The 277,718-nt window shown below is 35.6% G+C and overlaps 20 protein-coding genes, 1 long non-coding RNA gene and 3 other non-coding genes across 39 annotated transcripts in view; 15 read left to right on the forward strand and 9 right to left on the reverse strand.

The window, feature by feature from the left end:
* The window catches only part of LOC132600346 (uncharacterized), a 9,525-nt gene extending 6,429 nt beyond the window's left edge, over positions 1–3,096 (forward strand). Inside the window, exons 5-6 of the mRNA XM_060313424.1 lie at positions 1–1,165; positions 2,590–3,096. The exon at positions 1–1,165 is cut by the window's left edge and continues 957 nt beyond it. Coding sequence (XP_060169407.1) covers positions 1–1,165; positions 2,590–2,619 — 1,195 coding nt within the window. The 3' untranslated portion in view covers positions 2,620–3,096. The remainder of the gene's footprint in view (positions 1,166–2,589) is intronic.
* A 2,449-nt stretch (positions 3,097–5,545) lies between these two features.
* LOC132600353 (uncharacterized) lies at positions 5,546–10,968 on the forward strand. 3 transcript variants are annotated; one of them, XM_060313437.1, is made up of 7 exons: positions 5,546–5,767; positions 6,637–8,227; positions 8,311–8,392; positions 8,523–8,589; positions 9,591–9,779; positions 9,865–9,925; positions 10,380–10,968. In XM_060313437.1, the coding sequence occupies exons 2-7, from the start codon at positions 6,679–6,681 to the stop codon at positions 10,586–10,588; spliced, it is 2,157 nt and encodes a 718-aa protein (XP_060169420.1). In that variant the 5' UTR covers positions 5,546–5,767; positions 6,637–6,678; the 3' UTR covers positions 10,589–10,968. The 3 variants fall into 3 exon arrangements, with proteins under 3 accessions (XP_060169420.1, XP_060169437.1, XP_060169429.1); XM_060313454.1 differs by having other exon boundaries at positions 5,547–5,767; positions 10,383–10,968; XM_060313446.1 differs by lacking the exon at positions 5,546–5,767 and adding an exon at positions 5,812–6,153.
* A 465-nt stretch (positions 10,969–11,433) lies between these two features.
* Positions 11,434–11,505, forward strand: TRNAT-CGU (transfer RNA threonine (anticodon CGU)). The gene has a single exon. It is a non-coding gene; the product is annotated as a tRNA-Thr (tRNA).
* Positions 11,506–17,230: 5,725 nt separating this feature from the next.
* LOC132600365 (transcription factor TCP17-like) lies at positions 17,231–19,424 on the reverse strand. Its single transcript, XM_060313470.1, has 2 exons — positions 18,906–19,424; positions 17,231–18,527 (listed from the first exon to the last, which is right to left on the reverse strand). The coding sequence occupies exon 2, from the start codon at positions 18,498–18,500 to the stop codon at positions 17,538–17,540; it is 963 nt and encodes a 320-aa protein (XP_060169453.1). The 5' UTR covers positions 18,501–18,527; positions 18,906–19,424; the 3' UTR covers positions 17,231–17,537.
* A 16,794-nt stretch (positions 19,425–36,218) lies between these two features.
* Positions 36,219–41,291, forward strand: LOC132624105 (glycerophosphodiester phosphodiesterase GDPD6-like). 2 transcript variants are annotated; one of them, XM_060338986.1, is made up of 8 exons: positions 36,219–36,484; positions 38,374–38,552; positions 38,808–38,991; positions 39,216–39,290; positions 39,501–39,610; positions 39,776–39,994; positions 40,432–40,587; positions 40,948–41,057. In XM_060338986.1, the coding sequence occupies exons 1-8, from the start codon at positions 36,472–36,474 to the stop codon at positions 40,960–40,962; spliced, it is 951 nt and encodes a 316-aa protein (XP_060194969.1). In that variant the 5' UTR covers positions 36,219–36,471; the 3' UTR covers positions 40,963–41,057. The 2 variants fall into 2 exon arrangements, with proteins under 2 accessions (XP_060194969.1, XP_060194931.1); XM_060338948.1 differs by having other exon boundaries at positions 36,221–36,484; positions 41,000–41,291.
* Positions 41,292–56,212: 14,921 nt separating this feature from the next.
* Positions 56,213–57,373, reverse strand: LOC132616966 (uncharacterized). Its single transcript, XM_060331779.1, has one exon. It carries the CDS (start codon positions 57,371–57,373, stop codon positions 56,213–56,215), a length of 1,161 nt encoding a protein of 386 aa, XP_060187762.1.
* A 6,149-nt stretch (positions 57,374–63,522) lies between these two features.
* Positions 63,523–69,234, forward strand: LOC132600371 (glycerophosphodiester phosphodiesterase GDPD6-like). Its single transcript, XM_060313482.1, has 8 exons — positions 63,523–63,679; positions 66,292–66,470; positions 66,732–66,915; positions 67,096–67,170; positions 67,394–67,503; positions 67,675–67,893; positions 68,327–68,482; positions 68,788–69,234. The coding sequence occupies exons 1-8, from the start codon at positions 63,667–63,669 to the stop codon at positions 69,028–69,030; spliced, it is 1,179 nt and encodes a 392-aa protein (XP_060169465.1). The 5' UTR covers positions 63,523–63,666; the 3' UTR covers positions 69,031–69,234.
* Positions 69,235–73,129: 3,895 nt separating this feature from the next.
* LOC132600379 (DExH-box ATP-dependent RNA helicase DExH14) lies at positions 73,130–107,375 on the forward strand. Of its 5 annotated transcripts, XM_060313493.1 has the most exons (49): positions 73,133–73,372; positions 73,578–73,639; positions 74,484–74,652; positions 75,949–76,402; positions 76,522–76,587; positions 77,020–77,124; positions 77,210–77,512; positions 79,558–79,674; positions 79,798–79,857; positions 79,945–80,016; positions 80,095–80,211; positions 80,339–80,500; positions 81,019–81,084; positions 81,236–81,388; positions 81,468–81,551; positions 83,042–83,116; positions 83,208–83,339; positions 83,432–83,497; positions 84,738–84,803; positions 84,902–85,024; positions 85,525–85,674; positions 86,457–86,669; positions 87,688–87,843; positions 87,925–88,149; positions 88,229–88,330; positions 88,410–88,490; positions 88,882–88,962; positions 89,313–89,516; positions 89,627–89,743; positions 89,821–89,943; positions 91,432–91,521; positions 91,604–91,729; positions 91,830–91,892; positions 92,006–92,094; positions 92,269–92,359; positions 92,478–92,627; positions 92,718–92,909; positions 93,003–93,068; positions 93,736–93,891; positions 94,020–94,163; positions 97,738–97,805; positions 97,884–98,049; positions 98,154–98,216; positions 98,415–98,510; positions 98,769–98,936; positions 101,082–101,252; positions 106,266–106,415; positions 106,482–106,613; positions 106,995–107,375. In XM_060313493.1, the coding sequence occupies exons 1-49, from the start codon at positions 73,263–73,265 to the stop codon at positions 107,067–107,069; spliced, it is 6,270 nt and encodes a 2,089-aa protein (XP_060169476.1). In that variant the 5' UTR covers positions 73,133–73,262; the 3' UTR covers positions 107,070–107,375. The 5 variants fall into 5 exon arrangements, 3 of the variants coding, with proteins under 3 accessions (XP_060169501.1, XP_060169476.1, XP_060169485.1); XM_060313502.1 differs by lacking the exons at positions 73,133–73,372; positions 73,578–73,639; positions 74,484–74,652 and having other exon boundaries at positions 76,342–76,402; positions 77,025–77,124; XR_009567191.1 differs by lacking the exons at positions 97,884–98,049; positions 98,154–98,216; positions 98,415–98,510; ... (3 more) ...; positions 106,482–106,613; positions 106,995–107,375 and adding an exon at positions 94,896–95,048 and having other exon boundaries at positions 73,130–73,372.
* Positions 107,376–108,256: 881 nt separating this feature from the next.
* Positions 108,257–112,894, reverse strand: LOC132600394 (protein CANDIDATE G-PROTEIN COUPLED RECEPTOR 2-like). The gene is made up of 6 exons (XM_060313529.1): positions 112,473–112,894; positions 110,769–110,960; positions 108,929–109,088; positions 108,739–108,841; positions 108,580–108,661; positions 108,257–108,490 (listed from the first exon to the last, which is right to left on the reverse strand). Exons 1-6 carry the CDS (start codon positions 112,743–112,745, stop codon positions 108,413–108,415), a joined length of 888 nt encoding a protein of 295 aa, XP_060169512.1. The 5' UTR covers positions 112,746–112,894; the 3' UTR covers positions 108,257–108,412.
* A 1,772-nt stretch (positions 112,895–114,666) lies between these two features.
* Positions 114,667–116,910, reverse strand: LOC132624200 (uncharacterized). The gene is made up of 3 exons (XR_009576530.1): positions 116,662–116,910; positions 115,835–115,887; positions 114,667–115,086 (listed from the first exon to the last, which is right to left on the reverse strand). It is a non-coding gene; the product is annotated as an uncharacterized LOC132624200 (long non-coding RNA).
* A 3,032-nt stretch (positions 116,911–119,942) lies between these two features.
* On the forward strand, positions 119,943–131,126 carry LOC132600400 (uncharacterized). 3 transcript variants are annotated; one of them, XM_060313562.1, is made up of 10 exons: positions 119,943–120,100; positions 123,154–123,537; positions 123,618–124,117; positions 124,241–126,127; positions 126,222–126,367; positions 126,587–128,476; positions 128,633–128,681; positions 128,768–129,015; positions 129,102–129,209; positions 130,190–131,126. In XM_060313562.1, exons 2-10 carry the CDS (start codon positions 123,354–123,356, stop codon positions 130,374–130,376), a joined length of 5,199 nt encoding a protein of 1,732 aa, XP_060169545.1. In that variant the 5' UTR covers positions 119,943–120,100; positions 123,154–123,353; the 3' UTR covers positions 130,377–131,126. The 3 variants fall into 3 exon arrangements, with proteins under 3 accessions (XP_060169545.1, XP_060169536.1, XP_060169527.1); XM_060313553.1 differs by having other exon boundaries at positions 119,943–120,199; positions 123,618–126,127; XM_060313544.1 differs by having other exon boundaries at positions 123,618–126,127.
* A 1,773-nt stretch (positions 131,127–132,899) lies between these two features.
* On the reverse strand, positions 132,900–138,749 carry LOC132600417 (uncharacterized). 2 transcript variants are annotated; one of them, XM_060313581.1, is made up of 9 exons: positions 138,237–138,749; positions 137,535–137,619; positions 136,922–136,963; positions 135,527–135,695; positions 134,656–134,708; positions 134,328–134,552; positions 133,892–133,938; positions 133,696–133,717; positions 132,900–133,613 (listed from the first exon to the last, which is right to left on the reverse strand). In XM_060313581.1, exons 1-9 carry the CDS (start codon positions 138,503–138,505, stop codon positions 133,593–133,595), a joined length of 933 nt encoding a protein of 310 aa, XP_060169564.1. In that variant the 5' UTR covers positions 138,506–138,749; the 3' UTR covers positions 132,900–133,592. The 2 variants fall into 2 exon arrangements, with proteins under 2 accessions (XP_060169564.1, XP_060169555.1); XM_060313572.1 differs by having other exon boundaries at positions 132,900–133,717; positions 138,237–138,748.
* Positions 138,750–140,371: 1,622 nt separating this feature from the next.
* Positions 140,372–143,936, forward strand: LOC132600427 (protein Asterix). The gene is made up of 3 exons (XM_060313594.1): positions 140,372–140,607; positions 141,718–141,818; positions 143,552–143,936. Exons 1-3 carry the CDS (start codon positions 140,464–140,466, stop codon positions 143,616–143,618), a joined length of 312 nt encoding a protein of 103 aa, XP_060169577.1. The 5' UTR covers positions 140,372–140,463; the 3' UTR covers positions 143,619–143,936.
* Positions 143,937–145,790: 1,854 nt separating this feature from the next.
* On the reverse strand, positions 145,791–149,248 carry LOC132600434 (biotin carboxyl carrier protein of acetyl-CoA carboxylase 1, chloroplastic-like). Its single transcript, XM_060313608.1, has 7 exons — positions 148,854–149,248; positions 148,717–148,770; positions 147,922–148,055; positions 147,526–147,832; positions 146,660–146,731; positions 146,139–146,204; positions 145,791–146,053 (listed from the first exon to the last, which is right to left on the reverse strand). Exons 1-7 carry the CDS (start codon positions 148,986–148,988, stop codon positions 146,030–146,032), a joined length of 792 nt encoding a protein of 263 aa, XP_060169591.1. The 5' UTR covers positions 148,989–149,248; the 3' UTR covers positions 145,791–146,029.
* Positions 149,249–161,898: 12,650 nt separating this feature from the next.
* Positions 161,899–161,971, reverse strand: TRNAF-GAA (transfer RNA phenylalanine (anticodon GAA)). Its single transcript has one exon. It is a non-coding gene; the product is annotated as a tRNA-Phe (tRNA).
* A 5,947-nt stretch (positions 161,972–167,918) lies between these two features.
* Positions 167,919–170,720, forward strand: LOC132600441 (UDP-glucose 6-dehydrogenase 5-like). Of its 3 annotated transcripts, none has more exons than XM_060313625.1 (2): positions 167,919–168,145; positions 169,032–170,720. In XM_060313625.1, the coding sequence occupies exon 2, from the start codon at positions 169,037–169,039 to the stop codon at positions 170,516–170,518; it is 1,482 nt and encodes a 493-aa protein (XP_060169608.1). In that variant the 5' UTR covers positions 167,919–168,145; positions 169,032–169,036; the 3' UTR covers positions 170,519–170,720. The 3 variants fall into 3 exon arrangements, with proteins under 3 accessions (XP_060169608.1, XP_060169616.1, XP_060169600.1); XM_060313633.1 differs by having other exon boundaries at positions 167,920–168,109; XM_060313617.1 differs by lacking the exon at positions 167,919–168,145 and adding an exon at positions 168,189–168,388.
* Positions 170,721–171,714: 994 nt separating this feature from the next.
* LOC132618317 (U1 spliceosomal RNA) lies at positions 171,715–171,874 on the reverse strand. The gene has a single exon (XR_009574054.1). It is a non-coding gene; the product is annotated as a U1 spliceosomal RNA (small nuclear RNA).
* Positions 171,875–174,608: 2,734 nt separating this feature from the next.
* Positions 174,609–178,347, forward strand: LOC132600460 (uncharacterized). 2 transcript variants are annotated; one of them, XM_060313643.1, is made up of 3 exons: positions 174,609–174,824; positions 176,178–176,325; positions 176,484–178,347. In XM_060313643.1, exons 2-3 carry the CDS (start codon positions 176,184–176,186, stop codon positions 177,983–177,985), a joined length of 1,644 nt encoding a protein of 547 aa, XP_060169626.1. In that variant the 5' UTR covers positions 174,609–174,824; positions 176,178–176,183; the 3' UTR covers positions 177,986–178,347. The 2 variants fall into 2 exon arrangements, with proteins under 2 accessions (XP_060169626.1, XP_060169636.1); XM_060313653.1 differs by lacking the exon at positions 174,609–174,824 and adding an exon at positions 174,853–175,239.
* A 4,279-nt stretch (positions 178,348–182,626) lies between these two features.
* On the forward strand, positions 182,627–184,942 carry LOC132624245 (zinc finger protein ZAT9-like). Its single transcript, XM_060339064.1, has one exon. It carries the CDS (start codon positions 183,268–183,270, stop codon positions 184,678–184,680), a length of 1,413 nt encoding a protein of 470 aa, XP_060195047.1. The 5' UTR covers positions 182,627–183,267; the 3' UTR covers positions 184,681–184,942.
* A 44,964-nt stretch (positions 184,943–229,906) lies between these two features.
* LOC132600481 (SNAP25 homologous protein SNAP33-like) lies at positions 229,907–234,325 on the forward strand. The gene is made up of 6 exons (XM_060313687.1): positions 229,907–230,061; positions 231,218–231,764; positions 232,138–232,231; positions 232,390–232,526; positions 233,532–233,629; positions 233,926–234,325. The coding sequence occupies exons 2-6, from the start codon at positions 231,273–231,275 to the stop codon at positions 234,023–234,025; spliced, it is 921 nt and encodes a 306-aa protein (XP_060169670.1). The 5' UTR covers positions 229,907–230,061; positions 231,218–231,272; the 3' UTR covers positions 234,026–234,325.
* Positions 234,326–234,977: 652 nt separating this feature from the next.
* On the reverse strand, positions 234,978–241,382 carry LOC132600469 (heparanase-like protein 2). Of its 2 annotated transcripts, XM_060313675.1 has the most exons (11): positions 240,904–241,382; positions 240,055–240,312; positions 239,911–239,947; positions 239,508–239,691; positions 238,479–238,627; positions 238,147–238,380; positions 237,197–237,386; positions 236,972–237,097; positions 236,756–236,855; positions 235,704–235,752; positions 235,360–235,579 (listed from the first exon to the last, which is right to left on the reverse strand). In XM_060313675.1, the coding sequence occupies exons 2-11, from the start codon at positions 240,262–240,264 to the stop codon at positions 235,545–235,547; spliced, it is 1,314 nt and encodes a 437-aa protein (XP_060169658.1). In that variant the 5' UTR covers positions 240,265–240,312; positions 240,904–241,382; the 3' UTR covers positions 235,360–235,544. The 2 variants fall into 2 exon arrangements, with proteins under 2 accessions (XP_060169649.1, XP_060169658.1); XM_060313666.1 differs by lacking the exon at positions 235,704–235,752 and having other exon boundaries at positions 234,978–235,579; positions 240,904–241,376.
* A 6,645-nt stretch (positions 241,383–248,027) lies between these two features.
* On the forward strand, positions 248,028–250,111 carry LOC132624296 (remorin 1.4). Of its 2 annotated transcripts, none has more exons than XM_060339153.1 (4): positions 248,028–248,916; positions 249,193–249,316; positions 249,422–249,503; positions 249,584–250,111. In XM_060339153.1, the coding sequence occupies exons 1-4, from the start codon at positions 248,769–248,771 to the stop codon at positions 249,773–249,775; spliced, it is 546 nt and encodes a 181-aa protein (XP_060195136.1). In that variant the 5' UTR covers positions 248,028–248,768; the 3' UTR covers positions 249,776–250,111. The 2 variants fall into 2 exon arrangements, with proteins under 2 accessions (XP_060195136.1, XP_060195094.1); XM_060339111.1 differs by having other exon boundaries at positions 248,033–248,916; positions 249,148–249,316; positions 249,584–250,105.
* A 2,319-nt stretch (positions 250,112–252,430) lies between these two features.
* LOC132624398 (transcription factor UNE10-like) lies at positions 252,431–255,671 on the forward strand. Its single transcript, XM_060339207.1, has 6 exons — positions 252,431–252,583; positions 252,675–253,179; positions 253,509–253,595; positions 253,929–253,994; positions 254,087–254,539; positions 255,355–255,671. Exons 1-6 carry the CDS (start codon positions 252,462–252,464, stop codon positions 255,478–255,480), a joined length of 1,359 nt encoding a protein of 452 aa, XP_060195190.1. The 5' UTR covers positions 252,431–252,461; the 3' UTR covers positions 255,481–255,671.
* Positions 255,672–265,137: 9,466 nt separating this feature from the next.
* LOC132616971 (lysM domain receptor-like kinase 3) lies at positions 265,138–265,794 on the forward strand. The gene has a single exon (XM_060331791.1). It carries the CDS (start codon positions 265,138–265,140, stop codon positions 265,792–265,794), a length of 657 nt encoding a protein of 218 aa, XP_060187774.1.
* The last annotated feature ends 11,924 nt before the right edge of the window (positions 265,795–277,718 follow it).

Here is a 277,718-nt window from a genome sequence, read left to right on the forward strand (position 1 = left end):
TCAAGTACATTTTCAACCAAATATATTAGTTTCAAGGAATGACTTCTATGCAAGCTCATCGCCAAATATTCCTCAAATTGGTGAACATCATGCCTATGTGCGGACTCAACCTGTCTACTCTAGGGGATCACCGACTAGACCACCAGCTTTCCTCGGTGAATCTACGGCTCTTGGTGAACTTCCTGGTCCATCTTCTAATATTTACCCTTACATGCAACAGCCACATGCTGGTCGTCAGACCGATGGTATTTCTCGACATCTTGCTGAGCCTGGAGTTAGTTCCTCTGCTTCAAGGTACGCATCTGATTTGTTAGAACAGAATCAAACTCCTCGGTTGCCTGATTACGGTGGATCCAGATTTTCAACTCATTTCAACCCTTATGCATCTACATTTGACCAGCCACTAACTACGAAATTCGGTTCGGATCCTTTAATACATGGAAGAGATACACTACCTAGTAATAAATATGGTGCATTTAGTTTGAGCAATATGCCAACAGATGGCCATCCTGCAGAAAGTCTTGGTTCACGAAATATTACCCCACCATCTGCCAGTGCAGCCGAAAGAATGTTTCCCCAGCCTGGTGGTAACCAGTATGATCCACTCTATGACAGCATAGAGCCATCTACTAACTCACTTAAGAAGTCTGATCCTGGTCAAAAGCGTGAAGTAACTGATGACTCTGGCGTTATGTTAAGGCTCAGTGGATCCAATGAGCCACTAGATGTGGAAGTAAACAAGAGGCAGAAAGGAGATGGAGCTATCGCATTTACCGCATCGGCAGAAAATGATGAATTTGGCGAGACAGCTGAGGCAGAGGTGGGTGCTGTTGAGAATGGAAGTCCAAATGATTCAAGTGATGAGGAAGATCTTCCTACAGGAGAGATAGAGATGGAACAGTTGAAGGCATCTGGGGAGAAAAAGAAAAGTAAAGATTCCAGATCTATGAGGCTTTTCAAGATTTCAGTTGCTAATTTTGTGAAGGAGCTGTTAAAACCATCATGGCGCCAAGGTAATATGAGCAAGGAGGTTTTCAAGACAATAGTCAAGAAAACTGTTGACAAGGTCTCCGGAGCTATGAAAAGCCACCAAATACCCAAGTCTAAGGCAAAAATCGACCATTACATTGACTCATCACAAAGGAAATTAACTAAATTAGTGATGGTATGGCCTCTTCTTGTCTATACCGTTTCTTGAATCTCCTTTTATGTGATCTACTGTGATGTTTTTTTAATTGTTAGATCTACTGGTGATGTTTTAGTTTTTGTCAAGGGATTTAATCAAGTTTACATCTAGTAAAACATTTTTAGCTTAATTAAACTAGTGATAGTAAGCTGCCTGATCCAACCAAGTTTATACGGGTTGGGTTATGATTTGTTGATTGGCTTGACCCAATGAGTTGATTCCGAAATGACCCATCAAAAAATTGAGTCAAAATGGGCAACATAGTGTAACCCACGAGTCAAAATACAACCCTAACCAAAACATACATAATCAAATTTAGAGACTGGAGTAATGTACATTTGAAGAACTTAAGCTAATAACTTTTTAAAAAATACTCCAGCTTTTGCATTCTTACTAAGAAGTGTTAAAAAAGGATGGAATGTTAGCAGACTTTGTGTGGGTTGGGTCATGACCTGATTATTGGGTTGACCCGCTTTGAACCAACCCGCCCATTTGCCGCCTTCTGGTATATCCTTGTCTATACTCTTTTACAAAAACCCTCTTATGTGATCTACTGGTGGGGTTTAGTTTTTGCTTATTAGGATTGAATCAAATTTACAGCTACTGAATTTTTAGCTTGTCTATAATTAATGTGGATTATTGAGTTTACGCTAAAGTGATTGTGCTGGGCATACTTCGCAATATCCGTAAGTAGGTGAGTCGGGGTTGTTGGGAATGATTAACTAGTAGTAAAACATCCTAAAGCAAAACAGGGGCAAACCATTAGAACAAATGTAATCCTTGTCTAAAAACTCAAATCAGCATACTTCTCCAAAGCCACTCCTCTGACCAAACCGTGGTTCTTTTGCTTCCTCCTTTGGGTAACACCTACTTGCAGTGGTTGCATGTTTGTTTCTCAGTTTTCTGATACCTAAAGTAGATAACTTGCTGTTGCCTTAGCTTATATAGCAGTCTACCTGTGTTTCTAAGGGATAACTCTTTAAATGCTGGAGGGGTCAGAGAGATGAGTTAGCTGTATGGTAAGCTGTTTAAGTATGGCAATTGAATCATCCATCGATTTCATTTTCGTTAGTTGCAGTTCTTTTTATAGTTAAGTGTCACTGTATTGTTCAACATTCATCGAGGGACTACATGATATCCCTGTTACCTTTGAATGGATTCTGAGGTCCCATAGTAAAGAGTTGAATATGCGGTAAAATCCTAGGTAGGCAGATTAACTCAGCTGTGGCCTTGTTTGTCTTGAGACTTATAATCTTTTGACATCTCCAACTTTGTTCACCCCATGTTCTGAAGTTCACAGTTCTCATCATCTAGAGATTTGATGTAACCTTGGTTGTGTAGGATGCTTTGATTAAAAGACATTGCAAATTCATTACCATGTAACTAACAGTTCTATTTTCCAGGGCTATGTTGATAAGTACGTCAAGGCATAACTGTCGATTCGTTGGCTGTCGCAGTTATTTTGCTGTGTATTGTCACTGCGGATAGCCACTGTGACTGCCTACAACTGCTTATACTTTGAAACAAAGTCTTTCCTGACAAGCAGTGACTATTGCTTTGCTGCTTATTTGGATAAAAGCTTATATGCACAACTGCCCCAAAACATTGATGCCTGAAAATATTTCCTTGAATGAGTGACATAGTATTTGGGACAACTCTTTGGTGGGAATAGGATGAAGTGCTGTGATCTGTACAGCCAACATATGCAATCCAGCACCAAAGTGTTGGAGGCCTGTGAGAGCGTACTCTCTCTGCAGATGAATTATGAGACAGCAGCAGCACATTGAGAAGGGCTTGTATGTAATAAGTTTTGGTTCAGCTTAGTTTCTTCTTAATAGGTGTATTGTTTAATGGGTGTTGTGTATATGAATATTGTAATAGCAAGCCTGTTCTAATTTTTTTCTGCGTTATTGGTGTTCCCAGAATAATGGCCTTTCAACTTGCATTAGTGAAAAACGAGGAAAGCATATACTTCAGATAAAGCTGCTACTTAAACAAGTACCGTACAATTAATGAAGAGGAAATAACTCTGCATTAAAGAATAATCAGAAGAATTAGGGTAACTAAAGCTCAAGGTACAAGTCGCTGAAATAGCTAAGCAGATGAACAGAAGTTGAGGTTCTTGAATAATTGATTATGTTGAAGATCATGAAACTTCATTTGCAACTTTTTGACATCTTTTGTTCAACACCACAAATCAAGTTTTTGCATACACGATGCTTGGCTCCTGTAACAACATCGCAGTGTCATCTCAAGTGGGGTCAGCGAGGGTAGGATATACCCACACCTTATCTCTATGTTGTGGGCTAGAGACACTTAAGACTCCTATAAAACTTCAATATCTTCTGAAATTTTTTCTTGCTGATTAAAACTATGTGATTAAATAATGAGCATTGATTTCTAACAATCTATAGAAGCTTCTACATGACATGAACTTTCAAATCACAAGTTTAAAGCAAATGGGCGAAGGATTAAAAATGTTAATTTAATTTATTTTATAACTTGAGAAGGTTTAATTCAAGCAGAGCCAAAATTAGAAGCGAGTAAGCTTGTACACTTACCTATGATGGTTTATGTAAAGTTTGATCTAGTTTCGGCATTATATGAACTCTGAAGCAAACAAGATTAAAGTTTCATGGAATGCACAGTCGATGAAAAAACGTACACTTCACACACCTTGTACGTCTAGGTTGTCTAACTTTTACGTCCCAAGAACACGTTTGGGATGCTTTACAGCTTGGATTGTCATAAATTTCATTATAAATTACCAAACATATTGCTTTTCTATCATCAAGAATTCATTTATCTAAGATATATTTATGCAAAAATGTTATAATGCTAAGTTTGGTATGGCCAAATTTTCTAGATTTTGCGCTTTTGGATTTCATCTGATACGTGCTCCTATTTTTTTTCAATTTTTATACCTATTTAAAATTGTACTCCTACCATCCACTTTTACTTGTCTTGTATTGATTTGACACGACCTTTAAGAGGCATAAATAGAATGACAATTTTATTATATCACCTCTAATTATTACTCCCTCCATTTCATAATAAGTGGTGTTTTTAGCTTATTCACATCCCTTAGGAAATTGCTCAGTCCTAGAAAATCAGAAGTGTTTTTACTAACTTATCCCTAATCAAATTTTACCTCTTTCCTAGAAAATCTACTTAATGATTCTTGATTATATAAATAAGGACAATTTTGGAAGAATAAGATCAATTTTTTCTTGAAATTCTAAAGCACTATTTATTTTGAAATAAAATAAAAAGCTTAAAACACCATTTATTTAGAAACGGAGGGAATACTAAGTCATTTAATGATTGAAATCAATCAAATATACTCTAAAAATTGTGAACATATTAACAATTTATTAAAGTTTCCAATTCAATAATTAATAGTAAGGAAAACTATCTCTTGGTTTTCTAAACAGTAAAAGTGAACATCAATTTTTAGTATACAAGCCGCCAAGTAAAAGTGGAAGGGAAAGTACTCTTTATGATTTCTAAACCTACAAAAAAGGGAAATATTTGGACAAAGTGGATAAGATCAGAGGCGGATCCAGGATTTGAAGGTTCCGGGTGCCACACCATCCAAATAGGATAAACGGGTCGGTTTGTTGGATTTTGGGTTACGGTTCAGGTTATTTATCTTTTTCGATTTATTTAATAGTGTTCTCTTCTAGATATTTTGAGATTAAAGAAATCTAAGCAGTCTAAAAAAATTGTAGGAACAGGATGCCTTATTCTCTAAAACTTAGAGAGAAACAGATTTTCCACGTTAAAATCCTTACCTGTATAAACCATCTAATATCGTTACTTCAATATCTTCATCCTCCAATGTCTTTGTGTGTTGTTGCAGATACAAAGTTGAGAAAGAATCAAGAATTGTAGCTTTAACTCAATCATCTTCACTTAGCGCAAACATCGGTGAAAGATCACAATATCCTTTAAATTTTATCATAATATTATTTATCCTTATTACTTAATATTTATGTGATATTTTAAAATTTAGTACTCATTGATATGGGATATGCACGCAACGTGTATATCAAGAGATTAATAATTGAGAAAGAGGGAGGAAAAAAAGGTCAAGAATTAATTAAAGCAAGTAAAGAAGAATTGAAGAAAAAAATAAAAAATGAAAAATGAAAAAGGATACAGCTGATGCGTGTAATTAGCAGCAAGCAAAAGAGCAAGCCAAAAAATATGTGCTAGATGAGATTCGAACTCAGGTCAATTGTGTGGTATGGCATGCCCTTCACCAGTGGCACCATTCCCTCCTTTGTTAGTATGGGTGGCAAGATCAATATATATTGAATTTTGTATACATATGCACATACATATACGAATTTCTACCGAAGTGTCCGGGTGGCGTGGCACCCCCAGCCCTCCACATAGATCCGCCCCTGGATAAGATTGATGGGAATTTAGAAGGATCCGAATCCCCAAATGATTCAAATCCTTGGATCGGGTATCCAAGAAAGTCCATCTTATGAATCTCTGGTTTGTTACTCAAAATATCAAACCCATTTTTCACTTCTCTCTAAAATAAAGCTCATCATCAACACATTCAACTAGGTATCTTTCATATGCTTCAAATATATTTAAAAAGAATGCCCTGTTTCATTTTTTTTTTCTGATACGTTTAGTATTCGATTAATCCATTTTTGAGTTTTCTAGGTTAAATCTACATAGGCATTGCCTCATTTTTGGAATGTGATGTATTATCCATTTGTATTCATTCATCTGTTTGTAGGAATGTGACTGCTAGAAACTGAATATGGTTGCAATATCTATAACCAGCTAACAGAGCTTACTCTGTTTTGGGGGTTGACCAACTTGTTTGTGCCTGTCAATATATTGCTCTTTTCCTTTTTTTTTTTTTTGATAACCGTGGTGTTAGGGACGGCTTGCACGCACCTCGACTAATTCCACGGGATACCGCCACCTCTCACCAGTAACAGGTACCACGTAACTCTATCCACCCAGGCTAGGACAGATGGGAAGAAATGTAGGTGATTTTTTGTCTCTGAACCTGAGGCCTCATGGTTCTTAACCCACTTCATTGACCACTAGGCCACACCCTTGGTTTGCTTTTTCCCCCTTTTTCGGGAATGTAAACAGTTGTTAAGTATTAAGGACGATTATGAGGGTAATTAGGGACCAAAATGTTTGTGATTGTGAAAGTGTGTAAGTGAATACATTGCTGTTTTCCGAGGTGTAGTTTTTTTTTCAAGTTATATCTTTCTGCTTATTTGTGATTACCTGTTTCTGCCACTAAGTTGGTTTTAATGACTACGGTAGCCACACTCTAGATGGCCATGGAAATTATGTGGAAAAGTTTCTACTCGTTTCATGCTTCCGCTTTTATTAGGAAAATGCACTATTATGACTCTTCAGTTATAGCCTGATATTTTTCACTTAAATTTGGTTTTGTATCATCACAGGACCTGCCTGATAAGTGTTAATGTTGTTTCACCATTTATCGAATGAAAAAGATGCATAGCAGTAGGATTGTTGTCCAGGCATTGCCCGCGCCTGGGGCTCCCGACTATTGGGATACTGAGAAGAGTAAGAAGAGTGGTACTAAACTGAGAAAGCTGAACAACAACGCTTCTTTTAGCAGAGGAAAGTATAACAAAGATGTTGATGACTTCATTCCTCGGCAGTCAGAAAGAATAAGAAACAAGCAAAATAGGAGGATCAATGCTTTGTGTTTAGGAGCTCCAGCGAGGATCATGAATCAAGAAAATAATTCACATATACGTTCTTCTGACAATATGAAATCAAGTACACAAGTAAGAAGTTGCATTCAGGACTTGAGTGCATGGAAGGTAAAGAAGAAAAGAAGCATTCTGAACAGCAAGTCCAATTCCTTGGAAAATAATGTAATTACTTGTGAACTGGAAAATGCTGCTTCTGTAGATGACGGTAAAACTTCAGAGATGGGATTTAACACATGCTATGAAGGAGACCTGGTGATCGGCAGTAGTGAGATAAGGGCATGTCCGCCTAAGAATACGTGTGATGGGGTAGAAGAAACTAGTAGGAAGAATCCCTCTAAGTCTAGTGGTACTGATCGTGATCTTGAAACTTGTAGTGATAGGTGCAGTGACATTTCTAAGGGTCACATTTTTGTTACTTCAGAATCAAAATCTGTCTCTGAAGTTGAAAACCGGAACGAGGCAGTTCCTAATGTAGACAATAGTATGACTTCTGAAAGTGGTGTCAACAATGCTGCAATTGAGATGAGGGGTCTACGAATATACCCAAGACTGGAAGTGCTGATAACTTATTCCAGGAAGAGGAGAAAGAATTCTAGTGCTCCTGCAAGCAGTTTACCATTTATCACGACGAATGCTACCTCCTCTTTCCCAATTACGGAAAACAAAACAACCACCAGCTCAGATCGCTACCAAGTGTCTATATCGTACTCCAATAATTTGCCTGAAGAAGTCACTGCCGGAGGTGGTACCTTGTTGATGGGTGTGCAACAAATGTTATTAGAGAAGGCAGCAGGTGACAGTTCATGCAGTGAAACATGGAATAAAAAGGAAATAATTCAGGATGATAATCAGAAAGGGAACATCAACAGTTCAGTGGCTTCCATCAAGGACGAGTCTCCAATAAACTCCAAGACAGAAAGTTCTGAGCAGGAGAAGAGAAATGAGACAGACGCTGTCGTGAATATGTCATATGATATTGAATTCGCTAAAGAGAGTTCGCGTTATGCAATGCCATGTGATCTTAGGGCCTCCAGTGACACTCATTGTATTATCACAACCAATGAACCCTTGAATGGGGAAAGACAATCAGCAACTGAAGATAGTCCTTCTCAGTCAAGAGCGAGTGGTTTTGTAGCTGAGAAGAGCCAAATCACAAATGTGGGTATCATCCCTCCCTTGGGGAGAGCGCTTAATGCACATTCCAGTAAAAAGCTTCTTGTACTTGATGTGAATGGATTACTTGCTGATATTGTTCCACTTCGATACGTCCCATATAGTTTGGAGGCGAGTATCGTTGTATCAGGGAAAGCAGGTGGAGTTGGACAAACTTTGTATTTCACTTTTCGTTTTTACTTTTCCTCCTAGTTGCTAACTGGGTTTTTTCTGCTGTACCAGTTTTCAAAAGGCCTTTCCATGACGATTTTCTGCAATTCTGCTTCGAGAGATTCCATGTAGGTGTATGGTCATCAAGGATCAAGTACTCTTCAAACTTTGTTTCCTCACCATAGTGACTTTATTAATATAACTAGATATGAAACTATTCGGTAGTTTAGATATGGACTCATATGATTTTATGTGGCCCATGTATGTTGTTGAAAATTTTTCAGGAGAAATATGGAATTGGTTCTTGATTTTCTGTTGGGAGATGCCAAGCAAAAGTTGCTGTTTTGTTGGGTAAGACTTTCTTGCTTCTCAGATACTTTTTTTTGACCTGGTGCTAGTTGTATCTCTAGGTGTTTGAAGCAAAGGACAAAAAGAAAGTCTTGTGATGCTTGGACTTTAATATCAGTTGAAAAAGGCAGCAATGAATGTGCGTGGTGACAGTTAGTTATATTTCTGATCTGTTGGCATGGATTAATAATGCATGGTTTTATAAATCCGGAGATCATTGGGCACCTAGGAAATAGCTGCTTGGAATTAGAATCAGATCCAAGTTGAGAAAACATGAATTATGTTATATTGGTCCTGTTGGTCTAAGAACACATAGTGTATCTCTTATCTCAAATATTATATGAGGATTCCAAATCCATTTATTCTTCATCATTTGACTGTATAAGGAAGGATATTCAGTCGTGCTTAAACTCAGAGACATCCATAGATAGTGGTTTGAAAAGTTAATCTATATGATTATGAGGCTCGATAGTTGCACTGCTTTGTCATTCTTCTGATGCATGGATTTATAATTCATAAGTCAATTCGAGTCTCAATCTTTTCCTGCTCATTTCCAGATTCAATAATGAACTGCTCTAGGATGCTAAATTGTCGGGGTAGATTTAGAATCACTCTATACGATGTTTTCTCTGTGCAAATTAACATTATATTCAATTATTTAATTTACTTTTCAGGCTTGATGTGCCTGTTTTTTCAAGTCGTCCTTTCGGGGTTCACGTTATACAACATTGGTCACCCTTCCCTTTATATGTCTGATTAAGTTCTGGGTGTGATGTGGACCTTCCAATATCTGAGAAAAGATAAACAGCTAACTCTTTCGTTCAATCGTTTAGTTTCCTTTTGTGAGAGTATAAATGATGTATTTGATAAGAGTTGCTAATTTCCAACCTGCTTCTTTTTAATTAGCCTACTTTTTTCCCCTTTGTATTATTTTAGTTTCTTATTTGCCTCTTACAGTTGTCCATCTGAAAGTAGTATAAACAAACTTGAAACTACTTATGCAGGATCAGTCCCACTGCACTGATACAGGTTTCCCTGTTGTCGGGAAAAGGAGGAGCAAGCCTATTATCTTGAAGAAGCTAAAAAAGTTGTGGGATAATTATGAACCGGATCTTCCGTGGGAGAGAGGTGAATTTGATGAGTCGAACACTCTTCTATTGGACGACTCTCCTCACAAAGCATTGTGTAATCCAGTGAGTTTAATCCTTTCCTCTTCCTGGCAAAGTTACTGCATGACAAAAATTCATTGAGTTTCAACTTGTATTTTCTGATTTTCAGCCAAACACAGCAATATTTCCAAATTCATACCACTACATGGATGAGAAAGATGACTCGTTAGGTGAGTTTTCTCCCACTATGTGTGTGTGCGCGCGCTTTCCCTTGTAAAACCATCACAAGTACAGTGTTAGGTAAGCCAGGCATGTCCATTGTGAACTTTGTTTCTTGGACTTCTTCATTGAGAGACTGGTAATGGTTTGGACATCACAAGTATCCATGTATGGTTTTGGATGAATCATGCATATTGATGCTGAACTCTTTTTTGTGCTTTCCTTTGTACAAGCCTTTTAAGTTGTTGATAATTCCTCGCTTTACAGTTCCAGGAATTCATACTTCCAGTTTATGTTTAATTAAAGCGATTTTACTTTATATGACCGCTTTAACGACTGTCATTCCTATCATGTATGGTGTAGGGATTTTGGTCTGTCATCGACATTTACCCTCTGTTTATGCATGATATAAAGAGTAGTTGTCCAATTCATACTGTTTATGAAATTCATTTTGTTTATCCATAGCAGGGCCTGGTGGTGATTTGCGTGTTTATCTTGAAGGATTATCCATGGCAGAAAATGTTCAAAAGTATGTGGAGAGTAATCCATTTGGTCAACGACCTATCACTGAAAAGAACGCGTCTTGGCGTTACTATCGTAAGGTTATTGCAGCCGATGTCTATTTACAAGAAAGCCGTGCTAACAAATTCTCTACTTATAAATGTCGACACTGATGGAAGCCTTGATTTCTGCAACGGGTGTCTTTATGTATTATATTTGGCTCAATAGCTTTTGGATGCAGGCAACCGCATAGAACATTTGGTTTTGCTTTGTAGCCAGCACATCTAAAAACAGATTTTGCATATATACTTACCTTATCCCTGACCCAAACATGTCTAGTTATTTCTGCCCCAGCTATAAACTATTTGGGGAGCAAGTTGTAAATCTTAGGGCTAAGTTTTGTTTTTGTTGTATACTAGTACTAATCCCTGAGATTAGAACATGCACTTTTGTTGTATACTTATATTAGTCCTTGTGACCATGCATTTCTGTTGTAAGCTTTTTACTAGTCCTTGTGACCATGCAGAGTGCAGACGGATATGTTTCTCTTGGATGCAACAATGGGTAACAGAAATATTCTTATTCTTACTGATATTTGTACGAGAATTTGTTTTTGCTCTAATACTAGTAGCTTCTTTACGCATCCATAAAGTCCAACGCAATTCACTGGTATCGACCTTTGTTCAACATGTTAAAACTTTTTACACAAGTTGAGGTTACTAGTTCGACTAAACATCTCTTCTACTTAACAGGGTGGATTTATTGGTAAAAGCAAAATCACGTTTTTAAATTTTATTTTTAAGTTTCCATAGGAACAGACCGGTGCATTATAGACCAGCAATACAAGCAGCAATAGTGGCTGAGAAGGGCCAAATTAAAGAATTCTTTTCCTCACCTTCCTAGTCACTGTCAACATTACAATCCTTTTGTTAGAATCAATTGCTCCTAAGCCAAAACTGAATGTAAGTTAATTGCTGAACATCTCTAAAAAAGGAAAAATCAGTACGAAATATAAACCGCCTCCGTAGCATAGTGGTAGTGCGTTCGCTTCGTAAGCGAAAGGTCGCGAGTTCGATCCTCGCCGGGGGCTATTCTGTTTTGGCACTTTTTTTGAGCCCTTCGAGAATTTGGTTCGACCAAATAAAAAAACATCACTTTCTCATTTCACGAGAGGGACAACTTTAAACTTGGATAACTTCTTTCATGTTAGATCAGCCAATGACATACCTTTATGCACTTTAATTGTATTGGATGTGCAGCCAAAATTGTACATAATTAGCTGTTTGTAAGAAAAAGGTCGTTACATACAAGGTGTAGTTAGTAACCTTTTCGAAAGAAACCATGCGAGCTTGGTCCTCTATATACATGGGATGGAAGATATATATTTGTATGATGTGTTATAACTTTTTCCTACTGCTTCTGCACTTTAATAATTCAGGACTTAACAGAAGGTTCAGTGAAAAGTGAGATGTTACGTTTCATTTAGTAGATGGATATATGATGGGTCCACAGCCAGAGCCTCCAAAATAGACTCAAATTATCTCTTTTATCACATGCATACCCTAAGTTATTTTAATTTGGTGATTTTTCTATTTTTTCTTATTCTTGTATGAGGACCACAGAAACCTTTCGCTGCTTTACAAAAAGTGCAAATAATGCTGTGACCATTCCTTTAAAATTTCTTGGATCTAGTGACATGCTCATGGTTGAGTCTACTGCATTAAGTCACTGTCGAATCATAGCTTAATTATCTCATTTCCCTTTCACCCATTGTCACAGAAGAAAATTGACATATACACGCACAAACGATGGAGTAATAATTTTTTAAACTATCAGTGATTTTTTACATGTTATATAGTAAGTGAATGACCATTTTTATTTGGTTTTCGATTAATTTTTATTATAGAAAATTACTTAAAATTGTTTTATGAATGATCTGATTCATTAAACATTTTTTACATTGTCAGTAAATGGAGCCTAAACTAGAGAAAAAAAAGGGCAACCCAGTGCACTAAGCTCCCACTATGTGCGGGGTTCGGGGAAGGGCCGAACCACAAGACATTATTGTATATACGCAGCCTTACCCTGCATTTCTGCAAGAGGTTATTTCTACGCCTCGAACCCGTAAGCTTTTGATCACATGACAGCAACTAACTTTACCATTATGCCGAGGCTCCCAAAACTCTAGAAGAATTATTATTCGGAAAAGACTTGGTAACCTTTCTTTTCTCGTTTCCATGACAGCATCGTCTTCATGTAAACGATCCTTTCAATCATTAGGGTTCTCATTCTTTTCTAGGGTTCTTTTCGGTATATGTAATGTATCATGTATGCATTAATTCTTACATAATGTACGCGGGCCGATTAATTCAAATTGGCCGTAAGTCCAATTATGAAGTAAACCTATCAAAGGCTTCCATTCTCAAAACTTAAATCCGAAACACTCTTGTTGAGTACTTACTGGTTACCAACCCCACGGCCCCCACAACAACTTTTGGTAGTTGAGATTATTTTAGAACATAGGAGCTGCTAGGTTTAGTTAACCCAGCCATGACTGGACAAACCAAGACAAGCATTAATTGTTTTTTTCTTTTCTTTTGGTGACTCATGTAATCAGAGGCGAATTTAGAATTTCTGGAACATGGGTTCACCACTAAAAAAAAAAAGAAAAAATGTCTTAAATCCGTAGTCCCCTAAGTAAATAACTCAACTTTCAACCGAATGCACCATTTAATCTTTTGTAGTATGTGTTCCAGTAGGTAGTATTATACTAATTTTAGAAAATATATACATAAAATGCCTAGTTTTACAGTGAGACCATATGTTCACGTGCTCCAAAAATAGTGCCTAAAATCGCCCTCCTCATGTTTTAAAAGAAACTCATTACTGACAGTCTGAAACCGTAAAGTAGTTGATGAGCCTATGTAGAGTTAGACTACATCATGCAAACATGCATATATCACACTTATGACTCACATGTAAAAATTGGGTGCTTGAGCACCCATTGAATAAACTCAGAGTATGTGTAGTTATATAAAAAATTTAAGCAAACCCGTATAATGTGTCAAGAAGCACCCAGCAAATAAAAGGTCAAATGGGTCCTTTGGTTAAGAAATGATATTGTAGGCTTTAATGAGGTGTGAGTGGTTGAGAGTTCAAAACTCACTCCTAACAAGTCTTTTTTACTTTATTTCTTGTCTGCTCCACTCCTAATTACGTCCTCTTTTTATTCTTTCTATTATCCGCCTTTTTTAACCCAATGCTACGTTTTTTTTTTTTTTTAATTTCTGTTTTACCCTCCCCTATTCAATTTTTATTTTTTTAAAATTTTTACCTTATTCTCTATAGCAAAGAAAGGAAAAAAAAAGGAGTACTCCAAAGTTCGATCATTTCTAAATACGAAAATCCAACAAATGTTTTTTCTTTCCGGTTGCATTTTTCATCACAATTTCACGGTCCATGCGTCCATTATATTAATATGACTTTTCTCATTAATTTTTTTTACCATCGTGTTCAAATAGTTGTGCACTTCTACTATGTGATTGGTAGTAACTACGTACACGTTAAAAAAGTTAAGCATCCACGAACCTAAAATTCTGAATCCGTCACTGCTCGTAGCTTCTTGCTTTTGATTACATTATTGTTACCATATGTTGTTTATTGTGTTTCTCGCATTATTTAGTTGTCGCAGTTGTTCCTTTTTCTGAATGCTCTATAATGCTTTCTATTAGTTGCCATGTTTTCTTCACTAATGTATTTTCTTTCTCATAACTACTCTCATTTGCCGCACTTGAGGCAAGGGTCTTTCGAAAATAGTCTCTCTACCTCCCCAAGGTACGAGTAAGGTCTGCGTACACTATACCCTCCCCGGACCTCACTTGTGGAATTACACTGGGTATGTTGTTGTTGTTGTTATAATTAGCTATGAGAACTGTGCTGCTATCAAAGTTAGTTGAAAGCTCAGATCTGTACTTTTATTTAGCTACATGAGCTACTGCTACGCGTACTACAGTACTATCAAGTTATAATTCAGTAGAGAGCTTAGTGTTCGTAAGCAATTACAAAACCCAGAGGCAATATATATAGACTTTGTTTTACATATGACAAAGGATACTTCAATTTGGGTCAAATCTATTTAAGAGAAAAGGAAATATGCAACTCTGTGTCAAATCTTGGTTAATTTAAAATAAAAAAAACACTTCCTTTACTCAGATATCAAAAGCAACGAAGTTAACTTTGCATGTTTATGCATGCTCAAGTACTTAGGCATTATACTTCCTCAGTTTCAGGTGAATGTTCTGGTTTGACTGAGAGAAGACTTTGACATGAAGTATATTACTCCATACATATAATCTTAAATTACGCCATCTGGTGGCGTCAGCCTATCATTGATCAACAGAGAATTACAAACAGGAGGGGAACCAAATGTCTTTACCTCACCAAAAAACTAAGTTTTTGTGTGTGTGTAAGTAGCTACTAAAATCTTAACTTAATTTTAACAGCTAATTAGTTCAGTGCAATGTTGATGAATCTATTAAGTTTAAATTTTGAATCCAGGGGCGCATGAGATTACTTTTATTTGCACAAAGTAGAATAGAAAAGATCATGATGAGAGTAAAAATAAATAAATTCAAGTAACTCTAATGGAATACAATGGGTCTGAACCTAATATAAGTTAAATTGTTTCATGCAGAAACATGGTCAAATCATTTCCATAGGGTCATAACATATGACGGCTAAAAGAAGTTAGTAACCCTTAGTAGGCGTTTGAACATCGCAATTTCATGTCATGATGTCATGATTCCAAAGCCATGAGATGGAATCAGCCTTTTGGACATCTCATGAGATGAAATTCCAAATCATCCAAAAAGGCATGATTTGGGACTTCAAATCATGATTTTAAAATTTTTAAATGTAAAACTTGACCCATAAATTTATATTTTGTAAAAAAAAAAAAGACCAATAAGTTGGTAGAAATTTTTAACAATTACTCTCACCAACCTCATTAACATCTATCAACCGTTATTTATGCTCGGACCATGTGGGAGGATTATATTAAAGTGTAGTTACATTATTATTCATGTTAAATTTTCCTTGTTATTGAACTAAAGTTTGATCAATTGATGTTGTATTTTCTAGAAAGGCCTTCTTGTAGCGTATTAATTTTATTATGAACTATGATTTGCTCGTTTCGTAAGATTGTATAAGAATTGAGAAAGTTTTGACAGTTTTCACAACTTGTGGGATTTTTATGTCTATAAAAAAAATACAACTTTAAGAAATCCAAATTGCATGTCCAAATATGATTTCATCTCATAATTTCAACTCATGTTCAAACCGCTCAGTTTTTACTTTACCTATAAATGCCCCAAAGAAAGAAAAGTATGACAGTTTCATGGAGCCAAACAGAATTACAGACTTTTAGTAAAAGGAGCCAAGAGGTTGCTTTAGAAATTTGGAACTATATACTTTTGTTAGACTGACACTGACTGCGGTTAGGTATATTTTGATAGTACTAACTTTTATAAGAATATTAGAATTATGTTGAAATATTAGCTAGGTTCATAAATCATAAAACATAAAACCCACTCATATCATTAATTAGGAAAACTCAACTCTTACAAAGAGGCGTTTTATAGGTGTTAAAGCTAAGGATAATTCTGGACTCAATATATTGTTATATACATTTAAACCCTCACAATGAACTGGGCCAACTTAAAAATACAAAAGAATGCACCTAAATAACATAAAGGCTATGCACCTAATCACATAAATATCCTAAAGTCACATGAATAACATCAAAGTAAATGCACTTAGTAAATCTAAAATAAAATATTTAAAATTATTATGTTTCTAATACTCCCCTTAATTTCTGAAATTCTTCAATCTTAAGAAATGTTTTAACAACAATCATCTCTACTCATTTTCAAGTTTCTTTTCTGCCAAACTTGAATCTATATCCTCTCTTTTGTATCATTTAGATTAGAAATTCTATAGGATTTGTTGAGACCACCTTCAAACATAACATGATCAATTATTTCATCCCAAGGATAACAACATCACTCTTAATGCGCACGCCTTATATCTAAGAAATAATCTTAACTATTGACAATTCATTCTCCATATGTTTTTTTTGACATTGGCTATTCCAAACCTAACCGACTGAATATTTCTCTGTCATATTTTCCTATCTTGTAAAGTCTTTCAAGACTAACGCTTTCTCGAAAGACGGCTCTTTTCTTACTAACTAGCAGGATTTACTTTCTTTTTGCAAATAGTCGGCCTCTTCATGAGTCCTTAACCTCAGAAATATACCTTTAATGGAGACTGCCAAATATTTCTCTTTACTCCAATCGAACCAACCCTCTGATGCTACTTGTTCCAATATTAGGTCGGTCCTTCCTATATCTAATAACACACAAAAAGGATGGGAAAGGGAGATAAACACAAAGCACAGTAATATTATTAGAAAAAACTCCAATTTTACAAAATAAAATTACAAAAAGGGTTTTTATCTGTGCTAGCTAATAAAGTACTGTATATAACTCTAAACTCAATATTACTAAATACTTTCACACCCTCATGAATATCACCAAAGCATGCACCTAAATAACATAAAGACTATATATGCACTAATCATATAAATATGGAGTGCTAAAATTCACATGAATAACTCAAACTGCATTCATTTAGTAATCTAAAAATATTCAAAATTATGGTTCTAACATATTATATTTCCGTACCAACCAAAAAAAAAAAAAAACTAGGAAGACCGGACCAGCCGCCCAACCCACCCCAGATTTCAAAGAAAGAAATTAAGAAGCTACAAACTTTAATATAATAAATATTGACCACGTAGTGGTAGAACATAGACTCTGAATATCAATATTATATTGTGTTCCGCGAAGTAAATAGATAAAATTTATAAACATAAAAGAGATAGAATAATCATGTCTTACTGTATTGTTGTATAATCTGTGAAGCAAGAATATTGTAGCAAGTTTATATTTGTTGCAGCATGGGTCTTTCCAAGGCATAGCTGATGATGTTCTAAACAAATTCAAGACATATATATAGCAGCTTCAATTCCATGTGGCACACTAAAATTTCTTCTGATCCATGCTAATTAAGGATCACTGCCTTCTTATGGTTGTCATGATCATCACTTTCTTGTGACTTAAGCCCCTTATTCAGACTGAAGGAGGATTTCCCTTGGGAACTGATTAACTGAAGAGTTGGCATGATCGAATTCGGATGGACATGTTGTGAACTTGAGTCTATGAAATGGAAGTGGTTGAGCTGGGGATTAAGTTGTGGAGGAAAAGACATATTGGATGACATTGTTGGAGCAGTTGGACAGAAATATAGTTGAGAGCCTGGAGGAAAAGACATATTTTGTTGGCACTCTTGATGATGATCAGTTTGTGATGCTGAAAAGGAGTGGTAATTTGCAAATGGACCTAAAGACAAGTTTGAATTAGGTTCCCAATAGGTATTATTGAGGGGAAAATTGCTGTTTAATATGCCTGCAGGTAAATTAGAAGATTGATGATTTCCTAATTGAAAGAAATTGCTACTTTGTGATGAAAGTAGTGGAACACAACCAATATTAGTAGCATTTTCTTGCTCATTTGTGGAAATCCACTTGTCTTTTCCAAATCCTGTTTCTCTCAAAGTAGCATCAAAATCTTGATGATTTGTTCCATGATCTTTCATATTGAACACGTGAGAAAGAGATGGATGTGGCATTTGCAAAGGTGGAAGCTTATCAATATCAAGTTTAGTGGCATCGATCAACCAGTCTACAACTTTGCTAGGTTGGCTCAGCCCAAGCCTATCTTGAAGATCATACAATTGAATTGCAGTTGGCACTGAAAGTCTAATTCTCCTGTCTCTTAGTCCCTTTACAGTGCATACCTTACTGTGCCTATCTTTCCCGGTAAAGGAACGCGATACGCGTACAATTCTTGGATTTTTAAAGCTGCCTGCCCAGGACTGCCTTGAAGAACTTGATGGAGTAGTCCTTGAGAATATTTTACTATTGTTGGTGTCATCACCACAAGATTCTTTATTTCTTGAATTCATGATCAACTTGATTTCTTCATCATTGATCTACAGAAATTCAACAAAACATTAACAAGAAGATAAATGATATCTGTTAGAGAGGGTAGTATAAATTTTTCTTGATGTGAATTTCAAAAAATAATATCTATGCTACTCTTTCCCACAAGGTAGATTCTTTTACTTAGATTGCAAGTTATGCTACCTAAGAACTTAAAGGAATTAAAGAGCTAATTAATCAAGAGAAGGAGCTAGCTATTAGTGTAACATTTCTTATATGCATTATTTCTAGCTTATGCTATGCTATGATATAGATAAATGTCGATAGCTGTGTAGACAATTAGGTATATCCAACTTGAAAGTTCCATTCATGAAATTGAAATTCAAAAAATAATTAGGGGAAAACATTAAAGGCTTAGTGTGACTAACCAATATCTATCTGGAGAAAAATCGATTCTTCTCCCATAGATGTACAATAGAAGCCTTTCACAGACTCGGCTCTTTTGTATCCTCTCAACACTAACTGAACTAGAAGTCTGCTGTTGTTGATCTGATATTCTATGAGAAAAGTCTTGTTAGTCTTCCGTTTGAACGATGATATCTATGAGCATATAAAGGTCACAGGTTGAACTCAAATCAGATTTGCAGCTCGAAAAGATCTCTTAATGACATTAAAGTCCTCTGTGTCCACATCAAAATGAAAGACTGAAGCAATTTGATGGGAAACCTAACTCATGTCCAGAGAAAAATCTTACAGGATAAGTTAAATTTTATGGAAAGAATAAATATTGTTAGAATCTTACCATGCCATATTGCTAAGGCAAGGAAAAGAATAAAAAGTTATGGCAAATTCGTGGCCATGTGGTATCGATACAAGCTGACACATCGATTCAATAGGCTTAACACGAATTTGAACAAGATTACACTGCACAAATGAACAAATTTTTGCACAATAATGAAGTACTTAGTGTGCTGGTTAACGTTATAATGCTATATAAGTAAGGTAGGCTGTTAACTTCAAAAGGACCACCCATAGTTAGAAAAAGAAAAAGGAATTACTTTTTTTTCCTTCTTTTTTTCCACTAGTGAAAAGTAAGTTGTTAATCAGATAGTAGGTTTTTATTGCATATCTGTCCTATTTCAAGAAATTAAAAGGTAATTCTGCAATTTAATTTGTTGTAGTACAATTAATTGAGATAAATGCCATCAAACTAGATAAAATTGTAGCAAGTGGGATCCCAAAGTTGTGGTTCATGATGTTGTAGGGATGAGATTATTGATAGTAGAACAGCTACACTTGTAGAGGAGGGACCAGCCATACAAGTTCTTAAAAGCCTTTTTTCTACTTTGTTTACACAGAGAGGACCACATTTATTTTTGCAGTGAGCTAGCATGCAGCAATTTGGATTGTACTAACTTAAACCAACTTTTGTAATTATCAGCCCTTGAATTAACTTTTTCATATCTTGCAACTTTGTTGTATTTTATTTTGTGGTAAAAAAATAACCCATACAATTACAGAAGCAATTCAACTGTTAGGCATAGACACTGCATAAGTTTCCAAAATAGGAAAAGTATGTTGAAGTTACGGTCAATGATTAGGTTATCATCAAGAATGATCAAACACCAGCTATTATACGAGTGAATATGGAGAAGGAGAAGTGACAAAATTTCAGCACAAGTAATTCAATGATCAGTAAAGTTTTAAAAATTTCTAAATTCCTAATCCTCAGGATGCTTCATATCAATTATATTGAGAGAGGGAGAGTTGTGTCTACTTTATTCTAAGAATCATAATATTCCAAGCTAAAAAAAAAAATTAGGAAAGAGACAGTTTAAATTCTGGTTAGTGCACAATGCACGGATATTTTACACCATCAGATTAAGTAGACTACAAATCAGATAATATTCTTCATACTGAACCCGGTATATACTAATTAACCTGGAAAATAAAGTACATAACATGTTATAATTGATTAAAATTCTTTGCATTGTCTAGTACTTGTAATCTTTTGGTCTGTCTGGGCAATTTAGATTCTCTACAGAGCATCAATTTAAGCATGTACTAGTACAAACTTAGCTTAATAAGTATATTTTATCGTCTTTCTCGCAACAAAAAAATGATATGCTTGTTTGCGATGTTAATCCCAAATCCGGATAAAGAAGAAAGGTTGTGGTGTATTATGTTACACCTCGCACTTTCATAGCATGAGCATGCCACGTACATCACCGTAGTAATGGAGTATCGGAGACGTCCCATGATGTTTTGGAAGGTACAAGTCATGGAAAGTATGTAACAATGGAGTAAAGGATGAATTACGATCTCGTAAGTCGTAATCGGGAAAGACTATTTTGAAACACAAGAACATGGCCATTATCAAGCATAATAAATGATAAATATCATGTATGGAGAGTTTCGGAAGATTTCGAGATCAAGTAAATTGAAGAAAGTAAGTTTGACGAAAATTTGAGAAATGTTGGGCAGATTTTTAGTCAACTTTGGAGGGGCATATCTCCTAGTATATTAGGACTTCTAAGGTGTTTCAAAAGCCTAAAATGAAGTTCGTCGAGTCTAGTTTCTAATGCAACAAACCGCTCGTCGATAAGACCTCAGAGTAGAGAATTATGGACGTTACAAACTGAGCTGACAAAGCAGAAACAGAGCTGCTACACTACTGCCGACTTTACCCACTTATAAAAGGGTTAAAATCCCTCTTTTTGGTCATAAAAACCTCTCAAATACTCCAGAAAAATCAGCAAGCATAAGAGCAAATATACATCACAAAAGTGAGAATTTTGAGTAATTTCAAGTGACGGAGTATTAATCGAGGTCCAAGTAACGTGCGGTTGTGATTATAGTACTGTCTTGCGGCGGAATTGGCTTGGATTCAAAGTAAATATTGAACATATTGCTGCTCTAGAAATAATAAGGTATGAATCTCTCCTTATTAATATTGATTTCAGTTTATTTACGGAGATAAAATTATTACATAGCCGTATAATAAGTTGGATAGTTGAGAAATTTAGAAAACATCGTGTGGGATGTTTTAGGAAATATATTGGTATGGATAATGGTGTTGATGATGTTGGTATTGTTGTTGTTGATTGGTTGTTGATATTATGATTTCGGGCTAGGCATATAAACAGGGGAGATGGTGCCCGAATTTCGACAGAATCTAAAAGGATTTTAATTAAAGTTTTGAGACAAGTGCATGATGACGAGCCTAACAATAGTATGAATGGTTTTATACGTAGATTGCGAGTCAGGAAGTAAGTTGGAAGTCGAGAAATTATCTTCCAGGTATGTTAAGGCTAGCCCCTTTCTTTCTAAAGGCATGATCCTTTCGTTATAAACCTTTGTGTCATACCCATAATATCATTGGTTTCACAAATGCTAGAAGTCCACGAATTTCGTGATCCTTATGATGTTATTGAGCTTCTAAAGGCATGATTCTTTTCCTACCAAACCATGCATGAATTCCATGAAAATTTTCATTTCCAAGAATGTTAGAGATTCATGACTCTTAAAGTTTTTATGATGGTAAAGATGAATAATTTTTTTATGATAACCATGATGATGTTTATGAGGGATTTATTTATTCAAGCTCCAAGGCATACGAATTTCATGATATTATGAGATGATTTTATTCATGGAGATTTCCAAGTACATGAGCTTTATTTTATTATAAGGTGATTGAGCTTACTTTGCAATTTCTTAATTTCCTTCATTGTTGGTAATCTCACCTTATGACCCTTTTTCCTTATATATATATATATATATATATATATATGACACCGAGCCTTAATGGCCGGGCATGATACTATATATATGACACCGAGCCTTAATGGCCGGGCATGGTACTATGTATATGTATTGAAATGTTTTTTTTTAAAAAAGGCTAAGCATGCATGACATCCGCCTTATGAGGCATTCAGATGTACAGGTTATCTCTCTTATTCCATGTTACCTTTCATATCTATATTATGTTGTTATTCATGTCTTACATACTCAGTACATTATTCGTACTGACGTCCCTTCTTGTGGACGCTGTGCTCATGCCCGCAGGTAGGCAGGGAGACGGATCAGACCCGTAGGTCTTCTATCAGCGGATTCTCAGGAGCACTCCACTTTCTTCGGAGTTGCAGTCTACTTGGTATTTTCCTTATGATCATTTGTGTTCCATGTAGAGGCTCGTAGACGTGTGCGTACAGTTAGATGTTTTATAGCTCCACCAGTTCATAATGTTGTATAATATATATATATATATATATATATTAGTGGCCTTGTCGGCGTTATTGTGAGCTCTTGGTACCTTACTGTTAGCCTTGCCAGCTTTATGATATACGTTATGTTGTGGCGACCTTGTCGGTCCACATATGTACATATGTGCTGAATGAGCGGATATTCCTATCTTGGGCCTTTTCTGCGTGCAGGTGTTCTTGAGTTACGGTTTATAATATTTAAAGTAACGGATAAGTCAGATGGTTCCCGGCCTACGGGTCGGGGCCCGTCATACTCCTGGTAGGGGTGTGACATATTACCAACGTAAAATTAGTCAATTTATGATTATATATTCATAATACTTGTATTTAGACAGGCTTAACTGAAACGACGTGGACAGTAAAGATTCATATTGCCTTACTAAAGTATTATTGAGACATAGCTTTGTAGTTCTTGTTGTTGAGATTGATTATGCATGACGCATCCTTATCTGGGTATACAAAAGAAGGCAGGGAAATAAATGGTGGGAATTACGAGAAAAGAAAGTTCAATTTGTCGCCATATATGTGTGTTGAACTGTTGAGAGATATAGACATTACTCACTGTTAACAAATATAAGCAATCATAAATGGACCCCGAAAATCCCAGACAGTCTGTTTTTCGACAGACCAACAGAACACATAATGGACTGCTAACTGCACCTCATCCAAGCTCTGCAATGTACTATTGCCAGTCTGCCAGACCTTTCATCATCTTATTTTTTTCATTGACGATTGTGTGTGAATCTATTTACACGTACGCATCTCAACTATTTTAGCTCAGTCAAGGAGCCAAGATTTTTTCACTTTTAGGAGATGGGTTAAAGGTTAAATTTGTCCGGAACTATGCGAAATGGAACAGATTTACCCCTGAACTATGTGAAATGTTCGAATTTACCCAACATTTAAATAAAATATTAATCGTTAGTTGCGTTACACATGGCAGTATGCATCATCTGGTGCTACACTTTCACCGTTTAAAAATAAGAGCATATTTGTTCAATTTAATATAGTTCAGGGGCAAATTTGACCCCGACTAGTAATGGCGAGGGTACATACAATAAAAAAATGGGTAATTTGTGGAGGTTGAAAGTTTCAATTCGTGGGGGTTTTAGCCTCTTGGTTTTAGCCTCCTCTAGCAACTAGCGGAGGCTAAAACCCCATATATATATATATATATATATATATATATCGCAATTTTCAACCTCCGAAAATTTTCCTTTTTTGTAGTGATATTTGACCACAACTATTAACAGAGGATAAATATGTTCCATTTCGCATAGTTTAAGGACAAATTGGACCTTTACCCTAAGGAGATTCAAACATGTAAAGAAGTAACATAGGAAGAAAGTAAGGGGATTTAAGATCTACTATATATACATAACAAACAATTTCGATATGGCTTACACATTAATGTAATTTCCAGCGCAAGGGGGTTTCATCTACCTTGTGTATACAATGTGATTTTCCGACAAAAGAGGTTCTGATGAATCCCTTGCGCTCCCGAGCTCCGCCCCTATTCCATCGGATACCTAACTCCAATCTAAACAACTGTACACGTACGTAGGGGGTAATTTTGCCTATAAAACTTGAATAAATGGAGAAAATCAACAAGCTTAAATTTTGTTTTTGCTAAAATTTGAACCCACCATAATTGTCATCATCTATCCTTTTAATTAGATAATTTAAGAAAATTTGCTAGTTGTCAATTAACTACACCTTTTACTCTTAAACAGGTACTCCTTTTGATTCTGCACGTTCTTTTTTTAATTTGCAACCCTACAACAGCGACTACTCGGGGACTTCATCAGTGTAACCAATCCTAGCCTCTAATTTCTACAAAATGAAAATCGACTTGGCAAATGCAAAGTTCAACTTGACTGAGATCAAATAATCACATTATTTTAGAAGAACTAAAAGCATTCATTTTCATTTGAGGGGACTCAATATTCTGTACTTGCTAACCAAAGAAGTAGAAAACCCTAGCTTACTTATTCTTTGGGATTGCAAGAACCCTAGCTTACATCAATCTTTGATATTAAGAAGTGATTCGAGCATCCATTTTCATTTATTTTCGACACATCTCTATCATGTGCGATTGAACTGTGAATTTATTCAACATATATTGGTTTTTTCTTAAGTTTGTGGCCTCTTTTAAGTAATGATTTCAAATTTACGATTATTGTAAGCTATTGGTGATACTATCGTTGTACATTGATTAGTTTATGTTTCGTACTTTGCTAAGAAAAAGGAAAATAATAATATTATTAAGCAATATTTTTAAATTAATATGGTATTAGTAACAACTAATATTTGAGGAGTTACTTCTTAAAAGTTGAAAATGTATGCAGTTCTAAAGTCGATCAGAAACAGTACTAGTACTTTCAGCTTTAGAAATAGTTTGAATCCGTTAGAAATCATTTTAAGTCAATTTCTTGAATATGTAACAAGAATTTAACAGCTTTAGAATTACTAATTTTAAACGAGTTGAGGTATTTTAATGGAACCCTGTGGATTTGGGGGACCGGAATGTTAAGACGAGATATATCATATTATACTAAAAGTGGAAAACTTCTATGTCAAATGTTGAATTACAAAAAAAAAACCCATGAAAAATGGTTTGACGATTTTGCCCTTCAATTTAAGTCCCCCAATTATTGTCAATTAATTGAAGAAGAAGAAGAAGACGACAAAACAGCTAAATGATTAATTTAAACCATTGAAGACAGATGTATTAGGAACCATTATGTTTGTGATGGTTAAAATTCTTAAATTACAGATTTATTCATTAAAAATTGAGTGATAATTTTACCCTTGAACCAAATAAATAACTTCTATTAATAACTAATAAATACTGCTATAGAATCAGCTACATTGAAATGCCACTAATTACCGTAGGCTACACCTTTACATATTTTCATAATAGTATTATTTAGAATATGACCTTTTCCTTTTCCAGCTATTATTATTGATTTGGTCCTCTAAGCTCCCACGGTTACATGAAGAACAAAATTTACAGCATAGCCTTTACTCATACATCAACATACCCATCAACATAGCCTTTACTCATAATTTATTACAATTACACTCAGTGGCGGACCTAGGATTTTTACCAAGTGGGTTCAATATATAAGAAATATATGAATAACACTGTATATTCATATATATTTTTTAAAAACAGATTAAATATACAGTGTTATTTTTCAATGAAGTGGGTTCATATGAACCCACTTGAAACCACATAGGACCGCCCCTGAATTTACACTGTATCAAAGTAGACGCCAAAATGTGAAAGGCGGAACTCTTTTCCTCGTGAGTACAACACTTCGTGGACTTTTCAATTGATTTATTTCTATTCTGTTGTTAATCAGATGTTGTAATACTATTTCCACCATATATGTGGTCAAAGGATGTTTTTGTCTCTTACTGCCATGAATTTATATTACAATTATTCTGTTATTTTTTTTATCGACAACATATAATTTTTTGTCTTTGTAAGTGATCAGATATAAGATCGTTCAAAAAAGATCAAAAAAGTTTTAAAAGATCAAACTAAAGAAAGAACTCAACATGTACTTTTGTTGGCGGAACAATGATCCAAATAAAGAAATTCCAAAAAACTCTATATTAATTAGCATGATCGAAAACTAGTATATATATAATTAGTGAGATGTTTATATATTAGACTATTCGGCCAAAAGAAAAGGAGATAGTAGTAGGAGCAATAAACAGTAGAAGAAACTACCAAATCTTGCAGTCAAGGTTAGTATCTGGTGGTTAATAAAGTGGAAAGAGAATTACGAAGTCTCATTTTTAAATTTCGCAGAGAAAAAAAAATATTGCGTGAGTTTTCTCATCTGATTAAGTCTTGGTGAGCAGAGTTAAAGTAGATCATAACAAGTAGCCAGTGAATTAGTTGAGGTGTGCATAAACTGACTCGCATAATATTGTAATAAATAAATAAATAAACAACTAGTAAAATTGTGTGGTTTTAGAACTAGTAGTATGCATGTAGTGTCACTATCAGCTCAAAGTCTCAAACACGTATTTCTCATCATAAATACCCCAATCCACCATTAAGTGTGCTGACAGTGGTTCCCCATCCCCAGCCAAGGAAACAAAAAGGAGGGCAGCCGTGATGAAGTCAATGATAAATGTCTGCTCCCAATCTCAATAATGCTTACTTTTATTTTGCATAAGAAAAAAAAAAAAAAGCAAATTTCCACTCCTACGTCCAATTTCGGGTAAAATTCACAAATAACTATTTTTGCTTTTTTAATTAACAAATAATCACAGTATTCTTTTAGGGACAAAGCCGAGAGATGATCAGTAATGCTATTTAGATGGGGACTTCTCTTTCTGTTTTTAATTTACATGACAATAAGAATAGTAATTTCTCGAGTTAAAAAGATAACATAAACAAGGAATTTTTCAAATTTGAAATACAATTTCAAGTTGAATTTGAAATTTTCACGAACACTGATTTTCAAATAGAGTGAAAATTCTTTTGTAAAAAAGTGAATAATTTTTATGGTCAAATGGGTTATAATATCATTCCAATTTCATCCTTGTTCCTCATGTAGAAGTGTTTACATCTTCTTATTTCTTTAACTTATAATATTACTTAGTTAACAAGGGATATTCTTTTGTCCAAGTCTTGCTTATGGGAGGTAGTAAATACCCCTTGAGCGTTTAAGCTAGTACGAACATCACTTATCCAGAAAAAACAAGGGAACGCGAGAAGAATGATATATCAACCAGTGTTTGAAGTCATGATATACAATTCAAGTTATGGTGTTTTGGTTACTGAGTTTTTCCTGCGTGAACGAAGAGATTTTAAGTATTCTTGTTGCACCCTAAGGAGCTGTTTGGACATGATTTGAAATCATGAGATAAATCATGTTTGGACATGCAATTTGGATTTCTTAAATTGTATTCTTTTTTATAGACATAAAAACCCCACAAGTTGTTGAAAACCATCAAAACTTTCCCAATTCTTATACAATCTTACCAAATGAGCAAGTCATAGCTCATAACAAAATTAATACGCTTCTAAAAATTATAACATCAATTGATCAAACTTTAGTTCAATAAAATGAAAAATTAAACATGAGTTGTAGTGTAACTACTACTCTTTAATATAATCCTCCCACATGGTTAGTAAGAGTAAATTTGTTATAAATATACTACCAACTTGTAGATCTTTTAATATTTGATATAAATGGTTGGTAAACATGATTCTTATGGATCTATTTTTACAAAATATAAACTTATTGATCAACTTTTACATTTAAAAAGTTTGAAATTATGATTTGGAATCCCAAATCATGCCTTTTTGGATGATTTGGGATTTCATCTCATGAGATGAAATCGCACGTCCAAACGCTGATTTCATCTCAGGAGATGAAATCGCATGTTCAAACGCCTACTAAGATTTGTTGCTCGGTTCGAAGAGATGAGCATTGTTAATTAAACTTGGATAAATTGTCGTAGCAAATGACTCCAGTTCCTTGAACCTTGGTGTTCATTATATTAACTTCAAAGCTGTAGAAATTGAACAGCCTTTGATGAATTGTACGGTAATTGGTTGCAAATATTGACCAATTATTTTCGACAAACACAGCGGGTGTTTTCAGAGGAAAATGTGTTCATAAATGATTTTTTTTATTTTTTATTTTTTATGTTAGTGAAAAATATTTTTCGAAAAATAACCACGCATGCGCCCACCCGCGACCCCACCCTAACCTCACCCGACCCACCCCCACCATCCCGTACCCACGCCAACTGCACCGTCTCACCACCCACCAAAACAAAGAGATAGTAAAAGTTTCTTTTTTCTTATTCCTCTCAAATTAAATATCCAATAGTCAAAGGAAGATTACGGTTTCGACTTTATCTTCAACCTCTTTTGACGATTAAGTTGCACAAAACATGCGTGCTTCCTCTTTCTGAAATGGAAATAAGACTAGCAAACTATGCCCGTGAGATGCACGGGGCCTAGCATGATTAAATTGGTTACTCAATTTAGTTAGTCTTTATGGTTTGTATATTTTGCAAAAGATAGTGCAATTCTCCTTAGTGAGTCTTCATATTTTTTTTCTTTTCGTCTTATTCTTCCGCTTAATTTCTCAATTGTCGTTAAAATTTGTCTTATTTTGGTTATGTCCGCCTCTTTTTATATTTAGTAAGTTGACAATTCAAATATCCTACATGTCAAGTTTATAATCACAAGATTCAAAGGATATTTTATTAGATTATACACATTTTTAATTTAGAACCACAAGATTTGAAAGTCTATCTTTATTTCTTAAACTCCATGTCTAGTTAAACGTAGACACTTAAATTGAGACTGAGGGAGTACATGCCAAATGAAGGAAATGAAAGGATAATTAAGACACTGCGGACCTGTGGGGACTTAAAAAGTAAACACACAAGAGGTAGAATTAATGTTCAACTTCTGAAATGTACACATGTTAGTCCCTGCTTAGAGTACAATTTCAGTTGCTATTTGTACAACTTATTGTTGTTGTGTTCGTTCACCTTGGGCGTTTTTATATATAAGATATAAGAAGATAAGAAGAAGAAAAATATAGAATAGAAAAATAAACATATATTTTTAATAATGTGGCCAAGTAATATGGGGCGAAGGGAGTACTTCATTTTTATTAATTCCTAAAGAATGTGAAAAGTCAAGCATAGTAATATGGGACGAAGGGAGTACTTCATTTATTAATTCTTAAAGAACGTGAAAAGTCAAGTAATGTGGCTAAGTAATATGGGACGGAGAGAGTACTTCATTTATTAATTCTTAAATAACGGGAAAAGTCAAAAGTGAATAAGTAAAAGTGTTCAGAGGAAATAAATATGTGTCGGAGAATTAAAATTGAAGTGCATACATGTATACAATTCAGCAAGAACGTGAAAAGTCAAAAGTGAACAAGTAAAAGTGCACGGAGGAAATAAATGTGTCGAAGAATTAAAATTGAAGTGCATATGTGTACACATGAGAAGAGAATAAATATTCAGCAAGAACGTGAAAAGTCAAAAGTGAACAAGTAAAAGTGCACGGAGGAAATAAATGTGTCGGAGAATTAAAATGGAAGTGCATACATCTACACATGAGAAGGGAATAAATATTAAGTACTATGACACATGTCCACGTGGGATAAAAAAATAGTTGGGTAAAGTGTACAAGTTATATAGCTTATAGTACAAGCATTCATTGCGTGTTACAGTTTGTAAAGTTTTTTGTACAAGTTGGTGATGTTGTGTTAGTCTATAACGTGAAAAGTCAAAAGTGAACAAGTAAAAGTGCACGGAGGAAATAAATATGTGCCGGAGAATTAAAATTGAAGTGCATAGATGTATACATGAGAAAAGAATAAATATTCAGTAAGAACCTGAAAAGTCAAAAGTGAACAATTAAAAGTGCACAAAAGAAATAAATATGTGTCGGAGAATTAAAATTGAGTGCATACGTGTATACATGACAAGAGAATAAATATTCAGTACTATGGCATATATCCACGTGAGATTTATTAATTCTTAAAGAACGTGAAAAGTCAAAAGTGAACAAATAAAAGTGCACGGAGGAAATAAATTTGTGTAGGAGAATTAAAATTGAACTGCATACGTCTATACATGAGAAGAGAATAAATATTCAACAAGAACGTGAAAAGTCAAAAGTGAACAAGTAAAAGTGCACGGAGGAAATAAATGTGTTGGAGAATTAAAATTTAAGTGCATACGTCAATACATCAGAGGGAATAAATATTAAGTATTATGACATATGTCCATGTGTGATTAAAAAATAGTTAAATAAAGTGTACAAGTTATATAGCTTATGGTACAAGCATTCATTGCGTGTATAATTTGTAATGCTTTTGGTACAAGTTGGGTATGCAAGACACTTATATATATTAGACTAGATAGCCCGTGCCCGTGCAAGGCACGGGCATATGCCCAACTTGTTTTTATTAATCAGACCTTCGAAAAGGTTCTACAACATAATATGTGAGATTGATTGTAGCTTTCCATAAATGATAGCCAAGCCGATAGGCGAAGGGCTGAAGGATGGAACGTGCAAAGTAGATCGTGCACCTGTCGTGTGCGCGAAGTCAAACTTCGCGATGGAAGCAAGAAAAGAAAGAAATTACGACTTCAGATCGTAAGACATTATCGCCTTCGCGGCACTGGACTATATTTCCGTCATTTCCGGAAAGCTCTCTTCGGGAAAGTGTCAAAGTCTAACCTGCTGCTCCTTCTTCTTTCCTTTCTCGACGGTGAAGTAAGACCAAGCTCATGGATTGGCTTTTCTAACTCTCTTTAAAAGAGACTGCTTTCAAATTCACTTGCCCAGGCGCTCTTGTCTCACGTTCGGATAGTTTCCGATATGTCCAACTCTTTCCAGAAAGATCCCCACGCTGAGGGCTGAACCTCCGAATATATGGTTTCTCCCATGCCGTTTTCTCGCTCGGGGTGTAGCGCGTTTTTTCTCATTCCTTCCGGAAAAAACTGGACCTTATCCCCGAATGCAATCGCGCTTAAAGTATAAATGAAAGGAGTGGAACAAAGCGTCGCTTCTTCCTCCGTTCATACTATTTCATACATTCCAGATATGGAGTTGGGTAAAATTTCATGTGATTCGGTAAACAAAATAGAAATGCCATCAAGAGTGATGAGGCTCAGATTTCATTCAAGAATACCCGACATAAACGAAGCTCAAGAAAGCGATTTATGTTACGGCCTCCGGCAAGCTAAAGCAGGCACCACCTGTGGCCTTCTTCGACCGCCTTGACACCTTAATATCAAGGAACCCCCCCCCCCCCCCGATTCCACAAGTAGGTGGAGACCTGGGAAATAGTCAAGGATGACTTCTTTGTTGGCGGAACGAAGGGCTAAATAGCGAGAACGCCCGTTTGGCTCCTCGCGGAGTATAGGTATTCAACAAGCGCCACTCAACTGCGCAAACTAAGCCCTCCATAGAAGAGAGCAGAGCGTACCGCCCTACCATAGTCACGAGTCTGTTTATAGTCGCGACTTGTCGAGTTTCTTTCCTGGCTTGACTATCTGGCTAAATTCTTATATTGAAATTGCTATCTAACACTTTCCCGGTATAAATCTTATGGTAGACTCCAGGTGGCTGATTCTGCTTCTTAGACGAGGAAGAAAGCAATCCAATCTGGTCAGTCCTGTGCGAAAAAGTGAAATAATGGGGAATAGAATGGAGCGGACTAGGTAAGAAGGAAGCCAATGCTGGAGGAAGTGAATCAATCAAATGATGAAGGGGGAAATGAAATGTCGGATTGAACAAGTGTTGTCTTATTTCCCAAGCCACTGCTCAATCCTCCTTTTCTGATTGATTGAAAGTAGCAAGGAAAGACAAGCAAAAACTTTGTTGGCTCAAGAAGCAACTGACTAAATATCCCCGTACTCTTTTTTCCTATTTTCTTTATTCTTTCATGTCGAGTTTCTTTTGTCCGATTCAGGCTGATTGGATCACTGAACTTGGGAAGATGTGAGACCGGCCAAAGGTGGTTCTATATAGCTCGTACGCTTTTACAACTCGTAGATGCGGGGAGCTCGAGAAAAGAGCCAGCGCAGTCTGGTCAGCGCATCTGTTTTGGGAGCGGCTACAAAATCAGTCTGTTTTTGTAGCCGCGTTGACGGTCAGGGTACGCAAAGTTCACGATTGGCTTTGACCTGGAGAATCAGATGCGGGTATGGTTGAAGGCGCTCTTGTCTCACGTTCGGATAGTTTCCGATATGTCCAACTCCCTTGTTCGGTGTCCGGGGAAGAGAAAGGAATCTATTCGGGAAGCGCAGATTTGATTGGCTTGGTGGAAACCAAAGTGAGAAATCAGTTCTATTTTCAGGCAACCCCACCAACACTTAAGGGCTAAAAATGGTGGATTGGAAATGAAAGAAACTGTCAATGGTGAGTCATAAGAATCTTGTATCTCCTTGGTGAAGGCAAAGACCGTAGGATTCTTAGAGATATCTCAAACTCTTGAACATATGGCTATATGCTAAAAATGAACAAACCACAAATGACATGCCAAAGAAGGCATACTATTCAAATGGAAAGCCAAAAAGTCACTATATGCTTTAGCTGGAGGTATAGTCTCCAGTAGAATATCATCGCCTGAAGAATAAATATGTCACTATAATCGGTCAATTTCCTATAAATTTGGTGAAGAATGATCAAGAATGTTGCCTTCATAAATATAATAAGAAATGTAGTTTAGACACAATTCAAATAACTTTTGGATAGTCTTCTAGAGTAACCTGGGATATGTAAATACATAAGCAGGAGGGGGGAACACTGAGTCACATAAGCTTTAAGTGGATTACTTCTTGGAAGAAACATTTACATTTAAATTTTGTTTAAAGGTATTCATTTAACAATTGACACAAAGTAAAGACAAACCCCTAAAATCACCTAATACAAAAATAACATAGTGAATCAGTTGTCCTAGAATGGAAATAAAGGAGAGGCATTTCCAAGGATCCGTCAATTGTGCGAAGGCAACTTTGACAACTTAGAAGATACATCAAAGTTCAGGATATAGGTTTTGCGAAAGCGCTGCAACTATGGATGGGAGTAGATTGAAACAGTACCTGACGTGGTATAAGACCCGCCCACGGTAGTGTTATGAGTTAAGTTAGCACACATAATGGCATTAGCATATTTGCTACAACAGAACAACCAAAGTTCTTCCCATTGATATGTTGATTATCTTAAGCATCTCTATTGAGCTTTCCAATTCAATGAGACATGCCCATATAAGAGCCCCCATTTTGTTAACCTTTCGGAAAAAGTTGGTCATCCAAAAGTTATTAGAGCCAAAGAAGCTAAAGATGGAAGCGCTCCAACAAAATAGAGGAATAAATGCATTTTATGATAGTTGGCTTCCTGTCAGGCTATCACGGTGCTGAGTAAAGGACAAATCAGAAGGTAAAATGTTTCCTCTAATATAATATTCTATTAATCCTAAAGAAGTTTTGGCTCCTAGGCAATTCAACAGAGCGCCAAAGACTATTGTGCCAAATATAATGGAAGAATAACCAGAGAGTGTCGGCGGTGGATTCTTTGGCTCAAATAGACTCTGGCATAACTCTTTATATTTCTGCCTTTTCTAAGCAGATTGAGTCCATGTACTTCAGTAGCTACTAACTAAATAATTTTGATAAATAATTTTAATAATAGTTCCTTGTGTATTCTCCGAGAACATGTATTGATAGGTAAAGAGCAGCTGAAAAATTATAAAAAAAAATACTCTATGATTTAAACACACAAGGAAAAAGAACACATAGGGACAAAGCGTTTTTAATTTAGTCCACTAATAGAGAAAATACAGTACTGGTTCTTGTACCAACAGTCCAACACGTATTTATTATGTGGCCTGCACTATCTCATTCTATTCTTTTTGTAAAGAAATGCACATCAACAACAACATACATAGTGTAATCCCACAATTGGGGTCTGGGGAAGGTAGAGCGTATTTATTATGTGGCCTACACTATCTCATTCTATTCTTGTTTTGCTCTTTTAGATTGTATACAAACGGAAGGATTTATCTACTTAGATTAGTGAGTACCTCTTCAAGAGCCTTCACTTTAAGGATTTCCATTGCAATCAAAACCTGATTTCACTTTGAGCTGCTCACTCGATCTCTAGATCTTTTTGTAAAGAAATGCACATCAACAACAACATACACAGTGTAATCCCACAATTGGGGTCTGGGGAAAGTAGAGTGTACGCAGACCTTACCCCTACATTAGGAGGTAGAGAGGTTGTTTCCGACAGACTCTCGGCACAGGATAAATATATCCAAAAATAAGACGAAATGAACTGACTCATCAATTGATAATTTGTTTGGTTCTCAATTTGGTAAAAGAATTCTATCGTATTTAGTAAGGGCAGAAACTGTAGGAGGAGCAACAAAAATAGAAATCACCTGGCCAAACAATGGTTCATGAAAATACCAGCAGAGGCTACGTTGTTTTATAGCACATTTAAAATCTATAGAATTGGATTAATATTATTAAGCATGTAATAGCAGGTTTGGGTGGACAATCTTGCCAGGACTATAGTACACGTCATTACTCACAAGAATAAAAAAGAAAAGGTGATTCGTACTAATATGAGCTGCAGGTTCCTTGCACATCTAAATGATACAAACTCAAATAAGAATTGACACTGAATATTTCCTTTTGTGGATATGATAAAGGACCCTCAAAGTCTATTAAAATTTTGGCCTAAAATTTTTCCATACATGAATTAAGTTCCTATTACCCCATTTGCAAATAAGTTCAAATTGGTAAAGGCAATCAATGTTTAATTTTGCAACTTGTGCATCAATAACTATGCTGTCAAAAATATTGAACACAAGACCCCAAAATTCTCTTCGTGAGAAGCTAAAAGCCTGAAGTTGTGTAATAGTTGCAAAAAATACATGCATGGTACAAAATTAATTAACAAAAGAGCCAAAGCTTAGAAAGTTCTACAATAACCTTTGATAAATATGGTCTTTCTATCGGGAATTCGGGATCAGTGGGGAACAAAGGAAAAAGGTGGAAAATTGCAAGTACAATACCCGATTGCAGAAAACGTCCTTTGAGGCAGTCTCGATAGAATAAAGAAAAAATTGACGACAAATATTCAAGAACATACATAAGTAGAATCAGTTAAGACAAGAGCTAAGGCATAGATGATTCTAAAATGGCATTATGAAAATTCTATAGTTAGCGGTGATACAGCAAATACAATCTATGGAATTCTAAGACGAAGAGAGAAAATCCCACAACAAGAATGCTTACCGTTAGTCATAAGTTTATACCATAATGCTACGGCAAAACTCGAACCAGAACTAAAACAAAGGAAAACCAAATGTGAGAGTAAGGAAAAATATCATTTGGAAGTACAGATTATTGATACGAAGGAAAGGAAGTAGAGAAGTTTCAAAACAGGTGTCATCAAAAACTACACGTGTAAGGATGTTTAATTAAGAATAGTCCCTACGCTGATTTTACCCTTGGCAGACCAAAAGGATTAAAATCATAATTACTAACATGCCCCTGGACGACGAAAGGTATGTAGACTCACTTTTATTATAAAGTTAAAAAAAAGTTGGGAGGAGTGGTGGGGGGGGAGGGGGGGAGAGGGTGGTAGGTTAGGATTTAAGAATAGTTTCAAAGTCTAGACGTGGTAGTCGAAGTTTTATTTATTATATTATACCAATGTCTATAATATTGATACCTTTTTGTAGTTAAGTTCTTTTCTATGCATTGACCCTTTAATTAATTAAATTATTTTTTGTTGAGAAAGTTATTAAAGTTGGAACTGATTGGAGTATAAAGAATTTCATCGACATTGCCCGTGCCAATCATAAGTTGACATATTATCACCCAATCAGATAAATTGTCAGTTGTCACTTGTTTATAATTCCCATATTCAGATGCCTCCCTATAAAACGGATCTCCTTTACTGTGACGACCCTGTCACCTGAAGGAAGCATATTAACCGTCGATCTAAATCATATTTTTTCATCTACGTCTGCCATAACGCTATCATTATTCCACATGAAATATTCAATTAACTCTAACACGTCAGGAATTTGAAAATCCAATTTTAAGGATATCACGGCAACGAATCTGCAATATGTCCAATATAGTTCAATCTTGTGTAGGACTCAAAAGTTTCACCAAGTAAGAGAAAACGGGACAAATCTCCATGGTTTCACCAAGTAAGCATTACAAAATCCAGATGACAATTCTTGGAAAATTTTGTTGTATATCTGTAATTTCGTTTTGTTGTATTTAGTTCTCATAGTCTATATATCCCAAAATACTCCTTCTGTACCATTTTAAGTGTCTTAATTTTCTTTTTGGTATATTTTAAAAAGAGTGTCTCTTTTTATACTCCTATTTAGTAAGGTGGCAAGTTTATAACCAGAATATTTTAGTACATTATACACATTTTTAATTTAGGACTATAAAAATCTCTTTTTATTTCTTAAACTCCGTAACTAGTCAAATCACGAAACAAAAAATGGGACGGAGGGAGTAGTAGGGGATTAATGTGTATATGGTAGAACTTTTCTGAGTTCGTCATTTGGTACTTGAAAATTGTATTTTCCAGCTTAGATTTTGTATACCTACGAGCCAGAGGCGTATGTAGCCTATAAGGTTGGGGTGCAACTGAATCCCAAACTTTGGACGCGGAGCCTAAATTTATGTGTAAAAAATTATTAAAATTGCAATAAATAGTAGATATGAACCCTAACTTTAAAAATATAATGGGTTCAATGCTAAAAATCTATAGATTGAACCCATAAAATTTAAATCCTGAATCCGCCTCTGCTACGAGCCCTTTACGTATATAGCTGCTGCATTAAGTGAATCTCTGTTTCCAAGTGCGCTAAGTTAGTTACATTGAATGCTATTAGGTTCTTCGAAATCTGTCTATCTGGGTAAACATTATACTTATCTCTCTACTTCAAAAGCCATGGTGTGACATGACACGATTTCTAAATGCACACTTGGAGATGCATGTTAGTATTATTTGGGAAGAGAAGACCAGTTTTTGAATTTGGAAAATCCTGCTTAACTTTTTTGTGTATCATATTCAATGAGACGTGAAATGTTTAAACACTTAGTTTCCAAATATAGAACATAAACGTGGATGTTGAGGATTCATATAGCTGACCCGAACTGATTTGAGATTGAAGCTTTGTTGTTGTTGTAGATTATAAAATTTACATTAGGTTCAGCTCAAACAGGGAATCTTAGCTCCAAATCAAAAGGGGAGCAGTCTTTGTTACTTCTTAGTTGGATAAAATTGAAAGTTCAGCTAGATATTTACTTATTTCAATTGGTATGATGTAGTAATTCTTTATTATATAATGATGGTGCATAATATAACTGGGGTTAACTATATCACAGAAGGAATATAAAGGATTAATGTAGGCAACCCAACTACCGTGGGATTGAAGGTAGTTGATTGATAGAATTAGTGAACCAAATAAGGTCATCACCAGAAAAATTCCTATTACAGGTTAATCTTGTTTTCCATTATTGATTTTCAGAATAAGAATTAAACTAGTACTTTGTCCAAAGTTTACAAGGATAGCCCATTTCAAACTAAGATATAAACATTGGATTGAATTGAACTTGTTATGATATATACATCCTGCACTGCAAGCACCATTCCTTTATGCTTTGGCTGAAAAAACTGTTGATTGGTACATTCCTCGCACATTTATCGCGCTGCCTGTTGCTAAAGAATGTGGATTGACCATAGCTGTTGAATAATCCTAGTTTAGGACTGAGGCACAGTGGTTGGTGTGTGAGTACCACTGCTTATTAATTTCCAAAGGTTTTCCATGTTTAAGATTGAAAGGTAAGACGTCATAACTTTCTCAAGCTGCAATGAATTGGATTACAGACTAGATCAATTGCTGATATCAAGTACATGCATTCATGTATAAATTGGTCTCTAACTGTACATGCACCACTATATATACCACGTGTTCGCGTGTGAAACCTTTGACTGTAGATAGACTAGCATAGGTAACGTTTATAATCTTCTGTGTGCATGTACAGAATATTACCTATTTAGCAATGTACTTTACAGGTGTTGTCCCTTATATCTTTCTGCTACTTCTTGTTGGATGCTCGGCCAGACCTCTCTATCCACTTCCTGGTAGAAGAAACGATAGGAACAAACAGCCTTTACAAACATTTCGAGCGTACAACATTGCACACCGAGGTTCAAATGGAGAAATTCCTGAAGAAACTGCAGCAGCATACATGGTATGTCTGCAACAGAATAGTCATATAGTTTTCAAAACAATCTGGTTTCTAGAATAGCAAATACGAACCGGGTCTAGTCTCTGATAATATGGCTTCATTTAAGGCCACATGGTTGATACTGAAATTGGCAATTTACCAACAATTACAGGGGATATTCTTTTTTGCTGTTTGTAATAGCACCTTTAAATAGAAGCAACCCGGCTATTTCTTTAAATAAACTGCAAAACATGCTCCTGAAACTCTAGTATCATGCAGAGAGCTATTGAAGAGGGTACTGATTTCATCGAAACAGATATTTTAGCATCTAAAGATGGCGCTCTTATATGCTTCCATGATGTCATCCTTGATTTTACAACTGATATAGCAAATCACAAGGAGTTTGCTGATAGAAAGAGGACCTATGACGTTCAAGGGTTTAACGTTACTGGATATTTTGTTGGTATGGATGTTATATTTCACTTGCGCTAACTTCTGTTTTTTGCCGGTCTATAATAGATTTGGTCCTTCTGCTGTCATTTTGTGTTAGCTTCATTTTCTTCATTTTACCCATGTGTATTAGCAAATGTAAATATATTATGTGCTTCTAAGTGTTATACAATTTATTTACTGATATAATATGTATCATTACTTCATCTATTAGTAATTTCTTGAACCAATATGCAGTTGATTTCACCCTTGAAGAATTGAAGCTTCTGCGTGTAAAGCAGAGATATCCTTTCAGAGATCAGCAATATAATGGTTAGTTTCTAAAGGTCCTTTAAATAGAAAACAAGATAGGGAAATTTATGCAATGTGAAATGTAACATGAGTCGAAAATGTTGTCGACTTTGCCCAACAACAAGACATGCAGGCTCCTGCTATTATTCTATATGAGGATAGTTTCTTCAGAAAAAACGCATACCATTGCTCCAATATTTTTCATCGTCTTTATTTTCAATTAACATGCAGGAGAATTTTCTATTATTACTTTTGAGGAGTTCATTTCAATTGCATTGGATGCCCATAGAGTTGTTGGGATATATCCAGAGATAAAGGATCCAGTCCTTATCAACCAACATGTGAGTTTTTTCCCTTTCTGCTACAAAATAGGGGAAACTGGTTTTTATTGCAGAGTATGTTTTGCTGGAAAATCAGTTGGTGCTTATGTGTTATTCTCAGTCTTAAAACCGGTATATTTTGTGTTACTTTCTACTATCTTATACACTGACTGCTGGTTCCAACAGGTCAAATGGCCAGGTGGTAAGAAATTCGAGGACAAGTTTGTTGAGACACTGAAGAAGTATGGATACAAAGGTTCATATATGTCGAAGCAATGGTTAAATCAGCCTGCATTCATTCAATCTTTTGCGCCAACGTCTCTAATTTACATATCAAATCAAACAGATCTGCCCAAGATCTTTCTCATTGCTAACACGACTATACCAACTCAAGACACCAATCAGGTTTCCATTCCCCCGCACCTGGCTAGCACTGTATCTGACAAAGAAGAAGTTGACTATCTTTATGTGGGAAGTGCTAAATTCCAAAAAGAAAAAAAGGAAGCTTTTACCACAACTTAGAAGCATATGCAAAAAGGAAACCCAAACTTTTAGGAATTTGATAAAAGTGTCAACTACATCTGCAGTCTATATGCAGACGTGGTTTGTAAAAAGCATGACATATTAAGATTCTTGTTTATAAGGTTACAGTATTAACAAGTACATTTACAGGCTTGATAAAAAATAGATATCGACTCTTGCCGATTAAGAAATGAACCTATATTCTAACATGTATTCTCTTTTTAGGAATATGGCGTGTTGAAAAACATCTTTAGAGAAATCTGTTTGTCACGCCATTTTTGCTATTGCTAAGAAAAGTGGTGATCTTTTTTACATTTCAGTCATATTGGGAGATTACTTCAGACAGTTATCTTGACTTCATCAAGGAATATGTGGTGGGGATTGGGCCTTGGAAGGACAACATAGTTCCCGTTTCTAACAATTATCTGCAAACACCTTCTGATCTCGTTGCAAGAGCACATGCACGTAATCTACAGGTATGTGATGAATCATTGTTTCTGGGGCCTCGTTGGCATGTGAAATTAATTGGTGATCTGCTATTCCTTCCACTGATCTCTGTTCCGCAGTTATTCATTTGATTGTTCACTAAAATTAGGTTACTTTTAAATGAAGGGATTGAAAATACGTATATATTCATTTGATTTTGTTGTTCTGCCTTTTATCCTAGATCCCTACCATCTTTCTGCATTCCATTTTATGTTTTAGCACGCCTCTTTTTGGAATTCTTGAGTCTTCATTAACTAGTACCTTCTGAATCATTGAGTTATTAAAGTAACTGATAGAACCTGCTTTTATATTTATCCCGGTCTTTCTTTTTTCTCTTTTTTTTCTTGCAGTTCGTCTTAATTTAATACACACTCATCCTCTGAAAATCAATAACAAATCCAGGTTCATCCATACACTTTCCGGAATGAGAACATATTTTTACACTTCAACTTCAGTGAAGATCCATACAATGAATATGACTACTGGATAAACAAGATAGGGGTCGATGGACTCTTCACAGACTTCACAGGCAGCCTTCACCAGTATCAAGAATGGACCAACCCATTTGCATCCGGAGAAAAAGAAGCAACTAGGCTTCTGCATAAGATTGAATTGATGCTCTCCAAGTTCAAATACTTCAACTGAGATAAATTGTACTCCCACTATTTTAAAATAAGTGGTGTTTTAACCTTTTCATTTTGTTTCAAAATAAGTGGTGTTTCACAAAAGCAAGAAAGCATTAATTTTTTTTCTTCAAGTTTATCCTCATTTAAATAAATGTAGCTTCATATGGCCAAGAAACCTTTAAAGATCTTCTTTTTTAAGGCATTTGATTAAGACTAAATAACGGAGTAAAACCACTTGTTACTTCTAGGAGTGAGTAGTTTTCTTAAGGGATATGTTCAAGCTAAAAACACTACTTATTATGAAACGTAATGGGTATTTAATAATGTCTCATCAAAGGCAATGCTATTTATTGGTCTGTATATATCATCGGCTTTTCCATTTATATTTATTAAAATAAAAGCAGGTTTCAATATATTGTAACTTGAGCAAAAACACTCTCGAATCGTTTGGACCCTCTAAACACTTGAATAATGAAATTTCAACAGTGGTCAAAGTCGTGATATACAATTCAAGTTATGGTGTTTTGGCTACTGAGTTGTCCCGCATGGACGAAGAGATTTTAAGCTCCCGTTTGGCAATAGATTTGAAGTTAGAAACTTAAAACTTGAAAATTTGATTTTTTGAAGTTGTTTTTGGATATACATTTTACTTAGAAAAGATTTGAAAATCTGTGATTGGAAGTCCCAAAAATCAAAACTGGTCTGGACTAGTTTTTGGAACTTGAAACTTTTTTGAAGCAGATTTTTAAAATTTGATCCAAAATCTATATGTTTACCCCTAAAAGAGCAACAATTGAATTTGTACGCAGTTTAAAGTATATGTGACTTAAGCTTAATAACAAATGTAGAGAGTTAACGAATGCGAGTAAAGAATTAACAGAGCAAAAAGCAAACAAAATAAAGAGCCTGAGTTCGAGATGATAAATCCGGTGGGAGAAGATCCTTGTTCGGACTACGCTCCCTAGGTCCGATTAGGGAAATTCCTTCCTCGGACTGTTGTGTGGATAATTAAAAATAGGAACGGAACAAAAATGATGAGATACTGGGGCAAAGGTTTTTAACGAAGAAGAACTTCTATTAGCCACTAGAATGTATTGTATAGATTGTGATGCCCTTTAATGGGGCTGATACATGCGTTTAAATAGTACAAGAGTCCTACTCGAATTAGGAGGCACGAACCCTCTCGTGGATAAAAACAGCTGCGATATAGTCGGACACGTCCGTTGGTGGCGCGATCTCCGGCGATAAATCAGGTGAAGATAACTTTCCGTTGATTTAGGTTTATTCCTTCGAACATTCTTCGGGTCCTATCTCACGGACTCGCTAACTTGGTAACCCTCGGTTTGATTTCACAGACTTATTATAATGGACCTTCGCTGAATCGGAGTGAACAAAGTTCTCACCGTACATAGATAGTCCCTCCATTTTCCGGAGTCAAGAAGTGGAACCGGGAAATGGATCGAAGAAACCCTAGTATTCTCGTATTGAAACCCTACTACGATCGAGTAACCGTATACGATTGGAAAACCACCCGCGGTCGGATAACCACCGGTCACGAGCCTGAGCATAGTAAAGGCTGCCCCGTTTCATGCTTTAGTAACGTGCATTCCACAACTCCTTTGGTCTTCCATATTCTACAGTTACTAGAAGTTTCTAAAAGATGCTAGAAGTTTCTTCAACTTCCTCCCTATATAAAGCCATACATAGTACCACTTTTTCACACTTTCTATAAACTTTGGCCTGGATTTGCTTTAAGATGTCTTCTCCTTCATTTTTGTTAACCGGCGTTGTTCACTCTCCGATCTCTCCCACATCCCCTACCGAACCAACTCCCGAACCTTCCGTCATGACTGACCTCGACTTCAAGCGACCGAAATCTCTCCGGCTCGGTTCAGTTTTGAGGATGATTGTAAGGTTAGTCATCGCTATGACCATGTGAGGAAGTTTGCATTACCGAAGATACAGTTCCTAGGGTTCGACGAGAATGTGACTTAAGCAGCGATGTGGAGATTTTGCCTGTCGGGCAGGGAGTGTGGATTGATCACTATATCCGAGGTTATTCCTTCGTGTATACTTACCCATTTTCCATCGGATTTACGCTCCCAATTCCTAAAGTGATCGAGGTCATGTGCCGACGTTACCGGATTTGTGTAGGGCAAATTGCTCCTCAAGTGTGGCGACTCGTTTATTGCATTCAGTTTCTGGCTGATATGGCCGGAGTATCATTTACTCTGGACCATCTAATCCATATTTACTTACCCCGGGTCATTCGTAGGGGCATTATTCACCTGATCCCACGAGGCCCTCGGGGCCTGATTGACCTTGAGGATGACTATGACCGGGGATGGTTGCATCGATTCGTCGTTATGAGAACGACCCAACTACAACGTGCTAACTCCGTTCCTTTACCAGAAGAATGGAATCCCGGACCAGTTGTTGTTGAACCCGAGCTCCTGCCCGGGATATTCGAGTGGTTGACCTCCGTGTTGGGCGCTGCCGAACACGTAGGCCGGTCCTGGAGAGACTGAGGCCCGATCGGGTGGAGGGGCAAAAATCATGGTAAATTTCGATACTTAATATGTATTCTACTTTGTACATACGTTCTCAATGATCTTGTTTCTCATGTCAGGGCTTCCTGCGAAGAAAGCTTCGAAGGCAAAGGCTGCTCAAACAAAGACTGAGGATGAAGCCGAGGGAAGCACAACTAGTTCAGCGAAGGTACCGAAGAGAAGGGCCATAACGGAGGCATTAGCTGGCAGTTCGGGAATTGGTGCCAAGGTAAGATCTCGGCAAAATACATCAAATAACACTTAAACTATACTCAAAATGTCGAGTTCACACTCAAACTATACAGGCGACCTATTACACACTTGAACATCTAAAAAGTGAATTTAATATCACCCTGATACTCACATAACCAGTTGCACAAAGGGGGGTGATACACACTCGCTGCCACATCAGCACCACATCATCGCCATGTCATCGCCACGTGGAAATCTTCTAGAAAAAAATTATATTCTTTTCCTTTTCTTTATTCATTTAATCTTTCTTTTATTAATTATATTTACACTAATTAATCCCTAATTAATTATTAAAATCCTCCAATAATTATATCTTCTTCGTCACCACCACCCTATCTCACCGGAACCACCATATCCGCAACCACCGTCGCCACCAATTTCACCGGAAGTCCTGACTCTAACCCGCCGCCTCTTTCTCTTTTTTATTTTTCAACCATAATCTAGACCTCCACCCCTCCATTTTTTACAACAGAATCACCGACCTCTACAAACTGAGTTTTACTATTTATATTTTGGCCCTTTAATCTCGTGGATTCTGGTAGAAATAAATTTTTTTTTGAAGAAATTGTGTCAAGATTTGAGGTTGAGACTAGACTGGGAAGCTTGGGTTTGTCGATGCCATTTTTTCTAACGAGGAGTCTCTTCTCCGTTTGGTGTAGGTATTGGGTTTTATGAAAAATCTTAAGATTTGAGGGTCATTGTATATAATAGTGAAGTGTTTTAACAAAATGGAGAAGGTAGCATTGATTTTTCGGAGAAAAATTTTTGTGGGTTTAAAGAATTGTATGGCAGTGGAAGTCTTTCATGGTGGTGGCAGAGAACGTCGGGTGGGGGTGGCGGTACTGAAATGAAGAAGAAGAAGAAGAAGAAGAAGAAGAAGAAGAAGAAGAAGAAGAAGAAGAAGAAGAAGAAGAAGAAGAAGAAGAAGAAGAAGAAGAAGAAGAAGAAGAAGAAGAAGAAGAAGAAGAAGAAGAAGAACAGGTGGAGGAGAAGGGGGATGAAGAAGAAGGGTTTGGGGCGTCGGGGTGGGGTGGCGTGAAGGTGGAGGAGAAGAGGGAGGTGGGGTGGGGTGGCGTATAGGTAGAGGAAGGGGAGGGGGGTGGCAGTGGTGCTAATGAAGATGAAGAAGAAGGATTTGGGGTGGGTTTGGGGGGGTGGGGGGAGGGAGGGTTGTGAAATGGAGAAAGAGTGAAAAAGAAATACTAGTTTTTATTAAAATCTATTTTTTTTAATTATAATTTTTTATTTCAGTATTAAAATTTAAAAAATAGTTTTTTTTATTATTAAAATTTCATTTCACTCTCCTATTTTTTAATTATAATTTGTTTTTGTGCCACATCAGCTTCTAGGGTGGTATTAAATTCATTTTTTAGATGTTTAGGTGTGTAATAGGTCGCCTGTATAGTTTGAGTGTGAACTCCACATTTTGGGTATAGTTTAAGTTTGATTTGATGTATTTTACCGTAAGATCTCGCCGGATCTTTAAAGTGGGTCCTCCGGGGAAGGTTCGACACCAATAGTGGAGATTGATGACGACGAGGAGGCTGTGCCCCCAGCTGATGTCCCCCCAACTCGGACACCTGAGAGTTTTCTCGAAGAGATCGCCCGTCTTGGAGCAGAGAATGACCGACTGAAAGCAGCTTTATCGGGGATTAGTGAACCCAAAATCGATAAAGCATAGAGCTCGGGGTTTTTAGATTTTGTTTTGTTCAATCCTTTCGACTGATAGCTATAGTTATGTACAGTCGTTTAGACCGGAGTAGGTTTGCTTAATTTTCCTTTCTTGCTTCAGACCGATGTAAAATTTTATATTCGGATGTTTAATGGACCCGTTTATATGAATGGTAAGCTCAATTTCCATTACCGAACATGAACTCGATTTATATTATCGAACTTAATTTCTCCCGGAGAGGCTAGACTTGAATGTGATTCATCGGGAATGCGCGGGAAAACCAAACATCACATCACGTCATTTCACTAACACGAAGGACGCATCAGTTCCCGATTGGCCATATTTCGTCACGTATCAACTCGCGATCGGTCGAGCACAAGGCACCGAATGGGAAGCGTTTCACTTCTCCCTTATATATATGTCTTCCTCCTCTTCATTTCTGCCTCTTCTTCCTTTCTTGCTCACGAACAGAATCCCTGCAACGATTTCACTCCATATTTTCTTCAAACGCCCAAGAACAAGCTCTGTTTCTTTGCCTTTTCTTGAAAAAACCTCTTAAGTAAACAAGCTCTGTTTCTTTGCCTTTTCTTGAAAAAACTTCTTAAGTAGCCTTTTGATCTTCACCCTCTTTCTGTTTGTTCGTTCATCCGTTTGGCTTAAGAAATAAAACATAGCGTCAAGTTCTACGCAATCATCACGAGAGAATACTCCGTCCGATTCCCCTCATGCCTCCGATACTACTGTCGATGCCGAGGTCGAAGTAGTCCCCTATGAACCTCGGGGACAAGATGCAATGCCAGGGGCTTTTAATTTCGATTCCGAATTTGCTCCAGAAAATCCACCAAAAGGAGACAACGCGGACCGAGGATACGATGTCCGGTGTTATCCTTCGGCCATCACCGAGGCTCTTATACCATAAGTTTGGGTTGACTGTGGTTGTAGCGTAAATCCGTCTCTTCCAGCTGTCGGTGAGTGGCGGTACGGCCCTACGAATATCGTGATCCCAGGCCCTAATGAAGATGTGACCACGTACAAAGAGGGGTATTCGAGTGTATACACCTTTCCCTTCACATACAATCTTGATCCGCTAATTGACGAGGTCATTCTAGATATGTGCCGAACATATCAACTGTGCCTCGGACAAATTGGGCCAAATGTTTAGAGTGTCGTTACATGCATTCAGTTCTTAGCTAACGAGGTCAATGCTCCGTTTACGCTCGACCATTTGATCTGGCTCTACTCTCCCCGTTTCTTTCGCGGGGGAATTGTAAAATTGCTGAAGCGTGCCAAGTACCCCATACTTTCTAGTGTGGATGATAAGGATCGAGGGTGGTTAGTGCGCTACGTCCGTGTGAAGACTGAAGATATTATTCCTCCGAGCCATCACCCCTTCCCCGAAAAGTGGAACAAACGACGTAAGCCATTTGAATACTTTACCCCGTTGTTCTATTTTTTTTTTATGCGTTCGTTTTTCCCTGCAGCGAGGAAGTGGATCCCTCAGGTCATTGATGACCTCGCGGTATGGCTTGCGAACCTCATGGCCCAGTACCCCCACCTATTGCGTTATTGGGCCGTACTGTCGAAGGGCAGATGGGTGACAAAAAGTCACGGGGGTGAGTTTTGTTTGGTCTCTTCCCCTCATTTTTCTCCCTTTTTTCACTCTTCTATATTTGCAGTGAAACGGAACATGGCCCAGCTAAGGGATCCTTCGTCTCCCTCTCCGAGAGGAGGTTCGCTGTTTGACCCGGCCGACTCCGAACAGCTCCTAGCCAAGGTTGCTTCGAGTAGAAAACGGACCAGATCTTCCAAGCCCTCTTCTTCCAAAGCAAAAAAAAAAAAAACCATCACGGCTCGGGGTGATTCATCACGGACTTTGAGGGACGAGTCGGAAGAGGAATTCATGATCGCCGTCCAAAGGCACCAACCTGCTCCATTTACACTCCCGGTTAGTCCCACCATGACCGGCACGGAGTTACCACATGCAACCCTTCCGCAACTGGCCGAGGTTGCTTTTGAACAGCCACCCTGGAGCCCGATAAGGATTTTCGGCCACGTCTTCACCGTCGACGATGATCTGTCCAGAGGCGAACATTGCTGATTTGCCCAGGACCTTTTCCCACACAGGAAGGATCTTGAACGAATGCTGGGTGAGGCTTTCCCGATCAAAGTTGTTAAGGCAGACCCTTCGAGTTTTAACCTACCAATTCTCTAAGGCAGGCGACGTCCTATGAGTGTTACTGAATCGGGTTCTCGATCCCATCTTGTACGCACGTTCCCAGCTCCGAGCGTTGACCCGAGGAGGACTAGGTCTACTGTTGTCTCTGTGCCGGAGGACACGCACTTTCTTTCATGCCTGGTTGGTGTGGCCAGCTACCTTCATCCCTTAGTCTCCCAGGAAGATCGCGAAAAGATGGACGAGGTATCGTGGCTATGCCTTTTAAACGAAAGCATGCATGCCAGTAACTGGGTAAGCACTGGTCATTTTCTCAATGCCCCGCGTTTTAATTTCGCCCTCATTTTTAACATGTTGTTGATCACGGGCCGTGGTCTTACTATACGAGGGTTTTCTCCGAGGCTTGAGGGAGTGTACCGAGCTGCGAACTCAGTTGGAGGATGCTCAGGCTAATTGGATGCTCAGAGCCGAGAAACCCAGAAGTTCGAGTCCCTGCTTCATGATGCCGAGAGAAAGCTTTTGGAGACCCAAAATGTTTCCGTTCTTAAGGCGGAGGTCGATGCCATTAAGGCCAACCTGGACGTTTCAAAAGCCGAGCTCGAGATGGCAATAACCGAACTTGCTATTTCCAGGGAGGAGAACCTCCAAGTGGGTAAACAACTCGTGTCCTTGGGTGAAAAGTTGTTATAGCCCGTATTTTGAACGTTTGGATATTTCAAAGTCGTCGTGGGAAGTTAAGGACGAAACCATTTTCAAAAACTACATTAATGCGCAAGTCGTTAAGAATATCATTTATGACCACTATTAGTATGAAAATATTGTGAGAGGCTAAGGGCAAGAAGAGAAATTGCAAAATGATCAATGGAAATAATGTGGAAGGTTAGGGGTAAAATGGTCATATTGAGCAAAGTCGAGGGACGAAACGGGAATTTCACAAAAAAAAATTCATGAAGGTCCAAAAGGATCACATTGGCCATATGATGGAAAATGTAGGGGCCAAAGTGTGCATGACAAGAGTTTGAATCATCTTTCATGCTAGAACAATTTCAAGAAAATTGTAGACTATTCTAGAGAGGGGCATGTGCCCCTCACATGCTTAAATTATGTGTCTATATATATATGGGTTCCTTCTAAATCAAGACAAGAGAGGAGAAGTGAAAACAAAAAAAAAATAAGAGGGAGGAGTCGGCTAGGGGCTGGCCGAAACCAGCCCCTCAAAGTTGATCTTGGAGGATCATTTTCTTTTAGTTTTCTTGCTATGTGGAAGGTGCTTGTTAACATGGTGGAATTGTTGGAACAAGCAAAGCACTTATATGGATGATTCATGAGTCATAACCAAGTGGAGAAGTTGAAGAATGAAGGTAAGGAACCAATCCTCCTTCATGTGTTATGGATGTTGTTGAAGTGTTGTAGTATGTAGAAATGAGTGAAATTTATGAAATATGTGTGTATTGGTATGTGGCCGTGTGCATATGTAGCTTACAAGACAATGATTCAATTGTTTTATCTAGTATTTTGAGTGTTGTTTGTGTTATGGGTGATTTGTATATGTTGTAGGGTGAAGGAAATGATGGAATTGTGCATGTAGTGTGTGGATATAGTGCTGGCCGAAAATGGACTGTTTTGTGTGTCAAGGAATGAATTAATTTTATTTAGTATGTTTGGGTTGTTGTGTTGTAGATCCTATGTTGTAAAATGAAGGCTTAATGGTTCAAAGTGAAGTCGAAATCATGTGGGCTGTTTTGGTACCTAATGTGATCTTAATATGGTTTCTTGTATTTGTAAGACTAATGTTGTTAAATTATGGATTGTTAGTGTGGTTGATGAATTTGGAAGAAAAGAAATGTATTGTTGATGTTTTCTTGGACTTGGAAGATTTCGGATTTGTTTGTGTATTGGATGGGCTGATTTGAACATTTTGTGGGTTGTCCGAAGTGTTTTTGAATCTTGTTTAAGTGTTTTGGATTAGCACTTGAGTGTACAAATATTGATGTTAGTTCGATCGTATGCGGTTGATTTGAGCGAAAACGGAATATTGCCAAATTGTATAGCAAAGAGTCACTAATGTTAAAATGTGTTTTGAACCTCTTATTGGTGTTGTTAGTATCTTTGTTGGTTTGGCCGGGTTAAATTCCCGGATGGTTGTTGTTGATTTGGGGCCGAGCCTTATTCTCGGGGTTGGTAGATTTACAGGGGAGATGCTGCCGAAATTCCGGCAGAACATAAGTAAACGTGTTTGAAAGGTTAAGGCAAGTATGTGACAACGAGTCTAACGAATGAATGAATCCTTTTGGACGTAGATTGACAAGATGGATAAACTCTCTTGCATGTAAGCAAACAAGTTGGATGCGTAAGCGCAACTAGTTGGTCGTCACTCAGGTATGTGAGGCTTACCTTTCTTTCCTTGGCATGCCCTAGAGCCATGTAGGATATGATATGATATGTATCTTGAGGTTACTCCATTCTGAAATTCTGAGTCTGTCTGTGATCTGTATGTTTTCCCTAACTTAAGTGTCAAATGAGCCTGATAGGTGAATCGTGATCTAAGTATTTTGATGTAAACCTTCTGGGCTAATCATGCCAACACAAATGCTCTGACGTAAGTATTTGGCATAAGTGTTCCGATATGAGAAATTCCGATACAAGTAGGTACTCTGATCTGAACATTCCGATATAAATATGTGGAATTAAGTATCCTGGCATAACCCTTTTGATATATTTATTCTGACTTAAGTGTTCCGACGTACGTATGATTCCAAGAGTTCTATTTGGTTTGATCCATAATCATGTCTAAAAGGTAGTTAACCTAATTACGGTTTTGGTTTTCCAAGAAAAGCTTCTGAAATGATTATAGAGCGTTCAGTACTTCGAACGCTCGTAACTTTTGTATACTAACTCCGATTGACCCGAAACTCGTTCTGGACCCCCACATGTCTATAAGCATTCCGTCATAACCCTTTTGATATATGTATTCGGACATAAGTAGTCGGTTATGGGTAATCCGATGCAAGCAATTTGGAACACGTATTCTGATTGAGTAAAAGCGATAAGTACTTTGATAGAAATATTCTGTTAAAAGTAATTTGACATAAAGTAATCGGTAATAAGTAATCTGTATGGACATTCTGAGAATACGTTTGATTAACTTATTGAGCTTGAGTTATGCGCATTTGATTCTTCACGACTCTGCTCGTGCATATGTTATGACTTCCTTCGCCGAGTCCCGGGCCGGTATGTATCGTGCGGATGGTTCGCCGAGTCCTCTGTTGAGGGCCGGGTTCCATATATGAATTCTGAAGTATGATGTGTCCGGTTCCGGGGTACCGTGTTATCTGTCCGTCCCCGGTTACCGAGGTTATGTTACGAAGTATGATGTGTCCGGGCTCGGGGTGCTGTGTTATCTGTCCGCCCCCGGGTACCGTGGTTATGTGTGATGTGTGACGGAGATCGGAGAAAAACTTCTGGAAGTTAGATGTGCTGTGGCGCCAAAGGCAGGAGTGGCAGCCACGTTCCTATGCTATCGTGCGCATTCATTGGCACTGTTCATCGGTTCCTCGGCGTGTTATCTGTCCCCGAGGCCACCATGCTTATGATATGATGTGACCGTCCCTCGGCGTGCTATTTGTCCCCGAGGTTATCGTCTGTATGATATGGCACTTGTCCCGGCGTGTTATTTGTCCCCGGGGTTGCCGCGTATATGATACGATATCCGATCCTGATACGTATGACTTACGTTGGAGAGTAAGTATTCTGACCTTCCGTATATTCTGTATTCCGTCTGCTATATGATGTCATTTAAACAATTTGTACGTTCTGTAATCTGTCTAGTATACGAGGTGAGTAAGTATGATCCGTGTCTGGAAAAGAAAAGCGATAAGTGTTTGATATTTCTGAATAAGCTTTTGTATGTTGTTCTGTCTATATCAGTCATGGTTTCGTTTTCTGTACTCATGCCTTACATACTCAGTACATATCCGTACTGACCCCCTGTTCTTCGGGGGCTGCGTTTCATGCCGCGCAGGTACCCACAAATGGTTAGACGAGATGAGCTGAAGATGGCCCAACGGATTGGCGGGCTCCATTTCCTCCAGGAGTACTGCCGAGTCAGGGTATGTATGTTGTGATGTCTGATCAGTATTATAGACTTTGCAGACAGCGTCGTGGGTAATGATAGTCAGTCTGTAAGCGGTTTCATCAGCCGATATGTTATTTTGTGTGTCGCATAATAAATTTCGTACAATTATAGACTTGTTAAATTCTGGAAATAGTAAGCGGAAGATTTCGAAAGCACAACATGTATTTTATTTGTAATTGACTTTCAGAAAAAAAAAAAATTAGGTGTGTAATCAGGGTCTGCGGGTTCGCTCGGCTCCGTATGTGGGGTCGGGTGCCCATCACACCCTAATAAGATCAGGGTGTGACAAAAGTATACCGTTCTACGGGTGGACAAGGATCGGTTAGCTATGGAGGCCGAGATCTCTTCCGAAGAGTTCGAGGAGCGGGTAGCGGCCCTTTCTAAAGTGAGGCAGGAGCTGAAGACTCTTAAGGCCGGCTTCACCAGGCTAATGGCCAAGTACTCTGCACGGGGTGGAGCTCTGAAAACAGCCCAGGAGGCAGCGGATGAGCAGGCCAAGGCCGCGAAGGATCTTGCCATTCAAATGGAACAATCCTTGGTTGCTTGTCGGCGAATTCAGGAGCAGTCCGCTGCCGATGTCGAAGTTGCTACTAACCGTTCCATTCTCAAGGCTGAACACATGAAATGGTTGACCCAAATTCATACCCTCCGTGAAATTCAAGAAAAGGGCCTTGAGGGCATCGAGGATAAGATCATTCGTGCCGAAGATATGGAAGCAAAAATGACCACGGCCCTTAACGACGAAAGCTCCGGAGAAAACCCTTTTAACTCAGAAGAACTCGCTTCCTCGGGAGAGGAGTAAAAATGTGATGCATTATTATTATTATTATTATTATTATTATTATTATTATTATTATTATTATTATTGTTATTATTATTATTATCATCATCATTATTATTATTATTATTATTATTTTGTTTTTGGACTCGGCATATTTCAAGCCGATAGAATTTCGTAAAGATTCGGCAAATCGTGGGCCAATGTAAAAACTGACTCGGCGTATTTTGGCCGGTATATATATATGATCTTTTGGTGATTTGTTGCAATTTCATTCGCAACTTTTCATATCGATGTGATGAGTATATTTTTTCATTTCAAGTCGATATTCCCCTAGGTCGATTTGGCTCGGGCCTTTTTAGGTGAGTATACTGAAGCAACATGATGTATTTAAGTTAGACGAAAATATTAACCGCAATGTTCTCTTTATTCTGCAATCATAGTAATTGCTAATTACCATGCTTGACTAGTTTAATCTAACCTGAACATGTTTATGAAGACCAACATTTAAATAATTTGAGCTAAAGAACCAGACTAGATCGAAACATGCTCAGTCAACAGGATGAGTTTTCATTTTTTAAAATATGCCGATTAAGCTAACACAAATGTGTTGTACCAGCTGAGCTAAATTTAGCATAGAAATATGAATAACTTGAATAGCACATCATGCTTAAGCTAACATAAACATGTTTATCCAGACTAAACTAATGTGTTGGCTAATTAAGATGAATCAGGTTAGGTAGAACATGCTCAGTTTAAAGCAGGCCCAATCAAATACTTAACAATATATATTAAAACTAACACGAGCATGCTAAACGAACTGAATTTACTGCCATAGACACAAATTTCACAAGATAGCATATCACAAAACTAACAGATTTAAACAAATCAAATTAAACTGACAAGCATAAACATTACTTAATTACCAGCAAAATCTCTTCGATTACACTAACATACTAGACTGCCTAAATCAGGAAAATACACCAGGATACACACAGGCCCCCTATTAAGGCAGATTAATTATACGATATAGTTCTTATATCTCGACAAATTGGACCTCTAAAACGTACTTAGCCAAATAGCTAATCATCATACCAAATCATAATCGCACTAAATTACACTAACTTAGCTACATAGGTCTGTATAGAACAGAATTAAAAGCAGAGAGAAGGAGGATTTCTGACCTTTTTCGTGTACAGTGAAATGGGGCGTCGACGGCCTCGAATCTACTCGAACACGACAAGCTCCGAACTTGAGTATCGCTCGGACTCGAGTCAGTAGTAGGGGTAAAAAGGGAATAAAATAACTTAATATTTTGAATCAACTACCCGAAAGTGATAAGATTGAAGAGTATTGATGTTTTTTTAAGAGGAATATCAGCGGCTAAAAAAGAACCCCCTTTTGTTGGATCAAAACGTGAGTATTTATAGGATGATTTAGGTTTTTTTTTGGGTTCGAATTTGGGCGGGACTTTTCATCTAGGGTTTCAAAAAAATGAGTCAAATAGATCAGTTAAAAACTGAATATCGAAAGTATTTTTGGACAGATCGTAACGCGTTTTGACTTGAGTAATACACGAAAATGACTCGACCACTCTAGTCTTTGAAGATTAACGTGTGATTTGAAACCAGAAATGGAAAATCTACCCCTGTCGATGACAAAATGTATGCCAGTAGGCAGAGGTGGAGACAAAATTTGTGTGGAAATGTAAAGGTACAACTGTGCACGGTTAAAGGCAGAGGAAAGAAGAGGAAAGAAGAGAGAGAGGAGAGAGAGGGGGGCGTATGTTGAAGAGATTTGGGTAGGAAGATGAAAAATGAAAAGGTTGGGCCGGGTAGAAAGGGGGTAGTGGGATGGATCGGGTAAGTGAATGGTGATGGGCTGCTCCAAATTATTAAGGGATGTGGGCTGGTCTAATTAATTAAAGTATGGGCTGGTCGGGTGAGTTATTAAGGGGTAATGGGTTGGTCGTTTGAGCTAATAATTTGGCTGAAAATTGTTGATCCTTCCTCCTCTATTTAATTATTCTTGGGATTTTAACTTAATAACTAGTACAAAATATATTATGTGAAGACAAATAGTAATTAGTGTGTATAAAGTAAAAATTAATTTAACGAGTACAAATCATAAAATGAAACGATGACGAACCATTTAAAATTTGTGATAAAGTCATGAAAGTAACAATGTTAATAGTAATAAAAAATAGTAGTGAAAACAAAGTATTTAGCTCGTTAATAAATTTAAAAGCCCAAGGAAATAAATTGGAATAAAGGAGGGACAAAATTGGGTGTCAACAGGAAAAAGAGTGCAACACGTGTTTTCCGTTAATATTGGTTCGTCGTTCCACAACCTGCATAGGTTAGTTTTAAGAAACTTGAACGATGAAAAAGTGAAATTCGTACCTTAGCAATAGTATCTCTTTAGGTGTGCCACGTTCCAATTGTTCGGCATCTGTTGTCCGTCCATCGTCTCTAGCTAGTAAGACCCTTTTCCCGTTATCCGGGTGACCTTGTACGGTCCTTCCCAATTCGGCCCGAGTTTCCCCTTGTTGGGGTTCTTCGTATGTAATGTCACCTTTCTGAGGACTAAATCCCCGATTTGGAAGTGTCAGAGGTTGGTCCTTTGGTTATAATATCTGTCCATTCGTTGTTTTTGGGCTACCAAACGGACTAAAGTGGCCTCGCGCAATTCTTCCGTCAAATCCAACTTTATAGCCATCGCTTCATCGTTTGCTTCCCTCGTGGCATATTGGAATCTGAAGCTGGGCTCGCCTACCTCTACCGGGATTAGAGCCTCTGTGACGTACACAAGAGAAAACGATAATTCGCCGGTACTTGACTTCGGGGTCATTCTGTACGCCCATAGTATTTCGGGGAGGAGTTCCCTCCATCTACCCTTGGACTCATTGAGGCGCTTTCTCAGGATCTGAATGATAGTTTTGTTTGTGTATTCCGCCTGTCCGTTTGCACTTGGGTGATACAGAGTCGACACTATTTTCTTTATCTTCAATCCCTCGAGGAAGACAATATTGGAATCTGAAGCTGGGCTCACCTACCTCCACCGGGATTAGAGCCACTGTGTCGTACATAAGAGAAAACGGTGTTTTGCCGGTACTTGACTTCGGGGTCGTTCTGTACGCCCAGAGTATTTCGGGGAGGAGTTCCCTCCATCTACCCTTGGACTCATCGAGGCGCTTTCTCAGGCTCTGAATGATAGTTTTGTTCGTGTATTCCGCCTGTCCGTTTGCACTTGGGTGATACGGAGTCGACACTATTTTCTTTATCTTCAATCCCTCGAGGAAATCGTTTACCTTGGCCCCTACGAATTGACGGCCATTGTCACAAGTGATTTTGGCTGGAATGCCGAAACGGCAGACGATGTGGTCTCATATGAAATTGATGACCTCTTTCTCTCTAATTTTTTGAAATGCCTAAGCTTCAACCCACTTAGAAAAATAGTTAGTCATAAATAATATAAAACGAGCTTTACCTAGTGCCGATGGTAGAGGTCCAACTATATCCATTCTCCACTTCATGAAGGGCCATGGGGAAAGTATTGGATGAAACAATTCACTCGGTTGATGTATCACCGGGGCGTGCCTCTGACACTGGTCACACTTGCGGATGAAGTTTTTTGCATCTATTTCCATGTGATCCCAATAGTATCCTGCCCAGATGAGTTTGCGGACTAGCAGTTCGACTCCAGAATGATTGTCGCATGTTCCCTCATGTACCTCTCGCATCGCATAGTCGGCTTCACCGAGACCTAGGCATCTAGCGAGGGGGCCATAGAAGGAGTGTCGGTACAACTTACCATCGACTATGCAGTACCTTGCTGCTTTAGTCCGTAATGCACGTGATTCCTTCCAATCCGAGGGCAGCTTTCCATCTGCTAGATAATTCATGTACTTATTCCGCCAATCCCAAGTTAAACTCGCAGCGTTAACTTCGACCTGGTTGCTTTCAATAACTGAACTCATTAGTTGAAAAATTGCACCCGAGCTTAGCCTTTCGGCTTCAACCGAGGAGCCCAGATTTGCTAGGGCGTCGGCCTCTGTGTTCTGTTCCCTCGGAGTGTGCTGGACCATCCACTCTTTGAACCGATGTAAGACTACTTCAACTTTCTCCAAATATTTTTGCATTCTATCATCCTTCACCTCGAAAGTCCCATTGATTTGGTTTACGACCAGGAGGGAATCGCACATCGCCTCAACGATCTCAGCTCCCAATCCTCGGGCCAACTTTAAACCTGCAATCAAAGGCTCATACTCAGCTTCATTGTTAGTCAATTTCGAGGATATTTTTATAGATTGACGTATTAATTCTTCGGCTGGGCTTCTCAGCACAATATCGAGCCCGGACCCTTTTATGTTTGATGCACCGTCCGTATGTAGGGTCCATACTCCGACTGGTTTACCCGAGGTTAGTGCTAGCACCCTTTCAACCTTGGGTATCAGTGCAGACGTGAAATCCTCCACGAAGTCTGCCAAGATCTGAGACTTTATGGTTGTTCGAGGTTTATACTCGGTGTCATACCCACTGATTTCTACCGCCCATTTTGCTAACCTACCGGATAACTCCAGTTTATGCATTAGAAATCTTAACAGGTAAATTGTTATTACACATATGGGGTGACATTGGAAGTATGGTTTTAACTTTCTAAATGCACTCAACAATGCTAATGCAAGTTTTTCAAGATGGGGAAAGCGCTTTTCGGCGTCCCCTAAAGTCCTACTAATATAATAAACATGAAATTGTGTACTTTTCTCCTCTCAGACAAGTACTCCGTTTACTGCTATCTCGGACACAACCAAGTATAGGTACAATTGTTCGTCGGCCTTCGGTGTATCCAACAAGGGCGGGCTCGATAGGTAACGTTTCAACTCATCCAAGGCTTGTTGACATTCAGATGTCCAAACGAAGTCACTCTTTTTCTTGAGCAAGGAGAAAAAACGATGACTTCTGTCAGAGGACCTGGAGATGAATCTGCTTAAGGCCGCGATCCTTCCGGTCAATCTTTGCACACCCTTCACGCTTTCAACTACCTTGATGTTCTCGATAGCTTGTATCCTATCCGGGTTGATTTCTATTCCTCGGTTTGACACCATGAACCCTAGAAACTTTTTTGATCCTACTCCGAAGGGGCTCCATGCCTGTCCGTATCAACATGTAGGTTTTGAACGGGCTGATTGTTGATCGGATTGATGGCGGGTGAGTTATTGAGTGGCACCCCATTAAGGTTGGCATCGTGTCCGCTGGATTCATCTTCGTTAAGATGAACAGATCGGCTCGAGTTCGACATCGTGTAACCTGAAATCACAAAAACGAAGAAAGCAAGTGAAAGTCGTTTATACAAGCCTGTCACTGTTATCCTTAGCCCCACGGTGGGCGCCAAACTGCTTACCCCTAAAAGAGCAATAATTGAATTTGTACGCTGTTTAAAGGATACGTGACTTAAGCTTAATAACAAATGTAGAGAGTTAACAAGTGCGAGTAAAGAATTAACGGAGCAAAAAGCAAACAAAATAAAGAGCCTGAGTATGAGATGATAAATCCGGTGGAAGAAGATCCTTGTTCGGACTACACTCCCTAGGTCCAATTGGGGAAATTCCTTCCTCAGACTGGTTGTGCGGATAATTAAAAATAGGAACGGAACAAAAATGATGAAATACTGAGGAAAAGGTTTTTAACGAAGAAGAACTTCTATTAGCCACTAGAATGTATTGTATAGATTGTGATGCCCTTTATGGGGCTGATACATGCGTTTAAATAGTACAAGAGTCCTACTCGAATTAGGAGGCACGAACCCTCTCGTGGATAAAAACAGCTGCGATATAGTCGGACACGTCCGCTGGTGGCGCGATCTTCGGCGATAAATCAAGTGAAGATAACTTTCCGTTGATTTGGGTTTATCCCTTCGGACATTCTTCGGGTCCTATCTCACGGACTCGCTAACTCGGTAACCCTTGGTTTGATTTCACGGACTTATTATAACGGACCTTCGCTAAATCGGATTGAACAAAGTTCTCTCCATACACACTATAGTCAAACAGATATTTAAAGATACATTTTCAAAATCTAATTCAAGATCGATGGCCAAACGCTAGCTAAGCACTCTGATGAATTGTTAATTAAACTTGGATAAATTGTCGTAGCAAATGACTCCAGTTCCTTGAACCTTGGTGTTCATTATATTCAACTTCAAAGCAGTAGAAATCGAATAGCTTTTGATGAATTGTACGGTAATTGGTTGCAATTATTGACCAATTATTTTCGACAAAATGGGAACACTAGGTAGGCGTTTGGACATGCGGTTTGAAACCATGAGATGAAATTAGCGTTTGGACATGCATTTCATCTCATGGTTTCAAATCATGATTTCAAGAATTTTAAATATAAAACTTGATCCATAAGTTTATATTTTATAAAAAAAGACCCATAAGTTGGTAAATATTTTTAACAATTACTCCCACCAATCATTTACCAACCTCATTAACTTCACATCAAACTTTATTTATGTCTACTATGTGGAAGGATTATATTAAAGAGTAGTTACATTACTATTCATGTTAAATTTTCGTTTTTATTAAACTAAAGTTTGATCAATTGATGTTGTATTTTTTAGAAAAGCCTTCTAGTAGCGTATTAATTTTGTTATGAACTATGACTTGCTCATTTGGTAAGATTGTATAAGAATTGGGGATGTTTTGATAGTTTTCACAACTTGTGGGTTTTTATGTCTATAAGAGAAAATACAACTTAAGGTATCCAAATTACATGTCCAAACATGATTTCAAACCATGGTTTGAAATAATGGTTTCAAACCATGTCTAAACGGCTCCAAGATGCCATAAAGTTTGAATTTGATGATCAAATTAAATAAACGCAAAACAAAGAGATAGAGCCTGTTTGGATGTGCTTAAAAAAAATAAGACCCCAATTCATTTTTTTGGCTTATAAGTTGTTTTCAGCTTATAAGTTGATTTAAATAAGTTAAGTCAAATGAGCCAAATTATTTTTTTAGGCTTATTTTAAGCACAAAATAACATATAAATTGATCAACTAAATACTCAAAAAAACCGAAAACAATATAAGCTAATACTGTTTTCAGCAACTTAAAAGCCAATCCAAAAGGCCAATCCAAAAGGGCTCATAGTCAACGTTTGCTTTTTCTTATTCACTCTCAAATTATATATCCAATCGTCAAAGGAAGATTACTGTTTCGACTTTATCTTCAACCTCTTTTGACTATATATATCAAGTTGCACAAAACATGCGTTTTTCTTCTCTTGCCTTTATCAGGAACTAACTCCCTCCACCAACAAAATTCTGAAATTTCTACTATTAAGAAGAGCCAATTGGGCAATTTAATTAAAAAAAAATTGTGAGCCCCACCCATAGATATTAAAAAACAACAACTAATATTAAAAAAAAAATGCGGGCCCCATAATTCTAATATATATATATATATATATATATATCCGGTCCAATTTAATTAAAAAAAAAATTGTGGGCCCCATATATATTAAACAATAACTAATATTAAAAAAATAGTGCAAATTAATAATGTCCAAAAAAAGTGCACCCCGTATTAAAAAATTAAACAATATTCATGTAATTTCCAAAGTATCTCATTAAGTCAATAATGATAGATTCATTGTCACGTGCGTATTCGTAGCAAACACTAATATAATAAAGTTTTAAATACGGAGCACAAACTACAATATTATATAAATCGTATTTTGAACATAGTATCCCATATTGATAAAATCAAACAATATATAAAAAAAATGAACCCCATATTAAAAAAATATAATATTAAAAAAAAAGTGTTGGCTTTGTATTCGTAGCAAACACTAATATAATAAAGTTTTAGATACGGAGCACAAACTACAATGTTATATTAATCGTGTTTTGAACATAGTATATGTATATATATTATATGCATAAAAATAGTACAAACCAATAATGTCCAAAAAAAAAAAAAAGTGCACCCCATAAAGGGTGGACCTCATAAAAAATAAAAAATAAAAAGTGGAACCCACCATCTCCAAACTCACTGTAAAAAAAGAAGTGGACCCCATATTAACAAAATCAAACAATATTAAAAAAAAAAATGAACCCCATATTAAAAAAAATAATGTCAAAAGAAAAGTGCAGACTTTGTATCCATAGTAAACACTAATATACTAAAGTTTTAGATACGGAGTACAAACTACAATGTTATATTAATCGTGTTTTGAACATAATGTGTGTGTGTGTGTATATACATAAAAACAGTGCAAATTAATAATGTCAAAAAAAAAAATAGTGCAAATCTAATCGACGTTTTCTTAAAAAACCATGCAAAAGACAACATGACAAGTAAAATGAGCTAAACCGAGAATATTTATCAAAAATTAAAAAATAGTATTTCTTCGTTTAAATAGAAAATCAATTTCTATTTTGTTTCATTTTAAACATGTAAAATTAATTTAATAATTTGAATTAAAATGATCTAAATAAAAATTTGATAAAAAATAATAAGTATTTTATACCTTTAAATTAATCGAATTAAAATTGAAAGTATCAACTGATGCTTAAATATTGCTATTGTTTTATCTCAAAGAGAAAAAAATAGTTTCCTTTTAAACAAGTCTTCTCTTTTAAAAAATATTAATAAATTTGCCGATTTTGTAATCGTAGCAAACATTAATATAATAAAATTTTAGATACGGAGCACAAACTATAATGTTATATTAATCGTGTTTTGAACATAATATATATATATATATATATATATATATATATATATATATATATATATATATATGTATATAATCACTATTTAAAACATACACATAGATGCACTATAATCTACAGTGTTGGGCCCGTGCGCAGCACGGGCATAAGCCGTCTAGTAGACATAAGAAAAGTTGTTTGGGTTTTGGGCGCGGGGGGAGGTGGGGGGGGGGGGGGTTGTTGATTTTTTTTGCACGCCTCTTAGCAAATATTTACTTAAGTATAATTTGATCAAATTATCCTTATTTATTGATCTCAATTTAAAGCTACTCTCTTTTTCACCAAATTAAGTTCTCTCCATATTTATTGAGTAAGGGTAAATGTAAAAACTAATAATTAATTATAATTTCTAAAATAATAACTATTTTAAATCAACTATTTTTAATAAGGACAACAAGTAAAATTTTTTAGTAAGGACAACAAGTAAAATGGACCGAAGAGTATCAAAGTCTAGACTTAACAGTCGAAGTTTTTTTTTATTTTACGGAAAAGGACCTAAAATGCCCTTGAACTATGAGATTTGATATAAAAATGCTCTCCATTTACCTTTGCGCTCTAAAATGGCATCGCCGTCAACCTATTGGGCCTAAATTGCCCTTAATTTCAGGGGGCATTTTTGACCCAATAGATGGACGGAGGGCAATATTGTACCAAATCCCAGAGTTCAGGGGCATTTTAGGCCCTTTTTCGAAGAATTATTTATTTATTTATTTATTACGTGGCACGTTTTAATTGGTTAGTTTTAAAATTAACCTAAACTAATTATATCCCAACACAAATTTCGGATCCACCTAACCATCCCTGACTTAAAATGGTGACTGTAGCAACATTCGTCCCCGCCGGTGAGCCACCATCAATCTCCACCGTCCTTTCCTCTATTGAAACAACCCAAAACATCCATTAAAACCACCACCGTAACATCGCTTATCCAAACGGCGCATCGAGCCACCACAACCAAGAATGTCCAAAACCACCCTCATCCTATACCAATTTTTCATTCTTGGCTGGTGGTTTAGGTGGATCAGATTTTGTGTTAAGTTTATGAATTTAGTTAAGTTTATGTTTATTTAATAAGTTATAAAATTACCTCTAAAATCTTCTTTGTTCAATTTAGAAGCAAACTTGAGAATAATTTCAATTGATTTTGATTAGTTGATTTTTTATGCCCTTATTAGTCGGTAGTGCTAGAGGTGTTTTATTTTTATTTTTCATATTGATATAAAATGAATTTTTCCTGAAATTTCTTTTTTAATGAATTCTGAAACGTCTAAAATGTCGCCACAATCACCATTTTAAGTCGGGTGGGTTAGGTGGATCCGGAATTTTTATTGGGATATAATTAGTTTAGGTTAGTTTTAAAACTAACCAATTAAAACGTGCCACATAATAAATAAAAAAATTAATTTTCTTCGGAAAAGGGCCTAAAATGCCCTTGCCGTTAAAAATTAAGGGCAATTTAAGCCCAATAGGTTGAGACAGGGGCATTTTAGAGCGCAAAGGAAACAGAGGGAATTTTTGTACCAGATCCCATAGTTCAAGGGCATTTTAGGCCCTTTTCCGTTTATTTAATTATACCAATATCTATAGACTATAAATATTGATCCATCCTTAGGAATGGAATTAAGTTCTTTTCTATGCATTGTCTAATTCCTTTAATTAAATAAATTAATTTTTTGTTGAGAAAATAAGGTCGGAACTGATTGGAGTACTAAAAAAATCATCGATATGTTCCGTACCAATAATAAGTGGACTTATCATCAGTTCAATCAGATAAGTCGTCCCATATACAGTTGCCTGCCCATAAAAAACGTGATCTCTCTTCACAGTGACAAACCTGTCACCTAAAGGAAGCATATTAACCGTAGATCTAAATCTTATTTTCTCATCAACGTCTCTCATAACTCTGTCATTATTCTAAATGAAATATTCATGTAACTCTAACACGTCCGGAATTTGAAATATCCATCTTTAAGAATATTCTTGGAATTATTGGTAAATCCACGGCTACCAATCTGTAATACATACAAATTTAATTCAATCTTGTTTAGGGGTCATTTGTGAAACAAACAAGGAAGAGAAGTGAGAGAAAACGGGAAAAATCTCAATGGTTTCACCAAGTAAGCATTACAAACCCCAAATGGCAATTATTGGACATTTTTGTTGTATCTGTAATTTTGTTTTGTTGTTTGTTGTTTTGTAGTATTGGAATGAAATAGAGTGGAATGGATTTAGTATTCATATGGTCTTAGCCCAACTAGTTTTGGATTAACGTGTATATGGTAGGAGTAGACTTTTTCCAAGATTGTCATTTGGTTCTTGAAAATTGTGTTTTTCAGCTTAGATTTTGTGTATTTACAACCCCTTGACGTATTAGCTGCTGCATTAAGTGAATTCATTTGAAAGCTTGTTTTTTTGTGGGCTCCCTGTTTCCAATGTGCACTAAGTTGATAACCAAAAAGGCAGCCCGGTGCACAAACAGGGGCGGAGGGAGGAAGGGCCAAGGGGGTTCATCGGCGGAAAATTACACTGTTTATACATATTTAAAATTATATTTTATGTATATATAGTAGACGTTGAACCCATTTGGTTTCTTCGTGTGTTTACTTTTTCATATTTTGAACTCCCTTAGTGAATATCCTGGCTCCGTCACTGTGCACAAAGCATCCCGCATTAGCAGGGACTAAGTCGGTAACATTGGACCAAATCCAGTATGTTGCTTTTATGAAGTTACAGATGAAATCATTTATTAGGAGGTTTAAGTAATCTGTTGTGGCAATAAGTTGCAGGACGCATAATTCACTTTGAGTAAATGGGAAGGTTGAAAAGTTTGTCAAGAGCTTATCTGTGTGCTTTACTCTGATAATTACCAATTCTTGTCAAAGCATTTCCGAGATAAGAATACATTATATGCAGCGTCTTTGGATTTATTTTACGTCGATAGTAACTTGTTGTGATACCGTTAACATTATCTATTATTATGGGGAGGAGTGGTACTGATACAAGATACAAGAAAAAGAAAGAGATAAGTTTGTTAAAATTTGCTCGTATCTCATTAATACATGACAGGTTTACACCTATGAAATCAGTTGGTAACCTTTTATGGTAAGAGATCTAATGTAACTTTAATATTTTAAATGTAAAGTTGGGGTTGCTGAATTCGGTTCATACAGCACTCTGTAGGTCAATCTGGCCCCACATTACCGCAGAAAGATGTTAGTGTTGCAGTAGTAATCGTTCACTCTTAATAACTTTGTAGGCTCGCTGTTTTCATTAATATCATCTGATGATGTTAGGTGAATTTGTAGTCTCCTTTGTTTCCCAACCACAGAATCCCAAATGATATTAACTGGACAGGGAGCTTTGAGACATGACACGATTTCTTAAGGTAAACTTGGAGATGCATGTTAGTTACTACTAGTTAGTATTAATTGGGAAGAAAAGTGAGACTTAGTTTTTGAATTTGGAAAATCCTGCTTAACTTTTTTGAGTATCATAATCAATGAGATGTGAAATGTTAAAACACTTCGTTTCCAAATATAGAATATAAACAAAGATGTTGAGGATTCATGTAGCTAACCCCAAACTGATTTAGAATTGAAGCATTGTTGTTGTTAGCTTATAGAATTACAGCTCAAAAAAGGAATCTTAGCTCTAAATTGAAAAGGGAGCAGTCTTAGTGACTCCCTCCGTTTCAATTTGTTTGTCTTACTTTCCTTTTGGTCTGTTTAGAAAAGAATGCCACTTTCTATATTTAGTAAGTCTTGACACCAATATCCTACATGGCATATTTAAGACCACAAGATTCCAAGGGCATTTTGATACATTACACACATCTTTAGTTTAAGACCACAACGTTCGAAAGTCTTCTTTATTTTCTTAAACTCCGTGCCGAGTCAAACTAAGACAAACAAATTGAAATGGAGGGAGTTCTATTTATTTAGATAGAATTGAAAGTGCAGCCAGATATTACTTATTTCAATTGCTATGATGTAGTATTGTGCTAGCTCAATCTAATTAGTGAACCAAATATCACAGAAGGAATATAAAGGATTAATGTAGGCAACCCAACTAGTGTGGGATTGAAGGTAGTCGTTGATTCATAGAATTAGTGAACCAAATTAGGGTCTCCAAGAGAATTCCTATTACAGGTAAATCTTACTTTCCATTATTGATTTCCAGAATAAGAATTGAACGTAAATCTGATCTAGTACTTTGTCCAAAGTTTGTAAGGATACCCCATTTCAAACTAGGATATAAACATTGGATTGAACTTGTTATAAATATATTCAGATATCCTGCACTGCAAGCACTACTCATTTATGCTTTGGCTGAAAAAAGTGTTGATAGTACACTCTCCGCACATCTTGCTGCCTGTTGCTAAAGAATGTGAATTGACCATAGCTGTTGATTAATCCTAGTTTAGGACTGAGGCACAGCGGTTGTTGTGTGTGTACTACTGCTTGTTAATTTCCAAAGGTTTTCCATGTTTAAGATCGAAAGGTATGTTCTAACTTTTGTCAAGCTGCAATAAGCTGGATTATCAGAATAGATCAATTGCTGATATCAAGTACATGCATGTGTGTATATATTGGTCTCGAACCACACATGAACCAATAGATATACCATGTGTTCGCGTGTGAAAACATTGTAGATAGACAAGCATAGGTAACGTTTATAATCGTCTGTGTGCATGTACAGAATATTACCTCTTTCTCAATGTACTTTACAGGTGTTGTGCCTTATATCTTTCTGCTACTTCTTGTTGGATGCTCGGCCAGACCTCTCTACCCACTTCCTAGTAGAAGAAACGACAGGAATAAACAGCCTTTACAAACATTTCGAGCGTACAACATCGCACACCGAGGTTCAAATGGAGAAATTCCTGAAGAAACTGCAGCAGCATACATGGTATGTCTGCAATCGTCTCAAAAAAATCTGGTTTCTAAAGTAGCAAATAGGAATCGGGTCTAGTCTCCAATGAAATGGCTTCACTAAGGCCACATGGTTGATACTGAAATTAGTAATACCACGAAAATTATACAGACAATTCTTTTGGCTGTTTGTAATAGGACCTTTCTGCTTACAATAACTGATGCTGAAATAGAAGCAAACAGGCTGTTTCTTTAGATAAACTGCAAAACGTGCTCCTGAAACTCTAGTGTTATGCAGAGAGCTATTGAAGAGGGTGCTGATTTCATCGAAACAGATATTTTAGCGTCTAAAGATGGCGCTCTTATATGCTTCCATGATTGCATCCTCGATGATACAACTGATATAGCAAATCACAAGGAGTTTGCTGATCGAAAGAGGACCTATGATGTTCAAGGTGTTAACACTACTGGATATTTTCTTGGTATGGATGTTATAATTTCACTTGTGCTAACTTCCATTTTTTCCGGTCAATAACAGATTGTGTCCTTCTGCTGTTATTTTGTGTTAGCTTCATTTTCTTCATTTTACCCATGTGTATTAGCAAACATAAATAATTACGTGCTTCTGAGTGTTATTCTATTTCTTTTGTACCAATATGCAGTTGATTTCACCCTTGAAGAATTGAAGCTTCTGCATGTAAAGCAGAGATATCCTTTCAGAGATCAGCAATATAATGGTTAGTTTTCTAAAGGTTCCTGTAAATAAAAAACAAGATAGGGAAATTTATGCTATGTGAAATGTAACATGAGCCAAAAATGTTGCTTTTGATTAACTTTGCCCAGCAACAAGATATGCATGCTCCTGCTTTTATTCTATACGATGATAGTTTCTTCAGAAAAACGCATCCCATTGCCTCCTATATTTCTCACTGTTTTTATTTTCAATTAATTAACATGCAGGAGAATTTTCTATTATTACTTTTGAGGAGTTCATCTCAATTGCATTGGATTCCCACAGAGTTGTTGGAATATATCCAGAGATAAAAAATCCAGTCCTTATCAACCAACACGTGAGTTCTTTCCCTTTCTGTTACAAAATAGGGAAAACTGAATTTTAGCAGAGTATGTTTGACTCTTATGTATTATTCTCAGCTTTCCTTATGTGTGATTACATTGTATGTTGTTGTTGTTCCTTATGTGTGACTTTCAGTTATCTATGCACTAACTGCTGGTTCCAACAGGTCAAATGGCCAGGTGGTAAGAAATTTGAGGACAAGTTTGTTGAGACACTGAAGAAGTATGGATACAAAGGTTCATATATGTCAAAGCAATGGCTAAAGCAGCCTGCATTTATTCAATCTTTTGCGCCAACATCACTAGTCTACATATCAAATCAAACAGACCTGCCTAAGATCTTCCTCATTGATGACACGACTACGCCAACTCAAGACACCAATCAGGTTTTCATTCCCCTCACTATATGTGACAAAGAAGAAGTTGACTATCTTTATGCGGGAGACGCCAAATTCCAAAAAGGAAAAAGGGAAATTTTTTCCCACAATTTAGAAGCATATACAAACAGGAAACCCAAACTTTTAGGACTTTGATAGAAGTGCCAACTACATCTGCAGTCTATATGCAGACGTGATAAAGATTTGCAAAAAGCATGTAATATTAAGATTCTTGTTTAAAAGTTTACAGGATTAACCAGTACATTTTACAGGCTTGATAAAAAAATAGAAATTGACTCTTTGCTGATTAACAAATGAACCTATATTCTAACATGTATTCTCTTTCTTGGATATGGCGTGTTGAAAATATCTCCTAGAGAAATATGTTTGTCACACCGTTTTGCTATTGCGAAGAAAATTAGTGATCCTTTTTGCATTTCAGTCATATTGGGAGATTACTTCAGACGGTTATCTTGACTATATCAAGGAATATGTGGTGGGGATTGGGCCTTGGAAGGACACCATAGTTCCTGTTTCCAGCAATTATCTGGAAACACCTTCTGATCTTGTTGCAAGAGCACATGCGCGTAATCTACAGGTACGTGATCAAATATTTTTACTGGGATATCGTTTACATGTGGAGTTAATTGGTGATATGCTATGGCCTTCCGCTGATCTCTGTTCCGGAGTTATTAATTTGATTGTGCACTAAGATTAGATTACTTTTAAATGAAGGGAAAGAAAATACCTATTTATCATATAAAGTGTTTTGAATTCGAATGCATGCTATGTACTTATATCTATCTCATGGGTAGAAATGGGCTTTCTCTCTTCTCTTTTCTTTCGTGCAATTCATCTTAATTTTGTACACATTCATCCTCTGAATTTCAATAACAAATCCAGGTCCATCCATACACTTTCCGGAATGAGAACAAATTCTTACACTTCAACTTCAGTGAAGATCCATATAATGAGTATGATTACTGGATAAACGAGATAGGAGTTGATGGACTCTTCACAGACTTCACAGGCAGCCTTCACCAGTATCAAGAGTGGACCAACCCATTTGCATCTGGAGAAAAAGAAGCAACTAGGCTTCTGCATAAGATTGAATTGATGCTTTCCAGGTTCAAATACTTCACCTGAGATAAATTGTATTTAACATTGTCTTATCAAGGCAATGCTATTCATTGGTCTGTATATATCATCGGCTTTCCCATTTATATTTACCAAAATAAAAACAGGTTTCAATATATTGTAACTGGTGCAAAAACACTCTTGAAGCGTTTGGACCTTCTCAACCTATCTCCTATGCTATTGTTCTATACAAGAAATTTGCCATTTTGTGGATTTTTTTTGTTTCCTGTGCTTCTTTGTTGTCATTTGCAGTGTACTTTTGTCAAACTTCTTTACATATTATTGTCCCTTTTGCAGGCAACATTACATTTCTGCTTACTTGCTTCTTGGGTTGTAACATCTTCCTTTAGCATTCTTTTACAAAAAGATGTAGTAATAAGGAAAAGAAAAAAACAGATGTCAATTAACATGCATATGTTTCATTGTGGAAGTGGTTTGGTATCAGTATTTGTATCTTATTCCACGAAAGTTTCATCAGTTAAACCTGCCTGACTACTTAGTGTGCTTATACGGATCAATTATTTCCATTATAGTGTATTGTATATACATAAATTTCAAGAGCTTGGTTTTTTTATACAATTACCTTTCATGTGCTTCCATTTCTTAGAACTGAGATTGCATTGAATACTAAATTATGTTTGACAATTGTCTTGGGCATAAAATCTCTAACCAGAAAGTGCATCCTATACACTGGGATACATGGAATTGTATTATCTTTCTCATTTTGTTAAAATTGTAGTAGTATCCTATTGAGCTAATTTAGAACGGTCATCGAAAAACTAATATAAACAATATGAGGATTTTGAGATCGAACCTGAAGAAGTATTATTTTTATTTTGTTTTATGAGTGGTACTTGATTCGAAAAGCAATTTAAGAGGTTAATTTAATTTATTATTATACAAGTTTAAGTTTTATGTAATAATGTATAAAAATTTACGTTATTGAATTAAGTGGAACTATAACGATAATTAACTCTACATATCAAGTAATGAGATAGGGTAACTTACTAATCTAGTGATTGCAAAAGAATAACCAAATTTTCGACAATATTTTTCCTAGGGAGATCGGTCAGAAGCTTTTTCAACGAATTTTTCGTCAGAAATCACGTATTTTCGATGGACTTCCTTGAAAAACTTTCTTACAAAATTTGCTTAATTTTACTATTGATGAAATAACAAAATCGATGGACTTCTCTGTACATGTCTACTTTAACCTTGGTGGACATAATTATGTTGGCTACTTAGTACACACATCATTGATGTATTAAAACATATACAGTAATAATAGAAGAAAATGTTAAAGTACTTTAAAAAACTTTGATGTATAACTATCATATCGAAAAGTCAACTTAACAAATTAAATTAGCTGAAAAGTTAAGTGCGTAGATTCGAGAACAAGCACACATTCTTGTGATTTGTACTCAAAAGGTCATGTAGACATTGAAAAATTATATTAAGAAATTGTGAAACATAATTTTTGAATTGGATCATGTTAAGACATCTATAACAAGGATCAATTTACTAATTACTAAGAAATCAAATACTCTTTCTATCTGTATTGGGCTAAATTCGCATAATACAGCTAGACAGATAGCGTTATGCCGCATGGCTTAAGGGATAAGCTAAAATGAGTCAGCATTGAGTGTCACCGGAGGAAATGTCATTGCACCGGAAGAACCATGTGGTTTGGTAGACTATTGGAGTAGCTCTGGAAGAGAGCTCAACGGGCTGCCGTTACGGATCAAGTTGAACGTTATATACTGGTGTTATTAGGTTTAATGGTCCTCTTTATTGCTCATTATTATTACTCAATTAATACTCATTATGAGCAGGGTGTCATACATGGAATGTGTGCCCCTAGCTCCCAGTATATATAGAGATTATCATTCCCATTGGAAACACACGAAATTTAAGAGGAATACACTACACTTATGCGCAATTGCTTCATTTCTTAAAGTTCTTTATCGTTTTATTAAGTGCTTAATCACCAGCTTAGTCGGAGGAACTTGCACCGGGCTCGATCGAGGCTCAGGGTATTCCCCATTTTGCTTTATTTCGTTTACATTCTATTTAGGGAGAATTACGTATATATACATAAGAATAGGGTACATTAACAAAATATGACGATATTTTTCAGTTTACAAAACATATCAATAGATTTCTTATAAAACATGTACGGAAATTTTCGCTCAAGTCTTGGAAAATTCGCTCAAATTTTTATGTACGAAAAATGTATGAAATGTGTATATCTCGCTCGAGGCTTAAAAATTTTGTTCAAATTTTGTGTATAAAAACTGTATGAAAATTGTATATCTAGCTCAAAGCTTAGAATTCTCACATTTTTCATGTATGAAAACTGTATAAAAACGGTATGAAATATGTATATAACTGTATAAAATATGTATAAAGGTTCATGTTAAATTGGAGGGTTGGGGGGGGGGGGGGGGGGTAAATGATTTGTTCTTTAAGAATTCCATATTTGATCTCATAGATACAAATCTTGAGCCGAGGGTCTTCCGGAAATAGCCTCCCTACCTAAGGTAGGGATAAGGTCTGCGTACACTCTATCCTCCCCAGACCCCACGTTGTGAGATTCACTGGCTATGTTGTTAATCTCATAGATACAAATAGGACTCTGCAGAAAGTTATATTGGATAAAAGTCATATGTACGGCTTGAAGGAACATCCTCATATAAAACCTATTTATTTTGAAATAAATTCAATTTGCCAAAACAACTATACCGATATTTGAGAGTGGAGAGAGTATAATGCCTTGTGCTTTGTCTTGTGTGAAACAAAATTGCAGAGGTGAAATTGGGGTTGAACCGATGAAGAAGAAAATCGGATTGGAGTACACAAAAGTTATGTACTATATATCCACAACGGAAAATCATCATGTAATAAAAGAAGTAAACGAGACATATAGGACAATAAATATCAAAATCCATGGTAATCAGGCAAGAAGAAGATGGTAACGAGACATTAAAAGAAAGGGGTTATCAGGCAAGAATGGGGTCTATTAACAACTGTTGAGAAAGAAATCTTTTTGAGAAGAAGAAGAAATTAATTGGTAACTATCCTAAAATTAAATCCACATTTAAAAATCAGTTTTTCTTTTAAAAAAAAGCCCAAAATCGTGGGTATTATATTAATTTCAAATCTGGTTTATTTTATAATTTTGTTGGTATGTTTTGTAAATAAGAAAAAGTATTCTTATATTTTATAATATAGAGTCTTATATAATATTATTAAGTTATTTTTCCCTTCTATTTACTTGCATATTATATTGATTTACTGGTCATTTTAATTCACATGTCTTTGACCACAAACACAAATTCAACTAAATTGTTTCTCTGGTAAATACCGTCCCAATTTATGTGGCACTGTTGGACTTTCATGATTCAAACTTCTAAATTTGACCATGAATTCAAACATAAAAGCTTTAAGTGTTTTGAAATAAGATTTATATATTTGAAAACTACGTAAAAAAATAATATAAATCACAATAATTAACAATTTAAAATATTTAGAAGACATACTCCTCTGTCCTAATTTATGTGATACTTTTCGTTTTTCGAGAGTCAAGCAAGAAAATCTTTGACCGGAATTTATTTGTATGCCCTTTAAATATTTTAAGTTGTTGATTATTGTAACTTATAGTATTTTTTATGTAGTTCTAAATATGTAAATTATTTTTCAGAAAAAAACTTAAAGATTATATGTTCGAATTCACGGTCAAAATTAAAAAATTTGACTCTCAAAATTCAAATCATATCACATAAATTGGGACAAGAGTATAAATAAATTCGGGTCAAAAGAAAAACTTAATTGACTCTCAAGTAGAGATCTAATACTTCAGTTGGTTGACAATATAATCTCCTCCCCATGTTCCCTTCCCCTGCCCCATGTAGTAAAAACATTTTCTTTTTTAAAAAAAAATTGACTCTCAAAACTACAAACCTGCCACATGAATTGGTACAGATAGTATACAATTGTTCAATTACCTTTTTTCTTTTTCAATAATTATTCCAATTACCCAATATAAATAATTAAATACTCCGTATAACTAGTGAGTATTCTACTGACAAAATTCATTACTGAGTATAAAAAAAAAAAAAAGGGCGGTTCCTTGATTACACCTTTGGGCGCAAGAAATCAAGTAACATAAAAAGCAGTGTAGACCCAACACTTGAGACCATCACCGTAAAAACATCGGAAAAGAAGATCAATCGTGTCCAAGAATGTTGTTTCAAGTTCCTCGTTTGACGAATGCTCTCAGAGAACCATTCGATGCTGATCAAGCTTACCTTCACCGCAAATCCATTCTCCAAAACCTCAACTCTCGCAAAAGGTAACATTAATTAAATCTTCCAAGTGTTCAGTTGTTAAAAAGTATGTAATTTTCTTGTTTTTTTCAGTACTGCAACTTCAAAATACCCATCTTTTTGTGAAATAAATAATCATAATAATAAAATTACCCATCTTTTTCGTTCTTGATTAATCAAATTTCCCAAGCGTTCAGCTGATTAAAAGTGTATGTTTTTGTTGTTTTTCAGTACTGCAACTTCACTTGAAGAATCAGAACTTGCTCGAAAGATTGTACTTAAATGGGACCAAGGTACTATTTATTTCAAGAATTCCCCTTCTTGTTTTCTTTTTCCGTCTGAATATACGCCAAGAATATTTGAGATACATGGAAATATGTTTGAATTCTTTTTCATGCGGGCGTAAAAGTAGTTAAATTGTGATGTTGTTAATCTTTTAGAGGATTCATGTAGTGTAGTCTCATCCCAACTAGTTTATGATTGAATGGAGATATGTTGAACTTGCTTGAAAGATTTTACATAAATGGGATGAAGGTACTTCATTTCAAGAATTAAGTTCTTGTTTTTTGTTTTTTTCCATCTGAATATATTTCAAGAATATATGAGTTACATGGAAATATGTTTGAATTCTTTTAGTGCATTCTTGAGGGCATAAAAGTAGTCAAATTATCATGATGTTTTTCTTTTAGAGGATTCATATAGTCATGTTAGTGAATGGAAATATGTTGAAATTTTCTTCCATTCCGTTCTTGTTCTTTTAGTGGATTCTTGTAGGCATAAAAGTAGTTAAATTATGATGTTGTTAATCTTTTAAAGGATTCATGTAGTCTCATCCCAACTAGTTTATGATTGAAGGGTTGTTATTGAATGGAAATATGTTGAAATGGGATGAGGTACTATTGATTTCAAGAATTCCGTTCTCCCTTTTGTCGTTTGAATATACTTCAAGAATATTTGAGATTCATGGAAATACGTTTGATTTCTTTAGTGGATTCATGTGGTCATTAAAGTAGTCAAATTATGATGCTGTTGTTCTTTTAGAGGATTCATATAGTCATGTTAGTTAATGGATGGAACTTTTTTTATGAGCCTTTTTCATCTCCACTCCTTAATGAAGTGTTCTAATAATTGGTGCAGCTTCTTCGGAGTTGCGGCAAGCATATAAGCAGTTTGTTGCCACGGTGGTTGAGTTGATGAAGGGTGAGATTGTGTCCGAGGAGTTTAGAGAGGTGGCATTCAGTGTGTATAAGCTTTTCAGCGGGCCAATGGTGGAGGATGAGCAACACAGGATTATTGCTGAGAAGAAGTAAGCACACAGTTTCTAGATGTATTGCTTGAAGATAACATTTATCTCCTTATTTTGTCTCTGTGTGTATTTATGCATTTATGGTATTTACTAATCTTTAGAATAAATGAGGATCACTTGTGGGGTGGGATGGATGAACCAGTGTGTCGTGTTGACATGCTTTTAACACTTATCAGGAAATAAAAGGAGACTGTCTACTAGTAAAAGGATAGGTGCATGGTCAACTATGCATTAGCTGCTTAGCCACTTGACTCTAAGGAGAGGAGCTCTGCCCCTACTTCAATTAAAGCAGGGTCTGTTGGTCCCTTCTCCATCCCTTTTCCCAATTACGTAAAGTTTTGTAAGCTATGATAAAAAATTCGTGCTGATTGCTTGCTCTCTCCCTCTCTTTTTGAAGTATAACTTAATCCACTTGCAGTTGGTTTGTGTTCCTTTTGATACTTCTTCTTTGCAAACCTATTCGCCAAAAATAAGGGAGAAAAAGATAATTGCTGTTGCTGGTATCAGGCTAAAGGAGTTCTCATATTAGGTCCACCTATGTAGGCTTCTGCTGGGTCCGGAAGCACTGTGAGCATTTAGTTTTTTGCAGAAGGATCTAAATATCAGAGCTATAAGCCATCCAAAGCAAAGAGTCAACTTCATCGCATTCTATTCCATTGAGTGCTTGATACCTTACAGAATATTCTCTATGTTAGACCTTTTTAATTGTTAGATTCTCTATGTTAGACCTTTTTAATTGTTTGATTCTCTATGTTAGACCTTTTCAATTGTTTTTTTTTTTTGGGGCTAAAGAGACCTTTTTAATTGTTAGATTCTCCATGTTAGACCTTTTTAATTGTTAGACAAAAAGATCAGCCAGTAGTGGAACGTTCTTGATGGCGGTGTTAATGTATTTCGTACCGAGCAGTCAAAAGTTTTTCAGGCCTTGATTGCTGAAATGTTAGTTATTCCTTGAAATATATATCTTACCGAGTTGAAAAATGCATCGTACAACCCAGCTTGCTTCTTCTACTTTTCTCGTCCTGTTGCCAACTAAGGTAATTGTTAGTAAAGAATGCATGACTAACATTTCTTATGCGCTTTCTTATCAACACAATAATTGCATAAGGTTGAAAAAGAATCTAGAGTAATACTGATAGACATGCAAAATAAATGTTAAACAGTTAAGAACCTGAAGATCAGACATTAGGTGCAATTTTTTTATTTCCTTTGAATACTTTGTGAATGTCTGTATATTGAGAAAGTTTCTTTGGAACTGCTAATCTGCAAAGTCAAATCCTTTTATTTTGAATGCAGGTTAGATTTGCAAAAACTTGTTGGCTACACAGTTTCAGACTCATTACTATCAAGAGTTGCCTCTTTAGCACAAAGATTGCATGAATTGCAGAATAATCACCCTGGAATTGAGACCACTTCTTTACCAGAAACGTCTAATGGAACCACTGATGAAGTGGAATTTGGCTCAGACCTTGTGTTCAGACCGCCAGCCCGTTTTTTAATTGATGTTTCTTTGGAAGATTCTGATTTTTTTGTTGAGCAGGATAGTGCACCTTCTTCAAGTCATGAAACGCAGTATGATCATGGCCCCATCACAAATTTTAAAGAATCTGTATCTGGTGGAAAATTTGATTTAATCTGGTTAAGAGATGCCTGTGATAACATAGTTAGAGGAAATACTTCACAACTTCCTCGAGATGAACTGGCAATGGCCATATGCCGCGTGCTTGATTCTGAGAAACCAGGGGATGAGGTAACAATATGTCACTGTCACTTCATAGTTCTTCTATATGCTTTAACCACATCTTCTGGCACATCAGTTCTGTAAGCATATAATATTTTTTGTTGTTCTTCTTTTTGTTTCTTTTGTAGATAGCTGGCGATTTGCTTGACCTTGTTGGTGATGGTGCATTTGAAACTGTTCAAGATCTTATCATGGTAACAATTTGAGCTGATCCTCTAATTATTGTGGATCTTCATTGGACATATCATGAAATTGTTTGTTAAACTTATGATGCAACAACAACAAAAACATACCCAGTGTAGTCCCACGAGTGGGGTCTGGGGAGGGCAGGATGTGCGCAGACCTTACCCCTACCTTTCTGGGGAAAAACTTTTGATGCATTGCAGTAAAAAGAATGTACCGTATCTAGGGTGTAAAGTACTCTGAGTCTGATGATATGTTTTAGGATTGGTTGGGAGATTATAAATGCGATTGCGGGCTCATAGTATATACGAGTTGAGTTCTCCAAAATTCTAGAATTATGGTATATAGGTAGAGAATCGTTCATTTGCAATTTGGTATTGTTTAAAAGTATAATTTTTCTTCATTTCTGTTTTTTCCCCTGAATTTTGTTCCTCCTATCTCAGCACAGAAAGGAAATTGTTGATGCAATCCATCATGGAATACTTGAACTGAAAGCTGACAAGACGGCTATGGGCGGGCAATCACGCGCTCCTAGTTATGCTGTCCAGGTAAGTAATTGATATACAACCATGATAGTGTCATACATGCAATTCCACACTTGGCATTTGAATTTACTTATTACTAGTTAAACAGGTAACTGTTCAAACCGAGTCTGAACGGCAAATTGATAAACTTCGTCGCAAGGAAGAAAGGAAGCATAGACGAGGAACAAATAACGGGGTTGAGGGTGATTTGTCTACCATGAGTTTTAGTTCTTTACTTCATGCAAGTGAGAAGAAAAACATATTTGAGGACCTCATTGGTCATGGTGAAGGGCCAAACAGCTTAGGTCCTACAGCCCTTCCTCAAGGAACTATCAGAAAGCACTTGAAAGGATATGAAGAAGTCATTATCCCTCCAACACCAACTGCATCTATGAAACCTGGGGAGAGACTGGTATTCCCTGTTCTTCCACTATGTTTTTTCTTTGTTTATTGCTGCTCCCCTAACTACTTATCTTCTCTGTTTTAATATTGGAGACACTGAGGTAAAGTTTGGTTTGAATGAAGTGTTGCTAGAGTTGGTTACAAAACCTGTTTGTATATTAATCTTCAAAATGCTTCTATCTTATCTATGATTCAATACTTGATGCTAGCAGCCCTTTATCTCTTCACATGTAAAAATGAAAATGTACAGGCAGTAGATAAGATGAATGATTAATTGCCTTAGTTCTTTTCACATGTATCTGTTCAAAAGATCAAATGGAACTGTCTTTTGCTTTTTGTTTTTGGTTTAAACAGTCTTACTCAGAAGAAACTGTTGATATTCTTGATGTTTTAGATTCCCTTTAGATTGTCAGAACAGTTTTAGTTTCTTAGAGGGACATTGGTAAATATGGTTTCAGCACAACCTATGTACTGTTTTGTCGATTTATATATACTATCAAGTTACAAGTTTCAAAAAGATGAATGTCTTGTTGTATAAGATTTTACTAGATAAAAAATGATTACATCTGACAGACAATGCAAGTAAGACAGAGTCGATTAAATGGAAACGATTGCCTACTTATAAGAAAAATGATTGCCTGAGATGGTTTGTCATGTCCTTTTGTGGACCTCCTTATGCAATAGACGAGATAGACCTAAAATACATGCAAGCTGGATAAAATGTAAGAACCAATTCATAATTTCATATAGGCAATATCAACTATTCTGGACTATGATTAGTCGTCGCGGACACCTAATTAGGTCTGGTGTTTTCCCAGAGTTCCTTTTTTTTTTCTTGGTTAGAAACTTGTATATCCATGCATGGGTATCTCTGAGAGTTGGAGAACCTTTAATTTTAGCTAACCCCTACTTTCCTTGAAACACAAACCATTTAGTAGGCGCTTGGACACAAATTATAACCAAAAAATATTTGCAAATATTAGAATAGAATTTAGCAAATCAGTGTTTATGTTATTATTTTGTCCATTATGTCAACTTCAATTTGGAAGTAGGGAAGTTGAAGAACTTGTTTGAGGAGTATTTTGAAATAGTGATTTTCACTCACTAAATTTCAATTGTTTCTCAGATTAAAATTCATGTACAGACACAACTCAATATCAAATCAAATACTTTTAGGCTTTTTTATCATTGATATTATGAAATGGCATAAAACTCGTCAACCTTGTTCCGATGTAGATACTAAAATGCACTGTTCCTTCTCATGTAGTTATTTTGCCTGAACGCTCATCCTCCTCTTTGCAGTCTTTCTCTCTCCAATAAAACATATTTCCTACAGAATTCTTTTAGCTTATTTAGCTTTTTATTGATCTAGTATATGCTATGCTATTTATGTTATCTTCAGTCTAATATACTCTTTTCATTCTATGTATATATATATTTTTTGTTTTTATTCAAAAAGGGGTGGGGGGGGGGGGGGGGTGTGGAGAAGGGAAGAAGTCCCAATGTGATTCTATACCATGACAATTAAGTGAATGACATTTCATATTATATTGGAAATTCTAAATTCTGTCTCCATATCTTTGGTTTTTTTTTATATTTTTTTTTATTTTTGAAGGTAACAACTGTATTATATATCCAAAAAAATCCTGCTACAAAAAGCTGCAGGTACCCATAATTACAAGGGTGTTTCAGGAAGATCTTCAAACCTATGGCATAAACTTACAAGGATCCTATAACATCCATAAATGACTCTAGATCTTCCATATACTCCTGTTTATACCAAAAGTAAAACAAAACAAGACGGTTCATCTTGATCTTCTGAGTAAAGTTGCACTTGTCTTCAGAACATCTAAGATTTCTTTCTCTCCAACCTGTCCACCAGATGCATGCGGGGACAATTCTTTATCTCTCTTTCTTACTGGAGAGGCTACCATATCTTTGCTGTTTCTCAAGTGACAGTGTTATGAAAACATGCTTTTCTGATGGATCTTCATTGTTTTCACCAAAACTTTCTTATATTAACTGATAGTTTTGCTTGATTGTTTTTCTTATCAGATTGAGATAAAGGAGCTAGACGACTTTGCTCAAACAGCTTTCCATGGCTACAAGAGTCTCAACCGTATTCAGAGCAGAATTTACCATACTACTTATAATAGCAACGAAAACATACTAGTGAGTAACTTTCTCCTTTGGTAGTGTATGTTAATACCCTTTTTTCAGTTATAACGTATGCTACTTTCCTATAGAAATTAATTTTGATCCGCCTTTGATAGCTTTCATTTCATTTATTGCCAGGTATGTGCTCCCACTGGGGCCGGGAAAACAAACATAGCGATGATTGCTATTCTACATGAGGTATGCTCTATCTTTCTTTTAGATCATGTTCCATGCTGGGACTATTGGCACTTTGATGAAGTTATGTAACCTTCATCTCTTGCGCAGATTAAACATCACTTTAGAGATGGTTACTTGCATAAAGATGAATTCAAAATAGTCTACGTTGCTCCTATGAAGGTATAGTTTGAGAATTGTGTACTTGTGTCCTTCAATTTCTTTCTGATAATTGGCAATATAAGATAATTTCTTCTCTAGGCATTAGCTGCAGAGGTCACATCAACTTTCAGTCACCGGTTGTCTCCGCTTAATGTAACTGTGAGGGAACTTACTGGAGACATGCAACTTTCTAAGAATGAGCTTGAGGAAACACAGGTTCTGTCAAACTTCAGTTCTTGTAAAGCTGTTGATTATTTAATTATTGGCTTTCTGTTTGGATTCTGGCCTCGTTGAGGTTGATTGATTGGCTTCACTCTGATGGTGTCTGGTTATATTACTTCAGATGATAGTGACAACGCCGGAAAAGTGGGATGTTATTACTCGTAAAAGCAGTGACATGTCACTCTCAATGCTGGTGAAGCTACTTATCATTGATGAAGTTCATTTGCTAAATGATGATAGAGGCCCTGTGATAGAAGCATTAGTAGCCCGTACACTTCGTCAGGTTAGCAAATGCTGTTTTACTTGATCTAGTGTCTACTGTAGAAATTTCAGTATTTGTTTATACATGACGATGTTGCCTCTGTGCACTAATTGCTGCCGCAATCCTCTGCTACTGTTCCACTTCTTCAATAAATGCCTAAAATTGAAAGATGTAGCATATTTTTTTTGATAAAGTAATAATTTTATTAAAATTTGGGCACAATTGAAAGATGAATTATGTTGTTGGCATTTAGAGCAAAATAATACAATGTTCGGAAAATATATTTTAGAGCTTTTGATTTTTAAAACCAAAGGAATGTGAGTGCTTTAAGGTTATGAAAATGCTGCGAGACAGACTTTTAAGTCACGAATCTAGTTTAACTTGGAAATATAAACTTGGCAGCAAGACCTATTGACTTACTATGAGTATTAGGTTATGGACTTAATTATGATATCATCTCATCTAGTGCTAAGGTGGAGGTGACTCCATTTTCATGTGTGCATGATTAGGTTTGAAATTTGATTCTGGTGCTTTGACAGGTGGAGTCCACACAGTCTATGATAAGGATAGTGGGCCTTTCAGCCACTTTACCCAACTATTTGGAGGTTGGTTCTTGAGTTACAAATTTTGGTTTAGAAGTCTTCACCTCCATGTTGGGCATTTGGGCTATACAGAGTGATGAAGCTCCAATATTTTGTTACATCCTCTTGGATTCATTTTTTTTTTTTTTTTGGCTATTCCTTTTATGAAATCCAGGTTGCACAGTTTCTAAGGGTGAATTCAGAGACAGGCTTATTTTTCTTTGATTCGAGCTACCGTCCAGTACCTCTTGCACAGCAGTATATTGGTATTAGTGAGCATAATTTTTTAGCCCGCAATGCACTGCTTAATGAGATATGCTACAATAAGGTATCTTTTTCCAAAACCTTTCTCTTTGCTATTTTGCACTTTCCCGATAAATTTCTGGTCTGACTCTTCACTTATGCAGGTTGTTGATTCCTTAAAACAAGGGCATCAGGCTATGGTTTTTGTTCATTCGCGTAAGGACACAGTGAAAACTGCTGATAAGCTGGTAGGTTATTATCAGGCTATGGTTTAGCGCACAGTTAATCGTTCTACTTGATAGTTCCACTGTCTTTGTTGCATTTTGTTTGTCTTGCTTTCCTCTTAGTCCAACTCAATTTTCTTTTTTTCACTTCAATTTACTGAAATCTTCTTCAGTATTCATTACTTTCTGAATATTATATGATTCGGTATCTATATAAATTTTCTTCACTATTTATTCCTTATAAAATCTATGTTGTACTTGTTTAAATCCATAAAAAAATCAAACTTGTCTAAAAAGCAATCCTTTATTCTGATCTTGCGCCTATTTTTATTTGCTTACAACTCCATTAGTCTCTATTGCATATCTTGCATTTTTTATTATCGTGTTTATTATTAAGAAAGAACCTTGAATATATGGTTGTTTCCATAACTTCCGTAGTATGCTCAATCTTTCCTTTATGATAGTGGAGGTTAATTTTGATGATTCCACAAGGAACATGGAAATTCAGCATTCAAGTCCTTCTACAACTTTCTGTATTGTGAACTGTAACTTGCATAAATCTGTAACTTCGTGCAGGATAACCCCCCCCCCCCCCCCCCCCCCCCCCTCTTCTCATTTATAGATTAGATTCGTCCTGCATCACTAGTCAAACAAAGGCAATAAAATGTGCAACATCTTTGTTGAAGAAATGCTACGAGTTGCAAGTGTCAATTTAAATGGGTGATCCTCCAGCGAGGGGATAACTACTCTCTGACATGATAGAAGCTGGAAAAGTATCTTTGAAGATGCTAACAGCATTTTTCCTAGTTCGAAGCAATGCTCTGTCAAAGTAATGATCCCTGGACTAAAGCATACTGCTGCCACGAGGCATTTTCAGATCCTTGCAGAGTCAATCTTTGTCTTAATAAATCATGGATGTTCTGTCAAATCCTTCCTGTGGTTCTCTGCTAAAGATAGGTGATAAATGTTGGCCTAAATTTGCATTTAGGACTGCACAGTGACTTGGTTAAAAGACCCCGGAATGGCTTAAAACTTTCTTTAGCTCTACTGGTAACTAATTAGGATCCCGCAGTCGAGAGCTTTAGTAACTATATCATGCCGGCAACGGAGAGGGTGGTGGGCTTGGTAGAGTTAGATATTATAAAGAATGGTGTAAAGGAAGATGGTCGACATAACCTCGATACTACCGGCAATATAGAAGGAGATGGTCGACATCTTCACATCCTTGCACATAAAAACTCCAACTGACAGAAATGAGCTTCCTCTCCCTTAAATTCTCGGCCGTCCATTGCTAGCCATTTGTTTTGTGAAAAACACATTTTTCTGGGTACCTTAAGGATTCCAATAGAGTTATGTGGGAAGGAAACCTTCTCCATTGTCGACAACTTCTCATAATATGACTTAACGTAAACATTCTCTTTCTCCATATATATCAAGCTGACTTAGAAACATGAGTAGAAGTATATATTATATTATAAAGTTGCACTTAAAAGATTTTATATTCATATCAACAGGTTGAATTGTCTGGTAAAAGTACAGAGTCTGATCTGTTCGCAAATGACGAGCATCCTCAATATGAGATTTTAAAGGCAAGCAATTCTATTGTCCTGTACTTTTATATTTTCTTGACATCCTTATTATGACATCTTTTTCTTAGGTCATTCCATTTATGCATTTCAGAGGGAAGTTCTCAAGTCCAGAAATAAGGAGGTCGTCCAACTGTTTGAACATGGGATTGGCATTCATCATGCTGGAATGTTACGTGCTGACAGAAACCTAACAGAAAGACTTTTCTCTCAGGGACTTTTGAAGGTTGGGTTGTTTGCTTTTCCAGTTATTCGCTGACATTTTTTCAATCTTTGTATGGTTTTTCTTTTAACTTTAAAAAACTCTGGTCATTCTAGGTCCTTGTTTGCACAGCAACTTTGGCATGGGGAGTCAATTTGCCTGCTCACACAGTTGTGATTAAGGTTTGTGAAATGCTTGTTCCTGATTCATGTGTATTCTTTAAGGGTTTCTTAGGTGTAACTTGAAGCATGTTAAGAAATAAAATTAGAGGAAGCTTGCACCAGTTTTAATTGTGTGCATTGCATTTTCCTTTTGACTTGGCTGCCATGTATCCAAGCGTTAAATGAATAGTTTGAGCTCGAGTCTGGTACCTGATTTGGGTTTGATTTAGATTGAGCTGAACTGGATCATTCTGCATTACGTTTCTGTAGAATTTAGTTATCAAGTATGAAGAATTATCTATACCTTTATTACAATTCCATGAACATGCATTTACTGTTTAAGCTGAGCTCTAATATATAGCACATTGGAAGAATCAAATTCTAACCATATATGGTGAAATAAGCGGGCAGTTAATTATAGGATAACGAAAATCAAGTTGATTACTTCTGTTTAGAGACTTTGTTGTCATAATTTGAAACTTAGTATTTCAATGTCCATGAAGATCTTTTGGTACCTTTTCTGGTTTTCTTGGTTTTGTTTCATTTTCTTTTTGCGTCTTTGTGTGTCTTTAATCAGAGCTGAGGTTGGGCTTGAGAACTTGTCCAAAAGTTTTTTGTTCAAACATTACAGCCTTACCAGTTCAATTTGAAACTAACAGATATATTTTTAACTTGAATCAATTTCATTCCTAACCTCCCATGTTTTGTCCTTGCTTCATTGCATGGTTCACTATAAAATAGGGTAATCTTGGTATTGAAAAGGCCACCTTCATGTGAACTGATCAAAGGAAAGATGTTAATCATTTTCTGATGATTCTAATATGATATTGGTGTTATGCTAACTGAGCTCAACCATATTGTTAATGTTTCCATTTGAATCATGTCTTTAAGGCCTTGGACTTTGCATCTGATAGAACCCAGCTCATGGTAGAAATGTGATGCAACATTCTGGAATAACTAGGCACTCCATTGAGAGTGTTATCCTTCAAATCGTATGTTCCGTTATGCTTTAATCGTTAATTGTCTGAAATTTCACATAAAACCTCTTGCTAACAAAAACTCATGGTGCTTGGCCCCTAGTTTGGTCTGAAACATGTACTATATATGTAACTCGTGTGCTAAACTTAGTTGAATGCAACTCTATTCATTGAGGCTTTTCATTTTATTTGTAAGTTAGTTTGCAGCTTTTTCACATGATATATTCTTTTGCATGGTAAACCTGTCGTGTGGTGAGTAATGCTTTAACATTTCATCTCTCCAGGGAACTCAAATATATGATCCAAAGGCTGGTGGATGGCGAGATCTGGGTATGCTAGATGTTATGCAAGTGAGACTTGATCTTCTTCGTGTTGTTACTTTTATTTGGTTAGTAATGTTGATCGGCTCTCATTTATTGAGCTGTTGCGTAATGTTCTTCCCTGGTAGATCTTCGGACGTGCTGGAAGACCTCAGTTTGATAAAAGTGGTGAAGGCATTATAATCACTTCACATGACAAGTTGGCTTATTATTTACGTCTATTGACAAGTCAACTTCCTATAGAAAGTCAGGTAGAATGCTTATTCTATGCCAATATTAGACCTTTAGTTGTCTATTTGTTTCCTATATGCAGGGCTAGCTTTAAATATTTTTCTGAATACATTCCTCCTTTTAACTGTTGTAGACAATAGCATGGTTATGTAAAAAAAGTTACTTCTTAAAAGAAAGCATGCTATGTAAAATGTTGAAGCTTTTCTACTATCCACACGATTTCTTTGAAGCTCTCATAGACAATTAGTAGATGTTACTCATTTTACTTCTCTAGTGAAAAAATAAAATGAGGTTATTCATTTCTGTCTTTTGTAAATTGCCGTCAGTTTGAATGATATTCTGCCCATATAAGATATCCAAGTCCCTTTGGACAATTTTTTTTTTTTTTGTAACCGATCAGCTTCACTTGAAAAAAGAGGGTATTGGAAATTCACAGCTCTTTGCAATTTTTAATCTCTGTATTAAACATTCTTTAAGGATTCTGTTCATTGACTCTCTTTCTGAACTTGTTATCTTGCAGTTCATCAATTCCTTGAAAGATAATCTAAATGCTGAGGTGGTACTAGGTACTATAACAAATGTTAAGGAAGCTTGTGCTTGGCTTGGTTACACTTACCTTTTCATTAGGATGAAGATGAATCCTTTGGCCTATGGTATCGGATGGGATGAGGTATATTTTCTTTTATCTTGGTCGTACATCATCTTAAACATAAATGTTTGATTTGTTTATTGTTATCAGGACACTGTAATCCATGTATTCCTTCCCTTTCAAAGTTAAAAAAGTACGAGACCAACAAGAAAACGATAAACTAATGGATTCAAAGTTGCCATGTACTACTATAAATCCTTTTGGGGACTAGTGGACGAAAAGCCAATAGATTATTTTGTGCTAAATCATGTGTTGTCCAGGTGCAAGGCCTTGCATTACATTCATTTTGTTCATTTGAACATTGAATAGTATGAAACTTCTCTTGTTTAATTTTAATTCCTTTTCTTTATGGGGATGGAGGGAGATTGAGGAGTTGAATGCTTGGGAAATGAAATTTCTATGTAGGTGGATTTAATGTGTTGTATAAAGATAAATGGAATGGAGGATTATTAGATACGTGCATTTGTAATTTTGAGGAAATGGGAGCTTGATCGATATATCTTTTGGTTTGAAGAAGTATCGCAGATGAACAAGTCTTGCTTGACCGCCAAAGATCTTTAGCTCTTTAGTATATAGGTGATGCACCGTTGGGTGTCAAGATTACCCCCGAGGTTCTCTTGTTGTCTTTTCTTGAATACAGCTTCAATTGTCACTAAATGGCATTGATAAGTGTGTAAATCATATATTGTTAATATTTCAAGATAAAGTCAGTTTGAGGCACTTTTTTTTGCAAGAGGTTCCGGGAAGCAGTTAAACAATATTGTGCTCAAACTTCAGCTGAAGCTGTCTTTTCTCTTTTGCAGGTAATGGCAGATCCATCATTAAGCTTAAAACAAAGAGATCTTATAAGTGATGCTGCTCGTGCACTTGACAAAGCAAAAATGATGCGTTTTGATGAGAAAAGTGGGAACTTCTACTGCACTGAGCTTGGGCGTATTGCAAGCCACTTTTATATCCATTATACTAGTGTTGAAACTTACAATGAAATGTTGTCACGCCATATGAATGAAAGCGAGGTATTTTGTTTTGTTTGCCATCTCTTTCACTTAATGGATCACACAATTTGCTTTGTTCAGTTACTTTTTTGCCACTTTTTGTTTATGATCCTATGTTAGTGAGAATGGACTTGTCTACAGGGAAAAATGTCAGCTACAAATTGTTCTTAAGACCACTGCTGACTCTTTGTTTGTACAACAATTTCTCAGTACTGGAGAACCGTTTTACCACATATAGTTAATTCCTTGTATCTATTGTATTAAATGTGCTCCAAAAATTGGAACTAATGGTCTTTGAAGATAGAAAAGGTGCTGATCTGAACATAATAATTGTCATTGAAACTTTTGTCTTTTATAACTGATAAATTCTTAGGGATATCGGAGTAATTTTGAGTCAGTTCTGTTTTGGAAGTGATAATGTAAATCATTCCCAAACTGATACGATAAAGCCCGGGAATATTGAGGAAATTATTATTCAAAAAGATACAGGACATTGCTGCTTGTCAGATAGACAATGATCCTCTATTACATTTTATGTGACACTTTTCCTCTTTTTTGGTTGTCTCACATTGTTTTGCACATTCTATTTACTAGTATAATGCATGCATCAGCACAATGTCCAACTTAAATTCGTTGCATCATCTGTCACATCTGATGAAGAAAATTCATAATGAACTTGAATATTTAGAAGAACTTCTGTTCTAAGGGCAATTAACCTTAAAAGTAAGTGAAGTTTCTTCTTAGTGTACTAAACACTAACCTATCTCCTGTAAATAGGACGGAAGCGATTGTTCATTTATCTCTAGCTAAAGCATTGCTTTACTGGTTGCGTATTACACTTATGTAGTGTAAGTTGCCAACTATTTGAGTTTTCCATCTTCTAAGTTATGGTCCTCTTTGTTATGTTTTTTGATTGTCTGTGCCACAAAATACTTTCATTTAATAGTCATGACTTCCATGCACATGTGTGCTAAGCTTTGCTGTCCATTGTTTTTTGTTGTGCTTTCTCTGACATCTATTTTTTTTCTCTGGATATTAGTTGATAAATATGGTAGCTCATTCTTCGGAATTTGAAAATATTGTGGTCCGAGACGAGGAACAAAATGAGCTTGAGACGTTGGCTCGCACATATTGTCCATTGGAAGTCAAGGGTGGCCCATCTAACAAACATGGAAAAGTTTCAATTCTTATTCAGGTCTTGGTTTACTCTTTTTGTCCATTAGAAACTGTGGCTTCTCAACATATAGTGTTTTAACACGTTGAATGTATCTTGCAGTTGTACATCTCTCGAGGATCAATTGACACGTTTTCACTGATCTCTGATGCGGCTTATATAAGTGCAAGCTTGGCTCGTATCATGCGGGCCCTTTTTGAGATTTGTCTGCGCAGAGGGTGGTGTAAGATGTCTGCTCTTATGTTAGACTATTGCAAGGCTGTGGATCGCAAAATATGGCCCCATCTACATCCTCTTAGACAGTTTGACAGAGACATTTCTTCAGAAGTTAGTTCTCTATAAATGACTTTCTGTTAAATTAAATTTCAACTAGTTTATGTGTGTTAATTAAGAACTGGTGTTTCAGATATTGAGGAAGCTTGAAGACAAGGGGGCGGATTTGGATCATTTACAAGACTTACAAGAGAAAGATATCGGAGCTTTGATTCGTTATGCACCTGGAGGAAAGGTAAATAATTTTTTACAGGTTTTTGGATCTGAGGCTTACCTTTTGACCTTCAGTTTAAGAAATGTTTTCAAAATTCCAGGTTATTAAGCAATGTCTGGGGTATTTCCCATCAGTCCAGTTGGCTGCTACAGTAAGTCCAATCACTAGAACGGTTCTGAAGGTGTGTACATTTCTGCACTCGCTTTTTCCCTCTTGTTTTACCTGAAATTTACTCCCTTTATCGCAATTTAACTTCCAATTTCCTTCTCGGACAATCTAAATAGAGGTATCCATTTTACTAAAAGAAACTTTTCCCTGCCACATTTTAGTACTTGTCAATACCATATGAGCAATAGGGTAAAAAAAAAAAAAAAACTAAACAGTGCAAATTCCTCAATACTTAAAAACTCCTACCTTTGGGGCCACTTCTACTTATGCAACTATACTATTGACACCTGCGGCCACTGGCCGGTCAAAGAAGAAAAACTCAGAATGAGATGGAAAAATCATCTATCTTTTCCTTCTATATTTATCAAATGGAAAGGGAGATTATCATGTAGCTCCTTTATTAGGTTGATTTGGTGATAGCTCCTCAGTTTGTTTGGAAGGATCGAATTCATGGCACTGCACTGCGCTGGTGGATTCTGGTTGAGGTACCCACTTGTTCACTTATCTTATGCTTTGATGGATATAGGTGTTTATCAATTGATGTCCAGATTAATGCCTCTTCAATTGACATGTTAATCAAAACCTAATATTGTATATTATGCTCAATGCTTGCCTTTGAATTTTTAAACCTTCATTGTAACTGTTTCCATCACATCAAGTCGGCACACGTAAGTCTTGTTTTTCTTGAATATACGACAAACGTTCCAAGTGCAACTCTTAGTGGGAAGGAATTCTCACTTTAAGCCATTTTGATCTTATGACTTAGCTAGGAAATTGTCGTCAATATTTTACTAGTATATCTTACTAACACATTTGTCTAAAATATCTGCTTTAGGATTCTGAAAATGACCACATTTACCATTCAGAGCTCTTTACCCTCACAAAGAAGATGGCCAGAGCGGATCCACAGAAACTATCCTTTACTTTGCCAATCTTTGAGCCACATCCTCCGCAGTACTACATTCGTGCTGTTTCTGATTCGTGGCTACATGCAGACGCTTTGTACACTATAACTCTCCACAATATTACTCTTCCAGAGGTTGTTTTATCAAGTTGAATTCATCTCTGTATTGTTGAATATCTGCAATACGTCCTAAAGTTTGAATTTTGAGTGTTGGTTTTCTTTGACTTGAATGAATGATTCTTCAGGCTCGAACATCCCACACTGAGCTTCTAGATTTAAAACCCCTTCCTGTGACTGCACTCGGCAATGGAACTTTTGAGGCCTTGTATAAATTTTCACACTTCAATCCTATACAAACACAGGTGGATGTCTAGTTCTTTTGTTTTCTTGAATTCGATTATAGCTCAATATCAGCAGTAGCTTAAATCAATTTTGGCAGGCTTTTCATGTGCTGTATCACACAGACAAAAATATCCTCTTAGGAGCTCCGACTGGAAGTGGGAAGACGATATCAGCTGAGCTTGCTATGCTCCATTTATTTAATACACAGCCCGATATGAAGGTACTTTGTTGCAATTTGTTTTTCTAAATGCTTCCACATGGATAGTCACTTGTTTTATCAGTTTTTTTATTTTAGTATGTTTTTCCCACGTCCAATTTCCCTCGGGATATAGATTTCACTTTTTAACCGACCTTGAATAGTCCTTTACATTTTTCAATAAGAAAGTGTTAGAAGCAATGCCATTTCTCAAATTATGTGAGGATGTATTTATTCCTCCAGCTCATTTTAAAGCTAAACTTATTGAGGGGATAGATTTAATACTTACTATCAGATCTTCAAAATGATACTCACGTGCCATGCCTTATGCTCTTCAATTCATTATGATCTGGATGAGATCTGGGTTCTTGGATATGGAACCAGAGGTGATTTTAGGTTTGCTTTTTCTGTGCAAATTTGATGTCAGTTTTTTTCTCGTGTCACTGTGTTTTTGCTGCAATCTCCTTCACTAGATCAGATCTTGACATTTTTTTAATGCCCTTTTAGATTATTTTTTTTTGTGCGTTGAGCAATTAGTGTTGAGTTATCTGTTCTGGGAAAAACCATTAGGGGTTTTAAGAATAAGAAGAGTCTTGCATTGATTAATTGTAAGAACTTGACTTGCAAGCCTACACTGCCCCATACTGTAATGGTTACATGAGCTGTAAATACAGACAAAAGAAGGATATCGCCTCCTCCTATGTCTAGTTGGTATAGGATATTAGTGGTTGATGAGATTTAGGTGACCGTACAGCCCAAGACCTTTTAACTATTTCAATTTCACAAGTAACTCCAGAGAGATGTCTCTCTCATGCTTTAGATGTACTCAGATGGGAGGTGCGGCAAAAAATGTGGATCAACTTCGTGAAGAGTCCCACATCTGTCTTTTAAGGGATGGGTGGTCTCTTTAATATGGCTTAGGTGGTCCTCATCCCTTGAGCTAGCTTTTAGGGTTGAGTTAGGCCGAAGATCCATTTCTTTACATGGTATTAGAGCAGGACCCGTTTCAATTCTTGTTTCCCTATGTTGGAGAATTGCCCATGCTGGAGCGGGGTGGTGGTGGTGGTGGTGTGAAGAGTCCCACATTGGTCCTTCAATGGATGAGTGGTCTTTTAATAAGGCTTGGGCAATCCTCACCTCTTAAGCTAGCTTTTGGGGTTGAGTTAGGCCCACAATCCATTTCTTTACAAACTTTATCCTCCTTGGTTAGGATGTAAAGATACCAAATTTATCCCATAGGGGATATTAGGCACTTTATTATCCCCTTGGAAACGTTTTGGGATTATAATTCCTGATTCTGACCAGTTAATTGCTTTATCTTTTTGTTACCTTATCCAAAAAAAAAAGGACTTTTTGTTGAATTTATAAAAAAAGAAGAAGACAATATTATGTGCTGATTCAGATTATTGGGAAATTACGTATTTAGTTTTGTCTTTTTAAGATTCCCCATCATTATACGTGTATCTCAACTTCGTAATTGCTTATGATATTTTAAGGATTTTCCTTCTGCAGGTTATCTATATAGCACCTTTAAAGGCTATTGTACGGGAGAGAATGACAGACTGGAGAAAGGGTCTTGTTTCCAAACTTGGAAAGAAGATGGTGTGTGAAGTTTCTTTTGTTTGGGCATTATTTTTATGTCACATAGATGTGCTATCACTGCTGATTCAAATATCTTGATTAGGTTGAAATGACTGGTGACTACACCCCGGATCTAATGGCTCTCTTGTCAGCAGACATCATAATCTCCACTCCCGAAAAGTGGGATGGTATCAGTCGCAATTGGCACAGTCGAAGCTATGTCACTAAGGTGCAATAGCTCATTCATTTTTTATTCTTTTGCTTTTATTTTTTAGCTATTCGTACGTAATATCAAAATTACAATCAAATGTTAAAACCTAAATCTATAGGTTGGACTTATGATTTTGGATGAGATTCATTTACTTGGAGCTGATCGAGGACCCATACTTGAGGTACACAGTTGTCACTGAATATCTCTCATTCTCTTCACCCTTGCATGGTCCTTGATTCATTGATTATATCGTAATCTCTTGATCATCTCTAATGCTATATTTTCTGATTGTAGGTTATTGTCTCAAGGATGAGATACATATCTTCTCAAACAGAGCGTCCAGTTCGGTTTGTTGGTCTGTCGACAGCATTAGCAAATGCACAGTATGTGTTTCATTGGATCTATATTTCTTGCTCTTGTCTTGTGTGCAAACATGCTACTTGGTTTTGTGGAGTTTTTGCTCTGTAGATTGTTCCTTTTGGCTATAGATTGCAAGAGTACAAACTTTAATGTTGTTAATTTTTAAATAACATTCTTACATTCATCTTTGAACCCAGTAATTTGGCTGATTGGTTGGGTGTCGATGAAACTGGCCTCTTCAATTTCAAGCCAAGTGTGAGGCCTGTTCCTCTTGAAGTTCATATTCAGGTAAGTGTAGCTGTTGATTATAAGCTGCCCAAGTGCCATCATCATCAAAGTAGACTAAAATATAAATACCTATAGTATTATGCTATTATCTTGATTTATAAATTATTTCCTTTAACAGGGATATCCTGGGAAGTTTTACTGCCCGAGGATGAATAGTATGAACAAGCCCGCATATGCTGCTATATGTACCCATTCACCAACAAAACCTGTTCTGATCTTTGTCTCGTCTCGTCGCCAAACAAGGCTTACAGCACTGGACCTTATTCAGGTGAGATAAAAAATCAAACTGTGTCGATCTAAATATTTCTATCTCATAGTGATGGTAACTAATCTGTCACGTTTTTTCCTGATCTCAAAGTTTGCAGCTTCAGATGAGTACTCGAGGCAGTTCATAAGCATGCCAGAAGATTCACTTCAGATGGTTCTTTCTCAAGTCACGGACCAGAACTTGAAGCACACCTTACAATTTGGAATTGGGTTACATCACGCCGGGCTGAATGATAAAGACAGATCATTGGCTGAGGAACTGTTTGCAAACAACAAGATCCAGGTAACTATATCATCCTCAAGTTTATAGATCTATAGGAGCAATAATATGCTGAAATTGGAAATTATTCTGAGTCATTTTGGTTGCATCTTTTAGGTGTTGGTTTGTACAAGTACGTTAGCATGGGGTGTGAACCTTCCTGCACATTTGGTTATTATTAAGGTACGTGTCTGTATGTCGTGTTATCCACTTTCCAGAATTGGGTCAAATACAGGAATGGCATAATAGCATCTCCCGTTGGAATGCACACATATCATGGGCTTGTTGTCATCGTCGTTTTTCAGCTTTATTTCATCACTCTTACCATATAACTGGATCACATGACATTTTACTGGTTTTAAAATTTGCTTTAGGCCATTTCTTACTAACAAATTGAGTCCCTTTGATGTTATTATTCTAACTAAATTTTGAAGATTATTTGAAGTTCCTATATCGTTTTCCCCGTTTATTATTTATGTTTGGAAAATACTCCAAAATCAACTTTGCCCCCAAATCTTCTTCAGGAGTGCTCTTTCTTTTGCTTTTCTTTAGTGTGAGGTCGTTAAAACTCAAGTGGTTTATCTCTCTGATTTATGCGGATCATTTGGGGTATTCTTTTTGTAAAACTCTTCTATTTGTCGTTTTGTTGCCGTAGGTAAATTTTCAATTCTTCATTTCTCTCAAAAACTAAATACATATATTTCTTCGCCTTGTGTTCCTTCGATGAGTTTAATCTGCTCATCATAACAGATACTGTGTTTTTATGTTTCTTGATGTCTGTCAAACTTCATCATGTGTCCTCAGGATACACATCATCTTTGGTGTTTAAAATATATAGATCCTTCTGCAGGGAACAGAGTATTATGATGGGAAGGCAAAAAGATATGTTGATTTCCCAATCACTGATATATTACAAATGATGGGTCGAGCTGGTCGTCCACAATATGATCAACATGGGAAAGCTGTTATTCTTGTTCATGAACCCAAGAAGAGCTTTTATAAGAAGGTGATCTATATTTCTTTTCCTTGAACACTTCATCTTGACTATACTGTTGCTTTTTCCTTTCTTTCAATTATTTAAGTGACTAGTCTATTGTATTTTATTGCCCAACATATTATACTCTCCTTTTGCAGTTTCTATATGAACCATTCCCAGTAGAAAGTAGCCTGAGAGAGCAATTGCATGACCACTTCAACGCTGAGATTGTTACGGGAACAATCTCTCATAAAGAGGACGCAGTGCATTATCTCACTTGGACCTACTTGTTTCGTAGATTGGTACGGTTTCGTGATCCTAGGGCAGACAATTTACTTTCTGTTGCTCCAAATTTTCAAACTTGCATTACCAATCAAGGAAAAAAATTAATCTTGCACCAATGGCAGTGCTAAGTTAGGAACCACCATCGTTAATTGATACTCTGCTTGATGCATGTTGTCTTTCAGCAAGTAATTATGAGTAGGCTACTTAGTTGCAAATCGATATGGGTTACTCATTAAGGTAAACATATTAATACAAAATTTCTATGTAGTGAACTAAGTTGTGTCTCCTACAGGGGAGAACCATATAAATAGAAATCCAGTAAATGAAATGAGTCTTTTGAAATGAGGTAGATTTAATGTAACCCGAGAGCTTTAAGAGTTGATTAGTTTAGCTGGCAAAAAGGAAAGATGAGGGAGGATGCAATAGGGTGACCTTGTTGCCATTTTATCTTGCTTATGCTGTCTATTTCGGAAGGCAAAGTTTTATTTGCTAATTTACAAGTGCAAACATGTGACAATTGAAATTGGGAAAAAAAAGTAGTGGCCAAAGGGCTAATATCTTTCTGCTAGGGTGCTCTATTTTTTAATATAATGTTCACTTAACTATTAAAGAAAAGGTTGATTGCAGTTGTATCAAGCAGCAGTTGTTATCTGATATAATATCTACTTCTTGGTGATCCTCATACTAAGAGGATCTGTTTCAGACTCTGGCGGATTTTAAAATCTAAATTAAATTTAATCAACACGCAGACAAAGGGAACACACCTGGTCACAGCTATAGTTGCACAAGAAAAACACGTGCCTGTTTGATGTGGTTTACAAGCTTACTGCTTCTAGATGCCATCAAAGCGTTTACGACAAAAGAAAAGTAAGGAGAAAGTGAGGTCTACTCCACGTAGCCAGGTATTATCAAAGTGCAAGTTGAAACAGCTCCTGCCCATCTTTAACCAGACCCCGAGGGACAGGAATAGCTAATCTGCAAATTCTGTATATTAATTATTTAACTAGACAGACCTTGCATTTTAGGTAGGGGTGGCAAAACTAGCCCAAACCCATTTGACCCATCCAACCCACCCAAGCTTTAATGGGTTTGGGCTAGAGTGATTTTGAAGATGGGCTGATTTGGCTTAGCCCAAGTTGACCCATCACAAATCATCAGCCCAAACTGACCCATCAACTGCACTGTGTTCAAAAGTATAAAAGCTGCAAAACATGATTAACCTTTTTTTAATCATTATTTAATTTTTCAAATAATTTTTTATTTTTTATTTTTTTAAGAACAATATAATTTATGTTTTTTATTTGATTTTTTTTTTATTTCTCTATTTCCAAAAAGTATTTAGATTTGATTTTCAAAACGCCATTTATTTGGAAAAGCATGAGCGAGAGAATATTTGCAATCAAAGAATATCAATATTTTTAGTTTCTCAAAATGTTTTAAAACTGGGTTGAGTTGGGCGGGTTGGGTTAGGACCCATCATTTAGCCCATCTTAGCCCAAGCAAGCTTTGGGCAGGGTTGAGCTTTGATCCATCTATTGATTCAGCCCATCTTGACCCATCCAACTTTAGCCCAAATGGCCCATTTGGCACCCTAGTGTTAGGTTGTGGCAAAATTTATTAGTTTTTTAACATAAGGTCATTTTAGATTCAAAATTAAAGCACTAACTTTAAAGGAATGGAAAAACCAGCATTGAGTGGTGAAACAATGGCTTACTTGTTGCTACTCTTTGCATCATTCCGCCTCTCGACAAATGCAGTGCCAACTGTAGGTGTCGATGTTGCATGTGTAGTATGTTCCACCTCATGCAAAAGGACTAGACAAAAGTTACATTTTCTGTGTACTGCCTGTTGTCCGAGTTAGAATAATGGGAGGTGCCACAGATAGACGTGACTTATTCAAGATGAGTGTATATTATTTGCAGATGACATAGTATTGATCAAAGAAACGCGGTGGAATTAACGATAGGCTGGAAGTTTGGAGACAAGACCCAGAATCTAAAGGTTTTCAGGTTAAGCAAGACTAAAGCCGAGTACCTGGAGTGCAAGTTTAGTGACGCAAAACATGCAGCGGAAGTTGGAAGTGAAGATCAATACACAAGTCATACCCAAGAGAAGTAGTTTCAAGTATCTTGGGGCTATAATCCAAGAAAACGGGGAGATTGACGATAATATCGCACATCGTATTGTAGCATGATAAGAATGTGTTACCAAGGGTTTAAAGGTAAGTTCTACAAAGTGGTAGTTAGACCTACATTGTTATGGGGCAGAGTGTTGGCTCGAAGATGAAGGTAGCGGAGATGAGCATATTAGGAGGGATAGGATCAGGAACGAAGCTATGTAAGACAAGGCGAGTGTGGCCTCCGGGGCGGACAAGATGAGGTAGGCAGGGCTGAGATGGTTCAGGCATGTGAAGAGGAGGTGCTCGGATGCACCAGTAAGGAGGTGTGAGAGGTTGGCTATATCAGGTTGTAAAAGAGGTAGGCCAAAGAAGAACTGGGGGGAGATGATTAGACAGGACAAGACACATCTTTAGCTTACTGAGGATATGACCCTTTATAGGAAGGTATTGAGGTCGAAGATTAGGGTTGAAGGGTAGTAGATAGCCGAGTGTTGTCGTACTTTTCGTGGGAGAAGCAAGGGGCTAGTCTCCTCTTCACATCTTCTCCTTATTTAGTAGTACTACCTTCGTCCAATTTATGTGGCACATTTCGAGATTCAAACCGGTTTTTCTTTGACCACAATTTTTTCATGTCTTTTAAATATTTTGAATTGTCAATTATTGTGACTTATAGTACTCTCTACGTAGTTTCCAAATATGTAAATTTTATGTCAAAAAACTTGAAAATTCTTTGTCTGAATACACGTTCAAAATTAACAAGTTTGACTCTCGAAATCTGAGTTGTGCCGCATAAATTGGGACAGAGGGAGTATTATTTAGTATTCGCATAGTATCTCATTCTTCATTTTTACTATTACATGTTGCTTCTTTTGCTTTGTTTATTTTGCTATTTTGCTGTTATTTCCTTTCAATCCTGCTTTGATTACACTTCTTTTGAGTTGAGGGTCTATCGGAAACAACCTCTCTACCCCATAAAGATAGGGGTAAGGCTGAGTACATCCTACCCTTCCCGGACCCCACTTGTGGTATTAAACTGGGTATGTTGTTGTTTGTTATATTGAAATAGAAATTCACTTGATTTATGGGTGAGTCACCATAGGGCATATTGGTTATTCCGTGGTTCAAGAGGAAGTCTTGCTCTATTGGCTGGGCCCCTCCACCTCCAATCATTAGATTTGTGGTTCGGGACACTCAGAGGGAAAAGTAGGAGATCGCTGTTGCCCCTCGGAAAGGGAAATGGGGTTTAAAAAAAGGATGTTACCAAATCAAAAAATATAAAGGAGAGATGACATGACACTTGAATGAAAAGAATTAGAAGAAAGTACAGTTTCACCTCAGTCTACTAATGCATTTCTATGGATCAATGATGTTATCAAGAAATTCTTCTATTTTTGTAGAATTATCAAAAATGATGTACTGTTCTTTCCCTGCTAGTTATTATGTTTGCCAATCACAGAAGTCTTTTCTGGCAGATGGTTAACCCAGCTTATTATGGCCTAGAGCATGCAGAACCTGGGATTCTAAATTCTTATTTGTCTAGGTAAAATGAAAGCATTGCATACTCCTGAAATAGCTTTTCTTGGATATTTCTGTTTGTGCTCACCTTATTTATAAACAGCTTGGTGCAAAGCACATTTGAGGATCTAGAAGACAGCGGATGTATCAAGATTACTGAGGATAGTGTCGAACCACTGATGTTGGGCTCGATAGCATCTCAGTATTATCTCAAGTATACCACTGTATCAATGTTTGGCTCAAAAATAGGACCTGATACATCGCTTGAGGTCCCTATAATACCTAACATGGATGTTCAAACCTTATTTCTCCATATTAAATGTTTTTAAATTATATTTTCTTGGCATTTCTTCCTGTTTATCTTTTACTTCAGGTTTTCCTACAAATACTGTCTGGTGCTTCTGAATACGATGAGCTCCCGGTGAGGCATAATGAGGTAATTTTCTCAGCTAGGCAATATATATTTGAAGCCAGTTGTTGCATACACTTGTGAATTATTTGATCTGCAAATCTGAAGTAGTACGTATATTCCTCTAAGAAATTGCCTATGGATTTAAAACTTTAAAACTATACATCAGCTGCTTCTTTATTCGTCTATTGTACACATCATCTGCTTATTGTTCTCCTATTCCAGGAAAACTACAATGAAAAATTAGCTGAGAAAGTTCCATACGCTGTCGACCACAATCGCTTGGATGATCCTCATGTGAAAGCAAATCTGCTCTTTCAGGTAAGGGTTTTGGCTTTGGCTGCTAGGTTCTGTTTATGTCAACATATTTTCCTCTCTCTCTCTCTCTCCAGGGGCCAACTGCAGCCTTGGATAATGGTCTGACCCTGCTGCCCTTGTCCACTTAAATACTAGACTTAGTTTGCCGAACCTTTGACCCAAGTCACAAGTCCCTCAACCATTGCTACTTGAACTAAGCCCTGGGGGGCTATAATAATTTTTTCTTTTTCCTCTTTCCTTACACATGTCACTGTTTTGCAGGCTCATTTTTCCCAATCAGAGCTTCCAATCAGCGATTATATCACAGACTTGAAGTCTGTGCTGGATCAAAGTATACGTATTATCCAGGCTATGATAGATATCTGTGCCAACAGTGGATGGCTTTCAAGTACCATTACCTGTATGCATCTGTTGCAAATGGTCATGCAGGTCTTGCTACTGCTTCCAAAGCTTCCTTTATCCATTCACTGTAAAATGGACTACTATACTGCTTTTATCAGCTCTTTTATATATTGTTATATCGGTCTTCCTTCCTTGCTTTCTTTTTTCCTTTTTATCTTAGGAGTTCTCTTTTCCTGTGTTTTTCTTTTCTTTTCCTCTTTTTTGGGGTTGTCAGCATGTCCTTAATGCTGAGGAATACAAAGTTACCTTCTTCGGAAGAAAAACTCACATCATAACGTGAGAGAGGGCGCAAAGAAAAATAACTAACCAAATTCCAAACTTGTTGAATAATCTAATATTTTTTGGGTCTTTTTATCGTCAACTCCAATGAATGGAGAGATAGAGTTGAGCTATGTCGCACATAGCAGCATCACATATTTCCGTTACATTTTTACCTTTACTTTTCCTGTTAAAAATAAATCTTATAAGAGTATCCAGTTAGAACTTCTAGGATGGGTGCTAACATGTTTCCAAGTGTTGTAGGTCTTAAGGTCAACCTCCGAAAATATGAAATCAACCCCGTTAGAGAGGTGCAGGACATTAACATGCTAGCACAAGTATTATTGCAACTCTACCTATTTCATGTTTTTTGTTTCAAGCACCAGCTAGCATCACAAAAAAGTTGGGAAGACCCCAAAGCAGTGCAACAGACAGGGCAGGGAAATTCCATCTGGTACGGTGGGGGACTGTGACGTCTCCTAATGTTAGGTGGCTTGGGGTTAAATATTTAAGGGTGTATAATGAGGCTTTGTTGGAGCAATGGCTATGGAGGTTTAGGGTAGAGGTGCAAGCTTTTTGGAGGGAGGTAATAGCAGAGAAATAAGGGATCTCAAGAGGGGATTGGAGAACAAACAACGTTGTTTTACCTTACAGGTGCTGTATGTGGAGAATATTTTGGAAGGCGGGTCGAGTTCAGTGATAACGTATCATTTAGGATAGGAGATGGAAGATTAGTTTTTGGGGACACAGGTAGTGCAGGGACAGTATTTTAAGACGTACCTATCTAAAGATTTATAGAATTGCATGTCAAAGAGAGTTCCAAAAAGTCCGGAGACTACAATATAGAGGAAATTTTTGGGATTTGAGTCTGAGGAATTTCAAAGACTTGCAGGTGATTGAGTGATTGAAATACTTAATGAAGGTGGTGTTTTATGTGCTAGGTTGCGAGTGAAGATGTGAATCATCTCCTTTTACATTGTCAAGGTAGCTTCTAGGTTATGGTGGGAATTTTTTAGAGGGTTTGATATGGAATGGGTGATGGCTGGCACTGTGAAAGATTTGCTATTCACATGGAATTGTGGAAGATGGAAGAGTAGGCACAGGGCATGGAATGTAGCTCCTTTAGCATTGATGTGGGTAGTTTGGAAGTGAAGAAATATGAGCGCTTTTGAAGGGGTCGAGAATAATTTTATATAGTTTATGAGTAGCCTCATCCCTTGTTTCCTTTGGGTGTACCCATGAGATTCATCTTTGTATAGATGATCTGGTAACTTTTATGGAGAACCATACTTTTTTGTAGGTTCTCGTTCTTGGTATACCACTTGCATGCAGGTGTTTTTTGTCCTTACATTTCAATAAAGTATTGCTACGTTATGAAAAAAAAAGGTGGCCTAAAATTACATGAAGGGAAGTTGTCTCACTTAATTTATTTTTTCTCGAAATCAATGGCAACTTAGATGAGAACAGAACGGAAACAAATGATCTCTGTGTGTGTGTGTGTGTGTGATGCCAGCTTGTTAGGATTAAAAGTTCATTGTTGTTAACTTACATAAGGTCTAGCGTTTCCAAGGAGTATATTATTAGGGCAAGGACTTATTTGTCAACATAGGATTAAGTTTAACATTTAGAGAATCTTTGTTATTTGAAAACCTCTATTCTGTTTTAGATGACAAATGTTCTGGTATTGGAACGAAATTGACCCAAATAGAGATGAAAAGATGCAGATGATTTTATACCATTCCAACTAGTTTGGGATTGAGGGAGAGTTGGTTGATTGGTTGATCATTTAGAAATCTTTCAAATGGTGATTTTGAACAAGTTCTTAGTATTCTTACAAAATTTTGCCCTTGGTCATTAGCAACTAGACTTTGTCCTAGAGCATCATTTGATTATTTGTCTTTGTTTAATCGACAGGGCTTGTGGTTTGATAGGGACTCTCCTCTTTGGATGTTACCATGCATGACTGAGGATCTACTCAGCTCATTGCATAAAAAAGGAATTGCTAGTATCCAGCAGCTGTTGGATTGTCCTTCAGAATCTTTGCGAGCTATCACTGGGAGTTCAGCTGCCTCGAGACTCTATCAGGTTTGTTCTAATTAGTTCTAGTAGTTGATGGTGTTTTGGCAAAGTCATTCTCCTGTCCCACTGAAAAATTTGTTGATTTATTGCATCCTAAGAATGTTTGTTTTGAACATGCTTCAATCATCTATGGCAGAACTTACTCCACACTGTTAGAAGGCATGTTTCAAAAATTAACTTCAACACAACTTCTTGTATAGTTTTCAACCTTGGACTGCAGTTATCGCTGTTTGATACGTATAGGCATAAGCTTAAGAAAAATTAGAACTAAAAAGGCCTTTTCTATCGATCTCTCTGTTTTAAACCTTATGGGTTTGCTTCTGGGGTATGTGTGTTGAAAGGACATGCTGAAGTTTGTCCAATATGAGGTAGCAGGACAGTTAACAGCTGTGATTTGTTCCAAAGGAAAAACTAATGAAGCAAACCTGGAAAAAAAAAATCAAGCTTCATTAACCTATCTCATTTTGATCAAGGCAAGCATTGACATATTTGGTTAATTGGAAAAACACTCAAACACTGGAACTCAGCATCTCATGATCATGATCAGACTAAGAAACATCCTTAAATAGAAAAACAGGAGGGGAACATTCTGGTCCTTACTGAACCCCTTAACCTCCTCCCTGGAGTTTTTTTGACAAATCACTTGATCTATTTTGAACAGTAATTAATTTTAGGAAGTTGCAAGAGGGACTAGGGACTATCTGCATGCGAGTTGCTCTAATTCTTAGTCCATTTAGTTCTTTGCTTCTACAGTTTTCTTTGATCAGGCAACTTAATTTAGTTCATATCTTAGTATGAATTGGTTCTGTTATAAAAAAATATTGCATAATGCATGCGTATCAGTAGCTTCCTATTTTGTCGGCCCTAAGCTATAAATCACATGTGGCCTCTTTGTAAATTAAGTTGTATAATGATATACAGGAAACGTTGACAAGCATATGGAGGGATATTCTTAAAGTCTGTGACCATCTCTTCCAAAGTTTAAACTATTAGAAAGTACATTTTTATTTACTTAATTATCTCTACAACACGCTCCCCTAATGAGGTTCTAATTCTTTTTTATTGGTCAAACATACTGAAATTCTTTTCTGATAATGAGTGACAGTGAGACTCAAACCCAAAACCTGTGTCTGGTCTGATGCCATGTTGAATTGTATGACCATCTCTTCCAAAAGCTTAAGATGTTAGAGAGAGCACATTTATGTTTACTTGATTATATTGGGGTTACAGGAGGGAGAAGAGGAGTCCTAGGGCTCGGAAGGTTGCCCCGCTAGCACTGGTGTGGGTAATTTGGAAAGAGAGAAACCAATTATCCTGGAAAGTGGGGATTGGGAGGCCACACCTTCTTATTTCAAATTTGAAAACATGTGGCTTCAAGCTGAGGGTTTCATGGACATGATAGAAGGATGGTGGATTTCTTACACTGTACTAGGCACCCCAGACTTTGTGCTAATGCAGAAACTAAAGAATCTCAAGAAAGACATAACTAAATGGAATAGAGAGGTCTATGGAAAAATTGAGGCTCAAAGGAACAAGGCACTCAAAGAACTTGGAAAGCTGGACCAGTTAGCTGAGCTCAGAATTCTATCTACAGAAGAGAGAGGTCAGACATTGAATCTTAAGCTTGAACTTCAGCAAATAGCAACTGCTGAAGAGATCTCATGGAGACAAAAATCAAGATGTTTATGGTTGAAAGAGGGGGATAAGAATACAAAGTTTTTTCAAAGAATGGCCAACTCTCATAGAAAGGGTAATACTATTGACAGACTCAAAATAGGGAATGAAGTAATTGAAGATAAAGAAAGGATCAAGAATGGTATTCTGGAGTACTATCAACAAATCTACAAAGAGACTGAATCTTGGAGACCCTCAGCTGTCTTTGAAGGTCTGTCAAGTCTCAACACAGTTGATAAAGAGGCTCTTGAACTTCCTTTCACCGAAGTGGAGATCTCAGAAGCTCTCATGACTTGTGCCCCTGACAAAGCTCCAGGCCCTGATGGTTTCACTATGGCCTTCTTTCAGAAATCATGGAACTTCATCAAAGCAGACCTACTAGCAGCTTTTAATTTCTTTCATCAGAACTGCCAAATGGTGAGATCATGCAATGCCTCTTTCATTGCTCTTATCCCAAAGAAGAAAGGGGCCGCGGAGCTTAGAGATTATAGGCCTATAAGTCTTATAGGCAGTGTCTACAAATTGCTGGCCAAAACTCTAGCAAAGAGGCTGGGAAAAGTGGTGGATTCCTTAGTTTCTGGACAGCAGAATGCTTTTATGAAGAATAGGCAGATCACTGATGCATCCATGATTGCCAATGAAGTGCTAGACTGGAAAATTAAAAGTGCAGAGACTGGGATCCTATGCAAATTAGATATTGAGAAAGCTTTTGATCAGCTTAACTGGGCTTATTTAGTAAACATTTTGAAGCAAATGGGTTTCGGGGAAAGGTGGATAAGGTGGATTTATTTCTGTATTTCGACAGTAAAGTTTTCAATTCTGGTGAACAGAAGTCCAGTTGGGTTTTTCTCTTCTCAAAAAGGACTCAGGCAGGGGGATCCATTGTCCCCTTTCCTCTTTATCATTGCGATGGAAGGATTATCTCAACTATTAGCAAAGGCCAAAGAACTCCAGTGGATTCAAGGGTTCCAAGTGGGCAGAAATCCTTCCACCTCAGTATCGGTCTCTCATCTACTATATGCAGATGACACTCTTATATTTTGTGGAGCTGATTGTCAGCAGGTCTCTAATCTCAACACCACCCTCATGATCTTTGAGGCCATCTCTGGACTTCATATCAATATGCTTAAGAGCACTATATATCCAGTGAATGAAGTGGCCAACCTAGAAGCTCTTGCTGATATACTTAGCTGCAAAACAGGCTCCTTCCCCACCACCTACTTGGGACTTCCTTTGGGTGCTAAATTCAAATCATCTGGGATGTGGAGTGGGGTCATTGAAAGAATGGAGAAAAAACTAGCCACTTGGCAGATGCAATACCTATCATTGGGTGGTAGGCTTACCCTCATCAACAGTGTCCTAGACAGCATCCCTACTTACTGTATGTCACTCTTCCCTATGCCAAGCTCAGTTCTAAAGCAAATTGACAGGCTCAGAAGGAAATTCCTATGGAAAGGTAACAGTTACTCATAAATTCTCTTTGGTTAAATGGCAATCAGTTATTCAACCCAAAGGCCAAGGGGGGCTGGGAATCAGAAATCTTAAGCTTCATAACAACAGCCTACTCATGAAGTGGCTTTGGAGATATGGTCAAAATGAGGCAGGGTACTGGAAGGAAATTATCAAAGCTCAATATGGTATTCAAGGCCACTGGACTGCAAAGAAAAGCAATGAACCACATGGTGTTGGAGTATGGAAACACATCAGTAGTCTCCAAGAGGAATTCTTCAAGGCTGTCTCATTCAAGGCTGGAAATGGGCTTAAGATCAGATTTTGGCAGGACAAATGGCTCAGGGACACTTTAGTAAGAGACTCATTTCCCTCACTATTTCTGATAGCTTCTAACAAAGAAGCAACATTAGCTCAATATAGAGATAACAACTGTTGGACACCAATTTTAAGGAGAAACCTACAGGATTGGGAAGTTGATGATTTTCTTTCTCTGTTACAAAGATTGGAACAATGTATTCTGGTGGCTGAATCGCAGGACAAAATCCTCTGGGGCAATTCTAAGGAAAAGATTTTCACTGTGAAGGAATGTTACAACTGGAGCTCCCAAAATAGCCTTTTAGAGGTTTGGCCTTGGAAGCTTGTATGGAGAACCAGACAGCCTCTCAGAGTTACTTGCTTCATTTGGACTGCACTGAAGGAAGCATGCCTAACACAAGACAATCTTAGGAGGAGAGGTGTAATCGTCGTTAACATGTGTGCCATGTGCAAGCAGGCCAATGAAAGTGTCAACCATCTATTTTTGCACTGTCCTGCAGCAGCTAGACTCTGGTATTTCTTCTACTCTATGCTTGGTCTCCAATGGGCAATGCCTTTCAACATCAAAGATGCCTACGCTAGCTGGATACTCTGGAGAGTTGACAAATCCATTAAAAGAATCTGGAGAATGATTCCAGCAGTAATTTTTTGGAACCTATGGAAGGAGAGAAACAGTAGATGCTTTGAAGGAATCTCAACTCCTATTTGCTCCCTAAAGTCTAGGTGTTTAGCTACTCTTTATAGTTGGCATTTTTTTGCTCCTGTAAACAGTGTGGGTAACTTTCTAGATTTTGTTAGCTCCCTTTCTCTAGTTCGGTAGACATGGACTATCTTTAGATTGCTTTTCTACAAGTTTTTGCTGAGTCTGCTTCATGTTTCTGTTTGAAGCAGCTTCTCACCTATCTGTAACCTTGCATCTTCTTGATGCTTTACTAATGAAATTTTATTACTTTACCAAAAAAAGAGAGAAATCGGAGACCGTTTGAAGGGGTTGAACTAGATTGCAAAGTTGCAAAATAGTCTTTTGTTTCTAGTTTCTCATGAGTCCCCTGTTTGTATAGAAGCTTGGGTCTCCTTTTTTGAGAATCATGTTTTGATGAAGGTTTTCTCTTTTTGGTATACGGGGTCTTCTTCCCCCAATTGTTAATAAAATTATTTACCTTTATCAAAAAAAAAAATACTTTTATATCTTCAATAGAATGGATTGGTTTTCAGCAGAATCTTGTTGAAGTAGCCTTCCCGACGTGTTGTCCCAGGTTGATGCCGAAAGACCAACTTTTGGACATACTTGTTATGAGTTCTAATTTCCTTCCTACCTCTCACGTCAATCCGGGGTATTTGTTCCATGTTTTTGGGCCCTCCTCCCGTTGTTTCCCCTCAGAAATCGAGGGATCTCTTGATCTATGCCAAGTAGACAATGCGATGATACTCTTAACATTGTATGTACTAAATATATATGTGTTTTGTTTGTCAAGATCCGCTTTTGTACTGTGTATGGTGAGTATTGGGAAATCTCTGCTTGTGGTAACACGTATACTAATTGTAGATCTGATTCACGCACTTGTACTTTTTGGACAGGATATGCAGTGTTTCCCTAGGATTCGAGTTCAATTAAAAATTCAGAAAAAGGAATCTGATGGTGGCAAGATTTCTACCTTGAACATTAGATTGGAAGATGCGAACACTCAGCGGAAAACAGCAAAAGCTTTTATCCCACGATATCCAAAGGTATTGAGTTCGTTCAGTTTTGTGAACTGGAGTATGCCAAACACTTAAACATTTTGCTCTTTGCAGGTAAAAGATGAAGCTTGGTGGTTAGTCCTTTGTAATACTTCTGCGAGTGAACTGTATGCTCTGAAGAGAGTGTCTTTCTCTGGTCGTTTGCAGACACACATGAATTTGCCATCCGCTCTGACCAATTTCCAGGTTGATATCTGATGATATAGTATATACTTGTTTTTGGTATTAAATTAACCTGCCAGCTTTCGGTACACCAGTGAGCTGGCTGGTGTTTTCCCCTCTTTTGGTTTAGTAGAATCAATGTCCCAGTAGCAGTCATTTCCTTGCTATGATGGTCAGAGAAATTAAACATCTGCTCTTCACCCAAAAAAATAAAAAATAAATAGCAGCTCAGTTATTAGGAGATTGAGGATGACATTTTTGTCTTCTGTATCTTGGGAGTCAAGATTCAGCCCTTCCACCGACCCACTCCCAGAAAAGGGGAAAAAACATGTTCCTTTTTTCCTGTGCAAATAGGAGATATAATACCTCCTCTGTTACTGAAAAGTTGAGATTTTTCAATTTCAGGGGATAAAGCTCATTCTAGTATCGGATTCATATATTGGGTTTGAACAAGAACACTCGATTGAAAGATTGGCTTAATCTGGAGCGAACTTTGGCGACTCCAGATCGAAATGCAGTGCTCCCAAATTAGAATTTGAGTTTGTATAGCACAAGAGGCTTTTCTTTTCTTTTTTTCTTTTTTCCAGTCAGTTATAGAAGTTACGTTAAATGTCTACTTTAGTAATGAGACATTGTTGAGGTATTGCTTTGTAATCCTGTTGGAGTAATTGATCTTCATCCTTCGTTTCTGTTTGTCATGTATATCCAGTTAAATATATGGATCAGCGTACTTTTGGAAGTCCTGTAGCATTCTTATCAATTCAAGTTCCGCTTAGTTTTCAAGAACATTTCCCAGCAATCATCTTTTTTCTCTTTTAACTGATTACCGCCTAAAAGAGTTTTGTAACAAAGTACACAAACGAGTTCCCAGTCCTAAGTAACAGTTTTGTAGGGCAGAGGTCTAGAACTCATCGCCATACCGATATGTGCTAGAATTTTGACAGGCAGATGTATGTTGAGTGCTAATTTAACATCTCTGTGCTACAAAACTGTCACGCTTGCAAGTCGTTCATGCATTCAGAATTTAAACCACAGAACGCATTTTGGTAGGCCTGCACAGTACTTCATATGATTTGCCAAAATTTGCTTGTAAATGTCGGGATAGGACGTTTCTCTTTCCAGATTAGTTATAAAGACTGAAGGTTAATTCCAAACTCTGCTATTGTCATTATCCTCCAACGTCTCTCGATATTATAGAGTTGCAGTAACTTTTTTCGATATTATACAGAGTTGCAGTAACTTTTTTCATTTGGAGGATAAATTTACCCTACACCTTATAATCTGTGAAGGTGCATTTTTGTAGCTGAGATAGGTAGTAAGCAATTTTAGGATTATTACTGCAATGAACAATAAGCTAAATGAAAGAGCTAAAACCAAATATTTAGTTATAGCTGCTGTTCAAAATAACGTACTATTTATCTATTTCGTCTTCTTTTTCTCCACCAAGTGGATCAGTTTCAACCAGCAAAAGCTTTAAATATTCTACTCGAAATCTTGCTTATAAGCTAACCAGTGCAACGACTTCAATAAATATTGGTTTTATTTGTCACAATACCTGCCAGTCAGAGGCGTATGTAGCCTATAAGGTTGGGGTTCAACTGAACCCCAAACTTTGGACGCGGAGCCTAAATTTATGTGTAAAAAATTATTAAAATTGCAATAAATAGTAGATATGAACCCCTAATTTTAAAAATATAATGGGTTCAATGCTAAAATTCTATAGATTGAACCCATAAAATTTAAATCCTGGATTCGCCTCTGCTGCCAGTTAATATTTACAATTACACAGTCGAATTGCTTATTTTTATACCAGTTTTACAAGCTTACTCCCAGTCTGCATCAAAAAATCCTGCATCCTTCATCTCTGAGTAGTATGCACTGTCCAGAAGCCAATCTTCCTCCTGCAATTGTGAGGAGAGAAATGAGAAAATGCTTGCATTTGTGCACAACAAATAACTAATTAGTCGAAGACCTAGCTTGAGTAAATTACCTTGAAAAAATCAGCCAGGAAAGTTACATAAAGAAAAGGAAGATAAAGGGAGTGATAACAAACTACTGCCAAATTATACAACCTGCAAAGTTAAACGATTCACATATGTCAATTGAGTTCAAAAGGAAGAGTATAGGTGTTGGAAAAATTTGTTCGTACCAAAGTCCAAAGCGAGCCCCAATGCCTGCAAGCCCACAGGCAAATAACATCACAGCAGTTGCTGCAAACATGACAATGACATAATTGTAGAAGGCTGGTCGTGCTGCATATAATGGAAGCAAGTCAGCAACTATATGTTAGACCTATTACGAAGAGTTGGAAGTGGAGGAAATCAAAAAATCTGACTTACGGGGCAGCTTATCTCTCCACTTAGAGAAATGCACAAATAATATGTAGCCATAAGCTATAACAAGAAGCAGCTTGTGGGTGAACCAGGCGCCCCACTTCCCCCTATCAGCTATTTCCACGTCAAGGAAAAGCGGAACACCAAATCCGAATATGAAAATTACCTGACGAAATGAGGGCACCAAAAATGCAGTTTATACAACAACTAGTGAAGCTTTATTTTAATAATGGGTTCTGAGAAATTAGCAAAAACTCTGGGGCACAAGCATTTCTTGCTTCTTGCTTCCCATTAAATTGAAGAAACTATCTACAACATCTTTTTTTTTTTTTTTTTTGATTAGCCACGGGTGTCCGAGTCTCTTTGAGCCCCGACTAATCCCGTGGGTGCACAGGCCCTCGGCAAGGAGTTTCCCGCAAGTGCACCACGGTTAATTCAGGGTTTCCCCAGTCCGATGGCCCTCAGAAATTGTTTGCCCCCAGTGGGTTTCGAACTTGAGACCTTGAAAGGGAGCACCCCAAGGCTCAAGTCAATTGCCATCAGGCCAACCCCTGAGGGTTAAAACTATCTACAACATCTTTTGCATAGTACTTGTTTGTTTTCCCCTTGACTTGTGTGTTATGGAACATACCGGAGTGATTATTAGCAAACAATATACTAAGTAGTCTCAACAAATATCCAAGCCAGGCAGACATGAATTACTGGTCCCACCCTTTCGCTCCCGATTATTGCAGGAAGTTGTACTAGTATGTCGCAAAAGCACAACACATCAAACTCACCAATTTCTGGAAATATGTATCTATCCAACCTTCATCATTCATGATGGACTAAAAATTATGCGTCACTGGATTGACGCCAGTACACATGATAAGAAAGTAAACTTGCTACAAAGAGTGATTTCTCTTGTTTCAAGAGAAATTTTGCAGCAACTGACAAAACGACGCCTTCCTCAAATTCCAGGGAATCGAAAATAGAGCGGAACACATCACATTGAGATATATAACTCTAGTGTCTCGTCGGAACACCAAAGGCTTCCAATGAAATGCAATTAAAGATTTAGCATGACTCGATAAAACACAACATCTTGATCGTGTTCTGGTTGCAAGTGTAAGAAACTCAGCCAACCAATCAAGCTCTTAAAGATGCACAAGAACAGCAGACTTAACAACCTTCCCACTACACTATTAAGAGTTTTCTCCCTGAGTGTTTGTTTACCATGTACTATTTAAATTTTTTTTTTGGAACAGACTATTTAATTTTCCTTCTCACTATTGGTTGTTTGGAATTTAAAACTGGACACTGTGTCGCCCAATATTGTGAGGGTTTGTCCACATTCTTTCTATTAAGCTCAAGAGAAAACAAGGATGACAACTGATGGAGAACTACACTATTTCTGCAACCAAAGAAATATCCAGAGTTGCAGAAATCACCTCAAGCAAACTGATATTTACTTCATCTGAGCTTCCGTACAAAAGAAATATTCATGGAAATTCAATCATGGGTGCTTCACACACAGGAGAAAGGAGAACATGGTTGCAAGAAATGAATATTTTAACGGAAATAAATAGCTGGGCAAAAGTTTCACCCGCAAATACACTCAAATAAAAGTTAACCACATTTCTGGTGCTGAATTCTGGGTCTTCCTTTTGCATAGATTTCAGTTAGGCAAACTTAGTTTAATGGATTCCTTTAATTGAACCAATTAAGGGCCAATTTTGTGATATAGTATATGCTCTGGCTGGAAAACAAGGCCTTGTAAATGGGCTGCAATCTGTCAGTGCATGCACTGAATAAACTTTCTTTATTAGTCAAAAGAAAGAAAGAAATAAAATGAAGAAATCTTCACCTTTAACAGTAAATCCACGCCAACAAAAAGACCTGAAACCATGAATGTACGTGCTAAAGTCTCCAAACAGCTCGCATAGTTCTCCCTGAGTAAGAACGCCACTATGCTAATCTCCAGAAATAACATTGAAGACGTTGCAAACATTGACAGAACAATCCAAGCCACCTGCTTCCCTGGAGTGCACTGCCATACCTGCTTTGCCAAAATTTGGATGGGTGAAGCAATAACACTTGAGGAACAGCAGTACATACAAAGATTTTATAGTTTACAACTTCAATAACATTAAGAATATGTAGACCATAACAGTGTTAACACCTAAGGCAAGACAGGTTTCAAACTTGGATACAGCCCCTTTTTCTTCTAGCAATTTTTACAAAAAACAAGCCCAAACAACCATCCAAGAGATGACAAACTTCCAATAACATTTTGTAACATAGAAACCGAAGAAAAGATTGACCACAATAATCAAGCGCAATTCTTTTTCTGCTGGATTCTGTTTAAGGACAGTTATAATTTCAGAATCAATGACCAAAGAATCATATGATGCTAATCAGAATCAATTTTATACTAATTTCGAGTCTTTTATTACAAAAATAGTGCAAAAGATATATTAAGTTAGGATTCGATCACCGTGCTTTTCTAGATATCCATATTCTTTCCTAATTCTCATTTCCACTCTATCTTCAGCAAAGATAATGGTAATAATACTATGTTTGCAAGGCAATAGCACCATTTTCTTTTATAACAGTAGTCTGCAACCAACTTTTGCACACCTCGACTATTCACCGTGTAGTTGCATCCTTCTGCCAGTACAGTTACATGGTAACTCTTCCCGCACAGGGAACTTTTTTTGCCTCAACTGACATTAGAACCCTGATCTTTCATGGTCTTCACCAACTGTAATGAGTGTGCAAGTCAGTAGCAAAATCTGAGTTGATTGAATCGGAAATATAGAGTCAAATGCGTAATACTTCCTTCTCATTATTTTGGGATGAGAATCAAATAAATGTGTCAGGTTACAACCACAACTCAGCTTGCTTCCAACCAACAATCCAGAAAAGGAGAACGAAAAGAAGATCAATCGTGACAAGCAAATACAATATCGACCTCCAAGGGACCTATCAAAAAAGAAAACCGCCCTCCTTCCTAGTTTTGAAATACAGTGATCATCCCAAGCACCATCTGCCAGCCAATAACTAGAGCAAAGGGATCCCAGCTTAAGAAGCCACTCTCTACCTCAGCTCTCCTTAATGGCTCGAGCAGGACAAGCAATCTCCACTTTCACAATATTGCCTTAGCTCTGTTAAAGCATCTAACTTTAGGTCTCACTTCCAACATGGATTCACCTCTCTTTTTGTAGTAAATAAGATTCACGTATCTAGAAACTACATAAAAATAATACTCCCTTTCTCCAATTTGTTTGCCTTACTTTCCTTTTTAGTCCGTTTAAAAAAAGATTGCCTCTTTCCTTTTTGGGCAACTCTTTAATTCCAACTCTCCAAATGTCATGTTTCATACCACAAAATTAAAGGGCATTTCGATACATTCTACGTATCTTTAATTTAAGACCACAAGATTCAAAAAGTCTTTCTTTACTTTCTTAAACTCCGTGTCAATTCAAAACCAGACAAACAAACAAACAAATTGAAACAGAGTGAGTACTCCACAACACAAATAAATTAAAGTGAAAAAACAATTAAGTACCTGAAGAAAGCACCAAGCAAGATTTAAAAGAGCAGCAAACCACAAAACACCATAGTATCCAATCATAACATACGACCGACGATGACTAAGCTTCTTAACATTGCTCCTACCATGAAACCCTAAGTACACTACAAACAAAGCCGACGGCAATACAAGTGCCACATCACGCCAGAACCCATGACACGTGGCTGCTGAGCTGGCAAACCGGAATATCAAGTGATCTAAACCGGCGGTGCCGGTCCCGGTTCCGCTAAAATTTGACATTAGGGCCATTGAATACTTGATTTTGAGATCATCGGAAACCTAAGGGTTAGTTGTGTCGGTGATGATTGATAGAGGGTGAAATTGGAAATTTCGGTATTATTTGGATGGGAAGGTTGACGTGGAGTGAAGATAAAGACAAAAGAATGACGTGTGGATATGGGGACACGTGGCAGTTTGTGGTGAAATAATCTGTGGATTTTCCATTCACCTGCTTTTAGTGGAACTCGTTGGACTTGCCTTAAGAAGTTACTCGCTCCCTTCTCAAATTATTTATGGTTTTTTTACACTAAAATATTAATGAGGAGGGTTTATAATCATTTTTCTCTATAAATATTTACTATTTACTACTTTGAGACAATTAGTTTTTGTAATCATGATAAATAATTTGAGACGGAGGAATTATTATTTAGCTTCTGTAAATAATTTAGGAAACTTTGTCCAAACGTGATGATTTTCGATTCTGTCAATTCCAGTATCAATTCTACTAGTAGTAACAAAATACTGTCTTCAGAATATTCCCAAGCTTATTAACAATGACAAGACAATGCCAGAGAAATGAACAAAAATGATCAAATCTCTGGACACTCAGAAATATTAAACTTTCCTTTGGACATAAAAAGTTCTTTTATTTTAAAAATATTTTCCAAATAATAGTTGATTATATATTATAATAATGTTTTGATTAGTTTTTTATGATGAGTTTTTCAAGTGATCTTTTAATTTATTTGTTTTTCAAGTGAAATAATGTCCAAAACGCAATTTTATATTTTTTAACTTGAAATTCATATAGTATTATTTTTCAAATGTTACTCAATTCATGTCAAAACGTCTACTTACTCAAAAATAGGTGAACTAGTTCGACAATTGTCTCTAATAAATTATACTGAAGATAAAAGTGATTTATTTTTTATATTATGAATAACTAGTTGTGATGGACCCATTTCATATTGTAGGCTAGTAAATCAATTACTCTTTACTCAATTTAACATATAGAATTTCTTTTTGAAAACGAATTCATTGTTCCTTGACAACATCGGTATCTTTAAAAAATGATGTATGTCAGTCATGCTACGGACGGCTAATTAAACAGGCCGAAAGTTAACTAAGAGCCCGTTTGGATTAGCTTACAGCTTAAAGCTGTTTGCAGCTTATAAGCTGAAAAAAATAAGTTGGGGTAGTCCAACTTATTTTTTTTGGCTTATAAGCTGTTTTCAGCTTATAAGCTGCTTTAGATAAACTAAGTCAAATGGGTCCAATTATTTTTTTGAGCTTATTTTAAGCATAAAATGACTTTAAGCTGACCAGTCAAACACTCAAAAAAACTGAAAACAGCTTATAAGCCAACTTATAAGCCAATCCAAACGGGCTCTAAGACTTTAACTATAAGATTTACTCATTAGCCTATGTCCATTTGTATATTAGTATTAGTATAATCCACTCAAAAGCTTATTAAATCCAAACAAAAGGATCAAAATCCTTCACGCCCCTATGTTGTACTTTTTTCCGTTAATCCATAATGATCTAGTCTGCTATACAGGCATCATCAAATAACATATTTTGATGAGAGATATGGACAAAAAGCTTAGAGAAAACTAGTGTTTTCTGAATTATATGAAGCCATTAAGCAAACAGTGAATCCATGTTGTGTCCGAAACCGTGTTGATAAGGTATCAAAAGGTATATACAGATATATTACTCAAAAGAACCGGCACAATACGCCTGATCGATTAGAATTGAAAAAATTCAGGCTGAACGCAACAACCTTATGCACCTTTTTGACATATTAGGTGTAGCTGGTGGATTCGGTGGCTCCCTATTTAGTGCTATGTGTCACGACCCAACCCCGTGGGTCATGACTGGTGCCCGACCTGGACACCCGTATACATACCTATCAGATATAATCAAATTGAAACTACGAATAGTATGGAACTTTACAAAAGAACTCTGAAGGTTCATAGCGTCATCATATATGTATATTCAGATACACTGTCTCCTGAGGAGTCATAACTGATCATATCATGAATAATACGCAAGCCGACAAGGCTGCCATCACATATCAAGATCATATGCAAGCCGACAAGACTGCCACTATAGACGAACATCATACCACAACACCTCGTATAGACACAGCTGAACAGAACCCATACACAACCCACACATATGTCTACAGACCTCTAAGAGTATCGATAGCGAAATATAACGGGACAGGGCCCCGCCATCTCCCTGGATAAACATATACATATACATCATAAGATCTGAACCAAAGGTCTAAACTCCGGAACAACGGAGCTCTCCAAAACTGCTGAGTAGAAGTCCTATGCTGAAGGGTCGCCAAACCGACTATCTGTACCTGCGGGCATGAAACGCAGCCCCCCGAAGAAAAGGGGTCAGTACGGAATATGTACTGAGTATATAAAGCATGAAATACAGTAAAAGGATCATAACTGAAATAAAGATTACCAGAAACAAGTATGACTTTTAAAACATCAATACACTTGCCTTATGAAATGAGAATCATGCATATCAATATCATATATCATATATATAACGTGTCCCAGCCCTCTAGTGAGGGACTCGGTGAATAAGGTCGCCACATACCATCCTTGGCGCCATAATCACATCATCACACCATCATATCATCACATCGTCATATATATATATATATTTATTTATATATAACGTGTCCCGACCCTCTAGTGAGGGACTCGGTGAATAATGCAGTGAAACTGTGCACGAAAACGTGTCCTGGCCCGGGACTCAGTGAAAGACATATTGAGGCACGCACGAGCAGAGTAGTGAGCAACCATATGCAAATTAAATCATATCTGAGACTCAATGGAATAATCAAACGAACCATCATTTGCAAATCAAGACAATAGTCATATCAAATACCTTTTGAATGTCACTGTGAATTATATCAAAATAGAACTCTGGAACCATATGTACGTATCAAAACATAATAAAGTAAGTTCTGGGAATCAAGAACATTAGCCATCCTAGTGGCTCTAAGAATAGGAATTTCTTTGGAACCATATACACATCGTCTATTCGTCTCATAAAGATCATGCCAAAAAGAAGGAAGGGTTAACTTTACATACCTTAAGTTGCCAATATAAACCCAAATGAACTTGTCGTAATGTTGATGCTAATCCTATGACAAGGAAATACATGTATGACTTTAGATGGCTTTCGTATATCGTGTATATCAATTGATAACTTGATCCTAAAACGAAACAGGTAGCATCTCCCTAATATCGCTAGTATCTCCGAATTCCATATATCACAATAAAAGCCAAAATGACAAAAATAGATCTCAACAACACATCATATATATCCACAATGACCTCATAATACTTTATAGTGATCGTCAAGCTTGAAGTAGGATCTGTACAACCCATGTCACCTTTTGCATGCTTCTTTCTTAACTTAATAACATTCTCAATAAGATAAAGAAGTCATTTACTACAAATTCTATTCTTATCTCATATGATTATAACAAAAAAGCAGCCCACAAACTCAACTCTTTCCGAGTGACAATTTTATTCTCAAGTTCGGGTTTATTTCATCAATTCCCACAATTTAGCCAAAACATCAATCATAATACCAATAATAGTATTAACAAATACATATTCAAAATAGAATCAAATCCATTCCTAAGTCACTTCCAAAACAGCCCAATACAAATTCATATACTGATGCTCGTATATACTTCTTTATTTCCGCATATACATAGTATAACAACAACAACTACAGCCAATCCCACGATATTCCAGCGCATCAAATAATTTATAATAACCACCAAACAGCCCACAGTGCAATTATATCAACAAACTAGTTAATACATTTGTAGCACCATTTCCGCCATTTTAACTAGGGAATTCTTCCATAGCCAACTTAATTAGAAAGATACGGAGATAAAACATACCTTAATCTCTAGACCACCTTATTAGAATCCCAGCTCTATGCTTTCAAAACCAGCCATACAATAGGGTGACAACTCTCCAAAACGTTTATGCCATCACTTAGCTATCAAGGAAGGAGAAGATGATATGAAAATTCAGCAACTACTTTTGTGTTCTTATATTTTTGCGTTGTTGAACACCTGAACGTTTTCTTAGAAATAATATGTAATGAACAGCCTGCTTTCCTTGTTTCCAATTGCAAATGAAATGAAATAAGGTCATAAGGACCATTTTCCACTGTTATACGTGTCATTTGGTACATAAATGTGCTAATGACTCATGATATTTTAGCACCAATATGATGCCACCTATTGGCCTAGTTAGTGTCATGTATCAGCCACCATTTTAATTATCTAATGCCATGTGGCAACTTGCTAATAGTACTTATTTATTTAATCTCACTTAATACCATAATTAATTTCTTGATCTCAATTCATTTTAATACAAATTATTTTTAATACACTTCATATACCCATTTCCATGATTATGTGACGTAGCACTAGTCCATTGTCCCTTTTGGTACACACAAAATATTATTTTCAATCATCGTCGTCGCGTTTTTTTTTTTTTTTGTTGTCTTAAATCATTTTGGGACTTCATTCCTTGTATACACCGAGCTCTTGATTTTTATCCTTGGATATGATCGAATTCTCCGGGCTCGGGTAAATTTGCTCCTGTTGGACGATTCAATTTTCTAGTCCGAAAATACGGAATATTATAGCTTGGACCGTATTTCATCAAATTAATTTCGAACCTCGACAAAATTTATTTTCTTAGAATGGTTTAACTTCAAATCCTTACGATACATGTGTACCATCACTTTAACCACCCATAAGCTTGGGGGAATAACCTCGTGTCCATTACTAATATCATTTAACTCGCACACTTTCCAATACATAAGAACACGGGATGTAACACTATGCATGGTTCCTTGGTAAACTCTAGTGTGTACTTTAGTGACTAGACCCTAGATTAGATTGGAGAGCCCGATAGAAAATCTAAATTGTTGTGGAAGGGGACGGGAGGAACTCACGAAATTTCTGTTTTTTACATGACCAAAAATTCTTTCACAAAATAATCCATCTTTTTCTAATTTACTATTTTTGTAATGAAAAGTATAGGGTAAATGCGTTTTAGTTTCTTCTTGTCAAATCACACAATTACCGTCAAAGAGATGGATTCATTAGTTGTTCTCGGAACAAATTCAAAACATTGTTTACTTGTCAATCTTGACGTAGAGGAATGTAAGATAATTTGCATATATAGGCATGAGGATTGAGGTACTTGATACTAGCTAGCTTATATTTTATGTTACAACGTTTCATTGGACATTAAATCTAACAAATAAAAAGAAGTATTAAAAATACATAAAGTACGAAATTTTCCTTCTCAACTAACAATTAAATAAGGGTACAAAAGATTTAAAATATTCCTTTATTTTTCTCTCTTTAGGATTTGCTTGTTTATGTTTATCGGGACCAATTCATTTGGTGATTGCTTGTAATCGTATGCTTCTGCTATTATTTGCTTAATTGGGATCTAAGTCCTACGCTAATGACTATTAAGGCAGTCAACTATAATAGAGATAAAAAAATCAGTAAACGTTATTAGCTCAACACATAAAATAAATAGGTACTAATTGGCACTTTCAAAACTGATTGTATACTAATACTTCGATTCCTTCCACTTAAAAATTACAGCAACTACTTTCAGTTTTGAATAAAGTGTAAAGTATTGCCACATTTCTAATTAGACCACAAATGAGATAAGAGCAATTTATCCACTTTCAAATTTCTAATTCCAATACAAGGTATCTTGCTGCCTGTTTATTTCCAAATATGAAATTCTTATCCGCATCGATCCATAAAAAATAATCAACTCAGGAATAACAATCAATTGATTTTGTTGTTATTTGCCTATTGATTTTCACCCAATACATCACAATGAATTGGCATAGAGCAAGTGTTTGAACAAATTAAAGTATTTCATACACGCTCATGTGCACATATGTAGATAGATTAAAATGCACTTTGAACAAAACAAGTAAAAATATGAAAGACATAATTACTGCAAAAAAGCTTTCAAGAATACTATAACAATAGTAATATACTTTATTGATATTCCAAAAATACATTATATAATTTTCTCGGGTGTTACTGACGTATTTGGTAAGTTGCTATATTAGTAACGCAAAACACTGACATAAAAAAATTATAACTATTTTCTTTATTCATTAGTTACATACAGGTGTTAACTTATATATACACTGTATTCTCATTACCAAAATAATATCCCAATTATTAAACTTGGAATAAAGGTAGTGGACTTTATTGAATTTTTTTCCTATATGGCCAGCCAGATCAGTTAGGAATTAGGATCACGTGTAGACTCTTTTTGGAGGGAAAATTTAAGGCCAAAATTTACTTTGAATTATTCCTTAAGAAAGATACTTTCAATCGGATTATTCGGGAAAAGGAAACAAATAATGCAGATGGGCCCCACCTACATGTTACCTATTATGGCAAAATTTCGATTACCCGACCCGAGACCGGGATTCGATTGGATAATTGGATCCGGATCTCATGCTCGACCCGAGCCTAACACCGCTCCACAGTTCGTTGAAAAATACGCACTCACTTTGGGTGTGTTTGGCACGAATGGAAATATTTTTCAGTTTTTTCATATTTGGTTGGTCAAAATTTCTGAAAAATATCTGATTTAGGAAAATAAATTTATTAAAATGAGGAAAATGACTTTCTTAATGGATGTTTTCGGTATGGAGAAAAATATTTTTCAATTTTCCCATGTTTGCTTGATCAAAATTTCTGAAAAGTATTTTCTTTAAAAAAATAAATGATTTCCTTAATAAAAAAATAAATCCACAAACAACATTGCATATTAATTAATTATTTCATCATCCTCTCACCCTTGAACTCACCCCTTACCCCCACCCAGTTACCGCACCATTTAAACCCACCCCCAACCAAACTCCGACCCTCGCCACCCCACAAAGTGGGTGGTGTTGTAGTTAGGTGAGGTTGGAGTAGGTGGGTATTTTTCATAAAATATTTTTCACTAACCAACTGAACATGAGATTACAAGAACAAAAAATATATTTTCGTCCGTGACGAACACACCCAATACGCTTACTTACCGAACACTAAAAAAAAAAAAAAGTAATTAACAAATCTACTAATTTTCCAAAAATAAAATAAAAAATCCTCCCATTAAAAACATTTTCCTCCCTGCCAAACACAAACATACCCTTTATTTGTCTCGCTTTTCAGCTTCTCTCACTGTTGTTTTCTCTCTAAGTAATTGCCATTTCTATCGGCGATTCAAAAGCCTACAATCACACATACCCAAGGATCCATTCCAAGTCGGTGCAGCTTCTGGATTTGCGTAAGTCTATTGTTCAACTTCCCTGTGTTATCACGAACCCTAGTCTCTCTGTGTACAACACTATTTTGCCTTCTTTGGATTTGGGGTTTTAGATTTACAGTGAGTATACAGCTTGAATTATAATTTTGTCATTGATTTTTATATTCAATCTCTGTAATTTGTATTCAGATGGTACTGGGAATTGTAAAAAATGGTGCTTTTTTTACAATTGAGTGCTCTTTTCATGCTCAGAAATTGATACCGTTTTTATATTTAGTTGAATATCGAAAAGAACAGGGGAATTAGCACCATTCATACGAGTGCTATATCTCTCTCTGTTAAACGCTTTAAAACAAGCTAGAAGGCCTCTCTTAAAGCAGAAAAATAGGAGTTATAGTAGTTTCAGTATCAAACCGGCCCAAATGGAGAGAAATGGACATTGAAGATTACTTTAGCCAAGCCCCAACTAGTTGGGGATTGAGGTAGTTCTTGTTGTTTTGACCGATTACCGTTACTTATAAATTCTCTCGACATTGGACTCAAAGGTCCAAGCTTTATTTCCATCCAAACCTGTTGCATGCGGATAGTAAACAACATAAAAATTAATTCTTGGTAGTTATTATAACCAGTACGTGCTTTTAGGTTTAGAAACTGACTAGGAGTTTGGAAAGTAGTCTAGTTCGGATTGATATATCTGAATGCTTTATTCTAGAAGGAGAACTGATGTTTGTCAATTTTTTTGTGTTCCTTATCAGTTTACCCTGTCAGTGGATTTTAGGTCTCTTATTTGTTAATAGGAAGATCCGGTCTTCTCTTTATTCTCAACAAGATTCCATTCATTTCATCAACAAAGGAATCAACGATCCAGGAGTGAGCCCTTTAATGGGTACAACAACAACATACCCAGTTGAATCCCACAAAGTGGGGGTCTGGGAATTCTAAGAGGCTAAGTATGGATCCTCCCTACACCAAAAAGAGAACAAAAGTATACAGTTAAACATGATACCGTCGGATTGAGTTAGTTTTATCTTCAAAAATTTGTTGTTCCTTGCTTTCCATACAGACCACCATATGCATTCTGGGATCATATTCCACCACAATACCTTCTTGGTCCTCTTCATGCTTCTATTCCAGCAATGTAGTAATGGTATGGTGTCCCGAAGTTTTTATCTTACCTGGCTATGAATCTAAAGATGGTTTATAGTTCTGCTTCCGCTCCACAGATTAGGCATCTGCTGCACAAAAAGATGCTACTTTATGAAGATTATCATGTGTTAGGTGTGCCTTTTGGGATACCAACCCAGATAAGTAGGCTACTTTAAATGGAGCTTTTGTTTTCCAAATTTGAGACCACAGCCAATGACTTTGGTGGCGACTTAGTAAAGTTGTTCTAGAAAGATTTTACAGGGAAAATTCCTTGGTTGTGTGGCTTCCGGACTAAGATATCCTCACTGTCATTGAAGCTTTGAGGTGGTTCTAAGACAAGCAGTAAAGCAACAACTCTTCCAACTTCCCGTCATTAAGATTTCTTCGAAGTGTGAAATTCCAGGAGCCTTGTTCTCTGTAGAACAGTAAAAAAGTGCCTTGTTTTCTGTAGCTAGCCAGTGAAGTATCAGGATGGGTAGCCAATCTATACAAGGAATTGGTCCTTTAAAGGGCAATGACCGATCAAATTGTCACTTCAAAAATACAGTTTTCACCATTGACAACTTTAAAGCCAGTATTCTCTGCAAAGGAAGACCAATTGCTCTGATGCTTTTCCATCTGGATGCTCCATATGGAGTAGTTGCATTACTGATACACCACATAATGTCAGCTCCATACTTATTGTGGATGACGTTCCTCCATAGCGCTTCAGTTTCATGGTTGAACCTCCATAGCCATTTAGTTAGTAAGCTTCTGTTGTTTGCCTTACGTTCTTGATTCCCCCTCCTCCCATCTTTTCTGCCTGAGTGAGTTTGGTCCATTTGACTAGGTGGAAAGTTCTTTTCTCTTTGTTTCCTTGCCATAGAAAGTTTCTTCTTAGCTGATCCAGTCTCTTCTTGATCTTTGCTGGTAAGGATAACAGGGACATAACTTAGGTTGACAAGGAATACAAGCTATGGTAATGTTCAAACTCTTGCAGATTAAGCATGAGTGGGCCAAAGGTGTGATGATAGTTGAGGATAGCCACAGAATGAATTTTTGGGTTTTGGATGAGGTGGTAGTTCCATGTAGTAGGAAGGATATATTGTGTAATATGAGGATTCTGAATACTGATTGAAATGCCAAACAGAACTGCAATAAATGCAGTATATTGGTCAACTTATACAGTTCTATGTTATTGAGTTGGTGAGATAACTTGCCCTTGGTAAATAAGAAAACAGCATGACTAATAAGATTTTAATTATTAACTAGCGGGATAGCTTTTTAATTTGATCATAATCTATGAATATTCAGCACATGTCCTGATTCTGATAATGTAGATTGCATAAGGACAATATGAGACTATACCAGAAGTTTCTCCTTGAGTCTTGCAAGTCAAAGGAAAGGCTTGCTTAAGTCAAAGCACTAGCTATTCCGATGCTTTTCATTCTTGAGAAAATTTGCAGATCCAGTGTAGCTGCATGTATCCCCCCTCCTTTTACCCGATGGAAACAAGTGTGGTGTGCACCAATCTTTAATATGGTCTGCAATTTTGAATTGCCCCAATGTCTTGGCGATTTTATCCAACACTCGTTATTAATTGTGTTTGTTCATACTCTTTATGGCCATTGCTGGTCTTTCTTTTGTCTATGTCATGTCAACTTGGTCCACTACAGGCTCTCTTATGTGATTATTGACTGAGGAAAAAGTGAGAGCTTAATGCCGTTGATAATCAACATGTATTAGGCATTGATTATTCATTGTACGGATTCTCTATATCTCCGTGTTTATATAAATTCTAGTTGTGTTTTGAAGTAGTTCCATCAAACTAGGTATGAATCTTCAAGTATTACTGTATGCCTTCTTTGTCATCTCAGGTAATATCTGTTGCCACTTAACAGTATATGTCTCTACTTTCACCTAACTGAACTTGGATGAATGTCTTGCAGGTGTTCGAGGAGGCAGCTGATTCTTAGCTTCTAAGAATATTAATCCCAAGTGACTATGTTTAAGTTCTGAATGTTACATTGCAAAGCCAGATAGCAAATAAGCTGAGTCTATTGATATCTTGCTATGTTAGTGATATCTTGCTATGTTAGTAACTGCTTAGCAACAGTTAACAATCAAAGGTTTTGGACTTAAATTATCTATGCCTGGCAATGAAGTCAGAGATAGGGTTCACAACTTTTTTGCACAAGATAGTTTGTCAGAAGGACAGCATCATTCCCCTGTAGTGGATGGGAATTTGCCAGCTCCAGGTAACATTTTGGGGGTTGGAAGCCAGAGACAGATAGGTGGACTGAGTTCCAACACTTACAATTTACAGAACTCTGGTAATTTGATATGTTATCTAAACTTTATTTGGTAGCCAAGTAGCTTGTTGGACGATTTTCTTACTTTCCTTTGTTTGCAGATACTACGAGGGGTCGTAGCAGTTATCCACTTAATTTGCAACGTGGCTTGGATTCTGCACAATCAACTCCATGGGCTGAGTTTTCTAGAAGTCAGCAGCCAAACGTGAATGGCAACATGTATGGTAATCAGTATTACCAGACAAGGCAGGATGAATCAAGCTTTTTGGCGGTGAATACTGGTTCTAATCAATGTAATCTAGCCTCAGGGGGCTCATCTTTTCTTGAATTGCAGCGAGGGGCGGGTCCTGAGCAGCAGGCAAGAGGACCAGTTAGGTCAGAACCTTCTGGGAGTCCTGTTAGTTTTGATCTTTTTGGTGGTCAGCAAATGAACTGTCAGCAAGCAAACTTGCTGCAATCTTTGCAACGACAGCAGCCGGGGCTTAACGAAATGCAGCAACTGCAACTGCAACAGCAAGTCATGTTCATGAAGATGCAAGAACTTCAGAGGCAGCAGCAACTTCCGCAACTAGATGCTGGTCCACAAAGTCTATTAAATCAGGTTCCTCCCGTTCCTAAGGTGGCATCTGGCCACCATTCTCCTGCTTCAATTAATGGCACCACAAATTCCGGTGGAGTAAATTTTGCACTGGCAACTGAGCTTGGCAACACAAATTGGTTGCAGCGTGGTTCTCCAGGCCTTCAAGGATCCGCAAATGGATTCAATCCGACCAATTATGGACAAGCACAACGTTTGATGGGTTTGATTCCTCAACACATTGATCAGTCTCTATATGGAATTCCTGTTGCCAATTCAAGAGGAAGTATGGGCCAACTTCCACAGGTGGGAACAGAGAAGCCTGCAGTACAGCCAATACCAACCTTTAGTGCCTCCTTTCCGGTTAATGAATGTGCTGAATTGTCAGATCGAGTCAGTGGGCAGGATGGGACTTCCATACATAGACAGAGTTTGCAAGGTGAAAGCTTTTTTAGTCACTCTGTTAGTCAAGCTCTATCTAATGTAATAAATGCTGAGAACCTTCAGCAAGCAAATAATATGCAAAAAGGTTCAGCTCTCCAGGATTTGTGTGGCAGACTGGATCTAACCATTCCCGCAGAGACCTCACAGGAGAAAGCTGCGGCTCAAGCATTTTCACCACAGAATGAAGTTGGTTTAGATCCTACAGAAGAAAAAATTCTGTTTGGTTCAGATGATAATATATGGGGTGCCTTTTCCAAGAGCCCTAATAGGAACGAGGAAGGTGGTAATCTGTTTGATAGTGCAGGACTCCAAGGTGGTAGTTGGAGTGCTCTTATGCAGTCTGCTGTTGCAGTAAGTTCAACCAGTGATGCTGGACCGCAGGAGGAATGGAGTGGTTTGAATTTTCACAGTGCTGAAATTCCTTCAGGGAATCAGAATCTAATGTATAACAGTGGGAAACATAAAGCATCTTCTGCTGAAGACAAGTTGCCCCTAGCACCATCCTTGAATTCTTTTTCTGCTCGGCCCTCTGATAGCACCAATATGAATAACAGCTGTCACAACGTCCAGGGGCACAGGTTTCCATATGAGCGAGGTCAGAATCTGCAAGCAAATTCTCAAAGACCTGTCCAGTCATCAGATGGAGGAAGCAAGTGGTCAGATTTCGGTCCACTGCAGATGTCAGTTGCTGAAGCAAGCCAGATATTTAGCAATACTTCACATCCTCTTGACACAGAAATGATTTCAAGAAGGGGTACTTTGACACCTGAGCTTGGTGGAGCTAGACAACTATGGATGAAGCCAGCTAGTTGGGGTGTTCTTGGGTCAGCAGTACCCTCTGGAGATGCAGCTTTAAGTATTTTGAGTGAGAACTCATCAAAACGTTTGCAGGACAACAATCAGAAGAAATTCCTTGAAGACGAAGTCTTTTTTGGTGGTGTGGCATTGAAATCTAGTCCACGCCGTGATTCTGCAGTGGATATGGAGCATGTGGGATCATCTATGGCTAGTCCGCAGGGGAATTCAGAGGTTTTTAGCTCGTATCACTCTGCCACAATTCCAAGCTCAAGTACAATGAAGGGTGGTGAAGAAACCAGCTGGTCTTTTCAAAATAATCAATCTAATTACTGGAAGAAGGCTGATTTGATTAAATCTAATGTAAGTGAAGGTTTGGGTTTTTTACAGCATCATGTTATGAAAGACAACCAGGTTTTGCACTCGTCACCAACAAAAGAGTTTAGAATGCATGAGATGGAGAACAGTGATAAGAAGGATAATTTAAACGACAGCCATCACTCTAACTTACATCCTCATTCTTCTGCTGGTGGGGTTAGGGAAAATGCATTATCAGATGCCAGTGATTCAAGGTGTCTTCTCATGGGGAAGCAGAAGTTGTCTGATCAGGGTGGTCAGAAAAATTCTTGGCCTCCGAAGTTTCAGTATCATCCCCTGGGAAACTTGGATGAGGATGCTGATCCTCGTAGCATGAAACAATCTACTCATTCTCAGTCTATAGTGCAGCACAATCCCCAGCATGGCCAATCAAAAGTTTTTGATCAGGTTTCTCATGGTCAGACCGAACTGGAAAAGGTGATATATGTGCTTAATGTAGTATACTTTTGAAGAGCCTTCAGTTTATATATCCTTGAACAACAATAAGTGGTGAATGTTCTTTGATCTACAGGGGCAGTTGTCTAATGTTTTGATGGATGGCATAGGCTCCAGTGAGGTGTATTGTCAAAGCAGGTTTCCTGGTGGTGTATCTAATACTCCTGGGCTCTTCAACAGATCTCTTGACTTACATTCACCTAATAAAGTTGCGGAATCTAGGTAGTTAATTTCCTGATCCTCGGAACTTATTAGCAGTGGTCATGGGTACAAATTTTAATAGATCCTCTACTTTAGATGTTCTTTTGTACATATCTTTCCCATGTATCTTAAAACCTTGTTGACTGTCAAGTTGAGCTGTATAAACTACTTTCTGATGCCTTTTTTTTTTCTTTTTTTTTTTTCTTGGCTTCAATATTTAGACTGTTTCCGTTCTTGCAGTCGAAACATGCTACAGCTTATTCAGAAGGTGGACCAGTCGAGAGAGTGTGGTTCCGTGGCACAGTTCGGTAATTCTGAAATCAAAACATCATCTGAGATGCCTGAAGCAGAGGATTCTGATGAGTCTGTTGGTCATCACCTGAGAAGTCAGTCTGCTGCTTCTCAAGGCTTTGGTCTACAACTTGGCCCTCCATCCCGACTTGCACCAGTCCGAACCCATTCTTTGACATCTCAGAGCCCTATCCAAGCAGTTAGTTATTCACATTCAAGTCATGCTGCTGTTGAAACTGGTGAGAAGAATCAAGGACCGATGCGCCCCCCTCATCAGGCTCAATCCGTACTTTCACCTTCTGATCTAGCCCAGGAAGGATTGAAGAATAATAGATTTGGTATTCCAGGAAGTACCAACAATGTAACTTCTCCAGCATTTGATTCTCATTCTGGTTTTCCCTATATGGGAGGTCAGCTTAAAATTCCAAGTGTGGCTAGGACTACTGCACAAGTCTCAACAAACCAGTCCATGAGTGTATCATTTGATAAACATGCTTCCTGTCGTACAGAGAAAGGCGACTCGTGCAGAGGATCGGCAAATGGTCAATCTGTGGAGGCCTTGCCGGATGGGGCTGATACACAAAATAAGCCTATCCTCGCCGCAGGCAGGTCTCAATTAAGTAACACCAATGGTACAGTGGAAAGTATCTTTACCAATCAAGTTTCATCCCAAGAGCCTGTGTCAGTTTCTCAGGCATTAGCGTCTGGCATCGGTCAGCAGGGTATGTCTTCAAAAACGTCCTCCAGTATGTGGGCTACTTTTCCACCACCAAAGCAACCTTTTGGTGCTCAGTATGGCAAGGATCCTTCCCATATTTCCCAATCACATCAATTGAATATTGTGGAGTCATCATTATCTGCTCCAGAGAGGCAAATCGATCAATACTCTAATAGAGGAGGGAATTTCGCATCCCAGATGAGTACAAGCTCAGTGAATTCCTTGGTTTCTTCTGAAGGGGAAGAACAGCGAGTAAAGGAAACCCCTTCTCAGCAAATACCACTAAATGTTGACCTCATCCAGAAGATGACTGATTCACAGGGTAGAGAACCTATTGTCAAGCATACCTTGGGAGGATCTCCTGCGAATTCTGCTTCTGTGCAGAGAGATATTGAAGCCTTTGGCCGATCTTTGAAGCCTAACAACCTTTCAAATCAGAACTATTCCCTATTAAACCAAATGCAGGCCATCAAACATGTGGAGATCGATCCAAGTAATAGGGCCTTCAAAAGAATGAAAGGAGCAGAGAGCAGTGCAGGTGCTCCTCAAGTTCCTCCTGGGGACACTGGAATGTTAGGATTCTCTGGGCCAGAGGATTTGCAAAGAAGCATTTCATCTCAACAAGGAAGGAAAATGACTCCTCAGGATGTACTTGCACTTCGTCAGGATGATTCTCAGAGCAGCGGTCGCAGCAATAATACCAATTCTGTTAAGCTCGAACAAACTCAAAATGGTCCTCAGTTGGAGCCTTCCTGGTTTAATCAGTGCAGAACCTTAAAAAACGGGCAAATGTTACATATGTATGATGCGCGTAGAGCTGCTGCAATGAAGACAGCGGAACAACCTTTCACTATTGGGAAGTCTTCCAGTAGTTTGCATGCACGTAGTCCTATGCTGCAAGTAATACCTGCAACTTCTGATAGAAGTCCAATTGGGAATCTTGGGCCAAATTCTGTCCCCAGCTCTGCTGCAATTGAGCACTTTTCTTCCCCGACATTTCCAGTGAATGTTGGTCATCAGCACCTAATTTTGAAACCCATGAAGCGGAAACGTGCTACATCTGAACATACTCCTTGGCATAAAGAAGTTTCAGTGGATTCACGGAGCAGTCATACAATCAGGTTCGTATTATGCATAACAACTTCTTTAATAAATCCTCTTGCTTTCATGCTACTTAGCTGCTTCTCAATACCTCCTTGTAGTCCGTTGTTGTCTTCATTTTGGTTGCTCTATTAGTTCCAGCTTCATGCTGATGTGTTTTAACTTTCGCTTTGCAGCCTGGCAGAAAAAGCGTGGGCTAGAGCTGCTAATAGGCTTACCGAAAAGGTATAATGAAGTGACTACTATAATCCCCTCGCTTTCAAAATTTGGTTGCCTTACATTTCTAACAGCCCGTATTTTTCTATTGTCAGGTTAAAGAAGGCATTGATTTTAATGAGGAAGGGGCACCACGGGTTAAAGCCAAACGACGGGCTATATTGACCACTCAGCTTATGCAGCAACTACTCCCCCCTCCACCTGCAGCAATTCTTTCTGCAGAAGCTAATTCGGCGTATGAGAGTGTGGCTTACTCCATCTCTAGATCGGCATTGGGGGATGCATGCAGCACGGTCTGTTGCTCAAGTGGTGATCTGAATATGCCTCGTGATGACAAAGAAGAGTGAGTTCTCTAGTTGCATGAGACTATTCAATCATGTCTATAACATTGTTCTTCTGATCCTAATGATATTCTAATGCACTTTGTAGACTTCCTGAAAAGTGCAATACATCGCAGAGGATTAATAAACATTATTTTGCCAAAGCTGTAGAAGAGTTAATGGGAAGAGCGAGGAGATTAGAAAGTGACTTTTTGAGGTAATGCTTGATGTTTCATTTTCGGTTTCTATATTTTGCTCCAGTAGTAATGTTTTTCCTGACAATTGTTTACTCTGCACGGCTATAGCAGATGCGTTTATTTAATATTATTCGTAGGCTCCAGAGAACCTCCCATCATTTTTGTTTTAGGGACTATTGGTGGTGGTAGGGGAAAAATTTGTCGGAGGTAAAAAAAATTCCTCTTGAAGGAAATTGGAGTCTCTTGCCATGACGTTGTCAATAGGTTTGAGTTTCTGCTGTCAATATCACTATTAAGAGAGTTTCTTGTTATAGGGAGGTAATCACATTTCCTCAATTTATAGAGCTCATGAGCTCTTCTGTTGCTTTAGACATTTCCGTCCTGCTGATATTTCTTCTCCTTCCATTCTAGAATATAATCTTGAATCACGTCTCTTTTTACAAGTTATTTGTCATTTCTGTTGACTTCTGTCTTTGGCTCGCTAGTAAGTATATTAGGAGCTACATGTAATTGCTAAATAAAGGTCGATTTGCTAATTATGTAGAAACTACATGTAATGCTAAATTTTAACGATGGATTTGCAATCTCAGATTTCCAATGAACAATTTCAGAAATTCAAGGGTGTACTTTGTACTGCGATGGCTTTTTGCTTTCTGATCTAGCACATCTTAAAACATATAAAGCTGGTGGTAGGTCTATAATCATGATTTCCTACTCCATTAGAAAATGAGAGCAAAGTGCTAACTGCACTTATTGGTTGGTTACGTATACAAATGGACTTCTTATTAGGAAATCCACCCTTCTGAAATCTTTAACGTCTACTGTCATTTGACTTGCTATTAGTTCTTAGCAATTCATTCTATCTTTCGATGCTTTGTTTTTCTGTTAATGTTATACAATTTTGTCTGCTTTACTAATTTCAGTTTCTATCTGAAAAAAGTTATGTTAATTCTGCATGATTAGCTCTGTTTGTTTTCTAATTTGTTGTTCCTCTGATCAGACTGGACAAGAGAGCATCAGTATTAGACGTGATGGTGGAAGGGCAAGACCAAGAGAAGTTTGCTGTTATCAATCGGTATGCGAAGTTTCTTGGTCGGGGACAATCTGATGGTATTCCTCAGAGATACGTCACTGCGCTTCCAATGCCAAAAAATCTCCCCAGTGGGGTGCACTGTCTTTCTCTATGATCACAAATGAGTTGAATTTTCCCTGTGCTCTGTCATCAATTACCTCAATTTCCGGTAGAAATTTTGTCCTAGTCATGTACTAGTGCTAGCAAGAAGAAAATAGAACCACACAATCAGTATTGCTGAACAGACCCAGCTGTCACCTCAGATGCAACGGAGGCTGTCCAATCTTTTGCATGTAGGTCATTTATGTCATTATCAAGAAAATATAATTCATTTCATGTACATCTCTTCAAAGTTAGTCAAGGGGGGAGGGGGGAGAGACTAGGGTGCCCCGTCATTTTTTGCCATAAGTGGGGAGAATACGAACCCTGTGCTTCTAAGCTGTTGATATGTAGTTGGTCAAACCTCTCCTTGCAGAATTGTGAAAGTTGCTATAATTGCTTTAGGCAGGTCCAGGGTATTTGTATTGGCATCATGATGCCTAGGCTCATAATTTATTCTGTTGATGCCTCTCCTTATTTTTTATTTTTTGATGAAGGTTAAACTTTCTCCTGATGGATCCCTCAACCATTTGTAGTTTTTAGAGTTAACAGCTGGAAACAGGCCAAGCCTAGCTTGTTCAGAACATAGTTTAGATGAAAAAGGTGCTTTTCGAATGGTTTGATATTTAATTATCCCTTTGTACAGAGGTTTAGCTCATGCCTGTACTTTGCCTTGTATGGTTTTTAATGTGCAACTGCTGGCCAGATGTTTATAACTTGTTTTGGTACTTCTTATAGTCTAAAATGTTTATATGTTCTCCGGTTATTCTGTAGAAACATACCTTATTCTCGGAGGGCTCTATCTCGTACCCTCCTTCCTCTTGCCACCCAACAACATTCTAGGAAACAAAAGAGATAAGTGCCTCGTAACCTTTCTCAGAAGGCCATATGTTCTCGTCAGTGTTGTTTTGTCTTGTTTGGAATGAGCAAACAGCTGCTTGGTTTGAGATGTGTTTCTTCAATAGTAACTTTCCTTCAGCATAGCGTTGACGGCCCAGTAAAGAGGTTGATACTCGGATTGGGAAGAAGCTTTGGTTAGTTGGTTCATCAAATGTTTGAGCTGTTGATCTGCTTGCTTAGTTAGAGAATGTGGAAATGCGCATAGAAACTACAAAGAGATTAAGTCTAAGTTATACAATGTAACCAAAAAATACATGAATGCCCAGAATGAGGGTGTTACTAAGCAATCAAAGCCCAATGGAATGACATAGGAGATGCCGGGCAATGTACTGTTTAATCTACTTTATCATAGGCTGATAATATACCCTTTTTTTAAGAATTGCATGCGTCTTATCATGTGTAAAAGAACCCATAGACGAGTTAAAGCAAGAGTAATACAGATTAAGTGACAATGAATTTTTTCAAATACGTTTGTGCAATTCATATCGTAAGCAACATTATTCAAATTTCTTTAAATTAGTCTATGGCCATTTGTCAATGCCCAAACATTTGAAAAAAAATCACCTATGAGTTAAAATTTTTTATGCATGAAATCAAGAAATTTGCATCTCTGTAAAACTCATTTTTGTTGTGTATTGAAGCCTTATTTTGACTTGAGCAGTTCTACTCGACTTTCTGCTGGAAGAACTGCAGTTCCATAACTTACTGCTTCCAATACTTTTTGATGTTATTTCTATTAACTTTATCTTCAAAGCCCACATTATACGGTCAACCCTCTCTACAATGGCAGCGTTTGTCTGAAAGTTTCACGGCTGCTATAATAAGGTGCTGTTATGCATGCATATTGACATTTGATGTTTAGATCTCATTTAACTGTTATAAACAAAAGTACTCAAACAACTAATTTTCTGTACTTTTTATGTTATAAACGAAAATAATATATTTTTTAATTTTAAAATTGCAATTGATTTTCATATCTCATTAATTAAAAATTAAAAAGACTAATTAATTACTAATAAATCTATAACTAGTTGTACCATACCGATAAAGAATTAAAATCCAAGAAACATATGCATTTAAAACTAATTGAGAATTTAAATATTTCATGTTTGACGTAAGAATTCTACAATTATAGATTGTTTCACAAATTGCAGTCTCTTAGTGATAATATAACGCTTGAATTGATGAAGAATTTTGTCCAAACGTTCAGCAAAAAGGAATTCAATAGCTGTCTAAGAACTTAACAATTGACTCTTCGTACTTGAAATTTACTATGTGCATGACATTAATGATGATAACCATAAATATTTTAATATTTTATTTCTCTACATTGTATATTTCTTACAAAATTTATTGCACAATATTTTAGTATGACTGTTATAAAGAGGTAATTTTATAAAGAGTGTACCGCTGTAATGAATGTCATTGCTGTTATAGGTAAAATGCTATTATAGAGAAGTAAAATATAACATGAAAAATCGGCTCCGAAGAAAATCAAGCCGCTATAGTGAAATGCTATTATAACGAATGACAATTATAGAGAGGTTTGAGTGTAGAATCAGAATTTTGATAGAATCAGATTTTTTTTTTTTTTATCTTCAATGACTTTCTATATATTGCTGGATATATTAGCCCAGTGGGAGACGAAGTCTTTCATGAGATCCATCTTCAAAAGACTGTAACCACATACAAAGCATCGCTTTGTGAAATTAAGATCACCTGTCTAAAGCTTCTTCTGATGTTAATATCAATTTTTATGCAAATGGTAAAATCAGGGGAAAGAAAAAGAAAATGGAGTTAGAGAATTGTCAGTCACAGTGGTTCTTCCTAGCACCGAGCCTCTGCACTTTCATATTACTAAATTTATTGATGTTGATGTTGGCACTTCATCCGCTGGTTGCTTTTACAAACAAAGACAGCTTTAGCAGCCATTATTGCGGTATTGACTGACACTAGCATTTATTGCCCGGAAAACAGCAGTAGTCTGGTTTGTTTGTAAGTTGGATTATTCCTCCTGGACAACTTCACAATCTAAATCCCGGCTTAAGTCGGTTTTTATATCTTCTCAAACTCTTATCAACCCCATTGGCGACTAGATCCATCAACAATATATGTGTGTATATATCCTACGTATATATGCCTCAACCTCAGTTTAGTTGGGTTATCGATGTGCATCCTTGTATCCATTCCCCTCTATTCAGGTCCAACAGATTCATAAGCATTATTTCTTTGAAGAAGTTTGAAGATAAAAATCTTAGAAGCTTGAAGATCAGCTCAATGCTTCTTCAGGCACACAGATGAGCCCAAAGAATGCCCAAGTCCAATGCGTTCTTCAAGTTCCAATCTTGGAATTCTGCAACATTAGAATGTAATACATTTTTTTTACCTATGTAGTTGAGGCTTCATGATATGGTAACATGCATCTCCTCACTTACCATAGCAAATAATTCACCTATCCTGTCAAGGGAAACACACAGTTATAAAATGATTTACAAGAATAAAAAACTCATTCAAGACAAAGCGATACATTATATGACTTGTTGACTCCAATATCAATAGAAGCCAAGAAATGCAGAAGTTGATTCAGTATCAAAGATTGATAAATTCTAAAGTCCCACAGAATCACTTTACCTGAATCCATCAACATTGACTTCTGCAAGCCAGGTTGTTAAGTAAACCTACAATTCAAATATTTGATCAGTACAGACATAAAAAGGATGTGGAAACACCACTACCATTAGAGCAATTATGATATATTGCTCCTTTTTGGGTTAAAAAAGCGTGAATTTTATTTATATATTATGCATCTGTACAAGATTGAGTGCTAAAAGTAGCACTAAAGTTGGTCCAGGTTCAATCATAACTAAGATATGCTACTCAATGTGCTGGTTGAGGGGTTTCTCCCAAAGTAACAATGACATATCTCACCATCAAGCCTGGGGTCTTTTGAAGCACTAGGGATGTAACTCAGTCTGCAATAATTCTAACAGCTACAGACACAAATAGGAGTAGGCACACAAATCTATTCCTAAAAGTATAACTTCATATACAACAGGTGACACAATACCTGGAGAACGTTCCTCTCCAATTGGCTACTTGATTGCATAGTGGTAGACTGAGAATTGCAGTTCTCTACCCTGGGCACGAGTTGCTTAAGAACCTCATTTGAGTTTGAATTACATATGCGTAGATCATCAAACTCTCCCACATAGAACTCATCACTCCATTTCAGCCTGTCGACTTGTGAAAAATCCTCGGAACCAATGGAGCATATTTCCATCACTAGCAACCGCTGCAATTCACTCAACTTTCAAGAAGGCAATACAAATGGATAGAAGCTTTGTACCAATAAGGTGAAAAATGCCCCACTGTGGCTGATAAGATGAGAAAAGCACCTTTATATTTGTTTCTGACACAAACATCTGGAGCAGCTCCTCTGCTAGTTTCTCTGAAGTCATTAGAGAGGAAAAATTGTAATTTTTTAAATACGTAGATAAAAAGAGTAGTTATTTATCGGTGTCAGAAAAATAGAAACCCAATGTTGAACTCCTTTTAGTTTAATGTGACATAAATCATGTATCCGATCGTGAAAGCTCAAGTCTATGTAGATTTGCCTCTCATGAAGCAATATTTATTTAGTTAACCAAGCAATACAATTAAAATTGATTGTTGCATCGTCTAAATGAAATCATTGTCACTCTATCACTAACTAGGTCATATTTCTCTAAACAATATCCATAAGGCATCCAGCCAATCCTCCGTTAATCATCCCAAAGCTAGGCATCTCTGTTGCATTAGTTCAAAGTTGTAGGCAGTTATTAGATGGAGTAGCATGTGTACATTACAGAAAAATGTACAGCCAGCAGAGGATCCCCCCCCCCTCCTCCCCCCCCCCTCTTCTCTGGGGATATTTTAACCTACGTCTACCGTCCCCAAACAACCCTCCCAGGAGTAATACTGGCCCTTCCCCACTTCGCTCTCTTGGTGACTTGAACGGTTGGACCCCCAACCTCAATATTGGAGCGCAGGGTGCTTTCCACTTGACCAATCCTCTCTTGTCCCAGTACACGTCCTTATTTTCATTAAATCAGTTGTAGTATACTGGAGCAAAAGTTTTATTGAAAGCTCTGTGATAACCTTGTACTACTAACTAAGCAGATAATAAATTGAATAGTCATACTCACAGTATGAATTAGCATATGATAACCTTTTAACAAAACATTCCACTAGTGGGGATAGTCAGAAACTTGAAAAGGAAAAGCATACCGAAATCAAAGATTGACCAAAAGGTGAAAACAGGAATCCCATCACAATCACCAGCATCATTCTGATTTCCAGGGAAGCAAGAAAACTCAGTAAGTGGAGTGCCAGTTGTTCCTTTGAGATAACACCTCATAGATTTCGAAATATTGACCATCTGAGTTACAACAGCCACCTGTAGACAGCTAAATAGTCAGGCAATAAAAGGTCATGGTAATTCCATAGAAGTCACTTGAACCAAGAAAGTAAAATGCCGCGTCCAGTATCCCTGTCTCCTAAAAGGTCATAGCTTCAATACAGACATGTACGGAATAAGGTCCTGCCTAAGCAAGAGGTGATAGAAGGAGAATACAAGAACCTAGTCTAGGAGAGAAGTAAATTACTAGTGAATTGGTTTTGTCAATGAGTGAATGACATCACGCAAACAACTAAGACCTATGTATATATGTCCTGATTCAGACTTGATTTTGCACCCTTGACTAAATGTATAGAACCAGCTTCCCAAGCAACCAAGCCTTTTGCCACATCAACTTATACACTGACACCTAGCTATACATATACTCTTAGACAGTAAATATTTTTTCTTATTAGTCAAAGCTTTTTGAGCCTACAAAAATTCACTTATATAATTTTGTCAAATTAGTAAAATAATTAGTTTTTTTGGTCAGATAAGGTTAAGTAATGGATAAAGTCATACAACTATAGGTTTTGAGAGTGTGACCTCAAGGACGTCGGACGTTCTAAGTATGACATAATTGCAGTTCTGGATGTCAAACAAGAACAGATAAGCATGGAAGGCACATGCAGATAAAAACTTCAAAAGACCAGAAGAGATGTACGTTTGTTGCTTTTACTACAATTAGCATCAAAGGAACTTGAGCCAGGATCTAAACTAAACAACAGCTACGTTGTTCACCTAGAAATACATAACACAACCACTGGCCTTCCAAATACGTGGGATTATAAAAGTAACATTGTGCCTAATTAGTGATTCAAACTGTAGAGGAGGCACATATAACTATCTATTCCTGTATTTTTTATTTAGTCATTCAAACTGTTGACGGATACATATCTATTTGTTCCTCTACTTTATTTAGGGATGTTCCCCTTCTGAACATAGGAGAGGGTTGAACAAAATAGGGCGCATTTAAAAATAACACAGTTATGGAACATTTAAGAAGCCTGAACTAATAAAGAAGATGTTAAGCATGATAGAGGGAGATACAGACAGGTTCAGATGTCTTAATAACATAAAATGATATTCAGGTCCTGATAAGCAGAAAAGAACACAGCAGAAAATTCATCTTTGATAAAAAAAATTGTTTACCAACTTTACTCAAAGTAGCAAACGAATCATAGACACATTTATGAAGCGAATCTGCAAATTTGTAGTGTGCATACCATATCTTTGTAAGATGACAAGAGCTTACTCCTATTAGTCTCCTGAAAAATGAAGACAGCTGTGAGAAGTTATTCAGAGTGCTGTTTGATTTTGTAATTAAACAGAGACGGGCTCGCCATTCTACTTTTACTCCTTTCCGATCACACTTGACTAATTAAATAATGAGGAAACCCTCTGAGGTGCAATCAGAAAATATTTCCAGCATAATCTGAAATATACTTTTTTTGAGACTAAAGTCTACTGAGTAACTTACATTCACAAGGCCCTTTCTATTTCCTTTATAGGACGACAATCACAGACAAGATTTTTCTTGAGAACCGAGAAATCCCTGAGCTATGCACGGTTCAAAACACAGTGGAACAATCACAAACAAGATATTTTATTCTCTTTTTATAAGGACAATCAGAAACAAGATTTAGGATGCTCCACATGACAAGCAACCAAACAACATAAATTTAGCAACAAAAATCGTTTAGAAATTTATCAGTTGGAAGGTGCTGATATACTCTCGGTACATTGAGGCTTTATGGAGAGTGCAAATAGCTAGCTTCTGGGACAGCACAAATTGAAGCCAAAAAAACAAACGGGCAAAAGGGAAATTACTGTAATCACCTGCTGCTTGAACAATTTTCTACATGCTTTTTTACGTATATCAGGCATCTCTTTCAAAATACCCAACTCCATTGCATCCATATACCTGCACCAAATCTCCAATAGAGGACATTCAGAATCACATATAATTCAACATTAGAAATTGTTAGATCCTACATTAGTTGAGGTTATGAGTTTTGTAATCACCTGAGTTAGGCCCAAGGTCAAATTTCATAAAAGAAATCACAATGATCACAACACAAATTCACATTTTCTCTTCAATACTATTCCGTCCTAAAAACGCATGCCACTATTACTATTTGGACAGTCAAGACCCTTTTTTTAACAACATTTTTGCACATTTAAGAAATATTTTAACTATAACAATTGTGATTTATAGAATCATTTATGTAATGTTATTTACCTATTCGGACCCGTTTGGCAATGAGAATTATTCACTTTTTTACTGAAATCTTTTTTTCACTCTATTTGAATATCAGCTGTTGGCCATGAAAATTCTAAATACAATTCGAAAATCAGCAAATTTGAAAAACACCTAAAACCCTGTTTTCACTTTTTACATTCAAACAACTAAATATTCTTTGTCAAAAGTATAACCAAACACAACTCCAACTTGAAAAATTCCAAATAAAGTGAAAAATATTTGGTTTCTATGGCCAAACGCGAAACGCCTACTTAAACATTTGTTTGAAGTGTTGTTACCTTTGGGAGAGATAGGAATTTACTACTGAGGTAGCGTAAAATCGAGCAGTAGATGATAAGTCAAGCCATTGAGTCCTTAGGGAAGCCAATTTCGACCACTGGTTTCTCAGGTTTCGTTGCGCCGCCGGTCTCCATCGCCGTATTTCTTGAGCCGATAACGGCGTGGTTGCCGGCGCCGGTGATTTTGAAGCCGGACTTTGAAAGTTCCCCTCGCCGCCAGCAATTGACGGCGTCGGTGACGGAGTAACTGGGAGGACTTTGGACTCCATTGTTATTACTACTGACGGCTAGTTGCTGAAAAAAAACGAACAATGACGAAGTTTTTGGCCAAAATTATCCCTTATCTTTTAGGTTAGGTCTAATTTTATCCTCCAAATATAACCTTGAGCACTATTTCTCCTCTAAGTTTGCAAAAGTTGAGCACTTTTAGTCTAATACCCTCATCTGTTACATTGAGTCACCCAACCCACTTCTCTTTCATCACAAATCTGTGCGTCGCCTGTTCCCAGTTGTGGATGGTCATTTAACCTAGTCTTTGAAAATGTATATATTTAGTAAAATTGATTAATAACATTAGAAAATTTGACAGTATTAATAATTTTTTTACGTATTATAAATTAAAAATAATACTTAATGCTTCATCCGTTTTAACCCATTTGAGTGGACACGCAGTTTAAAAAAGTAAAAAAAACTTTTAAATTTGTGGTGTAAACTGAGTCACATATATTTTGTGTGGCTATAAATCATTGCATAAAAGTAAATTTTTTTCAAATATAGAAAGAGGTCATTCTTTTTGGCACGAACTAATAAGAAAATGAATTCACATAAATTGAAACAGAAAAAATTTTAGTTGGAGCAAGTGATATATAGTAAAAGTTGGAAAAGTTGTATGAAAAATAACGAGAAAAGGACAAAAATGGTCCCTTAACTATGATAGTAGGTTCAAAATAGTTTCTTAACTATGCACTTAACGGTTTTAGTCCTTTAAGTTTGTTACAAGTTAACAAAAATGGTCCCTTAACTATGAGAGTAGGTTCAAAATAGTCCCTTAACTATGCACTTAACGGTTTTGGTCCTTTAAGTTTGTCATAAGTTGACAGTTTTAGTCTCGACAAAATATTCATCAAACTCTGTTTGTTAGATTTGACGAGAACTATGAAAAAAAGAAAAAAATTAATGAGAACTCTAGATCGGTCAAATAACTCGGGACAAAACCGACGGACGTTAGTCGGTTATAGGATGGACTTCTGCGCATTTTTCCTCAAAAATAACCGATGGACTTCCGTTGGTTTTCGTAAAAAACAATAAAAATTAAAAAAAAAATAGTGCCCCTCGATTTTATCCATCGGTTTCCGTCCATCATTTTTTTCGCTTGTTTTTTGTAGTGACAACTTTTTTAGTTTCTGCTATTTCTAATTTATTTTTAAAGTCTAGTGTATTTTATTTAGTCGATGGATTCCCTCAGTTTTAATCGATAGAGTCCGTCGGTCTTTGTGTTTCGAGACATCATTTTCTGACATTATCAAACCGTTAAGTGCATACTTAAGGGACTATTTTTAACCAACCCTCATAGTTAAGGGACCATTTTGTCAACTTATGGCAAACTTAAAGGACCAAAACCGTTAAGTGCATAGTTAAGGGACTATTTTGAACCTACTCTCATAGTTAAGGGACCATTTTTGTTAACTTGTAACAAACTTAAAGGACTAAAACCGTTAAGTGCATAGTTAAGGGACTATTTTGAACCTACTATCATAGTTAAGGGACATTTTTATCCTTTTCTCGAAAAATAACTTACGTCCTATTCATTTTCCCTCATCTTCGTTAAATAGCACTCCCTCAATTTCAATCGGTTTGGCTTGGTTTGGAGTATCTTCAATTTTTTCGAAATAAAATTTATATATTAAAAATAAAATATAAAAAAGTAAAATATGTTCAATAGTTCATAATTCAAATGGATATTAGAAAAAATTATGGCCAAAGAAGATATTTCCTTCGATCTAAAATAATTGAGGATTTAATCTCTAAAAGTTAATTTAAAATAACTGAGCTATCAGGAAGATATTTTTTTTTTCAAATTTACCTTTTACATATTTTTAATTTAATGAATAAATTTAATGCGGTTTTAGTCAGTGCACCTCTTCATTTCCCGGGGTTCATTCAGAAACTATTTCTAAAGCCGGTCCAAAATCAGAATCGGAGCGGAAACTAAAGTGCATCAAAAGGCATGTCGTCACAACAAACGAACGATCCACGTCAACCGTCAACGGCGAAGCCGTATAAGCAACCGCCGGTAGCTCCACAAGATCTTCCTATTGATTATTCCGGTTTCATCGCCGTCATTTTCGGTGTCTTTGGTGCCATGTTTAGAGTACGTACATTTACACGTATAACTTAGTACATTTACGCGATGTTTAGTTATAGTTTAGGTTTCTTATCGATGAAATTAGATTCGAATACCTGATCTAAACTCTCCATTCCAGAACCAGAGGAAAATCATGGACTTATCTACTTTTGCCAAAATTACACAAATATTTACCCCACCTAGCCCATATTTTGTGTTTCTTTCCCGGTTTTGCCCATATTTTGAGTTTTTACCTATACTTGATGAATTTTGTCCTTGTCTAGTTATATCTTAGGCTTCTTATCTATAAAATTAGGTTTGAATACAATCTCTAAATTCTCCATCCAGATCCAGAAGAGAATCCTGCATTTATAAGCTCCTGTTTAGCCATAGATTTTGAACTTGAAAATTTGAGTTTTTGAAGTTGTGTTTGGATGTGCATTTTACTTGATTTTTTTTTTTTTTTTTTTTTTTTTTGAAGTTATGTGAGTTTTCTCCCAAAAAATGGTCTGAGCCAGTTTTTGGAACTTGAAAATCTTTTGAAGATAAATTTTCAAAATCTGATCCAAAATCTATGGCCAAGCCCTAGCTAAATTTATGGGGAAAATGAGGCCAACTCAGCGTAGAGGTGCGTTTCAATACAAAGGGATTGATAGTTTAGGCAGGTAAAGGGAACAATAGATAGTTGAGGTACGGAACTCGCGAAAAAGTGTTAGTTCAGGTGTGTTTTTAACCATTAACTCTAGATTTAATGTACATAAGTAGACTTTTTTACGTTGAGTGTTCATTTACATAGTTATATTTTAGGTTTTGTATCTATAAAATTAGATTCAAATACTAACTCTAAATTGGCCAAACCTCTATGAGAGTTGGCCAACCATGCACCTGTGGTGGATTGGGAACAAATATTTGGCCAAAGCAGCATCGAGGTGTGTTTTAATACAAAGAGAGCGATAGTTTAGGTAGGTAAATGAAACAATGGATAGTTGGGGTATGAAACTCGCGAAGTGATAATTCAGGTATGTTTTTGACCATTAACTCTAGATTTAATGTGCATGGGTGGACTTTTTTAGGTTGAATGTTCATTTACATAGTTGTATGCTTAAACATTATTAACTCTGATGATCTGTTTTGTAGTACAAGGTCTGCTCGTGGCTTGCTATAATATTCAGTGCTCAATCCCTTGCTAACATGAGGAATATGGAAAATGATCTTAAGCAGATCTCAATGGCCATGATGTAAGTTCAGCTGTTTGATTAACTGTATTAAGAGCTATACGTGTTGTTGGTGTATGTTAGATGTATTTTTACAGGTATTGTTCCGAGCTTGTTCTCCTAGTTTGTGAAATGGTATACAAATGCCTAAATTTCGATTCTGCTGTTTTGAAAGTTACGGTCTTTGGATTGAACCTGTCCCTGATTATGAAATAAACAAATATTGGTTGGCTGATAATGATATGTATTGAAAGGTATAAGGGGAAAAAACATCTAAGAGAACTCACCGGAAGTACTATTAGTGTCCAAGTTTCTTTAGAATAATACGAACTTGCTTCAATAACAGTTAATACTTGCTCTTATTATTGCACTGAAATTAGAGCTTGCTAAATGAAATTTTTCAGTGTGGTTGTTTGCTGCTCCTGCATTTATATTTACAAGGAGGTATTGAACCTGGAAGTAATTTTAATTTCAAAATGTCATGAAGTGGTCATCATGTCTGTAGTTTGTTTTGAATGGTTGGTGGAGTTTTTCCTGGATTGGGATTATGTTTTGCCTTCCGTGTAATTGCGCTCTGCCGTGCATTCAGGGCATCAATTTGAAGCAAATTTAGCTATATTTTACAAGTTGCTAGTTGGGGATGGTTATTTATTTGTCTATGGATTTTAACCTTAAGTTGTTGAACTCTGGAATGCATTTTATTCTATGATATTGCCCCAAAACACAATTATTTGGCATCCATTGAAGAGGAAGAACTTTTTAATTGCAACATTTCATTTGATCTTCATAAAAAATTGGCATGTAATGTGGCTGGCTTATACACATAAAAAAAATAGAATATTTCATTTGGTACGTGGTTTATATGGAATGAGATGGAAAGACAGTAACGAGGAATCATTTTCCTTCATTAACAAAAAGGAGGAATTTGCTTTTCAAGAATATCAAAGAAAAAAAATAAAAGAAAAGTAAAATTAGGAACCCTAAGTACCTATTGAATGAGCTAAGATGAGTTGAGCTGCCACTGTGCTCCTTATAGTTCCACTCTGCTCCAAAATTACTAAAGCCCAACTAGTCAACAAATTTTGGGAGGAGGAAAATGTATTATCTCAGAAAAGTGAAGTAAAAAGACAATGTTCACGCGTGTGGGTGATTGCAACTCTTGTAGGACTTATTTGGTAATGAGGTACTTCCTGGAGTGTTGTCCCTTTGCCTTACTCGTTTCCCTTCTCCTGCAGCCAAATAGTACCTATGAGCCTTTGTATGCCCATGTGTTATTTTAACGTCTCAAAAACAATTTAGTAGTAAGGCATTGTCTTCACCCCCCTTGCCACCTGCCTCTGCTTCCATGTCCAGATTCCAGAATGGTTGTTCCCAATGTATAGTAGCCTAGTTTATACTATATGTTTGTTATGAGCAAGGTAGTGAAGTAGATTGGATTCTCAATTATCAGTAAGTTAGTGTTATAGATCTGGCAACTAAACAATAAGATATTATCAACTATCCATCTTGGAGTTGCAAATGATAAAAGAAGCCTTGTCAAATAATAATTTGTTTGACTATCTGAAGAGTTATTAGATCAAACGTAACAATTATTTCATAAAAAAAAAAGAGTTATTAGATCAAACGAATTGGAAAGAGAGTATACATGAAGCTAAGAGAACCCAGAGCAAACTGATTGTTCTGCTATTAGTTATCACAGTTTCATTCCTATGCTTGATTGCATGTCTAATCAGAACTTGTTATTTTTGTTGACTCAGGTTTGGTATTATGGGTCTAATGACAAACTACTTGGGTGTTGGTCCCCGGGGAAGCAAGAAAACTTGATGGAATTGTTTATGGCACAAGTTCATTTATAAGGACATTGATGTCGAACGTGCGCATGTCTTCCGGAAACTTTTGGATTGTTTTGATGATTTTGTAATTTTGAGCTCTTTTTATAGGGCTATTCTGTTCTAACTTCTAATTGCTCTTGGCAAAAACTAAACAAAATTATTACTTTCGTGATATAACATTATGTTAGCATATGCCAAGGGTAAAAAAAGTTCCGTTAGGCAAGACCAATATTTGTTTCCTATTTCTCTATTGGTCTAACTTCCGCTGTAATATTAATGTAGGAAGGACTAAAAGATTGGCTCCTCTCCAGTATTCTACCTCCATTTCAGACAGCTCGTTTGGTTGGAAACAACTTATCCCGGGATTAGTTATTCCACCCTTAAGGTGGGATAAAATAAGGCTACAATCCCGGGATAAGCTATTCCGGATATTTATTCCAATCAAACATGAGATAAGGAGGCACTAAAATTTTATTCACACCAAACGGCCCTTAGGGCTCGTTTGGTATGATGGATAGAGAAAAATAGTCCTGGGATAAAAATTAGTATCGTCTTATCCCAAGTTTGGTTGGAAAAAAAAACTCGGGATAACTAATCTCGGGATTAGAGTGTTTTTTTATTCCACCTTGATGGTGGAATAACTAATCTCGGGATAACTTATTCCGGGATAAGTTATTTCCAACCAAACGAGCCCTTAGACTTTTAACTATTGCCACTTAATTAATTTTAATGGATTAGATTCACTCAGTTGATATACCCTGGTACCACATATATTTTGAAGAAGAGTATAAATAAGACGAAGGAGTTTTCAGAATTTCATTATATTTGCTTTATCAGTTACTCTGTGATACATTTGCTTTCTTCACGATTCCTTACAATATATGTATATGGAATCATAAATGAACTTTATGTTTTGTGAATTTATCATAGATTTTACAAGTAGTTTAGGGTAGAAGGCTAGTAGATAGTCTCGTTATCCATTCTTATTAGTAGTCGCATTATTGCAATATAATTTCTTGTGCTCCGATTTCTGTTATTTCTTGTGCTTTGATTATCCTGTGTTATCTGCTTCGATTTCTGCTATTATCTGTTATTTCCTGTGCTTTGATTATCCTGTGTTCTCTGTGTCGCTTACATTATTTCATTTCCATATCGCTTTGAATCTCTTATCCAAATCTCCATATCGCTTTGAATCTCTTAACCTTATCTGATTTCTTTTTATGCTTTTATTGAGCCGAGGGTCTTTCGGAAATAGCCGTCCTACCTTGGTAGGAGTAAGGTCTGCGTACACTCTACCCTCTCCAGACCCCACGATGTGGGATTTCACTGGGTGGTTGTTGTTGTTGTTGTTTACAAGTAATTTAGGAAATTACTTTAAGCTTCTAATAATTACATAATCTCTTCATCTCCCATGATTATCAACCTTTCTGATTAAATTGTTCATTATTCTTTTGATTGTCGAGTCTAAAATGATATGCCAAAAGCGGTGTATTGGTGGATTTCAGTTATGCTCTCTCTGCACATCCTATGTGGACTTTATAAGGGCAGCCAGTTTTCGCATGCTTGAAATACTTCATCAACTGAAATAATATGTGCTTTAACTAGGCAAGTGTACCAATGTCGGTATATATATATATATGTCAGCTTTAAAACTTCATCTCCTCGAAGTTCTAACAAATTCTGCTTGATACTTCGTGAAGAGAATAAACAAATTTTGCGGTAAACTGATGCATTAAAAACGTGGATAGATTAAGTTGCAGCTCGCAGCCATCATATCTCAGCTCAGAACATTTAAGAACTGCAAATAACTTTGATTGCCTACAACGGAAATAACAAAGCTCATAGGCAAAGATCTTAGGCTGCACCACATTTGAATGGCAATTAGATTAGGTTATAGCCATCATATGTCAACTCACAGCATTTAAGAACTGAGAAAACCCTGAAGGCCAATTGTGTAAGGTTCAAAACTAGGTGGATCATAGACTCGCCCCGTTACACTTCTCTACTTAAATATTAATTTTTTGTCATTGCATGTTCTAACTCATAACGTGCGCCTAACTACACACATCACTTTGCAGTGGGAGTGAACCAAAGCATCGGGAGGTTCAAAGCATTTAAGTACTTAAAAAGACTAGCAACGAGAGATAGGAGGGTGACAATAGACTAGAGATATCAATAAGTCACAACTTTATAAAGAAAACATTGTTCCAAAATTTATGAGCAGCATAAGGAAAATGACGAATACAAGCTATAAATATGATCATAGATTTGAACAAGACCAATATGGTGAACCAATCTTCTGAGCAGATCTGCCTTGAGCTAAAGACAGATTTTCTCTCTATAACTATTGACTCTCACTCTGCTTCATCCACCTATGTTGCACACCAAGATGACTTCTTTCTATCATGGTTCAATGGCAAATAGAGGCTGCAAGAAGAGATTGGAAATCACATAAAGCACAAGTAGACCCAACATTGTCTAAAGATATATAGCAGAGAAGAGAGCGACGTACCGTGTCCACACTAACGGGCTTACCATCATCTGCAATTATGTCAACTATGGTTCCAGCTGAATCAGCCTGATAAAAATTCAAAAGATGAACACAGTAGGTAAAAAAGGAACTTAAGAGTCGCCATAGAGCAGACAGAGTGGCCCGAGCAATTCAGGTGGGGTTAACTCAACAGCTTTCACAAGTCAGAACTGATGATGCCATTCAATTCTAAACATTCAACAACATAATGATTTCGGGTAATTTTGCAACCAACTTCACCAAAATGGGAAATGTTGAGAGGAGCTTCTCTTTATGACACTTGCCTATTTACGCCGTTCCTATAGGCCTCTAATTACCATTTGAATGGATGCAACAGAAAAGGAAAACTGAAAATGCAACACATAAGCATGTTCCGCATTAGGAATTATCTGATTATATATGTTTCTACCTATCCTATTCATCTTTTTAGGAATATCTATATTGCAGCAACTATGGAACTGAGTTTGTAATTAAGGAACTGAAATATTTAATACATCGCTTACCTCAATTTCATTCATCAATTTCATAGCCTCAATGATGCAAACTACTTGCCCTTTCTGGACCTTGTCTCCTACCTGGAAATTCACCAGTTTAGTCAGGGTCACGAGAAAACAACAAGACAATATATGGAGGTAAAGGTTAAAGAGAAGCGGCAAGCAAGCACATAGTGGAAAACGTTCTCACTTTTGGTCGCTAGAATACGTGAAATGTGTAATAGTGAATTTGCCCTTAATTAAATATTTCTCTGGTTTCCGGACTAATCCAAACATTTAATTCCAAATTTCGCATAAAACTAAGGAATTTAGACATGATATAGTGTGACATGAAAATTAATCCGCTTTTAGTTTCCTCCTCTTGTTCTCTTTTTAGAAAACTTAAACGATGTACGTTTTGCCTATAGAACTCTACATATAGACCAAAAACGAACAGCTCACTCCAGTCTCTTCCCTCCCAAAAGTTGAATAAAGGAAAGAATGGTAAAAGGGGGAAAAACAAGAAATAACAGTCAACACCAACAGCAAAACAAGAAATAACGAACAACTTTAATGATACATCACAATATCTGACTGCCAAAATGTGCAATTTACCAACACAAAGTGGGAAGTTGTGCTCTGACAGTTTTACTCCATCTCCAAGTTATAAGTTTAAATGATGCAAGTTTAATTGCTTAACAATTGTCAATAATTGCTCCATTCTTCTTTTCCCCGTTTTCTTTAATTGCTGATTTACTAAATATATGGAGTGATTAAACACAAGATACTCCTTAGCCCACTTCGTAATGAGGCTCATAAATGTTGCAAAAATATCAGAATACCGCCCTCTTGGTCCAATCGCTACAAAAACACAGGTGAAAGCAATGTGTATTTACCTTTATAAAAGGCGGTGCCCCGGGGGCAGGCGATCGGTAGAATGTTCCAGCCATGGGACATTTCATTGGAGGATGTGAAGACTTAGGCTTTGAAGGTGCAGGTGGTGGAAGCGCAGGGGCCGCTGGAGCTGCAGGAGCAGGGGCACTTGCAGGAGGCTGCTGGAACTGTTGTTGAACATAGGCCTGTGGAGCAGATGGTGGGGCCATAACAACAGGTGGCTGGGGCAAAGCCGCCTTCTTCCTTATAAGAATTTCACAATCGTTCTGCTTTAGCTGCAGCTCCACAATGTCTCTCGAGTCCACAAGCCTAAGCAAAAAAAGCCACAAACTTTTAAAAACTGAACTTTACCAGAAAACGAGAAAACGAACAAAATAGGTGATGAGAGCTTAACGCACTCAACAAGATCGGCTGCTTGAGACATGAATGCTTGAATGGATGAAGCATCTGGAATTGTGTATTCAGTCTTTGAGACTTCCTCAGAGCTTTGCTCAGAAACTGGCTTTGAATTGGCCGACTTGTCAATAGCAACCTTAAAAATTTACAAAATTTGATCAATCAAGTAAGCTTCTGTCCCAAATCAATTGGGGTCCACTATATGAATCTTCTGTCTCTTTTCTTTTCCTACTGATAAATCAGAACATATAATGATTCATGATAGCTTACCTATTTTTAATTAGCAGCTATAGAGAAACAAGAGACTTTGTATCAGGGGTGGAGCCAGGTGGTGGCAAGGAGGTTTACCTGAACCCCCTTTGGCGAAAAATTACATTGTATGTATAAGGTTAAAATTACAGTATTTTTTATGTATATAAAATAGATGTTGAATACCCTTGGCTTCTTTGTGTGTTTGCTCCTTTATATTTTTAACCTCCTTAGTGAAAATCCTGGCTCCGCCACTGATTTGTATAAGAGTAACATATAGTGAGAAATTCTGCAAACTAAATAATATGGAAATAAGCAAAATGGAAATAAAATCGGATTCCAGTAGATGAATCTTCCATCCATAGCAGTAATATCTATCTTTCTAAGTTATTCATTAATTCCTTGTGGTGATCACCCTGTTCTATCCTACGACAACCTCCTCTATTAATTTACACATTAGACTAATAAAATTAACACAGAACTTCTCTTTCCTGAGCTCAAAATTTCAACAAACAACCTGGAATACCAAAAAACAGACAGAAAATTACCTCATTGAGCTGGGCATTCACCTTAAACACCTGAGATTGGAGCCTACTGGAACCCTGAAGGACAAAACAAAACACACTAAGCTCAATCATGGTAAAGTTTCAACCTTTACAATTTACATCGCAAAGGGAAAACAAACCTGAAGACGAGGGACCAATGCAGGACCGGATCTGAATGAAACAGAGACATGGGGTTGATGGGTCGGGTTGGAATGAGATGAAGAACCAACAGAAAGGACAGAAATCTTGGGACAAGGGACACTGAAAGAAGCCATTGCCAAATCAAGAAAATAGGAGAGATTTTCAAGAAAGTTTTTTTTTTTTTTTTTTGAAAAGTTTTTCAAGAAAGTTTGTGATTATTGGAGAATGGGGTAATGGGAGTTGTGGGGTTTTTGTAGAAATGAATCTGACGGTGAAATTGATGAGATTTAAGCTGTGGAAAATCCGAAATTTGGAGAAAAAGGGAGGCGATACATACGAGGGAAAAGAGGACGATGCGTTTTAAGCTGGCAGTGGCAGATGGGATGAGTGCAGAAAGGGGTTAACAATTTAAAGACTAAATAAATGGAACAGAAATAGTAGGTCCCATTTACTTATTACGTGAAAATTTTGGTTTTGTTGTTAGACTTGTTTCCCTATTATTGGGAACTTTTGGGCTGATCAAATCAAATCACAAATCAACAACAATCAAGAATAGTTTGCCTAAATAGTCATCTATCCGACCGTTAAAATTAAAGCATTCGATAATATAATGTATGTATATATATAATTTATAGGGAAAAGGATCAAATATATCTCTCTACTTTGTTTTATTAGTTAAATATATTTTTCGTTACTGAAAGTTAATAAAAATACCTGACATCTTCAAACTTCACACTTATGCCCGTATTTGAATGCAAAATCCCCAAGTCCTCTCAAATTACTCAATTTCAAAAAAATATTCACTTTTTTTGTTGACCTGACCCGCCTATCATGATCATCATCAAGCTCTAGTTTCGTTTTCTTTCATGGAGAAAAAAAGAAAAAAGCAAGAACACACTCAAGTGATAAAATCTCAAAACTTACCTCAAATTTCATCTTTAAATCCAACTCTAAATCTTGGTGCAGCCAATACTTGGAGCCTATCAAGGATAAGTTGAAACTGAATTGTGTTCTTTAAAGATTCAGATCTTTAAAAATCCAGTTCGAGTATTTTTCTTTTTCTTTCTTAATAGATAAGGTAAAAAGGTTTACAAAATCCTGTAGACACATATTCTGCTATGTAGAAGCTTCAATTTTCCTGCTGATGTCTAGGACACATAGGAAAGTAAACAACAAGTTGAAAACATTATTGTAAATCCATGACAGGAAGGCCATACGATGTTGTATCATCACAAATGAAGCATAAATCAAGAAATATAGCTACACAGACACACCCAAGAGACTTCTTAACCTAGGATTCGTGAAGCTACAATACAAATGGTACCAAATAGATCTGGATAATGCATATTTTACCCGACATGCAGAAATTATCCTGATAATATGAACACTATGAAATATTTTACTCAATCTACCGATATATCATCGATGTTCTAATGATGTCACCAACATTTTTGTTTGTTACTTCACAACAATATCATAACAACAAGCGACTGCGTGCACCACCCCCATTTACTGGCTGCACCAAGATTTGGAGTTGGATTTAAAGATTAAATTTGAAGTGAGTTTTGAGATTTTATCATTTGAGTGTGTTCTTGCTTTTTTCTTTTTTTCTCCGTGAAAGAAGATGAAGCTAGAGCTTGATGATGATGATAGGCGGGTCGGGCGGGGCGGGTCAACAAAGAAGTGGGTAATTTTTTTGAAATTGGGTAATTTGAGAGGATTTGGGGATTTTCATCCAAATAGGGGCATAAGTATGAAGTTTGAAGACGGCAGGGGTATTTTTATTAACTTTCACTAACGAAGGGTATATTTAACTAATAAAACAAAGTAGAGGGTTATACTTGACCCTTTTCCCTAATTTATAATCTTTGTATGCCGGCTAAAAAAAGTAAACAATAAATTTGGTCGACTAAGATGGTTCGGGCATGTGAAGAGGAGTAACTCTCGAATAACAGTAAAAGCAAGACGTGTAGGTGGATCGACTCATCAAGTTTCCATTGAAACAGGATCCACACAAAGACAAGCACTTGCCATTCGTTGGTTATTAGGAGCATCCACTCCGGACGAATATGAAGCGCATCGATACAAGTTATGCCTTGGAATGAAAGATAATTTCGAATCCGCTTTGTCTACGAACAAGAAAACTAAAAATCTCCTTTCTATCGAATCGATCGTAACCACTACCTACATTTTAGAAAATTGTGCACCACAAATAAGAGCTAATAAAGAGACCTGCAACTCCATAGAAAAACATCACGATTCCTTGTGGAAAAAAAAAAGATTTGTTGAGGCAGGAAAAAATATCAAATTTCTAACTACAAAAAAAAAAAAGGTAATTTGCGGAGATGAAAGTTGCAATTTGTGGGGGTTTTAGCCTCCTCGAGAATTAGCGGAGACTAAAATCCCTGCGAATTGCAACTTTCAACCTCCGCAAATTACCCATTTTTTTTTAGTAGACCAAGATAACTGAAAGTTCCAACTAATAAGAAACCTAATGGACCTAAAAAAAAAAAAAAAAAGGATAAAGGCCAAATAAAAATTACTTCAAGAACCCATTATAAGTTCTATCCATATATGTTCTGATCGTTAAGTCATTTTAAAATATAAAGAAGTAACACACAAAGAATCTAAAAGGAGTTCAACATATATTATATATACATAAAAAATAATTTTAACCGTGTATAAGCAGTGTAATTTATCGCCGAACGAGATATGAACGAACCCCCTTAGCACCACCTGGCTCCATCCATGTCAATATCATGATAATCAATTTCTTTGTCAGTCAATCCGTACTCATCAGTTTCTTGGGCAACCACATCAGTGTTGTGGAATAGGATTCTTTGCCACCTTATTTTGTAGTCATTTTAAGGCTATCAATGTAGTTTAGAGCTTGTTTGGATGGGCTTATGCCTATAAGCTGCAAAGGGCTTATGCCTATAAGCTGGAAATAGCTTATAGGCTAAAAAAAATAAGTTGGGGTAGTTTAACTTATTTTTTTTGGCTTATAAGTTGTTTTAAGCTTATAAGATGCTTTAGAGAAGCTAAGTCAAATGGGTTCAAGTATTTTTTTGAGCTTATTTTAAGCACAAAATGACTTTAAGTTGGCTAGCCAAACACTCAAAAAAGCTTAAAACAGCTTATAAGCAACTTATAAGCCAATCCAAACGGGCTCTTACACTAGTTGTAGTTTTCCTTAGCTTCATTTCCTTTCTTCTTGATAAAATTCTTATTTTGTATCAGTGGTATTAAAGCATCGATTCTCTGACCTTTATTACAATGGAGATGGATCGGTTCTTCTCCCTGTACAACTATTATGATGAACCACGAGCTTTGCATCCATGGTTGCATCCAGCTTCTAGACCTACGAATTGTAGGATTTCATTTATGCACCCTATCAAGATGCTAATTCTTATGGGAATCGTAATACATAATATGAGGTTCAATACTCTAGGTATCAACAACAATTCAATCAAATATTCCTCTTACACCTCTAATTTTAGTCGAGGTCATCTGCGACAAGCTACTAGTTTCCAATATGGTCTTACGCCTACCTGCCATCAGAGTTCGCAAGGATGCTACTATTTACGCTTTCACTGGAATCGCTCAAGTTTTGCTTTGGGTGGGAATGATATTTTTTTTTTTTTCGTTAGGAGATTAAAAAAATAAGATTCATCCAATGACTATTTATAAGAGGCTATGCATGCAGAATACGCACGTACTTGTATTCCGAGTTCAATATAATGGTGTACACTTGTATTTCATTTTTACAGAGTAGCAATTAATACTTACTAAAGGTTTCCAATAGGGTAACTTTTTTTCTTTTTTTTTTTTTAAATTCCCATCATGTAAACCTTGATAAACAACAAAAACAAAGAAAGATAGATAGAAGGACCAAAAGTGCCCTTAGAGTGGTAGTAATGTAGGGACTTAGTAGCTCTGTTGGTTGGCCAGCTGAACTTTCACCTTGTTGGTGAGGGTTCGAATCCCCACATTGTAATCCCCTCTCCCATTTCCTCTTCCCCTACTCCCTATGTAATAAAAATAATTTTAATTTTTTTTATTTTAGGCATAATTTTATAGGAATTCTATTATTTATTTGAGTTGACATCAAATTCTTTTTTTTAGGCAGTAACGTTTTAGAATTTTATTATCCAACATCTCATCATTTTTTTAGTTGGTTTCAAACGTCTTTATTGTAAGCACTGAATATTACAATTTTATCCAATATTCTATTCTTTTTGTGATGACATATTTTAATTTAAAAGGGTATAAAAGTCGTTCAATATTTGAAGGATATTTTGGTCAACCAATATTTATATTCATGCTTTTAAAATAATATATAGATAGATGGTTAATTTAAGTTGAATTGGGGATTTCCGTCCACATAAGGTTACAAGTGTACACTTTATTAACGGGAGGGTATATTTGACCACTTTCGCTAACGGAGGGCAAAGTTGACTAATAAACTAGAGTAGAGGGGTATATTTGACCCTTTTCCTGATTTTTTAATTTAAAAATCTGAAAAATGATTTTTTTTAATCTGGAAAACTCTAAAGTGTTTTTTTTTTTTTGAAAAAAAAGTGTTATGGATTTTTTTTTAATCTGAATTAATTTTATAAAAAAAAATGAAAAAACTGATTTAAAAAAAAAAAGATTTTCCAGGTTTCTAATAAAAAAATCCAATTTTCCAAAATATTTTTTTTAAGAAACATGTTTTATTTAAAAAAAAAATCAGATTTTAATAAAAGCAATTTTTTCTAGATTTGATTTTAGAAAAAATAATTTTTCAGATTGTTTTTAAAAAAATTGCCACTTAGGCACCACATATAATAAGTTAAATGTTATGTGGCGTCCATGTCAGCCAACTCTAATGACTAGTCTTACTTATGTGGGAATATGTTAGAAATGAGGGGTATTTTTGAATACTTTGCTAACGTAGGGGTATATTTGGCTCGAACTTGTAACACGAAGGGTAGATTTGGCCTCAACGTGTAACGGAGAGTAAAAGTAGCTAATTTATGAAGGTAGAGGGGTATTTTTAACCTTTTTACCAAAGATTAAACCCCATCCAAAAAAATTCTCACCTGGTTCGCTCTCTCTTTACCGCCCTGCAATTATAAACCCAAAACCTTTCTCTCTCTTCTTCATCATTCATCTTCAATATGGTGTTAGCTCAGATCTCAAAGCACCTTTATGAATCGTCGACACAAAAGTTTGCTAAAGCAATCAAAAAGCAAGCTGCATCTAATCCTACTTTCAAATCCTCCATTAGAGATCATAAGTGAATCCAAGGCAATTGAGAAAGCCTCAGAACTCATTGCAGATTTGTTCATTATTCTGGTACTTTTTGTCGCCTAATTTTAGTTTTAACTGTGGTATGCTATAAGTGTATGTTTGACGTTGTAACATTTCAGTCTATCTGTAATCTGGAATAGAAACAAAAGTGAATCATTGGTATTTATTGATCTCTGGTTTGATTTGTTCCCTACAAGCAAAAATGTAGTGATACTCTAAAAATACGATGATTATTGGTGAGGTAATTAGAAGAAATGTAAATCTCACATTTCACTACACATATTTTTTTCCAAATAGTTAGACTTAATTTGAAGGATACTAACCTTTTAATATTCGTGGTTGTTAGAAAAAGTAGGATCAAATATCTAAGTATTAGATGCTAAGAAAACTTTGGATAAAGGTTTGAGTATTAGATGTCAACTATTTAAACCAACCAGTAAGGATCATAGCAGTTGGCATTGGACATCTATGTTTAATTTGTTTTGTTAGATCAGTTTTTAAAAAACTATAAAATTAATATATTTTAATGTGATATATTTTACTAGGCAAAAGATACTTCTCGGACCCATTTGAATGGAAGAACTTTGAGGAAGTCATGTAAGTAAACAATCTTAAAATAGACATTGCTAATTTTTAGCATACGATTGATTGTATCAATTATAGCCAAATAATATTTATCATATTAACATAATTCCTATTAAAGACATAAAAAGATCCTCCACAATATAAGATAAATAGATTTCTCTTTTTTCTCAAATCAATTCCTCAAAAAACGCTTGAAATCATTGTCTAAAAAAAGTTCCTTTTTATTTCCAGATTATTCCCCTTTAATTTTCTATTTATCTCAACGAAATTATTTTTTGTCCTTGCCTTTTTCTAGTTTTTATTTTTTATTTTTTTATTTATAGACAAAAAAATTGTTTCCTTTTTCGGAGTTAAATTTGGATATTGCACATATTATTTTGACATTTTACAAATTTAATTTTTGGTGCTTATGTTTTTTCTATTTAAATGGTATATGGGATAACATATATTTGCCGTATACAAATATACTGCACATATATTATAATATATTTTGTTTATTTACATGTCTTGCATTGTGTGTGTGTATATATATATATATATATATATATATATATATATATAATGTAGAATATTTACATTATATAAAACTGTCACGATAATAATATACTTGAAATATAAAGGTAAATGTATAAAAAAAATTGTCCAGCATAAAAATAAAATATGAAGAAAATTAATTATCAAAAAATTCCCTCGGTGGACCTCATTAAAGAGGGGGAAAATCTTTGAGATATTTTCTTTTCATAATTTTTGAGAAATTTGAATAACTGCTTATTTATGGAAGAAAGACAAAATAGGAAACGCATTAAGAGCCCGTTTGGATTGGCTTATAAGTTGCTTATAAGCTGTTTTCAGCTTTTTTGAGTGTTTGGCTGGCCAGCTTAAAGTCATTTTGTGTTTAAAATAAACTCAAAAAAATAATTGGGCCCATTTGACTTAGCTTATCTAAAGCAGTTTATAAGCTGAAAACAGCTTATAAGCCAAAAAAAAATAAGTTAGACTACCTAACTTATTTTTTTTAGCTCCAGCTTATAGGCATAAGCCCATCCAAACAGGCTTAAAAGGTGTATTGATGGAAATGAATGAGGTTTACTAAACGTTTAAATTGGGTTTACTATGGTACTTTTTTTTCCCCTTTCAAAATGATATATTTGTTATAAAATCTACACCATTGTTACATTTAAAAAGATATGTTATTTTTGTATATAAATTTTATTAAGGGAAAGTCACACAAATACAACTTTTTCAAATGGTAATTAAAAATGTTACAACTACTTTCAAAAAATTACATAAATACAACTTATTCAAAATTTTAACTTCTTAATTACAAAAATACAACTTTTTAAATATCAATAATACTTAATTTTAGGAGTTACTACCATTAATGAATATCCACTTTTTACTTTCTCTTTCTTTCAAAATCATTAGAATGTAATTTTTCAAATAAACATAACAAAATCAACTTTAAATGCCAAATTCTATCTACCGTTTTAAAAAGACTTTTTTTTTTCTTCGTTTCCTCTTTTTTTTTTTTTTTTTTTCACTTGATGATGATTCAATTATTTTTTTATGACTAAAAGAAATTATTTGAATATATTAATATTAAGAAAAGTACATGAAAAGATATGATAGAAATGTACATGAAAATATACCTTAGAAAGTATATGGTATATTCAAATTGGTATATTAAACTGAAATGATGATAATAAAATGTTTGTGAATATAATAGTAGAAATTAGTATATTTAAGTTTGTATATTATATATAGTACATAATATAATAATATTATTTGTGTATATAGTATATAATATTACGATATACCTAATATATGAATATATTACTCTATGTGTCAACCAATTGTACTCTACAATAATATATAAAGTATACAATATACAATATATAGATAGAATAATATAATTACTTATGGATTACCACTAAAATAGGATCTTAATTAATAATTGATACCCCATCCCATTAAAGGCTTCCTTTCTGCCATCACATATTTACTATTCAATTTTTTTCTCTCTTCCATGAAATAGGAAAATTAAATCAATTAAATTTATATTTGTATATATTATTAATATAATAAAAAATATATTCCAAATATATACAATAATCTATGTGGTCAAAGATATACATAAAAAATTATTTTATATATAGTATATACTAGTTAATATACATAAAAAATAATATTATATATAGTATATAATAGTGAAATATACGTATATATAAGTACGAGAATATATATACTTGTTCAAGGAATTGTATAATATATATCATATAAACAGTAGTATACTATTTTATGGATTAATGATAGCAGAGTATATTGGGATGTTTAGAAAAGTAATTAATGTGTTTTGATATGTATTTAATTTAGTTATCACTAATATAGGAAACTCCTTATTATTAGCCTTTTATTCATCGCATTTTGTTTTTTAATTTATGGTATAAAATTATACATATACCCTAAATATAGAGTATATATTGTAGATTATGTAATTTAGTTAATAGTTGTAGATTATGAAATATTTTACTTATTTACTTGTATTTATGTAACTTCCCCTTTTTATTAACTGATCTAAAGAGTAAAAAGGAAAAGTCACACAAATACAACTTTTTCAAATGGTAATTAAAAAGATTACAACTACTTTAAAAAAATTACATAAATACAATTTATTCATAATTTTAACTTCTTAATTACAAAATACAACTTTTTACATTCCTAAAATATCAATAATACTTAACTTTAGGAGTTACTACCATTAATGCATATCCAGTTTTTACTTTCTCTTTCTTTCAAAATCATTAGAATGTAATTTTTCAAATAAACATAACAAAATCAACTTCAAATACCATATTCTATCTACCCTTTTAAAAAGACTTTTTTTTTTCTTTTGTTTCCTCCTTTTTATTCTTCTTTTTTTTAATTTCACTTGATGATGAGTCAATTATTTTTTTGTGACTAAAAGAAATTATTTGAATATATTAATATTAAGAAAAGTACATGAAAAGATATGATATATGGAAATATGGTATAAGAAATGTACATGAAAATATACCTTAGAAAATATATGGTATATTCAAATTGGTTTATTAAACTCAAAAGATGACAACAAAATATTGTGAATATAATAGTTTAGTATATTTAAGTTTGTATATTATATATAGTACATAATATAATATTATTATTTGTGTATATAGTATATAGTATTACGATATACCTAATATATGAATATATCACTTTATGTGCCAACTAATTGTACTCTACAATAACATATAAAGTGTACAATACACAATATATAGATAGAATAATATAATTACTTATGGATTATCACTAAAATAGGATCTTAATTAATAATTGACACCCCATCCCATTAAACATGGCTTCCTTTATGCCATCACATATTTACTATTCAATTTTTTTCTCTCTCTTCCATCAAATAGGAAAATTAACTCAATTAAATTTATATTTGTATATATTTAATATAATAAACAATATATGCCTAATATATACAATAATGTATGTGGTCAAAGATATATATATATATATATATATATATATATATATATATATATATATATATATATATACTTTTTGTTTAATATACATAAGAAATAATTTATATATAGTATATATTAGTTAATATACATAAAAAATAATATTATATATTTTATATAATAGTGAAATATACGTATATATAAGTACAAGAATATATATACTTGTTCAAAGAATTGTATAATATATATCATATAAACAGTAGTATACTATGTTATGGATTAATGCTAGCTGAGTATATTGGGATGTTTAGAAAAGTAATTAATGTGTTTTGATATCTATTTAATTTGGTTATCACTAATATAGGAAACTCCTTATTATTAGCCTTTTATTCATAGCAACATTTTTTTATCTATGGTATAAAATTGTACATATACCCTAAATATAGAGTATATATTGTAGATTATGTAATTTAATTAATAGTTGTAGATTATGAAATATTTTACTTATTTACTTGTATTTATGTAACTTCCCCGGGTAATCTCAAGAACTTTAGCTAAGCCCAAATTCCTTGTAACAGGCTGATGAGAAACAAACAAATACAGCCCAATGTCCAACAACTTTCTGTCTTAAATTCTTTCGTGCAATTTGCAGGAATGGCCCTTATTCGGGGTGGTCTTTAATTTTTGGCCCTCAAATTGCTGGTCTTTAATTTTTGTCCTTCGCTTAGAATACCCTGAGGTTTTGGGTTCGAATCCCGGCTCAGGCATAAAAAAAAAAAGGCAAGACAAGACTTTTGGAAAAGTCTGCCTTTTGCGGCATAGGTTGTCTTAAGGCATAACTAAAGTTCTGCCGGATCCGGCAGATATTGTCTTATAAGGCAGACTTTTAGTTATGCCAAGACAACCTCTGCCGAAGATGACATAGGTTGTCTTAAGGTATAACTAAAGTTATGCCGGATCCGACATAAGTTGTTTTATAAGGCAGGCTTTTAGTTATGCCTTAAGGCAAAGTTATGCCGCATAAGACAGACTTTTCCCAAAGCCTTGCCTTGCGATTTTTTTTTTAATTAACTGAGCGGGGGTTCGAACCTAGAATCTCGGGGTATTTTCGGCCACTTTTAAGCGAAGGACAGAAATTAAAGACCAGCAATTCGAGGGGGAAAAATTAAAGACCACCCCAAAAGAAGGAAAGTTCGCGCAAAAAAAAAAAAAAATTGTTTCTAAAAGCCTTCATTGTCAACTTCCTCCACGAGATCACTTTGTGTAGCACGTTCTTGTTTTTTCCTTTTACCTAGTGGAAACAGAATCATATCCAATTGCAAGCTGGATCTGGATCATCAAGTTGCTAAAAGAATTGTGCATATGATTTCTGCTTGGACGTATGATGGATCTGGATCACCAATTCCATTTTGCAAAAATAAAATAAAATTGGCAGTATATAAAATAAAAAAGAGCGATTGAGAAAAAGTGAAATCGTTTAGTTTAGATGGGCAAAGTTAAGCCAGTCAATTAACGCTAAGGGCATATTTGATACCAAATTTGTTCTATTTCTCAAAATTGAAGTTCAAATGTGATCCAATCAATCAACATAAGGATATATCTGAGACCAACTTCAAACCGTGACAAATTTATTTTATTTCCCACAATTAAGTTGCATCTTTAACCCCTTTCCGTTTTATTAAAGCACATGTTCATACATTAAACCAGCAATGGACGTCGGATGTAGTATTGGGGTAGCTAGCAGGTGCGGGTGCACCACACCCTAGGCTTGAACTACATATATAATTATACTAATTAGTTTATACATGCTAGTAGAAAATAGCAGCGATCGCAATGATATTCCACGTAAAAAATTAAAATCCTAAATTCGCCTCTGGATTCAATGGTCAAATAGTTCTGCAGGAATTTTGTTTGCCTCCCCGTTTTACCATGTTCCAAAATCGTTGAAATACATTAATCCTTGTGCTTCCACAATCTACTCCGTTCTCAACTTCTCCATTCCTAATTTGTGAGAAAGAAATTTTCCTAGAAGCTCTAGCATTTTGTTTGTACACACCTCCCAAGCACTTACTATAAAAAGGAGAATTCAGAACAGCGGAAGTAGTGGGAGAAGATGATTCAGCCGATGCTTCGACGAGGGCGCGATTTAGTTGTTTGGCAACAGCTTGAAGCTCAAAGGAATCGTAGAGATCACTGCCATTGTGTTGATGGCTAAATCTAAGCAGTGGGCTAAGAATACATGCCGGAGTAGCAGTTGCCATATTTCATTTGTTTCTTTGTTGACATGAGCTTCACCAACTATAGGGATTTTTATATAGTAGGAGTAATAAATAACGGACTTCACAAAGAAATACTTCATTGATTTTCACGCTTTATTTTGGCACTTCCATTAGTTGCTGATAATCTAGCCTTTGGGAATTGGGATAATACATTATCAACCAAACGTTAATCTCAAACGAATTAGTAATTGGGTCTACTATATGAATTCGTGTTAGTTTGTGATGTACACGATTTAGTACGAGTCGTAGGGGTGGAACTAGGCCAATTTTCAACATCAAATTATATTGTACATATAAAGTCGAAATAAATATATGTATATATAGCAGATGTTAAATCCTATTCTCTTTATATTTGATTCCTTAGCCTTATCTGACCTCTTTTTATGTTTTTTATTGAGCCGAGGGTATTTCGGAAACAGCCGTTCTACCTTGGTAGGAGTAAGGTCTGCGTACACTCTACCCTCCCCAGACCCTACGTTGTGGGATTTCACTGGGTTGTTATTGTTTATATTTGACTCCTCTTAATAAAATTTTTAGCTTCATCACTTACGAGTCGTGTCGACCTATTGTCCTAGTTTGACTTAGGTTTAGGTTTAAGACGGGGATTTTAAAACTTTACTTTCTTTCAAAATTGATATTTACTTAGCATTATTTTTCACACGAAGTTTGCTTATTGTATAGACACGTCATTTTTTGAAAAAAGAATAGTACTATTATTTACGGATATATAGATTCACGTAGGGGCCCGTTTGGCCATAAATATCAAAAACTTTTTCACTTTTTTTGGAATTTTTGAAGTTGGAGTTAGAGTTGGAGTTGTGTTTGTCCATAGTTTTTGAAATTATAGTTTTTGGTGAAATGTAGTGTAAAAAGTTGAAATTTTTGAAAAACAAATTTTTCTTGTTTTTAGTATTCTAGAGTACAACTCCGGAAAAAAATGAATAATTTTTATGGCCAAACGCCCACCTAATTTTTCAATGAAGCTGCGTGAAATGACACTATAGATTCATTAATCAGACTATTTTAGGTTGTCACCTACAACAACTAGATCTGCTTGTTCTTGAGGAGCGTTAATGTTTGCAAAACTGATACTACTTAATTAAGTAATTTAGGCAGAGTTTTTTTGGGTCCATCGATAACATTTTGGAATGTTCTATGTAGTATTCTACCAGAAATAGTATTTCACATAGTTTTCAGAATCAATTGGGTCATAAATTTAATTTGTGTTTTCAGAATCACCTGGGAAATAATTTAATTTGTCAAGGATGACAAGAAAAGAAAAGGAAATTTCTACTATTACGAACTTGCAGTATTTAAAGGATTCACTGCAACCAAGCTATACTCACAAATCACAAGCTAATGTGACCTACAAAAACTGGTTAATAATGGATTGCGGTGAACGTGGATCGAACACGTGACCTTCAGATCTTCAGTCTGACGCTCTCCCAACTGAGCTATCCCCGCCATGTCTCTATATTCTACTAATTTCATAAAGAATATAGTGTATTTGTCATTGTTCATCTTCCTTTCACATTTAGGGTGTGTTTGGCACGAAGAAAATTAAATGATTTTTTTAATTTATTTTTTTAGTATTCGGTAAGTAAACGAAAAGTATTTTGACCAACCAAATATGACAAAAAAAAGAAAAAGAAAAATATTTTCCTCCATACCAAACACACAGGAGTTCCTTTTACACATTATTCAAGTTAAGAATATGAGTCTCGAATGCACCAATTGGAGTTAATTAAGAGTTATTTGATTAATGGTGTAGAAATAAGTAGCTTCAGAATAAAATTTCGTATAACATAACTAATACAATGTTTGATTAATAATATTAAATAATATGGACTCTAAATATGTGACAATCTATATATCATTTTATGTAAGATAAAATTTGAAATAAAAATATGTATATTAGTAAAGTAGAGATTAAGATATTTAAGACAAAAAAGTGTTCTTTTAAAATAAGTAGTTCATATATAACAATCTCATCATCAAACCACATAATGATCCGCATTATATATATACATATACTAGTTTCTCGGCACGTGCGTTGCATGTGTTCGCCAATTTTGTAAAATAACATTAAGATTATTAAAATAGAGCTTTGAACAAAAATAAAAATACTATACTTATAAGGCCTAGTACAAAAAGTAAAATGATGCAAAGAGCTAAATATTCCAATGCATCAAAAATGAAAAATGGGCATAGTTTGCTTGAGAACCACTTATACCATTATGCACTTCTTAAATGTTTAAACATCTGAGATAAAGCAAAAACAAACTAACATATGTACAGTTCTACACCAACGTAAATGCATAACTGTAGATCAACCTTCCAATAATTTTATCATGTGGGAATTGGGATTAAAGCTGACCTATAGGCGCTAAGCAGTATGATGATAAGGCTCGCTAATTCTCTTAATTTATAGGGAAAAGGTGCAAATATATCCGTCAACTTTGCGATTTAGAGCAGATATATCCCCGTTATAAAAGTGATGTAAATATACAAAATGGTACAAATATACCCTTTTTGCTGGTGGGATTTTTAAAAAAAAATTATTTAGTTTATTTTTTAATTAAAAAAAACCACGTGGCTTTTAAAAATAAAAAAAAAGTCTACCCATTTTTTTGAGTAGATATATTTTTCTAAAGCCACAAGATAATTTTTTTCTGGTGGGTCAGGTCTGGCTCGTTTAAAAAAATGGGTAGACTTATTTTTTTTAAAGCCACAGAGATATTATTTTAAACAAACCAGACCCGACGCACCAGAATTTTTTTTACCATGTAGCGTTAGAAAAATATGTCTACTTAAAAAAAATGAGTAGACATTTATTTAAAGCCACATGACTTTTTTTAATTAAAAAATAAGCTAAATGATTTTTACAAAAAATTCAGTTAGCAAAAAGGGTATATTTGCACTATTTGTGTAAGGGCATGGGTATATTTGCACCATTTTATAACATACACCACTTTTTTAACGGGAATATATCTGCTCTAAATCGCAATTTGCACCTGTTTACCCCGAATTTAAGTAACCAATTGAATTTGTAAGTGAGGTATAGGATATGTGGATGAACTTTAATTTATTTTGGGTTTATAGGAAATAATTATAGATTTGCGTGTTATAGCATATGTATGTGAACATATGCGTTAGTGATTCGAATTAAGATACAAATGTTTATGATTAAGTCAACTATATTGGAAGAATAAGCATAAAACGCCACTGATCCGGACCAAAGGAGAGAAAGCTTCAATATATAATTTCTATTACAATGTTCTTGATCTTGGAAAAGCTAACCCTTAAAAGTAGGGAAATGCCTCCGATTTATAGTTTTGTCTTATGGGTCTTGCATACAACATAAAGCCTTTTTCAGAATAAAGTAAACCCTAAAAGGATAAGGTTGGGTCGTACGGTCTGACACCCGTATGGTCGTCGGTACAATGTGACAGAACGATGTTGACGCGTGACGATTTTATAACTGATTAACCGGACTAACGACCACGATCAACTCGGTCATGCTGAAACTGGACCAACGGCTACGATCAACTCTGTCATGCTGAAACCGGACTGGCTGTGATGCGGAGTTTGATCTGGTGATACCGTACCAAACAAATTCGCTTCACTTTTTTCAGGTCAACCGTAGCCGATGCAATATCATCAGTTCTAAGGGAAAACTCGGTGATCATGCCTGTCTCTTCTTATCTCCGATCCCCGGTCTCATCCGGTCTTGCTTATATCCGGTTTTTACCATATACAACACCTTTGCCCTAATTTATATAAGCTTAATGAGCATGGTCATTCAGCACTTTAGCATCAATTTCCATGGAATGATCAGCACTCTAAATCACATAATGAAAATCATACTTGCGCTTCAATCTCTGTTTTAAATGTGTCTTTGGAGGTAACATAAAGCATTTTTGCACGGATACGATAGGTTGCAGGAGACTTAAGGAGTTAAGTTATCCAAATGCTATGCAGTTTTAACATCCAAGTTTTACGAAATGCATTAGCACTTGTGTTTTAATGACCCTTTTTTTTAAGCCTAGTTAATTCACCTAAGTTTAGTCAGTTAACTGTATTTAACGGATCTTAAAGAATGCTTAATCCCTTCCCTTTAGGATAATTATAACCCTTACCTAGAATCATATAGGTTAAGTAGATTTTTAAATCGGAGTTAATTTAGCATTACTTTAGTGTCCTAATTCACATTAAAAATAATTAGGTGGCGACTCTTTGCATAATTAATTGAGAATCACCAATATGTTATACACTATTTTGACCCGGTTAAAATGAGGTATAACAATAATGATAGTATTTTGTACCTGAACCGGTGACTCATTTTTTCGAAATAAGGGGAAAGAGGATCGAAACGTGCCACTGAAAGACTCTACCGAAACAAAATGTAGAGCTGGTGCCAACAATTGATCACCTAAGGAAGAACTCACTGAGTCGGCATCATTATCTAATACCAATTAATATAATAGCCTAATACATCTAATATCTAATATAATAGAAAATAAATTGTCTTTTCCGTAGTTAAGCAAAAAGAGTGTAGAAACAGCTGCAAGTGTAATTGTTTCGGATTTCAAGAACAACTGCCCTGTGCCAGCTTAAGCCTCATATAGCTAAGTACAAAATGGCAAAAAGTCTAAATTCAAATCTCACCAAACTATGAAATTTGGTCTAAATTTCATTATTTGCTTTACAATAAAGTATAACTCTAGTTTTTTAGTAGTGTTAGAACTTTCTACATTATTTATTTAATCTCTATAATAATCTACCTATTATTTAATCTTCACATAACAATTTATGTATCTCATAATCATCTTAATTAAAACGGATTAAAAGGACCAAATAGTCATTCATGTCGACTAAAGTCCTTAAAATTCGTCTATGAAATATTGTCATCATGAATATTCAAATTAACCGTTGACATCTGCCGCAGGGTAAACCACCACATCTTAGGTCCCCCGACTGATTCCATCACAAGCCAATGATAGACAGTAACTCTCGCCCAACTATAGCTTACAACATAATGTACCGTGCGACTCGATTTATGACTTATCATTCATGGTGTTGATAAAATTCATCCATTCAGCAACACCTTCGGATGGCATAGCCTTAAAAGTGAAGGGCGACATTTAGACGCGGAGATACCTAAGCACCCTGAAATGAGGAAGGACGTAGTACATAATCGACTAAATGCTTCGGGAAGTTAAAAAATATGCGCAATTAACTAGTTACCTTAGAAATTTGTCTTATAGCATAATCTTTTATACATCATCATTAATCAGTTACTTCAATTAGAATAATTTGATTGTTAAAATCTTATTGAATGTTGAAAGTATTTTTGGTTAGTACTTCTACCCTTCCTTACCTTTAAGATTATGGAAAGTACTTTATTTTTCTACCATAAGACCTTCATCTCGATCACATCTATAAATTAAAGTATTCTTCATTTTCAATTCACCCCTATAAGAAAGGAGATACAAAAATAAATATAGTGATATTCACTCTTGTAGTGCACCGCCACAATTTTTGCTAAAAGAAGCCCATTTAATCAGGTAACAACACGTTAACCTCAAGTGTGTGTTTCCTTTAAATCAAGCTCTCTAACAATAATTTTGTTTATTATTTTGTCTCAACCATATTTAATACGAGGTGCTAGCTATAATTAAACTTTTTCTTTGATCTTACTCAATGCATGTTCAGACCAACCATATGATCACGTTCTTTCTGAAGCTTCAAGCTTCCTTTTTCATTCCATAACTGTATCAGTCAAAAACAATTTTCTTGATTTAGTTTCACATGAAACTGCACCCTCTACCTTGTCACTTTTTGATTTTCCTCTGGTTAATTAAATTGGTTCATCTGTTAGAAAAACACTAAAAAAAAATATATTTGATACCCTTTTAGACTTGAGGTTTGAAGAAAACTCATTCTTGAAAATTGGGTGCAAATGAAGTCCTAGATTAGAAATTGATAATAAAAAGAAGCTAAATAGATGGTTAGCGGTAACTTTTAATTATGTGAGACTTTTTGTAAAAACCTTGTGACCTAGCCCAAAATGGTCAGAATTTTGGGTTGGCTTAACCCAACATAGAGTAATCATGTCTTTCAGATAACAAATTATGAAAAATGAAAAGATCCAAATTCGCCCTTAAATTTTTTGATGATCCAAATGTCGCGAAGTTTAGTGGTAAATCTGAACCTTTTTGCATAGTTCAAGGGCAAAATTGGCTCAGTGTTGGAAAGCATCCGCCGTTAGTAAATAAAGGTATACTTGGACAGATCTTATGAGAGAAAAGGCCATAAATAGTCCCTTATCTATGAGAGTAGATCTAAAATAGTCCCTTAACTATATACTTACCCGTTTTAGTCCTTGAATAATCCAAAAACTTATCAAATTTGGTCTTCATCTATTTTTTTTATACAAACAGCGTACAAACTCATAAACCTTCGTGAGATTAATCGTTAAACCATTCCTCAGACCTATATTTCTCTCTCTCTGCTTCTTTTTCCTCAAGTTCTCTCTCGCATTTCGTAACTGACAAACTGCGTTGGTTAAAACCGACCCAGTCCGTTGGTTTTGTTAAAAAAAAAAAATTAAAGAATGAAATGTAGGAACTTGGAGTCAAACCCGGGTATGTTCCTTGGCATTAAAAGGGCTTTACCACTAGACCACTGATATTTTTTGTTCATATACTTACATTGATTTAATTTATACTGTTTTTTCGCTCTAAAAACCGACAGACTCCGTCTCCGTCCGTTTTTTTATAAAAAAATAAAAAACGGACGGACTCCATTGGTTTATTTTAGAAAATAATATAACAAACAATTATATTTTTTCGCGCATTTTTGTGCAAAAAATAATCGACGCAGTCAGTCGGTTTTCTTAAAAAAAAAAGATTTAAAAAAATTATTGAAAAAACCGACAGAATCTGTCCGTCTTTCAGCAGTTTTTTCCATCGATTTTTTTATGTCAGTTTTTACCAATTTTTTAGTAGTGTTTGAGAAGAATGATTACAGAAATTTTGTGCCTGAGTTTGTCTTTTCGAATTTTAGAGACTCAAGAGCTACACCAGTGCTAGAATGCCCATTTTTTTTCTTTTTTTTTTTTAACAAGAGGAACTTGAGGAAAAAGAAGTAGGGATAGAGAAATATAGGTCTGAGGAATGGTTTAATGATTAATCTCACGAAGGTTTATGAGTTTGTACACTGTTTGTATAAAAAAATAGACGGAGATCAAATTTAATAAGTTTTTAGATAGTTAAAGAACTAAAACCAGTAAGTATACAGTTAAGGGGCCATTTTAGACCTACTACCATAAATAAGGGACTATTTATGGCATTTTCTCGATCTTATGACATAACAACATAGATATAATATGTTAAAGGGAGCGAATTTGGGTCGTTTCGCAAAGTTCTAGGCAAATGTAGACCTTTTTCCTTTATGAAACTATTGTTTATCCCCTTTCTAATTTTCTCTGACATAATTGAAATTTCAAAGAGAAGTGGTAATGGGAAGTTTTTTATTTTAACCATTCTACCAAAACGAAACTAGAAATTGGTATACTGTAGAAGGAAAAGGCGGATACAGGTAGTTGAATTCCTTTCCCTTGTTTGCTACAGAAAGGTACTTGAGAACGTGTTGAAGGTTCCACACCAGACTTTAAATCTGACTTTTTGGCACTTTACTTAGTTTTTGAGAGTCCATTGGCTTAGCTTAGATCAATAGGCTCATTTATATTATATATATAGTGTTATGTGGAAGTCTTTGCTACATTACATAAGCTCTTTTGGCTCCTTTATAGAACAACATTCCATTAGAGAATCAAAACCATCTTTTCTTTCCTTTTCAAGAAGAGAAATCCTTGAGGTAACTTTTATGAAAGTTGGCTAAAAAGTTCTCAGTCTTGTTCTCTTTTTCCTCATTTTCTATTGTTAACTGTTGTGTCAAGTACATTGATAATGAGTTGGTGCTGTCATTTGGTTTGTTTTATTTCCTTTTTTTTTCCCATTATTTTGTTGTGAAATTCCTGTCTGCGACATATGCCTGGTTGAAATTACCCTTGTCAACTGATGTTGAATATATTATCTGTGTATTTATATTTAAGATGTAACCCTCTGGTCTGGATTAGAAAGGAAAGAAAATATCTAAAAAAGTTTTGACCGAAGTCTATATATCAGTGTAGTCAGAAAATTCACTTAAAGAGATTGATTAGGACAGTTGGAGAAGATGGTGTTTTCTAATCAGACAAATAGAAAAGAAATATTCTCTGGAATATCTATTGGTTCTCATTTTTACAATAGTAACATTATCAACTACACCTTAGTTCCATACAAATCGGGATCGACTTTACTTAGGCTCATCTATACCTCTAGACAGCGTTCCCCGAAAATTTATAAGTTCTTTAAAGATTTTAATCAGATTCAGTGCAGAGGCTTAAAATCCCTCTTTGATTAGTCTTATTGTTATGTTGGAACTTTAACTGTTGCTTTGATCTGGTTTCATGTTGCAGAAAAAATGGTGAAGATTTGTTGCATTGGAGCTGGATATGTTGGTGGACCAACTATGGCAGTCATAGCCCTAAAGTGTCCTGCAATTGAAGTGGCTGTTGTTGACATATCTATTGCTCGTATCGCGGCCTGGAACAGTGATCAGCTGCCTATTTATGAGCCAGGACTTGACGATGTTGTGAAACAATGCCGAGGAAAGAACCTTTTCTTCAGCACTGAGGTTGAGAAACATGTCTCTGAAGCAGACATCATTTTTGTTTCTGTTAACACCCCAACGAAAACTCGAGGACTTGGAGCTGGGAAAGCAGCAGATCTTACATACTGGGAAAGTGCTGCCCGAATGATAGCTGATGTGTCCAAGAACGACAAGATTGTCGTTGAGAAGTCAACTGTTCCGGTGAAAACAGCTGAGGCAATTGAGAAAATACTCACACATAACAGCAAAGGAATCAAGTATCAAATTCTCTCAAATCCTGAATTTCTTGCTGAGGGGACTGCAATTCAGGACCTTTTTAATCCTGATCGCGTACTAATTGGAGGACGAGATACCCCCGAGGGGCAAAAGGCAATTCAGGCTCTAAAGGAAGTTTACGCTCATTGGGTGCCTGAAGACAATATCATCTGCACCAATCTTTGGTCAGCTGAGCTGTCAAAGCTCGCTGCCAACGCCTTCTTGGCTCAGAGGATCTCGTCTGTTAACGCGATGTCAGCTCTCTGTGAAGCCACTGGTGCTGATGTTACACAAGTGTCCCGTGCTGTTGGTAAGGACACAAGAATAGGACGAAAATTCCTAAATGCCAGTGTTGGTTTTGGTGGTTCTTGTTTCCAGAAGGATATTCTGAACTTGGTTTATATCTGTGAGTGCAATGGTCTCAAAGAAGTTGCCGACTACTGGAAACAAGTGATTAAGGTGAACGACTACCAGAAGAGTCGGTTTGTTAACCGAGTTGTTTCCTCTATGTTCAACACAGTTTCAGGCAAGAAGATTGCTATACTTGGATTTGCTTTCAAGAAAGACACAGGTGACACTAGGGAGACACCAGCAATTGATGTGTGCAGAGGCCTATTGGGAGACAATGCTCACTTAAGCATATATGATCCACAGGTCACTGAGGATCAAATCCAAAAGGATTTGTCAACGAAAAAATTTGATTGGGATCATCCAATTTGCCTCCAGCCAATGAGCCCTGGTATGATGAAGCAACTCAATGTAGTTTGGGATGCTTATGAGGCCACAAAAGGCGCCCACGGGCTGTGTCTTCTGACCGAGTGGGACGAGTTCAAAACTCTTGATTTCAAGAAGATTTATGATAACATGCAAAAACCTGCATTTCTGTTTGATGGAAGAAACATTGCTGATGTGCAGAAGCTCAGAGAAATCGGGTTCATCGTCTACTCCATTGGGAAACCTTTAGATGGATGGTTCAAGGATATGCCTGCTGTGGCACAAAAGGAAGTTAATGTTCCCTTCACCTGGAATAAGCACTAAACATGAGAGCAAAATCCACTTTTTATTCAATTCTTTATCTTTTCTATTCAGACTTAGAGCTACTGTTTCCTAGTACCATGGTTAAAAATGCATCTCTTTATATCTTGTTTTGTCAGTATAAACTTCAATAGCTCATTTAATGGTATTATGATCACTTTATATTATAATAATTAAATCTGGCTTGTTTTGATCAGGTTGACCATTTTCTTCTTGATACTCCATATTTTTCCCCTGATGAAAAAATATGTTCAGTGATAATTTATATAGTCGACCAACACTGTTTAGGACTGAGTCGTAGTAGTTGTTATACTCCATATATTTCAAAACTCCGAAATCTTTACTATTGCCCTTTTCAAGAATTGTTGTAAGAACTAAGATAGTAGCTTTTTAACTTTGGAACAAAAGCAAACAATTCCAACTTCTTAAAGTCAATTTAGATCCATAGAGATAGATGCATCATGTCAATTATGACTTTTGAGGTGGCTATATTATATGGTATCAGAACGTAAATAGCCAAACCAACCTCTAGTGGAAATGGTAGACCTTTTTTTCTTTTAGATCTGTAGTACACTTAGTCCCAATAGTACCAACACGATCAATACTTAGGCCCTCTCTAACTTCACCTTTCAGAAAGGTTGAACTGAATTAAGTTAGGCATGTCCTTTTTTATTTGGGTACATTGTTAGGCAAGTTTTGGCTACATGACTCGAACATCTTAGACAAGTTTTGGCTAGAGTGCCTAACTATGTTCGTCCCACACATAAAATACACACACATTTAGACATTGGGGCTTAGGCACGACTTTTTTGTTGCACTTCCACCCTTCAATAGTTCCAAATTTGTGTCACATCCCAAACTTATATTTGTTAGGACAAGTTCTGAAACATGCTGTAAACAAAGCAAAAATGCTGCTGATTTTTCACAAACTTTTTAAAGTACTTCCCCCAATTACATGTTCAACAATTTACATTAGTTTTACAACAATATATCCTTCAAACACCAAAAGTAATTATATTTTGCTGTGCCACAAGTTTTCAATTTTCGAAATGCAAAAGTTAAAGAAACAATTGAGCAAACTTACAAAACAAGACCCAGAATGGTAAAATATTGGGATTGAGAGACCCTAACACCAGCAATGATTTAGGCTAGTTAAGCAACTGCGCCAGAAAGATAGCAAATGTTGGACTTAAATTCGGGTAGGGGCCACGCGAACGCAGGCCCCGCTCCCACAAATTATGACGTAGGCTCGACCACTTGGGCAGACCTTAGGTGGGCACCACTCCAAAGTGCAATGGAGGTCACCAGCCTAGGCCATGGGCCTTCATGATCGCCCATTGACCCCGTCCAGGTAAGTATGTTATCATGTGTCCCCAGCCCATTTTTTTATCATTTTCTCACTTCTCCCCTCTGCTTGCGGTGTAGGAAGAACTACCAAAAAGAATTGAGTACGTTTGTCTAATAAAATATTAGTTCCAAATTATGAAGAAAATAACAATAGTAATGATGATAATTTGACATTTTATACTAAAATTAATTCTCACCTCCTCATGACAACAAGAAGAATTCTGGCCTAAATATGAAAAATCTCTCAAAATATTTTCATGAGAATACTCCCTTTCTATTAGTATGGAGGTATTCCCTATATTCTCTTATTCTTCCATGATATATTATACTTGTTCTTCCATGATATGAAATTACCTTGGTATATATTTTTGTTAGATCCTTCATTACAAGAGTCAGTTATCTATTTGACCAAAAATATATAAATATATGAATTTCTAATGCAATTATTTGTTGGCCGGATTAGTTTATAAGCTTAGGAAATATGTCCATTTAAAAGGAACGAGCGCTTAAAAATTTCACTTTATATTTGCGTTGATCAATTACTTTATGGTTTATGAAAATTTGAAAGTGTTTAAACAACAACAGTAAGTATCATAAAAGTGCACCGAGCTAATTAAGGAATTTTCATTTTAACAATATTTAAAAGAATTCTTCTGAAAAGAGTATAAACAAACATTCGAAACAACACGATGGAAGCGACTGAGTGATATCTTCACATTATTTGTCCTTGTACTTTGTGATAGTAAACAAGATTTTATTCATGTGAGGTCTTTTAAAATATACTACAAGAAATGAGGTTGTTGCAACCGTTTTATATATGTTTGGAACCAATATAACCTAGATCCTAGCATGAACAAAGTTTATTTAGGAAAGAAAAACTAAAGTTTAAAACGTTATATTCATGTTTTGAGCAATCTAATTAAACTGTATATTGACTTCAATTTCCATACTCATATTGTATTATTAGTTTATTTACTAAATAATAATGTTGCTCAAGCTAGTGAGTTTATAAAACAAAAGGATGACATGTATTTAAACATATCTTAGTAGCTGCCATATCTTAAATACATTGACTTTGTACCACGTATAATTAATTACCTTGACTTCATGAAAACAAATACATTGACTTCATGAAAACAAATACTCCCTCCGTTCACTTTTACTTGTCCACTATTTTAAAAATATATTTCATTTTTATTTGTCTACTTTCGCATATCAAGAGAAAAATAATTTATTTTTCCTATTTTACCCTTAGCATTTATTACTCATTCCAAGTCATTTTCCCAACTCCAATACAATTATACACCAATTAATATGGGTATTATAGTAAAATACATATTTCATTTATTAATCTTAAATAGCGTGTAAAGTCAAAAGTGAACGGAGGGAGTACTTAGTATAGTAGATAATTACTAATACTCCCTCCGGATCAAAAAAAGAGTTCACTTAGCCATTTGCACACTCCTTAAGAAAATACTAATTCCTAAACAAAAACAGGTAATTTGACTAAACTACCCCTAATTAAATAGGCATTGAGATTTGATCATATAACACTTAATAGGGGCAAATATGAAAAAACAAGGTTAATTCTTTCTTGATTTGCTAAGTAGACTGTTTTTTTGATCCAAGAAAAAAAGGCTAAGTGGACTCTTTTTTTGATCTGAAGGGAATACTATGTTACTTTCTTTGTCCCATTTTATGTGGTGGTGTTTAACTGACCACGGAGTTTAAAACTGAAAGAAGAACCTTAAAAACTCGTGATCTAAAACAAATTGATCGTAGATATTTGTGTGGTTATAAATAATCTAATTAAGAGTAAAATAATAAGTTTAAAGTTAATAATTAGTACTAAATATAAAAATATAGTAATATTCTTTTGAACATATAAAAAGAAAAGAGTTTACAATTACATAAGTCAATTATAGTAAATATATTTGAAAAGGATAGAACGTGAAAAGCATTTCTCACACGGAAGGAAAAAGGGTAAAAAAAAGTTTATACTACAAGATGTAGTTTTTTTTTTTTTTTTTTTTTTTTTTTTTTTTTTTAACATTACTGAAATTATTTGATGTGTTTTCTTTTGTTTAATCATCAATAAATGCTAATAATAGAAAATCCCCCCCTCCCCTCGCGTCTCATATTACTTGTCCACTTTACTCTCCACAAGATCTTTAAGAAATCATAAATAAAAATGTATTTTTACTACATTATTCTTATCTCTCTCCAATTAATTGCACTCTAATCAATATTGACTACTTTAAAAACAATTAATGTTAAGGGCAAAGTGGAGAAAACTTAATTAATTTTATCTTATTTTTATAAATGGATAAATATTTTGGGACGAATATTTATAATAGTGTGGATAACTAATATGAGATTGAGGGAGAAATATTTATAATTATCATCAATTAGTACATGTTCCAAGGTCTGTAAAATCTGCCGCACATACCCTCAGATTCCACGCCGTGAAATTACGCTAGGTATGTTGTTATTGTATCAATTAATACATGAAATTTTTAAACTTAAAAAGAAATGATAAAAACACGTTTGTTGACAATTTTTAAGCACATGGTCACGTGTCACATCACCTCAACATGGACCAAGTGATCAGTTTCCAACTTAGCCCACAGATTTACCACATAAAATCACATAGTATAATTAAATGCACTCATTATTCGCAATCCTAATGGCATTTGTCGTAATTACGTGTAATTACGGAGCCCTTTTTTGACTAACCCACGGGCACACCCCCAATAACAGATTCCCCTTGACCCACCTTTACCCCTCTATTTTTTCGTCAACAATTTTTTCCCCCAATTCCAATTTCTCTTCTTCTTCCCCTCAAATCGACATCGATTTTCCTTCTCAACAATCAAATCAACCTTAAATTCTTCAAATTCGTTTCATTCTCTATCGATTGATACCTCTTTTGTCTCTAGCCGTAAGGAAATTGAATTCCGAGGTTAGGGTTTCAGATCTATCAATTTTTTCATCAGATCTGTTTGATTTTGATGTTGTTTCGTGAAATTAATCCCTTTTATACCTTTATTTTCGTTGTTTCCCCTTGATTTTATCGTTTTTGTAAAAGAAAAAGGATAGATTTTTATTTTTCATATGAATAATTTATGGTTTTGGGGATTTTTTTTTTTTAATTTAAAAAATCAGTCGTTCTTCGTGCCCAATTCGGATCAATTTTTGGTCGATTTGATCTTTTGAGAAATTCTATATCGTGTAATTTAAATTGGGGATCTAGGGTTAGGGTTTGTAAAATTTAAATTGTAATTAAAAACAAAAGTAGTTCATCCGAGTTTCTAATTTGATTGTAATTAGCTCAAATCAAAAGATTTTTTGCTCGATTTTACGAAGATTTTTTCGAGGTACAGGAACATCATTTTTTCCGATAATTGTGGCTTTATTAATTAATTTTTAATGCACATGTGATTGGATAGAAAATATTTTTTTTTAATAATTATATTTCTACTGTTGTCAAACTATAATAATACTAAAACTTTCTGTGCCACTCATTTTCACTGTACATATGACACGTGTCACAATTAGAAACATAGACAAATGATTACTGTGTCCTTTACCTTTGGGTGATAACCTTTTCAACTACTATAGTAGATTCTTAACTGTTTTAAGACATTTATGTTTTCTTTTTTTATTTGTTCTTATTATGAGATTGCTACTTCCTCCAATATATTTTTCTTTATTTTTCTCTTGTTCTTTACTACTATGTGTTGATAGTTTAATATCTGTTGTTGTGAAGTTAATTTTTACTGTACAATTCAGTGTATTGTTAGTGGGCGTTTGGCCATAAAAATTATTCACTTTTTTCCGGAGATTCCGGAATACTAAAAACAAGAAAAACTTGTTTTTCAATTTTTTTTTAACTTTTTTCACTTTTTTACACTACATTTCACCAAAAACTATAATTTGAAAAACTATGGCCAAACACAACTCCAACTTCAAAAATTCCAAAAAATGTGAAAAAGTTTTTGGTATTTATGGCCAAACGGGACCTTAGTGTCATTCTTTTTTTGATTTGGTAATATGGAAGTTATTATCTTTAACTTGAAATTCTCAATGCTGTGTTTATGTATGACTTAAAAGATTTCATTTTTATTGTTCATAAATATATGTATTAGAAAATTATCTGGAGCCCATCTTCTTTTTGTGAAGAATGATCTTGATATCTTTTGTGTTTATGGAATTTTGTGCATATTATGTGTTTTAGAATGTGTGGAACTTAATTCTCCTTCACTTCCCCTTTCTGAATCTTTTTTAACACCTTTTTTCCGACTTCATTTTGCAGTTAAATATGGTGCAGAAAAGACCATATGGTGAAGAAGAGCTGTATGAGGTTTCATCTAAGCAACCGAGACATGTAGAACCAAGTAGTCAGCTAGTTTCCTCTTTGGAGTTTCCGTGTGAATCGGTGGCTCCAAAATCTTACACCTCAGGTTAGGAAGAGATTATTCTATCAAGTTCCTAAATGCTTTTCATTGTCTTAGCTGCTTTGTGAATAATGGTTAGAATGCTTTTATTTACACAAAGTTTAGATACTCTATACGAGCAGCTTCTCTGGCTTGTCATGATCTTAATCTATGGTCTGTGATAGGTGGAGATGAGGATAATTTTTCAAAAGTCAAAGCTGCCACTGACAAGAGACCTGATAGTGGCAATGCCGCCGAAGTTCCTGTTTCTTCTGAGAAAGCAGTTGAGCCGAGCATTCATGGCTCTGCTTCAAACTCTTCCTGGGCGACGAGTAGCACCAGCGAAGAAGACATCAGGTCCGAGGCACCTTTCCACATATTGACGGCTTCTGAATATTACAATAATGATCCACCTCCATTCAGAGTTGTTATTCATCCAAGGGAGGTCTACGCCTCTCTTTTGAGCAATCCTCCTCGAAAGTTGGTCCCCACTGGACCAGATTTCCAAGCCGAATTACCAGAATGGGGTGCATGTGATAGTAAAAATAAATCCATCAAGGAGAGCACTCATGAAAGCTTGAATCTTCCATCTCAAGCTCTAGAATCAGATTGTGCGGATCATCCTGATGAAGAAAATAAACTTACTGGGACATGTATCATTCCAATGCCTAAATTGGAGCTACCTGCAGACCATGAGGAGAATGGTGGAGCAGGAAAAAGTGGGTGCTCCTGTGAAGACGCTGGTTCCTTCGGATGTGTTCGAGTGCACATCTTGGAAGCAAGGGAGAAACTTAAGGAAGCCCTGGGTGAGGAAACATTCGTTAGGTTGGGTTTTTATGATGTCGGAGAGGTAGTGGCAGAGAAATGGAGTGAAGAGGAAGAGGAATTATTTCATGAGGTTGTATTTTCCAATCCTGCAGCACTAGGCAGGAATTTCTGGAACCACCTTGCTGCTGAATTTCCTTCACGGAGCAGGAGAGAACTCGTTAGCTATTATTTTAATGTCTTTATGTTGAGGAAACGTGCCAAGCAGAACAGGTTTGACCCTTTAAATATAGACAGTGATAATGATGAATGGCAAGAGATTGATGACGATGTTGTAGCTGCCGAAGCTAAAATTACGGATGAAGATGAGGATTCTGTGGTTGAGTCACCAGTATATCAAAATTATCCTGGTTGTAATGAGATATACGCGGATGAAAAACAAGTATATGATGAGGAAGCTGGTGGTGAAACCTTGGAGGATTATCGGAATACAGACTTTTGTTGCAGGAGGAAGGTCTTGAGTGATGTGTCAGAAGCATGTCCTGATAAATTGATTGATAATAACAGCAGTTCTGGACACAATATTTGGCCTTTAGACACACACCACTCAAATGAAGCGGGTGACCATGAGGTACAAGATAACTCTTGTACCACTGGTGCAGCTGGGGTCGCTTCACAACCACCACAGGGGAACACTGAAAATTGCAAACAATGGGCAAGTCATTTTGCTGGTGTTGGCAGTGGCAGTGGGCATGGTTTTGTGATGGAGCCATCTAATGGTAAGGAATGGGACATTGGTTACTTAAGCTGTGCTAAAAATGAAGTTGACTTGTTACCAACCTGCATTATGATTGAGGAAGTGTTTGGAGATGGAGCCTGGAGTTCCAAGAACAGAGATGGTCATAGTTTAAGCAAGCGTTGACATATTCACCCACCTGTTGCATATGATACCGGGTTTTTTGCAGTTGGATCATCCTTGGAATGCTTCTTGCGGAAAGTAGAGTCCATTTTTACTTGTATATTGTTAATGGTGGAAGGAGAAAGCATGTAAGAAATGATTATGCATAGGGGTGTTACATTAGCTGATTTTGGTGGCTTTAATCAAACTGTTTAATTGCCATTGTTCCTATTGTAACATCAGAAATTTGAGATTTTCGACCTTGCTTTCGGCTGTCTGTAGGAAGCTGTTTTGAGATAGGACTTAGGATTGATTTATATGTAAAGTATAACTATGGCCGAGTTGAGCCATATTTCAAGAAATGGAAAAAGAAATCTTTCAAATTGTGATATGTGCCAAATGTTGATTATTCTTTTGTATAACCATATAGACAATCATAAATTTGTTTCTGTAAGTGTGAACCAAGTTGAGTAATTGTTCACATTTATGTGTGTGTGAGAGAGAGATTCTCTTAATTAAGGATGAAGAGAGGATCAGAATTGCTGTATAAACTATAGTAACTACTAATATATTGTCTTACTGGGATATGGTTTAAAAAATTGCAATCACTTCTTCCTTTGTCCAACATATTCCAGGACATTTACTGAGAGTCAGTCCCCCTTGTTATAATATTCTATCCTGATCCATTCTGTGTGTTCTTTTTCGTTGACTTGACAATTTGTGCCGTAGGCCAACGATTTGCAAAATTGCAAGTCATTCACCCAGAGAATCAGAGCCAAAGCCTCCCGTCCGGTGTTTTTTATTCTATGCTCCAATCGTTTAACAGGTGGCTCCATAAACAAGGAGTCTTCTCTTTTATTTAGCAAGTCACTTGGCAGGTGCTTTCCCTAAAATTTAACTGCTGTGGCCTGTCAGGAATATAGAATAAACGGCTGCAACTAATTATCCACCAAATTCAAGGACATAAAATAAAAGGCTAAAAGATGGTGGCCTATTTTTATTACACAGATCTAACGTGCTATATGTCCTTGTCGCACTTGACTCAATCACTAATTAGAATTGCTTCACTAGCTACTTATCAAGGCAGGTCACTAATTAATCACCGTGAAAAAATTAAACTTGCCTAATGAAATTTTGTGTAAGTTTATGGGTAAATATTACTATGTAATTACATTGCTGATGATTAGAAAACTTACTCTCTGACTCACTTCCATTATAAGCCAATTATTAGTAGAATCTCGTGATCAATTAAACTAATACTCGAAGGAGAAAGAGGTCATTGCATAGACATGAAAAAACTATTAACATGTCATACAAAATAAAAAATAATGTTTGGTTCTAGCACACACACGCATGTTAGATATAAAGAGAAAAGTGTTACATAATCTACTTAGAGCCTGTTTGGATTGACTTATTTTGAGTGGTTTTAAGCTAAGATAAAACAAGTGCTTTTAAGCAAAAATAACAAAAATAAGCTAAAAATCATAAATTAGAATTCCTAACTTATGACTTTTGACTTATAAATCAAAAGGGGTAATTTGCAGGATTGCCCCTAGCTGGGAGTGGTCTTTAATTTTTGCTCCTCAAAATGGTGGTCATTAACTTTTGCCCTTCAAGCAGAATTTGGGCCTTAAAGACAGAATTTGCACATGGACAGAATTTGCGTGGTAGATTTGCAAATTCTGCCTTGCGATTTTTTTTTACTGAGCTGGAATTCGAACCCACAATCTCGGAGTATTAGGCGAAAGACAAAACTTAAAGACCACCAATTTGAAGGGCAAAAATTAAAGACCACCCCAAATGAAGGGCAATCCGCACAAAAAAAAAAAAAAAAAAAAAAAGAATCAAAAGCCATACCATAAGTTAGAATTCCTTATGGCTTTTGACTTATAAATCAAAAGCCATAAGCCCATCCAAACGGCTCTTAGTAGTGGCAGAGTGCTTAACCCCAACTAATTATTCAAATATTACATGCATGAATCATCCAAAAGACGTGGTAGGCATTTGGCCATGAAAACCATTTTTTTTTAACTTTTATTTGGAATTTTGAAGTTGGAGTTGAAGATAGAATTGTGTTTGGTTATAGTTTTTACAAAGAATATTAGGTTGCTCGGATGTACTGAAAGTGAAGGTATGATTTTAGGTGTTTTTCAAATTCTAAATACAACTTGAAATTGTATATTGAATATTCATGGCCAAACGCTAATTTTCAATAAAGTGCAAAAAAAATCAAAAAAAGTGAAAAAATTCTCGTGGCCAAACGGGTCCGAAGGTCCCACAGCATAAATTCAGTTATTTCATAGGACTTTCCTTTTTGTTTTGTTATATCCCCTTATTCAGCTGAGGATTTGAGTTATATCAAGACTCATTTCACTTGTGAGCAACAAGTCACGCTTGATAGATCTTAATTTGATTTGAGGTAAAAGTGATCTTTCTTTGAATAGTATGTACAATTAATAACTTTATATCATTATTGAAGAAGAAAGCTTACCACAATTAAATAAAAGGAGAAGGGAAAACTTTTTAACCTTGTAAATGCGTTAATATAATTATGTCTGAGGTTGTCTACATCAAAATTAGCTTATCCAATTCTAATACCAATTAATTCATGAATGCCCCCTCCCCTAGTGGAAGCGTGCTTAAGGCTCGCGGCGGACTTAGCCTTAAATATATGAGTTATGCAAAATTCAATAATTTTAAATCTTTTTTCCAATATGTACAATAATTAAGTTAAAAGCTTAGTTACTAATATTTAAGATCGTTATTTTAGAATAAATAATCTTTAAAGTTCAAATTCTAATTCCATCTCAGTCCAAGGACATAAATTAGGATAGAAGCACTGAGAGAACATAAAGACAAAATAGGGGGCATATGCATCTTATCTTAGAGTAAACAATGGGTATTCAAGGCATGGAACTGAAGGAGACGGGGAGCTGATTAACTGAACTTTACTTGGAAGAGTGTGTGTTTGTTTGTCAAATTGGAGTATTCACTTTTGGGAAAACAAAGACCTAAAACTTCCTCACTCTCAAGTGAAGTCACTTTGGTACGGCAATATGCCATACAAAGGTCTACACGTATTAATTTGAGCATTTTAGGTTTGTCTTCTTTGTAACTAGCTATCTTGCTGCAATATGTATATTATACCATATTTGTGGTCCTTAATTAGTGCTAGCTGCAAGTAGTATGCAATAAAATGAGTCACTTGCTAGAAGCTCTTCTAAGCAGTGACGCATGGTTAGAGATACCGCGTGCCTAAATTTTAGCATCTCCTGTCAAATTTCTCGTCTATATCAGAGTTTTCAGTGTATTTTTTTTTTTTTATATATATCAAATATATCAAACTGGTTCGTGTTACATATATTGATAGTATAATTTTTCCTTTACGCTACTAAGGTACAATTGGAAAATAGAGTCCGAACTTGCTATACAAAAATTAAATTACACAAACAATCTTTCTACCCCACAAAGATAGGGATAAGATCTGATACATCCTATCTTCCCCAGACTTCACTTGTGAGACTACACTGGGTATGTTGGTGTATACTTATTCACACATATTGGATTAATATTGTAGGTTCCTATCTCGAGATACACCATATTTATAGGTAGGTAAACAAGCTAAGATGGTGGACGGTCTTGCGATCTACTGAAAAATCTACGTTTCTCATAGCTTAGATGAAGCGAATATTGTACTTTTAGATCTCAACTCCCTCTTATACTTTATTTTAATTTTGTGTAGATTACTTAGGGATAGCTATTCCGAGATCAGTCCTGCTATATGTTAATAAGCCTCCTTGAATTCTATCTTTAATATATTTGAATCTTCGCCTTTTAAAATCCGAGATTCTCTATCTAGCTAATCGATCACAAGACATTTTGCCTCACAAAATAATCATGTAGTGCTTGTATCTATGTAGTACTTCACAAGCCAAAGCTAGGCGGCACAAAATAATGTGCTCCCACATGTGTTTTGATCTCAAAAGTTGTTTGTTTAATTTGGCTTTAAGTACTACTATAGAAGGAGACAGAAAATTGCCGTTTCCTCATAATGTATAACAACTTCCCCTACAACTTAGCGAAAAAGAAGTCGACAAGTTTGCAGCTACACCTCCCTAAATTGTGATTAATTGTCCTTAACAATAATTAAGATGTTCATCACATTATTGCTGTTACTGTTATATGAAAGCCGGCTGCGAACTTAACAACTGATCAAGCCGGCAAAAATTTCTCACTTCCCTTGGTTCGTTATTGTCAACATTTGTGCCACATTATATTTCTAATTAGAACATATAGTACACGGGCCACCAATTAATAAAGGTGTAATATGCACTGGTTTAATTCAGGTAAAGTCTTGTGTCCATCTGAAATTAGCTAGTAAGAAAATTCTTTTGATTTAACTCGAGACGAATAATTAAAACTGAGTCATATTATAAAGATGTTCAGTAGCGTAATTAATCCTATAATTTATTATTTCAAACATACCCAATCATAGTCATATTGCATTGAGTACGTTGTTGTTGTAACTCGTAACGGATTACATTTAATTATCAGGGGAAAGAACAGCAGGACGAGAGCTGGCAGGAACTGAGGTCTTTGGAAAAATAGGATAATAGGAAATAAACGAGAAGACCAGGGAGTGGAACCTTTGTTTATATTTTCTGTCACTACTTGAAGTTGTGGGCTTCCTTAATAGCAAGACAAAGGAAAAACTAATAGTTATAAACAGTTGTTTTAAGTGTTTTGAGCAGGAGCTAGCTAAGCTTAACTCAGCCATAGAGATGCTCAATTAGGGGGTCAATATCAACCGTTGGATTTGAGTTAGCGTAGGATTCTCAGTTGATGACACGTGCTCCTACCATCTTCCCTTTACCACTTCCTTTTAGCTTTTGCTTCCATGCATGGATTTCTCCTCCTAATTCCCAATATAGTCTTGTAAGAGAGAGAGAGAGAGAGATATTAAACTGCTTATAACTCTTCTAATTTTTTTCCTCTCTTTTTAGCTTGCTCATCTTTCTAAATAGCACTACTAGCTAAAGTAAGAAATAGAGAGATCTTGTTATTGATCAAAACTTCATTTTTTGAGCTAAAAATTCAGAATCTGAATTCCCACTTCAGATTTCAGCTTCTTACCTGGTTTATAATTGGTTCCGTTTCTTTTTTCTTGATCTGTTCTGTGTCATTAGTTTGTTAGTTTAGTGGGATGGTACACAAAGTTCAAGCATATTCCTAGTTAAAGTTGGGTTTTTTTTTTTCTTGGTCATCTGATCAGATTCTTGAATCTTGAATTTTCATTGATCAATTCAATGGAGGAAGATCAAGAAGCACTGAAGCATGTGTGCAAGTTCTGCAACAAAAGTTTCCCTAGTGGTAGATCTTTAGGGGGTCACATAAGGTCTCATTTGATCAATTCACCCTTTGATCACACTAATAAAAAGCATAATGGTGGAAGCAGTGCTAATTGCAACATAATTATTGAAGCAGGTAGTACTCCAACTGCTGATTATGGTCTGAGAGAGAATCCCAAGAAGACTTCAAAGTTTGATACTTTGCTTCCCAATCAGAACAAGTTCTGTAAGGAATGTGGAAAAAGTTTCCAATCTTGGAAAGCATTATTTGGCCACATGAAGTGCCACTCAGATAAAGTATCATCTATGAACAGTACACTGGAAGAAGAATCTTGGCACAATGAGCCTAATTATGCAATTTGTCACAAGCAGGTCATGGATAGCCAATCTGACAGTACTGAAACAGCAGCTCCAAATAAGAAGAAGAGATCATTAAGAAAGATCAAAAGGTACATGTCAGTTACAACTTCTCCATGTGTCTCTGAGATTGAGCAAGAAGAAGAAGAAGTTGCCATGAGTTTGATCATTCTTTCAAGGGATCCAGGAAATTGGACTGGTCTAAATCCTTTTACTAAATTTTCTACCAATAAAGATGGTGAATTGGTCAAGCTGAAGAAAGTCAAAAATGGGAAGCCAGAGCAAGGTGAAAGCTCAAAGTCTAGGATTCGAAGAAATTTGTACAAAAAGGACAAATCAGAGGTTCCAGATGACAAGCAAAACAAGATCAAAGGGGATAAAGTAACTAGAATTGAAGAGTCTGAAATTGAAGTTCCCAACAAGTTAGTCAAAGGGAGTGGATTAGTTAACTCAGAGAGCTGCAGCAAGAGAAGAAACTTTGAAATGAATGAGTGTGATTTCAATGTAGATAGCAACACAAAAAAGAAGATCAAATTCCAATGTACTAATTGCAACAAGAGCTTTCACTCTTACCAAGCTCTTGGAGGTCACAAAGCAAGCCACAAAAGGACTAATAAAGGCTGCGAAAAAGTCGTTATTGATAATGAGCATTTGCAGAATCAAGCTGCTGATAGCAAACTCACAAAGAGCAGTTGCAGTGACAGTAGTACAATTGATGAATTTGGTGAAAAAGTTGAGAAGCTAAAGGGGTATGAGTGTCCAATTTGCTTCAAGATTTTCCAATCAGGCCAAGCTTTAGGTGGTCATAAGAGATCCCATTTGATTACTGAATCCAAAAGCAACAACAACAAAGATATTATAATACAGAAACCAACAGAAGAAATCAGAGACTTGTTGGATCTCAACTTGCCTGCTCCAGTTGAAGAAGAGAGCGGTGAACATGTTGAGTTCCAACCATGGTGGATAGGAAGCAGCCACAAGCATGAACAACTACTAGGCCTAATTTCTAACTGATCCTGGCTTCACTATTGGTTTTCAATTAATCATTCATCCAATATTCACAATTTTGTAGATTCAATTAATTCTCTACATAATTGAAGTGTTCAATTCACTGCACCAACATAATGCATTTGGCTCCTTCAGCCACTAGTCACTCTCTTTTACATTTGCTATTTCTTTTTTGTAGATTCCTGCTTTGGTCTCTGATTAGATGATTACAACAACAATTATATTGCAGTTCCAAATAAGTTAGGTTGGCTATATGAGTTTTCACTTCTTCATTTAAGTTCATTTCATCTGGTTGGATGATTGCACATGTTTATTTATGTAGCAGTATTGAGTGATCCCCTTCTCATACACTGATACCCATAATTTTTTTAATCAAAAAAATTAATTAGAGAAACGAATTACATCTTTACAAGATGTGACCTTGATTTCTATTTTGAGTCGGTTTTAATCCACTTTAACTTTTAGTTGAGCTAGACTTGGTATGTAAAGTAATTTTTGTTGCTGGTGTAAGTGTTTTTTCTTTGACTTTGAAGGAAATGAGTAATGAGGTGTTGAAGATGGGGTAAGAGTAAGAAGTCATGAAGGGTAATAGGCATGTTTATATTGTAAACAAAGAAAGTAAATTAGCTCAAAAGGTGGTTATTTAGGTAACCTACCATAGAACATGATAACCAATCTCTTTTTGTTTTCTTTCTTTTATCTCTATATACTCTTAGTTTTCATAATCTTCAAATCCATACTAAATACTCAACTTGAAAATTTATCATACAATGAGAAAATGAAGACTCGGTAGATAGGACCACCTATACAGATTCCAAAAAAAAAAAAAAAATCCTTAATTAGGAGTTCATACGTTGAAAATTTGGGGTATTAGACTTTGTCTAGGCTACCAGAAGGTCAATGATTAAAGGGTAAAACATATTTAGTATTGTTCATTTAATAAGTCCCCTTAGATTGACGTGCAATGAATTGTCTATAAAAATCGTTGTCGCCTGTCTACTTGATACTTCTTGAAAAAAGAAAACAAAACTCCAACTTGGTTTTATAATAAAAGTAAATCCTAACACACAAATTTTCCACAAGTTTTCTTACGAGTTAATATTACTTAATTTTTTTACTCCCTCCGTCAATTTTTACTTGTCATGTATTGACTTTGACATATCCCTTAAAGAATATAAATAGAATGATAGTTTTACTATATCACCCTTAATATCACGAAGTCATTTAATAATTGAAATCAATAAAACACGCTTTAAAAGTTATGCGGCCACTAAGAATTCCTTGAATTTTCTAATCCAATAATTAATAATAAGGATAAAATAGACATGATATGATAAATTATCTCTTGATTTTTAAACTGGACAAATAAAAACGGAAAACTATTTTTGACATATAGGATCAGGACAAGTAAATATGAATAGAGAGAGTAACAGTTAAAAAACCAATGCCTTAGTTAAGGCCACTTTAATATCAAGAGTTTAGTAATCACTTTCTCCTCGTAGAAAGAATGACTCAAGTCTAACTTCAAACTTTTAAGTCCCAATTTTTTTTTTTTTTATATATAAAAAATTGGTAAGACAAATACGACAGCCAAAGTATTCATCATAGCCAAAACGTCATCAAAAGAAGTACTGAACAAACGAAAAGTTCTCTTTACCAACTCAATTCACCAAAAAACTACTCTCCCGTCACAAAAAAACTACTCTCCGGTCAAAAAAAATCTTAGTTTAACTTGACACAAAATTTAAAAAATAAAGGAAAACTTTTGAAACGTGTAGTTCAAAACAAGTCTTAGATATTTGTGTGGCTGTAAATCATCTCATAAAGTTAAATTATTTCTAAATATAGAAATGTGTCAATCTTTTTGGGACAAACTAATAAGAAAGGTGAGACAATCTTTTTGGGACGGAAGGAATGTTGGAAAAATACTAGAGATGATCACATTAAGAAGAACAAATAAGAGACAAATAAATTATAGTAAGAACAATAAAGATAACACAGTGTTGAAATTGGAAAAACCCGGTTCAAGGCACACTATGGATGGCGCTGTCTTTAGAGTAGATTTCCATCGCTACACCGGTGCAAATAGCAAAGTGACGTTCTACTCTTAAAATACAATGAACCATTCAGGAATTTTCTAATGTGCATTCAAGTAGAAGTTCTGGAGAACTCTTTTAATCTCTTAACTGCTTTTGTAGGAATTTGTAATAGGAATAAATATGGACTTTTGAAGAGAGCGGAATGATAAAGAGCTTAAAGATATAAATTTCCTATATTCATTTTTCTGCGGTGGGACAACTATTTATAGAAAGTGATCACACCTTTTAATGAATAGGTGTACCTCTTAAGATTGAATGACACATTTTCATGATGAATAGGTTTATGCTTTAAAAAATTGGTAATACCTTTTCACAACATATTATATCTTTGCAAAAGATGTTTTTTAAATTCTGAATCACTTCTAAATAAATTCCAACAATCCCCCACATGATTCAAGAATTTAAAGGAAACAAAAGCCGCCTTTTATAATGATGTCAGTAAAGGTGTTTTGTGGACTTAAACCTCACTTAGTATTATGAAATCCAACCGGAAGGGCCATAGTGAACTTAAGTCTTGAACTAGGATCTTGTAGCCCGATCTTCACTTCAACACACACATTATACGAGATTTTTATCGAGTTCATAAACGGGGTCGCGCGTTATCAACCTTGCGCTCGTATCTTGATTCGCGAGTGCTCTAGAGAGAAGCCCAATCTCATAGGTTGCAGCCTCACAACCACACTCGAATAGGTGAATTCTTCAAGGATATGTGTAATGGAAGCATATCCAGCATCATTTGTTATGAATTCATTCAGAGTATGTACTCTTCCTAACCGTTACATCAAGTACCATGATAATTAATCATTCACGAAGGGACTAAGATAAAAGGATAAGTTATGGTACTTCTCCAATTACTAGACAGCTTGTTATTACCACATTGAACCTTCGTCATGGGATCTCTAATCAGTAAGGTTGGGTTGCCACCGTCCGTAATCACAAATTAAGGGCTTTAGTCCCATTCCTTTTGAGAATTACAGCTTTCTTTATGCAAGTTCTTTCCATTTGTTAATCCACAATATGTCTTGACGAAGTGCACTTCCAATATGTTACTTTGATAATTTTAAGTCACTTGTAATTGCTTTCTGCCTCAAGCTTGGATGTCTCTTCCGCTTTGAATTTTTCAACAGCAATTCGATAATCACAAAGAAGAGCAAATAATTAGGCTAGGATTTTCAACAATAGTAATACTAGGGGTGGGCGTTCGGTTCTTCAGTTCGGTTTTATCAAACTTCGGTTCGGCTATTTCGGTTTCGGTTTTTTGAAGATGGACACCGAACCAAACTAGTTCGGTTCGGTTCTTTCGGTTTCGGTTTTTTGAAGTTTGGTTCGGTTCGGTTTCATTTTTTTCAATTCGGTTTTTTTGATATGATATTAGAAGCGATTCCATTTACACTAATTCATATTCTCAAAAGCAACAAAACATAAAACTGACAAATTAAAATCAAAATCAAACAAACAGGATACACAAGAATAGAAAACCATAACAATAATATATGATTACTAGGTGTTATATACATACAGTAAGAATAATTAAGAAAACACATAAAGGACATACATTAATCCTAAAGACACATCCTAGTCACATTTCTTTGTTAAAGATATTTGATTTTCTCAATTGAAGTGGAAAATTAGGGATACAAAAGCAAAAGAGGGCTTGTTACAATTGGATTTTTTTTGGCTTAAACTTAATGGGCGTGGACTATTTTAATTTGTTTGGGTAATGTATTAAATTTCGGTTCTTCGGTTCGGTTTCGTCAAAGTTCGGTTCGGCTATTTCGGTTTCGGTGTTTTGAAGGTGGACACCGAACACCGAACCAAACTAGTTCGGTTCGGTTTCGGTTTCTTGAAATTCGGTTCGGTTCGGTTCGATTTTTCGATTTTCGGTATTTATGCTTAGCCCTAAGTAATACCGATTAAATCTCAAACCACTCTACAAGTTACACCATCACATAGAGGGATATCATATATACAAAACTCTAAACTATATCAAGAAATACTTGAAATATTTTCAGTTGGAAGGAAGTTTTCGCCTTAATGATATTTCTCACATCTAACTTCCTTTTATTTCAAAACTAGGATAACCATGTGATAAGCCTTCACATTGCACAAGTCTAATTTCTCATATTTAAACTATTTGAGCATACACATTAGTCTCAAATACATTATAACAAATGTCCACACGCTAACCCCCACATTTTATATGTCAACACATGAATTTTAATAATCAAGTTATGATGCACGTTGAAGTAAGATCACAAATTAAATAACATGCATAATTAAGCATGAAACAGATTCATCCAAAAAGAAATATTTATTGTACTTCAATAGGTGTCAAAATTGAATCAAACACTCAAAATATATTATGTTCTTCACAAGTCATAAGAAAGACTTCAGATTTTATAAGGTTTTAAACCTTGAATAAATTTCAAAATCGTGTCTACACGAAAATATTGTTTTTATGACCTCATAACATTGACACCTAGTTTCTGCACCAGAGTGTGGAAGAACATGATACATATTATATATGCTACTGATCCTTGACATTCTTTCCAAGGTCTCTATGTCTATGGAGAGGCTGATATATCAAATAATATGTTCACTGGTATATATATATATTTACTATTAAGAATAACACGCACAAGATTATGCAGAGGCTAAAGGTATTGTGAAACATCATAATTTTCATTTTTTTTTTATTCTTCTGGTTGGTACAGTACAATTATATTTCAAGTTTGGTCAATATCCACTGACCTCTCTTGGAAATCACTTAAAACAAGGCTCTGGTCCTTATACAGGACGAAGGGGACACGGCTCTAATGTCTTAATGCATGAACAAATACAATCAAAATATGTTGCTACAATAGAAGAGCCCGAAGATACATTAGATACGTTTCTTTATAAATAATTTACTTCGTATCATTTCACCTTCCGAAAGTAACTAGCTAGACGTGATTTCATGCATGTAACATAATATATATATATATACACCAAATAATATGGCATTTCAATTTGGAAAACAAGTTAAAGCATATTCTTGTTAGAAAAATATTATTTTCTATTTAATATCTCAAAAATAAAAAGACTATTTCTATAACGTTTTTTATTGGCTTTAATACAAAGACTTGATTCTATTTTATTAGCTTTAATTGCAGAATTCATTTGACATTTTCAAATGGTATTATTATATTCAATTTGTTAATTAATGGTCTTAATGGTCAAATATTGTCTTTATGGTTATTTACTACTCTTAATATTTTTGGACGTTGGCATATGATTAAATAGTGGACGTTGGCAGAGATCCTTCTTGTGCTCATGTTGTTGGATATGGAAATATCAAGAGACAACTTCTACTATATATTCCTAGGTCTTTTCTTTTGTGGAGGAGACAGAGACACAAAATACGATAGAGCCAAACATACTTCCTCTCATATATTTTAGTATAACATTTTATGATATATCTTATTGCTGGGTAGTATAAGAAAAATCTTTGTTAGATTCTGGCTCCTAGTTTTGTACTAGAAGAGCTTGTTGAATCCTGGGGGATACACCCATACCGGGTGAAATATCCTTAAGGACAGTGCCATTGGCATGCCTCAAGCTACGAAGAATTCTCTACAATTGTTCGTGATCAAGTATTTTTCTCAAGCTTAGAAGAAGTTCCTACAAGTGTTCGTGTTGAAGAGAAGTCATTACAAGTGTTCGTGATGAAGAGAAGTCCCTACAATTGTTCGTGATGAAGTATTTTCCGTAAAATTTTCAACAATCTTAAGGATATTTCATGCTATGTTCTTACGGGGAATTAAAAAAAAATAACTTAGTACAATCTGTCTAAGTTTCAGGTATGTTTCTGAATTATAGTATAATGGAAAAAAAATATGATCTAAAAGTAAAGTGGTAATGATTTTGATATGATTAATTTATACTTTTATTTGAAACTTTTAAGTTGTGCTTGGATAGTAGTTTTAGTGATTATCTTCTCTAAGATTTAATATTGAGTTGTGGGGCAGATTTCTAGTGTAAAAATTATAAGTGGGTTTATCATGATGTTCTACAAGTTTGAGATTTTTTGGTGAACATTTTTATATTGGATAATATAGACTCTGAAATTAATCATATTTTTTTTGTCTTAGTCATTTGGGTCAACAAAATGCTAAATACAATGAATTGGTTTTGGGTTTGTGATGAATTTGTGTTGTTGTTATATTATTTAGGTAGCTCTTAAATAATGTCCAAGCCATTTGAATATTTGTGGATAATTTATATTTGAGGTGGTAAGATGAGTGCAAAGATATGTATAATAATATGCATCTATATGTTGTGATAATTTTTTGAAAAGTTGGCTTGAAATTAATGTTTATCTTTATAGATTAATTATGGTGCAAGAATTTGTAGACCTATCTTTGAGATCTGTGTTTGTATAAGTTGTGTTCTTTGCACATCGAAGAGATTTGGTAAATTTAATTTAGGCTTTAAAATTATCTTGCTTGATGATTTGGATGAAGAAATGTTGAATTATGACAAATTTCTTTTTCTACAAATGTGAGATATTTATATGAAAATTTTACTTTGGTCCTAATATTTTTATGAGAATGATGCTGGACAAAGTTAACTTCATGTGGCAAATGATATGGTATTGATAAGATTCTGCAACACTAATAAAGAAGGTTTTGATGGGAATAATTATTATTTTGTGTGTGACGAACTATGTCATCATGTTCATCAATGTAGAGAAGATTTGGAGAATGATAATCCCGCTAATTAAAAATAATTTTGGTTAAGCGGATGATATATTTATTGAGGTCATTTCTCGAGCGAATCTTTTGTGGCTAATGTGAGAGATTGGTGGTTAGACATTGGTGCTACTAAGTGCTAATACAGTTTTGTGTCCTCCACCAAATTGAAGAAGAAGAATGATTTATTCATTTTGGTGATTCAAGAACTACTCAAGTTCTTAGAATGGAAAAAAAAAATTATATCTCAAAAATTATGTGTGGATTTACAATTTAATATTACATTAATGTGTCATAATTGTATAATTATTCCATTAAAATTCAGACGTTGCTTTTGAAAACCATGACAGACTATTTGAATTCAATTGTAACTGATTGTGTTTAAAACTAAGAGAGTGAGAAAATTAGAAATGTTTGTTGGGTGCTCTCTCTGTACGTTTTATATTATTTTATTATATATAAGTAAGAGATAGTATGACTTAATTATTATGGTGATACTGGGAGAAGAAACAAATTGGAGGGAAAATATTTCTGGTAAATTATAGAAAGAATATTCTTTAGACTGAAATATATGAATATGTGGGGGTTACGGTGTTATGAGTCATGAACGTCCTTATTTTGAAATTGTTGAAATTATGGGGGTCATGATATCGTACTAGAGTTATTTTGAGATTGAGAGAATGTTTTAAAAGTGATAATATTTCAGTTGGTCTTGTTATTCAAAATGTTTTTGAAAAATAAATAAATTATGGTGTTATTTCTTTTCTCGGTACATGATTTTGAAAAGAACCAACTGATGGATAAGTGTTATAGTGAATTAATATTTGATGTACTAGAGATGATACAATGATGCTAAGTGGATCTCAAAATCCACTAGTGAGTATGTGTTTACCCTTTGTGGGGGTGTAATAATTAATATGAAAATAAGCCAAGTAGACCATAGTGAAATATGAGTTTATGGTTTGAAGTTGGCTAGTGATGAGGTTAAGATACTTCTTAGTGAATATTGAGGTTGGAATAAAACCAATATGTATATTGTGGTTGCCAAACAACATTAGTTGTGTGAGAAAATAATTTCTTAATAGCGCTATTGTGAGATGTGATAGTTTTTATAATTGTGTGAAGTCTGAGGTGAATTTGGCCGATTCACAAGACTAAAAGAAACATCGAGGGGAATGGGATTTTTGTCATTTGAGAAGATTAACAATGATGGTAACCCAACCTATTTGATTGGAGATCCCATGAATTAGGTTCATATGGGTAATAACAAGTCATTAGTTGATCAAAAGTGCACTATTAAACTATGTCCCTTCCTATGGTGTGTGAATATAGTGCAAATCTGCAAGGCAAAGTGAGGTTGAGCTATAAACTCTTAATCCATTACCATATCCTTTATAGGTGGTGTATTGCTCTGCAGAATACACTTGATGGGTGAACCTATATGAGTGTGGAGTGGTGCCGCTCCTATGAAATTGTGACAGATTTTTAGAGCACTCATGAATACCAGGACACGCGCATGGCCTCTTAGCGCAAAACCGCGATAACGACAAAGATTGTGCGAGTATGATATGATAGAATAAGACCATGAGCTTACAAAAGAATTTTTGGTTCATAGAAATTGTAAACTTCACCAACTATTTTGTAAGTTTAATCTTGTTTTATCTAGGTCTGGTTCATAGTCTACGAGACACCAGATTCGACGCATTGTACTCATATATGCAAACCCAGCAAAACTTCTTATTTTTATTTATTTTATTATTTTTGAGATATATGGGGGATTGTTAGAAAAATATTATTTTCTATTTAATATCTCAAAAATAAAAAGACTATTTCTATAACGTTTTTTATTGGCTTTAATACAAAGACTTGATTCTATTTTATTAGCTTTAATTGCAGAATTCATTTGACATTTTCAAATGGTATTATTATATTCAATTTGTTAATTAATGGTCTTAATGGTCAAATATTGTCTTTATGGTTATTTACTACTCTTAATATTTTTGGACGTTGGCATATGATTAAATAGTGGACGTTGGCAGAGATCCTTCTTGTGCTCATGTTGTTGGATATGGAAATATCAAGAGACAACTTCTACTATATATTCCTAGGTCTTTTCTTTTGTGGAGGAGACAGAGACACAGAATACGATAGAGCCAAACATACTTCCTCTCATATATTTTAGTATAACATTTTATGATATATCTTATTGCTGAGTAGTATAAGAAAAATCTTTGTTAGATTCTGGCTCCTAGTTTTGTACTAGAAGAGCTTGTTGAATCCTGGGGGATACACCCATACCGGGTGAAATATCCTTAAGGACAGTGCCATTGACATGCCTCAAGCTACGAAGAATTCTCTACAATTGTTCGTGATCAAGTATTTTTCTCAAACTTAGAAGAAGTTCGTACAAGTGTTCGTGTTGAAGAGAAGTCATTACAAGTGTTCGTGATGAAGAGAAGTCCCTACAATTGTTCGTGATGAAGTATTTTCCGTAAAATTTCCAACAATTCTAAAATCTTAATCATAACATGCACGTATAACACACGATATATGTTAATTTTGAGATACTAAATTTTGAGATACTCATGTTTATGAAATGTCTACCCGAATCATATCACATCAACAGATGTTTGAGTATTTCATAAAAAATTATAGAGAAGTAACACATAGTAAATAATAAGTTCAAAATGTAGAACCCGGTTATATTGTATGGAGTAACTTTCTTCTTGGTTCCTCGACTTTGACGTTATCGTTTTGGCCTCAATAAATTTGTTCACGACGCAGTCCCTTTTCAATTCTTTTTATTTTTAAATTCATTCTGTCTGCGACAGACAGAGCCACGTAGCGGCTGGTCCAGATCTTTTCCCCTGATGCGGAACCTTTCATGATCTTTTTCCTTTGTCACCATTTGATATATAAAATCACCAGAAGAGAAGATATAAGAAGTCCACCGTTAATTTGTGTTTGAAATATGTTGAGGATGCGATAAGGAATGGTAACATAGCAAATAGCCAAATAGGCCTTTTTTCTTTTTCTTTTTCTTTTGCATTCTGGGAACTGAGAGCGACAAACATAGAGTGGCACACGCACTCACGCGCACAGGTTCGATGCGATGCTCTAAGGACCAGTAAATCGCCATCACTTTTATCCTTCCCACTGCTGGTGTAGTGGTGTTTCAGAAAATCCCTTATGGTTATTTTCTTCTCAATAGTCATCTATTCTTAACTAAAAGATGAGGATCTACTCTGAAATTGTTGGAAAAATATTGGATTTGATCACATTAAGAAGAACAAATAAGAGACAAATAGATTATAGTAAGAACAATAAAGATAACACAGTGTTGAAATTGGAAAAACCCGGTTCAAGGCACGCTATGAATGACGCTGTCTTCAGAGTAGATTTCCGTCGCTACCCCGGTGCAAATAGAAAAATGACGTTTTACTCCCAAGATACAATGAACCATTCAAGAATCTTCTAATGTGCATTCAAATAGAAGTTCTGGAGAACTCTTTTAATCTTTCAACTGCTTTTGGAGGAATTTTCAATAGGAATAAAAATGGACATTTGAAGAGAGTGGAATGATAAAGAGCTTAAAGATATAAATTTCCTATATTCATTTTTCTGCAGTGGGACAACTATTTATAGAAAGTGATCACACCTTTTAATGAATAGGTGTACCTCTTAAGATTAGATGACACCTTTTCATGATGAATAGGTGTATCCTTTAAAAAATTGGTAACACCTTTCCAACATATTATATCTTTTCAAAAGATGTTTTTTTAAATTCTGAATCACTACTAAATAAAATCCAACAAGGAATAGTTTAAAAGTATATCGTAGTTCAAAAGCGCAAAGGTGCACTCAGCTAAAAGATGCCATCTTTGAGTCCAAATTGCTGCACTCTTAAGCTGCTACTTGGCTGTTACGTTCGCTATAAACAGCTGCTGAAGCTTCTGAAATATTGCAGTTGGAATTGTTTATACAAAGTAGGCTCAGAAACATGCAACAGAGAAGGAGGCAGTGCACTGCTGCTGCTGATGCTGTACATATAGGAAATGAGCTTGGCTTTGAATTTTTTTGACTTGCAGCTCTTTACATGATAGCACACACATGATCCACTTGATGACTCTACCTCATTGGGTGGTATTAGCACCTAGTGCTCATTCACTAGAGGGAGGGTCAACATATGGAAAATGTTAGTGCTATATTACCATGTTGGATCTGCTGGATGTGCTATATACATGCTGCAAAGGCAATCATGACCTATGACAATCATGACCTATGTATTGACTAGTTTCCAGTATGCTCACTTCACAAGACTTTGGAGCACTTATAGTTGCTTTATTATTTGATTATTGTTTAGTCATCCGTAATATCAACTTAGGATATCTATAAATCCTAAGTTGATCATTAGGTTAATTCTTCATTTCATATTAGCTTTTGGCTACATTTGTAGACTTTTGAGATTTGCTTTTGAAAAAAATAAAATAAAATAATTTTTTTTTTTTTAAAAAAAAATAGTTCAAAAGCGCCACTAGCAAGTATCAAGTAACGACCATCATAGCCTTTCTTTAACCATAAAAGACCATCGTCGCTCACAAGAATCCCATGGTCATCATGTCCTTCACCCTTGGCATATTTCCACACACTATTATAGTCCTCAGACAGAATCCAACTCTCATCAAATGCCGACTCGTCAAATTTCAGTTGTTTGGAATCAGTGTCAGGCTTTAGGGTGAAGCTAATAAAGCAAAAATCTTAGGCCTCAAAATATTTGGGGCCCCATTTTTCACTATTATAGGTTTATAGATTAATTTTTGCAATAAATAAATATTTTAAAGTAAAAAGTATAACTTTTTAATTAAAAAAAATAAAAAAAAGACTTTAAAATAGATTTGAACAATTCGAAGCATATGAAAATTATAACTAGTGCTATGCAAAAACCGGTTGGTAAAAATAACAATGTGTACATTTCATGCACGACGAGACATCGTATTGGTCATATTCCAACTAAGTTTATTTCATTAGATGCACGTGCGGTGCAAGAGATACACATGTGTGAGCTAGATTTATTACATATACTTGAGACCTCTTATTAAGATTTGACTTTAGGCCATCAATTTTATTGAGCCGCCCCTATGGTAGGATAGGGACGGTATTAACCTACTACATGATCTACTATTAAGAAATCATCTTGTACATGCCTTTTGTTATCAAAGAAGGGGAGAGTATTTAAGAAATTGAGGCCTTCCTCGGGCAATATGGATCGCTAGCCCTAAGGGCTAAGGTATACAACTATTCAGACATTAAGAAATGACAAATTCACTTCAAGAGAAACTTGGACAAGGGGGTTATGGAGGGATTTATAAAGGTAACATAATTGACGTCCTGTTGATGTAACGATTTTAAATTCGACCAAAGGGAATGGAGAAGAATTTATCAACGAAGTTGCAAGCATCAGCAGAACTCCACAACTCCAGCCATTTGTCCATACAATACGTAAAAGCTTTGGTTTGCGAGTCAAAAAGGAATGGGTGTGTTGAGTCCAACTTCATTATGCAAAAGGACACTGTTCTTATGGAAATTTTTAGGTACAAACTTTCATTATGCAAAGGTGATAGCGTATGATAATGCTGTGGTCCTTTTCCACGCAGTTAACCTAGTTGAACAGTTGTTCATAACTTCATTAGCTGGGCCAATAAGCTTCAAACGGATATCCTTTTATTGCAGTCCTCCCACTTGCCTCATTCAAGCCATTTTCATCAGAATAAAAGAAAATTAGCACCTTAATTTTCATTTCCAAATGTTAACATTTATAATATAAAAAAATTGTGAGATTTAAACCAATTTTTTTTTTCGCTGTTAATTATTGGATAGGAGTTTTTAATGGAGATCTTTCGGAAATGAAACATCACAACTGTTCACGTTTCACAAGTTAATAGACCCAAATCTTACACTTTTAAGTGTACTAACTTTGGATCCACTTATTTGCAAACAAAGGAATTCTCACACAACTATACAAGTTGTGTGAGAAACAAAGTAATTAAATTATTTGATGAAGCAATTCACATGAGATCGCGAATTGTAGAAGACATAATTACGTAATTAAAAATGTGTTTATTCTAACGACTTAAGCTTTAGATGAAGTGATCACCCACTCGACAAAGCTGATGTGCAGATTATTTGTTCCTTGGTGAAATATTATCTTTAGACAGAATGTTACATCGTAATCAATCATAAGTCACAATGTGAACTTAGTAGCTATTCAGTAATTATGATTACTAGCATATGTACCCGCGCGATACGTGGATCATTTTAAAGAAAAAAAAAGAGGAGAGAGATAGTAGAAACATATGTATATATGAATCATGTGTGGCATATTACAGATTTTATATTCTTATCTTTTTGCATCAGTCTTATTACAGATTAACATTTTTTATGGTATATATAGTTAGTATTGCTTCATGACCATTTCTTCAAATAGTATAGAGGTCAATTGTGTCTCTAATAAGGGTAAAACAAATGTTAATGATTGCAGAAATGTTTTGATTATTATGGACCATTTAAAGCTATTATTGATGGAGCAAAAAAAAATACGGTAAGTGTCGGTTGCCTTGTTAATGAAATATGATATGTTCATCACAGCCCTGTATCTTTACAAATTTAGCTTTTTTGCTTTTTCTGATTGATAATTTGCATTTAGGTCGATGTTGTTGTGGGACCTTTTTCTCCAAAAATATATTGTTAATCCTGCTCATTTCTATCCCCCAAATCCAACAAATGTATTCTTGAAGACATTGAATTTGCAATTTTATATGTGCATTCCCAATTCAGTCTAGATACCTTTAAATTTAATGATTAGATAACCATTTTATAAGTTTTCTGGACAATAATCTTGCAAATTGGTTTGCTAATATACAATTCAACAAAGACCATTGTCAATTTGATGACGACGTTATTATTTTTAGACCAACATGTTTCTCATTTTCATTCAACCAACATCTTCAATTTCAAGGTGACAATATGCTAGCCGTGTAATGATTCTCCAAGACTAGCACATACAATAACTTATGCAATTTTCTTCTTCTTCAATACTCTCTTGATCTTGTTTCCGGTTAGTTGTGCATTTGGGTCATCCTCAACTACTGTTCTAATATCTGATATACCTATCTTGGCAGGATTATTTGCAACAGATATATGGTCAGTGTTATCAGTGAAATCCTGCAAAATAACAATGCAAAGGTTAAAAATCAGACTTGAAAATTTAATGTGCACAATCCTGTATTTGGTTTATTTATTTATTTATTTATACAATCCACAACTATTTAAATCATGGAAGCAATTATCTACTAAAAAAACTGTAAATTGAGCTGTGAAATCACCCTGGTCTCATTATCTCCATCAACTGCTTGATCATTATTGAAATCTAAATCCTATAAAATAGAAATTAGTGTCACAAGTAAAATATTTCTCAGTAATAATAATTTGTAACAATAAATAGCAATATTGTTGAGATGTGTGAGTAGAATAACATACACAATATGTAGCTTCACGTGGATGAAGACTATATTTGCTTATCAGATCTTCATCATCACAAATCTTAATGAAAGTAAAAACTTAATCGTGCATGTTAAAGTTGTTAATGTTTCCAGTTCATAGGTGTTGCTTTAAAATAATTGATTGAACCCGAACTCTGAATAGAGCAAGAGAACATATAAAGATAGTGCAAATCAACAACATAAGTACTCAGAAAGTAGAAAGAACGGAAATATCGGCATTCAATTGTTCATTAGGCAAAAAATCAAAGAAATTGATCCATGCTTGTGAGTTTTCTCACACCAAAGTCCAAATCTATCGTACATTATACTCATTCCCTTGATATTCTCATATGGTGATTAACTATAGTGTTGAAAATAGATAAATAAAATATAATAATTACTTTTTGGTTGTATTTGTCCATTAAATGTAGCATAATATATAAGCATCAACTTGGTATAAATTTATTCCATGACAAATTTTTTATGAAAAAAAAAAAGAGTACTCATAAAATTTTCATGATATTATTCAAAAATTCAGCCATAGAGAAAGGGCAGGTTTACCATATACAGATCAACGAAAACTTTCTTAGATAAACCGATTGTTACAAAAGCTTTTCTTTTGTTACAAAGAAAAAATTCAATTGTCACAAAAAATAATATATTTGCAGGAGAGAAAATGGCAAGCTTTTTCTGTAGGCTTGAAAACCTTAGGATTAAGGTCTTATTTTATATCCAAATTATACTTTCTTTTCTTGGATTCGTACTAAAGAAATTGAAAATATTTCAGGATAAATTGCATTTAAAATATTTAAAAATAGTTAGCATCCTTTTTTCTTCATGAAATAGTAGATAATTTTATTAAATAAACCCGTCAAGTTCAACTGATAAACATTGGTGCAACAATATGAAAACAGATCAGTAATATAATTAATAGGTTGAAAACTTACTTGTTTTGATAGATATATCCCTTGGAGAGCACTTTGGCTGACCAAGAAACCTTGCTATGGTGCACAATTCCATTGGTATACTGTTCGTACCGATTGTCGCCGTTTGTGAGAATGGTGAAATCTGCTGGCATAGTTAGGATCAGACACAAATTCTGGGAATAGTAGGTTTTTAAGAAGATGTACGTGATGGAATATCAAACATGTTAAGAACGCAAACAGTGACAATATAATTATGTGATATTAATGCACCTATTATTCCGACACAAGAGAGGAAGATTGATGACAGCTACATTTTATTTACATCCATTGATAATTATATACTTCGTTATTTTATATGATCTCCAAAGAGAATATCAAACAAACCTATAAATAGACAAAATCAAGACACACACAATAACCAATCCTCTGGGGAAAAAAGCATAATGCTAAATTTCAAGTCAAAGAATAGTACCAACGGTGAATCATGAAGAATTAGTCAGCATATCAATACAATTAATAATAAACAGTTATAAGATTAAGCTAATTACCACAGTAATTTTGAAAGGAAAAAAGTATTTATAGTATGTAAACAACACAATGCAAGTAGAAGTGATTCATATTTCTCTAAGCATGAATAGAGTTATCATCGAGAAAAAAAAAAGGAGAAGAAACAAATCTTAAGAGAAGGCTGGCGGGGAAGTGGCTTAAAAAGATGTGCTCTTCATTGCTATATACTATTTCTGGAAACAAAAGTTACTATAAAAAGGGAGCCAAAACGTGCTTAATTGTAAAAGACAGTTGTAATTAATTTCAAATTTCTGGAAACAAAATTTGCTATAAAAAAGGAGCCAAAACATGCTTAGCTGTAAAACAACAGTTGTAATTAATTTTAAATTAGAAAATCTAATGAAAATATGGGGTTACTTTTGGAAACTGATTTGGTTTACTCTTAAAAATTGTTTCCTTAAATATAGGACTCTTTAAGTTCTTTGTGGAAGTGTTAAATCGTGCACAATGCACTACTATGGAGATATACATAACTTCCCTTTTATGAAAGAAAAACTACCTCCTTTTTCATAGATATCCTTTTTTATGTACTCTTTTTTTTTCAAATTTAATTTCAAATTAAAAAAGAATAACTAATTAACTAACATTCACTACTAAAAATCTGCCAAAAATCGACGGACAACTGACTCCCTGCGTCGGTTTTTTACATTTCTAATTTTTTTAAATTATTTTAATTAGAAAACCGACGGACGACGTCGGTTTTTTTGGCAGAATTTTGAAAATATATATCCGCCAAAAAAACCGACGTCGCACGTCGGTTTTATTAAAAAAAAATAATAATAATTAATATAAAACAGACGGACAACGTCGGTTTTATTTTTAAAAATATTTTAAATAATATGCAATTCAATTTGTTTTTAAAAAAAATAATAAACAATTTTGTTTTAGGAAACCGACGGACAGGGTCGGTTTCCAATATTTTTTTTAAAATTTTTGGGTCAAATCTGGTCAAACGTGCGGGAAAAACTGACGGACAGGGTCGGTTTTGTCCGTCGGTTTTTCTTTAAAAACATGGCAAACGGGTTTTATACCCATTTCTTCTCCTCTTCCAAATTAAAACTCCCATTCCCCTCAAACCCTACCCGCCGCCCCCCTCCCCTCCGCCCATTTCCCCGTCGCCCAGCGCCACCGCCTGCGCAGCCCATCCCCACCAACCCCAGACTCGTTTTGAAGTTAATTAATTAAGGTTAGTTTCTCTTAAATTAGGGCTTTTAAAATTCTTTCAATTTTCGTTTTATTTGTAGATTTTAGGCCTAATGCTAATCTATTTTGCTTTGGTAAACATCATTTGCAATGTTATTAATGTTGAATTTGTGAAAAATATGTAAACTTTATTTGACTAGTTTACTTGTCATTTTTTTTTTGGCTTGAGATTGTGCTATATTTCATGTTCTTTGTCAATGTATTTGTGTTAGCTTAGTTATCATTCTTTGTAATATTATTGATGTTGAATATGTGCAAAAATATATACTTTAATTATTTGACTAGTTTTTTTTTGTTAGATTGTGCTTTTTGTTAGAATTCCATAAGTTATTAGAATTGTTATTGATCATTCTAAATTAGAATTAGTTGAGATTGTGCTTTTCAAGGTTAGAATTGTTAAGTTATAGTATTTCTATAACCTCAATACTAAAATGTAGATTTTATTTCTCTAGATTTACTTTTCAATTTTTAGAATTGGTTGAAATTGTGCTTTTCAAAGTTAGAATTATTAAGTTATAATATTTCTATAACCTCAAAACTAAAATGTAGACTTTATTTGACTAGATTTACTTTTCAATTTTTAGAACTAAAGTTAGAATCCATAAGTTATTAAAGTTAGAATTGTTATTGAGAATTCAAAGTTAGAATTGGTTGGGATTGTGCTTTTTAAAATTATATTAAAGTTAGAATTTGTAAATTATCAAAGTTAGAATTGTTATTGAGAATTCAAAGTTAGAAGTGGTTGGGATTGTGTTGTCTTAAGTTATATTTTAAGTTAGAATTCTTAAGTTATAATATATTTCTATAACCTCAATAATTTATGGGTATATTTTTGTAGATGGATCGTATGTGGATGTATAATATGAATAATAGTAATCGTTTACTTGATAATAATACAATTCTATACTTGTTAAATTTTTAGCTACGATCAATATATCATTATTGAGTTATTAATTTTATGTATGCAGATGTCATCAGGTGGTAGTAATGAAGGTAGAGGTAGAGGTAGAGGTAGAGGTAGAAGTAGAGCTGGAGGTACTAGTAAGAGAAAAGATAAGAGACCTATAGATCCTACAGCTACTAGTAGTCAGTCCATTCCGTCCGCTCCACATATGCAGTCTACTCCGCTTCCTTTTTTTATGCCTGGCTCTTCTATACATGCCCAGTTTGGTCAGTGGGTCTTTCAGTAGGCACCACCTCAGCCGACATCATTTACCTATCCTACTTCTATACCTATACCTATATATTGCCCACCACGTGGCAGATCTCCTAGCACATCGGCCACTTTGTCTCCTTCTCATTTGTCCTAAAACTATCCAGTTTTTAATAATATATAGACATAGATTTCCAAATCATAACATGCATTTATTGAAATCTCTTTTTTGGTTACTAAGTGGTCTCATATTTAAAGAAACAGTCAAATGTCCAAAAAGTCAAAATATTGGGCAGTAATATCATGATTTAAAATTTTAACAATTGTAACTTTCCTCCACTATTATCTAATTGAATTTATTTTTACTACCTTGTTAACTATGTGAAAGAATTAAAGTTAATGAGCAGTCACAAAATATTGTTTTGTTTTACTTAAAAGTAAGGCTGTCATGGGGCCGGTTCGGCCCGGTTCAGTATCAAATTGGCCCAGTATCGGCATGGGTTGGGGGATGATAACATGAAACTTATGGAACGTCAAGCGTCGTTGTCAATTCTAGACATGACTCCAATAGAAACAATATAAGTATTAGAAAAACTCTATATAGACCCGTACAAGTTTTAGTATGGACTAATTAACTACTTAGAGATCTAGTTCAAACAGAACCGTCCATAGAAGGTGACTGCATAGATTATATACTCTTCTTGTATTTGTGTCATTGTGTATGAAATTTGAAAATTCTATTAAATAAACTTAAAGGCTTTAGCCTTAAATTTTATTAAGAATTGTCTTACTTAGTTACTTCATGGTTCTTGGTAAAACACGAAAATGAATTTTGAGTTCATCTCTAGCAATGTTAGCCGTTAAATTAGTATGTTTTGAACTTTTGATTTGCAATGTATTAGCCGGTTTAAGTTTCTATGCTTTGAATTTTAGATTTGCAATGTGGTAGCCGTATAAGACTATATGTTTGAATTTGCAATGTTATCAACTTAAGTTTGAAATTTTATATTAAATTTTTGTCTAAATAGTAAATTTATATATGACATTTTAATAATTTTTAGGACTTAAATATTTAAATAAATTAAAAAAAAAAGCCCTCGAACTTCCCCCGACCTGACCTGTCCCACTATCCTTGCGGTAAAGAATGGAACTTGCTGCTCATGTTGCATTCTTGATTATTTTCTACAGGTTCTTATTTGATCAGGTTAATATGATGCCTCCTACGAGCAAAAATCATTGTTGTAGATCTTTACATCCCGATGTGTTGAAACATCTTACCTGGTGATACAATTCCGAGGAGAAGATGGAAGATTGTCCTGGTGTATTTGGTGGACTATTTGGAAGGAAAGAAACTCAAATGCTTTGTAAACTTAGAATAACCAGTACAAAAGATTAAGATGAACCCTTTGCTTTATTTTTATTTTAGTGTAAAGAAAGAGTTATAAAGGATATAGATACTATTTTAAGGTCCTCGGCTCCTTGTAAGAATTAAAAGGTTTTTTTGTCCTTTTTGGGATTCTATGCTTTTTTTAAAGGTTTGTACAATAAATATATATATATATATATATATATATATATATATATATATATATATATATATATATATATATATATATATAACATGTTACAATTATCATAATGATGTTCGAGGGACGGGTCAGACCCCCCAAAATCCCCTTAGGCCCGGCCCCCCAGTTACCCCTCCCCCAATTAATTTGTCCCGTCCTGTTCGATAGCCTTACTTAAAAGTGCTGCTACATTGTAATAATGTTCCATGATACCATGACGTTGATAAATAATTGTTGTCGATAACGAAATCACATAACTCATTTTTTTATTTATTTGTTAGGGAATAAAATTACTTACTTCCAAAAAGTTAACTAAATAGTAATTAAAGAGATGAAAGAAGTGCTATTAGGAAACTTAGAAAGAAGCTCCGCTCATATGAAAAGGACACGGAGGTGGGTTATGAGTCATGGAGCGACCGAGGTTCCCAGTGCCCGAAGATCCTATTATCAAACAAATTGAGTTTCTTTCGAAAGGTATTAATTTTGTTAACTAAACGCCACTTTTTTTTTACTCAACTTATATTATGTTCGCGAGCATATGTCTATTAAAGGTGTCTTTTTTTTTTTTTTTTTTGCCTTTTCGTTCTCATGTTATTTTCAGATTAAATTTTTGTGGGTAGGCAAAAACTGCCTTCTTGGTATTGATGATTAGGGAAGGTGTTGTAAGTTTTTTTTTTTTTTTAATTATTATTATTACTTCGTCTAGTTCATTTTAATTGATGTTATTGGCTTTGGACACATGAATTAATAAATTCACTTACTCCTAAAAAATCAAGAGGGATTTGATTAAAATACCCTTAATCATTTTTTTTTTTTTTTTTGTGTCTTAGTTTGGTGAAACTTTTACATGATTATATATAGGTATTTGTTGGGCCTCAGTCTCAACAGAAGCAATAACGGTGGCTTATGCTCTTCTAGAGGGAGAGATAGTCCCGCTCTGAAAATAAAATTTACTTGACTGCATGCTTATGCACTCTGGAAAGCCCGAACGGTTGAAAAACTTGAAGCCACATGCTTGTTTTACACACCCTTATAATTTGCCATAGATTATGGGATTTTTAGAGAAAGCATATACACGTACATGGAGAAAAGGGGTAAATGTACATGTCTGGACCCATCAGATGTGTTTAGTCTAATTCTTAATGTATTTTATCTTGTTTTATATTACTCTCTATAAATTCTCTTTATTTACTTTGGTAATTTTTCTTCGCAGATAAAGAAAAGGGGTAGATGTAAAAGAGCATCAGATTTTGGCTAGTGTAATTGTTTAATGTATTTTATTTTGTTTTATACTATATAAATTAGCTTTATTTACCTTTTTTTATTTTTTTTATTTGTAGAAATATATTCAGATAAGTAGATTCAATATAGTATCAGAAATGAGCAAAGGTAAAACGGTAAGAGAAGAAAAGAAAATGATAGAAGATCTTATTGAACAACAACCGCTCACCTATAGTATTCCTCATGAGCCCAGCTTTTGTAAACACCGCGGAACGGTTAATTTTTTTAATCTACTTTGTTCATAGCTAAGTTACTCATTAAATTATTAAATGTTTGTGTTCATCTTGTTTATTTGAAAAAATTTCAGCGATGTATATGGGGCATACAAAGGAAGAAAGTAGAAAAAAGAGAAAAACTCATTCAAGAAGGAAAAAAAGTAGTGTGGCATGCTATGCTTATCATTGGCTATGATAGAGAAAAGGGTGTGGACTTCTACCTAGCCAAGAATACTTGTCGGAAAAAATGGGGTTATTGTGGGTTCGCAAAATTAAGTGTAGTATTGTTTTAAGATTATCATATCCCATTATAGAGTCTGGAGATACAACACACATCCAGAGTTCAACTTTGTAGTACCAATTTAGATCATGTTATAAGGTCCAGCTTGGTCTTAGTATTTCTTATTTTATTCATGATGTAAGGATTCAAGTTTGGGTTTTAATTTAATAGAATTAGTCACCAAGGCACTGTATAGTTACATATTAGCTATAAAAATAAAAGGCCAAACCCATCGACGGCCCCTTGTGGTCGTCAGGATTTTTCACTTGAACATCTCAACTAAATCTTGTTTCATTTAGACACTTGAGGTAGGGCTAGACTGTACCATTTAGACACTTTTTGCTACCTTGCCAAGTTGTGTGATTTTCACACAAAACAGGCGCTTGGGAAGGCTAAAAATCATTTTTTTAAAATTCTTTTTATTTCTTTCTCCTTCTTCTTCTTCTTCTTCTTCATTTTTTCCTCTTTCTTCTCCATTTAATATTCTACCATTAACAAATCTTCCACCATTGCTATCTTGCTCCACCGGAAAAAATGAAGACCACCACTATTCTCTGAGAACATTGTATGAAATCAAAATCAAAATTGAATTTTAGGTTTAAAAAAACAGCCAAAAAATAAAAAATAATCACCCACCCCCTATTCATCTTCTTCTCCAGGCGACCCCCCCCCCCCCCCCCCCCAACTTTGCCTGTTCTCCGGCAACCTCTCTACCTCATCTTCTTCCCCACCGACCCCTCCCCCCTTTTGAAAATTTTAACTTAAGAAAAGAAAAATAAATCAAAAAATTTCAGCCTAAAAAAGAAAAATAGATCAGAAAATTTTAGCCTTAAAAAGAAAAACAAATCTGAAAATTTCAACCTAAAAAAAAAACACATTTGAATTTTTTTTTAAAAGTTCACTGGAAATTTTCCCAGCAAAAGCTATTCATTTTCCGGCAAAAATTATGTGGAGTTTGCTTAGAAAATGATTTTTTTTTTTTTTTTTTGCTAAAAAATATTTTTCTTTTCCTCATAATTCATTTTTAACTATTATTTCGAACTCAAATGTCATATGTAATCAGTTAATTGACTAGTTTTCCACATCATCAGGTGAGTGTGGTACACACTCTTTACATATTTGACTGAGTCAGCAAAAAGTATCCAAATGGCACAGTCAGGCCCTACCTCAGGTGTCTAAATGAAATAAGATTTAGTTGAGGTGAAAAATCTTGACGACCACAAAGGGCTGTCAATGGGTTTGGCCAAAATAAAGAGTCAACCCCATCTAGTCAAAGCAAGTTGATGCCCACCGGATATACAAGGTTGTAAAGTCCCATTGTTTCTCTTTTTTTTTTGGATGAAATAAAAGGTTTGCGCCACCAAAAGCGTAAAATTTATATTAAAAAAAGGTTGTAAAAAAAACACCACAGTAGTATAGTCATAGAGCATAATGATCATGAACAATACCATATACGGTGCATCTGGATGTTCCTTATAATTTGTATTTGTCATTCGGGGAGCGGATTAGCTCCAGCTTTTTTGCTCCATTAGTTCTCAATATGTGTACAAGAAAGATTTAAGGGTCTAGATTCTTTTTTAATTAGTACTACTAGTTCACTATTTATATAATCTTACAAATACAATCCGAAACAATAAAGAAAAAGAAAAACCCGCAACACCTTCAACTCCATTCGAGACAACTGATATTCTTCACTTGGCTTCTTAAAGGAGTACAAAACCTCCAATCAACCATAACTAAGGGGAAAATGAAAATCAATATACCAACAACAAAAGAGATTAATGACATCATTTTTTTACTTTTTAGATTGTAAATTAAATGAAAAACTCAAATAAAGCAGAATTAATACAAGCTGAATCCAGAACCTTAAATCTTTCTTGTAGATGTGTCCTGCATCAGACACTATATATTGGGAACTAATGGAGCAAAAAACACTGAAGCTCGTTTGAGCCTGGTACAAGTTCATGTTTTTTCAAATAAAAGGAAGGTTTCCTTCATAATGGGCATGTAGAAGTTTGAATTATGCCCAAAACTTGAAAACAAGATGTGAACCACTTCTCACTTCACTTCTTCGAACATCCTATTATGTGGTGCTAAAAAAAATTAAGATATGTTTTCGACATTCTATCCTTAATATCCATAAAATATGAGCAGTAGAATGCATGTATATTGAAGGTGTAGTTTTTTCCTTGTACATGTTACTTCGCTATGAGGATTTATGCAGCTTGTTGGAACACATGTCCCTGATTGGCCAAATAAAATGATAAAGAGGAATGTCGCAAAAGAGAAACACGCATTACTTTTCACATCAGATACAGTCCATTACTACTTTAACATGTCCAACAAAATATGAACAAGGCAGTCAAATAACATAACGTTATGAAGCTTGTAATCCAGATAAACATCGCCACAATAGCATTTAACATAATGCTCAAGGTTAAGCTAAGTACTAGGAAAGGAGATTTCAATGCAGACTTTAAGTCACTATATGTCCAGATCTTTCTTCACCTGTATAATAACACTAGAGATAGAGTTAGTGATCGAGTAACCCACAAATGCTGAAAATTAGTCATTCTTTGAGCAATTGCTACAGCAGGAACCACAACACTCCTAGCACATCAACAGAATACATGATCTTCATTCACGTTCCTTTCTTAAGCATATTCAGAAGTAATATAAATTTCTAAAAAAATGCTTCACTGAGGAAAAGAAACTACTAAGGTATTGCAGATTCATTTACCTTTTCCCCCTCAAAATAACTTAGTACTTTTTCAGAACAAAATTAAACCAAGGGAAGAACGATACGTATCCATAAATCAACCAGGAAACAAACTGCATAATCAAGACACAAAGCAACACCAAGAATTCATTGCTATAGGTGAGCAAATTGCACATTGTAAAATGTGAGTTCCACGCACTGTTAATTAGTGTCGGGAATAACTCTATGAAAACATTCACATGTTTCACTAAAATCAACAAACTACATAATACAGATTATTTGAAAACAGAAAACATGCAATTTATAGACAAACAAAAAGCAAATGCACGAACTGTTGATTAGTGTTGATAAAACTTTATGAAAACATTCACCTATTTCACTAAAATCAACAAACTAAATAGATCAGATTATTTGACAACAGAAAAGTGAAAACAGTGCAATTTATATAAAGAAAAAGCAACTGATAGATCTCTACCTCATAAAAAAGGAATAACTTTGCATATATTAGAAAAATTCAGCACCAAAACTTCATTAAGAAGCATTTCAAAAATCATCCAGTAGAAAGCTAACCTCGATAAATCAATCAATATTGGACTTTAATGTGGTTTTACTTTACCCAGAACACTTTTCAACCTCTATCATGAGATTTTATTCGATACTACTTATACAATATAAAAACACATTATTATCTTGAATGGCATGCCACGTCAAATGCTGCCCCATAAAGTTAGACAGAGAAGGTAGTACACTTAGAAAAACTTACGCCTTCCACTGCTGCTAGTTGGTTCCTAAGGCATGTTAATATGTTTATAACTGGTCTTAATCTTATAGAGGTGAATTTACTTAAAAACTCTTGGTTCTTCTATAATAAATCCGCAGTTATGATACTTGAAGATTACAGTTAGAAATTTAAACATGTTAAAACATCAGAAGCAACATATTAGAATATCTAGTAGCTATCCTGTACCCTTGTCCTGACAATGGGGAACTGCAAATCATTGTCTTGGTCTTGGACCACCTTAGCTTGAAAATAGTCCCTTTGGACTGATAACGCACTTGTTATCTTGATTGAAAAGGTAAGATACCAAATATTGTTACAAGAGCCACCTCTATTCACCTTAAGAACTTTCTTAACCACATATTTGATGCCCTACAATGAGTACAACAAGGAAACTTTCTTAGCTTTCTGAACAAAACAAACAAACAAAGGAGAAGGGAAACAGGCAAGACAATGAAAAATGTCATTAGAGAAAACTTCTTTTTTCATGAATAAGAAAGACAGCATGAGTGACTAGAGCATACCTTATTGACATTGTATTTCTTAAGTGCCCTTCCATCATGACCCTTCAACATCTTATAATTTTTAGGACTATCTAAGTAGTGTGGTGGGGATAGACGGTAGCCAGCGGGTGCCGACCAGGATAATATTTAATATCAAAACCCTGGCTTTCATCGAGCTGTTTGAAGTAGGTCTTCCAAATAGGTTTATTGTATTCTGATTTTGAATCATATTCCATACTGTTGATTATCCTCAATTTACAAACATTATCCTCACCTTCATCGTTAGTGCTATTGTCATCTTCATAATCCTCACTTTCGTCCTCGCTGCTATCGATTTCTTCTTTCACTGGGTGTATGGCTGGCAAATCTACCCCCTGAAATTCGGTAAACGAATACGTATATACAGATTAATGAGAACAAGGTGATGCATCTAAGTAGGCGTTTGGTCATAAAAACCAAATATTTTTCACTTGATCCGGAATTTATTAAGTTAGAGTTGTATTTGGTTATAGTTTTTGAATTTTTGAGAAAAAAAATATTTGGTTGATTGGATGTACCAAAAGTGAAAACAGGTGTTTTTTAATGTCACGACCCAACCCCGTGGGCCATGACTAGTGCCCGACCTGGACACTCGTACGTACCTGTTGGATATATTCGAACTGAATCTAAGAACAATATGGAAACTTGCAAAAGAACTCCAAGGTTCATAACGTCGTCACGTATATATATATATATATATATATATATATATATATATATATATATATCCAGATAAACTGTCTCATGAGGAGTCACAACTAATCAAGTCATAAAATGATAGGCAACCCGACAAGGCTGTCACTACATATCAATATCATATGCAAGCCGACAAGGCTGCCACTACAGACGAACATCATATCATAGCAAATCGTATAGACACAGCTGAACAAAACTTATACACAACCCATACATATGTCTACAGACCTCTAAGAGTACTAACAGTGAAATATGACGGGACAGGGCCCCGTCGTACCCCTGGACAACCATATATAAATACATTAGAAGATCTGTACCAAAAGTCTAGGCCCCGGAACAACGGAGCTCTCCAAGACAGCTGACTGGAAATCCTAAGCTGGGGGATCACCGAATCGAGCGTCTGTACATGCGGGTATGAAACGCAGCCCCCCGAAGAAAGGGGGTCAGTACGGAATATGTACTGAGTATATAACGCATAAGAACATCAAGTACAGATGAATCATGAAAACCAGTGTCAATAATTGAATGCATCTGTGGCTAACATCTGAGAATATCTGCGTAACTCTATCTGACTGAAACTGACTCTACGACGTATGATAGGCATAGATTATAATATAACTGATAGTGTTGTGGAACGTACAGCCCGATCCATATATAATATATATAATAGTGTCGAGGAACGTACGACCCGATCCATATATATAATATGTTAGTGCCGAGGAACGTACGGCCCGATCCATAAATATAATATGTTAGTGCCGAGGAACGGACAGCCCGATCCGTATATAATCCATAAATATAATATGTATAAATGCATGTAGAACTCGGAAAATGATACTCTGAACCCTTCTGGTGACATAAGAAGCTAGTATGAAAAGTCTCTGGGAGTTATGGACATAAAACATAGGAGGCCAACGATACAAATATCTCTACACTCTCTGAGAACAGAGTCTTTGGAACTTGCTCGCTCACTGTGTTCGTTCATATGATAAGGATCATGCCAAAAAGAAAGAAGGGTTAGCTTTACATACCTTTAACGCTTATTTAAATGTCCAACGTCTACTTCTCGAGCTCGTAGGTCTAAAATTAAGATAACATAAGCCACAGTTAGATTATCCACATCACTTACTAACCAATCCAAGTACGAATGAAACTTAACAAAATTCGGGCAGCATTTCCCCTGAAAACTTAACAATCCTCGAGATTCCAATTTAGCCAAACATCAATCAAAATACCAACAACAACAACACCAAAAATTTCATATCAAACTAGAATTAAATCCATTCTTAAATCACTTCCAAAATAGCCCAATATACATTCGTATACCAATGCTTGTATACACTTCTTTATTTTCGTATATCTATAGTATAACAACAAACACAACAACAACAACAACTACAGCCAATCCACGATATTCCAGCCCACAAAACAATTCATAACAACCACCAAACAACCCCAAAATATTGTCACAAAACAGCCACGAAAATCATATAAAAATAGCCCGGTAAACGCTTTGTATATGATATCTTCATACACTTTATTCTCCCAAATTCAAGAACAGCAACTTGTCAACAACATCAACAATTATTATACATCATAACTCAGCTAATTCCATCCATTTAATCTAACTAAAACAGCCCCCGATCCATAAATCTCAACAAAACAACAAACAAATTTATTACGTTATTTTCTCCGTTCTAATCCGTCAAAACTCTAAATAAACACTTTAATAACATAAAAGGAATCTTATACATACCTTAGCAGCAGCTCAACCACGAAAATATCCTCCCCCGGGATCAATATTTAGCTTAAAACAACGATGATAACTCGTACTGCACTTTATCCTTAACGAGCCTCGGGATTCGGGGCCTCGAACTTGATCGATTCTCCACTTCCTCTCTCTAACTCTCCTCTCTCTCTCTCTCTCTCTCTCAATTGTTCTGGATTTTTCTGGTGTAAAAATGAGGCTAAAGGCTGAAAATTTCCCTTAAATAGCAAGGGAAATGGGCCTGACCCGACTTGGAATCGGGTTGGGCCCTCACTGCCCAGCTTGACCTTTCTGCCTTAAAACGTCCATAACTCTTTATCCCGATGTCACATACAGGCTCACGACCTATGGTTGGAAAGGTATTTCAATTATCTACAAGTTTCATTTTAGGAGTTTTCCCAAATTACCAAATAATGATGGGGTTATGTCCTCCCGAAGTCAGATCACCCGAAAACGTAACTTAAAAACATCTTTTTGGAGGGCTTACACTTAGATTTGGCTCAAGGGTCCTTCTTGAGTTGTGTTTAACTTCACATATATTATCCATATAACTTGTCATATGTATATGTTTTTTTAAAAGAAAATCTCGACATGTGGACCCCAACTCGGCTTACGAATAATCCAACGTACAAAAATACGGGGTATAACATTTAAATTTCAAATACAACTTCAAATTCAAATTGTATTTATAGTTTTCATGGCTAAATGTTGATTTTCAACAACAACAACAACATAACCATTAATTCCACAAGTGGGGTCGGGGAGGCCTTATCACTAAGTAGAGAGGTTGTTTCTAATAGACCTTCGGTTCATAATAAAGTGATTTTTTTTCAAACAAAGTGAAAAATTATCGTGATAGGCAAAGTAATTGAGAAAAAGGAATAGATTCAGGTAGGTACGTTGGTTTGATGGGCCTTTTGGAAGGAGCTACCCAAAATAGGTTTATCGTATTCAACATCTTCAGAATCATAACCGTCACCGCCTTGGTCGTATGCGCAATTGTCATCATCATCATCTTCATAATCAGATACATAATTATACTCACTTTCGTCGTCACTGCTAACTGGTGGGTCCGGTATGACCAGTCGCAATCGGCGCATCAATGGTGATTGCAGTGGGCGCAACAATAGGGGAAGTGGCGGTGGCTGTGAACATGCAGATTTCATGATGCGATGAGGAACAATCAGACAAACCCAACGGAACCCTAGATTCTACCGAGAAGAATGAATAGCACTTTTTCCAAAGGCAAAGGAACAAAATAACCTTTCCGCGGATTCTACCTAGTGATTTGGGCCCCTCTATGTTTTCATTTGAGGAACTTACAAAAATACTATAGTAAATAAACAACTATTTACAATATCTACAACTATTTTTTAATTTACAGAATCTACAAAATATACCCTATAAATGATAAAAGAAAAAAATCTTTAATTATGGTCCATTTAGTATAAATATGGTAACAAATTTATACAGGTTATATTGTTTCCTTAATTTGTCCCTACAAATTCTCCTTTCCTACCTATCATTAATAATAGAATTAATAATATGATGAAGGCAATAATATTAAGTATAAGTGACATAAATAATATACATAAATTTTTAGATATGGTCAATTTAGTATAAATATGGTAACAATTTATACAGGTTATATTTTTTCCTTTATTTGTCCCTACAAATTATCCTTTCCTACCTATCATTAATAATATAATTAATGATATGATGAAGGAAATAATATTAAGTATACTTGACATAAACGATATACATATACCATATATACTAAACATGAATCTTTGGCTTTAAGTCGTCTTTTGAAGGTTTTTCCACTTTCCCCTTGAACTTAGCCGTCAAACATAGATAGTGTTAATATAACATATATTAAAAATAATATACTGCATATTATATTTATGCATATATATGCATGAGTGCATCGATATACTATATACCATATCTCCATATACCATATACCATATACCATATCCATGTATATTTTCATGTACTTTTCTTATGCCATATACTATATCTCCATATACCATATACCATATAGGTATATTTTCATATACCATATCTTTTCATGTGCTTTTCTTAATATTAATATATTTAAATGATTTTTTTTAAGTCACAAAAAAATAATTGCATTCATCAAGTGAAAATAAAAAAAGAAGAATAAAGAGGAGGAAACGAAAAAAAAAAAATTAAAATGGTTTGAAAGAAAGAGAAAGTAAAAAGTGAATATATGCATTAATGGTCGTAACTCTTAAAATTGAGTATTATTGATATTTTAGGAATGTAAGAAGTTGTATTTTTGTAATTAAAAAGTTAAAATTTTGAATAAGTTGTATTTATGTAATTTTTATAAAGTAGTTGTAATCTTTCTAATTACCATTTTAAAAAGTTGTATTTGTGTAAGTTTTCCTTTTCATTTCAGAACTTGGACTCATTTGCGCTTTTGTCCCTATTTTGTCAAGTTATTAAATTTTTTCCCCTTAAGACCAACAACTCTTTGGCATAAATTTATATTTTCGAATCATAAAATTCCACAAGTAGAAATGCCAAAATAAATGCATGAAAATATAACCTGCCCAACCTGTTCAAATTTGGGCGGGTCAGTTATTAGCTCAGCTATATAGCCCAAATTGACTCATAAGAAATCTTGTCAAAAATATTATATTTGATATGTTATATAAAATCATAAAAAAGAAAAATAGTAATTTTATAAGGTACTAAAAATTATAAAAGAACAAATAAAGAAATTAAAACTCAGTAAAAATTGGGCAGATTGGGTTGTGACCCTCATTTTAGTCCATTTCAGTCCAAATGACTTTTGGGCAGGTCATAAACAAATCTAGTACATTTCATCGAAAGTTGGGACTCTTTTTGGGTATTTTACGGACCGTATAATGGGATACATACCCACACTTTGAGGGCTCCACCATAAAATTGAAACAGTAGGTTGGGAGTATTTTTTTAATTTTACGGTCCAAAATACGGACCGTATATTGATTTGGGGTCTGTATATTTGAGGCGGTGGCAACTTTAATGAATGTATAAATCGGTGGGGGTGAGTTCTAATGTCATCATTCACTTGTTCTTGGTCCAAAACACTTTGAAAATACTCTCCCAAGGTTCCCATAACACCCCAAGGTAAAATCAGGAGTTTCAACGTGAATCAAACATCGAAAATCCCGTGGGAGTCGCTAGTTTGCTCTTCCTTTGGTTGTGCTGAATTGAGAGGATCCCTTGAGGTGAAGTAACATCAGATTTGAGGTGATTCTTGTTGCTTGAGGTAAGATTCATCATCTCTTGTATGTGTTTGAGTTGAAGTGCATCCTAGTTAGTTGGTTTGAATGAGCGGAAACCATAGTTGGTATATTATTGTATATTGGACTGGTTTGAGTTGTTCTTGAGCCATCCTATGGCTGGAATTATGGGATATTAGCTTGTGTTGTTATTGATGTTGTTGCTATTTGTATTATGAATACAAGGAAGTTAAGGGAAGTTTGGTTGGGTTGAGAGATGGGCTTGTCGCTTGATATACCGTATTCTAGTTTTCCCTCATTAATACAAGCTCTATTATTGTTGTCGTAGATTAAAGCAATATGGCTTGGGTTCATTGTTGTGATTGATTAGACGACGAGATGTATATAAGGGCTATACCCCATTCTTTCATTGGCATGAATCCATAGCGAAAGAGAGAGAATCGAATAAACGTATAAGAGAAGCATATATTGTAGAGTTCTTAAATTGATAATGCTTCACCTCTCTTATGTTATACTTAGTCTTTGTTGAGAATTCATAATAGTCTCACTCATATCCTATGTTATTAGAAGAGTGTATGTGTAACAGCCCAGGCCACCGCATGTAGAAATTGTCCGCTTTGGAGCCTTTGCCCCTCACAGTTTTAAAACGCGTCTACAAGGGAGAGGTATCCAAGCACTTATAAAGCACTCTTCGTTCTCCTCCCCAACCGATGTGGGATTTGCCTAAACCGATGTGGGATTCGCCTAAGGCAAGCCTTACACTCACCCCCTCCCCCTTGGGACTCAGCGTCCTCGCTGAGGTTTGCCCCACCACCAGCCCGGCACCGGCTCTGATACCAATTGTAACAGCCCAGGCCACCGCATGTAGAAATTGTCCGCTTTGGAGCCTTTGCCCTTCACGGTTTTAAAACGCGTCTACAAGGGAGAGGTATCCAAGCACTTATAAAGCACTCTTCGTTCTCCTCCTCAACCGATGTGGGATTTGCCTAAACCGATGTGGGATTCGCCTAAGGCAAGCTACACCCTGTACCTTTAACTTAAACTTTGACCATGATCCTAGACTTAGAAAATCAGATAAAGAATGTGAGAGTTAGAATTTCTTTGTTCAGTTGTAAGATGGTGGTTTACGCCATGAACAGTGACCGTATTTTAGTTTAAGCCCATGAACAGTGATCGTAAACTGAAACCAAGAATTTCTGAACATTCTGGAATTTGACATTTTGATGTCACATGGTTAAATACGGACCGTATTTCTATTTACGGCCCATATTTCAAAACATATTTGGAATTTGGGAAAACTTCCTTGATGAAAATTGTAGATCTTTGAAATACCTTTCCAACGGTATATTATGGGGGTCAAATGGACATCTGTGCAAAGAGTTATGGCCATTTTACTGAGGAGACGCAGTGCAGTCCGTATTGCAAAATACGGACCGTATTTCAATTTACGACCCGTAAACTGAAATACGGCCAGCACTGTGCTGGACGTAAACTGCAATTTCACAGGACAGTATATATTCGTCCATATAAGTTCAAATCATTATTTTTCATTCCTTCAAGCCCTAGAACGACTTCCTACCCTCTTCCATCATCAAGAACACCAAGGTAAGCCTACGCTAATTATTCTAACTCAATTCTAATACCTATCCTTGTAATCTAAACAAGAAATTATCATTCTAAAACTAGGGTTTTCAAGAAAACCCATCTCAAGGTTCAAGAATTCAAGATTTTGGAAATCTTCTTCAAAGCTCAAGTCTTTAATTCAAGTTTTGGGGCGACTAAGGTATGTAGAGTTACTATCTACGTGTGGGAACATCATTGTTCTTCCCCACGCCTCATAATCCATAAAATTATGATTCTCTACTAAAACTAGGGTTTCAATACCATGCTCATGATAACCCTAGGTCCATGTCCATGATTATATTATGTATGAATGGTTATAATTCCATCATTGAGTTCTTAATATTTCTTTATGATTATTAAGATTCTGTCCGTAATCTATGAAAAACCCATATATCTCATTCCATGGGTTCATGCATGCTATTTTATGATATATTATGTTATTTCAAGAAAATACTATACATGTTTTACAGGTTCATGCAAGCAAGCTATAATTCATGATATCCATGTACAAGCAAGTTATATTCATGAAAACCATGGGCAGCAAGTGCCACTTATTTTACAAGTTATTTCGTGAAATCATGATTACAAGACAAGTACGAGTTAATTCACAAAAATCATGGGCTTCTTAGCCAACTATATTATGTTCATGTTTCTGGGAGTTGCTTTAATTACCGAGGAGGGCTTCAGATAGTCTGAAACTACGTAGCCACCGTAGGATGAGGATCGCTCCACCTATGTCCCGGACGATCTCTCATAATGACTGGATCCTTTCATATTTTATTAAATCTCATGTTCCCTGGCAAGGACTGAGTGTTCTGCTGGCGGGACGCAAGCACCAGACCATGGATCAATTATAAGTTATTGGTCTCCCTACTTATGATATTTTTACCATGTTATATATAAATATATGTATTCATGTTCATGTCCAGGTTTTCAGTTTCAGTTCTTATCATGTTATTTCATGTCCCATGTTATTTCATTCAGTTGTTTTATGCACCAGTACATTCAATGTGCTGACGTCCCCTTTTATTGCCCAGGGGCCTGCATTTCACGATGCAGGTACTGATATACAGGACGACACATCTGCTTAGTAGGACAACATTCGTATCAGCTTATTGGTGAGCCCCATCTCATTCGGGGTTTAGTCAACTTTTGTTTTATAATTAGTTATGCATCTAAGGTATGCTGGGGGCCTTTTTCCAGTAAGTATGTTTTCCAGTCAGACTCATGATAGAGGTTTCATAGACTAGACAAGTCAGTTATGTTATGTCAGACATTCGGAGTAGTATAGCCATTTTGGCTCATTTATGTTATTTCCGCACTCATGTTTAAACAAGTATTTTTATTAAGTATTATGACTTACTACGTTTTATAAAGGCTCATCATGCATTCACGTTATATTCCGCTCATGTTATGCCTTATGATGATTCAGTAAGCCATGTAGTTAGCTCGGTCACATGCAGTAACGCACCGAGTGCCGTGTTTCGCCCAGGCTATGGTTCGGGGCGTGACAAAGCTTGGTATCAGAGCCTAGGTTCAAGTGTCTTAGGGAGTCAATGAAACCGTGTCCAGTGGGGTCACTTTTATATGTGTGTGCGCGCCACACATATAAAAGTTGACCACCAAGACATTTAAGTTTGTCTCACTTCTTTCAACTCTAGATCGTGCAATAGAGTTGTGTTCTCAGAAATCACTCGAACTCATGTGTTTTTTCCCATTCTACCGAATATGCCTAGTCTCAATGGATGAGGAAGATATAAAGCTAGTCATTATCGATGTGTTGCTTTCCGATGAAGGCATCAGGAATTATTCTAACTCGTGCCATGAAGCTTAGAGCAGTAAGTAATATTTTCCTTCCATCGAATTCTAAACGTATCGAATGCGTAAGCGGCGAGAAGGAAAATTCGAGACCCAAGACTTACCAAACAGTGCATAGTGTGTTTATCAGGTGATAATACCCTTTAAAAAAAACAAGTTTCGGCATGGCAGTACACATAGGTTATATACCTTACAGAATAAGTTTATTTGGATTATCTGATCATGGAGCTACAGTATGAGGATGATAGTTCAGATTTAAGACCCTACAGAGTAACATGTTATGAAATTAGTGGCAGCAATCATAAATTGTCCACTGTAGTTTTAAGCAGGAAATAGCCCTAAGAGCCAGCCACCTGTAATACTAGAAAGTCTCGACTTTTTTCAAAGGTATATATATATATATATATATATATATATATTTTAGGGATAGTTTTAAATCATTTAAGTTTATCCAGATCAGACCTAGAGAGTATGATGTTAGTGAGTTACTACAAGAAGCAAATAATACTATGAGATAAAAGATATGACAATTCCCTCTTAGGTTATGTGATTAAATATTTATCCCTGATGTGTATAGTATGATATAAATTTTGAAAGTGTATAGGGAGTTTGGGGTTAGTTGTTCCAATTCCTTTTTTGAGACAGATGAAATTTCCCTAAGTGTGATCCATGTCCACAGTTCAGAAAAGATAGTATACAACCCCAGAATAGAGTCAGGTAAGGAGGAAAAGTTAGAAATAACCTTATGCTTCACTTTAGTACTCAAAGAAGAATTAGAGAATATGATGCTAGCAAGTGGTTAACAGAAGCATAGTAAGTAAGTTTGAATAGACACAGTGAATTAGAAATTTTCAGCAGAGTTAGTAGAAGTACGATTTGAGTTACTTAGTCAAGTTAGCACTATTAAGTGGGTAACTGTCTGAATACACCGAAGGCGTGTTAGAACCCAAAGGGTTTAAGTTAAATTTGAGGTATAGAAATTGGTGAAAGAAGAAAACCATCTGAGAAGTAAGAGAGCAAGCTACAGAAGAAGAGCCTTTAAGAGTTATCAGAAAAGAGTTTTCCCCAAGACTGACAAGGCTAGTATGCCAGTTATGTACATTAGAAACCCGTTCATTTAAGTAATCCAGTTTTCCCAGTAAGTAAGACTTGCTTTAAGTAAGCAGAAGAAATGAGTCTTCAGTATTTTAGAGGAAATTAGCAGAACCACTAGATGACCACTTATCGCTAACTCAAGGGATCCACAGGCTTTAAACGTCAACTTTTGAACTAAGGGGGAGATCGTGTGATAAGGCGTCGATATAAACTATGTGTTTTGTAAGTTGATAGGTGTTAAGGAGATTATGTCTGAGGGTCACAACTTCATGTAGCCAAGATAAGGTGCGTAGAATGTGATTTTTGTCATGTTGTTGAGATTAAGTACTAGGTAATTATGTTATAAGATAAAGTTCTAGAGCGAATAGCGGGTTTTAAGGGTATAACGGTTCCAATTCCAGAGTAATTCATGTACTATGTAGTACTAATACCCAGACGTACTCTACTCGTGCCTTTCGTACCTATATCATACCCATGTTAGATATTGATACTCCGCGTCTAAGATACAAGAATTAAGACTTCATACGATAGTAAGTTATGCAAGGGAATGTCCTTTCATGTCTGGCACATCAGGTTGTACTCATGTCCAAGGTTAAAGATTGCATTTATGTCTCACGTATCTATCGTGCTTTATACCCATGACCACTTTCTAGCTTCTAAGTGCTTTCCGAATATGATGTTGATTTTGATAATGATTGAGGAGAAGGTAACACAATAGATTAAAGACTAAGAATCCTATGGAATGCCCACTTGGTCCTTAAACAAGGGGAAAATGCCATAGGTAAATGATTTATTTCAACTCCAAAGATATGCTACCTACGTTCTCACGTACTCGTGCCCACGACCGACTTCTTTAAGCATCCACATATAGAATAGCATAACAGTGGGGTTGGTAGGTAATGATAAAAGTAAGTCAAGATGGATGTCCTACCCACGATTCTACGTAACTCATGCTTATGTTCCTCTGACTACTGTTTTAAAGCAGCTCGTAGCTTGGCACAAAGGATGCCATTTTATTTTCCGAAGTACCTATGCCCTGTTTAAGTTCAAGGTAACTTTCTACTTATGCCTTAGGTGCTTGAAGAACGAAGCATTCATGCCTATGATCCTTTCCTTCATGAGTCTTATTTTATAATGAGGGTGTCGACTTACAGTAATAAGAGTAAACTATGTTTAACCATGTCCCATTCTGTAAGTATAGCTAAGTTCCAAAAGTGATATCTTATCCATCCCTATGTCTCTAAGTACTCAAGAGTGAAGCCTACAACTTATACTCCATTTAAGTCACACTTATGTCTTATTCACACTTCAATATTCATGACCTAATGTCTAAATGTCAGGGTACGTAGCTTCGAAGTACTTATGTAAACGTCGTGTTTCTCATGCCCCATGCCATGCTACTCATGTATTCATGTCTTATGCTATATTTGTCCCATTTCCATGTATACATGTTCCATGTTATGTTCAGTCTGATGTACCCATGCCACTTCTATCTTCGAAGATGAAGTGTCTGATTCGTATGAATGATCCCTTTCTCTCACTCCTTAATGATCTGCTTACAGTAATAAGCAAGGTAAGCCAAGATATTCATATCTATGTTTCAGAGCGAACAAGGTAAGGTTCGAAGTAAGGTATGTTCCAAGTTCATAGTGAGATCCCTTCAGGTATTCTATGGTACTTATCTCAAAAGTATTCTACTCGGATTTGATGTATTATGTCATGCCTACGCTAGAGCTTTATGAATACCTATGTTAGAATCGTATTCCTAGTATATGACTCAACTCTATCTCATTCGCACGGAGTTGCACTTACATTCAGAGCCTAAGTCGTACTCTTATCTCGTATGTCTATCGTGGTAACACATGAACATCTATCATCAAGTCTCTAAGTGTTCAGATCCTACCTGCGCTCAGTATTCAACCCTCATGTTGCAACAATCATGTTTTCGACATTCAGATCTCATGTTGATGTCCATGTTTACATGTGTTTGTATCTTATCAAAGTTTAGCACTCATGTTTACATGCTAGCCAGTCTTCAAGTATTTAGGTCCCATGTCATGCATCTCACGCCCAGGTAATCATGTCATGTTCGTGCCTATTTCCAGTACTCATGTCATTCGTGCCTACACATTTCTTCCAAACCCCATGCATAGTAATCATGTAATCATTCAGCCAATATCCGTGTGTTCAAGCCAGCTCAGTATATATGTTAGCTACATTCAAGATTCAGTAATCACGTTATGTCACATCATGCGTATTAAGATACCGTGTGAGTTGTGTGTTGGTACTTTAGTTAGCTGGTAGGCGTTTGAGAAATGTCGTGAAGGTCTGAATTATGAAGGAAGTCCTGTTATAAATTTTGTAGATTCCGGAGTTAGTAGCGATTCTTAACCACTAGTCATAAATCGAGGACAAATGTTTCATGATTCTCATTCATGTAGGTGCTACTCAGTTTCATGTTGCCCATGTACATGTTTCCATGTAATCACGCATTCAGTTCTCATGATCCATGATCATGCTCCCACGTAACCATGTCAAGCTCTTATGTCGGGGCGCTGCATTTCATGCCTGCAGGTTCTGATAGACAGTTAGAGAGACCACCCCAGTAGCCAGAGCCGAGTATCGGCTTGATTTGGTAAGCTCTTTCATCCGGAGTTACCAGGTCTAGACTTTGGGAGTCTTTGTGTATATATAGACTTGATGGATAGGTCGGAGCCCTGTCCCCACGGGGACAGTTGTGTTATCTTTAAAGGCTTGTAGACGAGTCCTGTATATTTTGTATGTTAGTACGGCGGTCTTGCCGGCCCTTCCTTGTACATGTTTATTTTGGCTATGCTGTTTGTAGATGCTCATAGCAGCCTTGTTGGCCCGCATAGTTGTGTGTGTGTGTGTGTGTGCGTATATATATATATATATATGTTTTGGGATGTTTCCCTTTCACTTGAGATAGATATTGTTTACAGGTTATTCTTAGTACGGCCTTGCTTGGTTGGTATTGTCTGCTTGCAAGTAGGCCTTGTTTGGCTAGGTTGATGATTGTTTCAGGTTTCATAGTTTACAGAGTGGTACGCTAGGTGCCAAATAAGACACCAGGTGCCGGCCACGCCTACCCAGGTGTTATATCCCGTGTTTTCACACGTTTGGAAAAACTTGGAAATATTGGATTTTTGGAGATATAATGTCAAATTTGATATTTTGTTGAACATAGGAGTTATGCATGAAAGAATAGAATCATGAAAGCGTGGGACAAGGCTAAGGGTAATTTTGGAATTTTGGAAATTAGTTTCGGGAATTACAAAATACGATCCACACCTTATTGGGCTTGCAAAATGTGAAACAAATTGAAGCCCAAAGAGACAAGGGTGGCCGACCATAGTAGGCCTTGGCCCAAGCCCAAATTAATTATGTCATGTGCATGGCATGTGACAACTTTATATAAGAAGACAAAGTCTTCATGTGTATCCATTAGAAGCAAGCAAGAGCAAAAAAATAGAAGAGGAGAGAAAGTGAGGTTCTCGGGTTTGAGGGGCAAAAATAGCCCTAAAAAATCTTGTCCCAAAAATTCAAATCTTGTTGATTTCCTACTAATTCAAGGTTTCTTTGCATCTTGGTATAGTTGGTTTGGAGTGGGGAGCTCTAGAATCTCCAAGTTGAACACAAGTCCAAGTGAAGAAAACTTGAAGAAAAGGTAAGAATTTCTACCTTTTATTTGTGTTATGAAGTTTTGATTGTGTTGTAGTTTATGGAAATGTGTTGATTGTATGAAGAAATAGAAGTTTGCAAAGTGGGTGTGTGTGTGAGTGTGTGGCCGTGGGTATATACTACATATATAGCCTCTATGTGTTGAATTTATGTTATAATCTAGTCATGATTGTAATGAAATGCATATGGGAATTGAAAGTTGGATGAATTTAGTTGATGTTGCAAAATGAGCATATGGCCGTGTGGTGTAATGGTCTTGGAATAAATATGAATCAAGTTGTGTAATGCGTTGGAGTGTTGGTATTGTGATGTTTGTAATGTGAATTAAGCTAGAATGATATAAGTTTGTGTTGAATTGGAATGTGAACACTTATGTCGTTTTAGTATGATTTTCCGACATTAAGGAAATGAAGTGTTTGGTTGTGAATTATGATGTTCATTGATGAATTTGGAAGTTGAAAACTTGTTATGAAATTATATGCCAAAGATTTGATGTTTTGCATAAGTTATGCTTTTGGCGGAAAAGTGTATATCATGTATATCAAGTGTATATCCTAAGGGAAATGGTATGAGATGTCTTTAGATTTATATGGTGATGATCATGATGGTTGTTGAATATGAAATTATTGATCTTAGTTGAAAGTTGGGTTGAATTGAAGATTATGTCAACTTGTGAGAAAAATGACTAGTTGAAGGATATTTGTGTTTTTAATGTTCATTGTTGATATTGTTGTTGTCGTTTGGGTTGTTGTTGATGATTTATAGCCGAGTTGAATTCTCGGGGTGTCATATGTATAGGGGAAGTGCTGCCGAAATTTCGGTAGCCAAATATGCTTAAAGTTGAAATAATGGCATTAATAATTCACAATTGGTAAACTTGACCAATTGCAGTTTTTCGACGAAACGGGAAGTGAGATTGGAAAGGCTTAAGGAGCGTGAAAGGTATGTAAAGCAAACCCAATTCTTCCCTTGGCATGCCCTTAGTGTATTAGGGTCGGATCCGGGCCTCGAAGGACCTCTTGGCCCTCGGAATCCGAAAGACAAAATTTCAGTTTTTCCTTCAGTAGAATTGAACCTCTTTGATACGCTTTTTCTGAAATTATGCAAACTTGCTCTAAATTATTCATAAAGTCATAGAATGTCTGTATAACCTCGTTAGGTGACACTATATGCTTAGAGGGCACAATTTGAGCCCGCCGCCTTATTTGTCCCGAGGCGGGCCCACTATTTACGGTTTTGCCCCTATTATGCTAAAGCTTCCTTTTTAAGCGATTTTTGAAAGAAATGTTTTAATTACCCTACTAATCGCTTAACGAATATTATTTTAAATATTCTATTAAACCTTATACATTATTTTGACACCCGGAATGACTTCGGGAAAGTTAGACTTCTGTAATTTATTATGATATCTGGAATACATTTATTATGATTCCGTCCGACTCCATTTGATTTGTTTGTCTTTGCTACGCCTCATCGAGTCTTTGAAAATACTTATGATATTTTTAAATTGCATTAGTCTCTCACTACTCCATTCGTGGATGTCCCAATGTTTCCCACACTGAGCCCGGGCCAGGATATGTTGTCAAGCGTAATTCTCTGCATTGTTCGCCGCGTCCCGATGTGAGGGGGCAGGTATACGCGTACATGGGTCTGTGGAGTATGATGTGCCATGTCCGCCTATTCTGATCTGATCTGTTATGGCCATTTTGATATGACATTATATGATACGCGGCCACGCCCCTTTTTCTGATTTCTCTGTATAGTGGCACCAGCGTCGGGAGGGTGGCCACATTCTGTCTGCCGAGTCCCGTGGCAGGGACCGGATATGATATGATATGACATGTTTCTGTACGCATTCTGTCTGTTTTGGAAATATGCATTTGACACTCTGGATTCTGTACTCATTTTCTGTAACCATTATGATTTGACTTCTGTGATTCCGCTTTGCATATTCAGTACATATTTCGTACTGACCCCCTTTCTTCGGGGGCTGCGTTTTCATGCCGCGCAGGTACAGACGACAGGTTTGCTGATCCACACGTTTAGGATCCCATTTCTGCTATTTTGGGGCGCTCTCTTCTACAGAGCCCATCTTTTGGTACAGTCTGTTACTGCTATCGGGATATGTACTTTGTTCAGGGTATGACGGGGCCCTGTCCCGTCTTATGATTATGATATGTTCTGTAGAGGTCTGTGGATACATCTGTGTGGGTTTTGTACATATGTTTGGGATGTTTTGTTTTATGATAGCCTTATCGGCTTCTATGTGCCAAGTCTGCTCTTCGGCTAAATTCTGTAGCATCCACTAATGTTATTATTATATTATTATTCTGATAATATGCTAATTTGGGTATCGGGTACGTATAGGTGCCCAGCTAGGGCACTGGTCGCGGCCCACGGGGTTGGGTCGTGACACCAGGTGTGGGGCGTGACACCAAATTCAGCCCAACCTGTCCATTTGACATCTCTACCCACAAGTTATGAGCGCGCCCTTAAAGAACTTATGTCCCGCTAGCCATAAGTTCGATTTTGAAGGACAAAAATTAAAGACCAGCCCATTTGAAGGGGAAAAATTCAAGACCGGCCCATTTTACGGGCAAACTGTGCAATTTCTTCCTATTATTTCGTTAATAGGCCCATGACATTAAAAGAGAGGCAAAATGCACAAATCCGCATTTTTTGAGGTCGTCATTTAATTTTTATTCGAAGTTGAATTTTTTTACAAGTTTACTCGCTCTGAGCATAATTTCAGATAGTAGAGTTTGGCAATTTCAGACTTGAAGTATGATTTTGTGAAGGTTAAAAATTAGAAGTTTTCGCCTCAAATCATGTGTGTCTGACAACAAAGAAAGCAGATTGGGTCAAAAGGTGGTTATCTCTATATACTCTTGGTTTTCAATAATCTTCAAAACCATACTAAATGCTCAACTTGAAAAGTTATACAACTGAGAAAATGAAGACTCAGTAGATAGGACTACCTATACATATCATATCAAACAAATAAAAGAACTCTTAATTAGACTTAGTCTAGGCTACCAGAAGGTCGATGATTAAATGGCAAAACTAAAGCCCTTTGTCGTCATAAATACAATATTCAGTACAGCGAAGTCCACTTAGATTATAGAACATGACATGAAATGAATTATCTATAAAACTCTTTGTTTCCTGTCTACTTGATCCTAAAAAAAGCTAAAAGAATCTCCTAATTGATTTTATAAAAAGGTATCCTAACATAATTTCCCCCCAAAATACATAGTTTCTAAACGTTTTTCAGTACCTAATTTTCAAAATTTAATCCAAAACCAACTCTTTAAGGGCACCTTCATATCAAGAGTTTATTAATCACTTTTTCCTCGTCGAAAGCTTGACTTTGTGCATAAGTTTAACTTCAAATCTTACTATGCAAAAAGATTGTTTATTCTTTTCATGGAAAATTTTCAGTCCAAAACTTCGTCATACAAAATGATAGTGGATGACAATATTGTGGTCCTTTTCCATCCAGTTAGCCTAGTTGAACAACTGTTCATAACTTAATTCGCAAAACCTATAAGCTTCCAACTGACATCCTTTTATTGCAGTCGGCCCACTTGCCTCATTCAAGCCATTTTCATCAGAATTAAAGAAAAATAACAGCTTGATTTTCATTTCCCATGTTAACGTTAAAATACTAAAAAATTCATGACATTATATTTAAGCCAAAAATCCTTTCATTACTAATTAATGGAGAGAAGTTTTTAATGCAAATAATTCGCAAATGAAACCCTACTAATGTTAAAGTTTCACAAATTAGTGGACTTAAATTTTATATTTTGGGTCCACAAACTTTCGATCTACTAATTTGTAAACAAAAGAAGTCTCACACAACTGATACAAGTTGTGTGAGAAATATATATATATTTTTTTATGTAGCTCACATGAGAACGCCAACTGTATTGAAAAGATAATTAAGGCAAAAACATGTGTTTTCTCTAACTGCTTAAATTAGATGAAATGATCACACGCTTCAGTAAGACGTCATAAAGAGTACTCCCTCCATTCACTTTTATTTGTTCACTTTGGACTTTTCACGCTGTTTAAGAAATAATAAATGAAGTGCATAATTTATCAATGTGCCCATATTAATTAGTGCATATTTTTATTGGATTTGAAAAATGATTTGAAGTGAGTAATTAATACTATGGGTGAAACAGAAAAAATAAAATTATCTTCTCTTGATATGCTAAAAGTGACAAGTAAAAGTAAAAATCTATTTTTGAAATATTGGATAAGTAAAAGTGAACGGAGGGAGTGTTTGTTTCCTGGGTGAACCATACAAAGAATGCAATGTGCCTTTTGTCTTTAGACAGAATGTTACATCGTAATTAGCTAAGTCACAATGTGAACTTACTAGTTAAGAATTGTTCTATATCATTAATCTTACTGGTTGCATGGAAGGTGCCTGGAAAGTGCAAAAGCTCCTTCCCTGAAGGGCGTGTGACGTGTGCCATTTCCAAATCAGATCAAAGGTTTTTCCTAAATCTCTCTTTGGATAGTGTTCTCATATTCAGTTGAAACTGAAATATACAAAGTACTAAAAATAGTAGTCATATAATGAACGCATAACTTGTCAATTATATTTGGTAAATGTAGAGATTGGTGACTAGCTATTAGGAAATACTCAAAGAAATGGAATTTCTAGACTAATCTAATCCTTCTAAGTTAAGCAAATGTTAGTGAAATTCTTACATGTCAATAAATATAATGGCATTACGCGGACACCTGTTTACTTATTTTGCAATCCACCGACCACCACATCCTTTTTTTAACCTTAATATACATATCTATACATTTTTACTACTAAAAAGTAAAATAAGAAAACATTCTTTGGTGGTTTTGATATTTCCTTATTAAAATGTTATTGTCAATAGGAAATAAATGAGTGCAGAGTACTTTCCTTCTGCTAATATATTAACCTTTGAAAAACACTTAGAAAGGATCATTTTTTTTTTCTTTTTTGAAATAATGATAAATTTCTTGTTAAGAAAAAGATACTCAGTACCAATCTAGTACATCCTTCGCAAAATGACATGTTAATCAGTTTAATTTCTTTGGCGGATTTAAATAAAATTATTTATCACAAATCTAAATGCTCAAGTGGGCAGGCAACATAGAGTTTCTATATAAGAGAAATTGAGGTTTAAATTGGGGAGAATGTAGAGTAACAGGACTTCATGGAAATTAGACTAGTGATTTTTTCTGTCTTCCAAAATTAATGCACCTCTTGGACAATATATATATATATATATATATATATATATATATATATATATATGAAGTGGAAAAGAAGTTATTTAGATAAATAGTGTTTGAATTATACTACATATACAAGATTAAATTTATTTTTTATGTATATATAATAGATATCGAATTCTAAACTTTTTCATGTGTTTACTGTTTTTATATTTTAAATCTCCACACTGAAAATTTTGGCTCCGTCATTGCTCAAAGATGTGACCTAACCCTCAATAAAAATGGATGAAAATTATTACTAGTAATATCCAAATTTCAATATATATAAAAAAAAAAAAAAAAAAGGAAAAGAAAGCAGTTGACGAGAGAAAGTCAGGTCTACGTAGGCATACGGAGAAGAAACGGTCCAATTTGCGACATTGGTTTGGTTGGCTAAATTTCAAAAGTCTTACAATCCCCTGTTCCACGCTTCTTTCATAATAAATTTAAAAAAATATCCCCTATATTTATACCCACTTCAAACTAATAGTTTCTTCAATTTTTATTCAAAATCTTTCTTCTCTAGATTTTCTGCAGTGTTTATCTTCTTTGGATTTTCAGGTACTGCACATAACTACTTCTTTCTTTCCTTTTTTTGGTGTATTTGTTCTTCAGTCATGGTGCTCTTATTTATTGACTTCTTGAAAAAAAAATATGATCTTTTTGTTGTTTCTGTTCTTTGCTTGCTGTACCCTTTTATGTATTTTATTTCAGAAATTATTAGTTGTAGCTATCTTACATACTCTTTAGGGAAATCCCCCTATGCTTAATCTTGATTTCCTTTTTTTTTTTTTTTTAAATAAAATGATTTGTGGGTCATTGAGAATCAGCATGATAGCAGTTAGGAATATCAATTGGGGAATATTCTTAAATTTCTGTTTAGTTAAAGGATGATTGCTGTAATTTACTTCTACACAAGAAACTTGGAAAATTCCATTTTGTTAGTATGTTGGAGATGTAAATAGAACTGGACTTGCATATCCCCTAAATTTTTTATATTATTCTTGGTCCTTGTTGTTGGGTTTTCTCTTATTTTTTTTCCTAGGAGGAACAGTGTTCTGACTTAGTTAACTAAATTCCCAACTACCACCAAGCCATCCCATGCTTGTCTGTGTTATTAGAATGAAACTGGTCCAAATAGAGACAAATTCATAACCCTTATTTTCCTTTCCATTAGCAATTTAGCACAGTTAAATTTGAGTATGACGAATCAACCTGAGGAAAAGTTTAATTTGGCTTCGCTGCACCGTGAGTCAATCAAAAAACTTATTGATTTGATTCATCCCGTTTCCATTTATTTGGGCGAGAGGGAGGATGTGAGTCACCTGGGCTATACATTTTTTCGTTGGTTGATTTTCGAAATCACATCTTAAAAAAAAAAAAAAAAAGGCCCCTTGGGTCTGGACCCACGAATGAATAGGAAGCGAGTTGGGATTGGGATGCAGTCTGCTGCTGTTGTTATCGTAGTATTGTATTAGAATTGCATACTTGATGTTGGACTTGTCCTTTACTTATTAATGCTATTTCTGTGAAGAAAGCTTGGTTTGAGTCTTTCTTGCTATCTTTTGTGTGTTTACTGCTCTTGATCTTTAGCTTCTAGCTGATGTTTTCTTGCGATCTTTAACTGAATTGCATCCTTTATCGTGTCTCAAGTAACAGACTAACGATTGTCTCTATTATAACGTTCGCTTAATAGTTTGATCATCTCTTTCTGCAGATAATTCCTTAATCTGTAGCAGGTCCATCCCCGTTGTTTTCTCATCTATCAAAAAATGCATGGTCTTAAGAAGTCTCCTTTACATTGGAATGCTAGAAAAAAATCTCCAGATCCTGTGGTCCATGGTAATTCTGGGTCAAATCCCTTTGATTCTGACGATGAGTCTGACAAGAAGCAAACTGTAAAACCATCAAGGAGAACGTCATCAGATCCTTCTGTAGCTACCCCAAATTTGAGTACGAACCCTTTTGATGATGATGAAATTAAAGAGGCTCCTTCAAGTGCTTACTCAACTTCAACAGCAAGAAATAAATACAAGAACGATTTCCAAGAGTCTGGAGGATTTGAGAACCAAACTGTAGAGGAGTTGGAAAACTATGCCGTGTACAGGGCAGAAGAGACTACAAAGTCTGTTAACAGCTGCCTGAAGATTGCAGAAGACATGCGCGAGGATGCAACAAAAACTTTGATCACTTTACATCAACAGGGAGAACAAATTACAAGAACGCATATGACTGCAGCAGATATTGACCATGATCTTAGCAGGGTATGACTTGTTTAGTTCACTAATACAAGTTTTTTTCTAGTTCGCAGAAGCAGAACTAATTGTGGTCAAACATTATACGTTATTATCTTTAATTGTCATTTCATGACGCAATTTTTTTTATCTAACTTATTTCTGTGTTTCTGCTGTCTTTAGAAGGAGATATAGATTTATATGTAACTAGTCTGTTTCTACCCTTCCACCTAGAAGTCTTTAAACCCTTAAAGATGTCTCTTGAACTGATAAATTCTTCATTACATGTACTTAATACAAAAAAATTCTTCATTACATGTTTTACATCTAATTGCTTTTTGCCGGTGTTTTGCAATTGTTACCTGATATCCTTGTGAAACTTATGTTTGAAATTTAATTTCAGGGTGAAAAACTCTTGGGGAGTCTTGGCGGCATATTTTCTAGGACTTGGAAGCCAAAGACAAATCGCCCAATTACAGGGCCCGTTATCACAAGAGGTAACTCATTTTATTTTTCTTATTCATTTACTATGATTGATGATCGTGAAGGAAAAATGATGGATTTAATGTGCACAAGATGTTGAAAGGAGTAGTAACGGAAAGGTTGAGTCAACTGACAATGATAGCTAGTTTGATGCTCTGTTAATGTGGCACAGTATCAGATGATCCAATTCAAAGAAGGGGCAACCACTTGGAGCAGAGGGAGAAATTAGGATTGAGCTCTGCACCTAAGGCAAGGTCAAGTTCACGGACACCACCCCCAGAGCCTACAAATTCACTGCAGAAAGTTGAGGTATGTTCATGTGACTCGGGAAAAATCGACAATACTGTTACAATTCTCCTTAAGAAACAAAAAATTAAATAAGGAAGTTCTCGAGATCCAAATACACTCCAAACCTTCAACCATCCAATATGCTGGACGCTATTAATTTTGGAATTTTTCTTTTCGACATCTTTCCTCACTTCACCGTTCACCTTTCTAGCATTTTGACACCTTTTCATCTAATGTTTCTCGTTTACACTCAAGTTGCAATTTTTTGGTTAACGTTGATGATTAAGAGTAAATTACTAACTAATCATGTTCATTTCTCTTCTTTTTTCTGTTTAGTTCTAGAGTTACATCGTTATATTCCATTGTCTATAGAAAGATTTAATTCTAGAAACTCAACCTCTCAATAGCTTCATTTAAAATGATGAGCAAGGAAATGTGAGTACAGGAAAAAGACAAGTGGACCTAACGGAATTTCATGGGCTCTGTCTACACGTGTTTGGGAGAAGGACTACCTTCTTCTTCTTTTTTTTTTTTTTTTTTTTTTGGTTGAAATAATTAACATAGAAGGAAAACCTGTTTGTGTTCATGAAAGGAGGAAATATTAAAAAAGGAGTTGCTAGAGGGAATTAGTGCAACATCTCATAAAGCTAAAGCACCATGTTTTCTCTGAGTGAAAACCCGAGAAACGGCTATCTTGTGTTTTTAAATGTGCTTGATGTTTGAAGAACTTATAACAGAAATTTCCTTTTGGAACCCCAGAAGTTGAACAGCAAGAGTGTAAAACACTATGATCCTCGCAGTACCTTAGTTCTCTTGAAAAAGTTGCGTTCTTTGTTATGATGTGATTCTGACATAAATTTGAAGTCCTACTGATGCAACATTGTTCATTCGTCACAACCAGATTGATGATTAAGCATGGTTCCGCTCCTCCTTGTTTTTACCCCTTTTTCTTTCTCTGCCATTTGCATGAATATGACTCATAATATCAGTTAGCTAAATCTGTTGCTTCATTTGGAATTTTGACAGGTTGAGAAAGCAAAGCAAGATGATGGCCTATCTGATCTCAGCAATCTGTTGGGGGAGCTCAAGAATATGGCTGTGGACATGGGATCTGAAATTGAGAGGTTAGTGTTATAAAATTCTGTTAAAAAGATTCCAGTCTCCTCCCTTGTTGTCTCCCCTCTCTTTATCTCCTAATTGTACTATGCCACTGTTCTAATCACTTCAAGAATTATGTATATGCAACAATTTCTCGTCAATCCTAAGCAAGTTGGCATAGCCTATATGAATCCTTACCGTTCATATCTCCATTTAAACCTGTCTCAGTCCAATATTATAAAATAACCTTTAAATAAAAACTCGAGCACAAGAAGTTCTTTAAATTTTCTAATAATTCTATATATGCTGTTGGATATTACAGGCAGAACAAGGGATTGGATCATGTTGAAGATGATGTTGATGAGCTTGGTTTCAGAGTTAAAGGGGCCAACCAGCGGATTCGCCGCTTGCTTCGGAAGTAAATTAGAGAGGTCTGTTTGACCTGTTAATGAGCTTTCGGATGATAACTTGCTTCAGTTTTTTATCATTTCAACGCTTCTGAGTTCTTCAGAGATCCCCTTTCCGTTATTTTTTGTTATTTTTAGTTTTATGTTACTTTGTATTTTACTTTTACACAATTCTATGACAGTAAGCCAAGTTAGTTAATTGTCTGATGTTCGGAAGGCTGGTCGACAAATTGCTGTTGTAACCATTGTAGAGAAATAATGTTAAACACAAAAAGGTACTGCCTGATAATATGGTTGAATGTACTTTATGCTCAACATCCATTTTTCAGCCAATCAACCAATTCTCATCGAGTATCTCTTAGGTAAGCTATTAAGCTAATAAGAGTTGTATCGTCTAACTTCTTTCAAAAACCTTGAATGTAATTTATGCTCAACATCCATTTTTCAGCCAATCAAACAATTCTCATCGAGTATCTCTTAGGTAAGCTATTAAGCTAATAAGAGTTGTATCGTCTAACTTCTTTCAAAAACCTTTCTTTTCCCTTAAAATGTGCAACATCCTAACATTTGTTAAAATAGCAACAATAATCCTATTTTAAATTTCAAGTAATTCCCTTTTTTTTATCTCTTGATATGTTACATCTGTCCTGTCAAATCCCACTAGGAGCTCAACAGTGGCCATTTTCCACTTTTGCTTCTTGGTGATTCGACCCCTCAAACTTATATGGTTGGAGGCAGAGGGTCCTTACTACTAATTTCGAGTACTTTCACATGAAAACACTCACAAAGATACAGACAAAACTGAATTAAATTCAGTTCTTCAACGCCCTTTAGACCAACACCAGTTCATATCGCTTGATGGCATCGTTTATTGTTCTTTATGTGCAACATTTTAGACATTTGCTAGAAAGCAATAACAGTCCAGTTATAAAATGTTTGGTATTTTGTCCCATGAAAACATCCAATAAGCACCAAGAAAAACTGAAATATATTTAATTATGCCAGTTGGTAGTTAACTTACATTACGAGACACATGTTCCTCGAAACACTAATAGGGGAAGGGATTTATCTAGACATAAAATACATAACTGTGAAAAAATTGGCGGCTCAGTTTATTATCAATTATACAATTACTAAGGTTCTAGATTATAGCTCACAGGCAGTAGTATCTCCTAATCCTTATCTACAACTAGGAGAGCTAAGGTTTGGGAAGACTATGAATTTGATGGACAAGGGGGCAACTGATATTGGAGACTTCAAGTTTACAAGGACTGGAGACAAACTTGGGATGTCCCCTATTTCTGTGAGTAGTAATGGTTTACCATTCAGAAGCATAGTTTTGCTTTGAAGGTTCCCATCTAGTGGAGTCAGATGGTACTCTTCTCGTGATAATGCAACGTCTGATGATTTGCTTCCAATCCATGAAACAGTTTTCTTAATATGATGAATGAAAGACCTCTTGTGATTTGATTTCTCGTTGACATGTGAGGTAGTTCTAGCACTAGATTCGATGTTGACTCCATAATGAGTTTGGTTACTTAAATTGATCAAAAGTAATGTCACACCTGCCTGCACAAAGGGAACACCAGGAAATTGAAAGGTTTAAATCTTAAGCACTAGCAGGGAAATGCAAATCATCACACGTTAATATGAAGGCTTTACCAAATATAGATTAATGAGGAAAAAAAGTTACCTACAGTATTGCTATAAAATGGGAATAGTAGCTTCGTACCAGAAACTAGCTGCACCATTATGCCACAAAATGGTTCAGTATAAGGACGTTCTATCCTCCATTTTGATTGACTCGTTTATCTTAAGCAGCACATAAGAAGCATAGACACTCAGATTTAAACCTTATCCAGGAGTGGTAATCTCGCCACCAAACTAAGCGAAAGCGAGAACCAGCATCTTAGAAAAGAAAAACTAGTTGGAACTGAATTGCATAGACTCCAATTATAATCACAGCACTTAACAAAATTATCTTGCTAATTGTTACTCCAAATATATGGTCTTTGCAAGTTACATTTTTTAAATGGTCTAAAAGATATGCATCAAGAAAAAAAGATTGCTTCGCTATCAATCAATCAATTAACTACCTCAATTCAAAACTAGTTGGCGGCTACATGAATCCCCTATATCCATTCGGATCAGCTCTATTCAAACCATTTAGTTTGGGGGCTATATGAATGTTATACTATTTTTTTTCTCTCAATTCAAACCATTTCATTCCAGTGCTAAAAGAATTCAGCTGATAGGCCTGTCATGGTGTTGGAACTTAGCATAAACCCTCTCACACTCGGGCAGCAATGTGATGGAACACCTTACCCATTTAACACTAACATGGATGCCACTGTCCAATGAATTCCATGTTCATTATTTAGAGGTTTCAACATATTATGACTATTTTTATGCTGATAACCAACTACCACGACCCGGGCTTGGGCTGACTGTGCAAAGCTCATATGGTTGGGTTCTCATTGCATCTTTGCTGCCCTAACTACAAGTAAGTGTGAAATTTAGCCTCTGCAAAAAATTAGATTGACAAGAAGCGGATGGACTCAATGCAACAGAAAAAGTAATAAATAGCACTATTGATGACAAGCAAGGTTCAGTAATTTGGGTAAACTTAAAACTTCCTTTCAGGAAACGGTCAAATTACTTTCTGTGAAGGTTAATGCATTTCTAACCGAATGATGCATCTGAAATTCTACAAATGAATGATTCAGGAATCGACGAAGCTCTTACTCTATCTCTTGTACAGTGGGCATAAGAGCGCAAATATGATGATGCATTGCTGCTAACAGAAAGAACTCCTTTTCCCATCAGCCGATGCCAAAGAAGTGCACTGTATTCGTTGAAAGAGGAAGATAAAGATTTCGGACCAGGTTATAAGGGACTTAATAACTAGAATTAAGAAAAGATGTTCTTTTTAATAGCAGGATTGGTAGCCAATCATCTCACCTATAATAATCAGGATTTGGGATAAATGTATGTGTGTCAAGGAGCCCATAGTTTCCACCAATAAAAGTCTGCCTGCAATATACTTTAGTGTGGTACTTGGCTGCCATCCCAAGCTGGTCCAAGTACCTAAATTCCAGGTCAAGATAAAGCATGAGTAAAAACAATTAACTGATTACATTTTGTTACTGAATGCTAAAAATAAATGAAGTCAGGCAAGAAATTTACCAAAAACTGTTCACAAAGGTGTTAGACACGTTATGACCTCCATTATTGAAGGCCCCACCAGATTCTCCAACCCATGCTGAAGTCCAAGGACCATTGATTTCAATGGTTTGGGTAAGATTACTGAACGTGTCAGCAATTTTATTTAAGTGCCGAGGACTTAAAATTTTGTTTACAAGATTGAGGTCAGATCCTGAAACAGAAACTTGCTGGTTTATTCAATGGAGCAACCCGAGTAAGTTGACTTACGAATCTAGAGAACACAAGTTGTAATGTAACTTTATACACAAATAGAACACCTCACCAACACTTACAAGGAAAAGATAGATAAAGTAAAACATCCAACTGCCACTAGCAGAGCAGCCGTTCATAAATTGAATATAACAGAAGTAAATACTAACATTTATGTTCATGAAATGTGCTGTCAATGGTAACGCCGAGTGGCAAATAATGACACCCACTCTCTCTCTTCTATAATTGCCGTGAAAAAATGATAATATACTTTTGCCATAAGTAACCATGATTCAAACCAATATAACATAACGAAATAATCAAGCAGAAAAAAATCTCTAAAAGTAGCAGTTTGCAATCTCAAATGATATCAGGAACAAAGTAATTGAAATGATAGAGTGAGACAAGCTGAATATCATATTGCAAAATACATTGCAGATTTGAATTTATCTAATTTCGTTCTATCAACTAATTTTCTCTTACTAGATGGTTCCCAACCTCCTAGTGATGTCAATAGCTAGTGTTACATTATAGATGGAAATAATTATTATTATTTTTTTTGTAAAAGACGTGAAAAATGTTTTATAAACTGAAACAAGCCGAGCCAGGAAACAGAGTCAATGCTTAGATGTGATGTGATAAATCCTTGCATTAGATCCTCTAAATCAGAAGAGGCTTTCATACAGCTCCAAGCTACCTATAAAAAATTTATGCAAGCTTACCTGGACCAAGATTATATATATGATGAGTCAAGGCGCCGACAGTGCCAGGCCCTGACTCCTCAAGGAACGTCTCATACCACTTTTTATCGTAGAATCCTCCTGGTGCTAAGAGAAGTGGTCGCGGTTGGAAATGCTTATACAATTGGTCTATGAGATTGTTAAGATGGATAACATCTTTTCCATATTGTTCAGCATCAACCTTTGCACCAATCCCCTTACCACTCAACTCATTTCCTGCAAACCAAGGGGAACCACTTTTAAGGAAATCCAACCTTTATTAAACTAGAGTGATTTACCATAAAAAGAGAGAAGGAAACTGTCAGCAATTATACCAAATTCCCATGAGTGTATTTGGTAGCCCTTGGAAATAGTGTAACTTATGAAATCACGGGCGTTGCTGGAATCCCAATTCCCTTCCCAGGCACGCTTACCAGCCCGGTGTCTCCCATGCAATGCATTCAGACCAAAGGTCACAAGTGCTCTGCAGCATAAGCAGTGAAACTGGGATGAACTTTGTTGGAGTGAGTGAGTGACCACCGAATCTAAAAGCTGAGCTATTAATAGGGGGCACTTCTATTTATCTCATTATGCCTTAACACACTCCTCACATGCAGGTTTAATGCTCTATCTTTCTTTGCCAAACACGTGGAAATAGTTTATGTTAATAAGTGGTGGTAAGACTTGAAAGCTGGACCTTTGTTTGGCTCTAATACCATGTTGAAGTGACTTACTATTAGAGAGAGTACACTTATATTTATTTCATAGTATATGTCTTCACAAATTTCAAAGAATTTTAAGAAAGTTATGGCACACTCCTTAGTACCTTAAGTTCAAATTAATACCAAATTTTCGGGTGGGACTGTTATGCTAGAAGGAACGGAAAGTATCCAAAGAGATAACAGCTTTCCAGAGCTTATATTCTTGATTTGTAGGTCGCAGGAAAATCAACAAACATGTTGAAATGTACAAGTGTCTGGTTACTAAATGCAAATCCAGGATCTATCTGCATTCACAATCTCATATGCAAATCCTGAATAAACATAAATTATATAAGAACCTAGTTGTGTAAGCTTTGTATACTTACTGGTTGATTAGCAGTGGAATACTCTAAATATCCATATAATTAGATATCCAATGGTCCCTTTTTTGGTATAACCAATTAGTGGAAAATTCCCTCAATAGCTTCAGGAGGAAAAAGAAAAGAACAAGAAAACATGAAGCAAGGAAGGAATTACAAAATCCCAAGTCTAGAGCGCAAAGCAGATTACTGTGAGATTGTAGAGTTAAATCTTTAAGGCACTTCAAATGCAACATGAGAAGAAAATAGGAATAAGATAGCAGCACAAAAGCTAATAACTCACCCTGTCTTATTGAAAAAGCTATTTAGCTCATCCCATCTATCCATAAGTAAGCATCCCCTCGAAAATCCAAACAACCCATCTCCCTGCTTGGTAAATGGATGACAAGGAGACTCCAAATTGCCTACACCATATAGTATTCGGTTTTGCAAAGAACCTCCAAGTCGTAATCTCAAATGGTTGAAAGCTGTACCACCAATTATATAGTAGCAATCAGAACAGAAGAGAAATTAATGAGCATTCCAAAGAAGCATCAAGTCTAATCTGCTCACTACTGCAAGTAGATGGTGCATTTGATGTTAAGATGAGGTTGTAGAGTTTACCAATCAAAGTTTGTTAATTAGAGTAAGAACAACAACATCTCAAATGTTAAGGAAGAGTTATAACACGACAGAAACATGCAAACCTTGAATAGAATTTGCCAGAAAAGGGTGAGACAAATCCTGAAAAAAACAAAAGAAAATAAAAGAATGTTAACTGCACATTCCATGTGATGTGATATTTGCAAAGCAATATATGCACACAATAACGATTAGTGGTAGAACTTTACCAGATTTATCAGAGAAGCCGAGCCCCAAGGGCATTCGTCGTAGTTACACTTTTCTTTAGGCCACCAATCAAGGGTAGCGCATACATAATTATCATCTGTCTCAGCAATTTTTACAGTTCCATCAATCAAAAATGCTGTATCTTCGACTATTTGTGCCAGAAATGCAGGACACAATGCCAAAAAGATTAACAAGAAGGGTCGGAAACCCATGGGCTGTTAACCTACTCAGCTTCACCCCTCTTTGAACGGGGTCATAAGCTGTAAAGAACGAGGATACAATAAACGTTAAGAGTCTTAGAGAAGTTTAACCACGTAAAAGAACTTCCACATGAATGACAATGAGGAAAAATATAACATTTCATCAGAAAGTTAGCAATTTTCTGATTAAGCAGCTTAACAAAATAACTTCTTCTTGTCATTCTGTATATAAGGGTATCTTGAAGAAGCTAACAACTAATTTACTTATTATACCCTTCTGGAAACTATAGATTCAATTAATTTCTCTTGGTTAGGTTTAAAAAATCCAAGATAATGTCAAAAAATCAAAAGCAGATAACAATTTATGAACAGGAAATGAGGCTGCAAACCAACTTGCTTTTCTTGATCAGATGTTACAGAAGCTCAAAAACAAAACTGACCAAGTGCAGATAATTACACTTTGGAAGTACTACACTTCAGTAATCATGAAATATGGATAGTAAAACTCAAAATTGAAAAGATAGAAAATTAACAAATCAGAATCAGCTAACTAGAACTAGATCCAACAATCACAAGAACAAGAAGTCCCTTATACTAACACTGAACAATTGATATTTCAAAACAATAAAAAGCTAATATCTTTCAACATACCCAAAAAAATTGAGCTGAACCCAGTTGAGAAATAAACTCAAACACTACAAGAATTTGACCATCAGTGACAATACTGGAGCACAACTACAAGTTCCAAGGAAAAAAAAAAAAGCACACTGATAATTTACAGCCTCTATACTAAGAGGCCAAGATTTATCATTTATCTGACAGTGCCTCGTGGTGGGGGAAAAGAATGCACAGGTGAAGGACAAGAAAAGCGTGTGAAATGAAAAGGGTAAGTGTTAGTAGTGTAATTTCTCAAGTTTATCAGCTGAGGTTGGAATTTTTTTATGAGGGTGTTAAATGGTAACAGGTTTTATGTTTTTTTTGGCTGATAAATAGCAATAATTTAGCATTCATTCATTCAAGAATCAAGGGCAGTTGCTATTCTTGAAGTTCAGAGACTGATGTGAGAAAGAGGAAAGACAAAATTTAAAGAATGAGGTGGCAAATGCATGACCAAAGTCAAATTATTTGTTGGATTTTCCAGTTGTGAGCTGTCTTAAGCTTAAAGTTTGTCGCTAGCAATGGCTTACATTAACAGTGGCTGAGTAATAGAAGTAGTATTACTTTGTTTTTTCAGAAATGTATTTTATATGATTTTTTTCTTCACATTGAGTAAGATTTGGTTCAACTAGGTCAACATCAGTCAAATCACAAAGCAAGCTTAATAAGTTCTTTTAGTATTTCATTCCAATGAATGAATAGAAGTTAAAAAAAATTACACCTATGTGAATTCTAATTTTGAGTGTGATCACAAAATAATTGTGACTACAACTATAAATATATATTAATACTCGTTTTTCCTTTCTTAAATGGAGAGTTAAGGTAGTATAATCCTGAAAAATAGATGAGTTTCTTTCTGAAAATATACTCTCTCTCCTTTTCAATTTATGTAAACCTATTTTTTTATTAGTTCGTACCAAAAAGCATGATCTTTTTCTGTATTTGGAAACAATTTATGTATTTGGAAACAATTTATCTTATGCAATTATTTATAAACACAAATATTATGTGGCTCATTTAAACCACAAGTTTAAAAGTCTTTTCTATTTTCTTAACTTTCGTGTCCAGTTAAATGGGTTCACGTAAATTGAAACGGAGGAGTATGATTTTCTTGTGATGGTGTTGAAACGTTCTTTTAAGTTTTAAACATGTAAACAATTTTAAAATACTTATTTCAACTTCACTTTTTTTTTTTTTTTGCATCTCAACCATATAGTATCCAAAAGCCTACCAAGAAACTTCCTAGGACGCTTCAGAGGGATCTTGGGGATGTGACATTTAGGGCCTGTTTGGAAAGCCACTCAGGTAATTAGAATTGGTGTAATTGGGTGTAATTATACAGTTTGGCCTGTTTGTTTGACCAAGTAATTACACAGTTAGGTGGGAATTGAGTGTAATTGACAGGGTGTAATTACACTCTCCAATTCTCAAGGGGGGCTGAGAATTGGGTGTAATTACACCCTGTAATTACAGGGTTACTTTTTAGTTTGTTTATTTTTTTACGTTAATTTATTTTTATTTTTAATTTATTTTATTTCTATTATTTTAATTTTTTTGATTTTTAATATTTTTTTATTTCTATTATTTTAATTTCTTTTTTATTTTTACTTTTTTATTATTTTATTTTTTAAAATGTATTTTTCTTTTTATATTATTTATTTTTCATTTTCTTTCTTTTCATTCTCAACCTTTACTTCTTGTGATTCCATATAATTGCTCGTATTTTTTTATTTTTTTATTTTATTCATTTAGCATAACCGTGTTATTATTCTAATATTTGAAACTACACCTCTTAATATTGGAAAGAATGAGTTATTAACAAACTTGACATATAACGGGTGATGTTATTAAAGTAGAATTTCATTGTGAATGGGGTTATAGACTTATATTTTTCCTTTCTTTTGAATTATTTACTTAAGTTACGTTGGAACTTACTTATGTAATGTTGGAATTTGACATAAGAGTATTATGTTGAACTTTTTCTTTTGGATTTTGAATTTAGGTTATATTTTCAATTTTAAGTTATTTACTTTCACATTGCATGCTGTTTATTTTTCACTTACATTTTATGGATTTTTTGTGTCAAACATTTGAATAATGTTATGGCATTATATTTATTAATTTTTTTTTTTGTCAAACATCCAATCCATGACGTTCTCACAAAAAAAGTCTTCTTTTAAGTTTTATAATTAATTAAAATTAAATATTAATTTGAAAAATATATATCAATTATTTTTGTTACAATATTAGTTACAAATATATGATTATTAATTAATATATTTTCAAGAAACAATGTGTTATTAAATAACTAATTTAATATCATTTATAAAGGCAATATATTTTAAATATTAATTTTAAATTTTCTATAATTAAATTTTATTTTTAAATTAAACTGACTGTGTAATTACACTTGTGCAACCAAACAGCACGCTTGTAATTACACTGTAATTACGTTATGACAAACAAACAAGTCGTTGTAATTACACTACTGTGTAATTACTAGGCTGTGTAATTACTGCCCTAATAATTACACCAATTCCAATTACCAGGTGGCTTCCCAGGCCCTTAGGCTTAAAACACCCTGGTGGATTCATTTTGTAGACCTCATCTTAATAGCCTGAACATAGGGATATTTGCGAAATCAACATTCGAAGTTTTTTTTCCTCCATATTTTTCACATCAGAAACAGTCCATTACTACTTTAACATGTCGAACGTAATATGAACAAGGCAGTCAAATAACATAAGTTACGAAGCTTGTAATCCAGATAAACATCCCCATATATAATACTAGCATTTAGAGATATGGTCAAAAACACACATGAACAATCACTTTTTCGCGAGTTTCACACATATTAAACTATCAGTTATTCCGTTTTTCTAACCGAACTAGTACAATCTATGTATTAAAACAAACATAGTTGAGTAGATAGTGATAGCCCAAGTAGGAAAAAAGAACAATCGATAGTTGGCCTAGTCAACTTCGAGGTGTTTTACCCTCTGTTTGGATGGTTGTTTCCCGTGGTTCATTAATGTACAATATGGTATGGTACAGTATGGTGTTGTACTGTATTGTACTGTATTAATGAACACAATGTTTGGATAGACTGTATCGTTTGTTGTTGTTTAATAACATTTGTATTGTTTTGTTTGACTGTATGGTACTGTATAATAACTTGCAAGTTTACTAAAATACCCTTAACTCTTAATTAGAAATTAATTTATATATATTAATAAAATAAAATAGGAACTTTAAAAAATAAGTAGATAGTGGGTGGGGGTGGTGGAGGGGTGGGTGGTGTGAGGTGGGTGGTTGTGGGATGAGGGTGGGGGTAGTGGGTATGGTGGAGGGTGGGGTATAATGGGGAAATAAAATACGTAACCACGGAAAAACCACCAAATCCGTGGTTACAAAAATTGAGACTTTTCATGGTTATATAACCATGAGATGAACCACAGATTTATAACACCATACCACATTATTTTAAGAACAATGAAAATAAACATGGTTTCATAGAAAACCATACATTAATGAACCACGGGAAACCACCATCCAAACAGGAGGTTAATGCATAAATAATGATAGTTCAGATACGAAAATGGAATAACTGATAGTTGGAGTGTCACATGAAAAAGTGATAGTTCGAGTGTGATGATCAACTCTAGCATTTAACATAATGCTCAAGGTTAAGTACTAGGAAAGGAGATTTCAGTGCAGGCACTATATGTCCAAATCTTTCTTCTTCCTTGGCCTAACGATTCGAACTTCAAATTATCGTCTTGATCTTCGACCACCTTAGCTTGAAAATAGTCCGTCTTGACTGAAAAGGCACCCACCGTCTTGAGTGAAAAGGTAAGATACCATTCGTAGTAACAACAGCCACCTCCATTCACCAAATTTGGTGCCCTACAATCAGTAACAAGGGAACTTTCTTAGCTTTCTCATGAACAAAACAAAGAAAGGAAAAGGCCACGAAACAGGCAAGACAATGAAATATATGATTAATTAGAGCAAACCTTTTTTTTTTTTTTTTTTTTTTTTTTTTTATGGATAAGAAAGATAGCATGCGTAAGTGACTAGAACATACCTTATCGTCATTGTATTTCTTAAGTGCCTTTTCAGCATGACCCTTCAACTGCTTATAATTTTTACGACTATCTAAGTAGTGTGGTTGGGGATAGACAGTAGCCAACGGGGGGGTGGACCAGGATAATCTTTAATATCAAAACCCTGGCTTTCATCGAGCTGTTTGAAGTAGGTCTTCCAAATAGGTTTATCGTATTCTTCATCCGAATCATAGTCCATACCGTCTATTATCCTCAGTTTACAAACATTACCCTCACTTTCACTTTCGTCGTCGCTGCTATTGTCATAGATATCTTATTTCACTGCCGGGGAATCCAGTACGCTTTCATCGACGTGTTGGAAGTAGCTTGGTTTATCGTATTCTTGATCTGAATAATAACCCTCACCTTCGTCGTTGGTGTAATTGTCATCTTCATAATTGGATACATAATAATACTCACTTTCGTCCGCGCTGCTAAAATCCGATTCGGCTGGGAAATCAAGATCCGGCAGGGGCAGTCGCAGTGGGCACAACAATGGTGGCTGCGAACCTGCAGATTTCAGGCCGTTTAGGTTGCTATTCAATACTTAATTTGTTTGGGCCATGAAATATGGTACCAACAATAGGAGATAAAATGAAGAAAATGCAGAGAAAAGGACAAAAATGGTCCCTTAACTATTATAGTAGGTTCAAAATAGTCCCTTAACTATGTACTTAACGGTTTTAGTCCTTTAAGTTTGTTACAAGTTAACAAAAACAGTCCCTTAACTATGCACTTAACGGTTTTGGTCCTTTAAGTTTGCCATAAGTTGACAGTTTTAGTCTCGACAAAATATTCATCGAACTCTGTTTGTTAGATTTGACGAGAACTATGAAAAAAAGGGAAAAATTAGTGAGAACTCTAGATCGGTCAAATAACTCGGGACAAAACCGATGGACGTTAGTCGGTTATAGGATGGACTTCTGCGCATTTTTCCTCAAAAATAACCGATGGACTTCCGTTGGTTTTCGTAAAAAACAATAAAAATTAAAAAAAATAGTGTCCCTCAATTTTATCCATCGGTTTCCGTCCATCATTTTTTTCGCTTGTTTTTGGTAGTGACAACTTTTTTAGTTTCTGCTATTTCTAATTTATTTCTAAAGTCTAGTGTATTTTATTTAGTCGATGGATTCCCTCAGTTTTAATCAATAGAGTCCGTCGGTCTTTGTGTTTCGAGACATCATTTTCTGACATTATCAAACTGTTAAGTGCATACTTAAGGGACTATTTTTAACCAACCCTCATAGTTAAGGGACCATTTTATCAACTTATGACAAATTTAAAGGACCAAAACCGTTAAGTGCATAGTTAAGGGACTATTTTGAACCTACTCTCATAGTTAAGGGACCATTTTTGTTAACTTGTAACAAACTTAAAGGACTAAAACCGTTAAGTGCATAGTTAAGGGACTATTTTGAACCTACTATCATAGTTAAGGGACCATTTTTGTCCTTTTCTCAGAAAATGCACGGTTTGCCCTTCAAATGTGACTGATCTTTAATTTTTTGTCCTTACTTATGTCTAGCGGGACATAATTAAGTTCTTTAATAGCTATAATAAAACTTGTGAGATATTATGATACGGAAATATAAACTCATGCCCCGCGAAAAGATTATTTGTTATGAGGGACAATAATTAATGAACACAAAATGAAGTTTTTGCAGAGCTTTCCCTTCAAACGCATTGGTCTTTAATTCTTGCCCCTCATATGTGTGGTCTTTAGTTTTTGTCCTGCTACTCATTTAATGAAAATATTCAGACCTGCTTCGCTCGGAAAGTTCTGTAACATTTTTATCTTCGGAAATTGAACTTTTGCCTTGCTCGACACAAGTTCCGTAATAATACGGCATAAGTTGTGTAGTATTTTTCAAATTATGTGGAGTGCTGAAAATTTTATCATGTCCAGCATAACTTGTGGGATGTTATGATTCATATGAATCTAAAGTTATGCCGCACCAAAAGTGCTAAATAGAAAATAATTAAACACCACAAATTTGAGGAGTAAAAATTAAAGACCGCCTCGAAATAGGGACATTTGTGCTAATGACCTGATGCAATTGCACGATTTGACCTTCAAATGGATTGGCCTTTAATTTTTTTTATTATTTTTTTTTGCGCGGATTGCCCTTCAAAGTCACTGGTCTTTAATTTTTACCCCTCAAATTGCTGGTCTTTAATTTTTATCCTTTGTCTAATATCATGAGGTTTGGGGTTCGAACCCCGGCTCAGTAAAAAAAAATCGCAAGGCAGAGTTTGTAGCAAAATTAGGCCTATTCGGGCAAAAGTTAGACCTTAAGGCAGAGTTTTGTAAAATTTCAACTGAGTTTAGAAAAAAAAATTGCCTTAAGGGAGAGTTTGCCTTATGCCTAAAGGCAAAACTCTGCCTTAAGTAGAGTTTGTAGTCAAGTTCTACCTGATCAGGCAGAGTTTGAGGCAAACTCTACCTGATCAGGTAGAGTTTGAGGCAAACTCTGCCTGAAGGTAAAGTTTGAAACTCTGTCTGAAGGGAGAGTTTTGAAGGCAAAACTTTTAATTAACTGAGCAGGGATTCTAACCCAGAACCAAGGGGTTTTTAACGAAGGAAAAAATTGAAGACCACCAATTTGAGGGGGAAAAATTAAAGACCACCCTCGAATAAGGGAAATCGTCCAAATTTCCCTTTAATTTTTGTCCTTTAATTGAGATGGTCTTTAATTTTTGACCTTTAGCAATCAAACTTATGCTTAGCGGGGCATAAGTTCTTTAAGGACAAAGTCATGGGAGACACAACTTGTGGGATATTATGATGCGAAAATATAAATTTTATGTCCTGTGAAAAAGTTATTTGTTATGAGGACAAAAATTAAAGACCAACACAAAATAATGGCATAAGTGCCTTTCAGCAAAATTACAGCGGGCCTTACTATTTGCATGAGGCCCAAAGTACCCTTCCATTTGGACTCTTGGGGTTGATTACACAAAATAGGCCCACATTAACTCTATAAACTCCAACAGGTGCTACCTTTCCTGCAAAGCATGCAATAGAAACAAGAGACATACCTTTCCTCCAGGACCATCTTACACTGAAATAAGTCAAGAAGGAAGAAAGGGCTGTCAATTTGGTTAAAGCTTGTCTTTTCATCTTTCCTTCCTAAGCACTCTTTCTCTATCTCTTTTGGGTCAGGACAGTGTTGGATCCACCAATGCATTCGCGAGTTTGATAGAATTCAGTGTTTTAATTTGAGGCCAAACCTTATACTATTATATATGTGTAAAAACTAAGTATAAAATAAAATTAGATATCTAAGAATCCACAACGTCTAAATTCTTGATTAGCCGCAAAGGTGTTGGGAAAGAATGAATAGGAAAGTAAGATGAAAAAGTCCATTGCTTTTCCAAAAAGTTATTCCAAACATAGTTGCAAAGATTATGTACATAATGTTGGACATATAAGCCTGTCTTTCTCCACTAAACAGGTTGTAGTGTTGTAAATTCTTCTTACTTTCTGTTTAATTTTTTTCTCAAGTTTTAGAAAGGTTAATGAAATAAACTCTGAGTTTATCAAAAAGGGACTAGCATCTGGAGGACATTATTGAAGGCTTAGTATTAGTCTTGTCTGGTTCTTGATTTTCTAGACTTTTCAATCAATTGTTATTTGTATCTAGTATATATTTTACATCAAGGCAGAATTTCCTCTAGTTTGGAAGTTTTAATAGCTAAAGTTTCGTTAGCAGCCATCGGAACTGGAACCTGAAGTAATAATTGTTTGGCCAGATGAAAAGGAACTATTATGACTTGGATGATGGAGAATTTGCAGCAGCAATGGCAGCTTCTGCATTTGCTATATGCTCCCTTGAAGAAAATGCTGGCTCTCAATATCAGAAAAAAACAAGAGGACCTGTTATCTGGCCAACAGAAGCAGGTAAATCTCAACACTCTAATACATAATTTTCCACAGAGATTTAATTTCACCTTTTATAGCAGGTTATTTAACATTTTTACTAGCTTATCAATCAATGCTTATAATTGAGATTTATCAGTAATTACCTCTTATAAGTTTATTTTACCTGGTTGTGTAAATATCTTTTACATTATAAACATTTAGAACTTAAAATGGTTTTCCCTTGGCAACCTTACCATGTTTGATTTGAAGCTCCAATGAGAAGGCCATCGACTTCTAATCATAAAGCTTCGACAGAAATAATGACCATAACTCCTACTACTAATGATAAAATGCAAAATGGGATTTCAAGAGGAAGCAGAAAGGCAGAAAATGAAGCTGATGTTTGGGAGAAAGCTCAGATAGCCAAAATAAGAAAGCGGTACACTTATTGCATTTTTTTTTTTATGCTATAACATACTTTTTTAATATTTTGTTGCAAGATATATATTAGAGGATCTTAATAAGGAATGTTCTCAAATTTCAGACATGATGAACTGCTTTCTGCGCTTTTTGCTTGGGAGAATGAAAAGAAGATGATGGCAAAACAACAAATGGAAAGGAGAAAGGTTAGTACTCTCCAAGTTTTCAAGATGTTATACTGCAAAATGCTTAGTGCTTATAAATGACTGTTATTGGGAGATTGCAGAATCAATTGGAGCTTGCTATGAAAAGGAACTTGCAGCATTACAAGAACAAACTAGCGAGGATTGATCATATCGCCAAAGGAGCAAGAACACAAGCAGAAGAGAAAAGAAGATACGAAGAATCTATAGTGAAAGAGAAATCAAACAAGATGAGATTAACAGGGAATGGACCTGTTACATGCTTCTGCTTCTAAAAAAAAAAAAAAGAGAGAGAGAGAGAACAAGACCTGTATATGAATCCTCTGAAACTCTATCTACACAAGAATTGTAGTCACTCATTGATTTTATCGTGAAACCCATCTTAACAATTGTTTCCCCAGTGTGCCATGATTGGTAAATACTAGAACTAAATAGCATCAGAAACGCATTAATTCTGTTGTACTGCATTTGATCATTAGATGAAACGGATGTAATCAAAGAACAACCAATTCAAGTGTTTTAAGTGATAGTTGCTGCTATTATTCTGCATTATAACACTGGTATAATCTACCACCGGTTTGACATGTTTACGCGTTACTGGTTCCTGGAAGAGTCAATATTAACATAGGCTAAAGCCTTTTCATACACAATCAATAGAGGCCTTCCTGACATATTTTTGCAAACTTTCAAACAACATGCTGTCTCCTGCTTCTACTGACATTCATAAACTTCAATTGATAAACTAGACTCACTGATGCTCAAAAGTAAAACTGTCATTTTCATTTGATAATATATGTATGCTAATGAGCATGCAGAATTGAAAGGTGGCCCTTTTTTGCCTGATGATGGACCAATACAGTAACACGTGACAGACCGGCTGACTCAAACAAAATGCCAACAGTAGCATTATAGTTAGAACCACGAATTTTGTTTCTCAGAAGCTAGCAGGGCTTAGCTAGCTAGAGACAGAGACTTCTATCTCAATCATTAGGGGGACCTAGTGTCAGAAGTCGGTAAATACTTACCAGTACACGTGTTTACACCGAGCCAAGTAATATAATCTTAGCAGTTAAAAGTTAAGGAGATAATACATATCACTTGACCATAGTTAAGTTATAAATGTGTATATGAAAGATACACGTCATGCATTCACAGGCTTGGTATAAATACTCGATGCAGTTAAGTTTTTACCAGGCAGGCTCGAGGGAAAGCGAATGTTAGCAACCTTCCTAGATTTCGAACCTTGGTCAGATGTTGCTCCAAGGCCTCCCTTCTTGTACCTCAATCATGAAGAGAAATAATCTATTTACAAAGAGTTTGAATGGTTAAACAGACTTGAAAACTGTCTCTATTAGCTATTGATGTACATTCATAATAAAACCATTTTCAACATCTAAGTGTGGACGTGCAATTTCCAGATATTGTATATCAATATCTGAAACATCAATTAATACGGATCACATGGAAACAAGAAATACTACAAAATGATTTTTCATACAGGTCTAGGTAAATCCTTTTCTGTTGAATTGATTATGGGTGCCCACCTGACATCCCTACATGAGACCACATATCTAATTAAGCAACTAGAATTGAGTGCAATATATGTTGAAATGTTTGTTGTGGTCGCAAAGAACATTCAAATATATCAATCCAGAATCAAATGTGATTTGATATGTCTCCAGAACCAGTCGCATAATTAAAAAGAGTTTAAGTTTGATTTCAATGATGGTGTGAAAAAAATAGTTACACAATCATTTCACTTATAAAGTAAGTACTGGTAAGCCTCTATCATTAACATTAATTGATAATCTGATAAAAATGGTAACTAACCTACTATGCCTGGTTAAACTAAAGTGACAGTGTAAAAAAACTGACTTTTTCAATAGTGGCGGAGCCAGATGTTCTTACAAGGGGATTCAAAAAAATTCTGTTGAAAGGGATTAAATTGAACCCCTTCACCATACATAGCTCTGCTACTGACCATCAGTGTATACAGCTTAAATCCAATTGGCAAACATGTAAGTACTTGGGGAGTCCTAAGTAGGAGATCCCATAAATGAGGAGTATGTAACATTCCTCTATCCAATCTTCAACATGATGACTAGGTGTTGCGACAATACTTGACATATTTAATTCACAACAAAACATACTAACTTAGAGGAAAACCTTTTGTCCCTCTGCCTGCTGCCTAAGCTAGCAAGTGTTTGACACAGGACCTATGCATTTAAAGCAGCATCATTTCTGTTCCATGCTAGCTTAGTGGTATTACTGAATAAAAGGGCATCCCGACGCACAATGCATCCAGCGTTAGCAAAGTTTGGGAAGAGTGAATAAGTTATCAGTAAGAAATTACTACCTACATTAATTAATATACATTGATTTTGAGATCAGTAAGGATTCCAAATTTTAAGTTAAGTGTACTTAATTAGAACTTTATACTGATGTTTATACGAAATCAGAGATGAGAGTGATGAGGTGGACATAAGTTTTAAAATGATTGAAAATTAACATAATTGCACCTGCATACAAAGATCCAGTCAATTTATTTGAATAATTGCTGAATCACTAGTCAGAGCAGCCAAAGTCTAATTTAATAGTGAATGCTCTTAACCCCATCTAACTGGAAAATATCTTTGTTGGAAGGTAATATCTAAGAAGAGAGCAGTTCCAGATCTTGCACCTCTTTAGGTGGATAAAATTCTGCTCTTTAATTCCCCAGAGTCTATCAAGGAAAAAGAGTAAAACAGATACACTAAGATGCCAAACTTATCCATTTGAAATCCAGGCTTTTATTGCTACTACATGGTGTGTATACATTAAACAGTCAGCTGAATATGACAATCCTGTAGGGGACCAGAATATACTGAAATATATTTTTAGTATAAAAGAGAGAAGCCAACTCAATATTACGACTGGCAGTAACTGAGAATAAAGAGGGTAGACTCTGTCAAAGGCACCAATATGAGTCATACTTGGAATCACAGGCAACAAAGACAAAAACAAGATGTAGAAGAAGAAGAGGAGAACAAATACCCCCGCAGCCACATGCATAACCAGCAGAATCAGACTCGTCTTGACACCATGTGTGCTCTTCTTATACTAGATAATGATAACATTTTTCATAAATGTTATATGCAATTACATTTATTTATATCTGCGTTTAAAAAATTTCAGGTCCAAGTGTGAAGTTGCAGAGCTAACATGGGAAAATGGGCAACTAGCCATGCAAAGACTTGGAAGTAACAATGAGCAAGCAAAACAGAAATGGGAAAGGGCCAGCGACACACTAGAGTCCTTCGTGCATCAAGCCACTTTCCAAAAGCAAAATCATACTAATAATCTAATGGGAAGTGCCCAAAATCAGGCAAGCATCAACAGGGAGAAAAATGCGTATTCTTGTGGGGGTCAATGGGGTGAGACTTCTTCTGCACTGAAGCAACAAACAAGAGTACTAAAGAGGATGAGATCAGATTCTGACCCCCAATTATATGTTGGTGGAAGATCAGTAGGAGAATTTAGTATGAATATGATTGATCAGCATGCTGAACTTAGCGCTCGTGCAAGTGCTTGGGACAATGATACCACCATGATGACATGGCCTTGTTCCTTTGAAGAATCTTCTCGCAGTTTTAAGTCTAAAGCCACTTGTAACGAGGATTTCCCCTTCCATAGTGGCTCGGTAATTGACTTTTTACATAGTTCCTAAGTAAACCAACAAAAAAAAAAATTGCTGCTATAAGTACACTTAAAACAGTCAGATTCATGTTTCTTCACTAAAAAGTGATAGCTAAAAGCCAAATTTTTAATGGTAGTAGCTAGCTAGCTAGTATGATGATCAAATGCATTATCACTATATCAGCAGCCACCTATAGATATGTCCCTCTATATATGTTTTTGGACATATATATAATACTTTGAAATTATATTTTGCAGTGGTGTATATGTCTATCTCGAGAAAATATATATATGTTACCAAATTCTCATGCATATTGGATCCACTTGTGACAGGAAAAAAAAGAGGAAGAACGTGAAAGAAAAGGCTCCAACCCGTTAAAACGCAGCCGAAAGGCTGCTGTTCATAACCAGTCAGAGCGGGTATGTTGGATTTAATGCACAGGATGGATTATATGAATGCCTAAGTTGCAGACTATTTATTTACACTATAAAAGCTTAACTTATATAAACTGACAGTATAAAAGGTAACTAACCATAGAAAGTGAAATTAGTAACCTAAGAAATAAAGTAGGTTACTTGATACGTATAGATTAGTGTAGAAATTCTTTACCCTCATGTATATAATTTAGATTTCACCATAATTAGGATATCAGAAAATAAGGTAATGGAACAATATATAGTACTTAAAACTTGGTTGTGGCCTTATATATATATGAATACACTAGTTATGTTGTTTTGTGTTATTTGGAGCAGAGACGGCGAGATAGAATCAATGAAAAGATGAAAGCTCTACAGAAGTTGGTGCCAAATGCAAGTAAGGTGGGTTAACAAGCACTACTATATAATTTATACTCCATATATAGATTAAGGATGATGTAATATTCACATAATTATGGATTATGTATATACAGACAGATAAAGCATCAATGCTGGAGGAAGTGATAAAGTACTTAAAGCAGCTTCAAGCACAAATTCAGTTGATAAACTATGCTAGAAACATGGAGCAGCAAATGATGATGATGCAACCACATATTCAAATGCCATTACTAGCAAGAATGGGTAGTCTTAGTCTTGGCATGAGCAATGCAGGAATGCTTAACAATATGACTGCTAATTTAGCTCGAGCTAATGCTCAGTCTCTTACAGCTCCTCTTATTTATAATCCAACCTCAATTGCCACTTCTTGTCATCCCTTCATGTCACCAGCCTATGCCGTGGCCTCGACCATTCCTACTCCACCACAAGCAAATTATGGTGATGCTGCCAGTGCCACAGTCACTAAAGCTGCAGCTGTCCCCAATATTGCAACCACTTCATTCCCTTTTAACAATTACCCCTATAGTTCATTTCCACTTCCACCACAAGTAAGTAATTTCATATATGCAAATGTTATTGACAGGCGCTTTTCCCTGAATTTAATCTTTCAATTTTTACACTATCAAGCTATCAGATTACCTAATAAAAGAAAATTACCGTACAAAATAAGGGAATTAATAATCTGAAATATAAGGCAAGAAACCTGCTATTACATGTTAAATAGTGCGTTTCTTTTTTACAATGGAAGTGTATAAGTTATATCCCTTTGCTTTTTTATTCATTGAAGAAGTGTTTTTTTTTTAACAATGGAAGCATATAAGTTACATCCCTTTGCATTTTTATCCATTCAAGATTGTCATTTTAATTACTTTAGCTTATATACACTAATAATGATGTACCCAAAAAAAAAAAATCTATATACTGATAATGTAAAAGAATTTTTTATTCTAACATATCACATAAAAGATAAATTACAGATGACTATCCATAGAAAGTGGGACTACATAACCTGAAAAATAAGGTAGGTTGTGTGTTGCAACAAGTTCAAATTAAATTTACTAAAAATGCTTTATACTGGCGGAGTATAAGTTAATTTCAAACTTTAATTTTTGGAGGTTGTGAAGCTTGTGATATACTTTACTGGGTATTTCCGAAAAAAAAAAAATTGTTATATACTGTACGTAGTTTATATATTTAATGTGGTCTTAAAGATTCAATTACAGATAAATTTTCACTTTGTCCAATATCTATCCATCCGACTTCGATCTACTGCAGGTCTGTAGCAAAGCTTATAATGTCGAACTAATATATTCCATGTTTTGGTAATTTTGAGTTTGTTTATTTGGCTGTTTCCTATCTACAGTCAATGAAGATGGAGTTCAATACTGAGATGGCAGCCCAGCATCTGCAGCAGGCCAATCAATCTATGCAGACAAGAACCAGCAAGTTCAACCAGGAAAATGTGAATATGCAAGGGCAAAAAGAATGATCAGAATATTTTTATATGCAGTCTTTTTTCTTACATTTGATGCATCTTAAGTACAGTACAGGGGCACCTAAACTTTTAAGTATTTCATATATATGGTATAAATTGCGGTATCGTCTAAGTTTAATTACTGTGCAATATCCTAGCATATTGAACTGCTTTTTACTCTTTTTTTTCATAGTAGACAAGTTTACTCAAGCAATACGTATGTTAAGCTTGTCAATTTTGTTATTTACGTCGTCTAAATTATTTTGTAGCATATAGCCAATTGGAGTATCTTTTTTAGCTGGTTTGAGTGGTTTAGGTTTTCGTTTACATCCTGAAGCTTCGAACAAATCCCACCTTCCCAACTAAGTTTTAGAAAAATATAGTTATTCCAATTTGGATTTAACTTATTACTTTTTATATACCGATAGTGTAAAAATTAAGTTTTTGCACTATCAATGTAGTTCAACTTGTTGTAGTAAGTTAATTACAGCCTTGGGCCAAACACATATTACTGACGACATTGCTTCGTCAGATTTTTTTTTTATATAAATACGTATATAAATAAATATAAAAGAAATAAAATATTTCTCAAAATGAACATAAATGACATCACTTGTGAGAAAGAACTTCTTGACTGCTGGCAAAGCGCTTGAGCACTAGGAGAGATTGAGGATTTGAACCTCATTATTAATTGAATTTCCTGTGTGTTATTAAAATTTTCTGCCTTTAGACTGCCATAAAATAAGTTTCAGCAAGGGTTAAACCGACTGCCCCTTAACTAGTAAGGCCAAACTAAAACAACGGACCCAAAATCCTTTTTGGTAGAAAAATTTACAATAAATAATTTAAACTGATTCTGGAATGGGATATTTAAGCAAAATTAAAGGACTAATCTTGATACCGCTGGCTTAAGAATTTTTTTGTGAGACTGATGGAGAAAGAGAAAAGACAAAATGTATAGAATGAGGTGGCAAATGCATGACCCGAGTCAAATTATTTGTTGGATTGTCCAGTTGTGAGCTGTCTTAAGCTTAAAGTTTGTCGCTAGCAATGGCTTACATTAACAGTGGCTGAATAATAGAAGTAGTACTTCTTTGTTTTTTCAGAAATGTATTTTATATGATTTTTTTTCTTCATGTTGATTAAGATTTGGTTCAATTCGGTCAACATCATACTATATATGAAAACTGCACCCTTCCAATTTTCGTAGTTGTACCAGTATATATGGAGTCAAATCTTGTTATGATAGATTGATCACATAGCTGACTTTTCATCACCACTCGTGAAGTGATCATAGGCTAAAAAATACAAAAAACGAGGACCGATGGATGATCTAGAAAAGATTTCGTGTGGGTTCGACATGAAGCAGCACACGACCCTCATAATATAAATGGGGAAATTTCTAGAAATGACAGATGGTGATTGCAACAAAGTCTTGCCCCCCCATTATTAAATTAGAAGAAGCTTAATTAGAGAATTTAATGAGGTTGGACCATTTTGTCATCGTAGGCTGGACCTAACAGAAATGGACTTTGGGGTCATTTGTGTAATTGAAAAGGAAGGAAAATGTTTTTTCTTGCTATATATGATTCACACTATTCTATATGTCCAACAACAAATGGATGATAGATCTCTTTCAAGACTTACTGAAGATGCATGATCATATCATTGGAACACGCTTGTTGGGTTCCTTTAGTAGATATTCTTAGTTGTTGAGTTGTATTGTCGTTTCACATTTGGGCTGTGGAAAGATTTCAAGGGGTCATTTAAGTGAATGTTACATTGTGTTCCCATGATGTCTAAAAACATTACTCGAAAATATTCTAAAAATATCACAAAGTATACCTAGTTAAGAAAAAATTACAAAGTATCCCAGTAGATATGTACGACACATTCCTTTTGGATATAAAATTCACATGTTGTATATCTTAATAGTCATGGGCGGACCTATGTAGAATTTTTGGGTGCTCCGGCACCCATTAAATTCAGTTACGGAGTGTATAACTGTATAGAAAATATAAAGGAAACAGATATAAATAGTTAATAGAGCACCCTCGAACTCAAAATTCCTGGATTCAGCACCCCCGAACTCAAAATCCTGGGTCCGCCTCTGTTAATAGTATACAACAGTGTGATTCAACTAGTTGTATATATACTTTATGAGTGTACAATTATGTGAATTCTATATCCTGAAGATATGCAACGTATAAATTATAATGCTCAATTGTTTAATTGGTCGGTAAATGCGTATAACCAGGTGATTTTTTCACTCCACCTGCATAATCACGTAAAAGTCCCTTCAACGATTATATTGCCTTATTTTTTATTTTATTTTTGCGCAGATTGTCCTTCATTTTGGGTGGTCTTTAATTTTTGGCCTTCAAATTGGTGGTCTTTAAGTTTTGTCCCTTGCCTAATACCCCGAGATTGTGGGTTCGACCCCTAGCTCAGTAAAAAAAAATATATCGCAAGGCAGAATTTGAGCCTTAAGGGCAAAAGTTAAAAACCATCACTTTGAGGGATAAAAATTAAAGACCACGTCCAGCAAAGGGCAATCCTACAAATTGCCCCCATATTGCAGTTACACCACATTTTTCTTTTCTTTTATTTTTGCAGTAGTGAAACTTTTGGGCCCATTTTGCTCTTAGCCCATTGCACATTTGCTATGATACTCTCTCCAAAAGGTGATGAATTGCTTATTCTTAGGAGATCAAAAACTCTCCAACTTGCTGATAAATTAAGCCAACTTATTTTATGCTTTCACAAAGGATACATACATAACATCTATAATTTTCTAATTTATCGAATGCATCACTAACTGAATTTAGAAGATTAAGCTTTCTATGTTATTTTCCTCTTGTACCAAGTGTAAAATTAATGATTAGGAAAAAGATGGAGAATAAAACAAGACATTTTACTGTTCTTGTTTGGTTATCAAATAAAAATGATCGAAACAAAATTAAATATACTTCCCACGTCACGTAAGCAAACAAGAAATGATGAGTAACGTCCAATGATTATAAGAATAATGGATCATAGGTGGTGCCAAGATGTTTAATGAGGGGAGTCAAATATAATTTGTATCTTTTGAAGAGATTCAACATATAATAGATATTCATAACAAAATATTTGACCTATCTATATGCTGTAATTAATTTCCTAGTGAAAGGTTGTCAATTGACTCTCCTTAGACAAGGGTAGCTCCACCACTGTCATCAACTATCAGACTTTGATCATATCTAATCGTCCATAGCTAACTTGTTATTACATGTTAAACTACGCTATAACATTAAAAAACATGTAATTTCAATCCTAAAGATCCCAAAAGGGTTCTTTTGGTGCTCGTCAGCACCAGGCTCCAAGAAAGATGGATAGCACAATACTATAACATGTAATCATAAATAGTTGTGTTTTACCCCGAATTTGGATAATCAATTAAATTTGTGAGTGGGTATAAGATATGTGGTTAAGTCTCAATCTTCTTGATAAGAGAAAGGTATACATATAGATATGATATGAAGAGAGCAATGATAATCGGTGGTTTGCTATGAGCTCGTGTGTCTATTAATGCACAAACGGTATTTGATTTAGGAAACGTAAGAAATAAGCAACAAACATAGATCGAATCTGGTATATTGAGAGGGAGATTTGTATATTTTGCTATTACAAGAGTTCTTGGTAATGTAGAAGCCAACCGTTTAAGAGGAGGACAATGCCCCTTATTTATAGTAGTGCCCTATGGGCTTCATACAACATGAACAACAAAATAATGATGAAAAAGCTCTGAGTTGGATTAGGTTGGCCGTACGGTCTGACACCCATACGATTGGCAGTTGAGCATGGCAGGACGCTATCGACACGTGGCAACCGCGTAACGGATCTCCCGCATCAACGGCTATGACCAAAACTGACTAACGGCCAGGATCTCCCGAACTAACGGCTATGATCAAACGGACCAACGGCCACGATCAATTCGGACCAACGGCCCTGGTCAAACGGACCAACGGCCACGATCAATTCGGCTATGGAGAAATCGGACCAGATGATGATCTTCCCTCTTTTCCTTCGATCTCTGGTCTTACCGGTTCTAACATATGTCCGATTTTTACCGTATACAAGTTTCCCCCACACTTTCCGGACCGTAGTTTTATCGGAGTAACGGGAAGTGGATGAATCACGCCTTCATTTCATTCTTCCTCCATTTTATTTTCTTCACTTCACTTTATTCTCTCTTCATTTCGTCACCTCTAATCATCTTCCATCTCAAGTTTGTTGCTGATTTAATCGTTTATCCCCTTTGGTTCATTGCTTGTATTATGAACGGTGGAAGTCTCGGAGGATCACCCTTGAGCAAGCCGGGCATGGTTTTGCGGATCTTCCGGCCCTGATACTTGAAGCTAAGAGGGTCGAGGAAGAAGCTAAGAGAGCCCTCGAGACTGACTCCCACGACTCCGAGCGGACAATGTCCGAACACTCCAGATCCAGCCATACCGGATAGACCAGGGGCTGTACTTAGCCTTTTGTTTTTTGCTTTTGTAGGGGTTTCCGGTGTAAAGACCTTCGTATAAATGGAACACGCATTTTTCTTGATTTTATTTATTCTTTTGCTTGAATATCTGTTATGACCTTCGCCCGAGTTGTCGGTTCGATTTAAGGACAAGCAGACTCAGAGTCATTATTCCGCGCTGTGCCTGAATATCGGCTTTTCTCTTCGTCCGGTATGTTTTGTCCGGGAATTTGATGGAGTTTTTGCCCGTGGGACTTATCTTATGCTTTGTGAATTCAGACGTCTCCGAACCACGATAGGCATTTTTAGGGCCGGTATTTTTTCGGACACCTGAATCTCAGCCTTAGCTAAATTTCGATGTAACAGTCCCCGTTTGAGGGGTTAACGATTTTAGCTCGGTTCACTATGACCTTGTTGCCTTTGTCGAATTTCGACTGTAGTGCCCGGAATAGTGTATACGAATGAAATAATGCCGAAATACGGCAACAATCATCTAGGTAGAGTATTTTAACAAGAAGACATCCGAGATATCGTTATCCGAAATTTCGATGATTTTTGTATTGCAAGTATTTGTACAAGATACGAGAATTTTGTTTCCTTCTGCTTTTGCCGTAGCTAATACTGTTTCGACACGATTCATTCTGATCGTTTGGTCCTTTCATTGACACCGAATGCAGAAGGTCCGGTTTTGGTTTTACCGTAGCAAATATTGGGGGGACACGATTCATTTTGATCGTTTGGTCCTTACACCGAAACCTAATGCAGAAGGTTCGATCTTGATTTTGTCGTAGCAAATATTGGGGGGACACGATTCATTTTGATCGTTTGGTCCTTACACCGAAACCTAATGCAGAAGGTCCGGTCTTGATTTGTTGAGCTACTCCGTTTTCCATTAACCGGCGTAAACCTCGATGTGGGTATAAATCCCATAGTGCTTATCCGAGCTGCAAGATCAGGCGAGCGCTATCAAGCCCCCACTCGTAGGCCGTGACCCCGAGTTCCCAGGCGTTTGTCCTTATCTTTGTTAAGTAACATGTTGTACTTGTTGCCTCATTAAAAACCTTGTCGAAAAACCCATTTTGGGACAAAACCGTACTAAGGAAAAGAGTGCAACACGCGTTTTCAGACCTAGATCCTAACTTTATCCGGTACTTGACTTCCTGCAAAAAGAAAAAGGTTAAACATGAGGTGTCCATACCTTAGCAGTAATATCCCTTCAAATGAGCCATATTCCGGTTGTTGCACAATCGCTGCCCGTCCGCGGATTCCAGCTGATACGATTCTTTGCCCGTTACCTCGGTTATCTCGTACGATCTTTCCCAGTTCGGACCCAGTTTTCCTCCGTTGGGATTCTTGGTGCTCAAGGTAACTTTCTGAAGCACCAAGTCCTCAACTTAGAAATGTCAAAAATTGGCTCTCCGATTGCAGTACCTTTCCATTCTCTGTTTCTGGGCTGCAATACGGACCAACGCGTTTTCGCGAAGTTCATCCGTGAGATCGAGTTTCACAGCCGTGGCCTCCTCGTTTGACTCCTCGGTGGTATACCTGAACCGGGGACTCGGCCCGTTTATCACCCCCGCCCGGAGAAATGACTCGGGCCATCCCTTGATTTTTCCGACCTGAAGCTTGGTTTTCGAGAGTATGGCCGATACCTTGCCCTCGATGGTCCGGCCTCCGGTTCGTAATTCTTTCGTGATCTCTCCGAGCTTTGGTTCATTTTTACGGGCCCCGGGGGAAGCTCAAGTCGATCATCCTCTATCCGAATTTTTGACTTGTATCAGTTATGGACATCCGCCCAGGTCACAGCCTTGTATTCCAGCAAGCTTTCTTTTAATTTGAACGAAGCCGTCGAGCTCCGAACATTGATCCCTTTTATGAAAGCTTGTGCGGCCGATTCCTCCGGAACCGGTGGGAGCTCCATTCGTTCCCTTTGGAACCGGTTGACAAATTCACGCAATAGCTCCTCGTCTCTTTGGGCTATACGAAAAATACCCGCCTTTCGAGCCTTCACCTTTTTGGCTCCGGCGTGTGCTTTTATGAAGGCATCGGCGAGCATTTCGAAAGAAGTGATTGAATGCTCGGGCAGATGATCGTACCAAGTTAATGCTCCTTTTGACAGAGTTTCCTCGAACTTTTTCAGCAACACGGATTCGATTTCATCCTCTTCCATATCATTGCCTTTTATAGCACAGGCGTATGAGGTCACGTGTTCGTGAGGGTCCGTTGTGCCGTCATATTTTTGGATATCCGGCATTTTGAACCTCTTCGGGATCAATTTCGGAGCCGCACTCGGAGGAAAAGGCCTTTGTATGTACCTCTTTGAATCTGACCCTTTCAAAATAGGCGGAGCCCCCGGGATTTGATCCACCCGAGAGTTGTATATCTCCACCCTTTTTTCGGTCGATTCCATCCGCTTCGCCAACGTTTCGAGCATTCTCAGAACCTCGGTGGATGGACCAGCTCCGGAGCCATTGCTTTCAACCATCCGTGCCTCATTTCTTCTGGGTTCAGCAACACCCTTCGCCTTTTCCGGGGTCGTTTTATCTCTTCCGTTTTGCAGCTGGGCTATTGCGATTCCCTGTTCGACAATCGCCGCTCTCTGTTCCTGCAACATTTCAAAAATTAAACGCAAGTCAATATTATCATTCGGGGTATCCGGTTCTTTCCGGACTTGTGTCCCGGACAAAGTAATTGAATTGTTAGTATTTAAAGGGTCAGTGGGGTTTGACAATCCTCGTGGCCCGCTGCCTTCATTTTCGGCCACGATCTCGTTGTTGTTGACGTGAACAGATTGCCCACTGTTAGCCATTTGGTCCATTTTTTCAGAGACGAACAATAGATGTTTCTGATTTTGATGGGTAAGATAGAGATCAAGATCAAAGACCACTATTATCCTAGCCCCACGGTGGGCGCCAAACTGTTTTACCCCGAATTTGGATAATCAATTAAATTTGTGAGTGGGTATAAGATATGTGGTTAAGTCTCAATCTTCTTGATAAGAGAAAGGTATACATATAGATATGATATGAAGAGAGCAATGATAATTGGTGGTTTGCTATGAGCTCGTGTGTCTATTAATGCACAAACGGTATTTGATTTAGAAAACGTAAGAAATAAGCAACAAACATAGATCGAATCAGGTATATTGAGAGGGAGATTTGTATATTTTGCTATTACAAGAGTTCTTGGTAATGTAGAAGCCAACCGTTTAAGAGGAGGACAATGCCCCTTATTTATAGTAGTGCCCTATGGGCTTCATACAACATAAACAACAAAATAATGATGAAAAAGCTCTGAGTTGGATTAGTTTGGGTTAGGTTGGCCGCACGGTCTGACACCCGTACGATTGGCAGTTGAGCATGGCAGGACGCTATCGACGCGTGGCAACCGCGTAACGAATCTCCCGCATCAACGACCATGACCAAAACAGACTAACGGCCAGGATCTCCCGGACTAACGGCCAGGATCTCCCGGATTAACAGCCACGATCTCCCGGACTAACGGCCACGATCAAACGGACTAACGGCTATGATCAAACGGACTAATGGCTATGATCAAACGGACCAACGGCCATGATCAATTCGGACCAACGACTATGATCAAACGGACCAACGGCCACGATCAATTCGGACCAACGGCCCCGGTCAAACGGACCAACGACCACGATCAATTCGGCTATGGAGAAATCAGACCAGATGATGATCTTCCCTCTTTTCCTTCGATCTCTGGTTTTACCGGTTCTAACATATGTCCGATTTTTACCGTATACAAGTTGGCCGGCTTTACGATTATTACGTGATATATTATTTACTGCTAGTTGATTAGCTACGTGCCTCTATATGCTTTCATACGTGTCCTAAAAGCCAAAAATTATTTGGTTCGCCGGCACCTATAAGAAACTCCACCAAATGCTCAACTGCTATTTGTTCACAAATGAGTTCTTATGTTTTGACTTTGGTAGCCTTTATGTTTCATTAATAAAGTAAGGTCAATTACAATAGGTGATAGTGATAATGACATGAGCTGTATATATTGAGGATTTAGAGCTTGAGGTCGGGGTTATGTTCTTGGTGACTACAAAAAAATCTTTGAGTCAGTCATGCTTTAGGAGTCCATGGATTATGTAGAGGCAGGTTAAAAAAGGGAAGTAGGCTTTTCCCTCTTCAAAACTCTCTTGGATATCTCATTTTTATATGACTGATATTTAATTATAAACAGAACTAATTTGCTAAGTGGACTTAGGTATTAAATAGTGGTAGTTCGTGTACAAGAATATATTTAAGTTATGGTTGGGTGTTAATTTGATCGAACTGCACAAAATTTTACAAGATGAAAAGCTAAATGAATTTGAATCATTCAAAGTTGTGAAAGGTGTATAGATCTACTATAGTGTTTTAGTGTAATTGGTATAGAAAACTTTGAGACACTCCTGCATCGTTTGTAGTTTTTTCATACATATACATGGTCTGAGCGAAAGCAGCTGGTTCGATTGAATCCATGGTAAACTAAAGGTAGAATTTGCCTTTAGTCACATAAATTGAAACAAAGTATGTATGCATTGAGTCATTTTAAAATAATCTTCCTATTTGTACAACAGCTAATCTGTTCAATGTTCTATCCAACTCTAAATGATTGAAAACTTTAAAGGGTCGCCCAAAGAATTGGCCTCCTCAGACTCGGAAACTCCACCACTGCATTGGTTTAAGCAGCTTACAATAGCTTGCAAATTTAGCCTTGAAATGCAATTTGTTGTGTACCGAAAAAATAAATAAAATATAGCATTAATTAATACTTCTAGAGTCTCATATATCTCCATTTGTGCATTGTAAGAATCGGAAATTATGCATTGTAAACTGTAGAAGATCTAAAAACCACAAATTCCAATTGATGCAATGTCCTGAATAAGACAGACATTGTGAAATACAATATGGTATAATACTATGTTTCATGTATAGTAGTTTACTACTATTTGAAAAGATAATCAGAATATAGCTTAGAAGCAACATGTTATATGTTATAGTAGTATATTACTGTATACATTAGCAAACAAAGCAACAAATAGAATATGACAAAGATGAAATATTCTCTTAGAATACAATGAATTCATGATCTGATATGCTTTCCTTTTATTTCACCAGGTAGAGTACTTTTCGTTGCCAAGGCTTATGGCTTCTTGGTGTTGCATCCTTATTCTTTACTTCCTGTTTCCTCCGTCTCCTAACATCACAACAAATTTCGCTTCTGGTGCACCAACTCAATTAACCAACGTCTACCCTTTCCCATGCTCCGATCACATCAAGACGTGCAGCGCTTTCCTCTATCAGCACAACAGTCTCTCAAAACAGAGTATCACCAAATTTTACTCTATCAATGCATCAGCAATCGAGCCGATTAGCTATGATGACAGACAAGACTACCTAGTAACTGTACCTTGCACTTGCAAAGATGTTGATGGAACTGTTGGATATTTCTACGACACGAGTTACAAGCTGCAGCTAAACGATACATTTGCAAATGTTTCTAATGATATTTATAGTGGACAGGCTTGGAAAGTGGGAGGAGAAGAAAAGTACCAGGCTGGGGATTTTGTCACTATGCATCTCTTGTGTGGATGTGTGGATGATGAAGAAAAAACTGTGGTGACATATACTATTCAGCAGCTTGATACTTTGTCAAGTATTGGAGATTCACTTTCTTCTCAAGTCAGTGACATAGAGAACTTGAACCCTTACTTGACAAGTCCACAGTTTGTAGATGTTGGATGGCTGATATATGTGCCCATGTACAAAAATGGAGTTCCAGCTCTACCAAGGACCGGTTAGTCGTATATGTCATAGAATGTTTCTTTTGGAAACTTTGCACGGTCTAAAGCAAGTCATAGAGATTAGTGTTGCTATAACTCATCTCATGAAGGTTAAAGAGTTTAAAGTTAAATTAGTCTAAATAAAAAAGTATGTCATTCTTTTATGGAGAAATGAATTTTTGGCCCTTTACAATTTTTTTTTAGTTTTATGACCTTTTTAAAAGAGGTCTTTATTTTTTAAACATATGAGATTTGAAAAAGATATTTTCTCGTATTCAAATTGTAAGAGACCAAGAGATACTATTTCTTTCGGGACAAACTAAAGAGGGAAATATGCAACATAAATTGAGATGATAAAAGTATAAGAATCCCTTTGTCTTTCCATCCATTCAAGAATGTCATTTTAATTAAGAATAAATTTTCACTCCAGACCAACATATATTCAGCCCACTTAATTAGGTCGTGTAGTCCCACTTAATTAGGTCCTGTAGCAAGTTAACGTCGAACCAATATATTTCATGTTTTGGTAATTGCGAGTTTATTTATTTGGCTGTTTGCTACATACAGTCAATGAAGATGGAGTTCAATAATGAGATGGCAGCCCAGTATCTGCAGCAGACCAAGCAATCTAATATGCAGACAAGAACCAGGAAAACGTCAATACCCAAGGGCAAAAAATAATCAGACTGTTATAAAATAAAACTGTTAAGTAAATACACAGAGGAAATATGTAGAGAGAATATGTAGAGGGATATCAGATTATATTACTTCTGCTCTTTCAACATTGCATCTGTGCATCCTATTTATAGGAGCAACAGGACATGGGATATTTTGAGATATTTTGGGATATTTTGGGATATTTATAACTTAATGGATATCCACTACTTGGGATATTTATAACACTCCCCCTTGGATGTCCATTAATAGATGATGTACCTCGTTAAAACCTTATTAAAAAAAAAAACCCTGTGGGAAAAAGTCCTAATGAAGGAAAAAGAGTGCACATATCTAGAAATACGCTTTGAGAGCTGTCTCATTAAAAACCTTACTAAGAAAACCCAATGGGACAAAACTTGGTTAAGGAAAAAAGAGTACAACGCGTATTTCACTCCCCCTGACGAAGACCAAGATTCAGATGTCGGAGTCTTCGCATTCCAATCTTGAATATCATCTTCTCAAGAGTTGAAGTTGGCAAAGATTTAGTGAACAAATCTGCAGGATTGTCACTTGAACGGATTTGTTGCACATCAATATCACCATTCTTCTGGAGATCATGTGTGAAAAATAACTTTGGTGAAATGTGCTTTGTTCTATCTCCTTTTATGAAACCTCCTTTTAATTGAGCTATGCATGCAGCATTATCTTCATATAATACTGTGGGTATTTTTGTATCACACTTCAAGCCACATCTTTCTCTGATGAAATGTATCACTGATCTCAACCACACACATTCTCTACTTGCTTCATGAATAGCAATTATCTCAGCATGATTTGAAGAAGTAGCAACAATGGACTGCTTGGTCGATCGCCATGATATAGCAGTACCTCCGCATGTAAACAGATAGCCCGTTTGAGATCGAGCTTTATGTGGATCAGATAAATAACCTGCATCTGCATAACCAACAAGATCTGTACTACCTTTGTTAGTATAAAACAGACCCATATCGCTAGTTCCCTTCAGATATCGCAATATATGCTTAATCCCGTTCCAATGCCTCCGTGTAGGAGAAGAGCTATATCTTGCTAGCAAATTATCAAAAAATGCTATGTCAGGTCTTGTAGCATTAGCAAGATACATAAGTGCACCTATTGCACTAAGATATGGTACTTCAGGACCAAGTAGCTCTTCGTTTTCTTCCTGAGGTCGGAACGGATCTTTGCTCACTTCAAGTGAGCGAACAACCATAAGAGTACTTAAAGGATGCGCATTGTCCATGTAAAACCGATTTAAAACTTTCTCAGTATAGGTAGATTTGATGTATAAAGATCCCTTTTGCGAAATGTTCAATTTGCAGACCAAGACAGAGTTTTGTCTTTCCGAGATCTTTCATCTCAAATTCTTTCTTCAAATATTCAATCGCCTTTTGGAGCTCTTCTGGAGTTCTAATGAGGTTTATGTCATCAACATAAACAACAAGTATAATGAACCCTGATTTTGTTTTCTTAATAAAAACACATGGACAAATGGCATCATTTATATATCCTTCATTTATCAAGTACTCACTTAGGCGATTATACCACATACACCCTGATTGTTTTAAACCATATAATGATCTTTGTAATCTGATTGATTACATTTCCCGAGACTTTAAACCAAATGCTTCAGGCATTTTATATCCTTCAGGAATTTTCATATAAATTTCATCAAGTAAGCCACATAGGCCGTGACAGCATCCATCAGTATAAATAATGTGACATCTTCTGTTGTTTGGACTGCTGGCCCAAAAAACATTACGTTTACCAAGATGGATCATTTTACTTGGTAATTATTCTACGTCAACATGCTTTAAGAGACGTAGAAATCAAATCCTCACAACCTTATACAATATTGTGCGCTATATTTGTATATTGTCGACAAGATATCATGTTGTATCGGTTCGCAATTCGACATAACTTACTGAGATCTCATCACTTCATTATTTTCAGGTACCTGAACCTCCTATAAGGTTTATGAAGTGTTATGTCGTAGCTCTTCAAGAGCACATTGCCTCCTTATTATGATCATTTGCTCCTCCCTTTTTCAAGGATTATTATATTTGGAACCGATTGGTCTACCATGCTCCATGCACGCTGTAGACTTTGTCCTTCAGGGACATTAAGATCATTTTGCAGATGAAATATGAAATAGTTGGGTCAGCAAATGCTTCCAGCATTTGACTTGAATTATCTGAGGATCATACTGATGATAATTCACAACATATTTCTTAGCTGCTTATTCTCTCCCCCTTATTTTAGTGACATATGTCCCCATTTTCTTTGGAAAAATCCATCTATGTGCATCATGGTATATCCATTAATCATGTACTGCACATCAAATGCTAAAAGATGGAAATATCTAGTTCCTAACCCTGAACCAAATATGAGGGGAGAATTTATCAAAATTTATTGATCTGAAGCATACAAGTGTTGTTGTATGCAATATATCATATCTCAGACCAACATCTGAAACTCTGTTCTCATAAGCAATGGTTTAGCTGTATTATAGAGGCATCCAATGCCAAACCAACTTAGATATAAACCGGCATTATCAAGATGATTGTCTTGATTACATATTCTGAAAATTGTGCTTCCAACTCAATTATTTTGAGCAAGCAACTTTGTAAATGTCAAACTGCCAGTTGACAATAAACATACATGTGACTGTCTTAAATAGATGCATCTATTTAAGACATCACATTGCAGGTGAAGGGGCCCACATTCACCTTTTATATTTTTCAGAATTTTGGGGATTCAGTCCCAACATTAGCTGGTGTAATCAACTTATCATGAGAACAAGCAACACAAACAAATTCTTGAAGAATCTTCTAGTTCTTCAATATGTTTTTTAATACTCAATTAGCACATCAGATTTAAATCAGGACGATCAAAATGGTCTTGTCAACTGATAAAATTATCTGTACCCGTAAACTTCAAGTTACTATGACGAGTACTATTTCTTTTAATAAACTTCTGGTTTACTATTGCATGAAATTTTATGTCAAAACTTCTGGTTTATTGTGACATGCGATCTCATCATGCTCGGGTAACGCTTTACACACGTGACCCTACCCGTAATAAGTTGGAGATATTCAATCTTCCAATCATCTGTATTCTCAATATGATGACCATTTTTCTCGCTAGTAAACTTCAGGTTTACTATAATTTATTTTTCGATCGAAATAATTATGATTTGAGATGAATGGTACTATCATATATAAGCTCTTCGAGAGACATCAATTTGTTCACCATAATCATATATTATTTGGACACTGCTAGTGTCATGATACTTGTAAATAAATAATTAGCTCTTCTGGAGCCTTTGATCATTAATTTCTATTACCAAATATTTCTTAAATACTTCTGGTACCATTAAAGCAAATTTCGACACTACTGGTGTCACGAAATAAACATTGAATTCTAAACTTCAATATTTCAAACATCTCCTTCAGGGAGATTCATGATTAACTGAGTATTTTGTATCTAAGCTCAAACACATAATAATCAAATCCTTCATAAAGAAATATATTAATTGTTATTTCCTTCAAGGAAATCAATAACAACTAACCATAATGTATTAATGTGGTTATAGGAGAAAGCATTCTACTCTACTTCCTTTTGCCTTAGAAATATGTTTCGACGTACGACAGGTACATGTAGCAATGTCTGAATTTCATACCACCAGAATATAACATCTACATTCCTTGTATTTTATCCCTCCAGGAGATAAGTTGTGGTATTTGTTCATTCACTTCGGGGAATGAAACCTGATTATTTAAATGTGCTTGAAATACGACGCTCATCAATAGCTCGTTATTTTGCTCAAACACAAGAAAACATTGCTTCAGAGTATTTCTCAGATATTTTGGTAATTCTTTCTGCTTCAGGAGTAAAGTTTCACAGTTTTACTGCTTCGGGAGTAAAGTTTCAAGTTTACCACTTCGGGAATAAAGTTTCAAGTTTTACCACTTCGGGAATAAAACATATAATATTCAGAATATTTCTTCTCAATTATTCTACCTCTTCTGGAGATGGATCATGATATTTTCATAATCAAATGTATGTTTATATTTATAGGCTTTACTACATATTATCACATTCACTTCAGGGAATGAATCTATATTTATAACATTTATCAAAAGTTTTAATTCTTCAGGAATAAAACATAATTATCTGAACGCGCCTTAAGCATATCAAATCGTGATAGCTTATAGCCTCTTTTATGATATTGCTACTTCAGGAGCAAATCGAGGCATACATATAATGTGGAGAATTTTTCTCTAACACATCTTCAATCATAAACACAATAAGCCCGTAAAAATATTACCACTTCTGGTGTTCACGGATATAAACTCATTTAATCAATTCATATTTGCGAACTAACCTTCCAGTAGAATATTGGCATAAGGCCTTCAGCAACTTTGGTTTCAAGATATTTTGGCAAAAAGAGGCCGAAGTGCTATATTCCATAGTAATATTTAAAAAAAGAAAGACCATGTTTCTTACTACGTTGATGGTGAGCTTCTCCCAAAAATCAGTTTAAAATTTTCATAGTTGTTAAAGTCAACAACAATCAACCATCAAAACAAAGATAGAAAAATACTTGGAACATGTTACCTGAACTGTTTAGACTAAATAAGTAGTGCAAGTCCTTTACTTTATCTCCAGGAGGCAACGACTTGTACTCAGTGTAATTCCAAGAATTGCACCTTCGAGACTTTCAAAGTATTTGCTCAAGATGGCTGAGGCTCGTGCTGATAACGTGTTATAAAATAAAACTGTTAAGTAAATACACAGAGGAAATATGTAGAGAGAATATGTAGAGGGATATCAGATTATATTACTTCTGCTCTTTCAACATTGCATCTGTGCATCCTATTTATAGGAGCAACAGGACATGGGATATTTTGAGATATTTTGGGATATTTTGGGATATTTATAACTTAATGGATATCCACTACTTGGGATATTTATAACACAGACTATATATACTCACATTTTCGTTATTAAATTCGTGTATTTGATGCATTTTAAGTACACAGGCCACGAAAACTGTTAAAGTATTTCATATAGTACGATATAAATTGCACTATTGGAGTATGGTTGTTGCTCTCAAATGCACACGCAAGTATACGCGGTCGTACATGTAATATAGGATTTTTAAGTCCACATATCGTACCCACAGAGACTTATGATTAACTGTTTACTAAATTAAACTAATGCTAATTATCTAAACAAGAAATAAAATCCAAAGTTATATTTATAAACTAACTAAAAATAAAACAAATGATGAACTTTAATCAAGAAAGAGCAGATTTTTATCTGAGAAGAGATAGATCTAGGGCTATGACCACTAACAATCCAGTTGAGCCTTCAAATCATTCTACCTACGGGTTACTAGTTAACGGGTTAATTATAACTTTATGAGTATAATGCATTTACTTCTCTGTATTCAACTAAGCAAGGCTAAAGGATATATTCATATCCTCATTAGCGAAACGATTAATCGAACAGGCTCTATTTATTCTTACTACGCATGCAAATTCCCTATCCCTAGTTCAATTCACACGCCACAGATAGTGTCTAATTAGTGATCAATTAATTAAATAATTAGGACCAAGAATAAATAAATAACCCAAAGACGGAAAATCAATAGATAGAAACGATAATCAAACATCAAATTTTCATGTTTGTGTCAAAGCCCTAGAACTAAAGAGTTTAGCTCCACATAGACATGGAAGAAAAACAACAAATCATCCGAATAAAAATGTCAAAATAAGTATTACAGAGAAGATAAAACCCTGTACTTCGGCCTCCACGGCAGCTCTAAGATCTCTCTAGGTGAAAAGTTATGAACTAAGGGTGTCAAGTTTTTCCAAAGTTATTTAAAAACTGTGTAGAATATGTATTTATAGAGTACCAAAAGGCTTGGGCTTTAAAAAATCAAATCCAAATAAAAAAGGAAAACAATCGAAAATTAGCCTTGCGCCCCGCCCTGGGCGTCGCCCCAGGCAGCGCACCAAGGCAAATTTCCAGTGATTCAATTTTCGCTGCCAGGTACGAACTTCTTCTTCTCTTTCTTACTAGATGGCTTATGCCCGTGCTGCGCACGGGCCCAACACTTCGTATTATAGTGTATCTATGTATATTTAGTCGTGTTTAGATAGTGATAATATATATATATATATATATATAAACACTATGCTCGAAATACGGTTAATTTAACATTGTAGTTTGTGCTCCGTATCTAAAACTTTATTTTATTCGTGTTTGCTACGAAAATTTATTAATACTTTTTAAAACAGAAGACTTGTTTAAAAGAAAACTATTTTCCTCTGTTTGAGATAAAATAATAGCAATATTTAAGCATCAGTTGATACTTTCAATTTTAATTCGATTAATTTAAAAATGTAAAATACTTATTATTTTTTATCAAATTTTGATTTGGATAATTTTAATTCAAATTATTAAATTAATTTTACATGTTTGAAACGAAACAAAGTAGAAATTAACTTTCTATTTAAACGAAGAAATGCTATTTTTTAATTTTTGGTAAATATTCTCGGTTTAACTCATTTTACTTGTCATGTTGTCTTTTGCATGGTTTTTTAAGGAAACGTGAATTAGAATTATAATTTGACTAATTTACCTTATTCATTATTTGATCTCCATTTGATAATAATCTCTTTTCACATTTATTAGACTAAGGAAAAAAATGAAAAAGTAATTAAATTCTATCTTATTTTAATATATAAGTATTTTAAGTATGTTGTTGTACAATAATTTCATTTGCTCCTACTAATGGGTTGATACGCATGTGGCAATGAGTCCATCATTATTGATTTAATTGTTTGATTTTCTAAGACTTTTTTTTTAACATTGTTTGTTTTTTTAATATGGGATTCATTTTTTTTTTATTAATATTGCTTGATTTTGTTAATATGGGGTCCACTTTTTTTTCCCGTGAGTTTGGATGTGGTGGGTTCCATTTTTTTTTTAATACTGGTTGGTGTTTAATATGGGGCACAATTTTTTTTTTAATATTAGTTGTTGTTTAATATATATGGGGCCCACAATTTTTTTTGCCTGATTCTGTTAATATGGGGTCCACTTTTTTTCCCGTGAGTTTGGATGTGGTGGGTTCCACTTTTTTTTTTTTTTTTTTTTTAATACTGGTTGGTGTTTAATATGGGCCCATAATTTTTTTTTTATATATTTATTTTTTTAATATGGGATTCACTTTTCTTTTTAATATTGCTTGATTTTGTTAATATGGGGTCCACTTTTTTTCCCGTGAGTTTGGATGTGGTGTGTTCCACTTTTTTTTTTTTTTTTTTAATATTGGTTGGTGTTTAATATAGGGCCCACAATTTTTTTTTAAAATATTAGTTATTGTTTAATATATATGTGGTCCACAATTATTTTTTATGGGCCTGTTTAATATGGGCCCAAAAGTTTTTTTTAACATTGTTTATTTTTTTAATATGGGATTCACTTTTTTTTTAATATTGCTTGATTTTGTTAATATGGGGTTCACTTTTTTTTTTTTTTAATACTGGTTGGTGTTTAATTTGGGGCCTATAATTTCTTTTTTTAATATTAGTTGTTGTTTAATATATATGGGGCCCACAATTTTTTTTGCTTGGTTTTGTTAATATGGGGTCCACTTTTTTTTTCCCGTGAGTTTGGATGTGGTGAGTTCCACTTTTTTTTTTCTTTTTTTTTTTAATACTGGTTGGTGTTTAATATGGGCCCCACAATTTATTTTTTTTAACATTGTTTGTTTTTAAAATATGGGATTCACTTTTTTTTAATATTGCTTGATTTTGTTAATATGGGTTCCGCTTTTTTTTTTTTTTAATACTGGTTGGTGTTTAATATGGGGCCCATAATTTTTCTTAAAATATTAGTTGTTGTTTAATATATATGGGGTCCACAATTTTATTTTATTTTACAATTTTATTTTTGGATGTGGTGGGTTTCACTTTTTTTTTTTTTAATACTGGTTGATGTTTAATATGGGCTCACAATTTTTTTTCAACATTGTTTTTTTTTTAATATTGCTTGATTTTTTTAATATGAGGTCCACTTTTTTTTCACGTGAGTTTGGATGTGGTGGGTTCCACTTTTTTTTTTATAATACTGGTTGGTATTTAATATGAGGCCCATAATTTTTTTAAAATATTAGTTGTTGTTTAATATATATGGGATTCATAATTTTTTTTAAGGCCTATTTAATATGGGGCTCAAAAGTTTTTTTTTTAATTTTAATGGGGCCATCAGCGGACGACGAAGAAGGACCCAACTCGTGCTTCTAATAAAGTAGTATTTTTTTTAATACTGGTTGATGTTTAATATGGGCTCACAATTTTTTTTAACATTGTTTTTTTTAATATTGCTTGATTTTGTTAATATGAGATCCACTTTTTTTTCACGTGAGTTTGGATGTGGTGGGTTTCACTTTTTTTTTTTTATAATACTGGTTGGTATTTAATATAAGTCCCATAATTTTTTAAAAATATTAGTTGTTGTTTAATATATATGGGATTCATAATTTTTTGTTTAAAGTCTATTTAATATGGGGCTCAAATTTTTTATTTTTATTTTAATGGGGCCATCAGCGGACGACAAAGAAGGACCCAACCCGTGCTTCTAATAAAGTAGTAATTTTGTATAATTTCCTCAATCATTATGTCTCCCCGATGTCTCTTCCTCTCTTTCTTCCTTTCTTTTGTTTCTTCCATTTCTCTATTTAATTTTGCTCCAAATTTCTTTAATTTTACAATTCTTTATTTCTATAAAATAAAATATAATATTAAGTACAAAACAATATAATTTATACTCAAAAGACAATTAAAAGTATTAAAATGTGAGGCAATTAATAGCTAAATATATGTATTTTTAGGCTGAACATCAATGGTCCAAGTATTATTTGAACTGCTTTTTACTCTTTTTGAATTGCTTTGTACTCTTTTTCTAGTAAGTTTTCTCGAGTAATATGTATGTTAAGCTTGTCAATTTTTGTTGTTTACATCGTCCAAAATTGAAGTGAATAGCCAATTGGAGTATTCTTATTTTTTTTCGCTGGTTTGAGTGTTTAAGGATTTCGCTTACATGCTGAATCTTCTAACAAACCCAACTCTTTCCAATTTGGATAACTTTTACCCTATGAGTGTTATTTAATTATCCTATTATAGTAGGTTTAATGAGTTACAACCTCGTGCATAGAAAACGGAACTCTTCCAATTTTCATAGTTGCACCAGTATATATGGAATCAAAGGAATCAAAGCTTAGGTATTCCAGCTTCTTACCAAATTAATAAGATTAAGATGGTGTAACAATGACCCTATGATTTTGATATATTCACATATCTGATTTTACATCACCACTCGTGAAGTAGTAGTCATCTCCGGTGGTCAAGATTTTCCTTAACTGAATTCAAAATATAAAAAATAAACATACGAAGCAGCCAAGACGATTCAATATATGGTGTATATAAAAAATTATTTAGACCTTGACTATAAATGGGAGTAATTTAATATTTTTATTTTGCTTATGATTTGAATTTCGACGAAAAGGTGTCCCGTAGCACCACTTGGACCAAGGTATATCCGCCCCTCATTCACATCTCTGATTTTTCATCACTACTCGATTATGAACTGGCCGGTCATCCCCCTATACCACGTGATTCGAGAATTATTATTTTTAAAAGAAAAATCTATGCTTTTTGAAGGTGAAGTTTGGAAATACAACAATTCCTTCCGATAGAGAATTTAAAAGGAAAAAAACGAGGATCAACGGATGATCTCAAAAAGATTTACTGTGGGTTCTACATGAAGCAGCACTCGACCTGCATATTATGAATGGGGAAAATTGTAGAAATGACAGATGGTGATGGAGTTGAATAATATTGCAACAAAGTCTTGTCCCTACATGTATTAAATTAGAAGAAGCTTAGAGAATTTAATAAGGTTGGACCATTTTGTCATCATAGGCTGGACCTAACAGAAATGGACTTTGGAGTCATTTGTGTAATTGAAAAGGAAGGACATTGTTTTTCTTACCATATATCATATATGATTCACAATATTCTATATGTCCAACAACAAATGGATGATAGATCTCTTTCAAGACTTCTCAAGATGCATGATCATATCACTGGACCACGTTTGTTGGGTTCCTTTAGTAGAGTTATATTGTTCTTTCTTGAAGATTTCGAGGGATTTATAAATTAAGGGTTCAGACCACTCGACCTGTTGTCTTATGTTGGGTTACATGTTCAGATTATTTCACATACTGATTGATAAGTACGTTATGATACATGTATGCTCGCATTAAAGTAATTATATGTTAATTCAAAATCAGTTTGACACGTATGATAGAGTTTTGTGTTATATTTTTGTCCTCGATGAATTTTATAAGGGCTTCTGAAGGCTTTGTGAAAACGGCGGCTAAAGTTTTAATTGCCGGCTCAAAACAGGCCATCTCACTTAATGTTTGGGCTGTTTTAGTTGGCCCATTTTGCTCTAAGCCCATTGCTGTTCTTGTCGATTTTTTTGCGTGGATTATCCTTCTTTTGGGTGGTCTTTAATTTTTATTCCTCAAATTGGTGGTCTTTAATATTTGCCCGTCTTTAATATTTGCCCTTCGCTTAATACCTAGAGGTCCTGAGTTCGAACCGAGGCTCAGTAAAAAAAAAAAAAAATTAATCGCAAGGCATAAGTTAGGATTCACAAGGCATAAGTTAGACCACAACTTATGCCTTAAAGCAAACTTTTGTCTAAAATTAGGCCTTAAGGAAAACCTCTGCCTTAAGGTTTAACCTTTGCCCAAAGTTAGGCTTTAAGGTAGAGGTTTGCAAAATTTCAGCAAAATAGTTTTTTTTTTTTTAAAAAATAATTTGACTGAGCGGAGGTTCAAACCTGAAATTAAGGGACTTTTAGCGAAGGCCAAAAATTAAAGACCGATCCAGCGAAGGTCAATCCTGCAAATTGCCCGTTCTTGTCTGGTTATCAAATAAAGATGATCTAAACGGAGACAAAAAAAAATCTTTTACTTTGATATAGTACTATGGTTTGCGCAACTTCCCATACTTTCCACGTCAAATAAGCAGCTAGAAATAATGAGCAACGTCCAATGATTACAAGAAAAATGAACCATATATATGTATACTAGACGGCCTATGCCCGTGCGTCAACACTTTAAATTATAATGCATCTATGTGTATGTAATTGTCTTTGAATAGT

Source organism: Lycium barbarum, chromosome 1, assembly GCF_019175385.1.
Source record: "Lycium barbarum isolate Lr01 chromosome 1, ASM1917538v2, whole genome shotgun sequence".
Classification (NCBI taxonomy): Eukaryota; Viridiplantae; Streptophyta; class Magnoliopsida; order Solanales; family Solanaceae; genus Lycium; species Lycium barbarum.

Coding starts and splice junctions, on each gene's coding strand:
- LOC132600427 (XM_060313594.1), top strand. CDS start 140,464: ATGTCGTCACAACAAACGAACGATCCACGTCAACCGTCAACGGCGAAG. Junction 140,608..141,717: donor TCTTTGGTGCCATGTTTAGA/GTACGTACATTT, acceptor TCTGTTTTGTAG/TACAAGGTCTGCTCGTGGCT. Junction 141,819..143,551: donor CAGATCTCAATGGCCATGAT/GTAAGTTCAGCT, acceptor TTGTTGACTCAG/GTTTGGTATTATGGGTCTAA.
- LOC132600441 (XM_060313625.1), top strand. CDS start 169,037: ATGGTGAAGATTTGTTGCATTGGAGCTGGATATGTTGGTGGACCAACT.
- LOC132600353 (XM_060313437.1), top strand. CDS start 6,679: ATGAAAAAGATGCATAGCAGTAGGATTGTTGTCCAGGCATTGCCCGCG. Junction 8,590..9,590: donor AAAAGTTGCTGTTTTGTTGG/GTAAGACTTTCT, acceptor CTACTTATGCAG/GATCAGTCCCACTGCACTGA. Junction 9,926..10,379: donor TGAGAAAGATGACTCGTTAG/GTGAGTTTTCTC, acceptor GTTTATCCATAG/CAGGGCCTGGTGGTGATTTG.
- LOC132600434 (XM_060313608.1), bottom strand. CDS start 148,988: ATGGCTTCTTTCAGTGTCCCTTGTCCCAAGATTTCTGTCCTTTCTGTT. Junction 148,056..148,716: donor TGAATGCCCAGCTCAATGAG/GTAATTTTCTGT, acceptor TAAATTTTTAAG/GTTGCTATTGACAAGTCGGC. Junction 147,833..147,921: donor CAAGCAGCCGATCTTGTTGA/GTGCGTTAAGCT, acceptor TTTTTTGCTTAG/GCTTGTGGACTCGAGAGACA.
- LOC132600481 (XM_060313687.1), top strand. CDS start 231,273: ATGCATGGTCTTAAGAAGTCTCCTTTACATTGGAATGCTAGAAAAAAA. Junction 231,765..232,137: donor TTGACCATGATCTTAGCAGG/GTATGACTTGTT, acceptor ATTTAATTTCAG/GGTGAAAAACTCTTGGGGAG. Junction 232,232..232,389: donor AGGGCCCGTTATCACAAGAG/GTAACTCATTTT, acceptor AATGTGGCACAG/TATCAGATGATCCAATTCAA.
- LOC132616966 (XM_060331779.1), bottom strand. CDS start 57,373: ATGCATAAACTGGAGTTATCCGGTAGGTTAGCAAAATGGGCGGTAGAA.
- LOC132616971 (XM_060331791.1), top strand. CDS start 265,138: ATGGCTTCTTGGTGTTGCATCCTTATTCTTTACTTCCTGTTTCCTCCG.
- LOC132600400 (XM_060313553.1), top strand. CDS start 123,354: ATGCCTGGCAATGAAGTCAGAGATAGGGTTCACAACTTTTTTGCACAA. Junction 123,538..123,617: donor TTACAATTTACAGAACTCTG/GTAATTTGATAT, acceptor CTTTGTTTGCAG/ATACTACGAGGGGTCGTAGC. Junction 126,128..126,221: donor GTCAGACCGAACTGGAAAAG/GTGATATATGTG, acceptor TTTGATCTACAG/GGGCAGTTGTCTAATGTTTT.
- LOC132600379 (XM_060313493.1), top strand. CDS start 73,263: ATGTTGTTTCAAGTTCCTCGTTTGACGAATGCTCTCAGAGAACCATTC. Junction 80,501..81,018: donor TAGCCCGTACACTTCGTCAG/GTTAGCAAATGC, acceptor GTGCTTTGACAG/GTGGAGTCCACACAGTCTAT. Junction 83,117..83,207: donor CTCAATATGAGATTTTAAAG/GCAAGCAATTCT, acceptor TATGCATTTCAG/AGGGAAGTTCTCAAGTCCAG.
- LOC132624105 (XM_060338948.1), top strand. Junction 38,992..39,215: donor CGTTACTGGATATTTTGTTG/GTATGGATGTTA, acceptor ACCAATATGCAG/TTGATTTCACCCTTGAAGAA. Junction 39,995..40,431: donor CAACTCAAGACACCAATCAG/GTTTCCATTCCC, acceptor TTTACATTTCAG/TCATATTGGGAGATTACTTC.
- LOC132624296 (XM_060339111.1), top strand. CDS start 248,769: ATGAAAAGGAACTATTATGACTTGGATGATGGAGAATTTGCAGCAGCA. Junction 249,317..249,421: donor ATAGCCAAAATAAGAAAGCG/GTACACTTATTG, acceptor CTCAAATTTCAG/ACATGATGAACTGCTTTCTG. Junction 249,504..249,583: donor AACAAATGGAAAGGAGAAAG/GTTAGTACTCTC, acceptor GGGAGATTGCAG/AATCAATTGGAGCTTGCTAT.
- LOC132600371 (XM_060313482.1), top strand. Junction 66,916..67,095: donor CACTACTGGATATTTTCTTG/GTATGGATGTTA, acceptor ACCAATATGCAG/TTGATTTCACCCTTGAAGAA. Junction 67,171..67,393: donor CAGAGATCAGCAATATAATG/GTTAGTTTTCTA, acceptor ATTAACATGCAG/GAGAATTTTCTATTATTACT.
- LOC132600365 (XM_060313470.1), bottom strand. CDS start 18,500: ATGAATTCAAGAAATAAAGAATCTTGTGGTGATGACACCAACAATAGT.
- LOC132600460 (XM_060313643.1), top strand. CDS start 176,184: ATGGTGCAGAAAAGACCATATGGTGAAGAAGAGCTGTATGAGGTTTCA. Junction 176,326..176,483: donor TCCAAAATCTTACACCTCAG/GTTAGGAAGAGA, acceptor GGTCTGTGATAG/GTGGAGATGAGGATAATTTT.
- LOC132624245 (XM_060339064.1), top strand. CDS start 183,268: ATGGAGGAAGATCAAGAAGCACTGAAGCATGTGTGCAAGTTCTGCAAC.
- LOC132600394 (XM_060313529.1), bottom strand. CDS start 112,745: ATGGCCCTAATGTCAAATTTTAGCGGAACCGGGACCGGCACCGCCGGT. Junction 110,961..112,472: donor TTGCTTGGTGCTTTCTTCAG/GTACTTAATTGT, acceptor TTGGCAAAGCAG/GTATGGCAGTGCACTCCAGG. Junction 108,662..108,738: donor GGGGCTCGCTTTGGACTTTG/GTACGAACAAAT, acceptor TTAACTTTGCAG/GTTGTATAATTTGGCAGTAG.
- LOC132600469 (XM_060313666.1), bottom strand. CDS start 240,264: ATGGGTTTCCGACCCTTCTTGTTAATCTTTTTGGCATTGTGTCCTGCA. Junction 239,948..240,054: donor CGGCTTCTCTGATAAATCTG/GTAAAGTTCTAC, acceptor TGTTTTTTTCAG/GATTTGTCTCACCCTTTTCT. Junction 238,628..239,507: donor AGCTTTTTCAATAAGACAGG/GTGAGTTATTAG, acceptor CTTATGCTGCAG/AGCACTTGTGACCTTTGGTC.
- LOC132624398 (XM_060339207.1), top strand. CDS start 252,462: ATGAGTCATACTTGGAATCACAGGCAACAAAGACAAAAACAAGATGTA. Junction 252,584..252,674: donor CAGACTCGTCTTGACACCAT/GTGTGCTCTTCT, acceptor AAAAAATTTCAG/GTCCAAGTGTGAAGTTGCAG. Junction 253,995..254,086: donor TGGTGCCAAATGCAAGTAAG/GTGGGTTAACAA, acceptor ATGTATATACAG/ACAGATAAAGCATCAATGCT.
- LOC132600417 (XM_060313572.1), bottom strand. CDS start 138,505: ATGGAGTCCAAAGTCCTCCCAGTTACTCCGTCACCGACGCCGTCAATT. Junction 136,964..137,534: donor GAAAATTGTTCAAGCAGCAG/GTGATTACAGTA, acceptor TTCATTTTTCAG/GAGACTAATAGGAGTAAGCT. Junction 133,939..134,327: donor TGGAGAGGAACGTTCTCCAG/GTATTGTGTCAC, acceptor TTTGAATTGTAG/GTTTACTTAACAACCTGGCT.